Source organism: Astatotilapia calliptera, chromosome 1, assembly GCF_964374335.1.
Source record: "Astatotilapia calliptera chromosome 1, fAstCal68.1, whole genome shotgun sequence".
Classification (NCBI taxonomy): Eukaryota; Metazoa; Chordata; class Actinopteri; order Cichliformes; family Cichlidae; genus Astatotilapia; species Astatotilapia calliptera.
In genome coordinates, this window is record NC_137422.1 from 3,930,832 (window position 1) to 4,219,189 (window position 288,358).

General features: G+C 42.2%; 2 protein-coding genes across 9 annotated transcripts; both read left to right on the plus strand.

The window, feature by feature from the left end:
* The first annotated feature begins 85,690 nt into the window (after positions 1-85,690).
* LOC113018186 (uncharacterized) lies at positions 85,691-92,839 on the plus strand. Of its 5 annotated transcripts, none has more exons than XR_013908680.1 (5): positions 85,691-85,911; positions 86,398-86,436; positions 90,331-90,486; positions 91,846-91,935; positions 92,126-92,839. XR_013908680.1 is itself a non-coding variant. In XM_026161246.2 (4 exons), the coding sequence occupies exons 1-4, from the start codon at positions 89,215-89,217 to the stop codon at positions 92,444-92,446; spliced, it is 1,590 nt and encodes a 529-aa protein (XP_026017031.2). In that variant the 5' UTR covers positions 89,200-89,214; the 3' UTR covers positions 92,447-92,839. The 5 variants fall into 5 exon arrangements, 1 of the variants encoding a protein (XP_026017031.2); XR_013908687.1 differs by lacking the exon at positions 85,691-85,911 and adding an exon at positions 85,989-86,049; XR_013908653.1 differs by lacking the exon at positions 90,331-90,486 and having other exon boundaries at positions 85,708-85,911.
* A 9,214-nt stretch (positions 92,840-102,053) lies between these two features.
* On the plus strand, positions 102,054-223,579 carry large2 (LARGE xylosyl- and glucuronyltransferase 2). Of its 4 annotated transcripts, none has more exons than XM_026145177.2 (16): positions 102,054-102,517; positions 154,151-154,251; positions 197,786-198,008; positions 204,354-204,643; positions 206,151-206,233; positions 209,122-209,245; positions 211,764-211,935; positions 213,185-213,289; positions 213,474-213,586; positions 213,998-214,123; positions 214,526-214,681; positions 217,469-217,632; positions 217,719-217,997; positions 218,738-218,884; positions 218,982-219,177; positions 222,718-223,579. In XM_026145177.2, exons 3-16 carry the CDS (start codon positions 197,909-197,911, stop codon positions 222,913-222,915), a joined length of 2,253 nt encoding a protein of 750 aa, XP_026000962.2. In that variant the 5' UTR covers positions 102,054-102,517; positions 154,151-154,251; positions 197,786-197,908; the 3' UTR covers positions 222,916-223,579. The 4 variants fall into 4 exon arrangements, with proteins under 4 accessions (XP_026000962.2, XP_080156788.1, XP_026001124.2 ...); XM_080300662.1 differs by lacking the exon at positions 102,054-102,517 and adding an exon at positions 118,748-118,882; XM_026145339.2 differs by lacking the exon at positions 102,054-102,517 and adding an exon at positions 136,923-137,061.
* The last annotated feature ends 64,779 nt before the right edge of the window (positions 223,580-288,358 follow it).

Genomic DNA, 288,358 nt, shown 5'->3' on the forward strand with positions numbered 1-288,358 from the left:
TGGATTTGAAAACTGCGTTTTTGTCTGAAAACACTCCACGTCCACACTAGCGTTTTCAGTTGTTTTCACAGAGTTGCGCATCCACATTGAAACGGCTACGTTCCAGTCCTGTGCATGCGCGAAACGTGAGACCTGCCTCATTTCTGTCTGCCGCTTATTTACTTTCCGGCTCTTTGAAACGTCGCCGCAAAATGTCGAGGAAAAGCACCAAGTTTTTTAAATGGACTTTTAAATGGGCAATGAGGTGAAGTTGTTGCTGTGAGTAACACAAAAGTACAAAGTTGCAAAAGCGAGTGAGAATTAAAGAAGCTCTCTGCAGCATCTACAGACTGATATTAATCTTTAATAGGGCTGTCAAAACTGAAAGCAAACAAAACACCTGCTGTATAATGCCCTCCACTATCTTTGTTTAATTAGTCACATGACTGCATCACATGACTAACATGCGTCATCATTTTAGAAAGTCTCCGTTTTCTCCGTCCACACTCCGACGTGACCGTTTCCGTATGCATTTTCGAGAGCGTTTTCCATGAGAGAAAACGCCGTCTCAGTGTGGACGGGAGGCCAAAATGGAGAGAAAACGATGCATTTTCAAACGAAAACGTATTAGTGTGGACACGGCCTAACACATTCACATCCATGACCAACTCAGAGTCACTAATTAACATACAATCAATATCTTTCAGAGGAACTTGAAGTTCCTGGTGAGATCTCATAGAGAGCGCATGCAAACCAAAGACTGGCAAACAGGTCCAAAACCATCATCCTGTGAGATCACAGCTTTGTCATTATGCCATAATGTTCAAATCAATGAAAATATTCAGTATATCCTTATCCGGAGAGGTCATTTATAATGCATTAAATCCCACAAATTCAAGACAAGGTCAGATAAGATAATGGTAATATCAGTTAGAAACTAGAATCAGTACTGAACTGTAAAGAGATCTGATCAGTCCTCCTTCGGGCTTCTCCGTTGTTGCCAAGCAGTCAGAGATGGAGGTGATACTGGAGGAGATGCTGTGCAGCTGCTAATTGAGATCACAGTCATACATGTGTTTGTGCTAGGAGAGTTGTTTTGCACTGAATAGTCATTAGAGGGGGACCTGCCCCCTTTGATACTTATAAAACGGTGTCCTCGGGAAATCACAGTGTTATCTGATGATTCACATGTCAGCACATCTCATATCTGCAGATGGAACCAGTCGTTTAACAGTAAATTACTACAAGATCAGTGATACAGTTTTATCAGTCTGATGCTGTTTTAATCACAATGGTGCTGTGTTTCGTGTTTCACATTGTGTATGTTGTTTAGTACAACACCATGTTCCTACATTTCAAGAATAACACTGATTTAGCAAAATTATACTTTATTTTTTCTGATGTATGTGGGGGGTATGTAGTTATTTTAGGGCATATGTATGTAGATAAATGAAGGGAAACCAAAGATAGTGATCCAACGCCTCCCTCATCACTTCACAATCAGAAGCACATAGACTCTAACTGGTGTCCTGCTTTTAGAGTCCTGCAGGAAATGTGAAGAAGTGCAAGCTTTTCTTTTAAAAACAACTTTTAATCAGTTCAGAAACAAAAGCCTATAACTTGATTTTAAGTATATTGATATTTAAAAGAAATCACTACTGAATGAAAAGGCTTGAGCACTAAGTCATGTGATGTAAACGTCAACAGTGGGAAAAAATAATAAAAAGTGAAAATGGTGAATAAGCAAACATCTGGTTAAACTTAATACATTTGGTCAACAAAGGTATTTCGTATAGATCCCAATTTAGAATAGAATAGAATAGAATAGAATAGAATATAGAATAGAATAGAATAGAATAGCCTTTATTGTCATTGTACAGAGTACAACGAAATTGGAGTGCCACTCCCTTGGTGCAAGTTTCAATAATAAATATAAATGTAAAATATAAAAAGTACAAAAAAAAACAATCGTAAGTACTCAAACAATAGTATGTACAATATATACAGGATAGCAGCATTAATATAATGACAGTATGAATAGCAGCATAATATAATGACAGTGACGGTATGGAATAGGTTCAATTGTTTTTGTGCTTATTTACTACGGTGATAGCTCTGGGAAAGAAGCTATCCCTGAATCTGTTTGTCCTGGTTTTATGTGACCTGTACCGTCGGCCTGACGGTAATAGTTCAAACAGTTGGTTGCTGGGGTGAGAGTAGTCCTTGATGATATTGCCAGCTCTGCTGAGGTACCGAGAGTTTGCAGTGACCTCCAGGCTGGGCAGAGAGCAGCCAGTGATCTTCTGGGCTGTGTTGATGACCCTCTGCAGTACTTTCCTGTCTGCAGCTGAGCACCCTGCATACCATGTTGTTATGCCGTACGTTAGGATGCTCTCTATGGTGGCTCTGTAAAATGTCACCAGCAGCCTCTCCTCCAGGTTGTTCCTCCTGAGCACTCTCAGAAAGTGGAGACGCTGCTGGGCCTTTTTAACCACCGCTGTAGTATTTGCAGTCCAGGAGAGGTCATCAGATATCTGCACGCCCAGAAACCTCATGGAGTGTACCCTCTCCACACAGCTCCCGTGAATGTAAAGTGGGGCCGGGTCTGCTCTGCCCTTCCTGAAGTCCAAGATAAGTTCTTTAGTTTTCGTGGTGTTCAGTTGGAGGTTGTTAACTGAACACCACTCAGTCAGTCTGTTGACCTCATCTCTGTAGTCCGACTCATCCCCCCTTGAGATGAGTCCAACCACTGTGGTGTCATCCGCGAACTTTATGATGGTGTTTGAGAGATGGGTAGGGGAGCAGTCGGATGTGTAGAGCGTGAACAGGAGGGGACTCAAAACACATCCTTGTGGAGACCCGGTGCTGAGTGTGATGGTGCTGGACCGGTGGGGGCCGAGTCTGACAGACTGTGGTCTATTTGTCAGGAAGTCCTTGATCCAGAGGCAGATGGGGGTGGAGAGTCCCAGGTGAGACAGTTTCTGGACCAGGATCTCCGGGATGATATGATTGAATGCTGAGCTGAAGTCCAGAAAGAGCATTCTCACATAGCTTCCTCGGTGCTCCAGGTGACTCAGCACAGTGTGGAGCGCTATGGTGATAGCGTCCTCGGTGGAACGATTTGTCCTGTAGGCAAATTGGTGGGGGTCCAGAGTGGGAGGCAGACCGGCCCTGATGTGCTGACAGACCAGTCTCTCAAAGCACTTCATCACTACAGGCGTAAGTGCAACAGGCCTGTAGTCATTTGGGCTGGCCACGGCTGTCTTCTTGGCGATGGGGATGATGGTGGAGGTTTTGAGGCAGGGCGGGACGGTGTTTGATGACAAGGAAAGGTTGAAGATTTTAGTGAAGACTCCGGTCAGTTCGTCAGCACATGCTCTGAGAACCTTTCCATGTATTCCATCAGGACCTGCCGCCTTCCTGGGATTCACTGACCTTAGAACACACCTCACTTGGTGCTCCCTAAGTGTTAGTGTGCCAGTGCTGGGGGCGGGTGGAAGTGGTGTGGCAGCTGAGGGCTTGGTCGTCTCAAAGCGGGCGAAGAAACGGTTTAGATCCTCAGCCAGTGAGGCATCAGTCCTAGATGTTGCCTGGTTATTGCTTCTGTAGTTGGTAATGTGATTGATCCCCTGCCACATTTTTCTGGGGTCGTTGTCAGCAAAGTGATCTTCAATCCTCCTCCTATAGGGCTTTGGAGCGTGATGTCACGGGGGGTGGGCGTGGAAAGGATTTTGGCCCGATCCGCCATTTTGGGGGTCTAGCGCAAGTGAAAAGGGAGCGAAGTCACACACACCAGCCATGGTTCGTATTTGCTGTGTGGTCAGCTGCAATGTTCGATCACACGACCGGCAAGAGAATAAGGTTGAAAATGGTTTATCTTTTCATTCTTTCCCAACCTGGAAGCAACATGAGCAGCTCGTGTATTGATGTTACCAAACGAAGGCGTCTAGCCTGGATAGCAGCTGTGAGACGAGCTGACGTGCAGTTCTCTTCCATCTCCAAATATCTGTTGGTGCTCCAGACATTTTCATTCCGGTAAGTTCTAAATATGTTCATATCACTCTTTATAGCCTATTAGTTTTATTTTCTATGCGCTCTGAGGTCATAGCAAATTAGAACAAACATCCTACTGAGTGATTTTGCAGAACTGCCTTCTATCTATAGAGATGCTAATTATTTGGCATTATTGCAGCAAACCAGCCTATGAAATGGATGAAACATCGTGACTGGGTTCCAGCGCTACACAAGGGACCTGCTGCAAACATACCACCATGCCAATCAGATTACTTCTTCCATGTGAGGGTGAAGAGGGGACCCTTCTGGATAAGATGGTGAAGGTTTGCTGCGTTTTGGTGAACAGTGTGATAATAAAACCAGGGAAGAATGAAACCTGCTCCTGTTAAATATTCTTAAGTCTTGTGCTGTTAAAATTGCTGTATTTTTTAAAAAGATACAGTAAATAATGTTAGTAGTGGGTGATGTCATGTAAACACTCATGATTTTGTGTAAACATTTTGTCATTTGTAAACTATAAATGACATGGATTCTACATTGTAACTGATGTGATGTTCTATAAGGTGGTTTCAATTAAAAAAAAAAAAAGAGGCAAAAATTAGTTTGTTTCTTTATTCAACTTTTGAACAGTGGTACTCAGTCAGTATATATTCAGTAAATGCAAATTATTTACACGGCAGTGCACTACAGGCATAAATCTAGACCCCTAGATAAAACATTATGGGTCATTCCCACAACCCACAGCTTTACTGTGTTCCAGCAAAGTATCCAATAGCAGTGACAACTCCTCCAAAGTAGCAAGTGGGATTTTTCTGTTTTGAGGACAGCTCCTTTTACCTGTCACTACAGATGGTCTGTTTAGGTTTTGATCAAGAGCCTTTTTTTGGGCAGCTGAAGAGGAGAAGTCTATCTTATGGCCAACCTCTGGCTGTATCTTGGTCATATTACCCAGCAAAACCCAGTATGCAGGTTCATCTGTAACAGTCCTTGTGCCACGGATCAACACTGTTGCTTCTACATTAAACAGAAGAGCAGCGACATGGCTGCAGGTCTCTGCGACTCCGGCCATACAGGTGCAGTGGGCGGCTTCAACCTTCCCTGTGATGCTCACAGTGACCCATGGCTGCAATGCTGGTTCATTCAGTCTTTGAGAGTGCAGGACCTGAAACACACACAGACAAAGTTCATTTAAAGACAAGAACTATGAGCCAAGGCCGACGTAAATGTTCAAATTCAAATTTTATTTGTCACGTACACAGTCATACACAGTACGATATGTAGTGAAATGCTTGGTGAAATGTGTTTTATCTACTTTATCATAAATGTAACAAAGTGTTTAGAAAGTTAGCACATACATGTAATTTTTCATTTCTTTATGTGTCCAGCTATAGAACGCTGCATGTTATAGTGTAAATCTGCCTGCAGAAAATGAACCTAAAGTATGTACCGGTAATGCAAGGATGTCATCACTTTAGAGATGGAGAAAGCATAAAGTAACAATTATGAATCCCTTAATATGATAAGGAGATTCTGCAGGTCATTGATCTGTGATGGTCGGCTGTGTGGCAGGCAGGATGAGGACCCAATCGCAAAACTCACGGACTCAAGGGATGAACTCAAAAGGCAGCTTTATTGCTGACAAGATGACAGGAAAATACAAAACTTAAACTGGGCACAATAAACTAATACTTGGAGAGAGACACAGGGAAATCCACGCAGCATGAGGGAGACTACGACACAGAACTGAGGGAGACGCAGACATAAATACACAGAGGGTTAACGAGGGAAGTGGGAGCACATGGGGAACACAGCTGACACAGATAATCATAACGAGACAGGGCAGGAGTGAACACAACATGACGCATACTGACGAGAGACTGTCAAAGTAAAACAGGAAGTACAGAGGTTCAGACAAGAGGAGAGAGCACGGGGAGAACACAGACATAACAGGCTGGGGAAAACATGGAATAAAACACGAAAGGGGACAAGGGCTCATGAATACATAGAGGGGCACACAGGGGGTGAGAGTCACAAAGGGAAAGCACACAGGGAACCACATAATAGGGCAACTCAGGAAACAGAACCTAAACAGGGAACTGAATACAAAAATACAAGAGAACTAAGAATACTGGGCCAACACGGCCCAGGACCATGACATGATCAATATATAAAATTAAAATAAATTGTATTTTTAGTGACACAAGATACAAACATGGAAGCAAGATGTTTAATTAGGATTATTTATAATAAATATGAATAAATTAGTGCAATTTCTTTAACCATAAAGAATAACAATCCTTCAGGAGAATGTCACATCAATGCACTGAACTCGCTATGTTATCCACCTAACAGCCTCCACATGTTCTCACTGTAATTTCCCCTCATGAATGAATTTATGCTGCACTAATCTGAATGTTTGCAAGGAAATCAAACGCATTTCACTCGCAGTACTCGAGCTGACTTACCTTTGCTTGAATGACGACTTGTACGCGCTGATTCCACAGATAAGGTACGAAAATATGTCAGGCTACGTCAGTAGCGGTTGGTCTTCAGGGTTTCTACTCCACGGCCGTATTTCATACGGGTCCACATTTCCAATGCACGCTATTTTCTGCAAGTACCGCTGCTTCGCCTCTGAATGAAATCGGTCTCTATACAGTTCATTCTCTTTTGAGCTGCTTTTAAGCATCTTTCTTGTAGTTGTCGTTCCAACACAGTGTGTTTGGTTTGATTCGTAGACCCCGAAAATGGCGCTGCGCTCCCATAATGCATTGCGGCGTGACGTCAACTCCAAAGCCCTATAGGCAGCCTTAGCTTTCCTGATGCCTCTACTCAGGTCTGCCCTGGCCGCCCTATACGCAGCCCTGTCCCCTGACTTGAAGGCAGTGTTGCGGCTTTTTAGGAGGGATTGCACTTCGCTATTCATCCAGGGTTTTTGATTTGGAAACACCCTGACCCTTTTGTTGACGGTGACATTGTCAACACAGTTCCTGATGTACGAGAGTACAGTGTCCGTGTACTCCTGGAGGTTGTGGCTGGAGAATAAATCCCATACAGTTGTTGAGAAGCAGTCCTGCAGTTGAGAAAGGGCTCCTTCAGGCCAGGTTTTTATTGTCTTTGTCTGGGGCTTTGTTTTTCTCAGCAGGGGGGTGTAGGTGGGGGTGAGGGACATGCAGAGGTGGTCAGATCCAGCCAGGTGGGGGAGGGGTGTCGCTATGAAAGCATGCCTGATGTTTGAATAGACATGGTCCAAAGTGTGTTCTCCTCTCGTAGCAAAGTCCACGAACTGGACAAATTTAGGAAGCACAGTCTTTAGGCACGCTTTGTTAAAGTCGCCGGCGACAATAAAAACCCCATCGGGGTGGGCAAGCTGTTGTTTGTTTATGGTGTTGAGCAAGAGGCTGAGAGCCGTGCTAACGTTAGCATCCGGCGGTATATAAACAGCTATCACAATAACTACTGTAAACTCCCTCGGGATGTAAAAAGGTCTGCACGAGACTGCCAGAACCTCCCAATCAGGAGAACAGTGTGTGTGAATGATCCTGCTGTTACAACACCACTATTTATGCACGTAAACACATAGCCCCCCTCCTCTGCTTTTACCTGAGTTGCTGTTTCTGTCATGCCGGTGTAGCGTGCGGCCTGCTAACTCGACTGCAGCGTCGGGAAGCCACGTCTCCGCAATAAGAATAATGCTGCAGTTACGTGCAAAGCTTGTGTTGGCTATCTGTAGCTCCAATTCGTCAAGTTTGTGGGTGATGGATCTGGCGTTCGATAGGAAAAGGCTCGGAAGTGCTGGCCGGTGTGGATGTTTGCGTAGCCTAGCGTCTGAGCCCGACCGGCATCCCCTCTTCTGCTTTCTTTCCCTCCGTCGCCTTCTACGCTTGCTGGGCGGGCAGACCATCCACGGTGACCCTGGCGGTCTTGTTATCTCCACCAGGATGTTGTGTGTTCGCTGATAGTCGCCAGAAACAGACAAACTATATTTAAAACCTAGATCAATTAGGTTCTGGCGACTGTAAGAGATGGCGGCGTTGCAAACATTCAAAAATATCCACATTAAAAGTAAAAACAAGCACCAAACTGGAGAGCTAAGAGCCGTTGCACCCGTGCGCGCCGCCATTTGAAAGCATTGGTGGAACCATCACCTCTTCAGCTTGTTTTATTAAGCTGGGCAGGGCAGAAGTTTCCCTTTCCATTGTCAAAGCTTTCATTTCTAACCACTAGACATGTTATTAATGGTTTAGCAACATAAAAGTCATCTGTTACAGTGATAAATCAGAGTGTTTACTTGCCGATGCTAGCTCTGTGTCCATAGAAATAACAGATGGTAACTGATCTCAAAGCAGTGAAATATCACTCTCCAGTCAGAGACTTTTTATCCACTATGGATGGTCACAAACAACCAGAAAAAACTGCTGGCCTCTCAACTTGATAAGCTCCAGGCACTGTTAATGGGACAAAGACACCTGCCCCATTCATATTTAATTGGCTCAGTAATCAAGTTCAGGAAAAAAAAAAGTTTACATCAAGGATGATGAGCTGGTCCTGATGAAGCTCGGTCCTGTGAAACTGAGATTCTGGGTTCTTCTCATGAGAAAACAGCCGCAGCAGGAAGAATTTCATGGTTTAATCGAGGAGTTGAAGCTGTTGAGGCTTGGAAGCATATCTGAGGTAAAGAAATCATTTCAGATAACCGATCAATCCAGAGCAGCGTCTACCTGACTGTCTGAGGGAAAATAGTATTAGTAATAGTGTTCAGCACTGGTTCGTGATATGGGTCACGAGCGCACTTGTTGCCAAATGCAGATCTAATCTGATTGATCAGATCTGTTTCCTAAAAATTGGAAAATTCAAGCTTGTTTCGGAAAACATATACAGTGGGACAAAAAAGTTTTTAGTCAGCCACCAATTGTGCAAGTTCCCCCACCTAAAATGATGACAGAGGTCAGTAATTTGCACCAGAGGTACACTTCAACTGTGAGAGACAGAATGTGAAAAAAAAATCCATGAATCCACATGGTAGGATTTGTAAAGAATTTATTCCATGCCCTCCTGGGTTTTAATTGCACCTTAGAACACACATGCATCAACACTACAATGAGCGGGTGGAGGGAGGTTTGGAGTCTTCTCCCACCCCCATTCTCTGCGGCCTGCTGGGGCGGGAGGGCTAGGTGGAGTTGGCCATCCGACTGCGGTCTGGAGTGTGGGGCCTCCCTGCTGCTACGGAGTCGGGGTGGTCTGCCTCTCCCCACCGCAGGGAGAAGGGTAACACCACCTGGGTCTGGGTGCAGTTCCCCCTCCAGGGGCAAGGGTACCTAGACCCGGTTTGTAGAGTACGCTTGGGGAGTGTGATCGTGTGTACAGCGTCTCTTTATGTCTGTCTCCACGTTGGTTGAGTGTGGAGTGAGTGCATATGAGAGCATGAGGGGGGGAATGGATGTTTGTGTCTGTGTGTGCCTGTATGTCTGTGTCTATATGTCAGGTTGGGTGTCAGACGCCACCTCTCTGGGGACACCTCAGGCCCTCCAAGGTTTGGAGGCCTATCTCCACCTACCACCACTTCCCCTGCCGGTGGCGGACTCCCTCAGACATCGGTGCGTTGGTGGTTCTTTGTGTCTGGGGGTGGGCGTCCAGGTACACACCGGCTCACTCCTTGGCGGCCGCTTATCGGGGCCTGGAGCCTGGGGCTCACTCGGGCCCCTTCGGGGGTGGGGTGCCCCCGGCCTCTCGGCCTGGGGCTCGATCACTCAGGCACAGCTGGCGGCCGGCGGAGCTCACGGGCGCGTCACTGCAACTCCCCCTGGCTTCTGCTCCGCGGCTGCTGAGTGAACCCTCATCTGGGACTCTCCTCAGCTCTTACTTGAACAGTGGCGCGGCTGCCCCTCTGTTGGTCTTCCATGGTTTCTTGTGTTCTGGGGGCCTCTGGATGTCTGGAGTTTTGATCTCCTCCACACCAGTGGTGTACCAGCTCACTCCTGGTGGCCGATTGGTGGGGCCTGGTGCCTGTGGCCCGGCTGGGCCCCTTCCGGGGGGGTGGGATGCTCGCAGGCCTCTGGCCTCTGGGCCTGAAGCTCGGTCCTCTCTGGCACAGCTGGCTGCCGGCAGAACCCACGGGCACGCCACTGCAACCCCCTCTGGCCTCTGCTCCGTAGCTGCTGGGTGACCTCTCGTTTGGGGCTCTCCTCAGCTCTTCCCAGGAGGGTGGCACGGTTCCCCCCCTTTTGGTGGTCCTCCTCGGGTCCTTGTACTCTGGGGCCTGGATCTCCTCCATACCTGCTTCACACCCTGGAGGACGGGGCTGTGGCCCCCCCACACTCCCTAGCAGATCGTTACATGGAGAAACCTTTGGAATACAAGCGCGCTGATCCACACAGGTATGCACACGGGTGTTCACTGCTCGTAGACCCAAATTACACCTTTCTTGGCTGCTACCTCGAAGCACATCTGTCCTGCGTGCTGCACAACAACATTGAATATTTAGTATTTACTGCTGTTTACACTTAGCTAGATTAATGCGATGGTGTTGTGTTTAGTATGTTGCTTTGTTTCTTTTTTTTGTCTTTTTTTGCTTGTTTTCTATTCTTCTCTCAACAGGTGATCCAGGAGATTTTTATTTTTTTTCTCCCCCCCTTTCTCACTGTCCCTCTCCCCTTCTGTTTTTCCTTTCCTTCCTCTCTCTTTCTCCCTTTCCTATCTCTCACTCATGTCTGTCCCATCTGTAACATCTGAAAATAAAATATAATAAATAATAAAAACAAAGATCGACCAAATGGACCAATACGGCAATGCCACGATGATCCATTTGGCAAAGTAAAATCATTGGGTATCCTTGTTGGTCTTCAGACAACAATTCTGATGGCTAAAGAACCAAATGGGACAGGCGAAAAAAAAAAAAAAGAAAAAAAAAGAATTTATTCGTAAATCAGGGTGGAAAATAAGTATTTGGTCAATGACAAAAATACAACTCAATACTTTGTAACATAACCTTTGTTGGCAATAACAGAGGTCAAACGTTTACTATAGGTCTTTACCAGGTTTGCACACACAGTAGCTGGTATTTTGGCCCATTCCTCCATGCAGATCTTCTCGAGAGCAGTGATGTTTTGGGGCTGTCACCGAGCAACACGGACTTTCAACTCCCGCCACAGATTTTCTATGGGGTTGAGTTCTGGAGACTGGCTAGGCCACTCCAGGACTTTCAAATGCTTCTTACGGAGCCACTCCTTTGTTGCCCGGGCGGTGTGTTTTGGTCATGTTGGAAGACCCAGCCTCGTTTCATCTTCAAAGTTCTCACTGATGGAAGGAGGTTTTGGCTCAAAATCTCACGATACATGGCCCCATTCATTCTGTCCTTAACACGGATCAGTTGTCCTGTCCCCTTGGCAGAAAAACAGCCCCATAGCATGATGTTTCCACCCCCATGCTTCACAGTAGGTATGGTGTTCTTGGGATGCAACTCAGTATTCTTCTTCCTCCAAACACGACGAGTTGAGTTTATACCAAAAAGTTCTACTTTGGTTTCATCTGACCACATGACATTCTCCCAATCCTCTGCTGTATCATCCATGTGCTCTCTGGCAAACTTCAGACGGGCCTGGACATGCACTGGCTTCAGCAGCGGAACACGTCTGGCACTGCGGGATTTGATTCCCTGCCGTTGTAGTGTGTTACTGATGGTGACCTTTTTTACTTTGGTCCCAGCTCTCTGCAGGTCATTCACCAGGTCCCCCCGTGTGGTTCTGGGATCTTTGCTCACCGTTCTCATGATCATTTTGACCCCACGGGATGAGATCTTGCATGGAGCCCCAGATCGAGGGAGATTATCAGTGGTCTTGTATGTCTTCCATTTTCTGATGATTGCTCCCACAGTTGATTTTTTCACACCAAGCTGCTTGCCTATTGTAGATTCACTCTTCCCAGTCTGGTGCAGGTCTACAATACTTTTCCTGGTGTCCTTCGAAAGCTCTTTGGTCTTGGCCATGGCAGAGTTTGGAGTCTGACTGTTTGAGGCTGTGGACAGGTGTCTTTTATACAGATGATGAGTTCAAACAGGTGCCATTCATACAGGTAACGAGTGGGGGACAGAAAATCTTCTTACAGAAGACGTTACAGGTCTGTGAGAGCCAGAGATTTTCCTTGTTTGAGGTGACCAAATACTTATTTTCCACCCTAATTTACGAATAAATTCTTTACAAATCCTACCATGTGAATTCATGGATTTTTTTTTCACATTCTGTCTCTCACAGTCGAAGTGTACCTCTGGTGCAAATTACTGACCTCTGTCATCATTTTAAGTTGGGGAACTTGCACAATCGGTGGCTGACTAAATACTTTTTTGCCCCACTGTATGCCGCAAATTCATCCAGTGAAATGATCCAGTCCATATGATCGAAGTACAGAATTGCCGATTTAAGTCTCGTGCTTCTGTAAGTGTTTTTAAAGAGACTGCGTTAGCTGCTGGGCAGGCTACCCCTGACCTGTATAGCCCCTGCCTCCAGGATCGGTCCGTACCTTGTTGGGAATTTTAAAAGTCTGCTGGGGCTGATTGGCTTTTGGCTGGAGCCTGCTTCAAGTGGCAGTTTTTCAATGTTAGTGTCATTTTCCTGCCCCAGACATTGTTACTTGACTTAAGCAGTTGGACATATTACACAGTAAAAATGCCTACATCATTAAGTTCATTCAATAGTTGTCAGTTAATAAAGAAACAAAACAGACACATGCATCCCCAGAGCTACAGACTGATCAAGGATTGCTATAATTTTTCATTAAAAATGATAACAGCATGAGAAGAACAACAAAATCATATATTAAGAAAATCATCACTAATCAAACAATTACTGTACAAATTGAAGGAAATGAGCTAAACTAACATTAAAAAGCACATAAAAGTTTCTCATTAAACTGTTGTTCAGAAGGAATTTAAAACATGCGTAGAGCTGACTAATCTCCTTTTCTGGCAAACTATTCAGCAGCCTTCAGCTCTTTTATATGGATAATCCTCTTGAGATGTACCATCTCATTTTCCAGGGGTTCCTACATCTACAAGATGATGGAGTGGATGGACTAGGGGGGCAATTAATCCACAGTTGTTTAACAACAATTCACAGTCACTACTTCCTTCCTCCACAGAGCTCACAGACCAAATGCAGTACAGTTCCCGTTTCGCAAATCCCTCTTACGTCTGGCTCAAACAGGTACTTTAGCTTCACATCACCACCATACTTTCCTAATGAGCCTGTTTGATCTTAATGACTTGTTTCCCCTGTCTTTGAAGTGGAGCAACGTGTGTGTGTGTGTGTGTGTGTGTGTGTGTGTGTGTGTGTGTGTGTGTGTGTGTGTGTGTGTGTGTGTGTGTTCAATCTGAGTAGGCTGAACAATATACATGTGACAACTAAATCTGCATCTGCAGAGTTCCACCCAATCAGACCACAGCTGGAACTGGGAAGGGATTACAGGTAATCTAACTGTGTCCTGAAATAACCCACTCTGAGACTACTTCTAATCATATTTCACAAGTCTGATGTACAGGCTTTCAAATGTTATGTGGACTTTATATCGCTTAAGCGCCTCATAGATTTACATGTTTTATTCTTTACAATATGACAGTAATGACAGATAAAGACATAGAGAGAGAGAAGTTTTCTCTTGAGTACAGCTAAGTTAATACATTCTTCAGTCACCAACTGTCGTCCCTATAACAGGTGTATGAAATTTTCCCTCTTTTTTCCAAAGATCAGGAGGCTTACAGAGGGTGTTGATGTCAACGATTGTTGAACTTTCTTTTTTATTAGATAATAAGTAAAAATGTATTTCTTCCAAAGTGCAGTCCGACTATGTGTACAGTTCAGGAGTTACACTAAGACGCCCTTCACATATTGGAGGTCAGATTAGCGTAACTAAATATTGCATGTTTCTAAGTAATATTTTGCTCAGTTTAGTATTTTGTACTTACTTTACCCCCACAGTGACTACATGTTGATACGGTGGCTAGTTTTAGGTCCCACCTTTTCAAAGCAGAATTTACAATGAGACAGACGAGTAAAACCAAAAAAAGACAAAAGAGGCCCTACCTTACAACACACAGAACCCAAAAGCTCCAGTGCCATGTGATTTAGGAGTGGGTTTAAAAAAGAATCCTGAATCATTTTTAAATATAAATGTATTTTGCCAGAAACGCCAGAATCTCAGCTTAAAGCTTTCAAAACTGTTTCAACAACCGCCAGACTATTAAAACAGCAAAGGATTAAAGAGAAGGTAAAACAGAGTCCGCAAAAAGATGATAGCACAAAGCGTGACCCGACGCCACGCATGTGGACATGGCATCGGGTCGCACTTTATGCTCGCGCCGCTTTGAAAGCCAACATCACACAGATTCTTAACCCTCTCAGGCCCAAATTAAGTTTTTTGTTGCTAATGCACAACCAAGTCCTGCAGTGGTACTTCTGAGTAAAAAAAACCTCATAAAATATGCATGTGGGGCAATCAGGTTGTTAGTTCTTAACTGTTGCAAATCTGCAACGTCTGCCTGCAGATGGTTAAAACTGCAGGTTTTGTCACTCTGACCAAAATTCACTGAACCAGCAGCAAAAGAAGATCAGATCTACCCTTGAATTTCTTACTTTGGCAGTTCTGCTTCCACCATTTTAAAACCACACCTTCTGCACAGCTCTCTCAGTGTACTTTAAGACCAGTTTACCATCAAAAATCATTATTTTATGCATTATCACTGTCTGAGTCAAAATTGAACTTAACTGAATGTAGAAATCAGGGATAATACCCATCTCTAATGCAAATGCTGTTATGCTCTCTTTAAAAAGTGATACATTTACAGATCTGTTATATTACTGTTTAAACTTTTCACAAAGAAAGAAAATTTGTGTTTGGTCAGTTATTTCTTTGCTATAACAATGTTTCCTGGGGATACATTTTATACAGTTGGAAAACCATGTTTATTTTCCCTTAAATGGTGCCACAGGAAGGGAAATGTATGAGTATGTGTTTGGGTTGCCAAATCTTCTCTGCCAAAACCAAACAGCTGATTCCACTGTTGACTCTAGTTCGGTGTTATTTCATGGACTGGATGATTAGAATTTGAAGAAACATGACTTATTGGCAACAGTTTTTTTTCATTTAACATGCAGGAGCCTCAACATGTGTGTGAAAAAACCATACACAGCCACAATAGACTGGCATAGGCTTAAGCTACCCTATGAGACCTTAGATTGGCTTTATGCAGTCTCATCTGGATTGTCTGGGTAGAAATCTGCCGGTCACATCATCCTGCAAACCTTGAAGGCTACCTACAGTTCCTAAGTGCTGACAGGGTGAGGAAAGGGCATCAACTTGTGGCATCATCCGGTTGAGATGCCCACTTGGTGGCCTGTCTCTGACAATTTGGATAAACTGCTCACTCAAAATAATGCTGCAATTATGTTTTCCAGAAGACCAGTTTAGAGCTGCCTTATGGCATGGGCCTTATCCAGATCAGCCAAATGTGCCATCCTTCCATTCTTGGAAAAACTGGACATGGAATTTATTAGCAGAACATTGGCCATTAATGGCTTTGTTCTCTCAGGCAGCAAAAAATGCTGAAATGTGCTTAGTACTGCACCGTGGAACTACACTGCCATTTTAATTAAATGGTTTTTAATAGAGCTTTTAAGATTTTAATCCTTAATAAATAGTCTTTGTTTTACAGGATAAGTAAATGAGGATACTTAGCATGCAGGTCAATGTCATATCAATCTTGATTTTAGAAGGTTAAAAACTGATAAAAGAAGAAACAACGGTTACTGGTAGTGATATTTATATCAGAAATGCCTGCAAAATCCTCTCCTGCACACACAAGTCCTCAAAAGCAAAAACCATTAGAAACACTGCTGCTTAATGCTAAAGGATCTACTCACTGTGTGAAGAATAAAATGTGTGTTTCTATTAAGTGTTGAGAGGGATTTTCTTGATTCAATTGATTACCCAGTAAAGTTTGTGTTAAATTAACTTACAGGTAGAACAATCAATCAACTCTGACACAGCTTCACCTAAACATGGGCACAGCAGAGAGGGAGTTTCACATTTACTGATGTAAAACCAGCTCAATACGATGATCAGTGGAGGTTGATGAATTATAAGGAAAGGGTAATTTTATACCCCACTTCATCTTAAAAGGTACATGCTCACATGTGACATCAGTAGGAGAGGAGAGAGCAGTTTGAGATTAAACCTTAAATAAGAAATAATTTCATGCCATTAAAGGGGAACTCTTTAAAAATTACTCTTGGGATCAAAGTTTGCAGTTTATTTACCTTGGTGGACAGACTTGTCTCTTAAAATTTAAGCTACACAAGTACACACTTGTCTCTCCTCATTGGAAGTCTAGTCCCTGAATCTTTTGACAGAACCAAAACAATAAAGGGGTTAGGGCGTACTTTGGAATTCACAACATGCTGTACAAAGCATGACGAACATTATTTCCCAGGGACTGTGACTGTGTTTGGCAGCCTTGGGAGGTGTAGTATAAACACTAGTGAACTTTGAGGATTCTACACAGAGAGGAATGATTACTTTATGCATGATACTAAGTTGTGTTATGCTGATATGACACAGATATGAGAGGCCAACACAGCAGGCACTAAGTCTTAAAGTTAAAGGGCCCTGTCCACATGCCAAAAATGCATTTTGCCCTTTTGTCTACATGCAGTCAGCAACTTAGATAAGTTTAGATATTTTTGTAAACTCCTTCCAAGGTGTGGGGTTTTCAGAAACCTTTTATCCAAGTTTCTTCATGTAAATGAAGAAAACTGAGACGTTATCTCTTTTTTTGTCTTCAGACTGTGCACCATGTAATATTTTGGAGCCTTTTGACCGGCCAACTTTTCTATACGATGAGGGTTATTATTTCCACCTCGTGCTCTCGAGAGCATCTGGCATTGTTCTTCAGTTTTTCCTTGAAATATTTTCAAAATTAAAGTGGTAAATTAAAGTCCTACCATTACTTAATGCTTCAGTCTTAAATATCAACCCATCTCTAATAATCGGCTATGTACCACAGGCCTTCAAGGTGGCTGTAGTTAAACCTTTACTTAAAAAGCATCTCTAGACCCAGCAGTCTTAGCTAATTATAGGCCAATCTCCAACCTTCATATCAATCATCCTTGAGAGAGTAGTTGTCAAACAGCTAACAGATCATCTGCAGAGGTATGGTTTATTTGAAGAGTTTCAGTCAGGTTTCAGAGCTCATCACAGCACAGAAACAGCTTTAGTGAAGGTTACAAATGATCTTCTTATGGCCTCTGACAGTGGACTCATCTCTGTGCTTGTCTTGCTAGACCTCAGTGCAGCATTCGACCATTGAATAAAGTAGGCTGTAGCCTAACTTGCCCTGAAATCTTGTTTTTAAAAGTTTTCTCTCAAAATCTGTTTAGGAATTCGTACGCCCTAAAAAATGCTGGTTATTTTCATAACTCAACTTCTGGGTAAAAGCCATAGGTTCGTAAGCTGGGTTACTGGTTCAAAAGTCATGACTCACGAGTTGGGTAGGTGATGTGCAGGGTTCTTCAATTCACTCCACAGCTTGACTAATTATGTTGGGTCATAGGTTGGGCAGCTTTGATAAAATATTAGGTCAAACTTTTAACAAATTGATGGGCCGAAGATAAGCCTCAGAAGAAGCCACATCATTCTTCACAAACTGCCATTTTCAGCTGAGATGTGTCCTGATCAGATATCACTGGACTCTTCTAGTATGAAATAAAAAGTAAAAGTAAAAAGTGAATTCTAGCAGTTTGAAAATCATAGGGTTGATAATTTGTTGGTTTATTCTAGAACTTTACCTACTCATTAAAGGTCTATTAACAGATAACGCCAGCTAGCTTGTGATGAAGAACGCTAGTTCTACTTAAAAATGCTTGATATCATCTTTTAAAGTTATTATTTGAAACGAGGCTGAGGCTGAGGCTGCTCTGTTTGACAAACTATTTAGAGATCACTGTATATAGAACGAAGAAAGCATGAGATTGGGTGTTGCATTTGTGGGAAAACAATTTTTAAAGATAGATTGCGCTAATACTTTGACCCTTTTTTCCCCTCGTTCACTAGACCGCGCAAAGGGCACGTGCATCCCTGCGCTTAGCTAGTGTGGGATTAAACAAGTTATTTTACTGCTATTTTATTATCAGTATTATCATTGCATTAGAACCACGTAACAAGCATTGCGTTAAAGCATTTATTGAAGCTGTTAAAATTACATTAAAGTCTGTATTACAGGTGGTATCATAATCATACAATAATCTTTCATTGCAGGAGCAACTGTAATCATTTTATACACATTGCATTTTGGTGCTTATGAAAGAGCTGAAGCTCGGTCAGTTAATTGATGGTCAGAAGCTTCGTCCGGCGCGATGTCCGGCCGATCTTTTGAGCAAAGTGGCTTAGAGCTATGGAAGGATTGCATACACGCTTACAATACATATATCACATATAATCTAGAAACAGGCCTGAATAAAGGCCTGAGTGTATTCAGCAACCTGCTGCGTTTGAGTTTGCTTGGTAACAGATGACTCAGAATAAGTCAGGAAGTGTACTTCTGAAATGTCTTTGTATCCTCTGTAAAGTGTGCATTTTTTGGTGGTTATTTTGAGGAGCTGTCTGGATAAGGCTATTTGAATAACCAGGTTATTCATTGTTATCTTTTATTCATTTATAATCTTAATATTAAGCTTTGAGTAGTGGCATTCATTTACAGCATTTATTCAATATATTACATATATAGTTTTAGTAGATTGTTGCACATATGAGAGTGGACTCTGTCTGGTTGTGCGCCATATACACACACATCTTAGGTAGATTCATTTCTAGGTAAGAGTTCAGACATATTTTTCTTGCAACTGCATTTTGAGTCTGCAAAATTGACAGTTTTTGTTGCAGAGCATGCCCTGAGGTTTTGGAGAAGCGAGAGCGAGATGGGCTACAGGAAAGGCACCTGGCATGGAGATGGAGGCGATGTTCTTTTCACTGTGTCAAAAGTCGTCACCAGAACATTTGTGGTTTTGAAACTTATGCATGTATTGTATCTGCTTGGTGCATGAGGGGGCGTCATAAACAATACCCTGAAGGTATAAAAACAACTGATTGTGTATTGTTCGCGTGAGATCGATGCTGTCTGCGTACAGTGTTCATCTTCAACAGGTGTGTTCATTAAAATCATCGTTTGACCGACTCTCCTGGACCAGTGTTGTGATTTTGAATCCCTCCTGTATCCCTCCTCAATATTTGAACCCTTAACACTAGCTTGCTACTAATGAAAACGTGATGGCAACAGCAACATATGTGAGCATTTATACTGCCACCACCAATATTTAGCCACCATCTTCGATCCTCACCATGAGACCTCGGTAGCTTTAAGGTCCACCACTCCGAAGTTTACGTGTAATCAAAGTAAAATAAAAAACACTAATTTAATGCCTTCTAAATATCGTTTGTATTAAGCCATTTGGTTCTTAGTCAACACACAAGGCTAAGTTGCACTCGGACCCTACTCAGTATACAGCTAATCTGCTCTTCACTTAGATGGAGGCCGTGCTAGCTACTCTATCACCCTGGGTGAAAGCAGCCTGTCATTACTTCACAGACGAAAGTCACCGACTTAATTGTCCGAATGATCGGTCCCGGATACACAAGCTGTGCAATCAGGCTTGCTTATATCTATGTACATTCACTTTAATGAAAATTAAAAATGAGAAATGTTATCCTCGCTAACTTTTGAGTATTGTGACGGACCGAGCAGTGAAGGAACGTCAGGCACAGGTTAAAGTGAAAAAATTTTTTTTTATTTGACCCTAAAACAAACTTGGTTAGATTATACAGAGAATTCAAAATCTTGGGCCCATAAAAGAGGTCAAAGTAACAGAACTCTTCTCAAAACCTGGCAACAAACAATACTACTAACTCAAACAAACTAACCTACCTAAACGAGACAAAGGGGAAACTTAAACAGTGGCTGATCAGCCAACAAAAACACAGAAAGGCGTAGAACACACAAAACTCGGCCCCTTTTCAACCTTTTAGCTCATCAACCAGGGACTGGGAGCAGCTGCCACTGAGGTAACTCAGAAAACAAAGAAAGATTAAATCAGACATACATAACAGTGTAAACTAAAATGTGCGCACTTATTTTAGAATACAGCATTACGTGATTGTATAAGTAAATTCATTCTAAACCAAAACCAATTCGTTATTACCCTGTAAATTAAATCTTATATTTAAAGAAAGAAAAATGTAAGTGTAATGTTGTGGTTAACCCTCTATTGTAAGACTGATGTTTGGTAGATTTTACCACCGTGTGGCTGTAACTGCAGCCATCACAAGTATATTCAATTATTATAAAATTAACATTATATATATGTTTTAACTTTAATTATTTAACTTTAGAACATCTGTGAGGTTCACCTGAGGGGGATCTTTGGTTGCCAGTCTTGAGGAACACCAGCACATATCCGTACATGAAGGATGGAGGGTCCAGATACTTATTTTACACTTAATGGAGCACTATGGATTTCTTATTTCTTGTACATAAACTAAATCAGTTAAGGTTTTTGTTGTTGGTGGTGTGTGTGTGTGTGGCATTTTCACTGTGGCTACATTTAGCGTCAGGGCGCTGTGCTGGCCCGAGTAAAATGACTCCAGTGGCAGCTCCTATAGTGTGTGCACAGGGTGATGAAAACAAAGAGGATCAGTCAAAAATGCTTGATTTCTTTTTTTTCCAAAGCTTCTGCTCTTTGTATTTGTTTATTTTAAGAGAAATCTACAGAAATGTAAAGTTTTTGTTTATGAAACTGTATTAAGTGCAACTGTTTTTTCTTGCAGCCCAACTTCAGGAATAAAGGCAATTTTGGCATCATCAATAGCAGGTCAGTTTCCATGTCTAAAGGACTGTCGTGGCACAGGATATATAAATATCTACACTTCAGTGGATACACACAACAACAATTAAAAAACCCGAATACTGGTCAGTTTTTCAATCAGTATACTGAGTGTCATTGTGATTAGAAAAATAAATATGCAGTTTGTATGTACTCAATTTCCATATCTTTAAAACATGTATGCACATTATATGTCACTCAGTCATATGCACACTATAGATGCATAAATAATAACATTTGTTTAAATCTATTGCAAAGTTGGCAAAAAGGTTTGTACAACCTTGTGACTGTATAAAGTGTGTGAAACATGATACTTGACCTTGGCTTAGTCCATCTCCTAACAATTAACTGCAAGCATTCACAACCACAGACTGGTCTGCTTCATTGTTGTCCTCTCTGAGCAAATGTCAGGCACAGTGTTGGAGCTCACCGCTCCAGGATTACAGACAACTTAACGTTAACCAAACAACTGCAAATAATCTTTGAAATCTTGCTTTGCTGACCCTTTTATTTTGTTTAAAAATTATAGGACGTGTGGTTCAGCCCTTGCAGAACTCATAGGCCAGCAAGTGGATTTCTGGAGGAGTGTCTACGCAATGTCAGGAAAAGGCTTTGTTCTATCAGGAAGAGGAATTCAGCACCAAAGGATCAAAGAACCCCAAGAAAATGTTCATTTTGCTGGTACTAGAAGATAGATTCGTTTCTGTTTTTGCAGCAATCTAAGGTCTGTTGATGGCTGCTTCAAAGCATTTTTTGTTTGCGCCCAGCAAAGTCATGCACCCAGGTTTGGGAATTCCTTCACACTGTCGTCTGTCCCAGGAATAGATGAATCCCAGAACATGACTCAAATATCATCAAATGAATGAGGGCTCATTTAGCTGTGAGCCCTCTCACTTTTCCAAAGTGTTGATGTATGTTAAGCACTGAAAAAAATCATCAATTCATCAGTTTTTTTAAAAGTTAAGAGTTTTTACATGTAATTTGTTCTAAAAACAGAGCCAGCTTTACATAGCATATCTTCATGTGTATTAACATGTACATGTGCTGTAACCAAAGATTGATTTGAAGTAATGGATATAATAGTCAGAGGGCCCGGTGGTGCCTGTGTCCGGCAGCCTCGCCTCTGTCAGTGCGCCCCAGGGCAGCTGTGGCTACAATGTAGCTTGCTATCGCCAGTGTGTGAATGTGTGTGTGAATGGGTGGATGACTGAATGTAGTGTAAAGCGCTTTGGGGTCCTATGGACTAGAAAAGCGCTATACAAATGCAGGCCATTTACCATATAATATAATGAATTATATGTGAGGGCTCTGTGTGCGGGCAGGCGGAGAGGATCCAAGCGCAGGACTCGAACACAGAATTGTAAATCAAAACCTCAGCTTTATTGCTGACATGAGAACCAAACGTGAAGTGACGTGAATACAGAAACCAAAAAACACACAGGCATAATCTGAGGGTACGACGCGACACCGAGCATGGGAAAACACAGGGCTTAAATACACAGGGTAGTAATGAGGGAATGGGCCACAGAAGGGAGACACAGCTGGGGGAGATCAGGGCTAACGAGATGGGGGAGCTAAGCTGCACACACTAACATAAGACAAAGACTTTCACAATAAGACAGGAAACAAGACTTACTAAACCAGATGCAGACATGACACTGAGAGACAGACTAGACACTGAACAGAAACTGCAATACACATGAGAACCCAAAACCTAAGAACTGATCCCTCACCAAGAATAACAGAAACAGATCCATAATGATAATAATAAACAAAGCACCAGAACATCAGAAAACAATCCATAATGCAAAAATAAACCAAAACATAATAAACTCAAAATACTGGGTCCAACGGACCCAGAACCGTGACATTATATACGTTTTTGTTACTTGCATTTTACTTTCATTGCTGTCTATGTATCATATGGCAATAAAAATATTGTTTGAGAAAATCTGCTTTGAATCTAGTTTTTATGAGCTGAATTTTATACCAAGTAGAAATTTTAACCCAAACATTAATGGTAATATAACCCTTGTGATGGGTTCTAAGTTTCGACCCAATTTTTGGATACTATCCTAACCCAGTGTGCTGGGTCAAACCAGTAACCCAACTCTGTTAAGCTGAAACAACTCAGCACTGGCTCGAACCATATTTGACCCAGTGTTGGGTTACAAATTGGGTCATTTTTAATCCAGCATTTTTTAGGGTGCAGATTGTCACCAGAGTGCAGCAACTTTGTTTGGTGTTTAGTAATAACAGGCTGAACACTTAAAGTCCTGGAAAAAGGTGTGTATTTGCTTTGTGAAGGCTCCTCAAGCCATCACTTAATGCTTTGTTCTCTCATTATATTACAGAGTTTCTGTGAGTGGCGTGAGCAGAGGAGTGAGAAGACAACTTTGATGTTCAATGAAGCGCTCCACTTCAAAGTTGTGTGCTGCAGGATTAGCCGAGGAAAAGATTACTGTAATTGGGGACTGTAGAAGTGGAACAAAAGGTACTTCTCTCTGTCAGTGAGGTGGATGTTGTACAGTGGAGAGACACACACATGCATGCAGAATTGAAGTAGAGGATGTTAAAGTGAAAATTCCCTTGAAATGTCTCAAGCCAGCATTTCCACAAAAAGCATGGATAGGTGTCCTTAAGGGGTCTCGGCCAGGTTATGATGACATTTTGTATAAACTTGCAGAGATTACTTTGTAGAAACGGTTTATCCAAGATAAATTGATACCTTCATTCTGTTACTATGTATCTACTCAAATCACTTTGTCCCTGCTGTTTTTCTATCCATCCAGGATTCCTATAATCACATTACTTTTTACTACAGCACTGTAATAAAAATACTGCTGTAAAGCTGTTAGCTCATACCTGTTCTTTATGATGCACTTTCCAGGATGAAGGAACAGGTCTAAAGCCCTGGCTGCAAAATATGGGGATAATAATATTTAAAGGAATCATACAAAAATTATTTATTCACAATTTATGGAATTTACTGCAAATTGCACTGAAATAGCGTATTGTCAGGAATAATGGTGAGGAGAGGACCCCAATGCAGGACACACAAAGTAACTAAATGTGAGCATTTAGGCTTATGTTTAGACTGATGGCAGATGTTCCCTAGGATGAACACAGTGAAAAGGAAACCAAATGAATGCAAAGAATCTGACGGTAAATGATGCTTCATGCTCTTCTTCTCCACATTTAAATGTCACCTGTTACACATAGATTTGATTAGATGTGGTTATCACAATTAGGCTTCCATCAAATCAACAGAGATGCACAGAAAAGTAGGTCAGACATTAACTTGGGACAAACGGGACAACATTGTCATCCTTTATGTAGCAGTTTCATCAGAGAAACTCAGGAGAGTCTTTTCCAAGCACGACATCCAGGTGTGCTTCAGACTCAGCCACACACTCAGAGGACGAAACTCCCAAACACAAACTTAACAACGTGGTGTATGATGTGCAGTGTAGCGAGGAATGCTCAGACCTCACTAGGAGAGGCCAAACAGCCACTTCATAAACACATGGCACAACATAGAAGAGCCACCTTGTAACAGTTACAATGGTGTGGTGTCTCTTTAAGAAAGCCCAAGTCGAGGGTTAATGTTGTCATCGGTATGTGCCACTGCCCTCTCGGTGCTTGTGTGGACATGTGCTTGCACGCTAGTGCATGACGACGGACGGATTTTATGTTTTACCCCTCCAGACACCTTTTTTTGCAACATTATGGGTTGTACGAACACTGTGCACTATGTTTGTTAAGCTGCAGCCGTTCAACCGGGCTTATATGGTTGATGAAGAAAAGGTGTATTAAAGAACACGCTGTGGAATTCCCAAAGAATGTGTATTCTTTTGACTATCCTGCTAAGTGTTTTTACCGCCTCCTCTCAACCACTAAACACAACCCGACGTTACAACTTCCACAGGACAAGACTGTCCATCTGCATCTAAAGGTCAAAGCTCACTCTTTGAGGATAACAATGTTCACATTTTGGATGGAGAAGACAGATGGTTTGAAAGAGGAGTGAAAGAAGCATCTATGTCCACTGTGAACGACCATGTTTGAACAGAGGCGGTGGCAGTGGCAGCGCTTCTGTTATTACCATGGTACATTGACAAAAACATATACTTTTATTCACAGGATAAAACTGTTGTTTTGTATCACTAATTGCCCAGTACGATTACAGCATACAATATTATTGTCACTGCTATATTTCTGTAATGCGAACCAGAAATTATTTCCACTACTAATTAATTACCGTTGAGCTCAAAGGTCCTATTAATAAACGGTTAACGAATGTGTATTTATGAAGACGATTTGTGAGACTGGTAAACTTATGATACGTACGATGGTCTTTCGTTCTACACGGTGCATTTCAAGGTCCTGCACCCATCCGTCGGTACCTGGGCTTGTTGCAGTGACCTGAAGTTACTAAACTTCATGAGTGTATGCACTCACTCCAAGAACCGTATAATTATAAATATGAGCGCGGTGAAAGTTTGGCAGCACGCTAACGTCTTTTGTCCACTCTGTGTGCTCGTAAGGGTCTAACCCTTTCACTCCTTTGATTTTTTTCCTCGTGTCTTTTCTTTGCCTTTTCGTCGAGTCTGTCTTTGTACAGACCGGCATTGTTCTCCTTCGTTTTGTACATACCTTTTTTGGGGGGCAAAGAAAAACCAAGAAGGTTTTGGAACCGGAGAATGAACGTTTTGCGATGCTGCAAATGCTTGCATTTGATGCGGTACTTGGATTGTTTTGCCACGAGTTCCCGGCATGCAATGTGCAAAAGTCACGTGGTCTGTCAATCTCTATTAAGGATTTTAGGTTAACATATTTTATTGTAAAAACTTTTGTTGGAACCATGCTGAATTTAACCAATATTTATCTCACACATTAACAAACATAACAACTTACATATATTGGGAAAAAAGCACTTTAAATATAAAAAAGAAGTCAAAATAAGACATGCATATCACAGTTATTATATTAAGTGTAAAAGGCAGATACAAATAAGGCATTCCTAATTGCACATTTATCATGTTTGCACTTCACACAACACACACTGATATGAGATAATTGTCATCTAAATCCTAATCTTTCTTGCCTTCCTTGATGCAAAGTCCTCAATAATATCATCATATGAAATCTGGTCAGTAATTGCATGATTGATGCTGATGATGGCAAGGCCAGTGAGGTGTTCCTGAGCCATAGTGGACCTGAGATATGTTTTTATAAGTTTCAGCTTTGAAAAGCTCCTCTCTGCTGAAGCCACAGTTACAGGTAGAGTAACTGCAACTAGTAAGTAACTCTCAGAGCAGTCCACAAATTTAGGTAAATTTCTGAGAGATCATTGCCATGCACAAAGTTCAGGAGCTCAAAAGAGGTCATAGATTTTGACGGTAAGTCAGGAAAATTCTTAATCTTCTGTGCAAGCTCTCTGGCATTCACGTCTGCTTGGTCCTGAAAAAGCAAAGTAGCGCTGAGGGCTTTACACTGTTCACTGCTCATCATTTGAGAAATTTGGAAAATGTGTCAGTACTCCAAATTTCTCTCCCACATTTTCCAAAGTGGTGAATGTCTCTTGGATGGAAGACACTGCAGCATCAGCAACAACATTAAAAAAGGTCACCTCCAGCTTCTTTAGGGCATCACTCAATGGCTCAGCAAATGACTCATAAGAAATGTGCCGCTTTGTAGATCTCAGTCTTTTCTGTTGCAGAACAGCCTCTATGTTCATGTCCTCACACATATCCTTGGCTGACATTTGTGCACCTGAAAAGCCTGTTGCTCTGTAGTTGTGGAGAACTCTTTCTGTGTTTTTGAAGAGATTGACTGCTACATCCACATGCATGTTGGGAGACTGCATGAGCTTGCTCACATGGTGGATTTGGTTCAGGATGTCATACCACACCACTGTACAAATGCTGAATCTGTATGATCCCACCTCCTCAGACAAAGACTGGGCCTCAATCGTTATGACTGAGTCTTTGGTGTGGTCTCTCACCTCAATCAAAGCCTCCCTCACTGCAGATGCTTGGTACCTTAGGGGCTCAACGTCGTTGATCTTACTTTCCCACCTTGTTTCAGACCACATCTTCAGTGTAATGTTAGCATGTTTTTTCAGGATGGCCCACCTCTGAGTGGAGGCTGAAAACAAATTGTAAAGTTTTTGCAAAATCCCAAAGTAACTTGTGGCACGAATAGATCCCTTTGCAGCATCAGCCAGAACAAATTCAGTGTATGAGCTCCACGGGGAACAAAAAGAGCTCTAGGATTCAGTTCCAGGAGCCTGGCTTGAATGCCCTTGTTTTTTCCCCTCATGTTGGCCCCATTGTCATATGACTGACCTCTGCAGTCCTCAAAGGGAATTTTCAGCTCTTCTAGCCTGTTTAAAATCATGGATGTGAAATGCTTCCCTGTGGATTCATCAGCTTCCAAAAGACCCATGAAATACTCCTCAACATGGGGCTTCTCTTGTAATGACACAATCCAATTCAAACCTGACAGCTGTTCAGTGTGGCTAATATCTGGAGTGCAATCTAGAATTATGGCTATGTGGCTGAAGAGGTGGATGGCTGCTCATCTTGGGCAGTGGCAGTTGCAAAGGGCGCTCCAAAATATTTCAGAAGTGCCCCTGAAGAGAAAACCAATATAAAACTCTGATACATGCCTGCATCATTTTCATAATTAAAACAAGAATATAATTTGGCTAATTTATCAAATATTCAGAATTATATGTATAACAAGCATTTTATTGAATATGCTACCACACTATCAGTGTTTGAAAGTCATTCATTACTCTGTAATTACAGTAAGATACATTACAGTAAGTAACTTTCCTAAAAAATGTAGCCTAATAGTGTAAGGATTTTTCTGTTTTCCTACGTCAGCTAGTTCTTGTCCATAGCCATGTTTATTTTGCCCTCCAGTATCAAGACCCATCCCCCAACCTGAGAATCACAACATAAACTAACAGCCCTACACATTAGTGCGCAGACTCAGTTTGTATGTTTTTTTTTCTGCGATTTCGCACAACCCAGGAAAATGAATTGTGACATAATGGGTTTGGACTTCAGCACAGCAGCGGCAGGCGCACCGAGGGCCTTCAGCTCACTGCCCGCATATATGGGTGTGTGTGTGACAGAATACACATCGATGCAAATTTCAAAGTTTATATCATGATGTCTGTTGCTTTTACGTTTGTTTCTTTGATTTCGCAAGCTGGTTATTAGAAGGCACTCCAGTCAGCCAGAGAGTCCCCGGCCGCCCCACCCCTCTCCTCCCTGTGTGGCAAGCGGCAGGCGCACCTTGCAAATGGAGCTCATCCCCACAAATCGGCGATAGAAAACAGATAGGTGCCTATGCAAATGCAATGCAACATGGGTGCGAGCAAAAAAAAATGCCCATGATGCCGCCCCCTCCACGATGCCGCCCCGGGCAACTGCCCGTCTCGCCCGTATCAAAAACCGCTACTGGGCGGTGGCTTACGACACCAACTGTCTGCCATCTATAATCCAGTTCTGAGATCCTTCCCAGATGCCTTACCTCCCACTCACATTCTGGGTCTTTTGATCTCAGTAAGTCACATGCTTGGTTGGGGCTAGGTCTCACAATGAGCTCACCCGAAACCTTGGCTGATTGTTACCTGCAGCCCTTTTCACACCTTGGCTCATGTGAATAGGCAGTTGATCAATAGTGGGTCCACGACCCTCTTAGGGACACTCCCATGTTGGTTAAAATCTGTGACTCTTCACCACTTGCTCCTAGGACTAAAAAAGCTTCTCTGCTGAGAGGTGAAACATCTTTAAGGAAACTTAAAGAAGTTCAGACGCTTTTCTTTCCAACCTCCTTAGACTACGATGACCTGGATGACTGAGAACCTTCACAGACTCAAAAAAAGTAATGTATTACACATTATTTTTCTTAAAAGTAATGCAATACTTTACTTAATTACTCAAGGGAGAAAGTACTTTTTTTTTTTACCACCCTTGCTACCAGTGTTGGGACTAACGCATTATTAAGTAACGCGTTACAGTTACTATGTTATTATTGTGGTAACGAGCACAGTAACTAGTTATTATGCCAAAATCAGGAACGCGTTACTCGTTACTGGGATTTAAATAGGCTCGTTATTCGTTACTTCGTGTGGTGGCTATCGCGGAGCTTCCACAGATTCAGTAACATTAGCAAGTGGTGGAAGCCAGCAGGTGGATGAAGGAAAAGGGAGGCAAGAGGAGAGACCCGAAGCGGCCACCCGTCCGAGTGTCAGGTGAACTGAACTTCAGGTAAGACGTTATGACCTGCAGTCTATCTGGGTCAGATATAAACCAAGTTTAGTTGGAGTTTATTTTTGTTGTGTTGCCTTTTTCGTACTGCGTGCTAGCTAGCATGACGGAGTTTCTATACAGCTGGGTGGTGCTATGTTACTGATGTTGAACTTTATTTTGTTCATAAGGTTAATTATTAGAGTTGCCAACCGTCCGGAAAAAAACGGAATCGCCTCGTATTCAGAGAAATTATTACGCGTTTCGTATTGAGGTGAAAAGGAACAGTTTGTCCCGGACTTTAGCTACAATGAAAAAGACACAAAGCTGCAGTTATTCTGTGTCTTTGCTGCACAGCTGCCTCTTCTTCTCTCATCCTCTCACCCTCCCTCTCCTGTTGCTAGTTTAATCATGAAACTGATCAATGATCAGCTGATAGGCTTTTCTCTCTTGTTTATTTATCGTCTACTTTGCGCCAGAAAGAGGAAACCAGCGGATGTCGCGTTAAACAACAGCAGCACGTTTAAGCTTGATCAGCTGTTGTTAGAATTTATTTAATATTACTTTCTAGTATCAGCTGATGTTTGCTGGAGCCACAGCTGTAAAAGCTGCTGGTCATGATATCGGTTTGTATATCTGGTGAGTGGGAAATATGAAGATGAAACCAGGCGACGTCCTTACTGAATCATCAGAGCTGAACAGGTGATGGAGAAACAGGTTTACCTTTTAGGTGACATGAATGAGTTGAAGGGAAGTTATGAACTGTTTCTGAGAGACAAATAACACCAGGATCCTTTTCTAAGTAGCTGACAGCTGGTAACTGTGCAGGGGCGGATCTAGCAAAGTGTTGCCAGGGGGGCATGTAGGGCATTAACAAGGAGAGGGGGGCACAAAGAAATACTTTCTTATTCTCATTTAAAATCTCTAGCTTTTAATAAATAATTATCTGAGTCTTACAACAAACGATTGATAGATTGATGCATATATACCATCAGAACAGTGTACAACACTGTCACAACAGTGTTTGTTTTCATTCAAAGGCTTTATGATTTTTGCTATAATGGTGGGCCGGTCTCTAGTCAAAATGCCCGGGACAATTTTTTTGTCCCAGTCCAGCCCTGTATGCAGCTCATCTGCAGTCTGGTGTTACCTACATCTTCCTATTCAGAAGGCAGAATTTCAGAGTTCTGAGTACAATCAAAGCACCACGACTGCAGTTTTTGTGTTGGATGTAAAAAGCGCACATGACGCTGTAACGTAGGCTAGAATCGTGGCGGCGGTCAACGACGGTCCAGGTGTGGGATTTCTCTCGTGGAAATATGCACATTATTTTTTCCTTTGGTAGGCGGGGCACAGTGCACTTGTGGCAAGTAAGCAAGCTAAAAGACTGGCAGTCTTGCTGGGTATCCAGTTAGCAACACATTAACAAGAGAAGTCTAAGTAAAACCAAAGTTACTTTCCCTAGTAACTAGTTACTTTGAAAGTAACGAGTAACTTGAAGTAACTGAGTTACTTTTGATGGAAGTAACTAGTAATGTAATTAAGTTACTAATTTAAAGTAACTTACCCAACACTGCTTGCTACATTACTGCATTACATCTCGTTACAAAAGCAAAATGACCTGAAACACACCGTCACAAAATTCCCTGTTAACAATATCAACCTTATAAATCCTTATTATGATGAAGACACACAGGATCTTATTTTATGTTTAAGTATGACCACAAAGCAAAGATAAAAGCCAGCCAAGAGAGACTTCAAAGCCGTCACCTGACTGCTCATCACTGCCTTTGTTACCTGCTGAAGTTCAGGCTCTGCTGGGCTCAACATTCACTCAGCTTTAACGTCACTGAAGGTGTTTGGCTAGCTTTGCATTAGCATGCTGTCTGTGCGAACATTTGCAAAGAGCCAAAGTTGTGTTAGCAGCATGATGTGGTTGTTTATTAGTGATGGGATTTCCGACTCTTTTTAGAGAACCGGCTCTTTCAATTACACAATTGAAAACATATGTGTATTGGTTGTGTATTTATACACAAGCACTCATATATAGTCAAATGATTTTTTTTTAAAAAATGTTCATTTACCTGTTACTACCACACACCAAATCCGGTCGTTGGTACTTGCTGGTAGTGGTGGGCGGATCGATCCAAATATCGATAGTATCGAGCCCAAGTCGGGATCGATATCGGATCGATACTAGCCTGGTTAGATCGATTCTTTACTTTGAGTTCTGCTTGTTTGCTATGCTGTGCTTTCGGCAAAAATAAAACAGCCAGGTCGCTGGACTCGCCGCTCCTGTGTCAGCGGAGAGCAGGCACACTCCCCCCCCCTTATGTTTTGGTGTTGCGCTGACACATTGTTTTTATTGTTGAGAATTTTAATTGTAATTTTTGTATTATAGTTTATCAACAGTATTTGTTTTTATTTGTTTACTGGTTTGTGTGCACTTAAGATTTAAAAAAAAAATTCTTACAATAATCACACGGTTGCTGCTGTAACAGTACATTCAACGGCTGCAGCTCTCCCGCTGGCAGCGGCATCGCAGAACACGCCCTGCCACATACCCCCATCCCCCGCTTCACCCCACCCCGCGAGCAGGGGCGGGAATCGGCCCGGACCATCGGCGCCCCAGCGATGGGGAAGTGTCCACTCTGGCGGTCGCCCGTGCCTCCAGCGGAAGCCCGGGAGCTGGCCTGATGGCCACCCATATGGCAAGCAGAGGCGGCGGAGCCGGAGTGGAAGTGAGCCGGGGCTCAGAGGCAGCTGGGCAGACGGCCGGTGTTGTGCAAGAAAGTGATTGCCTGCCAAAAACTGATTTCCAATGTTTCCATGTATTTTTTATGTGTAATATCTTTACGTATGTTGGTAAATACACTTCGGTGAAAAGGGTTTACAAAGGGGTTATATATAGAATTAAAAAAAATATCTGTTTTTCAATTATCTTTACAACTCTGTGTTATTGCACTTACAATATAACCAACCAGTCCTTTATAGCCACTTAAAATATTTTTGCAGAACTGTCGTAATATTTGCTGCCATTTCTGCTGTCCTCTTGGCCAACTTACTCTTACAAAAGAGATTTTTAATGTTAATGAGATTTGTTTTTTTAACTGCATAAATAAAGGTTATATAAAAGTCACTGCCAAAAACTGATTACGGCTTCTACCTTGTTACACAAATGTTGTTTGTGGCTCAAGATGACTTTATGACATCCATGAGGGATGCATTTGACATATGTTTCACATATTATAGCCCAACAAGTTACTAGCAGTTTAAATACAAGCAATCAGTTTTTGGCAGACAATGACTTTGTGGCATAACACCAGCACGCAGGCATGCAGCCTGCGTGCCAAAGCGGACAGCATCTGGCAGGATCCACGCGCACCTCGACCTCCATCTCCAGCTTGGCAGGTCCCGCTGGCGCGCCAGCCTCCAGCTCACCCCGAGCGACCGCCACAATAATAAAGCATTTTTTATTTAATTATAAATAAATTATTTCTCCTAATTATGTCCTGGGTTTTAAGTAATTAATAATACAAAAGGAAAAATCACAAAAAACACTTAAGGTCATGAAAATTAATTGCGATTTAGCAATTCAATGAGGCATCCATCTTATTTATTGAAAAGTATCGGTATCGGTATTGGTATCGGCAATACTGGCCCGTATTTACTTGGTATCGAATCGATACCAAAATATGCACTATCGCACACCACTACTTGCTGGCTTGTGTAGCCTCTAGATAACAAAAGCTCAACACTGCGCCCTAGCATCCTGGAGCACTTCTGTTTTGTTTTGTACGTGTTTTGGAGTTTGTACGTGCTTCAGGGTTTGTATGTGCTTTGTCTGTAGGGGCCACCGTAAATATACTTTTATTCATTCACTCCACAGAAAATGTAATAAATAAATCATATAATACAAAAAACAACTATTCACATTTCAACTTTTAACTATTTAAATTTTCAGCTTTTTCCTTTTAAACAAATTTAAAATGAAACAACACAAAACACTGCAAACCACAACACAATTAAATATAAATTAAAATATGAAAACAAAAAGAAGATGCACATTCTCTGTCATATGGGCCTGCATGAATAAACTTTCTGAATCCTTTATCATCCACAACTGAAAATAGTTGTGGATGATTACTATACCTTTCTAATGTGACGTTGTTGTCCCTGGCTTTCTTTCTCTCTCTCTCCCTCCCGCTCTGTTCCTGTGCTACTGCCAGTGTAACTATCGCCCCTCGCCCCTCTGCTCAGAGCAAAGCATGAGGCTCACGTGCGGAGTGAAGCGGGAAAAGTGCAAGAGAGAGAAAAAAAAAACGGCTCTTGATAAGGAGCCGGCTCACGTCAAACATCCGGCTCTAAGAGCCGTTTCGTTCGCGACCGACACATCACTATTGTTTATGTCCTGGAGGTATTTTCCCCTCTATCATTGTGCTCTTGCCACTTTGTGTGATAAAACTAAAGGTAATGTCCACTGTAGGCCACTCCACCATCGACCTCCTCCCACACGCAAACTGAAATCAGCTTATTGTAGCTCATGTGTGTTTGATTTTTTTTTCTTTCTATCCATCCAGCATCTCAGTCACTGAAGAACTTTTGTAACGTGACAACAAAATTGTAAATATAATGTAATTACTGAAAAATGTCATGTGCTTTGAGTGAAACATTACTTTGTAATGCATCACACTCTGCAACACTGGTTATAACACAGCTTTCCTGTGTGTGAGATTTGTCCCAAGAAGAGGCGCAGTCTTCAACAATTTCTAACAGAAGAGTTGGAAATTATACATTCAACATATTGATTTCCACCATGATTTCCAAGCAGTTCAAATCAATCAGGACCACTGAGAGGTCCTGATTGATTTGAACTGCTTCACTGTTTCCAGAAACAAACAGAAAAAACTCTTCTAACCTTCTATTATTCGGGTTTATAGATTAATCACTCTCTGATCCCGTCTGCTCGGTTGTAACCGACAACTCTTGGTAGAATACTTATTCTGACTTCAGGTAAACACATCGTTGTGTTGACATTGTAATACAACTGTAGTACAACTTATCCATTTAAGTAGGAACATGTTTGCAAATGCAGCATGTTTAATTACTAAATCTGCCCTCAGATTACTCCAAGGGCCTGCAATGACATGCCAACACAAAGCTTGGAGTGGAAGCACCAAACCCAAAGTGATGCTCAAGCTGAGTGTATGTTTACCTGATCCAAGCACAGCTGTTTCACAGTTTCCACAGATACTGCTCCACAGTACAGATTGGGTCACAGGGCAGGAGTCTACCTCAGCTGTCATTGGGCGAGAGGCAGGGTGGTACAGGTTGCCAATCTGTCACATGGAGACCAACCAGCATTCACACTTACATTCCCACTGACGGGCAATTTAGTATCACCAGTTAACCCAGTGGTTCCCAAACTTTTTTTGCTAGGCCCCCCTTTGTTTTACAAGAAAAATGTTCACGCACACGCACAAACACATCCTCCAACCACACACGCCCATATTTTGCTCCATTGCGGTTTATTTCACACCTCAAACATTTAGTAAACAATTAAGCAAATACAAGTAATCTGCAATAAATTACAGGTAGTAATAAAATAAACTACTGACTCTTTTACGCTACGTCCACACCTACACGGGTATTTTTGAAAACGCAGCTGTTTCGTCCACACGTAAACGGCGTTTCGAATCACCGAAAACGGCGATTTTTTAGAAACTTATTTTTTGTGTTTACGTGTGGACGAGGAATACAGAGTTCGTCACGCAACATCAAAGGTATGTGCCTTTATTCACGTCACGCTGTGCGCCACATTATTGTTTACACGAGATGAATTGCAGAATGGCAGATAGAGACGAAATACTGTTAATCTGACTATCTGCAGGTTTTACACATTTACATACACACACACAGTTACTGTCCCTCCATTTACAAAGGCAGAGGCGTCACGGTGTGATTATTTTACGTGTAGCTGTTTTTTTTTCCTGTGTAATAATATTCAACATTGCAATCAAATCCCAAAATGCCTCTCTGTGCAAAATGGGTTTAAAAACATAAACAGCTGTGGGATGCTGTTTGTCCATGATTTGAACCGCGGGACAAATCGTGGCAGGATCAGCCTGATATTATTTGTATCCCGCTGTAACTTTACTGTATAAAGAGCTAACATCTCCAACATGTCAGGAGTAGTTAGTCATTACAACAAGTGTTTGTGAACTAAGAATCAAGAATGTGGGATACTGTTTGTCCGTGATTTAAACAGCCCAGCGCTGCTCCCCATGAAGGGAAAACCAATCCTGCAGGGAGACCTACCTCGGCACTTGTGCAGGTGAAGCCAAAGGGAAGATATGCTTCACCATATTTTCTAGTCTTTGGCTTAGAATAAAGTTGGTTTGGAAACATATTCAGCGATGCTTCATCTCCTGCTTTGCATTTCTGTAAGGCGCCTGTGCTAGCAGTGTCCAAGCGTTTTGTTTTTTTTTCCTCCCTTTTCATACCGCGCCCCCCCGCCATGGCTCTGCGCCCCCCCTAAGGGGCGGGCCCCACACTTTGGGAAGGTCTGAGTTAACCCAACATGCATGTCTTTAGACGGTCTATCCGAAGAGAACTAACACAGATAGGAGGAGAACATGCAAAATCCACATAGAGAGACTGCCTTACAAACTAGGACCCTCTGGATGTGAAGTGGCTAAGCCTGTGCCAGCCCTAGCTTTTCAAGTAAACTTTATTTTTCCTGTGATAAAATGAGGTTAACACTCACTGTGGTATTTATTAACCTTATTTAATCTCCGCTGCTAGGAAATACAAGGAGGAATTTGGAGCGGGGTGTGAATTCTCACAGTTACATCATGACTCAATACACCGGAGAATAGTTAGGAATAATAAAATTACCTTCTCATTACCACTTTAGTTTTTGTGGTGACTCTTGCTTGTGTTGTCGTGAAGCTAACTGTTGAGGTGGCAAATGGGTAATGATTTCTAATTGTTCGACTCACTGTGCCGATACAGACCGACGTCCTAGATGACTTCCTAAGGGGTTTTGTGCTGCTTGGCTTCCACTCAATGATCTGTTCATCTGTAAATTTTCGCATGATGACACAGAGCGCCAGGTACACTGAAGAGGTTTGGATTAATCCCTTATTGGCCTCATCTGTAACAGGTCACTGATGCAAAGAGGAAAAGCTGATTCGATAAACTCAGCGCTTGAGATGACACACATTACCGGAACACTCCAGAGTATTGATCCTGTGCTGAATTTAAAGGGAAGGAAGCTGTCTGGGAAAATAATGTGGATGAAGTTCTTCGGGCCTGAGGGCAGAATCCTCTTAGCTGTTTTTGTCAAAGTACTTCCTGTACAGAGTATATTGTCATAAAGTACAGTTCACTCGGGTTCAGCTTACAGCAAATGTGAAAACTGTAAGACAATCTGTGTTTAGGAAATGTTAAATTAGTTGGCAAAAGAGCTGAAATATGAACTGTACAAACTTTGTTTAGTGCTCAGATTTTCTTCAAGGTATCCAGAAAATTCTGTCACGATCATCTATCAGTGTCCCTTCCTGCTCGGTGTTCTAAATAAATGACATAATCAGCCAAAGTTGACAGTGTGTAACTGGCTGTCTGCTTCCTAAGATGCTTCACTTACTATTAATGAATATTTTTCTTCCTTTGGCCCTTTTTATGCATTAACTGAAACTCTCTCACATTTCCCTAGTGTATATGTTTACTTGTCTTTTAAAGTTTCACACACATGAGTGATTAGTGTTTTAAATGCTCTGCATACGGGTGAAGGACACTGTTGCTCTCAGCTCTCATTCCTTGGCAGCATCTTACTGACAGAAGTAGCAGTGAGCAGAAACATGCAGTTTGACACCAAATGGTGAGATAAAACTGGGGTTCTTAAACTCATCCTTCTGCATCACAGCATCTGCTTTTAGGCTGAACTTGATGAAGTGGCTAGGCTTGAACAAACTGGGAGTAAATATGTACACCAGTTGTGGATTTTCCCAACACTGATTCATTTCAAAACACTTGGATACTTTAGGTAATTTTTCCAAAATGTCTTATCATTATCATTAGGGGTGGGTTATTAAAATCGATTCTAGCTAATTCTAGATATCGATTCATTAAAATCCTGAATCGATTTTTAAATATAAATTTATTTACAAAACGTCAGCATCTCAGGTTAAACCTCACAAATTTTCGACAACCACCAAACAGCTAACACAGTAAATGAGAGCAGGTACACGGATTCTGCACAAAGATCTAAACACGAAGCGCCAACCCACCAACGCATCAAAATCAGTGAGATGTGGCTTTCTCACCCGACGACACGGACAAAGCCGACAGCTCGCAGATTCTGATGCGTCGGCGGGTCCGCGCTTTGTGTTTACGTCTTTCTTTGTGCTACATTCTGAAGCTGCAGGTTTTTATCTCTCTCCAACCAAACCTGACTGAACCAGCAACAAAAGAAGATCCAAACTACACTTCACATAAACATCGTCACGAATTCACTCTGACTTTTGCTGTTTTGTCTTGACCACGATAAAATCACACTTCCTGCACAGCTCTCTCTCTCAGGAACAGTTTCCCATCTAAAAATCTGTTTTCTGCATTATTCGCTTGCTTCGTACAACGCTGTCGGCTGCTTGTGTGGGATTTTTAATTTAACTGACTTCCGACATGAAAGCCTCATCTCTGCTGTTTAATACTGAAGTAATTTAAACTTTTTAAAATTATGCGGAATTGCAAAACTCTTAGTTATGTCTGTAATCAAACCTCTGTAACTTTGCTCTGCTTCACTTCAGCAGCTTCAGGTAATGTTCAGATGTTGATTCATGGTTTTCTTCCGTTTTTGTTCTACTGCGGAATATTTTTAAGGTTATCTGTTATAAAAAGCCAGAACAGGAAAATCTCCTTCATGGTTTTCTGTTTTATCCTGAGTTACTTTGATACAAAGGCCTCTGCTGTGATGCTCACACCTCACGTGTGTCAGCTTTCTTTTTATAGATATAAAAATATGGATATGCACTGATAAGTGATCAAAATAATATTAGTGATAATGATAATAATAGTAGTGATAATATTTCTAACTGTATGAGGGAAGATTTCCCCGATTCAAATCGAATTGAATCGAAATCGTGAATCGGGTTCGAATCGATTCTAGAAATCAGTGACGATACCCAGTCCTAATTAACACACACCACACCAGACAGCAGCACACCTGATCAGCCAGATTCCAAGACATGGATCAGATTTAGTCCTAGACTGGAAGAAAGAACAAGTCATTGATCCAAGGTTACGCTTAATCTATATTAATCCAGTCTAATCACTGGCATCCAACCTCTGAATGTGAAGGTGTGATAAATACTGATCTTTCTTTTTTCTGTCTGATGTAAGATTTCAGATTTCTTAATAGCCACTTATGTATTAAACAAAACATATTCATATTACTATATCCTATTTCTAATGACAATTAGAAGCAAGTCATAGAACAGAAACCCCACTAAAAATAAAAACAATACAACACCTAATATACTGGTTTTATACTGGGTGTATTGGACATTAGATTTTTTTTGTCAGTCTCACAACAACAAGGAGAATTACTTCTGGACCATTAAGCTTTGAAATTCATCCTCCCCTCTGTCACAAATGAACGGTGCAAACGTATTCCAGTGTAATGACAGCGTTAGGAGAGATGCATCCTGCAGGCTGGCTGGTTATTGAGGTGTGAGAATAACACAGTCTGAACACCCCACAGGCTTCAGTGGAATCACTTAGCAAAGGTGTTTTCACCCTGGCCTGTGATCTTGACACATGTGTATATGTGCGTGTGAGTGTCTGCTTAATGCATCTGAGTAGTGCAGAGTGAGATTTTCCTCCAAGGCTGTTTGAGATTCATAGCTTTCCAATTGGAATCTAAAGTGCAGCGCTGCCACTTTTTAAAAGCAAGCACAAATTCTGGCGCCTGTCTGACCCTTATCCTCTGGAGACCTACTTAAAAAAGTTTTTGGCTTGTTCAGAGTTCGGCATCTAAAATCACAAGTGTCAACAACAACAGCTGTGAAAGTGTGGCAAAGACAGTTTCTTTATTAGAAACGCGAGGCGCTGCTTGCCAAAGCTAACCCAAGTAAAATACAGTTTTTAAATCATGATTGCATTCATTAAGATTTAATGTATTAGTTATCCAAACTGCCCCTAAACCTTGGTTGGTTGTGCCAACCTTGGCAGCAAGAACTCCAATCAAGCATTTGTGATAACTGAGTTTTTACATCACGGTGGAGGAATTTAGTCCCGCTGTTCTTTGCAGAAGTGGGATGATTTTTAAGGGTTAAAAAATAAACAGCGTAGCTTTGGGTTGGCTGTAGCTCAGGAGGGAGCGCAGGTCATCTACTAATGGGAAGGCTGGCGGTTCGATCCATGGCTGCTCCACTATATGCCCAAGTATCCTTGGCCAGGATACTTAACCCCAAGTTTCTCTCCAATACGTCCACTGGTGTGGATGCATGTAAAACAAATGAACAATGACAGCGTCTGTATCGACTCCTAAATGCAGACAAATTGGACGTGTTTTGCTGTTGAAACGTTCACTGAGAAAAGTAATTCTCAAATCTTGGTGTGCAAAGTATTCAAATCAGAGTGTGCTTCATAAGCTGACAGAACAAATATACTGTATTTTCTATATTTAGGACCGTACAGAGATTTTTTAACAAGTTAAGCACCCACGCTCCCAGTCCAAGGGGCATGGGTGGAGGGAGGAGGGAAGGGAGGAGATTGCATTTAATCGGTTATAACACGGAGTCAGAAATATAAATCCCGACATGTGTAGAAAATTCTGAATCTCAGCTAAAATCTCATATAATGTCACGGGGTGCCGAGGCAGGCCGTGTGAGAATATAAACGGACCCAAGATGCAGACTGCTTAAGTTGTGAGCGAGCTTTATTAACAAAAGGGTGAAACAAACAGGGACGAGGAGGAAGAAAACCAAAACCTAAGAATAAACTAAACTGGGAAAAGCTACGCAAAAACAAACCTGAAAACTTGAGTCGAGAAACAGAGATGCAGGGAGAATACAAGAGAACATGGAGGGGAACAACACAGACGAATAAGCAACGACTAAGACAGAAGACACGACTTAAAAACACTCAGAGAACACAGGGAGATTACACACAGGTGGGAGTGATTAATGTGACGAGACTAGGGAGGCAAACTGAAAACACTCACATAAGACGCAGACCTTCACAATAAAACAGGAACTTACACATGCAAGGACACAGACTAAGAAACGCAGACTTGATACAGGAACACACGGGCAGAACAGAGTAAACACTAAACAGAAGAAGAACAGAACCAACAATCACACTAATAGAAAACACAAAACGCTGGGTCAAAAGGACCCAGGACCATGACATATAAACCATTTCTACAACCACCAAACAGTTAAATGAGCAGTTAGGTGAGTTTCTGGAGTTAAATGTGAACCAAAGCATATTTTCAAAGGTGTTAGAAAATACTTTTTAAAATTTGGTGAGGGAAATAAAAAAAGTCTAATGTTTCTATGTTTGAGTCACAGTAACTTTGACATAGTAACATCTGCAGTACTATTTACACCTCTGATGAAATCTCACAAGTGTTAGCTTTATTACCAAGATTGTAAACACAGAGTTTGTAATTGCAGAGAATTACAACATTTATTTTAATTCATTTTGGAGCAGGAAGCTCAGAAAACCCCGAGGGGCTTTTTTTTCTATCCCAGCTTTTTTGGGATGTGTTAAAAATAAGCCAACATTTCTCAGTTTAAACATTTGATATATTGTCTGTTTTCTATTGTAAATAAAATACAAGTTTACAAGATTCTCAAATTCTGTTTTTATTTATATTTTATACAACATCCCAACATCTGGAAATGGCATTTAAGTCCATTTTTACTAGATCTTCACAGACACGCTGTCACTTTGCAAATGGGCATCCAAATGGACAGTGGTCGCTCATAAACCCAGAGGCTCGACCCCTGTGTTGCATGATTATTGTTTTTCTGCTGGGTTTTGTATCAACATGAACTGAATGCTTGACTTTATTTAATGCTTTCTCAGTCTGACCAACAGAAGTGCTCCTGCTCATGTCACAGGCTTCTTCACTTTTACATCAGTTACATAACAGCTGAATTGATCTTATAACGTGCAGCCTGAGAAACCAGGAGAATCAATGACTAACACGTGTTCATGACTAAATAATTATTCGTGACATGTGAAAAATAAAAAAATAATCCAGAAGACGCCGACGTGTCTTTGTCATCTACATTTGCTCTGAGACATAAAGAACAGCACGGCAGTGTGAGGAGACACTGCTTGTTTTTCAGCTGACAATGACTGTATGTGAGCAAAAAAAAACCAAACCTAAGGAGAGATTTGAATCTCTGATTCTTATATAAAGACGCACGTAATAGATGCATGGCGTGCAGCTTGTACAGAGCCTGTGGGCTGAAGGCCGAGCTGCACAAACAGCGTCAGCGTTACTGAGAAGGCACAAAATCTGTCAGCAGCTTCCCACACAGAGAGAGCAGGACAGGAATAACATTAATCTGACTGAAGCCCAAAATAAAGTGCCTCAAAAGCTGAGCACTAAGTCAGCTACCAATAATATTTCACTGACGACCGCAGATAGACTACGGCATTTCAGTCCTCAAATTAAATCCAGCTCAGTGCATTTTGTCATGAGAAGTGGTCGCTGTGCAGAGAAGCTGAACTGTCTGAATTACTGTTGTCTTGCTTTTATGCTTTCTCTAAGTCTATACAACAGTCAAGATGTACATACATCACATAAACGGAGTTTCCCAACATCCTCATCACTGTTTCTCAATGCAGGCAGAGTCCATGCAGCTGTATCTACATCATAAGGGACACGGGTACTTTTAAATTTCCCTTTGAAAAGCAGACGAGAGCTAACTCCTTAGCTCCTGCTAACTGTCCTGTTCATCATGGGGGGGGGGGATACTGAGGGGCTCGTGCAGAATATTCAGCACAGCAAAGATTAAGTTTATATGTTTGTTTTTTGGAAGCTAAAGACTCTCAGCATGCCTCTACAGAACTGTGCAGCTATAACGCTATATATATGTGAGCACTTCTACACATCATTGCAGAAGAGTTGCTAGAACAAGTGAAGCTGTGGGTGATAGTTCAGAAATGTGGAAAGAGCCTAGTGGAATACCACCCACAGCCAGCTCAACCTGCTGCAGGGGTTTCTATTCACTCACTCAGCAATGAACCGAATCGTTGTGCTGTTTTCCTCTATTTGTCTATTCGATGGCTTATTGTCAAGTCAATGTTTTTATTATTACTAATATCATTATTAGTAGTAGTATACTAGTATTAGTATTATCCAGTCGTTAAGTGATGACGTATGAACCCCGCTTCCGGGCCTAAACGCTCCTGTGTTCAATATGCCGCAACGCTGTGTTCCTCGTTGTTTTAACCAATCTGGTTCAAAACAACAGTCTAATCTGTCATTTTACCAGTTTCCTTGTGAAAAGAGAGAGAAGAGGAAGTGGCTGAAGTTGATAAGGTATGTTACAACTCGTAAGTGGATGAATTAGTGATGGTAAATTTGATTCTTTTTACTGAATCGAGTTTTAATGAGTCACTCACCAAAGTGAATCAGGTTTTTTGAGTCATTTGATTCACTGAGTGATGCTCAGTGAATGCTCTGAGGTCATTTTTGTATTTTTCTCATTTTGATATGTGATTAGTTTTTGTGTCATTTCCTATCTAGCTTTAGTTGGGCAGTTATTGTTTATTGTTCCCTTGGTTTTCTATGTTTGAGTTCTTGCATTATTCATCACGTATTAGGTATGTTAAGTTTGTGTTGTCATGTCTAGTTTTAGTGTTTCCTGTTTTATTCTGACAGTGTCATGTGTTCTTTGGTCATTGTATTTAGTTTCACTCCTCCTGGTCCTGTCATTAGATTCATGTCAGTCAGCTGTTTCCTCATGTGTCTCCACTTCCCCTGATCACCTCATGTATGTATTTAAGCCTTCTGTTTTCTGCATGTCATTGTCGGGTCATCTGTTTATCTCACCAGAGTTACAGTTATAGTCTTTGTCTTCGTCTGTTTTCCTCACCTCAGTCATAGTTATAGTTTTTGTCTGTTATTCTACGTTAGTCTTAGTCATAGTCTTTGCCTGTTTATTTCCACCACAGTCATAGTTATAGTTTTTGGTCTTAGTACCTCATAGTATTTTGTTTCTTAGTGTTTTTGTCAGTTTGCTCCACAGTGCTTCTTAGGATTTGTTTCTTAGTGTTTTTATTTCGTTTGCTTAGGTTTTCCTGGTTTACCCCTACCGTCGTCTCAATAAAGGATCACTTTTCTGTTACATCTTACAACTCCTCGTCTTCATCTGCTTTTGGGTCCTGTTTCCATACACATCGGCGCACCCCGCCGTGACAGGGACTATCATGACAAAGAGAATTAGTGTCACTTTCAGAGCTTATTTTAGATCAAAACTCCAGGCCGAGCTCAGCGTTAGATATCACAGTGACCTTGCCAGGTTAAAGCGGCACGAAGCAGATTTTATTACTGTCCCTCTGAGCACTAATTAGCTGATATCTGTGTATGGTTCATTGCACCCATATAGTTTATGAATGTTAACCAGGCTAACTAGCTTTAGCTGATAAGGACTCCACCTTTTCACTCATGTAAAGAATCAAAGATTGTTTGTTCTAAGAAACAATCTGATGGCAAAATGTGTAATCCAAGTAAAAGCCTGGTCCAAGAACCCAAGTTGAGAAAGTGGGCTCTTTCATGTGTCATACTCACTAGCCGGTCTTTAAGTGATGATGTATGAATCCGGCTTCCAGGTCCAAACTACTCTGTGTTTAATAAGGCTGTTGTGTTTTTAACATGTTTTAATGTTTTGTATCTTGCTGAACAAGCCCCTAAAAACAGTCACTGATCATTGTCGGCCTCTCTCAGTTTTTATTACCACTGTTCATTTTAAAGCTCAGTTTTTAAACCTTTACGATGTAACTACAGCCCAGCCCACGCAGCAGTGTATGAATGACTAACCTGGTATTGTGGATGGATTATCTCAGTTGTTCTCCTGACTGAAGTTTGGTCCGTTTACAGCATCCTGCCATGCGATTACATTTGTCCCTAACCATCGGGAACCCTCACGTTAACTTTTATCAAGTGGAAAAAAAGTTAGCGTTCATCCTCCAGCTTCACTGTGTTTATGTTATGCTAACATAGCTGTGTAGCTAGCGATCACGTAGCACATCATTAAATACCAGCTAGCCCAACTTCAGTAACCCTACAAACATTACTGCTGTTTAGTTTTCTGTCTTCATTTATGTTGGAAGTGGTAGAAGAGCTGTACGTTTGAATTTTTTTCAGAAATCTCTCAGTCAGAACATGCTATATCATTTTTAGGTGGAAACTAGCGAGCTAACTTCCTGCTAACGTCTAACATTATTAAATGTAATAAATTCTGTTTTCATGGATGGCTGGATGTTAAACTTAAATAGTTAAACCTGGTAAAGCAGCAACGCTGATCATTTTATTGAAGATGAAAGAATTTAGACAGTTTGTAACTCTCAGTGATGCTGCAGTGTTCGTTTGACTTTGGGCCCTGAAGCAGAGTTTGGACCCAGACACGGCTAATGACGTCAGACTTAAAGACTGTATAGCAATATTTTCCCCCAAGCTCTATGCACAAACCACAAAATACTACAACATTTTGTAAATGGAATTTTTTCTTTTGTGTTATACGCATAATGTAAACAGTGTGAACTAATCCCCAGTACAATCTCTGGCCATACAAGGCTCTCCAGAGAATATACTGTAGATACTGTACGTACTGTACTTGGGCTTATACACAATTTTCAAGCTCGAGCAAACAAAGAACACATTAACCAAACTTTCAGGTGTTTTAGATTACTCTGTGTCATTGTTAAGCAGCAGATCTATGAGGTGCAGCTGTCGGTGAATGCTGCAGACGAATAAATTGTTTAGCTCACTTCATTCTATAGTCTAAATACTGCGTGTATACAGCTGCGCCTGCTTGTAAATAAAGTATCTTATAGCTTCAGTTATTGCCCTCAACCATGTAGCATTAACAGCTAATCTGCTCTGAAAGTAGTCTCTGACAGCAGCACTGTTGTTAGCGGTCTCAGACCGACTGTTCCTGCACCCACTGGCATCTTCATACAGTGTCACTTTCACAACATACTAGTGAGGCTGTTTCAGCAAATGCTGCAATTTGTTTTTTGCACACAATACTTCTGTTTGTTTCATCAACTAGCTAACTATGCCTTTTTCTAACACCAATTTTTTGAAAATTATTCTTTACTTATTTTGTTGTTTTAAACAACTGTGCTTAGCCTGAGACTACTGCATTGGATTTCATTTCTTACACCACGAACAGAGCTGTAGAGTCTTTACAGTTTTGGTGAAAAAAACAATACAGGACAACTATGAGGAGTGCATGTTGGGATATTGACATTTCATCACTGTTAACTTAACTTAACTGAGAACGTTTTTATCGCTGTAACGTTTGAAAAGACTCGAGAACATGAAGGCCTGTCTGATAACAATAATGTCTGCTCAGGAGTCGTCTGACTCTTCTCTTCATCTAACTTCTTTCATACTGACGAGATACTTTTAGAGAAAGTAGCTTCGAAATGACTCCTAACTGTAGGACTGACTCACTCCTGATTTTTTGTTTCTTTCATTCTTTCTATTCAGCAGTGAGGAGCTACTTTTAGGTTAGAGTGTTTTGCAAATGAGGCTCCCGATAGGTATTATTGATGAGGCAAGTATGAGGGAGGATTAAGAAGATGTTAGCTAACCACAGTGTAAATGTATGCAGTTACTTTAGAGCACAGGTGTCCAACTCCAGGCCTCGAGGGCCGGTGTCCTGCAGGTTTTAGATGTGTCCTTGATCCAACACAGCTGATTTAAAGGCTAAATTACCTCCTCAACATGTGTTGAAGTTCACCAGAGGCCTGGTAATGAACTAATCATTTGATTCAGGTGTATTGACCCAGGGTGAGATCTAAAACCTGCAGGACACCGGCCCTCGAGGCCTACAGCTGGAGTTCAACACCCCTGCTTTAGAGAATACGAAGAAAGCAACATATTGCTTTATTGTGTGGTTGTGAAATCAAAGACCAGTCATGCCTGGACTGCAAGTGGAAACCACCAACAGAAGCTTCATGTTTACTAACACTATGGAGCCTGTTAACCTCACAGTACAAACTCAGCTTCATTTTCAAGATTAAGCCAAACTCCAAGAGCTCCAGCGATCTGGCAGTTTTACATCCCCTCTCTGCAAAACGTTGCACAACAAAGAGAAAAGCATCTGTTATTTAAATGCTTGTTTAAATGTGTTTAAATATTCCACCCTGCATCTGATCTCATTCATCGCTTCAAAGTCAGTGTCAAATTCAGTGTCAATGACATCAACCTGCCACTAGGGACTTCTGTCTGTTTAAAAATGAGAAGCAACTCTGGCGACCCTGTCAGTCTTGTCCGTGTGGAACGCAGCATTTTTGGTTTTGTTGTTTTTCTTGTACTTTTTAAACATATTTTCCAAAGATGTTTCTGAAATATTACCTTTTCTGTTTTCCACAATCTTTTAAAAATTTTTGATTCATTTTTATTTTTTTATTTACTTGAATTCATGTTTTTACAAAAAGTTGCACTTTCTGAAATCTTGCAGCGTTTGTGCTTTTGCTGCTTTGTTTTCTATATTGACTGTACGAACTTCATGTCCTTCAAGGCGCTTAAACTGAATCCAGTTTAATCTTCAAAATGTCTCCAGCATATCTTCCATCGCTGCAGTTTCCTCCACTTGGAGCGTATGTCAGTGTGCTGTTCTGTACACCTGTTGTGAGGCTTTGTGTTTCCGGTGTGCCTGTCAGGATGGATACGACTGGTGGAGAGCAGGCCATGCGTTAAAAGCCTGCCTGATTACAGCCTCTCTCTGATGACAGCAGGATCTTCAGGCTCCATTAGACTCACAGATGTGCTCAACAGTCTTCACCTCAGAGCCCTTTTAAACAACGCTTCCTGCCAAACTGTTCAACTTGATGGCTTCACAAGTGAACTGAGATAGACAGATGCATTTACCACGGGAACTTTCAGAGGGAAGAGTTGGCATCAGAATATTTTTTTCTTATCGCTGTGCTATCCAGAGTAGTCTCTGTACTGATTTAAAGGAACACTCACATATTGTCATCTCAGATTCGAGTCAGATACATGCTCTGCTGTTTGCACTGCAAAAGTCTGGAAGTAACACATTTAACAACTTATTGGAAACATGAACAGCTTCTGCAAACCCTCTCACCATCGTGTTGCCTTAATGAGGCAGGAAGAAAGAAAATTACAGTGTAAATCACAAATGTATTTTACGTTAAAAAAGTACATATGAAAATCATTTTAAATTCACCATAATTATTATAATTCTGCAAATCTTCCAGGTGTGTTCAATACAAATTTAACATCAGCAAATTTACTGTATCGTTTCTCACTGGTTTGGGTTTGTTTTTGGATAAATGAAGAAACTGAAAATGTTTCTAGATCTTGGAAATTGCCAAAAAATCTGACATTAACAAACCTGCGTAATGGACAACTGCTGCCCAAGTGATAACCTGTAGTGATCCCGTATGTGTCAGGAGAATCACACCAGCGGAGACACATTTTTTCTAAACACCGGGTCTCTGTGGCTTTGAAACCCCAAAACACGCTGCGCCAAACATCGGTTCACCCCAAGGATCAGGTCCCCCGACACAAACAGGGTAACATAGTGTACGCTGTTAAGTGCAGGAGGATTGCCAGGATTTATACATCGGGGAAACCAAACAACCTCTGGCTACAACACAGAAGAGCTACCTTGTCAGGTCAGGACTCTGCAGTCTATTTACACCTACAGGCCAGTGGACACTCTTTCAATGATGAGGATGTCCACATCCTGGACAGGGAGGAACGCTGGTTTGAGGGCGGAGTCAAGGAGGCCATTTACGTAAAAAGGAAAGGACCACCTCTGAATCGAGGAGGGGGCCTAAGGGTACATCTGTCACCATCTTACAATGCTGTGATTGCAGCCATTCCCCAACTCTCTGTGGATGGTACTGGTGGCCATTGATCAGTGGGCTTTGGTCAGTGGTTGTTGATCAGTGGTCATGATAAAGACCTCCCAGCCCATTGTTCCTTCAGTGGGCTGGTTTCAGTCATTGTGCAAACCTGCAGTCAGCTGAGACTGGATGAGTGATGAAACGTTTCTCCTGCTAAAAACATCCAGATAAACAGATTCAACCTTTTGGGGATTTCCTTACCTGGATGATTGAGCATGCATCAAGACATGATAAAAGTCCATAGTTGTTAGGGGTTAAAGTGGGATTTTAAAGGTGGGTGAACCCTAACATCTTGTCTTTCATCATCCTGAAATTACCTGCCACTCAAAAAATTTTTTCTATTATAACCCTTTTTTTCACTGCTCTTCTGGAGCACCAAAAAGCACTGTTCCACCCACTTTATCCCCCGAATATCATGCTATAAATAATGCGTTAAATAATTCATATATAAATAATGTATATGTCTGTTTTGAAAATGTAAGGACTGGAAAGTACAGATAATATAAGAAAGTGTTGTAACAAAGTAATTGTACTTGTTAGCAGTAGTTGATAACAGCTCACTTTACTCAGCTGTAAAATATGTAAATTAGCTGAGACTACAGCATTGTAGGTAACTGAAGCCTGTAACTGCTGTAATGATAAACTGCAACGTGATTCTGCATTGTGTTTATCATTTCAAATCATACTTTTCATATCACAGTTATTTTCAGTACCAGTGTGTTTTACCACAAACTTGCACGTGATTTCATCCTGAGAAAGACGCCCTTGTTTGAAATAACAATTTCACTTTTAATTCTAATGCATCGCCATCACAGCACCACTTAGTCATCAATATTTAATATTTAAATAACGGCAGAGACAATATTTCTGACAGCGATGGCTGCTGGTGGACCTACGTCAAACTATCAAATGTACCTGAATGAAATCTAAATGCTGCCTCGGTGGAACGATGAAACTCATGTTTGTACAAAGGAGTAACCACGGTCGGAAACACAGTTCTTATACAGGATTTCTCTCTGTTTCTGTGTGCTTACAGTCTAACATTCACACTTTGATGAGTACGTCGGAAACAAGGATATTTGGACATGTGGGCTGGCTCCGCCACCTGATCCTCAACCTGAAATAATGTACATTAAGAGTGTTTTGTGTTCCCTGTTTCTCATTCTTCTATTTGCATGTTTTCATAAATTTCTATTTGTTCTCAAACATTTGATTCAAATGTTACTTTAGCAATGAGTCTGTCAGACTAATGTGTTTTGTGTGAAGTAATGACGGAGCATCGAGTCATAAGATGTACCCAAACACAGGCAAACATTCACCACCTGAGAGCTGGTTTACTATTTATTTCATTGTGATCCAAGGTGGTGTTCAAACTTAAAAAATGAATGAAATAAAATAAATCAGCACAGCAGTAACCATGGCAACTGCAGATAGTACTCATCAGTCGTATGTATATATACGATCTTTTCTGCTCATCCTTTGATCCGTAATCAAGTTTCCCTCTATCAGCAGAACAAGGAGAAGGCAAAACAGAAGCAGCTGTAGAGTAAACACAGTGGGAGCACTGACACTTTATTATCTTATAGCAGCACTTCACCTCCTCCTCCACCTGCCCCTCTTTGTGCTCTAAATGCAGCCTTTCAGTTTGCTGCTTTTCCTCCATCCTGCTGCGTGATAATACCATTGATTTATGGAGCTGCTGACTCTGGCTTCTAATGGCCCGCTCGCTACAATAAACATCTCAAGGCTAAAAACGGAGCGTTGCCTATTGATCAGCCATGTTTACCAGCTCTGGCACATCGTCTTCCACAAAGGAAAACTTACAAAACAGGTCAACAAATAAGGCGGTGTCACAAATACTAAATACACAGTCACGTTTAGCAAATGACTGAGTTTCTCATTTTGCTATCGAAGTTCGAGTTTTTGTTCTCAGTAAAAAAGTTGCAACAACGTGCGAAATAAAGATTTTTTAAAAAGGATTCAGATTATTGAATGCAAACATCTTTGTACTGACCCTGGTATGACACACACACACACACACACACACACACACACACACACACACACACACACACACACAAACAGGCCTGAGTGGCTGTTTAGGTTTTTGTTCATTTACAGTGTTCAGAGCTGATCACTCTGTTCGTGTATTGCTCCTGCTCCCAGGTCGACCCACGCTGCCACCCAACAGGCCCGACCAGCTCCTGCAAAGCCTAATTACTATGATGAAGCGAGCTGGGCCACCTGAACCTACTGCTCCCCCTCCCCGCCCTGCGGCTCAGAACCACACCCCGCCACATGTAAAATCTAACTTTACTCGAAAGTGATGAAAAAATATCAATAAAGAATTTTTCGGACGGCAACATTTTGAAGCATCATCTTCACATACAAAAGTTAGTCCACGAGGGCCTGTGCTGCGACCAGTACTTTTCACATGATACAGTATTTTTCTTTTAGGTGATAGTATTTGAAAGACAAAGCCATATATAAATTTATTGTCCAGCTTTATTTAGTCAGGAACTAGTTAATCTACAAACATCTCTTAAAGCCATACATGACCTCTAATTTACTGCTTCTAAATTCAGACAAAACTGGCCTTATTAAACTTGCTCCTAAAAATATTAAAATATGATTATCTCGGGCTCCGGTAACACTGTGACGAATCTTTGACACAATTTGTCCATCAAGAAAACGTGTAGGACCACCTTTATTCCTCGTTCATTCATTAATCGCCAAAGTTAAAAGAAACATCCTGTCTCAGAGTGACGCTGAAAAGCTTTTGCATGCATTTGTTACTTGTAGGGTTATTATGAAGTGGCTCTAAAAGCTCCCTGAAAGGATTTCAGTTGATGCAGAGCGCTGCAGTCAAAGTACTAACTGGGACCAGAGAGTGAGATCATATTTCTTCCCTGTTAGCTTCTCTTCATTGGTTCCCTGTTAAACTCAGAATTTCATTTAACATTCATCTCCTCACATAAAGAAACTTGAATAATTAGGTGTTGTGGCATAATGTCCAGGTGTGGCTGATTTCCTGTTAAACTACCGTTTGAGCAGCTGTTAAAGAACTAACAGCTGTTAAAATCTTAACATTCCTGTTTGATCACCGTGGTAATGGTTCCCAGCCGGCTTTGCTGTCACTGTCAGGTGTTTCCGGATTCTCCATCTCTGACGGCCTAATAGTAGATGTACTCGCACGTTCAGTGCACCTGCTCCGGTTCACTTCTGTGAAGAGTCCAGGCTCGGCTCCCCAAGCACGACACTCATGAACACACGTTCCATCACAATAAGACATTCGAAAAGCTGAATTTAAAGGCTGAAACCTGGCAGACTGAACCGGGCCTACCTCGTTGAACCCTTTACATCGCTCAGGATGTGATGGAGAGCTTGCAGCCGGTTTAAGGATCTGCTTCCTGTGCTGACATGTGAGCATAGAGCTGTTTCCTTTGTTTAAGCTCCAGATCACAAAAGTTAGAAGAGCTAATCTGTTTTACTGCATTATAATAGAGCGTCTGACATTCCTTGTTTCTGAAAGAGTTTATTGACTTTTTTGTCGTTAACTCTGAAATCGTCAGTTATTGTGATTCTTCTTCTGATTTGCTACATAGTTACATAGATGAGTCCACAGAATTCATCGCTCCCTAAATCAGGCCCCACTTGGAACAAGGGACGTGTTTTAGATTTAGTTTTTACTCTAATCGACTTTCCCTGCTCTGAGAACATTTTATTTATAACCACATTTATATTCTTTTTAATTTATTGTCTGATTCTAATCATCCTTCTGGCTGTCAACCTCGCGCACTTTTAATCAGATAAACAGATACATTTTCGCCTGTTTTTAACCTTGATGATGCTTTTTTCCTGAATAATGATATCAATTTCACGCTGCATTCTTTTAATGATCACTTTTTATGTGTTTTTGATAAAATGGCTCCTTTTAAAAAAGCAGAAATACCTCTTTGGCTAATTTCTGGATGAATGACACCGTTCAGCGTTTCAGCTGAGTGTTTGTGGAAATCCACAAAGCTCCAGGTACGTCTTAGTCATCTTTTAATAGTATAACAAGACATGCAAGGGATATAGATTTTTCAAACTTAATCCATAAGAGAAGAAGATATCCAAAAGTTCTGACACTATTAGAAACATTCTTACACCTGTATCTCCAGCTGTTCACTCTTCGTAGAGTTTCAAATATTAATATTATCATATTTTTATGCATAGAGATGTATTGTTCTGTTGGATATTTCTGCAGTCTTTTACACAGTTGATCACAGAGTGTAACTTTTGATCTGCCTTTCAGTTTTTATAAGCATGCCCGCTGTGCTGCACAGACTTGTTTGAAATAAATCAAAGCATGTATGAACTGATCATACATGATTCATAATGCATTATTCCTTTGCCTGAGTGTCTATGCCTGGATCACTTGCAAACACTCCAGAGTGACATGTGAAGCTGCTCGTCAAGTCCTCTGAAAGGTCCCGTGTAACACCAATATGGCTACCCTTAAAGGTTTAGTTTAATACTTAGGTGATCACTTTCAGAGCTCCCCATATGGAAAAGATATATATAAATCTTATAAAGTTTGTATCTGTCTTGTGTGAAACTTGTATGAAAAGCATATAAGAGTGAAAACAGATATAAGATCCCTTGAAAAATTATATAATGAAACTTGTATGTTTTGGATACTTACTAAAACAATATATGAAAGTAATGAGAAAGTGGCCACTTTCATGAGTAAATCATGTAAGCCTTATATGATTTACTCATGAAAGTGGCCACTTTCATGAGTAATCACATATAAGATTTTACTATTTCTTTTCCATATGGGTCTGCATGGTGAAATGCCTCCCTATGTTAGTGAAGTACCTCAGGAGGTTAGCCAATCAAGCCAAGCTTGCTGGCTGTACCTAGGTCGAGGTTACGGTAGGTTTGGTTAAAATTGAGACTGTGCTTTCAAGGTTGTGGCTCCCAAGTTGTGGAAGTCACTTACATTGGACTTAATGGAGTTACTGTTGATACCTCAAAATGATATCTGAGACCCGCGTGTCTGTTTATACTGTTTGTTTCCGTTACTGATTGATTTAGTTTTCTGTGTTCACTTTCACCCACTGGTTGTTAAATGTTAGGATAAGATCATTGTTTTTTGTTTCACAACAGTAACCTTACAGCCCTGATGAGCTGGGTGTGACAGGGCATCATGGCCCACAACCGATGGACACTATGTTAGCAGCTTTTCTTGCCAAAAATGAGAACAGGTTAGGTCAGCTGGAGCTGTGGATACCCTATCTCCTTTCTCCCCTCTACATCTGTGTAAATCCATCCATCCATTCTCTTACACTTATCTTTATCAGGGTTGAAGGGGGGCTGGAGCCTATTCCAGTGACCATAGGACAAGAGGTGAGATACACCGATCGTTTGCACTCACATTCACACTTATGGGCAATTTAAATCACTAGTTAATCTAACCCCACTAACTGAAAGCCAGGAGAGAACCCATGCAAACACCGGGAGAACATGCAAGCTCCACGCTGAAAGGCCCCGGCCAGGCGGCTGAGTCTCAGGACCTTCTTGCTGCTGCCCCATCACTTTAAATTTACACTTTAACAGTAAACTAACATAAATATGTTTTAAATAAGCACTTGTGAAAATAAATGCAGGAATTGTAAAGTTGTTTAGCTACATTTCAAGGGTAAACAACGCTTTGTGACTCCTAGTTTTGTGTCAGTGTAAGCTAAATATCTTTGCACATTTGGTATAGGGCGTGTAAATATAGTAAATAACTGCATGGGTTCAGGCCAATTGGTTTGAGAGGCATGTCCGCTAACCACTTTGGAAGACAACGTGTTAAAAGCTTCTGAAATGGTCACACTGTAAGGTGAAGTGAAAAGCCTCCCTCCAAATAGCAGGGTGAGACACATAATCACTTAAATGTGTGGATGATGGCACCTATTTTGAGAAACGTCTCTCTAAAAGCCATCTTACGTATGAAAGAGAGCGAGAGAAAGAAGTTCAAATGACACATCTGAGCGGATGATCTGATATCCTCGTGTTGGTGTTGTTCCCAGACCATCATGAAAATGTTGTTCCAGGTTCAACATTGCAAGTGACCAATCACATTGTTGTGACATTATTCTTTTGCGCGCCAAGCCCATTTGTGCATTTATGAAATTCCAATGTTGCAAGGACCATATCAATTCTGCTTACTGTTTATTAAAGGGTTACGGTTAGGGTCAGGGTCAGGGTCCGTTGATCGGCGGACAGAGGCGGTTTCACGCAGCTTTAGTACAGTTTTTTGTTTTACGCCGGTTTTTCCCGAAGTCGAAAAGGTATGACGTCACAACATCCTGATTGGTCACTTGCAATGTTGATCCTGGAACAACATTTAGTATGATGATCTGGGAACAACACCAACACGAGGATATCAGATCAACCCATCTGAGCAGTCGCTGCCTGGACTGAGTGTTAAAAAATGGCCTGCATTTGTATAGCGCTTTTCTCAGTCCCTAAGGACCCCAAAGCGCTTTACACTACATTCAGTCATTCACCCATTCACACACACATTCACACACTGGCAATGGCAAGCTACATTGTAGCCACAGCTGCCCTGGGGCGCACTGACAGAGGCGAGGCTGCCGGACACTGGCGCCACTGGGCCCTCTGACCACCACCAGTAGGCAAACATGGGGTTAGTAGTCGTCCCAGCTCCATCGGAAAAATGTGTGGACCACTACTGCTCCACCCAGCGGGGTGTTCTGATGAGTCTCCCAATCCTGTCACTGGTTTTTGTGCAGACACCATAAATTTCCACACACACTGGTATCATTGATGCATGCTTTTGCTTTCCAATAAGCCCACATTCATTAGCAAGGACACAAAACCTCCAGATTGGAATGCTATATTCAGTCTGTACATAGACTACTGTGTCTATAATGCGTTGGGTGTTTGCAACAGGTGTTATTTTACCATAACTGCTAATTGAAGTGTAGCTGTTGTGTGGTGCACGGCAATTAAAAACCAACAATGTTTCTGGCTGCGTGCACACACACACTGTGTCTGCCGCTCAGCGACAGCTCCTATGTGTGAGCAGACTGAAAATATGCGACTTGTTAGTCTTCACTGCTGGGGAAGCCTGTATCTGAGAATTAAAGGTGCCAAAAACAAAAAATGCACAATTTATTTTATTTTACTGGTTTAAAACAAAGCAATTAAAACATTTAAATGAACAGAATTAATAACTCGTTAGTTAGCACAGTTGCCTCACTGCAAGAAGGTCCTAGGTTCAAATCCACCACCTGCCCAGGGCCTCTCTGTGTGGAGCTGTTCTCCTCGCGTGTGTGTGGGTGCTCCAGCTTCCTCCCACAGTCCACAGACATGCAGTTAGTGGGGTTAGGTTAACTGGTGCAAAATCCCCATAGGCATGAATAGTCGTCTGTATCTGTGTTAGTCCTGTCACAGATTGGTGATTCTTGCTCTATGGCAGATGGAATAGTTTCCAGCTCCCCCACAAACCTGAATTGGATAAGTGGAAGAGAACAGAGGGATGGATAATAGCTGTGGTTTATGTCAAACTTCTTTTTTTATGTAGCCTGCTGTTGAAGTTTGAAACACAGCTCACATGGAAACCAGTACTGGTGACTAATATGAACCAAGAAGCAACCTGTGGTGCTGAAAAATGTGCCACAAACTGAGCCACGTGAGGCTGGATCAAATTAAACCTCACGCGTTAAAATGGGACTGTGATCTTTGTGCAGCCAAACAGCTGTCTAAGTTGTCATATAACCTGTTGGTCATGTGACCGTAGTACATAGCAATTTTCACATACGTACATAGGAACCAGGAGTGTGCTGTGTCAAAGTGCATGATTCTGACACATTTAGGGATTCGGTTTGAGACACAGGGTTATCTGTGTTGTTGTGGAGAGAGCAGGCTCTTCGTTAGCTTTTGTTCTCAGTCCATTTACATCTTTGGGTTTCTCACCTACCAGGCTGTTAATTAAACTGGCATCTCAGCCATACATCAGCTCCTGATTAGACGGGTAAAGAAAAATGCCAACAGACACATACAGCTTGGAAATCAGGACTGAGAATCAGTGGCCTTTTCTATTTCTTTGTGCACATACTTAAACTCCTTTGGGCAGCATGCATCCTACAAGAAACCCACTCTGCAGAATATATTTGAATATTTAATTTATCCTCAGGTGTTGAAAATGTCTCATTAGCTGGTGTTAACAGCACTGTATCATCTATTTATGTGGAGCTAAGTTTGCTACAATTTTATTAATGTGTAAAAAAACAAAAAAAGCAGAGTTTGTTCTGGCAGAGGAACCTTATTACTGTGTCCCGGCCGTGCGGTCAGGGGTGACTGACAGCAGTTTTGGTAAATGGGGCCAGGTTTCAATTAGCTTTGTCCTCAGGGGGGAACAGAAGCTGCTCAGCCACAGCAATGAGCACAGAAACCTGCCAAGACCACTTTTCATCTCTGTAGGTCCAAAGGGAAAAACAAACAACAGTAGAAGTCCTGTGTTTCACTCTCCATTTACTCACTGAGAGACACGCTGCCTGATTCTAGTGTTAGCCACTGAAAAAGCTTGCCTGCACCTCTTAATGGTTTTTACAGAAGTTTTGGTTCAGTTGCTAAAACCTACTTCGCTTCTTAACATCCATCAGCTCATCAGACACCGGTTAGGGTTAGGTTAACATCAGGGTTCTTATAGCAGAAGGTCAGATGCTGTAAGAGATTTGGGACAAGGTCAAAATGGAACTTAACCATAACTGTTGAATGTTAAGGCCTCACCGATCCTAAATAGGATCCTTGTTATTGTTGATCACTGGCACTCGTGATAGTTTCTGTTTATTTCCAAATAGATTTGGGAATTCAGTGTTCACTGGTCTGAAAAGAATCGCATCGTTCTGATGTAAAGTTTGATCATAAACGTCATACAGTACAAATAAAATAAGAATACTACAATAGGATACTGAAAGTCACTGCAGATGTATGTTTCAACGTAAGGAACCATCATTTGAAATATTTGATATATAGTATCCAAAAACGTAATTTATGCAAAAAGTAATTGATGCCCGATGACCCCGGATTGTACGAATAACATTTTATGTCTTCAGCTGGACCGAGGATAACAACGACCCTTAGCCTTAGTATGTCATCTGTCCGGTGAAGTTGTCTAACACTATCAAACCTGTAAACGTTCCAGGGTGGAATGGAGGGAGTCATTTTGCCGATGACAAACAGTTATATCTCTTCTGCAGGCCTGATTCCTCCCTCCCACCTTCTTTTCTTACAGAATGCATATCAGAATTAATTAATCCTGGTTCAGCTCTCATTTTCTTAATTCAGATTCAGATTCAGAAGACTTTATTTATCCCCAAGGGGCAATTAAGAGACTGACCTTACTGACCGTACTGAGTGACATATGTGACCGTAATGCATACGGTCACATATGTCACTCAAAGATCACATTGGGGAGACAGGTCAGATTAGGTAGCTGGCCGGTCAGCCGCACGAGCAGCGACCCGGAACCGAACCACAATGGAAAATGCACAACATGAGGAAAGACGAGGAGAAAAAAGAACTCCCCCCAGACTGAGCTCCAACAGGGAGATCAGTTTGAGAACAGAAAAAAACACCTCAGCACATGAATCATCACATCTCACAACATGGAAGACATAAACTTCGAAGCGTTTGGGGGGGTGAGTGTAGGTCTGTGTCAGTGTGTGTGTGTGTGTGTGTGTGTGTGTGTGTGTGTGTGTGTGTGTGTGTGTGTGTGTGTGTGTGTGTGTTCCGTGTCGAGAGAAAGTGTCCCTTCACCCGGTTAAGCAAAAGTCAACAATCTTCGGTCGACGCGGGTGGCCTTGAATGAGGAGGGAGAGAGTCACAACAAACAGTCTTATTATCTAAGGGAGAGTTTTGTTATTCCCGTCAGCTTTTGCTTTGAGCATCCAGCTGGCGCCAGGTGAGCCGCATGAGATGAAAATGGTAGTTGTTTTGGTTAGTGTGAACAAACTGCATCCAATTTTACAGTTGGTCTAACGTCCGTCACTGGTCACCAGGTCTCTCAATTCCCGTTGTTCTTCTCCAAGAGCTTATCCATATTGCGTTAAAAAAAACAGTCTGAGTACTCACAGTCCTGCCCATCGTCTATCATGACGGCCAGCCTTGTGGGATTTTAAACAGCTGTAGCCGCTTCTTGTTCTTCGATAAGCCAGGTCCGAGCCAGCTCCAATCAGCCAGAACTCTGTTATCATAGTTGGTAGATGTTGTTCAATGTCCTCCATCAAGAGTGTTGCCAGACACACAACGCAACCAACCATCGAGTATCCGGCAGAGAACATCTCTGCAGGACAGTCGGGCTCTCCCAAGCCCAGGAAGGTGTCAATTCCGTTAAAGGAGCAGTTAATCAAATCCATAATTCTTCTTTATGTTTTTAGAAAACAAGTCTGGGAGACTCTCTGAGGGTTAGAGAATAAGTGAGACTATACAAAAGACATGAGAAGCCAAGCAGGAAAGATAAGGGAGAGGGAGAAAGTGCGACTTCCTCCGTCAAGAGCCAAGAGAAGTGAGGATAAAACTGAAATCCTCCTTGTTGGCACTAAATCCAACCGACTGAAGGTGAACCATTTTTCTCTCATTATTAATAACTCCACAGTTTTCCCCTCACCTCAGGTTAAGAGCCTTGGTGTCATCCTAGACAGTTCACTATTCTGAAAATCTCACATCAGTAATCTCACCTGTTGCCTTTTTCCATCTACGCAACTGAAGTTCTATTTCCACCCAGTCTACGTCCATTCGTGTCCATAGTATTGACGGTTATGATTCTCTCATGGTGGTCTCGCATGGTCTTCCCCAAAAATCCCTCCATGAGCTTGAAATGGTTCAAAACTTCTTGTGCTCCCCTTCAAGGCCCTTTATAACCTCACTCCTCCTTACCTTTCTGATCTGTTAATCACTACCTCTTCTGCCCGCTCTGCTCCCAGGCTGTGGAACTCTCTACACCCAGATATAAGAAACACTGGTTCTCTCCCACAATTTAAATCTCAACTCAAAACCCATCTGCTCAAATCTGCATATTCACAGTGAGCCCGCTGTTTGTAATTTTATCTTGTGCTTTTGTTTTCTTGTTTTTCTTCGTTGTCATCTATTATGTGTTTTATTCTATTGTTAAGGCGCTTCTAAATAAGATTTATTATTATTAATATTATTAAACCTCCTGACCAAGAAACATCTTACTGCATATTACTCGATGTAATGTGTACTTTTTTCTGGCTTTTCAGTTGGTATTCTGTCTCTGTTCATTTTGTCAAAGTGAACAAACTTACAGATTCAGCAAGGAATCAAATAATTACTTCCCCCATTGTACCAAATATCCCTTCTGAGACGAACTTCAAATCCCTATTGGATCTGGGCGACTTCTAGACTCTTTTGCACTGTGAAGGTGTCTGACAAAGCAATAAGGGGAAGGTGTAGGTCAGTGACATGGCAGAGCTCCTGCATTAAAAAACTGTGGGTGCCTAAATCAGGTGCAGATAGGTGGCCTTATCAAATTCAGATGATTCTGACTGCCTTTTGGGGGCATTGGTAAAGTGCTGACTATATTTAAAACAGACGTCCAGATGAGCAGAGTTGCATTAAAACTGAGGTTTGCAGGATCACTGTTCTTAAAAATGCCCAAACTGCATATATTACACCCGCACCTCAGGTTTGGTACGAGTAAGGGGACTATACCGTTCCTCACTTCCTGCTTGCCTGCTGTTACTTAACTTAACAACAACCACCAAACTTTTTTTCCTGCTGTACAGGCTGCCGACAGTGATGACCTGTTCTACATCCATCAGCCACAGTGCTTGAGTTGTGCCCTACTTTCACTCATCCAAAACTACACACCAGCGTCACTGGGCCACAGATGCACTGCTAATTGCTTGCCAGAAAACCTCTTTCTGAATGCAGCATATCATTTTCGTATTTTAAACAACTGTGTTTTACAGCTCTGTGTAACTTATCAGGCCAGCTGCAGCAGCTGTGTGCATAAATTTGGATTCTCTTCCCACATTCTCTGCACCTCCGCAACACCTTTCAAACCTACGTACAGTAACCCAAACATTACTTATGCAAACCCTCTTTTTTATTCAGTTCTGTATATTATACTGTGTATGTCTGTTTTGCATTTAAATAAGGGTTATTAAAGATTTCCTGAAACACTTAAACATGCTAACCACAAATGTTTTGTTGCAGAGTGGTGGCGTGCTTTGTGCTCAGAGCTAAGCGAACATGTTTAAGGATAATGAACTGAATGGATAACACTGAAGTTCAGTAATGAAATGCACACTGCAGCAGATGAAACTGTTTTTGTTTGTTTATTTTTCAACTCTTTACTTCTACCATTCTCAGCTATCTGTTGATGTGATTCAGTGATATTACTATAGTAACTAATATCATCCAATTAGCCTGCATCTATTTACTTATGTGTTTATTCTGTAGCACAGGAAGATGAAATGCAAAGGAAACATTTATGATGTTATTCATAGCATATCATCTTACATCATTTACAGAATCAGACAAAACTAGTGGATTGCTCCCTGTGCTGCTTCCTCTCTCTCCCTCCCTCTTGTCTTTTTCCTTCCTCCCAGTATGTGTGTATAGCAACCCGTTCTCACTCCCAAAGCGTAACATTTTACGCTAGGTGACAAATTGTCACCATATTACGTTTTCAGCTACCCACCACGTTCCTAAATGACGACCTCGGAAAAAGAGGAAAATATGAGAACCGTCTGGACTGAACCTACACATGTTCGCTCTTTTTCTTCAAATCGCTTAGAAACACGCTATTTAACATCATTAAAGTCCTGGTTAAGGTCAGGAATAAGGTTATGGTCAGGGCTAGGGATAAGGTTAGGTTTAGGGCTGGAATACAGGGCTGGAACGTCTACTACCGCGGGAGCGTCATTGCACTGGATTCCAGCCATAACCCGCCGCGTACCATAAGAACGCCGAAGGTCTCCTTTCGCGTTCCTCAGGAACGCCGCGGGACGTGACAAAACGTCGACATGTTACGCCTCGGGAGTGAGAACGCTCTGTGTATAGCGTTTCTCTAATTCCTGCCTCCTTTGACCTTTGTGTTGGTGCCTGTGACCATTAACATCTCCGTGTTAATGCATCTGGAGGCCGTGAGAGGAGCGAGAGGCGGATTGCTGGAGAAGCTCTAATCGAGGATGCTCAGGTGAATCCTGTTCTCACCTTCAGTGTTTAAACAGTGATAGACAGAACATACAAACCATGGCGGGACTCTTAAAACAGCTTATCCTGTTTGCTTCAGACAACACATTGTTACACCTCAGCCCAGGGAAAACCGGCGTGCAACGTAAGGAAATTTTTTTTTTTAAAAAAGGAAAATGCCCCCACACTCCCTGCTCTCAAGGAAGACGAACCAAAAAGACATCAGCCCCGGATTTTGCAACAGCCAGTCAGTTTATTAAGTCCCAAAAGGTAGCGGGCATCAGGGTGAGCATGGCCAAAACAACAAACAAAAACTTTAGAAATGAAATGCAGCTGGCTTACCTACAGAGAAAACCCCAAAAGAAAATTACAGGTGTCTTACCTGCCTCCCTAACCAAAAATAGGAGAAAAGGTTTCTAAGGAAAAATGGTTCTCACCCCTACAGCTACCGAGTAAAAAAAATATTGACAACTATTTACAACAAACTATTTACAACACGGCAAAAGCTTCCAGAATATAAACTCACACGCAGCCAGATGCACAGTTTGTTGGGAACAGGAATTAGGCTGGGGCGTGCCGGTTGAGAAGGGTCCTCATTTATAGCCGGCCTCTCCCAGTCCTCCACCAATGGTCAGCCTCCACCTGGAACTCACATAGCAGCAATAACACAGGACACAAACTATGCCACCCTCTGGTGTGGCAGACAAAAAACACAGTACAAAAAATATCCATAACATTGAATCATAACAATATGAATAAACTTTCTGCCTTTCACTGCTTCTGTGTATGTGATTAAAAAATAAATTAAAATTTTTTTCAAAGAAATACAAATAGAGGGCTTGAGAAGAGGATTTTGTATTTTGTGGACCAGGTGAGAGACCCTTAGAGATCCAGAGACACGAGCATCTGCTGGCAAGTGCTGATGAGCCTTTCAGTGACAGTCACAGTTTGTGATTTGGTTGGTCTTATCGATTGAAGGCTCTCTTTTAGTTGAGCTGAGTTTGGGCCTTTAGTAAGTGATGAAACTGCACCATTGTAAAGCAAAAACAACAGCAATGTGTTTCTTATTTGTGTATTTTGTGGATCTGTTACCAGAAATGATATTTTTGCCACAGTTTGCTTGCACTAACCAGTCCAGCAGCCGTTCCCACGTGTGCACCTCTCTCCATGTAGATGCCGTTTCGTGCCATTACCTGCCCATTCAGCCTCCAACACAGACTTATCTGAAGTCCAAAGACTGTTCCACACCAAGTGTGTTGGAGAAAAAGAGCACAAAATTCAGAATTTTTCTGATGGAAGCTTGTCGTGTAAACTTTGTCCTCAAAAAACTTGAAGTTGACATGTTAAGGAAGAAAAAAGGCGATTATGGGCTCATCCCATTCTCACCAGAAGGCAGCAGCACGGAGAATTTCAGGATCAGTGGGACAGTTTGAGCTCTAAATGGAAGAGCTGGGACCACATCTGAGGAGGCAGAGAGCCGACTGACCTGGAACAGCATCTAGCTGTGTGTCTGAGTTAAAATAGTGTTACCTACTATTTCATTATTTTACTTTTTTCATCTCATCCTGTACTATTTCCTGTTTTATTTCCCATTGTGCTACGAGCACACATGTTCCCAAACGTAGTGCTCTGATTGGTTAGATCGGACTAAGAAAAGAATCACTGTGACACACATCAGACAGTATTTACAGTTTGTCCAAGATATAGGGTTAGAATCATCACCAACGCTGGCTTAGACCTCAGAGGGTTGGACCTGTGTACATGCACACAAATCAGTAGATCCAAAACCAGTGTGATGAAAAATTATGAACATTAAAAAAAAATGTTCTGGTTAATTTATAACCTGCTGTGAGCGAGCCTGTATGGACAGGAGATTTTACGTCCCAGCTAGGACGCTATGTGATGTTAAAATGAATTTAAATAGGATGATATAATAAAGGAATAAAATAGGAACTGTTTTTTATTATTATTCTAGCCTCAAAGTTGTGAAAAGACTATGCGCATATGTGCTTATATTGCAACAACAGCTGCCTGCAGTGAAGCCAAAGAGCTGTACATGAGATTGGAGGGACAGCCGGAGACAGGTAATGAACATTGCTCCCTCGCTGCATTGCTCTGTTAACATGAGGCCTGGTTAGAGGAACCACCTGCAGGCCGGATTAGAAAGTCCTCTCGCTACCTGCTGGACGTGGCGCTGTGTGTTTTGATTTACTGCTTTACTCATCTATCGTGTGTGTGTGTGTGTGTGTGTGTGTGTGTGTGTGTGTGTGTGTGTGTGTGTGTGTGTGTGTGTGTGTGTGTGTGTGTGTGTATGTGTGTGTGTGTGTGTGTGTGCGTAGGTGTTATGGAAGTAGAGAGCAGATGGAGGCAGATGGCGACTCCTACTGCTGCAGTAAAATGGCATCTCATCACAGCTCTGCCAGTTTAATCTGCTACCAATAAAAATATATTCCAAAGTAAAATAAGAGAAATAAAACTGAGCAACAGAGGAGAGAGATGGGAGAGGTGGGGGCGACGGAGGAACAGGTGGTAGCGGGGGACAATGGTATGATAACAAGAAGCAGACAGAACAAGCAGTGGGACCTGTGCAAAATGTCGAGACCTGAACAGAGTGACGTTTATTTTTACACGAATAACATCACAAGTACAACAGCAACCTCAACATCTCTCCAAATTCTGCTCCACTTAAAGGAGAATTACACTTACTCTGCTATATCTGCCATTAATGTGCCTACAGTGGTTAATTCTACCTCCGCTGTAGAGATAATTACAATGTTAGACCATTGGTGCGGTCCAACAGGCACCAACAGCAAAAACACAGAGGTGAGGCCGAGCAGGCAGCCATTGTGCTGACAGCTCCCTGGCTCACCACCTGTAACTTATACTGCTTTCTTTAAGGCTTCACATCCATAGTTCAGTTGTTAAGAAGAGGGAAGCTACCCATGAAAAATAAAAAAATATTTTGTGCAAGGCTGAAAGCATGTTTCATTTTAACAGCCAGCCTATGAGACTGACTGACTTTTGGAGCCATTTGTGGAACAGCCCTTTCTGAAACACTTTAAAACCAGCCTGAACGATTACCACCCTGTGGCCCTCATACCGGTAATCATGAAATGCTTCAAGAGACTAGTCCTTCAGCACATCAAGGACTACCTCTCCCCAGAATTCAACCCCTACCAGTTTGCATACTGCACAAACAGATCTACAGAAGGAGCCATCGTCATAGCCCTCCACTCTGTGCTGAGTTACCTGGAACAGCGGCAAAGCTACGTCCGAATGGTCTTTGTGGACTACAGCTCAGCTTTCAATACAATCATCCCGGACATCCTCATCACCAAGCTGGTCACTCTTGGCACAGCACAGACTTAGCCCCCCTATACATCAACGGGAAGTGTGTGGAGAGGGTCCACACCTTCCGGTTCCTTGGCGTCCTCATCTCCGCTGACATCTCCTGGACAGACAACATCACAGCGGTCGTCAAGAAGGTCCAACAGCGGCTGCACTTCCTAAAGGGTCCTCAGGTAGTACAAGCTGCACTCCAACCTGCTGCTGACCTTCTACCGCTCGTCCATTGAGAGCCTGCTAACTTACTGCATCACAGAGTAAGTAATCTATTGTTGACGTTGATTTTGTAGGTAAATGATTTAAATGGCGACGCCTACGATGAATGTGAAGAACGTTTGGCGTGGCAGCATTCTCTTATGTGGCTTTTCACCCCGTGTCCCATTTCATGTCTTTCTGGAGGGAAAAGAGGTTTGAAGTTTGTAAGAGCTTTGTCAGCTTCCTTGCAGGTTCACCTTCAGGTGTGACATCGGGGATAATGCTGTTGGAGCAGCTCCCCAGGCCCCCACAATTACACAGTAATGGAGGTCAGAGCGGACTCAAGCCGTCTTCACAGATCTTTATTATAGCAGCTACACTCTGGTAAGTCACACCCAAGTAAGCGTTCACCTCTACTGCTCCACCAGCTAAGGAAATGTCACTTTGCCACTGCTATAGCCCACAACACACACACACACACACACACACACACACACACACACACACACACTCTCACTCTCATTGCTCTGACTTTTCTCTGGAATGGACCAAGGGGCACACAGCCAACACAGGGGTAGTCACAAAAGTGCTTCTGAAATGAAATAAAATGTTAATATCTGTTAACAGTCATCTAGGTGGAGATTTGTTCTTAATAAATCTGCACTCCTGAGTGAGACTAGCCTCATTCAAGAATGACCCGCATCTGTACAAGCTGGATCAAAGTCCTACCACTGTCTCCAGCTCCCTGCTAACCTTCACCTGAAAGTTATCACTGCTTTTCAACAAACTGCTTTGGAAACGGATGCATTACCATATTCATGTCATGGTGTTTGACGCAGTAGGAAAAAACTAAGACAGATGACATTGGACCTATTATTTAGATTTTATTATGTCTGCGTGCATTCCAAGAAGTGAGGATATTTTCTGCAATTAGCAAAAGAGGCGTGTGAAGGACCATGACTCCAGGCAAGACAAAGGAGGCAATGAAAAATGTTAATTTCTAATTTTGTCATTGTCACTGAGCATCTCCTGTTAAAGTGGGACATCGTGAAATTGTTTCTATCAGCTGGAAAGGAAATGTATTTTTCGCACCTTGCCCAAGGAGTTGACCACTGTGTAGGTAACGTTTTGTTTATGAACAGGGTTACTAACAGGCAGCATGCTGGCAAATGCTATTAAGCAGAAGTGTTCGCTGCTGAAGCTAATCCAACCTTGGCTAACTTGCCTTGTGATGAAGGTTAATACTGACTGACAACCACAAACCCCCACAGCTTCACCCCACAGCCGACATGTACACACACACAATAGCAACACATCTTATAGGATGGGGTGTGGAATAAAAATGAAATGTCTCTTGCACATCCCTTTGTAAATGGTAAATGGACTGGTTCTTATATAGCACTTTTCTACTCTCCTGGAGTACTCAAAGCGCGCTATACAACACGCCACATTCACCCCATACACACAAGCACTACTATCTATACGGTGAGTGCTTTCTAACTATCATTCATACCCATTCATACTCCAATGGATGCATCGGAGAGCAAGTCGGGGTTAGTATCTTGCCCAAGGATATTTGGCATGCAAACTGGGGGAGCCAGGGATCAAACCACCAACCTTCCGATCAACAGCTGCTCTGTAGCTCAGGAGGTAGAGCATTTGTCTCCATCTACTATGCCACTCACTCATTTAATGTCAATGATAAACCTGTTAAATATATTCTCACGTCAGCCGAGTGTTTGTCAGTGTTTTTCTCTTTCAATGCAGCTGTCGTCTCTTCATCGGGGCCCTGAGGCCCTTCAGGCTCATTCAACCTCAGTCACAAGGAAGATTTCATAAGACAATGATTACAAAGCCAACACACAAAGTGTGATATTTGTGGGTTTGATTTTTGCACTTAAAAAATCTTTATGAACCCAAATTATAACAAATTGTTGTTTTGTGTATTTGTTAACACATTATTCATTGTTTCTGACTTACATGATAATTCATTATAATTTTATAAGGCAAATCTTTTCAAGTACATAATTATGCTAAGCCTGATGTATTTATAGCAGAACATAGGTTTGGAGAGCTTTTTTCACCCTGATAAATAAAACCCTATTTTAAAAACTGCATTTGGTATTTACTTGGGTTATCTTTGTGTTATATTCAAATTTGCTCAATCATCTTAATCATGTAAGAGTGAGAAGTATGCAATAAAAAGGAAATAAATCAGAAAAGGATTAAATACGTTTTCACAACCACTCACTGGTTAGGGCAATCCCGTTGTGAAGCCTTAGCATAAGCATCTTGATTTGTCCATGTTGATTTCTTTGAAATTAGATGTCACAAAGATGAGTTTTCACCCAACTGAGAAGTACAACACACACTCATACGCTACCAATTTGTCAATCACTTATACCTACATACAGACTGGGGATTTGAGCAGCATGATAACAAGATGAAAATGGGCTGGGCTAACTAGGATTATCAGATGAGTTAAATCTATGGAAAATCCATAATTTTAAAACTGTTTAATGCGTTCTACCATTTTTAAAGTCAGGCCAACCCATAGACCTGTAGAGTCACACAGTTAAAACAGTTTAGCTCAAGTCTAATGGGTGGCTGTAGCTCAGGTGGCAGAGCAGGTCAGCCAATAATCAGAAGGTCGGTGGTTCGATCCCAGGCTACCTCCTGGCTGTATGCTAAATATCCTTGTGCAAGATGCTAATCCAGGGCTTGACTGCGGCATTTTGACTAGAGACCAGCCCACCAAAAATGTGACGTCATTCAGGGGTAAAACCACAAAGGATTCTGGGAACTTGTGGCAAGAGGTACTAGCGCATGCAGGCTTTCAATTGAACTCAGTTACACAGCGATGAAAAGAAACACAAAAATTAGCAAGAAGCTGTTGTATTAATAACTGCAATAGCCGGTGTTGTGCCAAAAAGTGATTGCTCGTATTTAAATTGGTATAAGTAACTTGTTGGGCTATAATATGTGAAACATATGTCAAATGCATCCCTCATGGATGACATAAAGTCATCTCTCTCTCCTGCTCTTTTATTTCTCTCTCTTGCTCTTCTGTCTTCTCCACTTTTGATGATAAATCAGCCTGGTGCAACATGTAAGGATTGGCACAATTTGTTAAGATTTTGAGGAGTTTGAGAAACTAACCTTAAGCATAAAATAAAATTTACTATCAGTAACTTCATAGCACCCGCCCAGCAGTATATAAACTCTGTCATGCTAGCTAGTACGCAGTACCAGTTATTCTAAGCGACTGTAAAAAGTCAGCACAACGAAAAGAAACTACAACTAAATCCGGAATCCAAGATGGCGCCGTTGAGTTCGGCTGCCGCCCTGGCAGCTCTGCAACGACTGTGCTTTTATTTCGTTTTATTTATGTTTTTTATTGGTTTTTTTTGCTCGTGTTGCACTAGGCCGGACTCAATATGACTTTGGCACACTTTTGGATATAGGACAACACTTTTCACTCACCTCTGCTACGGGTTTACTGGACACAACGTTGTGGCCGGAAGAGATCCTCCGCGACGAGAACAATGACTCCAGAGGATGTTGGAGACAAAGGAGACGGCGATACAGAGGTAGAAGAGCAGGGGTCCGGAACAGGCTACGTACCAGAGCATACCGCCCTCCACTGCCTAGCATATTGCTAGCTAATGTCCAGTCACTTGAGAACAAGCTGGACGACATCAGGGCGAGAACCAGGTACCAGCGAGACATCAGGGACTGCAACATCTTCTGCCTGACCGAAACCTGGCTGACCAGCTCTGTGCCGGACCATGCGATAACCCCGGCGGAATCATTTTCTATTTTCCGCTCGGACAGAACTGCGGAATCCGGTAAACTGCGGGGCGGTGGGGTTTGTTTTATGGTTAATAACAGATGGTGTAACCCTCAGAATATCACGGTCCTGTCCCGGTCATGCTCACCCCATCTGGAGCTTCTCACCATCCTCTGTCGGCCATTTTACCTCCCTCGGGAGTTCACGGCTGTGATTATCTCTGCGATTTACATCCCGCCACAAGCGGATAACAACAAGGCGCTATTGGACCTCCATGATGTGCTGAGCGGCCACCAGGCTAAACATCCAGATCATAGTGGCGGGGGATTTTAATAGGGCTAAATTAAAACAGGTCATGCCTAATTTTCACCAGCATGTTACCTGTCCCACCAGGGGAAACAACACACTGGACCACTGCTACAGTCCATTTAAAGGCGGCTACAAAGCCATCTCCCTACCGGCTTTTGGGAAATCGGACCACGCCGCCATTTTACTCGCCCCGGAATATAAACAAAGGCTTCATCAGGAAGCTCCGGTGACGCGAGAGGTCAAACGTTGGACTGTCCAATCAGAGGCGACGCTGCAGGACGTACTCGGTGATGTAGACTGGGACGTATTCCAGGATACTTCCGCAAACATTGACGAGTTTGCGGACACAGCGATTAGCTTCATTGGAATGCTTGTGGATACCATCATCCCCTCGACTACAATTCGGACCTTTCCCAATCAAAAACCTTGGGTTGACTCTACTGTCAAGAGAGCTCTCAAAGCACGGACCACGGCCTACAATATGGGGCTCACATCGGGCGATATGACCAACTATAAAGCAGCTTCTTATGGTTTAAGGAAGACTGTGAAAGCGGCTAAAAGGCGTTACAAGGACAAGGTGGAGTCGCATTTCCAATATGGCGACTCCCGACGTATATGGGACGGGCTACGAACAATCACAGATTATAAACCCAGCACTGTGAGATGTACGAAACCGGAGTTAGCTGACGAACTCAATGCTTTTTTTGCGCGTTTTGAGGCGCCTCAGTTTCAATCTCAGAGCCCTGCACCCGCCCCCGCTGCTGAACCAGCACCACTGATACTCTCTGAGCATGACGTGAGGAGAGCTCTGAGGGCAACCAACTGCAGGAAGGCAGCGGGACCAGATAGCATACCGGGACGTGTGCTAAGAGTATGTGCAGATCAGCTAACTACAGTTTTCACTAACATCTTCAATGCCTCCCTGGCCCAGCAGGTAGTCCCCACCTGCTTTAAAACATCAGTGATTGTTCCGATCCCTAAGAACACCCGCCCAGCCAGCCTAAATGATTATCGCCCAGTGGCCCTAACATCTGTAGTGATGAAATGTTTTGAGAGGCTCATGAAACCCTTTATTAGTTCTTTCCTCCCTCCCGACTTGGACTCATTGCAGTTTGCATACCGGACAAATAGATCCACTGGAGATGCTGTAGCACAGGTCCTGCACACCACACTGAGCCATCTAGATGAGGGACGTGGGAACTATGTGAGAATGCTGTTTATAGACTACAGCTCAGCGTTCAACACCATAGTGCCCCACATCCTTACGGATAAGCTCCGGGATCTGGGATTCAGCACATCCTTGTGCAGGTGGATTCACAGCTTTTTGACTGCGAGACCACAGTCGGTGAGAATAGGGGATGTGTACTCTCATACCCTTTCACTGAACATAGGGGCCCCCCAGGGATGTGTGCTTAGCCCTCTTCTTTATTCCCTCTACACCGCGGACTGCACGGCCAGATACCCCACTAACTCCATTGTGAAGTTCGCTGACGACACAGTGGTGGTAGGACTCATCTCCGGGAATGACGAGAGGGCCTACCGAAGCGAGGTGGACAGATTAGCAAAGTGGTGTGTGGCAAACCACCTCTCCATGAATATCAGCAAAACAAAGGAGATGGTGATTGATTTTAGGAGACAGAGAGGCGAGAAAACTCACACCCCAATTCAGATCAATGGAAACCCTGTGGAGAAAGTCTCTAATTTTAAATACCTCGGTGTTTATATCAACGAGGACCTTAATTGGAACACACATACGGACTTCCTCATCAGCAAAGGCAGACAGCGCCTCTATCATCTGAGGCGTTTAAAGAGGTTTAAGATCTCCAAGAACATCCAGAGGAGATTCTACACCGGGGTCATTGAGAGCATCCTGTGTAATAACATCACGGTGTGGTACGGGAACTGCACAGTACAGCAACAGAAAGCCCTGCAGAGGGTCGTGCGCACAGCTGAACGCACTATGGGAACATCTTTACCAACACTGCAGGACATCTACGCTGAAAGGTGCAGATCCCGGGCCATCAGGATCACTAACGACTCCAGCCATCCCGCTTACAAACTGTTCAGGCCACTGAGGTCAGGGAAACGCCTCTGTAGCCTGAAAACAAGAACTGAAAGGTTCAGGAGGAGTTTTTACCCACAAACAGTGAGACTCCTCAATCAAAACACAAATCGGACAACATGATGGACAATTCCATACACAGTATATAATTTTCTTTTGAGTTTTATCCTTATTTTTATTTGTATTTTATCATTTACATCTGTATTTACGTAAATACGTACACTATAGCTCTTAACTATTACAGCGTAATATTTTGCACGATATTATACATTTTTATACTTTTATATAGATATTTTTTTATTATAAGTTTAGTAAGATGCACAGTCGGGGGGGGAGTACTTTTTAGCCGGAAAAAACATTTCACTGTGTGTTGTACTAGTTATAACTACATGTGACAAATAAATAAAGAATTGAAGAATTGAATTGAATTGAACTTGGTTTATATCTGACACAGACAGACAGCAGGTCATAACTTCTTACCTGAAGTTCAGTTCCTCTGCCACTATGACCGGCGGCCGCCTCGGGTCTCTCCTCCTCTTGCCTCCCCTTTCCCTTATCCACCTGCTGGCCTCCACCACTTGCTGATGTTGCTAAATCTGTGGAAGCTATGCCATAGCTACCGCCAAACAATTCAGTTATTTTTACACATTTGGCAGCGTCTGCCTGAAGGGCTTGTTTCTTTTTGGCCCTAATTTTTTCTGCACCTCCTTTCCTTTTTTTGTTTTCCATTTTCTTTAGTTCGTCTACAAGATTGCTAAACAAGGGGGAGGGTGCATCCGACCTCCTCGGCTGTAATTGGTCCAGCCCAGAGTCGATCATGACCAATTGGCCAATCCAACACCTTTCATTATTTATACCCTTCCAAAAAAAATAAAAATAAATCGATCGGCCCATAAAAACAAAAAATCGCCAACGGCCCACCGGGCAAATGCCTGATGGCCGGTCCAGCTGTGTACTAACCCCATGTTTGCCTACTAGTGGTTGTCAGAGGGCCCGGTGGCGCCAGTGTCCGGCAGCCTCGCCTCTGACAGTGCGCCCCAGGGCAGCTGTGGCTACAATGTAGCTTGCCATCGCCAGTGCGTGAATGTGTGTGTGAATGGGTGAATGACTGAATGTAGTGTGAAGCGCTTTGGGGTTCTTAGAGACTAGAAAAGCGCTATACAAATGCAGGCCTTTTTACCATTTAATGTGGTTTTCTAACATTTGAAATAATGCAGCTGTTTTTTACATAAGGTTGTTCAGCTATCCGGTCTTTAAGTCTGACGTCATTAGCCATTTCTGGGTCCAAACTCTGCTTCAGGTCCCAAAGTCAAACGAACACTGCAGCATCACTGAGAGTTACAAACTGTCTAAATTCTTTCATCTTTAATAAAATGATCAGCATTGCTGCTTTACCAGGTGTAACGATTAAGTTTAACATCCAGACATCCATGAACACAGAATTTATTAAATTTAACAGAGTTAGAAGTTAGCAGGAAGTTAGCTCGCTAGTTTCCACCTAAACATGATATAGCATGTTCTGACTGAGAGATTTCTGAAAAAATGCAAACGTACAGCTCTGCTATCACTTCCAACATAAATGAAGACAGAAAACTAAACAGCAGTGACGTTTGTAGGGTTACTAAAGTTGGGCTAGCTGGTATATAATGATGTGCTACGTGGTGGTGCTACTGTGTACAGTTTGCTGCAGTGTGGCAATTAAATACCGCTGAAGGTGAATGACATTCTGCAACTTCAAGTGACTGTGGGCAAAAAAACCACTAGTGACAGTAAGTGAGCCGAGCCCAAGATCATTTTTTCTCAACTTTCAGGCGTGACACTGAAGTAACAAACAGTGAGAGCAAAGATTTTCCCATGACCTGGCAGTAAATACATTAGAGCGTCACCTAGGCAACCAGAGCCTGGAGCTTTATGGTTAGATGCTAAGACCCTGGCTTAGCTAAGCTAGCTTAGTTTAGCTCGTAGCTCGCTAGCAGTATGGCTGCCTCAGCTGTCCCTTCTGCATTTTCCTTCTCATTGTGGCAGATGTTTAGTTACTCCTTGACCTCTGTTAGTATTAACGATACTTGTAATAAATGTACACTGTTTGCTGCTCTGGATACCAGGATCGCTGAATTGGAGACCTGCCTTCCCTTGAAAAATCCGTAGTTAGCCAGGTCCCTGTAGCCGCTGTATCTGAAGGTAGCATAGCCACCGTTAGCTTTCCCCCACTTTTTCGCACAGTGCTGTGTAGGTTTGGATTTTTCCCCTTAAGAAGAAAAGCCTTGATTGAGACAAGGGAAAGTGAAGTTGTAATTGTTACCTCCTGACATCGCTCTGGTGGAAAGGAGGATGACGCTTGAAAAGACTTTGGAGATAACAAAAAACGAAAGAAAACACTGAATGCAGACATTTACACTCAGTCTAAATCGCTCATTTTGACATTTTCTTTATTGTGTTAACAATATATAAAAAGATTCAGAGCACTAAAACATTTACATCAGTGTTGCCAACTTAGCGACTTTGTCGCTATATTTAGCGAGTTTTCAGACCCCTTAGCGACTTTTTTTCTAAAGAAAGTCGCTAAAAAAAGACGTGAAAGCGCGTATCGCTTTTACTCTCAACAAGCAGCGGGTGCTGTAACGCAGTCAGTTCTTCTTTTACTCTTATGCTGTTTTGTGGATCACAAGGTTTAAAACTACTTATAAGCACACACACACAAAGTAACTCCACCAGAGTGCCTATTTCGGGTCACTTGCCGGTCCAAGCCCGGGTAAAGGAGCAGGGTTGGAATTGTGACATTAAAAAAAACAATAATTGCTAAAAGAAATTTAATTTGTAGATCTAAATAAACTCTAAATGCATTTAGGACGTTTTTTACTCACTTTATGTCTCTTCCACGATGTTATTTCTCTCTCCAACAACATAGGTTACAATTAGATTAGCATGACCAATTATGCAAATTAGGCGATGACGTCATTTAGCGACTTCTAGCGACTTTTAGGACAACCAATAGCGATTTTCCTTACTGAGGAGTTGGCAACACTGATTTACATATTGCAGTGTCAGTTCCATTACCTAAAGCAGCGGTCCCCAACCCCCGGGCCTCGGACCGGTATCGGTCCGTGAGTCGTTTGGTACTGGGCCGCGAGAGTTGAGGCTCAGGTGTGAAATGTATGGTTTTCAGGGTTTTTATCGGTTTCCAGCGTTATTTTGTTATCCTTTTTATCAATAACTCAGTTTTCCTGAGTCTTTTCACGTGTGTTATAAATAAATCTTCTTTTTTTCGGTACCGGTACTAGCTTTATTTTGTTGTATTTATCCGCGACCAGTGTTGGTCAAGTTACTCGAAAAAAGTAATCAGTAACTAATTACTGATTACTTCCCCAAAAAAGTAATCCCGTTACTTTACTGATTACTTGTTTTCAAAAGTAATTAATTACTTAGTTACTTAGTTACTTTTTAAAAAGACAATTTACAACCTGAGTAGGTGATAAAGCGATAGATCTTTCAGCCCAATTCTACTTTTTCTGCATAATCCATCATACAAAATGTAATCAAATGGAAACGTCTCTTTTTAAAACTTGTTTTATTAGTTTTAACCTTTTAACTTTATGCATCAAGCAAAAATTTAATTATATGCAACATTCTCTGACTGGAAGAAATTTGTTTAACATTTAAACTTATTTTCTGCACATTCCAGCACATAAAATATATATATTTTTTTATGTTTACACTCACTCTTTCAAATAGATGCAAGTAAAACACAGCAGAAAATAAATAACATCAAAGACTCAGCAGTCCTGTTGCTCTATTTTCACCTGTAAAGCAGGAGTGGCGTAGGCGGAGGTTCTCTGTGAGTTTCCCATTACGTCATAGCACACTCGGCGCTTGCTTGGAAGTTTAGGGGGGGTTTTTTCGCTGTAAAAAGAAGTTTTCTTCCCACGCACAACGGACACTAATGTTTTTGTCACTTTTTATGGAATCAAACTCAAAGTAAGGTCAGTACTTCCACGCTTTAAATGCTGCACGCTCATACTCTCACCCGCACTCATATGATCCATTGTTGATCTGCACACAGCTGTTGTCACGAACGTCGCACTTGCTTACGTCACTGTCATGAGACATTCTCGCAAAAAAAATCACGGTTTTAGTAACGCAGTAACGCAGCGTTCCTACAGGAAAGTAATTACGGTTTTTGCAATAGTAATCCCTTACTTTACTCGTTACCTGAAAAAAGTAATCAGATTACAGTAACGCGCTACAAGTAACGCGTTACTGCCCATCTCTGTCTGCGACACCTTAAAGGCCGGTCCGTGAAAATATTGTCAGGCATAAACCGGTCCGTGGTACAAAAAAGGTTGGAGACCGCTGACCTAAAGCACCCACTGAGTGCATTCATAATGTTGTTTTCTCATTCTCAGGGGGAAACTAGATGCACCGTACTGTATATACTGTTATAAATACAGCAGAAGGCATTCTTTGGACATTCAAGTTAACAAGTGTTTTTCATTAAAGAAAATCAGCCTTACACTTTATTTCAGATGTGAGTTTTTCTCTTGAAGTTTGAGCGCTGCTCACACACCTGCATTCTTACCGCATCATGATTCACAGCAAATTAAATATTTAGGTATCGGTGTATTAGTACCACATATTGGATTCTGTTAATGAAACCCTGTTGAATATGAAAATGTCTTGGCTGGGACTAACACAGTAAAACCACCATCAATTTTAATATTCATTTAACAAATATGCTGTAGAACTAATGACATTACTGTGAACATGCGATAAGACTTATAGTAAATCTTCCATACCCTAAACACAGGTCTTATATTTAGAATTAACTATTAATTAAGAAAATTTGACAAATAAAAATCTATTTTTCTGGTCCTCTGACAGCCATACTTTTAAAACTGTAGACCCACCCATAGATAGGCTTTTTGTAAAATAACTGGTATACATGTCCTCACAAATGAATATAGCAGACTGATCATAACTGCTCTCCCATTTTAATTAAGGATTTTGTGGATTTATGAAAAGAGAAGCTTCAAATTCCCGGCCTGAATCATCATTTCAGTCCAGCTATGCATATCTTTCCATATTATTATACAACTGGTCTTGCAGCCATTGTCTCAGAAAGCATCTATGTCTGTGTCTGACAAAGATGATAAAAAAAGAAGTCATTTAGTTTTGCTGGTTGACTTTAAATCCACTGTTGCTGCTAAAATGATCTTGTGTTAGACAGACACCTGGATTTACTCTAATTATTTCTAATCTGTGATCCTGATTGCGCCAATTGTAATTAGGCTGTGATGATCTGTTTTGTACGCTGCATCTGTCAGTTTAGAAGAGCGACCTGCTTTTCTTTCATTTCTGACGAGTTTTTCCTCATGCACGAGTTTTAGAGCAGAAGGTGTCGTGTGCTATGCTAAGCCCTCTGAGGAAACTGTATCATTTCCTGGCCTTTAATAATAATCTCTACCTTGACTAGTTTCATGTTGTTAATTAATGATATAGCTCTAGTCCTGGCAAGGTTTGCAACTTCAGTAAAATCCATCCATCCATTCATTCACTTCCGCTTATCCTTTTCAGGGCCGCAGGGGGCGCTGGACCCCGGCCTGATGGTGGAGTTGAACTCAGGCGGCAATAGTGCTAACCACCGTGCTACTGTACTGCCCTTCAGTAACTGCCCAAAGAGCAAAAAGACAGCAATCTCTCCAAATAAACTAATGACTTAATTCATAAATAACTAAAAAGATTATCTCAACTTTTGTTCCAGTTCCAGCCTGGCAGTATGAATGAATATGAATCAGCTGCTTTAATGATATAGCATTTAATTACAGCTTCTGTTTCAGCATAAGCCCCCATTTTTGGCACCAACTCGATGTGTCTGTGTGTGTGTGTGTGTGTGTGTGTGTGTGTGTGTGTGTGTGTGTGTGTGTGTGTGTGTGTGTGTGTGTTTTGATGAATTATTGATGTGTGCGTCTGGCTCTCGACGTGTGTCTGCCATTGGAGTGGCTTCTTTGATCGCAGGAACCCCACAACCCACCAGTGACGAACACACACACACACACACAAGTACGCTTGACTACCTTTATTAAAGATGGTTATTAGGAGCTCTAGTGTGCCATCTGGCAGCTAATCAAATATTAAAAGTCTGTCTGTCTGCACCAGACACACCAACACACTGCACATACAGATGCACTGTGTGAACATGTGATGTGTAGTCATACCGCATGTAACAATTCATCCTTGTGAAAAACTTGATTTTGACCTTGGAAAGATTTCTGTTACGGGCAAAGGAAACAAAGGTGGGTAACAACAGTTATGACACACACTGTAGATGCTCTGGGGTGATTAGTTAGATTAGTTTCATGGAAATCTGCAACCACGGTGACGTCTTTGGATTTAATTCATTCAGGTACACGTGAACTATCTGGAATGAAGCATTCAATAATCATTAGAACACTTGGCAGCACTGTGAAGTTTTGTGTGTGTCATTTTCTGAAAAATGGAAACGTTTCCAACTTTATAGTCTCTTGCTTGTTTCAGTCTTTACTAATATAGACTGCTGCTGTGGATCTCAGCCAGGCACCCCCAAAACAGGAAGGTCTGGAACTGGCTCGCTGCTTAAAAAGTCAGAATCTCTGATCCTATGAGTGTTACCCAATAGGCAATGTAGAGCTTGGATAGAGCTAGAGAAGAGAGTCGCCCAGCTCTAACGGCTTCTTAGTCCTCCGGGCGTCGATCCCTGGCCATGCTCGCCAGGGTTGCCCTCTGGTAAAGTCGTCCCCTCGGTCACGCCCATTATCAGCAGCTTTCTTCTAAATCTGTGTACTCTCTGACTAACTGGCTCAAATTTAGTGGCCTGGAAAACTAGGCCTCAGGGATCTTATTATTTTTTAAGGCAACAGTAACCTGTAAGAACCCTTTGAGTGGTGCTATAATAATACACAGCTTTTTTTCCTTTACTGTTTCACAAGGTGTTAAAAATTGAATGTCCACAATTTAGCAGGAGCAATGCAAAAGCCAAATCAAATAATAATAGTCACATGATCAAATCACTGTAATTATACTTTTCTACTTAACCTACTCCGAGCTAATGCTGAGTTCAATCAAAATTCAAACATTAATATCACTTTATTGCATTTTCTTCTTTGGTATGTTATATTTTAACGTGATCTATCATTACCTTCATCACATATGGATATACTTTCCTTCATGTTTCATTCAGTTTGTACTTTTTACTTCAACAGGATTTATCATTAGCTCAGCCTCATGAATATCCAACATGATTTTAATCAATAAGCTTGTTTTTTACTCCCTTTTTCTTTTTATGACTCTGTGATTGTCAGTCACAATATATTCAGTATAACTTCTTTTTCAAATTATATTATAAAGTCAGAGATTCTTTGAGACTCGTGTCTCCTTGGTGTCTCACTCTGTCCTCCCCTCCCTCCGTCTCACTCACAGCCTCCAAGGTCATCTTTAGCATAAACAAGCTCCTCTGTGCCGAACCGCAGTGAGAGGCTTGTTATTGGGATCACTTCACAGATTACACTTTCTTCTTTGCTATACTGGTCAAACTTACACTTGATTATATTCTCATCAGTATTAAGCATATATAGAATTATGTATACAAATTATGGTTATGTGTTTATCAGTTATCAGAGACAGATGTCCTATCTTTCACATTCCTGCAGCCAGTCTCAGCACACAGACACTAATCTGCCAAGGTCGAAGCTGATTGGAATAATTTTAATTACTCAACCTGCATTTCTCATTTTTCATGTAAATAAGACTTTGGTTATATTTTTGATCAAGAATCAAACATGATTTACTATGAGCAAACTCACAGATGGCCTATGCTGTGGCACTCTGTATCACTTTAAAACATAAAAGTTCTTTCACCGTCTCTCAATATGTAATGAGAGGTAAAATTCAATCCCACCTCTCTTCACACTGTACAATATTTAATTCCCTTTTTCGTTATCTACTCTGGAATTTATTTGGATTTTGGCATTCTGAGCGCCTAATGAAATATTTCAGCCAACTTCATGTGTTTTAAAATGAGTGGTTTCAGAGGGTTTTCTCACCTGTAGATCCTTCACTTTTGGTCAAATCATTTGATGGCTTTGTAACCCTGTAGCTTTTTAATGTGATATGGTTCCTTTTTACACCAAGGACTCTCCTGATGAACTCCAAGCAAAAGCCTCACTACAAATCCCGTGGGAATGTTCAACCCACTTACAGACTTGATATGTCTGGAGTAGGAGTATCAAAAATATAAATACAGGATGAAGGTGCTGGGTTTGTATATAATCAGGTCTATGGTACATTCATGAGTGCACAGTATACATTGACTGCAAGATGGTGTTTAGCTCAAACTTGCAATAAACACCTTGTAATTGGGCAAGATCAGAGTTGGACATAAACACGGTGGGGTTTTATTTTTGTCTTTCCTTCCACTATTTGTTAATTGCCCTTGACTAGATACTAGGAACTAAAAAAATAAGAAACTAGACAGCTGAGAGCTAGAAGCTAGGAGGGACACGAGGACCGCAGGAGAACACACAGCAACATGAGACAACGCAACAACAAGTAGAGGAAGACAAAAGTCTTAAATACACAGAAGGGTAACAAGGAAAGTAGAAACACATGGGGAACACAGCTGGGAGACATCAAACATAACGAGACGGGAGGAAGGAAATCTAAGCACGCTAACACAGGACACAAGACTGTCAAAGTAAAACCAGAAACATGAGACACACTGAAGATGCTGGCTTGGCACTGGGACTGAGGAAGAGCAGACATGAGAACATAACTGACTATGGAGACAGAAGGAGAACACAATCTGGACATAGAGACAAGGGTGACTAGATGTGATATATGGAACACGGGAGAGGCACAGAAACAAAACCTAAATCCTAGAAATGACAGAAAATAACTAAGAAACTAGAAAACACCACGAATAATACTAAATCAAAGAATCTTCGAAACCAGAAAACACATAAAGTGTGTGAATGTGTGCGTGAATGGGTGGATGACTGGATATGTAAAGCGCTTTGGGGTCCTTAGGGACTAGTAAAGCGCTATATAAATACAGGCCATTTACCATAAACCCTAGATTCCCAGGACCGTGACACCTTCACCTGAGAGTCCTCATCAGATTCATTTGGATCAGAGCCCCACGGTCCTGCACACCACATATCCTCTCTGGCCTCACCACCTCAGGAGGAAACCTCTCGTACCAGCCAGTCACCTGCCTGCCCGCTTTCCACCAGAAGATCCCAGGAACCCGATCGACCGACACACTGCTTCTTGTATAAAATGCCTGCAGTGAAGACCCAGAGACATAGACTGTCTTTTGTACCTGCTGCTGCTATTATCATGGTTAATAACACTATAAGGAGGGTTGTTGCCATGCACATTGCACTTTGTTGATGATAAAATTTGGGCTGTTCTCTCTGGGATTTTTTTAAAATTAATTAATGAATTTTTTGTGGGTGCTGTGTTTTTTGTGTCTCTGTGTATGGGCAGACTGCAAATCAATTTCCCACTGGGGACAATAAAGTTACCATTGACCATTGACCCCATTCCACCCCCAACCTTCCAAAAGGAAGACTTCACCACTCTCTTTCTACTCATGCTGAACTCATTTTCTGGAATGGACCATAACATATCCTGTCCTCTCTGGTCCCTGAGGACTCACAAGACCCAAAGGGTCTCGCTCAATCGCACCCTAAACCCCTCTATAAATGACTAAGGTTCAATAAACTTTTTGCTACTGAGTACCGCTGTCTGTACTCTTTGGGTCCTGCCAGATCTGCATCATGGCAGGATCATCTTCTCAACTTAAATGAACTGTTTTGGAGTTTGCTTGGAACTGGACCAAGAACACCTACTTCAAACGTTCTCGGTGCAGTTGTCTTGTTCCCCACCAGTGTGTGGTTACCATCTTCACATCTGCATGAATGAACCCCTCCGTGGGAGAAAATAAACCAGAGTTTGTTTTAAACTTACTAAATTATGCAAGTGTGAAAACAGCTTAAGGGAAGGTAACAGATTTATTGGCTTGCACTTTGTGAGGAACACCCTTCAGTTTATCAGAATCAGAGTACTTTATAATTCCCTAAGGAAATTTAGCAGGTCTATGAAATGGAATCAAGCAAACCTGCAGACTATAGGAACCACCTTCACTTTAACATGAGATGCAGAAGGTCGAGACTGATTCCCAAATGTTTGGGTCCTTGGTTCCTTGGAAAGCATAGAGCCAGTTCCTGATTGAAATGATAAGACCTTTCACTCTGACTGAGAACCTACACATACACCCAAATCAATATATATCTAGTCCAGCTGCAACAGTAAAATAAAAAAAACCTAAAACTAAAAGTTCCAACCAAGCAGCAAAATGCAAACCGATGTCCAAACACAAAAGAGGTGGAAATCATGCTTTGAACTGTAAATAAATAAACACACTCTCAAAATTCTAAACATAAAACAGGAAGAGAAGACAAATACTGCAAGCAACAGAAGGTGGGTTGTGGAAGGTTAATTATATTGTAAACCTATGTGTGTGTTCATCCATGTGTACAGCAAAAAGGAGTTCTCAAGACCAACATCCTCTTGTCCTTTAGGCATCCTAACTGACCTTTGACCCAAACACACACACAGGCATATCCCCATGTGTGTGTGAGTATCTGGGAGACAGCGTCAGGCAGCACATATGGGCTATTTGCATATGATAGTTCTTCTGGATCTTCAGGCTCACCTTGAATATTCAGATTCAGAAGACTTTATTTATCCCCAAGGGGCAATTAAGAGACTGACCTTACTGACCGTACTGAGTGACATATGTGACCGTAATGCATACGGTCACATATGTCACTCAAAGATCACATTGGGGAGACAGGTCAGATTAGGTAGCTGGCCGGTCAGCCGCACGAGCAGCGACCCGGAACCGAACCACAATGGAAAATGCACAACATGAGGAAAGACGAGGAGAAAAAAGAACTCCCCCCAGACTGAGCTCCAACAGGGAGATCAGTTTGAGAACAGAAAAAAACACCTCAGCACATGAATCATCACATCTCACAACATGGAAGACATAAACTTCGAAGCGTTTGGGGGGGTGAGTGTAGGTCTGTGTCAGTGTGTGTGTGTGTGTGTGTGTGTGTGTGTGTGTGTGTGTGTGTGTGTGTGTGTGTGTGTGTGTGTGTGTGTGTGTGTGTGTGTGTGTGTTTCTTTGTAAAAATGAAGAGGGTGGCGAGCTGAGTGCGTCTGTGATAGAAGTGTTTGTTTCAGAGTTGAGCTGCAGCTCAGTTAAAGTTGTCCTAGTCTGATTTTTTCATGCTCTTATAAAAACAACTTGTCTCTGAATAATTTATGATCTGCGGGTTTTTGCTTCTCATGCTGTTTCACATTCTATTCCTCCCTGAATCTAGTTTGTAAACTCTCTCACTGTCTGTGTACAGCTCTTTCTGTTATCAATGTTTACAGTTTTTTTTTAACCTTTGTTTTCAGCAGTTGTTTTTCTGAACCTTTGGGTCTCTCGCTGGCATAGAAGAGATGCTCTTCTCTTTTCTTCCATCACCTATTTCTGAAACTCCACAGTGAAATGTTACTGGGTCATCTGTTGTCTGCAGTTGACTGCTTTCTTGGATACTTGCTACTTGATCTAGTATTTCTTGAGATTTTCCATTAGTCTTTGCTGTTCTCTAATATAATGAAGAATAGTTTTTAAATTACTGATGATTAGCCTCTGTGCCTCACAAGACAGGCCCAAACCATGACACCACTACCATCATGTCTGACTGATGAGTTATCGGTCTGATGCTATCGTGATGATGCAATCTTTTCTGCTTCTATTAGCGCACTTTTCATTTAAACTCCTAAGACCCGAACTCTTTCATGGCATGCATTTTTAATTTCTCTTTGCTATTTGGCTGATTGGGATCTGATGAATGTAAAAACAAAGAATTATCTTTTTACCTGATTTTGCTCTACAAGGGCCGAGATCCCAATATGAGGACATTTGTTTAAATTTTTGATAGAACAGTGGCTGTATAATGTTCTTGTAAGTGGATATCAGGGCCTTGTGGAGCAAAATTTAGCATTGTGGTCTAGACAACCCAAAATGTGATGTCCACATACGTGATCTCCTCTATCCACATAACATGGTTTCAAAAGCCTTCTGCCTTACTCACCTCCCTGCCAGGCCCACCGGTCTTGTTCAGTTTTCTTAGATAGTGGTCCAATGAACATAAATAGCAGTCAATGACAGAGATTTATTGCTTACAAGTTACTCGGGGTCCCTACTATATATGACATTCAAGACTATTACTGTATTTTCCGCACTATGGCAGAGTTGGATGTCTCAAGACCGGTCTTGGTCTCGAGACCACTTTTACGTGGTCTTGGTCTCACTGTCTCGGTCTTGCTGTCTCAGATTGACATAGTGGTCAGGAGATTTGGAGTCAACAGTATCCATGACACACAACAATAATGTGTCATGCGCTAAAGCATCAGCTCTAAGAGCCGTGCTTAGAGAGTGCTTTGTGGTGAATCAGAGTCGACTCCCATTGAGCGAGAGCCTACAGAAACGCAAAGCAGGAGATGAAGCATCGCTGAATATGTTTCCAAACCAACTTCATTCTAAGCCAAAGACTAGAAAATATGGTGAAGCATATCTGCCCTTTGGCTTCACCTGCACAAGTGCCGAGGTAGGTCTCCCTGCAGAATTGGTTTTCCCTTCGTCGGGAGCAGCGCTGGGCTGTTTAAATCACAGAAAAACAGTATCCCACATTCTTGATTTTTAGTTCACAAACACTTTTTGGAGATATACATACTATACTATGGTCATGGTCCTAAGTCTGCCGACTCAGTGTTTTGTGTTTCCTTATGATTTTGTTTATTGTGATTATGTATTCCATTATGATTTGCCATTTGTTAGGTATCTGTTCTGTGCCTGCCCTGGTCCCACTTCCGTGTTCCCTCTGTCTGTCTATGGTGTCACACTGTCTGCTTGTGAATCTGTGTGTTTAGTTCAGTGTCTTGTCTGATTCTTTGTGTCTGAGTTTCTTGTTTTATTCTGAAGGTCCCCGTCTCGTGTGAGTGTGTTCAGGTTACGTTTTCCCTGTCCCGTCAGCTCTGACTTCTCCCTGGTGTGTTGCCCTCCTGTCTCTCATCCCTTGATTACTGGTGCGTGTATTTAAGCCCTGTGTGTTCTCCTGACTGTTGCCAGTTCGTCTGTGTTCCACGGTGTCCTGTTCCTCGTCTGCGTCTCTCTGCCTCTCACCCTGTTTGTATGATCTTCGGTTTGTCATTTAGTTTTCCCAGTTTAGGTTTGTTCTGTAAATTCTCTTCCCTCACTGCCTGTTTTTACCACTCCACCACTTGTAAATAAACGTCACTTGAATCATCAGTCACTGCCTGCATTTTGGGTCCTCCTTTTCCTCCAACACCACATGGCTCGCCTCGGCAGCCGTGACAACTATACTTTATACAGTAAAGTTAAAGCGGGATACAAATAATATCAGGCTGATCCTGCCACGATTTGTCCCGCGGTTAAAATCACAGAAAAACAGTATCCCACAGTTGTTTATGTTTTTAAACCCACTTGGCACATAGAGGCATTTTAAAAAAAAATATTGATAGCAATGTTGAATATTATTACACAGGAAAAAAAACAGCTACACGTAAAATAATCACATCGTGACGCCTCTGCCTTTGTAAATGGAGGGACAGTAACTGTGTGTGTGTATGTAAATGTGTAAAACCTGCAGATAGTCAGATTAACAGTATTTCGTCTCTATCTGCCATTCTGCAATTTATCTCATGTAAACAATCAAATCAAATCAAATCAAATCACTTTTTATTGTCACATCACATGTGCAGGCACACTGGCACAGCACATGCGAGTGAAATTCTTGTGTGCGAGCCCCACAAGCAACAGAGATGCGCAAACACAACAACACAAACGAGCAAAATACAAGAATGGCCAACCTGAAACTAATAAATATATGTACAATATATAATAGTGTATGCATTTCTGGATGTGTATACTAAATATTTTCCTACGTGTGTGTGTGTGTGTGTGTGTGTGTGTGTGTGTGTGTGTATACACATTTTTACAAATTAAATAGTAAAAAAATAAAATAAAATAATAATAATAATAATAATAATAATAATAATAAAATATATAAAATATACAGAGTTGAATATGTGCAAAACAAGTGGCATTTATATACAGTGTGGAGTGCATAATGTTGAAGTTCCAGTAGTGAAGCTGAGGTGTCTACACTGAAAAAAATGTTTTTTTGGCCCTGTAATTATTATTTCAATTAGCTATATAAATTTTACAAAAAATTACAAATTCAGTGCTATTACTTTAAAATAGCAGTTTTTCTTGTAGTGCATTACTTGAGGATTGTTTGTAATTATGTGTCCTCAGTTTTGTATGTAAATTGAATCATTGGATCCAAGTAATATTCACTAAACCAATTCATTGGCTTAATTAGTTGATATTTCCAAGTAAAATGTAATGGAGTGACATCAGTGAATATGGCCACCTTCTCTGCATTCGGAGCATGACGTCAAAGCCCCTCCCCACATTTGAGCGGTCTTTCTTCAGACATACCATGGTCCACATTTCGACGGTTGGCAGACTTGACGGAAACGGGAAGAAGTAGAACCATGAATGTAAGTTTTAAGCGGAACAAACTTTGTACGTTCCTGTTGGCTCACCTACTTAAGTCAGTTTCTCCGCACTGAAAGAAGCTGCGCTAGCAAATAGTGTATTTTCCTGCTAGACTTGCTGACTAACTTTCCTGGCAGGAGGTATGTCCAGAATTTCCCACAGCACTTTACAGCTTAGATGGCCACCTAAACAACACACGCCTGCTGCCTTAACTAACGTCTTTGTGAATAAAACGACCACGGTCCAGTTTAAAATAATTGCTGCACAGCTGCCATGAGGTGTATTTTGAAAAATAACAAAACAAAAAACGATATACGCACTCGATTTCACTCAAGTCTTCATATTGACCTGTTTTAAATTTGCCACCGAACTAACATATGTAAAAAAAAAAAAATAATATCAGTGTGCATCCTTGAGTTAGTAGAAATTAGTTGAAAAGCATATAGATAACCTTTTTTTTTTTTTTCTTTTTTCTTTTTTTTTTACAGAACATAGGACCTTCTGACTGCTAATTTGAACTCCACAAGGTAAGATCAAATTAGTAACGATTAGGTTTAACTTGTCACATAATTTGTCTGTTTAAGGTGCCACAACATGAGATGGATGTGTAAGATATGTAGCTTTGAGTCAGAGAAGAGGTTGGGATTGTTAAAACACTACAGACTAAAGCATGGAAATGGTGGTCGCAGCCAGTCAGTCCCTTGTCTTCACACTGATTGCCCTTGCTCGTTTAAAACATTTAATGCCCTTAAGACCCATTTGTCTCGACACCATGTGAAGATGGTCACACAAAGTGGACCTCTTTCATTTACTTGTCTACTTTGCTGCTCTGTTTTTTTTAATTCAGAGAAGCAGTATTTTGAGCATCTTAACAACCACTTAAGGAAGTTTGAAGTAGTTGCATGTGTCTTCAAAGACTGCAACTTCAGTACAAATATTTATTCCACCTTTGCTACACATAGACACAGAAAACACCAGTCACACACCCTTGAGGATTTTAAAACTGAAGTATTAAAAAGCAAACCTAATGAACCCATGTTTGCTCAGGATGAGACCTATGTGGAAGAGAGCTTAGAGCTTTGGGATGGGGAACCACAGGAGTTGTCTCAAGATATAAAAGAGAAATTTGGCCATCTATTTTTAAAGTTAGAAAGCATGTTCAATGTCCCAAACAAATGCATTGATGAAATAGTAGATGAGCTTCAGTTTATATCCACCTCTGCATCTGGTCCACTTTTAAGAGATGTGGTGGTGTCCACCTTGAAAAGCCATAACTGTGATCTGGATCCAGCCATTATCTCAGATTTAGTGAAAAATCTTTGTGAGACACACCCTATAAGTACTGCCTTGGGGACAGGTGGCCCTTTCACAACTTATTACAAGAGAAGAGAATTTATGAAGAAGCATTTTTCAGTTGTTGAACCAGAAGAACACATACTTGATAAAAAAAAGGGCAAAACCTTCCAGTATGTCCCAATATTGCCCTCCTTGGTGCAGGTCCTAAGTAAGTCTTTTCAAGAAAACACATTTGAAGGTGAAAAAAAAACTGAAAATGACTTTAAGTACCAGACATTTCGTGATGGATCTCACTATCAAAACAACAAGTTTTTCTCTGTAGAGGAGAACAGAGTGAGTCTCATCCTGTACATTGATGACTTTGAGGTATGTAATCCTCTTGGGACATCTCGAAAAAAGCACAAAGTCACAGCTGTCTATTGGGTGTTGGGAAACATTCCGGTGCAATTACGTTCCACATTGACATCAATCTACCTTGCAATTCTGTGTAAGGCTGAAGACACCAAGCAGTTTGGATTCCAGCGAGTTTTAGAGCCACTGTTAACAGATATCCAAAGCTTGGAGAAAGATGGTCTTTTTGTTCCAGCGTTAGGGAAAGCCATTAAAGGGACTGTGGTCAGTGTGGTGGCAGATAATTTGGGGGCGCACTCTGTGGCAGGATTTGTCGAAAGCTTTGCAGGGTCATACATCTGCCGGTTTTGTGTTGGGGAGCGATCCAAGTTTCAGTCCAATGAAGTGAGATCTGGGTCTTTTCATCAAAGAACCAAAGATCAACATACACTGCATGTACAGACAGCTGTGTCTAGTCCAGATCACCCTCATTGTTATGGTGTAAAAAAACAGTGTGCATTGTCAGAAAAACTTGAGCATTTTCATGTTACATCTGGTTACCCTCCAGATGTTTTACATGATCTGCTGGAGGGCATTGTTCCAGTGGAACTGGCTTTGGCATTTGATAACTTGATCAAGAAAAAATATTTTTCTCTCATGGAACTGAATGATGCCATTTCCAATTTCCCATACAAGTGGAGTGATAAAACAAATCGCCCTCATCTCATTCCTGCTAACTTTTCGACTCGAAAATCAGTAGGGGGCAACGCACATGAAAATTGGTGCTTATTACGTCTTTTGCCTCTGATTATAGGTTTAAAAGTACCCCAACAAGAGCCTGTATGGCAGATGCTGATGACACTGAAAGACATTGTGGACCTTGTCATGTCTCGAGTCCATACTGAAGAAAGCATTTGCTATCTTGACAGCATCATTTCAGAACACCGAAGCAGATTCCTTGATGTTTTCCCCCAACATAAGCTCATTCCCAAGCACCATTTCCTTGAGCACTATCCTCAGCTCATTCGGGAATTTGGCCCCCTAGCTGCCCTCTGGACAATGAGATTCGAGGCCAAACACAGCTTTTTCAAGAAGGTGGTAAGACACACTGGTTGTTTCAGGAATATTTTGCTGTCTCTTGCAAATAAGCACCAGCTCATGGTTGCATATCATCAATCACATTCTGTCAAACCATCACTTGCGGTCACAAAAACAACAGAGGTCTCTTTAGATGTGCTTAAGGATGATCTAAAAGACCTGGTGAAATGCAGATTCCCTGCTGTTACAGCTGTGCATGTTGCCAATAATGTGTGCAGTTTAGGCACCAACTATGCAGTGGGAATGTTGTTGTGTTGTGGTTCCACTGCAGGACTGCCTGACTTTTCTGAAGTGTTACAGATAATGGTGATTTGTAACAAACTGACTTTTTTCGTGAGACAACAAAATACATGGTACAATGAACACCTGAGGAGTTATGAGCTGGAGAACACAGGGAGTGTGCAGTTACTTGAGCAAAGAGAGCTTAAAGATTTTTATCCTTTGGCTTCATACACCCTTGCAGGAAGACGCCTGACAACTTTAAAGCACCACATTTGCCTATCTTTTTGAAATGTGAGGAGAGAAGCTTGTGAATAAATGTCTGTATTTCTCTTCTGTTGTTGCAGCTTCTTCCTGTTGATATGGCACCCTCAGCGAAACTGCGGATAATTTTTGGGGAGGATGATGTCCACAAACTACTTTTACCTGCAGGCATCCCAAGCACACTTCAGGACCTCAATGATGTTCTTCGAGAGACATTTGATATTACAGGACCATTCACTGTTATGTACCAGGACATGGATTTCGATGGTCAGTTCTTCACTTTGACCTCGATTGAGGAAGTACAAGATAAAGCTAACCTCAAAGTAGTAAAAACTGAACCAGTAATCTTAAGTCTCACTACTGTGGACATGTCAGAAGTCGAATCTCCAGTTCCACTATCTACAGAAGCAAGCTCCTCCTCATCTGTATGCGACACAATCCTGTTGTCCTCCCCAGATGAGAGTGGACCATCCTACAGGTCTAAGCCATGGCCATTTAAGTTTGAAATACCAGACTTCTCTTATGATATAGACCTTGCACTGGAAGCAGGAAAGCAAGCTTATGAAAATGATGGCACACTTTTGAACAACCCAAGCGTAACTAGTAGCATTCTTGAGAAGCTTGCAGAGACTATATTTGGCTTCACAGCATATCCAACTGGTGTCCAGATTTTAGCTGTTGCTGAAGCCTTGGTAGCAAAATACCCATGCCTCAAAGAGCCAGGTTCTTTTAATGGCCTATATGGTTGGCAACAGAGGATAAAGTATAAAATGGGCAACTACAGGGCAAAGTTAAGAGGTCGCCAATTAGCCATTCCAGAGCTCGAGGTGAACACACTGAAGAGACGATGCTCCAGTGAAGAGGGTTCACTTAAAGGCTTTAAAAGGGCCAAAAAAGCTGAAGTCAACTATCTGCCACCACTGCCATTCGGTGAGACTGAGGAAACCTTAGAGATGGATAGACTAGATTTGCTGAAGGAAATGAAGAAGAAGAACAATGAGAGGGCAATTAATGAGAAAATGGAGAAGTCTTTCGCTATGAGAAGAAAAGAGGTTGTCAAGGATTGCCCCGCAATCCAAGACCTCTTAGAGAGGTGGCCTTCTCTGTTCTGTGAAAATCAGGTAAATCCAGTTCTTGTTCATGCAGCAACTAAGTGTATGTGAGATCTCATGAGTCATCTTTGACATGATTTTGTGTTTTATCTCTCATTTCAGATCAAAGAGGAGTTTAAGCGAATAACCACAATCCATCTGGAGCGAACGTTTTTGTCCAGATTGGACAGGTACACCACCAAACTCCTGGAGATATTTCGAAGGAAGGGCGGGACTGCAGGGACCAAAATAAAACCAATGTTGGACTCACTCAATAAGGTAAAATTTTAAATTATTTTAATTACATAATCTAATGGAAAAGATGAGGTCATACACACTGAGAATGTATCACTCTTATTTAAAGGACAAGTTGACAAGTTTGTTATTTTAAACTTAAAGCTTTGTTTTCAGATTGTTTATGATGAAATCGAACGATTTTGATTGAAATTTGGACACATGCTGCTGGCCGGAGCTTTTTTGGTTTCTGTGGTAGCACACCCCCACCTCCACAATGGCTTCATACAAAGACGTGAAACTCACCGAGTGGTCAGGGGTGTTCACTGATATGTTCACACACAAATCGTTGCAAAAATGCTTTCCAACAGGTGTTTTACCATTTGTTGTAAAACTGGACCTATTTTTTCAAACGCCTTACACCTGTACATTCTTCCGCCGAGAGCTTGAATAATAGAATGGAATAGCGGCGGACTAATACCGTACATCACAGCACATCTAATACAAGTCAATGGAGTTGGACAAAAACTACAATAAAAACCAGTTGGAAAGTATCTTTTGCAGCGATTTTTGTGTGAACATATCAGTGAACACTTCTGACACTCGGTGAGTTTCACGTCTTTGTAAACGACAGTTTTATGCATTTTAGGAAGGATTGTTCCAGTGCACCTATGAAGCCATTGTGGAGGTGGGGATGTGCTACCACAGAAACCAAAAAAGCTCGGGCCAGCAGCATGTGTCCAAATTTCAATCAAAATCGTTCGATTTCATCATAAACTGAAAACAGGGCTTTAAGTGTAAAATACTGAACTTGTCCTTTATTCTGATCAGTGTCTGTGTTGGCTGAAACTGTTCTCCTGATCCTGACACTGTGGCCAAATTAACAATTTATGCACATGATTGTCTCTACAAGTGTATACAAACCTGTCATCTCTCCCTTAATATGCGCTCAAAAGCAGAGAAATTTACAGAATTTTCAAAGTGACCCTCTGAGTGCAGCGAGATCCCTTCCTGCTGCCCATAGACTCCAATACAATTATTTCCCAAAATATTACTCTTGTGTGTGGGAATTCCTGTCCTTGACTGGTTAATATTGTGATAGGAGGTACTGATATGTTGCAAAAAATTCATTTGCATGTCCAGTGATGAGGCAGAAAACTTTCCTCACTGGGCAGAGACAGTTTCTAGACCCACAGATTATGACATGCACTGGACTCTTGTCTTAACACACATCGTTGAGAAATTCATGTTAAGTTGTACACTTCACAACGTTAGAATGTAGCTGCAGGCTTACATTCTCCATGGGTAACTTTCTGTTTACATCTGTATGTGCTGTTATGTATGTATGTTACATATGTTATGTTGTGTATTTTCTGCAATAAATTTTCTTTTTGGGTTTAATAGCATCATGTCGATGGCAGAAGGGACATTATCATTCGTTGCTTAGTTGAGTATCTTGGAGAGAGTGGAGAGGAGCTGATCAAAGACCATCAGGTATCTGATGATCATAATGACTGTATTAAAATTGTCTAACCTTATAATCTGGTCTTCACTTGTGATGATATATTGAAGGTCAAAGATTCTCTACCTCTTTTTTATTTTTACATTTTTTTTTCTCTTAACCTTTTCTTTTACTTGGAATCTATTCTAGTTATTTCTAATTGTGGTTTGTTTGTTTTCACAGGAGGACGTCAGCCAAGAAGCATTGAAAGAGGACTGCAGTAATCACATGATGAAGATCATCGTAATCCATCCCAATGTGGCACAGGAAAACCAAGATCCTGTGAACGTGTCGGTCATCATTGAGGGGACAGAAATTCTGGAGGACTGCGGAAGTGTGACAAACGCTTGCCTCCTGCTCATGGGTGTCATCTATGCTGTCAACTTAAGTTACCCACTGAAACTGAAATATACGTTTGAGGTATTTCAGAAGCTGTTTCTTGAGCTTGACATCCTTAAAATGTCACCAAAGGTCCAGTCTCTCCACAAGAAACTTTTAGTGTGAGTGTTCCAGTGTTATTTGTGCTTTTGTCCAGCACAATTAATTTGTTTGCATTTTGTCTGTTTTCTGACAGTAATTTCAAATGTTGCTCAGTTTTATACAAGTTCTTTCTGTCCTGAACGTTCTGAGAATGTCTGCAAAGGTAGTGATTGCAACTGTTAATGGACAGAGTTGATGTATGTGTTCTGAAAGTTGATTAGAAGAAAGGGGACAGTGCACACTGAGTTTTTGAATAGCATGTTGTTGTTTTTTTGTATATGTGTATATGCTCTGTTTTGAAATTTGCGATCAAGAAGTTCTATGGCCATGTTTTTTGTGGTTATAATGTTATGTAGATATTTTAAATATATCTATGCCATTTCAACTGTGAAATAAAAGTGTCTCTTAAGCTGCAAATATTTGTTTTTAGAAAATATTGATTTATTATTTAATAGAATAATAAGAATATTTATTCAATTCGATTAATATTAACTAGTACATTCATAATAAATATTACTTAATAATTACATAGAATATAACAAAGAAAAGATGAGTAAGAAACACAAAGAAATATCAGCAATGTTCACTTGGGTTTTGTAATTGGATGCAATGGTATTCTGAGTAAAAGTTACAACCTGTAGATGAGTATTGCCAGTGCAATTTACTTGTGTATTTCACATAAAAAATAGATGGTTCTAGTACGTAAATATTACTTAGAAATAGCCCGAGTAAAGATTACAAGCACTTTCTGTGTGGAAAAAGTTGCCTAGCTTTTTTTAAGTAAATGTCACTCCAAATTTTTTTCAGTGTATGACGTGTTCAGCAGTCTGATGGCCTGATGGAAAAAGCTGTCTCTCAGTCTGCTGGTACGGGACTGGATGCTGCAGAACCTCCTTCCTGATGGAAGCAGTCTGAACAGTTTATGGCTGGGGTGACTGGAGTCCTTGATGATCCTCCCCGCTTTCCTCAGGCACCGCTTCCTGTAGATGTCTTGGAGGGAGGGAAGCTCACCTCCAATTATCCGTTCAGAGCACCGCACTACTCGCTGGAGAGCTTTGCAGTTGTAGGCGGTGCTGTTGCCATACCAGGTGGTGATGCATCCAGTGAGGATGCTCTCAATGGCACAGTGATAGAAGGTCCTGAGGATGCGGGGTCTCATGCCGAATCTTTTCAGTCTCCTGAGAAAGAAGAGGCGCTGCTGGGCCTTCTTCACTGTTTTGTTTGTGTGTACTGACCACGTAAGATCCTCAGCCAGATGTACGCCAAGGAACCGGAAGCTGCTCACTCTCTCCACAGCAGCGCCGTTGATGGTGATGGGGATGTGTACTTCTCTGCACCTCCGGAAGTCCACTATCAACTCCTTTGTTTTTGCGACGTTGAGGGTGAGATGGTTGTCTTGACACCAGTGGGTCAGGGCGCTGACCTCCTCCCTGTAAGCCGTCTCATCACCGTTGGTGATAAGACCCACCACTGTAGTGTCGTCCGCAAACTTCACAATGATGTTGGAGTTGTTAGTGGCTGTGCAGTCGTAGGTGTAGAGTGAGTACAGGAGAGGGCTCAGTACACACCCCTGTGGAGCACCAGTGTTCAGTGTGATGGGGGATGAGGTGATGCTGCCCAGTCTGACCACCTGGCGTCTGTCAGACAGGAAGCTAAGGATCCAGCTGCAGAGGGAGCTGCTCAGTCCTAGATCCTGCAGTTTCCTGTCCAGCTTCGAGGGAACGATGGTATTGAATGCTGAGCTGTAATCTACAAACAGCATCCTCACATACGTGTCTCTCTTCTCCAGGTGTGACAGGGCAGTGTGTAGTGTCAGGGCTATGGCATCATCAGTGGACCTGTTGTGGCGGTATGCAAACTGTAGAGGGTCCAGTGAGTCGGGTAGTGCAGAGCAGATGAAGTCCCTGACCAGCTTCTCGAAGCATTTGCTTACGATGGGGGTCAGGGCTACAGGTCGCCAGTCGTTCAATGAGGAGATGGTGGAGGATTTGGGTACAGGGACGATGGTGGCCATTTTGAAGCAGGCTGGGACTACAGACAGAGAGAGGGAAAGGTTGAAGATGTGTGTGAACACTCCAGCCAGCTGAGCCGCGCATGACCTGAGGACGCGGCCGGGAATCCCGTCCGGACCAGTAGCTTTGCGTGCGTTCACCTTCCTGAAGCACCTCCGCACATCCTCCTCAGACACAGTGTGCGCACCGACGTCATCCGCGGTGCGCACACTGTCCGGTCTCATGGTGTTCGCTGTGTCGAATCTAGCGTAGAATACGTTTAGATCCTCACACAGAGAGGCCGTGGTCTGCGGTGTGCTGGTTTTCCCTCTAAAGTCTGTGATCGTGTTTAGTCCCTGCCACATACTCCGAGGGTTGTCAAACTGTTGTTCCACCCTGTCCCTGTACTCACGTTTGGCTGCTTTGATCGTCTTCCGGAGTTGGTAATGTGCGTGTTTGTAGTCCGATGTGTTCGCGGAGGCAAAGGCGGTGTTCCGTGCCGCGCGAACATCTCCGTTAATCCAGGGTTTTTGATTTGGGAAGGATTTGACTGTTCTGGATGGGACGACATCTTCCACGCATTTCCTGATAAATCCACAGACTGAGTCTGTGTATTCATCAATGTCTCTGGCGGCCACGTGAAACATTTCCCAGTCCGCGTGATCAAAACAGTCCCGCAGCGCAGACTCCGATTGGTCCGTCCAACAGTGCACCGCCCTCCGGGTTGGAGCTTCCTGTTTCAGCTTCTGCCTGTAGGCGGGCAGGAGCAGGATGGAGCAGTGATCTGATTGGCCGAATGGGGCGCGGGGGAGGGCTTTGTACGCATCCCGGAAAGAGGTGTAACAGTGGTCGAGTTGCCGGTTTCCACGTGTGTTGAAAAGGATGTGTTGATGGAGTTTTGGTGAGACTTTCTTCAGGTTTCCCTTATTAAAGTCTCCGGCTGTGATAAACGCTGCCTCTGGGTGTGCGGTTTCCTCGCTGCTGATCGCGCTGTACAGTTCCCTGAGTGCACAGTCAGTGTCGGCTTGTGGGGGAATGTAAACAGCCGTAATAATCACTGCTGTAAATTCCCTCGGTAGCCAGAATGGCCGGCACTTAATCATCAGGTACTCCAGGTCCGGTGAGCAGAAGGATTTGACCGGGTGCACGTTTGCATAATCACACCAGCTGTTGTTGATCATGAAACACACACCACCGCCTCTGCTTTTCCCAGTAAGATCCTGTGACCTGTCCGCGCGGTGCACAGAGAACCCCGGCAGTTGTATTGCGGAGTCCGGTACTTTGTCCGATAGCCAGGTTTCTGTGAGGCAGATCACGCAGCAGTCCCGCATCTCTCGCTGGAATGAGATCCGTGCCCGAAGCTCGCACAGCTTGTTCTCCAGAGACTGCATATTAGCCAGTAATAAACTGGGTAACGGTGGTCTGTAAGTGCGCCGTCTCAGTCGAACCAGAACGCCAGATCTTCTCCCTCTGCGTCGGCGTTTGCGGCCTCCAGGGCCAGAGAACAAAGGCGTCTCAGGTGAGATGAATGGGGGGTCTGTAAACGGAGCGTCCGTGTTGCAAAACTTGAACTCCGGAAAGTTATAAGAAAGACCGTCTTTTATGTCCAGTAAGGTTTGTCGGTCGTACACAAGGAGACAAGTGCTGCTCGTGAAAAAATAAAGGAAAAGTAAAATTAAACACAGAAGAAAGCCGTTGCTTGGGGGAGCTCGCAACGAGGCTGCCATACTCGGCGTGACGTGAATAAAGGCACATACCTTTGACGTTGCATGACGAACTCTGTATTCCTCGTCCACACGTGAACGCAAAACAGGAGTTTTAAAGAAATCTCCGTTTTCGGTGATTCCAAACGCCATTTACGTGGACGAAACAGCTGCGTTTTCAAATATACCCGTGTAGGTGTGGACGCAGCGTAAAAGAGTCAGTAGTTTATTTTATTACTACCTGTAATTTATTGCAGGTTACTTGTGTTTGCTTAATTGTTTACTAAATGTTTGAGGTGTGAAATAAACCGCAATGGAGCAAAATATGGGCGTGTGTGGTTGGAGGATGTGTGCGTGCGTGTGCGTGCGTGTGTGTGCACGCGGGGGGGGGGCGCGAACGTTTTTCTTGTAAGACAAAGGGGGGGCCAGCAAAAAAAGTTTGGGAACCACTGTTCTAATCCATGCCTGTGATTTAATGTTTTTCAACTCAAAAATAATGTTTCAACTTGAGCTTTGCAGGTAAGCGTGGAGGTGTTTGAGAGTCCTGACTTCAGTGGGGAGCCATAGCTGGACTGGTTTGTCAAAGTAACTCAGTTGTTTGGCATCGTGGAGCTTCCACAGATTCAGTAACATTAGCAAGTGGTGGAGGACAGCAGGTGGATAAGGGAGAGGGGAGGCAGGAGGAGAGACCCGAGGCGGCCGCCGTTCTGAGTGTCAGGTGAACTGAACTTCAGGTAAGAAGTTATGACCTGCAGTCTATCTGGGTCAGATATAAACCAAGTTTAGGTGGAGTTTATTTTCGTTGTGCTGACTTTTTACAGTCAGTTACAATAACTCGTACTGCGTGCTAGCTAGCATGACGGAGTTTCTATACAGCTGGGTGGGTGCTATGAAGTTACTGATAGTTAACTTTATTTTATTCATAAGGTTAGATAGTAGAGTTGCCAACCGTCCCGTAAAACGATGGAATCGTCCAGCATTCAGAGAAAATATTATGCCTTTTGTATTGAGCTGAAAAGGAGCACAGTTTGTCCTGTACTTCAGCTAGGATAGAAAAAGACACAAAGCTGGAGTTATTCTGTCTTTACGCTGTCAGCTGCCTCTTCTTCTCTTATTCTTTCCCCTCCCTCTCCTGTTTCTACTTCAATGAAGATGATCATGAAACTGATCAATGATCAGCTGATCGGCTTTTCTCTCTTGTTTGTTTATCGCCCACTGCATGTTTAAGCTTGATCAGCTGTTGTTAGAATTTATTTAATATTAATTTCTAATATCAGCTGATGTTTGCTGGAGCCACAGCTGTAAACCTGCTGGTCATGATATCGGTTTGGATATGTGGTGAGAGGGAAACATGAAGATGAAACCAGGAGATGTCCTTACTGAATCATCAGAGCTGAACAGGTGATGGAGAAACAGGTTCACCTTTTAGGTGACATGAATGAGTTGAAGAGAAGTTATGAACTGTTTCTGAGAGACAAATAACACCAGGATCCTTTTTTACGCTGACAGCTGGTAACTGTGCAGGGGCGGGTCTAGCAAAGTTTTGCCAGGGGGCCAGGTAGGGCATTAACAGGGAGAGGGGGGCACAAAGAAATATGTTCTTATTCTCATTAAAATTTCTCGCTTTTATTAAATAATTATCTGAAGATTACAACCAAAGTTTTTATCTGACGTAAAATGTATATAAATCATACATATACCAACAAGACTGTGTACATCACTTTCACAACAGTGTCTGTTTTCATTCAAAAGCTTTATGCCTTTTCCTGTAATACCTGGGGGGCCGGTCTCTAGTCAAGATGGCCATTTTTTGTCCCAGTCCAGCCTTGTGGGGAGCTCAGTCAGAACCATTATATCCACAATGATGTGTAAAACTGGCTGACACTTGTACTTTATATTTTTTGAATCTGATTTTTCTCTTCTCTGCTCTGATGCAAAATGGGATGATTCAAAGCTAAAGGAATTTCCCTGAGTCATCTTAAACTAAATTTGAAAGTCCCTTAGTCCAAAGTGCTTCATAATTCATAAAGACAGGGCTTATTTAGACCTGGCTGTCTGTAGTGTTCAGACTATAACTGACTGCAGTTTTCTGGGACAATTGTAGGCACGGTTTTGGTTTGTTGTGGGCTTCAGACTGGACAGTAATTAAAACTGAAAAAAATCCATCATTGAATAGAATTTTTAATATATATGTAACCAAATATTCCAGTTATTTTTAATTAAATGACATATGAAGAAAACTGAAAATATATACTGTGAATTAAATGCATAAAATAACACGAGAAATAGCCTATAACTCAGTAAATGTGAAGGGTTCTTTATTTTAAAGAAACTGAATTAGTACGTTTACATTGAAATATTATCTAAAAACTTAGTTTCAAATTTCACAAATAAGTCATATTCATTTAATAAATAAAACTGCTAAGCTCTAGTTGTAAGATACATATAGTTTCTTTTATATATATTTGTTTGTTAATAATATGTTGTGAAATTGTTAGGCAAGGTGTTTGTTTGCAAACGAAACTTTTAATTTAAAGTTTGATAATAAAAATAAAATTAAACGGATAAAAAAAATCAGCGATAAGTATTCAGAAAGAGCAGACTGACCTGTTATCTCTTAAAAAATATGCATGTGTGTTCATGTTATTACAGGATTCGGTTATTTCATTTAGTTTTGGAAAAGCATTCATTCCTTTTGTTCTGCAGCTGTATTGTGATGCAACCTTCCTTTAAAACGAAAACGCTTCAAGTCTTCATAATGGCCTTGAAAAGATGGTTTCTCAGTAATGTAAAATCTGGTTTGTACAATAAAGTAACTGTTTGCTTTCTATGTAACTGTGGTCATGCTGTGTGATCATGTGTGTCAGTTGTTTCGTATTCACATAATCCAAATAAATGCAAAATGAATCTAGAAAATATTTTTTATCAACTTCATGGGGAACGTCTTTTTTACCCTTGGCTATGTTTTATGTAAGTCAAAACGTATTGAATAAAGTCCGGCACACTGCTGTGGCTGTGAGCACAAAGGTCCTACTTGCTTAAATCTTCTGTTTATGAAGGGCAGCCAATCAGAACATATTTGACTTGAAGCTTAAACTGCTTGTTTCAGACAGCGGAGGATGAGCTAAATAAGGATTATTTTGAACTGTAAACCATGCAAAGCTGTTCAAGACAGATTAAACTGTTCGGTCTCAACAAAGCTATTTGGGTCAAACAAACAGGTGGACAAAGGAGGGGGGAACAACTAAGCTGTAGTGCCTCTTCACCTCACTGTGCAATACCTTTTGTGCAATACTTTTGTTAATAGTCAACGGTGCAATAGACTCCATACTTGAAATGTGCAATTCACTTGTATTTTTATTTTTATTCCTATTTATTCTATTTATCCCCTTCGTATATTTTATTTATATATGTCTCTGTATTTATTTATATGTGTGTGTGTATATATATATATATATATATATATATATATATATATATATATATATATATAATATTCTGTAACTGTAACTTCTGTCTGTGCTGTGCTTTTGGAAACCGAATTTCCCAGAGGAACCCACCCGAGGGATTAATAAAGTTTTATCTTATCTTATCTTATCTTAAACTAAATTTGCGTCACGTACATATGTCCCTCATAAAAAATTGATGCATCCACTGGTTTTGTGAATGTCATTGTTTTGAATATAAATGTTAACCAAGCAGGTACCCACATAGCAAAATTGGTATGGCCTGGATCTGGCCTACACAATGTTCTTACACAAGGCCCACATACCGCAAAGAATAACGGCCCTTTGGTGGCCCAGATCAGGTTTGCCAGAGGTGGCCCACACATGGGCCAGCACAGGGCCTGCAACTGGCCTCATGCTGGCCCATGTGTGGGCCACCTCTGGATTGAACCACTAACCTTCCTATCAGTAGGTGACTTGCTCTACCTCCTGAGCTACAGCCACCCAGTGGTAAACACCCTGCCATGACACCAGTCAGTCAGAAGTGTTTTTCTTGAATATTAACTATACAGTGTGTTATTGGTGAACGGAAGAAATGTACTTATGCTTTTAAATTTTGCTGTATTCGGTGCATTGATTTTTTTCTACATTTTGTGTTTTTTCTACATGTTTTTGAGTTTCCCACATATAGATCTTTGGGTTTTGTTTAATTTAAAAAGATTACAAAAATGAACAATACAATACACTTAGTTTTCTTAAACTGATAACATGACTCTGTTGTACTCGTTCCTTTTAAATTATTAACTTATTGACATGGGAGACATGAATGAAAAGTTTTAGTTATTAAATATTTATAAATTTAATTATTAAACATTTTATTTTTATTTTAGTTAAATGGAACATGTCAACTGAAATCTAAATATTGGAGTGCTGATAGTCTTCAGCTTCATAAACTTAAAAAACTTAAGCTAATCGGTTGCTTTAAGTTTTTCTTTAATTCAGATAATTCCCTTTGAAATTCTCCAAAGGCACCAATAACACAAACAGAAACACAAACGAGAAGTCCAGTTCAGCTACTTCAATTAGTAGAGCTGAATTCATGCCAGCAAGCAGAGCAGTCGGGCCTCTAACTCTAAGCCTCAGGAAAATACAAATGAATAAGTGTTAATGAAATTCCTCAGGAAGTTGTTATGAAGGAGGGAAATGCCGCTGAGACCAAAAGTGCTTAGTGAATATTTTAACAATGGAATCTATATGAATTCACTGTTGAAGCGAGCCTCAAGTGACAGTGGAGGGAATGCAGTTTATTTGCTTGGCTTTTGTTTTAGTTCAGTAAAATGAATATGCATGCTCCCCTCGTATATTCTTTCTTACTAGGAGGTGATTATCCACTTTAACTTGTCAAATAAAATCATTAAAATCCTGAAAGATGGTCATATAGTATCAAACTGAGCCCATGACCAAGTCAAACTGAGTTACACTAAAACCTTCAGTTCACTTTATTTTTTATCTTTATTTACAGAACCATCATCTTACACTTAGGCTGCCATGACGATACTTCTGGGTTACTTCACCCAGTTAGGAACCTTAATCAGTAAAAGTGACCATTAAAGTGCAGCTCTGGAGGCCGCTGCTTGGTTTGGACAGTCTCAAATACTGAGCACTTTTTGTGATGGGAAGTTGTTGAAGCCAATGAGCAAGCACAAGATAACATGGCTAATCCTACTTTTTGAAACATGACCAACATTAACAAATTAGACTGCATTTTTATTTGGTATGACCCAAAGTGACAAAGAAGACAAGACAAGGAAGGGGCTGCAACATTGCAAAGCAATTACAGAGGTCAAGAAGAAGCCCTTTCCCGGCAGACCTCTGTAGAACTTTTGTACCAAAGCTATTACCATCTGGTGGCCTACAAATGAATAGAAGTTTAAGGCCCTTGGCTTCATTTTTCTGAACAGAAAGCTAGTTTATGTAGAAATACCAACAACACCGAGCTGATAACGCCAAGCATTTCAAGATAAAGTCTTAGAAAACCCAGAGAGAGCAGAGCATTACATCTCCTATTGCACTTGTGTATCTTCTTGCTCTTCAGATGTTCCCTGACAGAACTTGTTGAATCTGCTTCCAGGGTTTATTTTTGTCAAATGCTTGTGCACTGAATTGAGCTACAGGTTGCAAGCGAGTTTTAAAACGCTGTGAAATCCCTTTATTGTGCTTTGGTCAGGTGACATAAGTGGTTGTGCGGCTCAATGAGTATGGCTGAGTACGTGTCTACTCCTTTTAGAGGATGAATACGTGCAGGCGGCTCCTGGAGAGGAGCCGGAGCCTTTGTGTCGCCGAATCGGCCAGAGAAAGAGAGAGAGGGTGTGTGGCCGAGAGAAAGCGAGAGGGTTCCTATTGGCTGAGCTTGTGTGGGGAGGGCGGAGTTTGTCCTCACGTCGGGGGACAGGAGGGGGTGGGGGCTGCTGAAGACTGCCCACCTCCCTTTATTTTTCAGGAGGAGCAGAGAGAAGGAGGGATCGTCGGTACTCCTCTGCTCACGAGCGTGTGGCGAACCGACAGAGACCGGATCTGACAGCCGCAGCGCCCCCGCGCTTCTTACCCAGACAGGGTGCAGCGCTCTGAGGCTGGACTCGGCCGATAAAGCTCGGCAACCTCGGCGCGGGATTCGTGCTCGACCACCTGGCTCTCCTCGTCGCTCCGTCGTGTGAGGACAGATTTACTGAGCCGTTAACGTGGAGCGTCTCTCCCCAAACGCACAAACACTACACACAGGCACGCTTTCTGGACCGGAGACGATGCCACCTGCTCCTTCGTCCTCCGCTGAGCTCTCCGCTCGACTCTGAACGGATTTCTGAATGGTTTACAAATCCGCTGGATTAGGATATAGAGCGACTGCGGCCAAGAACAGCAGAACAGTGGAAGTAACAGCGAGCAGAAGTTGAGACGCAGGTAAGGGAGGTTTGCACTCCGTGTGGCAGATCGAGCAGCAGCGGGCTGTGATGTGACTCAGGAGGGATCACAGCCAACATTTCAAATCTCTGATGTTACTGACGTGTAATGCTGCCTGTCGTGGATTATGTCTGTGATCGAGCGCGCGCGTGCCTAAGTCATCTCCATGTGACTTGATTGGTGGATAAGGTGTAATTGAGCAACATTCTTTTTCTCTGAGCCATGTTAAAACCCCCCCCTCCCTCCCCAAACACACACACGCACCACCATTACTCCTGTGCGCGCACACACATCACCTTCCACTTCTTCATGCTATTACTTTAAATTCGCAGTGTGCCTCTCGATGGAGCCGTTACACATTGTATCACGCTGAATAACATTCAAATCCTAAGGTCACGAACATCGTCCTAGTTTCTGCGTGGATGCATAATCCTTAAATAAAAAAGAACGCACAGCTGCTGTATACGCAACCGGCTCCACCAGACCTCTGCAGCGCGCTTTATTTCATATTTGAAGCTCTTGAACTTTGAGTACATTTGGAGTGCTAGCCCACTAAAAACAAACACAAAACGATTTTTAGTCAAATATATGACATGTTTTTGTCGTTCTTTTAAAATATGAGGCTTTGTTATAAAGTAAGGCACTGAGTTACAGACAGCCTGTGCTTGGACATAAAGTTAATTTGCAGCTATCTGAATTGCTTAAGCATTTTCTTTCTGTAAATTGCATTGCTCATTATTTTTTCTCGTTTTGAATAAATTAAATTTTTTTCTTTTTTCTTATTTTTGTTTTTTCTGTTTTAGTAATTTTACAGTTTGTATCAGACAGTTAATGTGAATATAATCTGCAGGCAATAATGAAGACATAGATACATCGGTATGATAAGGCTGACCGTGCATATTGTATTATTGATAGCGTCTTATTTATTTTATCTATGTGAGAGTCTGAATATTAAAGCATAGTGCTGCTTGAGCCTGTTAAAATGTCTTTATGACTATGTGCCCACTGACCTCTGGTTTGGCTGCACTGTGAATGGATAAATGTTCTGAAGCTGCTACCCTTGTCCTCAGTGGTTCATGGTTCATCTGAAACAGACTTGGGGAGGATCTGGAGAACTAAAATGCAACTTTGTTCACTACCAGTAACCAGAGGTGTGGCCAGATTGACCTGGACTGGCATAAATGAAATATCACACAGGTGGAATAAAGATTATGAAAGGGAGAAACATTTTATTTCAGGTATAAAGTTCAATCACAGCTGCTTTGTGTTAATATTTACAATTTTTTTAAAACTAAATTTAAGCTTATTATTTTCTTTCTTCTTCTTTTGGCCACTTGGGGTCAGTGCAACAGAAATTGTTCTGTATTTGGTTCAAGCTCTGGAGTGAGGAATCGCTTATGCCTCTTTTCCACTAGTACCTTCCCAGCTTGACTCGACTCTGCTCGGTCTCTGTTGTTTTCCATTATGACTGAGCGACCACCTCAGTGCGCCTGGCTCATTACAGCCGAAAGTCCTGTGATGTCTTTGCTTGCAAAACAAATGCAATGGAACAATGGAGGACGTCTGGGTGTTTGTGAGTTGGTGACCATGGTGTCGGTCTTTGTGCAGCCATTTCTATCGTTGCCGAATTTCAAAATGAGCAGTTTTGATTTTTGGGAACAAGCCACTCTCATGACTCATCGAGTGACATCATTGATGGGTCAGTTGTTGGCTTGCAGTCTGTTGATCTCACATTTTCAGATCGACTCGGATCACTTGTGATTCCAGCCGAGCAAGTACTAAAAAAGAACCTGGTACCAGGGACTGCTACCTGATCGGAAACACTAACAAGTAACACAAATGGACCTGAGCCGATTAGGTGCTAGTGGTCCCAACACAACACCAGTCAAGATGGGGATTTTTTCTTTAAAAAAACAAACAAACAAAAGACCTGGGAGTGGTATGTTGAGCTGAGGGGAACTGCAGGATCAAGTGTTTTTTGCAAGATGCTCAGCTTTGTATTTTATTTTGTGACTTGCATGGAGTCTGGATGGGCATCCAGGCAGGACAGCAAGCTCTTCAACATAGTCTAGATGCCCATCTCCTCCTGTGGCGCTCATGAGGCCACATGAAATCCTGTTTTTCTCCTCAGGATTCTTTAGTCCCGTTCTTCCAGTTATTTCCCCAGAGCTCATGATTGTAAGTCAGGGAAAACCTACATTTTTCTAAATCTCCTCCTTTTTAGTTCTGATACAGCAACAGCATTACTGCCCATCCTCTAGTCTGCCTTGTGCACCTTTTAACCTCACTCTGGAACTGCACCCAGAGGCACCAGAAACATGATTTGTTTTGCTTCTTAGCAAAGGTAGAGCCCTTCATGCATCACTAGCAGTACTTGTTAATTTGTCCACAGCTGTAGCACATTCAGCGCCTGGTCAGTGCTCTTCATATGGGTTAGCGAATCTCAAACACACGATAGCTTCCAGCTGGTAACTCGTAAATTCCAACTCCTGACCCAATCTGGAACACAAAAAAAGCCTGTATTTGTCATAGTATGATATTGAAAACTATGGCGTCTACCTCTGGGATCCCGTTGTGACAGCTGTTACTTCTTTAAACACTTGGCCGCTTCTGCTTCCTTCTAATCTTGCTGCCTCCTTCCAGAGACACTGTCCAGTTTGCCATTTGTCCGATGAACCATGTCGTCAGTTTCTCTTTTGTTTGCGCTGTCCTCTGTGTTTGTTACAAAGGAGAGCTCCCAGACAAACTGGAGTAAGCGTTTAAAAAGTCCGACCTTTTGGCTGCTCGTGTCTCTGTCTGCCCACCGTCTCTTTTACCCTGCTTCTCATCTCTGTCTTTTTAATAAAACAGGTGAACTCTTCTCCTGTGTGTTTTAAAGAGCAGCAGTTAATTATTCATCACTTGTTAGAAGGTTCTCTGTGCAGTGTGTGTGTGTGTGTGTGTGTGTGTGTGTGTGTGTGTGTGTGTGTGTGGCGCTAGCAGCAGTAGGACTTTGCTCCTGCTGCCTTCACTGACTCGACACTCCCATTCCCATCCAGGAAGTGGAGGAAAAATGTTGTTAACATATTTTCCAAAATCCTTCAAGAATATGTCTGGAATTCCTGATGACTACGTTTGGTTACGGCCGCCTCAGAACCATTTCACACTTCGCATCAAGCACTTTAACTTAATATCTCGGTTAGTGAGGCTAGTTGAGGGAACAGCAGGTATATTGAAGGGCACATCCTAACCAATATTAGCGTTGTAAGTCCATTTTGAAGATCTCCTGTAGGGAGATTAGTTTGTGCTCAATCTGCAGTAAATACTTTTGATAGGATGCCTCCGTTCTGGGAACTCTGTCAGTGGGAAAAACACCTCTACACTCTTTCACGGGCAAACATGAACAACATCGAGAGATTGATGATTGTCATCGTCACTGATGGTGATTACTTGTCCATCGAGGCAATTTCTTTTCTCTCTTCTTCACTCTTGCATTATTGTGAGATTCATAATAATAATCGCAGAATGTTACATTCCTAGAATATAACAGACCCCTACAACACAGACATGAATGGGTATTCATGTGCATGTGTGCGCTATTTCCCAGCAAAAGCATAACTGCCTGGAACGATATTGGCTGCGTAGGTGGTTACGTTGTAGCGAGGGCAGGGCAACATGGCCAAAAATGTTTCTCACGATATATATTTGAAAATTTGTGATAACGATAGAATTGATGATATAATTGCTGCGAGACAAAATACTTTTACAACTCCACAACTTTATTAGTTGTTGTACTCCAACGAGCGCTTCTGCTTCAAATGATGAAATAGGTTTGTCGTGTTTCCTCCCTGCGCCACGATGGCCCGCTTGCATGTACTACAAAAACTTGTGCTTTGTTGTGTATCTGACAGACGAAAACCAGACCAGTTCCACACCACTGAGGTTGCACCACTTTTACAAACCAATTCTGGTTCATCTGTTGCTTTCGCCCTTCTCATTCTCTGTCGCCGCCATGCTTTTTCTGCCATGTGCGTATGAAAACAAGGGCACTGCGCATGCACATTTATTTCACTTTCTTATCACTGCCTAACATTGTACTCATATTACCATGAAAGGTATAATATGACCCAGCTCTAGTTGTAGTTGTAGCCTCTACAAAGATCCTCGCAGAAGTCTAAATCAGGTATAAGAGAGGCAGCTGGTGGTGTTGGTGCTGAACATATAACTGTTGAAAGGTTTGGTTGTTGTTTGCATGCTCAGACACTATATATGTTTATCTGAGTTGACCTTAGGTGGGTGCTGCATGGGTCATCCTCTAGTGATGTGTGATTCTAATGAAAAGGCTCATTAGTCCGGTGAATAACACCAGTGTATTGATGTTCTCGAAAATGCTGCGACTCACTCAGCAGCTCAACAGGCTGAATAATTGCTGTTGTTCCATGCACACATATGATTGTGACCAGCGCATGATGTCATGTGACTCACGACGGAGGAGGACGACGAGGTAGCGGAGGATTTGTGTGGTAAAGAAACGAATAATGTAAACGAATAATGTTTACAAAGAAATGACAGCTGTGCTGCATTTATTCTGCAGGAATACCTGGAGAGTTTCAGGTGTGTACATTAGTGAAGAGCAAATGTTTTAGCATATTTTCATCAAAGAAAACTGTTATCCAGTAAGTTTCTGTCAGGACCTGAAATACACTGAGAATTAGAATTAGTGAGAATTTAAAATAAAATAAAAAATCGAACTTTGAAGATTGTCAAACCCAGTTATGGATGTTAGTTGAACATTTAAATAAATCAGTTCATTGATAAATATAATGTAGCATAGATTTATTGATTTTTTTTTTTTTAAATTGCTATTGGCTAATGATTATTTTCTTATTCTAATATTTGTAGCATATTGTGGATGTAGAAGGGCTGCTGAAGGTTACTCGTGCTTACTGGTAGGGCTGTGACCAAAGTCTCATATCCCGATATAAGACATCTATCGTCCGATAACGATATAAATCACAAAAATGTAACATTTTCTGTAAATTCTGTGAATCTCGACTTGCGTGAAGTGTTTCCAGCTGCACGTCATGTAGCTGGAGTCGAGTGTTTTAACCGATGCATGAAACGATACATCTTTAGACATAAGTTGTAACGGCTGCTGTTTTCTTTGTGAGTATTTATTACACATGGTGCTGCGGGGAAAAGCCTGTTCTAACGTTTGAGTCTAAGGTTTATTTTTTAGCACCTGGCGGCTCTGTTTTACTTCATCCGTAAATAATCTGCTCTTTCACGTGATTCAGTTTATTTTGAAAAGTCTCAACAGGATCTTGAGCTTTATTGTGAAAGGTTTATGTGGAACATAAACAAGCGGACACGCGGTGGTGTGACCGTCGTTGTTGTTAACCACAACGCATAAAAACAGGCGATTGTCCGTCCGTAGTGTGGTTATATTAAATATAACAAAAAGAGAGAACTTTAAGAAATTAATATAGCCACTACAGTGACCATCAAAACCATGAAAAAATATTGCCATAAACAGCTTATTTTGCGACAACACAAAACAAACGATAGCGTAAAATGAAACGATAGACGTTTTTATATCGTCATCCGATATATATCGTTATATCGAACAGCCCTAATTACTGGTGTACTAATTGAAGTCCAGTGTGGCCTGGAAGTGTATGAGAAAACTTTGTGTTACCTTGTTTTGACTGTAAAGTCTGTAAAGCAGCAGCTCAGTCACACGAGAGTAAACGTAGGTTGGCAACCTCATTGTTAGGAAAAATTGATGGTTTCCTGATGACTGCGTTAAATTTCTTCAAATCTGATGTGACTTCTATCAGTCATATGGAAAGGTCATCAAAGGTCATCTGGTGGGAGGAAATGAAAATAACATGAATTTAAAAAAAATACAAATAGAAATACAACAAATTTAAAAAGTGAACTAGTGAATTTAAGAACAACTGTGCAGAGGTGTGATTTTTTTTTTTTTAATTTTTATTCCTCATCTATTTGCATGAGTCTTAAATAAAAGAAAATGTACATTTCAGCTTCTTAGTTTCCCATTAATGTTTCAGATGGATTAGAAGAAATGCAGGAGATCATCGTTGCTTCACAATTTCCACCCACTTGCACAGAAGTGAAGCTAAAATATGTTAGAAATGATTGCTGGAAGCAGTCGTCTCTGTAGTCCAGTCGATTGAGGGACAAGAAGTATAATATGCATCCAGTAATAATGATGCAATGTAATGCTTGTGTCTGTCTCAGTAAGTTCCATATCGTTGCTATGCTGTAGTATCCCAGGTTGGTGCATCTGATATCATGATCCGAGAAGAGCTTCCTTTAGACTGTTGCATTGGTTCAATATTTCATTGATTAAAGAAGCGAAGAGTGTTTTGTCTGAAGGAGGTTTATAATCCAAGGCTTTTAACTTTTGGAATATACTGACATAAACCATTTAGTATAAAAGGAGTAGTTTTCCTCATCTTACAAAGGATGTGCTCACCAGAGCTATTATAGTTTTTGTGTTTTCTAATTGAAATTGAAGTTTTTATTGTATATTATATATGTTATATATCACCAAATTATCACAAGTTGTTAGTTTCAATGTTAGTTCTAGTCTTTTTATGTGTCATTGGCAAGATCTGATTCACAGTCTTGCAGACGTCCAGAGTCTCAAAGGACATGTCCATCAATGCCTCATCAGGCAAATTGTAATATATGCTTTTTCTTTTTTTTAAATCTGCACGGCCTCTGCCTTTGTCTTTACAGTATGTATGTTCATAGACAGCACAGACCAATGGCATGCAATGCATTATTCAGAGCGTGTGCGAAAACCGAAAACTCTGTGAGAAGACGACATTTACACATTGGTTTGTCGGGGAAGCCGAGATAGTTTATACATTAGATGCGATTATGGGGAAACTTTTTCAACTTGTTTTAAAAATGTTATTTATGAATGCAAATCTTATTTTACTTGAAACGGAGGAAATACATTTTAAAGTTATTAGAGCTCTCCTGCTCATTGTTACAATTAATATTTACATAATATTAACATCATTTAAATATTGTTGAAAAGTGTTTTCTTTGCTTTATTTGACAGCTGTTGTTGACTACAAACATCGATATAATGACAGAAGGGTACTTCAAAATATATTGCATTGAATCATATTACATGTAGAGCTTACGATGTTCCAGACATTTGTTTGAGGAAACTGGATCTTCTTAAAATGTAATTGAATACTTGGGTTATAGACATTAAGTTGGTACAGTTTTGCTATTTTAACTGTGGTCCATGATGATTTTTAAAGAGTGAAAAAAAAAACAAAAAAAACAGGAAAAACAAAAAACAAGCAAAGCGAAAAAGTTTGCCTTCAAAATTTCACATTTATAGAATTAAGGGATCAAAAGTTTGAAAGGTGCCAGAATTGACACCCTGTAACCAAATGTTTTTTATTTTTTGAAGGTAAAGTTTTGCAAGACTTCATTGTCATTGGTTATTGTGTAAAATTGATACAACAAAACCCAAAACTAAACTCCAGAATCACCAAACACGTTTTACATCGATCAGGTGTAACATTAGCACCAGCTGCTTAATATTGTGCTGTGGTGATCCATCGACGTATGGGCTCCACTAGACCCCTGAAGGTGTGCTGTGGTATCTGACACCAAGATGTTAGCAACAGGTCCTTTAGGCCCTGTAAGTTGTGAGGTGGGGCCACCACGGATCGGACTTGTCTGTACAGCACATCCCACAGATGTTCGATTGGATTGAGATGTGGGAATTTGGGTCAACACTTAAAACTTTTTATCGTGTTCCTCAAACTATTCCTGAACAGCTTGTGCTTTGTGGCAGGATGCATTAACCTGCTGAAAGAAGCCAGAGCCATCATGTTCTACATCATGTTGTACATGGTCTCCAACACTGCTTAGGTCGATGTCAAAGTAACATCTACATGGCTGGCAGAACCCAAGGCTTCCCAGCAGAACGTCCCATAATGCACCTTGGTACCAGGTGTTCCCCAAGTAAGCAATGCACACCCGGCCATCCACGTGACCTAAAAGACAACATGATTCAGTAGACCAGGACATCCTCTTCCATTGTGCTGTGGTCTAGTTCTGACGTGGTCATTGTGTTGGCTTTTTCAGTGGTAGACAGTAGTCAGGATGGGCACCCTGACTGGTCTGCGCCAAACTGTGACGCATCCATCCATCCGAGAGATATAACCTCTCCATCATGTCCTGGGTCTGTCTTGCTTGTCATTCAGAATTTGAGCTTCAGTAGCTCATTGTTGGATCAGACCACATGGGCCAGCTTTTGCTCCCTGCATGCATCAATTGGCCGCCCATGACCACCACCAGTCCTTCCTTGGACCTCTTTTGATAGATACTGACTATTCAGCAGGAGCTGTAGTTTTGGAGATCCTCTGAGCCAGTTATCTAGCCGGCACAATTCAGCCCTCGTCAAATCCTCACACTTGGCCATTTCCCCCGTATTCATATTTCTCTACGATTTCATATGTATTAAAGAAAGAAAATATCTGTAAGATACAGTTTACTAAAGCTTTTAATCACAAGACAGTTTTCCAGGTCAGTTTCTGACTATAATTAGATTTTTTTTTTTTTTCAGCAGCTGAAAATAGTTTTTTTGTGCTTTTTCTGGAAGCAGTACAGTCTATCCATTAGCTTCCATAAGCAAGAGAATTACTCACATTTACGGCCGCAGCACAGCAGCTGTAAGTTCATTAGTTACTCGTAATAAATTATCCTCAACATGGAAATAGGACGTACGCAGAGCTAACAGTGACAGCTCACCTTTGTGACGTGAACAACACAAGAGTCAGTTTATTGCACAGCTGATGGACATCTTAATCAACTTAATGACTTCTTACTTACAGTGTTATATGTTCTTCTTAAGTGTTTATAGTATTTGGCCTCTGTAATTATCACGTTCAGACAGTGTGATAGCTTCTTTACTAAAACGGTAAATAATGTCTCGTGTTGATGTCATGGGAATATCTGAATGAAGACATGAAGAGCATTAAGAACATTAAGTGATTCATGTCTGAATGGCAGAATGCAGTCACGTTAATGAAGCCAAATTGTATTTCTGATTGATGGCTGTGCTAATTACTCCGTGGATGGAGCCTTTCACAGTATTGATATCACACTCAAACTTGATTTATGATCAAAATAAAGATGGAAATGTTATTTTCTGCAGTACGAAACTTCTAATGAGCTCTTTCTGATCTATTGTGTGTTAAACTGAAAAGTGGACTATTAGAATATGATCAATATTTCAAAAGTATAATCCAGAACAATAATGTCATTAGGAGCTCTGCAGAGATCGTGGTCTAATGTACTCTGCAGCTAATGCAGTTGATGGAGTTAAAATAGATTTTGTCTGCGTTTGTGAACCATAAACTTTTGTAATGTAGAGGAAATTTCAACATTTGAAGTTCTTCTTTCTCCTTTAATTACATATGTGAAAGATTTGAGCTATTGGAAAAGAATAAAACTGAAAATATATGTACTCCTCTTAAAGAATGTCTAGTTATGGTCTGTCTAATGGAACGCATTCATTATGGACCAGAGTCTTGAGGTTTGCATCTTTAATAGAGAGCAGAGAGTTTGGTGCTGGGAAGGAAAAGTACTGAGAAAAATGCAGATTAGCCTTATCCTGCTCAATGTTTTTGAAAAAGAAGATCAGATTCCTTTTTAAATGAGTTTAATCCTGTTTTAATTGCTAACCTGGTTCAAGCAGTAAGCAGCAGGGTAATGGGCACATTCAAAAGGAACTGAATTAATGACTAATATCGGCTAATTATGCTCCTGGTAGCATTCTCCTCTACTTTTCTTTTCACTGTCTTTGCAGCGATGTTCCCCTCTATGCCTGCGTTCATCCACTTTTTTGCTAATGGTTTCTCTATTAACCCCACCTGATGGCAGTGTAGGTAATTACAGATATATTTACGGCCTGTGGCCACACACAATGAGGAATAAATAACGTGTTTGACCAAGCAGAAGGAGATATTAGCCACCCAAACACACACTCACACACACTTCTTTCCTTTTTTAATGAACACCATCACCAGAAGGCGTAGTGCTAAAGTTCTGTTCAATAATTTCTTCAGCTGGTGAATCTCTCCTTTAACTCGAACTCGTGGGTTCGTCCGACCCTCCGCCTCTGCTGTTCTGTTGTGCAACAAGATGTTTAAAAATAAAATCAATATGGACGCTGATGTAGGGGGGCGGACCGCACTCTGATGTAGGGGGGCGGACCGCACTATGATGTAGGGGGGCGGACCGCACTCTGATGTAGGAGGGGCGGACCACACTCTGCACCTTTCACTGCAGAAAATGTTCATCAAATCAGAATCAGAGAGACTTTATTTATCCCCAAGAGGCAATTAAGAGTCAGCGGGCTTCTTTTTTACGTTTTACCTCCACCTACTGTATTTTCACCCAACAATCACACTTTTGTATCATTTTTAAGACCGTATAAACAGTATAGTAGAACAAGTGCATATGGGTGAATCATTAGTTTGCTTAGTATATTGCTGTATAAGTAATCTGTGCAAAATCCCATTAAGATTCGCCAGTCGATGATAATCAAAAGGCAATAAATGCGTTCCACTGTTTATCTGAAACAAGAACATATACATTAAAAACTCATAATGGTCATTTATTTTCTCCAAATGCTTAAACATTTCTAGCTCCAGTCTGTTGTTTTTTTTTAATTTTAACAGAAAAGCTTTTCATGATTCACAGTTCAGAATATATACCAGACTTTCCTGCAGCCCTTAGTTCATTTTCTCTTTGTAAACAAGTTTAAATCTTGCCTCTGCTTTTATGCCTTCTGATTGGCTGCCTTTCATAAGTAAAATATTTTAATGGTAGTTGGAGAGCGGCACTGACTTCATTCTTAGCCAAAAGCAGAAAAAATATGCCTGAAACTAAGGATTTAAAACAATCTGAAGCCTATTTTGACCTAATTCTTTAACATTTTAATCATATTATATAATATAATAACTGTTTTTACTATATATATTATATTTATTTCAGAGAAGGTTTGTCCATGTCAAAAAAAGGGGAAAAAAGGTCTGTGTGTCATCTAAAATCATCATAATTTAAAACTCAGCTTTTTGCTTTAATTTATAAAGATGGAGAAAAACAAAATGAATTCATGGACCATTGGATACAAGTAATATTGCCATCTCATTTTTTTTCTTTTAGTTTTTATTGTCCGAAGAGTCCAATACCGCAGTCCCTCGTTTATCGCGGGAGTTCCGTTCTAAAAATAACCAGCGATGGGTAAAATCCGCAAAGTAGCCAACTTTATTTTTTTTGCAATGATTATAGATGTTTTAAGGCTTTTAAGGCACTACACACTTTATACAGACAGGCATGAACATTTTCACACTTTTCTCTCGTGTTTAAACTCTCAAAGTTCAAACCTTCGTATAAAAATAAGCCCAGTATTATAGAATGAAACCAAAGATCTGTTTTCAGGTCCAGAACATGGGAATAGAGCAGCTGCCAGAGAATTCAACATTAATGAATCAATGGTACGGAAGTAGAGGAAGCAAGAAGAATTAGTTGAGTAAAGTTTGACTTATCTGACTGTTTGGTTTCACTTAATGCGCCTTATAATCCAGGAAATATGGTAATTTCTATTTCTGGTTAGCATCTTCCTCTGCCTGTTGGGTGCTACTGCAGGAGCCTTTGACGGTGCAAAACGTTTCATCGACATTGTTGTTTGTTGGGGAGAAAACTTACAAACATACAGTACAGCACTTCAGAGTCACACTGCTAGTGATCGAAGATTTATGTAAATTTTTATTGACAATGGTCTACAGCCAATCAGGACGCAGAACACAATGTGCTGTTAAAAAACAAACAAAAAAGAAGGCATGCAAAATTGCACAAAAAAAATCTGCAAAATAGCGAGCCCGTGAAAGGTGAACCGCGTTATAGCGAGGGACCACTGTAATATTGGGATAACTATAAAAGGGAAATAAAGAAGATAATCAGTCATAACTGTTTTTTAAATAATAGGCTTTGTTCATTACATGTAATTCTAACACAGTTGTGTAGTTCTTTACAGCGTTGGACATGCTTCATTACCTACCTCTAATATCTTATAATATTTATTTAAGCTAATAATAGTGCTTATGCAGTCAGTTCCCGTCAGGCTGGTTTTACACATTCCCTCGTCACAACATTTCATGACTTACATCAGAGCTGCAGAGGCGATTGCGGAGTTGTTGCCCATGCTGGGGTGCATGTGAGCGATGCTGCTGCAGTCATGATTGATTTCATGTCATTATCTGTTTGCTGTGATAATGTTTTAGCGCCTCCATGGCTGACTGCTGTTTGTCAAGTTTATAATTGCCAATACTGAGGGTCGAACAACAAACAAGTGTGTCAAAAGAAAAAAAAAAAGAGGCTGAAAGAGCTGATTAGGGGCTGTTGTTGTGAATGACTGCTGCACTTTGTGCTTGCCTCGAGTTCCTGCATTGGAAGAGCTCTGTGCAGTGTGTAGTTGTTATTTGGAGAATATACAGACAACATGAAGTTTTATTTATAATTGAAAGTACAGCTGAGAGTGCACTCAGCTCATTAGAACTCTGAAGATGGAGAGCTAGCATGTTAGCATTCTTCTTAGCCTGATTATATGGAATAAAACCACCAAGAGATTCTTTTTTATATAGTTTGAAACTTGCTGTATGGAATCTTGTTTAAACGACTTTTCTTTAAATTAAATTAAAATGAGTAGGAGCGTCCTCTGGGCTCATCTTTGTGTTTGCACTAGTTTTTATTTCAAGAAATGAGATTCTGTTCCTGTGCGTGGGTCAAAATGCCAAACAGGAGCTAAGTTATGCACAGTGTATGATGAGCATACAAGTTGAACTTTTGACTGAAATTAAAGTTTCTCAAAAGTCCTACTTAGAAAAATCATAGTAAAAACAAAAAGAGCTTCTGTTTTTCAGTTAGCAGCTTGACTGTAGCATGATAGCAAATATAACCGTGTAGAGCAGAAAACACTGGAAGTGCACACTTCATCCAATCAGATATGAAATAATAACAATATGGGCTAAATGATAATAAACTCAAAGAAATGAACTGGTCTCTGTTAGCAGGCTATATTAGCTTAGTTAATGACTGACTTAGCTGAACGTAGACATTGTGGTGTGTTGTGTGTTTGTGTCAGTTTGTGTTTTGTCTTCAGGTTAAAACACTGGTGGAAACAGTGAAGATGAAATAGTTCCAACCACTGATCAGTTTTGTCATCAAACATCTTATTTTGACGTTAGAATTGTGAAAGCAACCTTTTCTTGGACTAGTCCTGTGTTAACTATGGCAGCATTTACCTGAGAATAATAGAGAATTGACATAATTGGTCAAACATCAAATTACTGATTGAATCCCGGTGGCAGCAGCAGGATAGAGTCTAACCTGCCTCCTCCTCCTCCCTTTCCTTCATAATGTGAAGCAGAGCGGAACAATCCTGCTGCAGCTCCGATCGCCTTCAGCTCCGAACTGCACGTGGGAGTCCGACTCTGATTTCATGCCTTTTATAGAGGACACTGCTGTTTTTCTGCCTGCGCTCCTATTCCTGTGAAGTGTGACTGTGTGTGTGTCTCTGTGTGTGCCTGTGTAGTGGATCCTCCACCTCAACAACTGTGTTTACAAAGGAAAAAAACCCAAACTGTCATATTTGTTCTCTCCTGCTTAATTTGAAATTCACACGGCACCGTGTGACTCGCACAGTGTTGTTAAAAGCCCTTCTTAGTAATGGGCTACGTGACGTTTTGTCTGCTAAAGTAACTACTTCTTGTTTTTCAGACGAGTGTATGCCCTCATACGGTCATTTGGACTTGATAACACATTCAGTTAAAAAGCTGGTGGAAATGGAAATGGTGACGTGAGAGGGCATACGTATTAAAAAAGAAATCATGACTAGTGGATTAAAAGTGCGTTGTCAGGCATAATGATAGAGCCATAAAATATTTTTTAAAGGACATGTTATGCTCATCACTAAACCTTACAGCAAGGTTACTGAGTTATTCTTCATTTTATGCTAGTTTGCTGCTCGTCTCAGTCTGCAATAAATCACTGGAAGTTGGTATGAATGAATGAAGCTGTCTATGAAATGCATAAAAGGCTGTTTTATTACACAAATAAGCAGAGAAATAGATAAATAGTAAAGTTTCTTAGGTTCGGTTCTTATCTAAACTTTCTAATACATGCGTAGTTTTAGGGTTGCAGCTGTCGATTATTCCATCGATTAATCGAGTAAGTGGATAAGAAATACTTTTGTCATATTAATGAGCAATAATAAATTTTCAAAGTAAAAATAACAGGTTTTTCAGAATGAATGCTCATTGGTGACCGATGGTCTAGTACACTCCATGCCCCCCTTTAGACACGGCCCTGTCCTTCCATGTAAGCTATGATGGCTGCGGTCAGCCTTTAGCACGCTGCATGACATAAACATGGTATTCGCTCTTCATGCTGCGTGAGCAGACTCAAACTGTGCCAGCGTCATCATCACTGCTGCTGTTACGTTAAAAGTGGAGGCTTCATTGCGCCGAAATGCGTTTCTATTGCAGGTCTGGTTTTTAGTCGCAAACGTGGGTGAACCGGTGACGCGCTACCGAGCCTCGTGTTGCGCCAAATATCAAAGCAAACAGTTTGTGTCGAGAATGTTTATAATTAAATTATTCGAATTACTCGATGAATCGTTGCAGCCCTAGATATGTTTTTACTAATTATTATCAATAATTTTTTGTGAAAAATCAATTTTTGTCTATAAAGTGCATTATTAGTATTATTGTTGTCATCACCGTGGCGGGGCGTGGTCTGCGGCACGGCTGCGGGTGATGTGCACGCACCTGAGCAGCATCAGTAATCACACCACAGCTTAAAACAGAATGAGCTAGGTCCTGTTGTTGTTGTTGTTGTTTTTGTTGTTGATGATGATGTGTGTGTAAAGCTGCAGCTGCATGTCTAAGTCAACAGCGTAAAACCAGTGTACCGAACATGCGATCAGGTCTGTTGTGCATTGTTTACGATCATCTATCGTTTTTTTTTTTTTTTTATACCAACATGATGTTTTAAATGTAATTTAGTGCAGTATTGAAATCCACATAAGATAGAAGTGCTGTTCTTGTTACCTTTCATTTTCCTTTAGGTGTAAAGTTTTGGCTACTGCTTTATTACAACAACAACACAGAAACATTTGTAGTTCTATTAAATGGAAGAAAAGAGTTAAATTATATTAAAATGAAATTATTCTCACCAGCTAGCACATACAGTAAGTAGCTAGAGTTAGCTAGAGTGTAGGTTTACCCCGACCCCACCACCCTTAAACCTAAACTATATTTGTAGTGTTTTGGGGGTTTTTTTATGGTCAGAAGTGATGCTGAAGTCTTAAATAAGTTTTGCCCAAATCTGTGAGCTGGCTGTAGGAAAAAAAACATCTGAATTAAGAGATGAAGAGACACAGCCTGGTACTTTTAATCTGTGGTGTATTTGTACAAAGCAGTGGAATGCTGAAGAAATCAGTTTAGTATAGTCATTTCATTCTCCTAATTAATTCAAGTCTGTCTCTCTGAAATCTGAAATCATACATTTTATGTAAAGCTAAGTTTTTAATCCAAACAGACACAGAGTCAGAAACACAAAGGGCTTCATATCTGGATCTTGGATGAACTGTGAATGTGTCTGTTCATGACTTCTGTTCTGGGTTTGACCTGCTTGAACTGTAGCAGGTAGAAAAAACAGTTTTTCTACAGTTTTGTAAACTTTGGGATTTAATTCAAGTTCAAAAACAAATCCATTCAGTTTAATACAGTTCATTTTTTTAATTATGACTTTTAGTGAGTCAGTCTGTCAGTTTGATAAGAATGGAGAGAGTGGTTTTGTTGTGAAGGCTGGCCCTGGTTGTGTTTGTGGATGAGAGGTGATGGTCGTGTTTTCAAATTTTGATTTAAAAAAGTATCTATAGAGTTATTGGGAGCATTTGTCCAAAAACAATTCATGATGAGCTTCACTTTGCTCAGTTTGTGACTCCTCCATGGCTGATGTCCACCAGCGACGTCCCAGCATGCCCCTGGCTTCAGGATGGCCTAAGTCGGGGGTGCTGGACTCAGGCAGGGCCATGTGAATGCAGGATCAGGCAGGGGGGGTTGTTTAGGGTGTGGGGGTGAGGTGCTTTAGCCACGGGAGGTGCCGGCAGGGTCTTTTGTCGGCGTGCTTGGCCTCTTCGTATTCAGATCAGCTGTTGTTGGGATACCAGTGTGAGAAGAAGCATTAACTCTGCTCCCTCAGATGGATTAGTGTTTCTCTGCAGGATGAGCTGCTGGTTCCCCTGACTCCTCTAAGGTAAGGCCCTAAACCTGAGCGCACGTCTGAGCTGCATAGATTTTTCTTTTGTTTTGATTTCTTAGAAATTGATTTTGCTTTCAGCTTATATGCGATGTGACTGCTTCCAATTTCAGGCAAGCAGAAGCAGGAGGGGATTGCATTGAACTATATTTTTATTTTGAATTTTTAAGAGCTCCACTGAGCACAAAAGACTTTCATAGTAGGAAAAAAAGTTCTTTCTGACCTGATCTTGTAGAGAGCTCAGATTTGCTTTGTAACCATAATGTTTTCTGACTGCTTCTCTTGGAAGACCTCGATCAGGTTTCAATAAGCAATAAAGAGGAAAATCTAATGGTTTGTTTCAGAAAGTGACAGAAAAGGTCTGCACAGGGCTAACCCCCAACCCCCATCAGCTTAATGTTAATAAGGTGCACGGGGGGAGGGGGGCTGTCTGATTGCACCAATGTGAGAATAACAGTAATGCTGTGGTGGAGTTACTGTGTCTGTTTGTGTGCTACACATGTGACACATGGCCTCTTAAGTATCATGGGAATGGTTTACTATCGGCTGAGCTGGACTCCAGTGTAGACACTGCAGTTAACACTGTTCTTTGATCACTGATCAGCCCAACAGTTCATGTTTTTAATGTGGTCAAATTTGTTATTTTGTTTCAGAATTGTTGTCAAATTTGAACCTGAAATGTCTGAGACTTGTCCTTATTTGGAAGTTGCAAAGGTGCTCTGGATTAGAGCAGGGCGATATGACCAAAAATATTTATCACGATATAATTTGAAAATTTGCGATAACGATATAACTGACGATATAATTGACACTAGACAAAATACTTTACGACTCCACAACTTTATTAGTGCAAAAAAAAAAAACCATCAATGTATTTTCACTTAAACAAGCAGCTGTTTTTTATGTGCATTAAAGTTATATAAAATTTAACAGTGCAAATGCAAATTCCTCGCTGACAGTTTAACCAAAAGGCATTTCCAGTGGAAACTGGCCGACATATCCTCAGCATAACCATGTATAATATCCACAAAACTTAAAAAGAGGTTAAACACACACAATACGGTAATATTATGTTGAAGCGCAGTACGTATCACTCCGCGAGGCTCCTGAGGCTCCGCGAGGCTCCACCGCGAGGTTCGTAGCTTAGCAAAGTCGCACTAAAACATTTGACAGATTTTCAAGCGCCGTGTACCACATAAAATCGTTTCGAGGTCAGTAAACACAACCAGAATTCATACATAAGGCACACGGGACTATAAGGGGCACTGTCGACTTTCAGAAAAATCAAGGATTGATTTTAAGTGTGCCGTATTTTCCAAACAACACGGTAACAACGACGGCCCGCTAGCATGCGCTACCAAAAATAGTGCTTTGTTGTGTATCTGACGGACGAAAGCTAAACCAGTTCCACACCACTGAAGCTGCAGCATTTTACAAACCAGTTCTGGTTCATCCGTTTCATTCAACGATCCACTTTTGCTCTTCTCTTTCTGCGTCACCGCCATGTGCGTATGTAAACAAAGGCACTGCACATGCGCGTTTTACCCATATTCTATCGCGATATTTCATTTTCCTATCGTTGCCCAAAATTACACCGGTATTATCGTGAACGGTATGATACAGCCCAGCCCTACTCTGGATGCCTTTTTAGTTTTTGCAGATGTTTGCAAAACCAAATCTGTGGTAGAAATCCTCAAATATCATCAGGGACTCTGTGGTATGTGGAAGTGTCTGCTTTTAAAGAACAAACAGTACAGCAAACAAATTGGATCAGAACAAAAAACAGTTACATACGTTCGAAAAAAAGATGAATTATTGTGATTATTGCTGCTTAAATCCGTTCTGCATGCGCTCTGTACTTTTCTTTTTGAAGGGTAATCATGGTTTGTGTCCATGGGCAGGACTTACTGAGAGTCTGTATAGAAAAAGTGGTGTTTCCTTCTGCAATGGGAAGGAAACGAAGAAAAGCATAACCTGGAGCAGATGTTTGGTAGTCAAATGATTGAGTTGTGTGTGCACGAGCTGTTTTGGAGTTCTCTTTGCAGATTAATATTTCACTGTGTTGACACAGGTGCTAACTGAGCCTTTGTACACTGCAGGAAGAGAGAAAGCAAACTGCTGTAAGCATCAACTCATGCTTCAAGCTAAAGGTTTAGCAGAATAATATTTACTAAGGGGTTTGGAACTGCACAATAAGAGCCTCATCCAGAGATTAGCAACCCTTTCAGCAACAGAGATATTCTACCTGTATGTAAACTGTGATGAATTGGGCTGCTTAACTGTGCAGCACCTCACATTATGAACATTACACGTTATATTCCAGACAACGAAGAAGAAAACCACTTAAACAGATGTTTAATGTATAAAATCATTTTACAAAAAAGATGTTCACATATTATTAAAATATGTCAAATTAATATCCAAGAACTAATAATTTGCCACTGAAAAGAGTGGCGCAGACAACCACTTCAATAAAAGGGAAAATGTAAAATAACAAATCGGTAAATCAGCCATCGATTTTCTTCCACTTCTCTGAATCGGCTCAGGGGGGCAGCAGACTAAGAAGGGAAGCCCAGACCTCCCTCTCACCAGCCACTTCCTCCAGCTTCTAAGGGAAAATATTTAGAGGTTCCCAGGCCAACTGATAGATGCAACCTCTCCAGCGTGTCCTGGCCTCTTCCCAGTAGGACGCGCCTGGCTGGAACACCTTACCCAGGAGGCACACACCTCAGCTGGCTCCTTTTATGCAGCGATTCTACTCTGAGCTCCTCTCAGATGACTGAACTTAGAGGATTTCTGTCTCTTGTATCTTTGCCTTTAAAAGAACTAACAATAAAACAATCAGGATTAACAGATTCATGGCGTTTTTCAGCGATGATCCTCCCTCTGGTGGCAGATGGTTGCATAACATTTAGGACACAACGATTGACGGGCAGGTTACAGTGTATCATGTACCGATGAGTGACAATGACGACGATCAGTTGTGTAGTCGAGCCCTCATTGCCCGGCTGTATGAATGTGCAGTGAATTTTAAGTCCAACTAAATCTCATACGCAGTGTAATCAGAACAGCTGATCTCATCCTGTCTGGAGGCCCGCACGTGAGGGAGCTGTCAGATGTTTGAACATTGAACCGTGGAAAGGTGTAGAAGGTTTTGTTGCTTAGAAGTCTTTCCCAGACTGTTCCACTTTAAAATACAACTGTTTAAGTACAGTTCATTTTGACTTAGATTAGAGGACTGAAACGTCGCTGCGGCTGCTCGAGATACTCGTCTGAGTCCCAGGAGAGGACCTGTCATTTTCCCTGTCTGTATCTATCTCATCCTTTCCTGACAGTCCGACTGGAGCTGAACTTTGCTCCCGCCCTGTCGTCGTTGTGCCAGTTACTGAGAGCTCTGCTACTGACCTGGGTCGGCAGTGACAGTTGAAGATGGATAAGCTGGAGATGATATGGTTTTGTTTGAGATGGGTCCTGCTGAGCCTGACTTTGGTTGCTCTGTTTTCCTTTGTCTGTGTGATGTTTAATGCTGTCATTGTTGCCTGTTTAGGACTTCATGGAACGCAGTGTTCAGTGTTAGCTCTCCGCTGTTGAAGAAACCTGGAATCCGCGATGGATTTTAAGACTTAGTCAATTTCAAACGATGCCTGTACACTGTGTATTCATGATGATAATATAATAATCAGATTGTATTAATAGAAAGTTTGACCTTAGACATAAATTACTGTTTTGAAAAAGCTTAAAACCTTCCAAAGTGTGGACAACTGCCTCATTATTCTTATACGAAACATCTACGTGGGGCACTAAAGAGATCAGCTGAAGCAAACTAGGAATTAATTTGGCAACTTATTACCAACATATTTTTTATGGAGCCAGTGCAGCTGAATCAGCCTCTGTCGTGGCTATATCAATTTCTCTCTTTCTCTTATATTTAAAATAACCACACTATGGACGGACAAGCGACTGTTTTTACATGTTGTCTTAGCAACAACGACGGTAAACCCAGCATGCGGCTCCGCCATCCATTTGTTTATTTTCCACATTAACCTTTCACAATAAAGCTGAATATCCTGTTGAGATGCTTCAAAATAAACTGAATCATGTGAAATAATATGCAGAGTGTTTACGGATGAGATGCTAAAAATGTTAGAACAGGCTGTTCCCCGCAGCACGCCGTGCAATAAATACTCACAAAGAAAATGGCGGCCGTTACAACTTATGTGTCGTTTCATGCATCGGTCAAAACACTCGACTCCAGGTACACAATGCCCAGCTGAAAACACTTCATGCAAGTAGAGTTGGCCAAGATTCACAGAATTTACAGAAAATGTGACATTTTTGTGATTTATATCGTTGTTGTCTTATGACCAAAATCTCATATCCCAATATATCGCACAGCCCTGATGGCAACTTGGCAAAAGGCAAAGAACTTTGAGGAAAGGACTAGATAAAGACTAGCACACATCCAAAAAAAACATGTCGACACACCCCCTGGGAAAATACTGCCCCCTAATGGTGAAACCTTTAGTTAATGTGTTGCAAGTATTCTTTATACAGTCGATTGAAGTCCTGTCACCCTCGTAGCTGCTTCCCTTCTTCGTCTGTCCTTGTGTTTTTGTGGGCCCGAGGCTCCATTCTTACACACGCAGTCAAACTTTGAAGGTCATTCCAAAATCCAGCTATTTGATCCTTTAAACTTCTGCCAAAGGGATGCAAGTAACTTCACTTGCAGGTCTGTATGTGTGACCAGCTCTCAGAAGCCATTCGATCACAGCAGTGTTCACCAAAGCCCAGAGTCCTCGGGGCGGTTTAGGGCTTTCAAGTCTTACAACCATTTCAAGACTGCACTGCAGCCTGATGTAAAAATAAAGTAGTTCATATTTCCTACAAATGTGTTATCCGTTCCAATAAACACAAACAGCCACATTCACCTTATCTTAAGAATATGAGCATTTAGGAGTATTTACTAATCTAATCGGACTCTGCAAAAATGTGCCATCAAGCAGAGATGTTCAAAATCACCTCAAGGCCCATCTGCAGCATCACATTATGAGACTTTAGCAAATTAGATTAAAGGCAGCAAGATGCTATTTGCGAGAGATGATCTTTCTGCAGCTAAATTTATATTTCAGAAAGTTGTGTGCCCATAAACTGAACCCATCTCCTTTAACAGGCAGGAGAAAATCACAGAAATGACTTTAGAAAATGGCCAACAGCCACAGGAAGTTTAGCTACAGGGCTGTTTTTGTGCTTCAGGAAATCAGCAAAGCCCCACCCAGTGATGACGACTCACAATGACTTGTGTCTGGTTTTGTAACTGCTGCAAAATCACAATAGGCTTGACTTAAAGACTGTAGCTGTGCTGTGACTCCAGCTGTGATCACTCAGAGAAAGCTGGAAGCAGCACAAAGTCTATTACTCGCGTACTGTGCCTCCTCCCTCTGTGTCACTCCTCTCACTCACCCATTATACTAAACAGAGAGACGGGGAGAGAGACCACTGTTACTGAACCAGGTGAAGAGTAGAAAACAGGCCTAGAAAAAAGAAAGTATCTGCTGAATGGAGCTGAAAAGCAGGTAAATCGCTCAACAGAGTTGCTGAATTAGCAACAGTCAGGTGAGCTGAAGTGTGACGATCACTGCTGTGAGTTAGAGGGGGAGTCAGGGTGGCGTATTTCCCACAGTTGCTGTTTTCCACAGAAGGAAATGGAATGTTTGAGACACGTTATCACTGGAAATAGTCTGAGGTCTACCTGAGAGTGCTCCTGAGAGCAGTGAGGCAGCACACATGACACCCAGTTATTAGCAGCTAATATATTAGACTGTTAAGGTCCTTTTATGTGGTAACCCACATGTACATGTTGTAGCTGTTTACTCTCACCAAAGGGCAGAAAAACTTGCAGTGAAGTGAAACAATGTGTAAAACAATGAAAACTGTCCAGCAGCCACTTTCTGTGCTTCTGTCAGCCCATCTTTTCTCTGACAGGTTGCCTGAAAAACAGCCACATCACTACCTTTCTGAAATATACTCTTCCAACTGCTCCCCAAGCCATGTGCTGCTGGCTGTGCGACCTCAGCTCTTTGTTGTTGCCTCCAGTCTGGAAAGCACAAAGCCCCACTCAATTCTGCTCGTATGTGTGGTTATCCCATTTTCCAACATGGCCTCCCGTCATCCCATTGTGAGTTTCCAATATCTGTAGTAGAGATGGCACGATACCACTTTTTTTTTATGTCCGATACCGATATCATAAATTTGGATATCTGCCGATACCAATATGAATCCGATATAGTGTGTTTTTTAATCAATAAAACAGTTTTTTTAATATCTTTCTGCATTTTGTATAAGTTCATACTCAAGTTTAAATAAACAACAACACTAAAGCTATTCTGTTATACCTGTATGTAAAAAAAAAAAAAAATACACTGCACCCACAATATTTCATAGTTCAGCAATACTGATCAATCTAATAAACTTAAACCTGCACCATCCTCCCTATTCTGGTATTTTAAAGAGTACTTAGCAGAAATATTAAGCAACCTAACTAATAGGGTTGCAAACTCCCAGCCAAAAAAAAAAAATAGGGAACCCCCCACCCTCCACCTCATGATGCTTAATCGACATAATCAACTTTAATTTGATGCAGTGTGAAAAAAAAATGCACAGAAATAAATTATTTTTCAAGAATAATTAAATAGATTCAACATCTTTCTTCAACAGAATTGCAGACTGCACAGATGGTACTTTCCCAAAGGAAAAAGTACTATAGCTTACTAGGGTATATTAGACTTAACAGTTACTATATACAGTAATGGACTTATATATTTTACATAAGATTAAAACTTTGGGTGTAAGATTCAGACAACTATTTATTAAAAGCGAGACATTTTAAATGAGAATAAGAAAGAAAAGTATGTCTTTGTGCCCCCTTTTCCCTGTTCATGCCCTATCGGCCCCCCTGGCTAAACTTTGCTAGATCCGCCCCTGCACAGTTACCAGCAGCCAGCTACGTAGAAAAAGATCCTGGTGGAGAAAGTAATATTAAATAAATTCTAACAACAGATTATCAAGCTTAAACGTGCTGCTGTTGTTCAGCCGCTGGTTTCCTCTTTCTGGCGCAAAGTGGGCGATAAACAAACAAGAGAGACGGACTCATGACAGAAAAGCCGATCAGCTGATCATTGATCAGTTTCATGATTGAAGTAGCAGCAAGAAGAGGCAGTCGCTCCATATATCGGTCGTTAAGCTTAACGTGGGAATGCTTTACAAACATTCAGAGATGCTTTACTCCTCTCTGGGATAGCTTTCTTGGAGATGAAATGCTGGTTTGGTAGCGAGGCTACAAATACCCACAGCTGCTCTATCACATGAGCGCACTGCTGCGACGTGCTGCGGTTATGAGCCGAGTTACGCCGTGTCGCAAGTTTTGTGAGGTGCTTTTTTGATATTTAATGGATTGGATTACATTTTTTATTTCTCTCCGATATCCGATCCAGTAATTTACGTCAGTATCGGACCGATACCGATAGGTAATATCGGATCGGTCCATCTCTAGTCTGTAGTTTAAATTTCAAATCCAAAAGCACCGATTCTTTCCATTTATTTCATTTTCATGGTGTTAGACTCTGAGCTCTGTAGTCAAAAAGTAGCCCATTTTAACCCCGGTGCACTTGTAACTAGGGCTGCCAGGATTAGTTGACTAGTCACGATTACGTCGACTATCAAAATCGTCGACGACTGATTTAATAGACGACGCGTCGTTTGAAGCTTTGTAAGATCACAAAAGACGCAGGAATGAGTAGTAGGATTTAAGAGTGTAATAACGGACTGAAACAGAAGATGGCAGCACTGCATGTACAAGGATGCCAGCTGCCGTTAAACCCCGAAGAAGAAGAAGCTGTGTCCCAGAATTCATAGCACAGCCCAGCTCAGTTTCCAACAATGGCGGCAGCTAGTTAGTTTTAATGTTACTCTTATTATTCTTTCTGGGTCACAAAATAAACGTTTAACATATTTTCAGGCGAGAATGTAGCTGTGTAAACCTCAAATATCTGCTCAGTTTATCAGGACACCGCATATTTTCAAAAGCGCTCCGACGTTTTCGGAGACGTCTGTTACCCACTAGCTCGATAGCTAGCCGGGGGCTAGGCTCACTAGCGCCGTGAGAGCACCGGACTCCCGGCAAATCATTTTCAAACCCACCGCCGTCTTTCACTACTCAGGTTAAACATGATATATAAGTCACTTAGATAACTTAAAATGTTATTGTTTGGCTTTTTTCAGTATTTTATTTGTTCCTGAGTGAATCGGTTTGGCTGAGATCAAAGTTATAGTTTTTACACAGCTGAATAAACGTCAAGCAGACAGCTGATTATCAGAAGTGTGAGATGCTCGAGAATTTACTCCGGTGTCCTGTTATATTTTAGATAGCAAGGAGTTTATTAAATTTTAATGAAATTTGCAGATTGTTTCGGTGAAGTTTAATAAACTATCATCTTGTCTTTATTTTTAGTTAGCACAGACCTTAAACACTTAAAGCTGTAAGCTAATGATAGTTATATAAGAGCAGATGCTGCTGGTGCAATAAGCTGTACGCTGTACGTCCAATGGATGATGATCTGATTAGTCGACTAATCGCAAAAATAATCGGTGACTAGTCGACTATCAAAATAATCGTTTGTGGCAGCCCTACTTGTAACTATGTGTCAGATTTACTTGCCTCAACTTCAACAAGCGGCCCAGCAGGTGCCTCATGTTGGTCTTAGTCATCATGTGGACTGTGACTCTCACTAAAGTTCCCCTAAAGGCCATGTGAGTAGTGTTGCCCTTCTTGCCCTTCTAAAGTCTCCCTTTACCCTCTGCTCTTACCTTTGGGAGTCATTATTCTCAACTTTGGCTCCAATAAAGTAAAGAACTAATTTTTCATGTAGTAAACATCATCCACTGCTCCACAAAAGCTGTGTGGGGAGAGTCAGACTCAACCGTGAGTCACAGAAAAATGTGCCACAGCCTGAAGCAATGATCATGTTTTCTGTAACACTGCAACTCCTGTCATGATTGGTTCAGAACCTTTTGCTAGTGAGTTGAATAAGAATAAGTTACTCCATTATTTTAAATTTGAAGCACGTAATGAAAGTAAACTAACAGCTTTGGATTTTGTGGTTCATAAAACTTTAAATACTGAAAGTCCATAAGTGATGTTGCCACTCCATCTGAAATGTGAGAACCTTGAGTTTGAGTCATTTGAACCTCGTCTTTACATGAACACACTTTAATTTACTTTGTTAATTACAGAGGAGCTGTTTTCTAAACTAAACCACATCTAAAGTAATTCAAATGAGCACAACCTTGAAAATGTGCTGTAGTAAAAAAAAGCAGCGTTCATAGTGAAGCGGTTACATTATTCCCTACGTTGTACCCAAAGCTTTTGGAGGTGGTGGGCACACAGAGTCCACTAGCATCTTCAGATGACTTTAAGAAACCTGGATGAGATAATTTAGAAAAATCAGATCATGCAGGAAATCAGACATCATCATTTACTACACGTACTGCATAATCCCATTTTCCAAGACACAAGCTGCTACTTCTGGCTATTACAGTTTTCATATGTACTTCAGTGTAACCAACAACAGTGACTGAGCAGAGTGTGTAGTAACAGCAGGGATATAGACAATGGACCAGTTATTTAACAAATCTAACATTCATGAAACAATTATATTCACTGAACGATATACAGACATGCACAGGGAAAGCTATATACATATTTAAGAATCCGTCTTATCCTTTGAGAACCAATAATGTCGATTCCCTCATGTTAAAATTAGAAATCCCCCAAAATGTTACAGTTAGTGCTCTTTGTAAATAATGTTTTTAGACAGAGCTGATGTGCTTCTGCTCCTCCCTAAACATCTGCTGTCATTGAAGATTAATGCAAATATTTTCTATATATGAATCAGTCCCAGACAAACGACACACACAAGGACATAAGAATTATAAACAATTAGACTCCATTTTATTTTCTTCTTTGTTAATTGATACTATTTATCTATTTTTACACCACATAAGTAAATTATACATGTAGTTGGATAATCTGTGTTTAAAATGGTCAAAATTCATCGTTAAAAATTGGTTTCAAGACCTAAAATACACCTGAGGGCTTCTAATAAGTTCTTCTTTTGTTAGTTTCAAATATCAGTGATATTAAAATATGTTGGCCAACACTGCTGCTGTCAGTATTCATGCTGCATGAATTCATCCTTACATGTGCATTTGAGCTTTACTGCAGTAACAGGAGTATGGCAGCCTGTGTCAAGCGTCCCTTTGAAGTTGCTCTCTAAAAGTGAGATCTTGCCTCAAGTTTCATGTAAGCAGGATAACATTAGGGAAGTTTACAAAGCCGTACAAATACAGCGTTATTTAAATAAGCAGTGCAGGGTGTTGGTTGCTGCCGTGGATTCAGTGCAGCCCTCCAGCTCAAGTGCAGATGGGATTTGCCAAAAATGCAGCCTCCAGTCAAACACTGACTGTAACCATCTGCATGGTTAGCATGGCTTACAGCACTTACGTGTATAAAACTTGATATCAAAAGAAAGTCATTTTCTTTGTTACTCACAATTGATAATCATTTGTAAAGAGGAGGCTGAGTGAAGTCCAGGTGTGTCTGATGGGTGTCAGAGTGCTAGCAGAGTGGATATGATGCATTTTAATGACATGGCCAATAGGGGTGGGCGATATAAACGATATACGATATACAGTAAACGATAGAGATTTTGACTATACCGCTCTATAGAGATTGACAGACCACGTGACTTTCGTGCATTGCATGCCGGGAACTCGTGGCAAAACAATCCAAGTACCGCATCAAATGCAAGCATTTGCAGCACCGCAAAACGTTCATTCTCCGGTTCCAATAAATTCTTGGTTTTTCTTTGCCTCCCAAAAAGGATATGTACAAAACGAAGGAGAACAATGCCGGTCCGTACAAAGACAGACTTGATGAAAAGTCAATAATATTGTATGCTGTAATCGTACTGGGCAATTAGTGATACAAAAAAACACGTTTTACCCTGTGAATAAAAATATATGTTTTTGTCAATGTACCATGGTAATAAATTAAGCAAAACGCAATATTGTGTCAGGACAATTCACTATTTATGCACAATAAACAAAGGAGCATAACGCGACAATTTCTGTTCAGCGCCAGACTTGCTTGTAACCTATATCACCAATTATGTTATGAAAAATGACGTATTAACTACTACAAAACACTGACCTTTGTGGAAATGCTTGGAGCAGACTAACATGTGAGCTTGAGTGTTCTGGGACGTTATATTTGGTCTTTGAATGGCTGCAATCCAGGCCATCTGTCGGCTCTTTGTTACTTCGTAAACATGGCTTGAACAATTTCTGTTCAACGACGTAATCCGATAACAACCGATCTCTTTACCTGTCGGCTTCCCGTGGCTGTCATGCGACCGACTATTGCAGTTAATAATACAACAGCTTCTTGCCAATTTTTGTGTTTCTATTTATCGCTGTGTAACTGATTTCAATTGAAAGTCTGCGTGCGCTAGTACCTCTTGCCACGAGTTCCCAGAATTCTTTGCGGTTTTACCCCTGAATGATGTCACATTTTCAATCTCTATCCGGTTGTTCAGTCTGACGTCACTAGCCGTGTCTGGACCTAAACTCCGCTGCAGGTCCATATATCAAACGATCACTATGGCATTACTGAGAGTTGAAAAACTGTCTAAAGTCTTTCATCTTTAATGAAGTGATCAGCGTTCTGACCTACCAGGTGTAACAATTGAGTTTAACATCCAGGCATCCATGAAAACGGGATTTATGACATTTAACGGAGTTAGAAGTTAGCAGGAAGTTAGCTCGCTAGCTTCTATCTAAATACAATATAGCATGTCCTGACTGCGGAGTTTTGGAAACAAATTAAAACGTACAGCTCTGTTATCACTTCCAGCATAAATGAAGACAGAAAACTAAACAGCAGGGACGTTTGTAGGGTTACTGAAGTTGGGCTAGCTGGTATATAATGATGTGCTACGTGACCGCTAGCGACACAGCTATGTTAGCATAATATAAACAAGCTAACTTTTTTTTCCACTCGATAAAAGTTAACGTGAGTGTTCTCGGTGGTCAGGAACAAATGTAATCGCATGGCAGGATGCTGTAAAAGGACCAAACTTCAGCCAGGAGAACAACTGAGATAATCCATCCACAATACGAGGTTAGTCATTCATATACTGCTGCATGGGCTGGGCTGTAGTTACATCCTAAGGTTTTAAAAACTGATCAATAAATGATTAGCGGTAATAAAAGCCGAGGGAGGTCAACAGTGATCACTGACTGTTTTAGGAGCTTTTTGAGATTAAATAGAAGAAAATACAAATACATAACATTAAACATGTTAACAACACAAAAGCCATATTAAACGCAGACTACTTTAGGCCTGGAAGTAGGATTCGTCACGTCATCACTGAACAATCGGATAGCGATAGTGCATGTTGATGATGTCATAAAGCTGCGCCTGTTTTGGTCGAAAGCATTGCAGTGGCTACAACCATTATCATCTGCAAATTATGGCGGGCGACAGTCATAGCAAAGAGATGAAGCACTTTTGAAATATGGGGAAAGCCAAAAACTGCGCTTCCTCCACTTCCGTAACATTGATTCATTAATGTTGAATTCTCTCGCAGCTGCTCTATTCCCATGTTGTTGCAGTATCTTAATAACTAACCTCGTATTGTGGATTAATAATCTCAGTTGTTCTCCTGACCGAAGTTTGATCCGTGTATAGCATCCTGCTATGCGACTGCATTTGTCCCTGACCACCAGAATCCCTCACGTTAACTTTTATCGAGTGGAAAAAAAGTTGGCGTTCATCCTCCAGCTTCACTGTGCTAATGTTATGCTAACATAGCTGTGTCGCTAGCAATCACGTAGCACATCATTATATACCAGGTAGTCCAACTTCAGTAACCCTGCAAATGCCACTGCTGTTTAGTTTTCTGTCTTCATTTATGTTGGAAGTGGTAGCAGAGCTGTACGTTTTAATTCGTTTCAAAAATCTCTCAGTCAGAACATGGTATGAAATGTTTAGGTTTAAACTAGCGAGCTAACTTCCTGTTAACTTCTAACTCCGTTAAATTGAATAAATTCTGTTTTCATGGATGTTAAACTTAATTGTTACACCTGGTAACGCAGCAACACTGATCATTTTATTAAAGATGAAAAAATTCAGACCGTTTTTAACTCTTAGTGTTCGTTTGACTTTGGGACCTAAAGTGGACAGAGTTTTGGACCCACATTACTCCGCGAAGCTCCTCACTACCGCAGCCGTAATGCTCTGACAATCCATCAAACAGTGCGACTTACCAAAGTTGTACTAAAACATTTTTTAACAGATTTCTGCACGCCAAAATTGGTTCGACGCCAGTAAGCACAACCAGAATTCATACATAAGGCACAGTCTCGATTTTTGAGAAAATTAAAGGATTTTAAGTGTGCCTTATAGTGTGGAAAATACATTTATCAGAAGAAAAGAATATATCGCGATATATATCGTTACCAAAGCACATGCTTCAAATTATATCGCGATATGAATTTTAAGCCATATCGCCCAGCTCTAATGGCCAACCTTATCCACCTTAGCGGCTGCAGTCGCCAGCGGCAAGTCAATAGTCATCTTTATTATCAGTTGATAATGACATGTCCATTATTACAAAGTGGGGAGTAAACATGTATCTTATTGAGATTCCTTCTAGATAACTGCATCGACATGACCAATTATTTTTCTGTCAGTTGGCTAATCGATTAATCGATTACACGTGTAGCCAAAGACCCCTGTGAGATTCCTGGGTTGTTGGAACGGAGGTCAGGTGGGCGTATTTTTATTCCCAGGGAATAGATAGTCTTTGTTCCAGTTCATACGTGGCAAAAAACATCTTTCTGAGAGAAATCTGGCAAAAGCAGGTTTGTGTACTCTCCAACAGGAAGTAGCTCTCTTCTACGTGTGACATAATTTTAGAAAACCAGGAGTTACTAAACCTAATGGCTGCTGTTTTGAGCACGCATAGTGTGTGTAGATCTTCTGCATATAACTGTGAACTAAAGTTTCTCTTTAAAAAGCGTTTTCCAAGTACCAGGAAGCATCCTCCTCTTTATATTTTTACAGCTCTTGTGTGGGATGTGACTTCAGTGTTCGAGCAAACCTCTCTACCTTAGCTCCCACACACACTGCTGCTGTGTCACAATGTGAGTTTGTGTAGCCGGGGAAAGTTGTGCGAGTCTGTTGTGCGCTGTAATTTGTGACTGTTATCTTTCCTCTGCCCGTTTGTCTCGTCGTGCAGCCACCGAGGCTTCCTCGTTATTTTTGCTGTGCTAGTGGAAAGCAGCGCCGCTTGGATGGGAAGGCGATGTGCGACTAATGAACCCGGTGAGAGGAGGTGCGGCGTGGCGCCAGGATGAAGCAGCTATGAGAAAGGCAGCATAGAACAGCAGGATGGAGGAGAGATAAAAAGCATGATAATGCTTTAGACTTTGGTGTAAAGGCAGAAACATGAGCTGTTAATCTTCTTCATAAATAATCCAGCGTCCATTTAGCTGGAGCTTCTGACCCGACTGAACTGGGTGTGGGCTGCTGGAGAAGCAGTTACTGATGTTATCTCTTTGTGTCGGAGTGTAAAATCAGACTGAACGTGGGCTATGTCACCCTGAGAGATCGCTCTGTATCATTCTCAACAAACATGGACCTTACAGCTTTATACAGTAAATCCAAAGCATGCGATATCCATCAATGCTGAGTATTGGTGATAATTAATTAATGCTTGTAATTTAGAATGTGTTTCTTAGGGTAAGAGCTACTTAGATCTCAGACAGTTAAACAGCAGTGATCCCATAAGGCTAGACTGTACTAGAAGTTATGTATAATGTATTAGAGGATCTCATCCTTCAGCTGATGGGAGAACATCCTTAAGACTGTTTTTCATCAGTAGTTGCTCTGTTCTATGATGTCCGCCACCTTAACATTGGCATTAAAGACCTTTGGTCCTCTGGTTTGTGGGCTGGGACACATTTAAGTGGATCCCATGGATTATCGATCAAATTAGGATCTGGACAAGTTAGGGAACACACCGTGTCTTTGCTGTTTTTCTCATTCGCTGTTCATCTAATGTTTGGATGTTTTGGTAAGTGTAATAGCCACATGATTGTGGATATTATGGAGGTGTCCAAATTCAGAGGCTGCATCCTCCTGAGGACCTGGTTTTTGTGGTCTACGTGGGCCGGGTCCTCTAAAGACCGAGCAGGCCAGAAGGCCGGTCTAGCCTTCAGATTTGCGTCACCAGTTTTTTCGGTGGAGTTTAATAAACTCGGCCGTCTGCTCCTTGCTATGTAAAAAATAACAGGACACTGGCGTAAACTCTCGACCATCTCACCTTCTGTTTAATCAGTTTTCTGTGTGACATTAATTCAGCTGTGTGAAAACTAGAACTTTAATCTCAGCCAAACCGATTTACTCAGGAACAAATAAAACACTGAAAAAACCCCAAACAGTAACACTTTTAGTTATCTAAGTGTTCTCGTCGGCTCTAGTGACCTTCGACCTCCAGGTCAGCTATCGAGCTGGTGGGTAACAGACGTCTCCGAAAAACTTGGAGCACTTTTGCAAATATGTGATGTCTTGATAAACCGAGCATATATTTGAAGTTTGTACAGCTACTTTCTCACCTGAAAATATGTTAAAAGTTTATTTTGTCACCCAGAAAGAGGAATAAGAGTAATATTAAAACTAAGTAGCTGCCGCCATTGTTGAAAACTGGAATTGTTTGGGCCTCGCTATGAATTCTGGGATAGATTGGGCCACAAAGGACACACCTGACCCATCCTTCAAATCTGGTGAGAAAGAGGACGGATTTGTCGGCCGCATTTGGAGGAGTCTACGAATTTGGACAGCCTTCGTTGCGTCGCTGTGACGTAATCTGCCTACAAATGTGGCCTCCAAAGGATGCGGCCTATGAATTTGGACACCCCCAATGAATTTTAATTACATTGTAAACCTTATTCACCTCGCCTACCTAGTTGTTTACTGAGGCTGCAGTCATCAGCTGCAAGTCAAGAGTTTGAGTTAGTCCCTGGGGTGATAGACTGACTAGAGAGATGCCTGGTTATGTTAATCAATTATTTATTTGACAGAAGGTACTTGGTTATTAAAGTATTCACAGAGAGTAGCTCCTTTTACTCATGTGCACATAAGCGCCAGTGAAATCTAAATATTTGGGGAAGAATTCTGAGTTTTAACAACTTATCAAAGTGCAAACATGAGTAACTGGCTGATTCCACCAAGCAGTGCTCTGACGGACACTTAAAGCCTCCTCTGTAGCTCAGACACGAAAGAAATAAAGACAGAGGTCAGATAAAATCAGGTGTGTTTTAAGAAGAGATTTAAGAGATGATTCTGTCTCAGACGGACTTATTTCTGCTGGCAGATTGGTCTCTGCAGCCTTTGCGCTCTAACTCTATCCACTTTGATTAAAAAAAAAAAAGAGGGTCTCATACAAAATACTGACCAATATTATTTGGTTTTTAAAGGGTCACTCCTTTATGACTACAAGTCTAGCTAACTGGTGTTGAGTTTTCAGTCGGTCAGACATTAGAAATCCACCTAGCGTTGTGCCACCAGGAAAACCCACTAATGCTCTTTTTAAATGAGATTCCTTATTTTGCACAAAGAAAAGTTTAATGTTTTTATTAAAGGGAACAGTGCAACTACAAACATCATGAACTGTAAAGCTTCTAAAGCGGGAAGGTTTTAGCATGGCTGGTAAGATTTTGAACTGACATAATGTGATATATACACACTGAACTATGCTTGATGCCATCAGAATTGCATTTACAGCGTTAGCTTCAGGCTCAAGGGGAACTATTAAGTTTTGTGTGTGTACATTGATTAGTGCACATTAACCTAATAAATGGCTTTAAATGTTAAAATGAAGAAATGGTTTGATAGTCAAATCCAGGCTTTATTAAACCTGATGGAGGAAATGTAACAGTTTGGACTATAAAGTATTCAAATCTTTGCCTGAAATATCTGCAGGTCAGTCATAAATGGTTTGGTTTACTGGGCATTATCTAAAGTTGAGCCCAAGTTTAATTAGATTGAGCATTAGATTTATATTTCTGTCCATGTTGTTGTGAATTTAGCGACACCTTTGTTGCAGACTTGCCATCGACTGTGTTGAAAGGAAACAAGATCACAACAGTTAGGTAAAAAATATTTTTTGGTTGAACTTGTTTAAATTTATTTTGATCCCCTTTAACTTCTTGGTTGGCGTGGGGATGTGTAGGTTGAGGAACTTTCCACTTCCTTTATCCTCTATTAGCATGACTGTAGGAGAAGCAAATGGAAATGGAGGACAAAGGCACTAGCATGCAGTCCTCAGGCGGAAAGTTACCCTCAGAGAGGGTTACACCTGTAAACCGTTCGGTCTAAAGGCAGCTTGAAAGTAAAGATGGTGAACTGGAAGTTAACCTGAGGACTGAATCTAAACCTCTTTCTGCGTATATGCACTTGCTTTATATCTATATTTAAAAAACAAAAAAATGTGAATAATGGATTTTCCTTTCTGCATAATTGTTTTAAAAGGAGATGCTGCATATGTAATTAAGAGTTGCTGTGTCATGCAAAGCAGTGTGCTGAAGACTTTGAGGCTTCTGGTCTATCCTCATTTGAACCTGGATGGATTAGTAGGTGCCAGTAGGATTCTCTGGTGCTGTACCCAAATGGTGATTACATTTCCTGACTGATTGGCTCCTGCCCACTTCACCTGTGATTGCATGTATGAGGTTCAGCAAATGAGGATAATCTAGATTTCTTTTCTCTGACTGACAAAGCTTTAAAAGGCCAAATGTGCAAAATAACCAAAGCTGCAATTCTTTAAGCTTGACAAGCTAAAATTGATTAATGACGCACACAATAGATCTTTGTTGTTGACCAACTCTTTAACTGACTGACCACCTCAGCAGTATCCTGAACACTACACATTCATGTGTTTGTTCTTCTGCTTGTGTACATACAGCTGTCAGGCTGGACAGCTGTGACTTCCTGTCCTGTGGGTCTTCAGGTTTTATCGGAGTGAAAAAGCAAAGTGTTGATGTGCCGAGGTTAATCTGTGAGTAAATGTCAGAGCGGGCTGTTAATGTGCTGTTTGTGTGCTCAGCCTTCAGACCGTGTGTCAGATTTCGGCTCTACACTGATGTGTGAATGTGACACCTCTGTGTGGCAGAGTGCTTGGGTTTGTTTGGGATCTCCAGCACGTTTCACTCTTGGAAACTGATGTATGCTCACAAAAGAGCAACGAAATCTGAAGCTACTCAAACATTTACTTTTGGAACCAGGGGTTTGGTGATATTGTCCCCAAATTATATCACAATATAATTTAAGAATTCTTTTTGAATATGTTTGTTGAAGTGTGTGTGTGTGTGTGTGTGTGTGGGAGGTCTCTTATTTTATTGTGTCACCCTTTGTTACATGTGCAGCATTTTGTTGTTTTTAAATGTGCTTTATAAATACATTTGGAATTGGAAATTAGCAATAATCATATTTATGAATAACATTTGCGTGAGTCAAATGTAAGCACAAAGTAACCTGGAAATTTATAGTATAAGTGGAAGATGACAGTTTAGCTCTGGAGCTTGCACAATATTTGTTCTGTCAGATAATGTGCGAATATTGTGCACTCATATGGAGTGAAGCTAGTTATGGTCAGTGGAGTCATTTGGGGTATTTGTGACTTCGTAGCCTGATCGTACTCAACAGTGTGGCAAAGGATTAGCTGTAGTTTTTAATCAGCTGTCTGTAAGGTCATATTTCAGAGTTAATCTGATTGATTGAATCTTGATTATTACAAGCTAAAGATGTTGGAGTTCCTGTTAAATGCTAGGTGTAATGGCAAAACCATTAAGCCAACATGGAACTGCAATTCCTCTAACTGCCACTTGAAGTCGTCCCTGAAACGCGAATCACTCTCCAGAGACCCTCGCGTTGAAATGCCCAATGTTTATATCTGCTAAAAATGTACTGGATAGTTTTCAGCGTTATAACATTAAATTGAACTAAACAAGTTGGGTCTTCAGTTAGGTGTAGCTAATTTATGCTCGCCTTACAGAAAGTTTGTGCTAGAGTTGAGGGAATTCTAGTATTATTATAGTATTATTATTAGTCCATGAGGAGGTATCCGTGTCTGTACTGTTTTAGAATTCAGCTTCTCAATCAAGCTAAGTAGCATTGGCTCAAACCTCGGCTCTAAATTGGTCTAGTTTTGACTCCAAACACCCAACATGGTCGCAGCTGTTACACAAACATAGAAGCCTTAAAATGACAGCGACGACTGGGTGATATCACACTGAGTATGTCACAGTGATTACATCCTTCTTATATTTACAGCCTGTGGTTTAATATTTCTGGTCACAGGATTCGGGTGGCAGCAAACAAACTAACCGTGAATTTCTGAATTTATGCTGCACACATTATGTGTTTGAATAGCCCAGCACACTAAAAGGTGTTTGTTACCTGGCTGAAAATTTGTGCAGTCTGTTGCCTGAAGCACTTCGTCTAACAGTTTACTGTCCTGTGCTATTTCTCCTGTTTTCATTACACATTGCTATATTCTACGCTGTCAAAAGAGCCAGAAAACACATATTTTAGAAATATTATCGTTCGCAAGCTGCTCACTGTGAACACATTGCATAGTGGATAATGTCATTCAGCTCATTTTCACCTGTTAAATACAGCACTAGGAAATGTTTGCTTTACATTAAAATTAGAAATGTAATTGTTATTATTATGATTCTTTTTAAATCCTGTCGTGTCTGGAAGCTTTTCCAATCAGAGTTATGATCTGAGTGTACTCTTGTGCCAAACACATTTTGCTTTTCCAAGATCAGCTCCATAAATTGTATGTATTGTATGTATGTGTGATGTAATTACTTCCTTATCTGGTTTACTTATGTCAGTTTTGTTTACAAAGTTCACAGCTTGGGTGAGGTTGAGATACAGCAAACAAACCGTGTGGTCCTCACATATCCTCTGCCAGAATAGCATGCATATAGTTCTCAGCAGAGTTGTCTTTGCAATAGTTGCATATGTGTGAGTCTGAGGCCCATTTGGAACAACATTTGTTCTGTATAGTTTGTATTTGCTGTACGTTGCAGATTTTTTGACAGTGTTTAAGCATACTTGTGTCCAGAAGTTTGATTGGTCGATCCATCTCCCTCCCACTTTATGGTTGGGATAGAAATTGATTCATCAATTTTAATTTTTAATAGCTTATACATTTTTGATAGTCATTTGAGGGTGCAGATATTAAAAAACAACTTTTTTGTATTCTGTATTCTGCAACCAGTTGGCAAGTGTTTGCCAACTGGTTACTTCAATTGCTAGCATGAAGTTTGTAGCAAAGAATGGTGTTGTACTAAAACATCCTTCCGTTTGCTTTGGTTGCTAACACGTTGCCCTGGTCATGAAATGTGCCGCATTCCCAAACACATGCAGACTCTTTGCCAAGTAGCAGTGAAACTGAAAAGTGTGATGCATATGTAACCTTTCACTTTCAAAGGAAAAGTTCCATCTTTGGAAATGTAATGGTTGCAAAGGGAAGCACACCAGGAAGGCATGACTTTACTTTTACAGTGGGGCAAAAAAGTATTTAGTCAGCCACCGATTGTGCAAGTTCCCCCACTTAAAATGATGACAGAGGTCAGTAATTTGCACCAGAGGTACACTTCAACTGTGAGAGACAGAATGTCAAAAAAAAATCCATGAATCCACATGGTAGGATTTGTAAAGAATTTATTCGTAAATCAGGGTGGAAAATAAGTATTTGGTCAATAACAAAAATACAACTCAATACTTTGTAACATAACCTTTGTTGGCAATAACAGAGGTCAAACGTTTACTATAGGTCTTTACCAGGTTTGCACACACAGTAGCTGGTATTTTGGCCCATTCCTCCATGCAGATCTTCTCGAGAGCAGTGATGTTTTGGGGCTGTCGCCGAGCAACACGGACTTTCAACTCCCGCCACAGATTTTCTATGGGGTTGAGGTCTGGAGACTGGCTAGGCCACTCCAGGACTTTCAAATGCTTCTTACGGAGCCACTCCTTTGTTGCCCGGGCGGTGTGTTTTGGATCATTGTCATGTTGGAAGACCCAGCCTCGTTTCATCTTCAAAGTTCTCACTGATGGAAGGAGGTTTTGGCTCAAAATCTCACGATACATGGCCCCATTCATTCTGTCCTTAACACGGATCAGTCGTCCTGTCCCCTTGGCAGAAAAACAGCCCCATAGCATGATGTTTCCACCCCCATGCTTCACAGTAGGTATGGTGTTCTTGGGATGCAACTCAGTATTCTTCTTCCTCCAAACACGACGAGTTGAGTTTATACCAAAAAGTTCTACTTTGGTTTCATCTGACCACATGACATTCTCCCAATCCTCTGCTGTATCATCCATGTGCTCTCTGGCAAACTTCAGACGGGCCTGGACATGCACTGGCTTCAGCAGCGGAACACGTCTGGCACTGCGGGATTTGATTCCCTGCCGTTGTAGTGTGTTACTGATGGTGACCTTTGTTACTTTGGTCCCAGCTCTCTGCAGGTCATTCACCAGGTCCCCCCGTGTGGTTCTGGGATCTTTGCTCACCGTTCTCATGATCATTTTGACCCCACGGGATGAGATCTTGCGTGGAGCCCCAGATCGAGGGAGATTATCAGTGGTCTTGTATGTCTTCCATTTTCTGATGATTGCTCCCACAGTTGATTTTTTCACACCAAGCTGCTTGCCTATTGTAGATTCACTCTTCCCAGTCTGGTGCAGGTCTACAATACTTTTCCTGGTGTCCTTCGAAAGCTCTTTGGTCTTGGCCATGGCGGAGTTTGGAGTCTGACTGTTTGAGGCTGTGGACAGGTGTCTTTTATACAGATGATGAGTTCAAACAGGTGCCATTCATACAGGTAACGAGTGGGGGACAGAAAAGCTTCTTACAGAAGACGTTACAGGTCTGTGAGAGCCAGAGATTTTCCTTGTTTGAGGTGACCAAATACTTATTTTCCACCCTAATTTACGAATAAATTCTTTACAAATCCTACCATGTGAATTCATGGATTTTTTTTTCACATTCTGTCTCTCACAGTTGAAGTGTACCTCTGGTGCAAATTACTGACCTCTGTCATCATTTTAAGTGGGGGAACTTGCACAATCGGTGGCTGACTAAATACTTTTTTGCCCCACTGTAAGGTAAATGTTCTACCTTTCCAATTAGATTTTCACTTTTTTCCAATTTTCACTACTGTTTGGAAAGAAAATGGCAAATGTTTTTTGCAAACTACAGACAACAGCAGCAATCTGCTGGTGAGCAAAGCAACCAAAGTTAGTTGGGCAACATACACCCTTCCCTAGCAACCTTAATGGCCTTAGGCCTCAAAGAACCATTAATTGAGGTGCCTCTTCAGGGTTTGTAGAAAAATCTCTCAAAAAAGGTTTTTTTTTTTTTTGTGGAACTAAAACTCTTGGTATCAATCTGGAGAATTATTGATGGTTCTAGCATTAAAATGATCCCTTTCTTTTTCTCTCCCCCCCAGAGAAACCCCCAAAATACGAGGACAGGACACAGCAGTAAATCTGAGTTCTTGTGACTTCAGACTTCTCTCATCACACAGTATGAATGGTGAAGGAAGTGTCTAACATAGGAGACTAATAACATGCACACTTAAATCCGAGCAAGGCCTCTCTGGGCCTGGGAGATCTGGGAGCCAATGGGGGTGTAATGAAGCATGGAGCAATGGCATGATCACCTCATTATTCTTTGCTGCTCGCTCCAGAATCCTGTGCCAAGTCCACAAGCGACTGAGGCAGCAGCAGGGACAGCAAGAGACTGAGCTGATGGGTTGATTGTGCATGCAGAGTGGATGTCACAGGGTGTGTGTGAACCAGATCTCAGCTGCTGATTGCTAAGAATGGTTCTTTATTTTATTCAAAATAACAGCAACTTCCTAAGGATTATTTTGGATACATAAAGAGATCAGTCAGGTTAATGGATGGCACATCTGTTTTGTTTAATCGGATGAACTCTGGTCATGTACGGCACCTTTAGCTTTTTATGTTTTCATAGTTGTGGATCGAATTAAAACAGTGAAAGTGAAAAACATTAGTTTCCTTAAAAAGTGAAGGGATAGCCACATGTCCGATGCCCTCCCTCTATTTTGGTCCTCTATGCCAAGCAGAAGAATAACAAAGTCGAAGCTTTTAACCCCCCTCGACTTCCCTCCTCACTCTCCCATCTCTAACCAAAGCCAGAATCCCTCCCAAAGTCCCCAAACTCATCTGGAAATCTTTCTTATCTCAGCTCATCCCAGTTTTTCACCCAGCAGCAACGTTCTCGGCAGTTTGAGCAGCACTGAAAATTTAAGGATTCCAAACCCAAATTCATCCCAAAATCTAACCTGACTATGAATGTGCATGCTCTCAGAAAAACATGCTGTGAATATTTGAAAAGCCCTGCAGCATTTCATTGCTTTAGTCTGTGTGTCCAGGTGAGAGAGAGCAGTGCCATTTGATCTTGAGTTAACAAGGAAGAGATGAATTAAAGAGACGTTTTTGTCCCCACAGAACAAGAGTCTTGATGCATTTGGATGCACCACGTGCTCTTAAAATGCAGAATTTCTCCTGAGAGGCGGAGCAGCATTTGTGATGTTTGTTTGTTGTTGCAAAGCATATGGATAGTGATCAAAGTTAGACATACTTTAACTTTAAAAGAAACGTGGTACGAAGCACGTTTCAGACCAAAAATTGCAATCTTGAAAGAACAGAGAAAACGTGATGCATACATTTCCATCAGCTTGTTTATTATGACCAGACCCAGTGACTCAGACTCTGTATATCTCGTAACATTCCTTGAAACTGCTTAACATCTCTGAGTCTTGGGTCTGAATTTCTAACATGTCGTCTTGGTTTTGACAGAGATCTGCAGCGTTCACAGCTGACAAAGACATATCGTCTGATTAAATGGCAGCACATGAAACTATGGGAGCTGATAACTATGGATAGCTGAAACTCACTGAAACGATGCAAAATAAACATGAAAATGTTTATTACTTTGAGTACTTTGAATGCTCAGAGTAGAAAAGTGCTATATAGGATCTAGCCCATTTAACATTGTTATACAATGTGGTTGTAAACTGAGACAAAATGTCCATTGCCAAGTTTAGAGTTAAAAAATGAACAGAATGGGATTCAAACTGACGACTACAGGTGAGGACAAACCTATTAACTTTGTAAAGCTCAAAGCGTGTAAAATCAAGTCAGATCTGAGGAACTGGGAATCCCATCAAGGTGGAAGGAATCACGAAGACCTACACCTGAGCTACAGGTGTTCACCTACTAACCCGAAGGTTGGTGGTTCCATCCCAGTCTGCATGCCAAATGTTCTTGGGCAACATACTAACCCCATGTTGCCCTCCAATACATACATATGAATGTCTGTGGGAATGTTGGATAGAAAGCAGCTTAGAAAAAGTGTTTTGTGTGATTGGGTGAATGAACAAGTTGTGCAAAGCACTCTGAGTGCTCAGAGAGTAGAAAAGCGCTATATAAGAACCAGCCCATTTACCAAGAACTGATATGTGAAAATTTTGAAAGAAAACCTCAAGCAGTCGGTTGTGAAACTGGGTCTGGGTCGTTTCTTTGTCTTCCAACAACACCAACCCAAAACATGCATCGCTCTTTGTAAGAATCATTTCCAACTGAATGGCCTGCACAAAGCCCCGACTTGAACATATGTTGGGTGAACTGAAGACCAAGGTCTGTGCCTGAAGATCATCAAATTTGGAGGATCTTAAGAGATTTGTCAAAGAAGAATGGCCTAAAAACATGTGAGACTTAAAAACTGCATGACTACAGGCTCTTATACAGCAAAAAAGATACACAACTGACTTTCAGCATCAGGGGTCAAATAATTCGATTTTTGTGAAATAATATTGTTTCTGTGTGCGATTAAAATATAAAGATCAGAAATAAAACTATAATATTTGGAAAGGCTGCGTTAAAGTTTTCTTTAGTTTTGGTGCCTCAAAATACTTTTAAAGAATGACATTTTTTTTATGGCGGGCTAATAATTCTGACCCTATCTGGATTAGACGCAAACACACAAAATTTATCTTTATGTCCAAAATGTTTCTCCCATCTTTTAGCTTGTGAGCCACACCTCCTTTTTCATCTCCAGTAGAGGCCATAATAGAGTGATTTTTAAAAACACATTTATTTACTTAATAATGATCCATATAAACATTCAGCTCTGCTACCACTTCCAACATAAATGAAGACAGAAAACTAAACAGCAGTGATGTTTGCAGGGTTACTGAAGTTGGACTACCTGGTATATAATGTTGTGCTACGTGATTGCTAGCGACACAGCTATGTTAGCATAACATTAGCACAGTGAAGCTGGAGGATGAACGCTAACTTTTTTTCCAATCGATAAAAGTTAACGTGAGGGATTCTGGTGGTCAGGGACAAATGCAGTCGCATAGCAGGATGCTATACACGGGCCAAACTTCAGTCAGGAGAACAACTGAGATTATGCATCCACAATACGAGGTTAGTTAATATACTGCAACAACATGGGAATAGAACAGCTGCGAGAGAATTCAACATTAATGAATCAATGTTACGGAAGTGGAGGAAGCGCAGTTTTTGGCTTTCCCCATATTTCAAAAGTGCTTCATCTCTTTGCTATGACTGTCGGCATATTGTGCAGATGATAATAGTTGTAGCCACTGCGATGCTTTCGACCAAAACAGGTGCAGCTTGATGACATCATCAACATGCGCTATCGCGATAGAGTGATACAGTCAAAATCTCTATCGTTGGCCAAATTTATATCGTTTCTATCGTATATCGTTTATATCGCCCACCCCTACTCAACAGTGCCTCCTGCAGTTCTTCTAGAGTTGAGGGATGATTCAAGACAATGTTGTCTTGAATCATCCCTTGTTAATAATTTGCCAAAGGTTTGTTCTGAAACCTTTGGCAAATTATTAACAAACTCCTCCGTCTTCTATGCATTTCACAGATAATTTGAAAACGTTAACAGACAAGAGCTCCCTCTGCTCTTAGCCCTGGCAGAACAGTCGAAGCAGTTTTGTGCCTCAACTTTGCTGATTTGCATTGTCTTTGCTGATCATTATGTGACAACTGCTGCAACAATACATCATTACCAATAGTTGGCAAATTGGACAGGATGATCTTTCACAAAACAACTCCCCTCTCAACTAGGCTATTCACCTTGTCTATAGAATCCAGAAACATGACAACCGCATTATTTCTCCTAGACCCTGCCTTCATGCTGTCACATTCGACAAGTTCCCCTACAGCCAAACAACACTTCTCAACCAAGTAATTCAATGGGTATTTTAATACCATACTGACAGGAAAGGCTCCAAAAGCCTTCAGAACCACATATCATTTCCGCTATCGTACCCAGCTAAGTGCTATATGCTGCTGAAAATAACACCAAAAACACGCCAGTGAAAGAAAGTTGTGTGAACAGAGCTAAAATGTGAATCACCACTGTAAAAAGTAAAGTTCAAACCTTTAGAAAACCTCACACTCATTCTCCTCTCCACACATGCAGCAGACGCTCATGCATGCACACCCAAAAGAAAGACGGACAGACAGAACATGTTCTGTTCAGTATGCCTTGAATCTGCTTTAACTCATCAGGAAAGTGTTCACTGACATCACTGATCAAAGAGAAGTTATTCTCCCAAACTCTGCTATACAGCTGGATTCTGCAACCACAGGAGTCACCCCCTGCTGGCCATTAAAAAGAACTAAGGCGCTTCAGTATTGTCTACTCTTTTTAGAGCCAGAAGCTACATCCATCTTTTATTTCGTCTATGATAACGGCAATCCACAGATTCAATGTGGTCATCTCTCTTATGTAAGCAAAGCATGTCTGGTCGAAGGTTTCAATAAAATATGGAAGCATAACAGAACCCAGCATATTCACATCACTAAGTGAGCCCCCAGTAGCAGAGGACATTGATTGCAACTTAATCCATCCCATTGTGAGTTGCTTTTAAAACTGGTTTATTGTTTTTTACAACACAAAAACAAAACCATCAAGATTACGAAGCAAGCATGGAAAAGGAAGAAACCCTTAAGCTCTCTATAAATTACCCCTTTAGTTCCCTTAATTTATTTTCATCAACACCAAAGCTTCATATGCCCTAATACATGATACATGTGCAGCAGCTAGTCAGTAGCAATATTTAAAATGCATGCTCATCAAATGCACTCCAAATCGTGACACGGGAGATTAGTTTGTGGCCATAAAGGTTGTATAATATAAATGTAGCACAGTATTCCGTCACAGGAGGATCAAATATTCTCGTAAGGTCATCCAGTGAAAGAATCTGCCAAATCGAACATGTGGCGCTACCTGCCTCAAACCCTTGTGAATAAGCGAGTAGCTGAACGTAACCTCAGTGCAATGTAAGACTGAAAGCAGTGTGTGTTTATTTCATCGTGTTAGGGTTTGGTACAGCTTCACGAAATGATGATGATTTCTACAAATTAGAAAGCGCTGTTCTGTTTTCACAACAACGCAATAAATGTTTTAATTTTTTTTAAACACCAAAATCGATAAATAATCATCACAAAAGATTACGCTGTCAATATTGAACAAAATGAGTGTGATTATAGTTTTGCCAAGGACTGTGCAGCCCTAGCTTGTTGCACAAAAACGGAAGTGATTTGTGTCACTTGAAAGGTTGCCTTCAGTTGACACCTACGGTTTCCCACAGTTACTTTTTTTCTAACCATTACCTCGGTCACTCTTCTTTGATTGTGTCCTGACAAAGACGTGCCAGGAAGTGGATGTTGGGGACATTTCGGTCAGCGATATTCTTCCAAGTTGATTTTCCTTCTCCCAAGATTTTCCTCTTCCATCAGTTTTTTTCCTGGTCTCCCGTTGTACTCTCAGCCTGCTGCGATCCCCCTCTTTTCTTTTTTTCTTTTCTTTTTTTTTTGCGTTGTTGTCTCCTTAACTGGACTCCCCCAGGCCTGATTCTTTGGCTCAGTGGGGCTGTTGCTTGGCCGCTTTCTTTCTGTGGGCACACAAGGACTCCTGGATTCAGAGCTGACATTGATTTTCCTTTTCTTTGGCAATTTGAACCATGAAGAAAATGCAGACGCTTAGTAGTAGTATGTTTTTGGGTTTTTTTTTTTTGTTTTTTTTTAAATGAGATCATTTAGATAAATGGCAGTAAGTCTGGGACAGATGAAGACTATTCTTATCTTGAATTCTTTAACTCATTTAACTCGATGCTTTCAGGAAGCACAAGCAAGTCAATATTGTTTTTTTGCTCATACTGCTGCAGTTTTTCCTTCTGTTAACTTGCATTTCCTTCTTGAGCTTTCCAGAAACAGCAAAACAACCAGGGTTTCGTTAGCCGCTGTTTCTGCAAAGAGCAGAGCAAAAAGTGTGGACTACAGCAGATGTTCAGGCAGGACCAGCACTACGGGGAAGTGGCTGAGGGGGCAGTTAAAAATGGTGATGGGGCAAATTTTATCCTGCTGTGCCTATTTTTACCTTTTCTTTATTAATCACCTAGAAATATAATGGCATGTTTGACTCAATTTACCCTGGTTTATCTTCCATTATTACTTAAATTCCCATACAGAAAAGAAATAGTAAAAACTTATATGTGATTACTCATGAAAGTGGCCACTTTCGCATTACTTTCATACATTGTTTTAGTAAGTATCCAAAACATACAAGTTTCATTATATAATTTTTCAAGGGATCTTATATCTGTTTTCACACTTATATGCTTTTCATACAAGTTTCACACAAGACAGATACAAACTTTATAAGATTTATATATATCTTTTCCATATGGGTTAGTACCATTTATAAAATGATTTCCATGTTTTATGCAGTATGACTTGAAACTAGAGATTCTAGCCCAGAAAAATCATCAGAGATATGTTCATGCAGGTCATAAAATAGAGAGCTAAAAGTCGTTCTATACAGATGGATTTGGTTTTTTTTGCGACCCGGGGAATTGCATCCAGCTGGGTATTAAATACAATACTGTTAATATTGTGAATTGAATGAAATTAGCGAATTCATTTATTTTGCATTAGCTCAAAAAGAATCTGTACAGCCATGAAGAGCAGCCAAAGCAGAAACATAGATGCGTTCTGTCTTCTGACACTCCCTTCAAGCACAGCGTTATGTCCAAATTCCTCGACGACATTGATCCGTATCAGGATAGCGTCACACAGTTGCTGCAGACTTGTCGGGTGCATCCGTACGTGAATCATAGAATCATACATGTGGTGACTATGGTCACCAAATTTTTGTCATTTAATTTTTTTGTAATTGTTCGTTTAGTTTAGCATGAATCCTCTTGAAAAAGAATAGTTTTTCCGTTTTTGTTTTTCTTGTTTTTTGAGAAAAAAAAAAGCTTGCCAAAAAATACTTAAACTTTAAAAATGTATGTTGTCCTTTGTCCTTCTAGTGGGCCAGATTAGAGTCTTTGCTGGGCTGATTATGCCATATTTGACACCCCTGCTGTATACCATAGAGATGGCTGTGTGGGGAAAATCTTAGTAGATCAGCAGTTTCTGAAATACTCCGACACCAACACATCTGGCACCAACAACCATCCCAAATTCAGAGTTACGTGAATTGCTACCATGTTACTGATTGATTAGATATTTGTGTTAACAAGCAGTCAAACAGGTGTACCTAACAAAGTGACAGTGACTGTATAAGGGCTTTGACTTGACCACTGTTCAGGCAAATTAGCTCGGCTGACTCCAGTCAGTTCACTGTTGAGATTTTGCAGATCATTGTCATTTTGTAGAATTTGAAACCGCTGCAGCTGTGCTGTGATCACAGTTTCACACATCAAAGACTGTGTAGCAAGGGAAAAAATTAAAAGGCTGTAAATTGGCTTCAGTGTGGTGTGACTCGTGTCTGTTTGTGTCAGCAATTAAGTCACTTCAGTTTACATTTTTAATGTTGCCTCCACGTGTTCTGGCCTGAAAAATACATAATTGGGAAAAAGAAGTGGTTTCAGTGGAAGTAGAGAGTTAGATTTGTGTGATACATACCCAGATAAGGTTGGGAAACGTGCAGTCTGCTGAGACTGACTGCACATCCAGATGAACAGAATCAACCTTTTGGGTCATTACTGTTTATTGTACCTTTCTAGCTACTCTTAAATCTGCTACATTGGATTGGTTGCGCTGAACAAGTCCCTGATGTGAAATGTGCCCTAGCCATTATCCTTACTTGACCTTGTTATTTAGCACCAGACCTCACTGAAAATGGAAAGTCTGAATACTGGGTCTTAATTTCTCAGTTAAAGAAAAAAAGGAGGGGTGGCACCATATATAAAGGATGGATTTAACCTCCGGATACACAATATGAACCCAATGAATGCCGTAAATGGGGAAAATGACCCTATTTGTCGCATGATTTATGGCCTCTGTAAACATTTCTTCTAATGACTTTATAGCCTGAGTCAGAAGTTTCAAGTTCTCTTTAATACTTCAGTAAGATGATGTTCATTTGGTAAATGATGCTCCCATTATAGTCTAATGGACAATAGAACAGGGAGTGCTTTAGGATGAGGTTATTTTGTGATTGACAAAGTACTGCTATTATAGTCATACAATGTTCCTGGAGTTATAATTCAGGTCCACCCCTCACCCAGCATGTCCAGTCTTGTGAAAAAAACAATGCCAAACCTGAGGCTTTAAAATAGCCGCCCACTAGCCAGTGTGTCACGCCACAGTGACGGCCATCCATCTCTTAAATAGTCTATGGTTGTTAGTTAGAGAGAGACATAACACAGAAGACACCGTCAGCAGCTTGGGGTTTTTCCATGTCTGGTATTGCATCAGTGTTTCCTTGTGTGTTTTTAGTAGTTTGTGACTTGACTGTAAACTTAGGACAGGTGAGTTAAAATGACCGAAATCTGCTCTGATATTTAGTAGTTTCAGTACAAGAGAATGGAGACTATAGCGGGGGACTGTTGTGACATGAGTGCAAATGAACTGGGCGAATAATATAAATCCATATCCTTCACTTCCACTGTATTTATTTTAGTTTTGTTGTTACAGCCATTTTATTTGATCTTGAATGCATTTGTTGTTTTTTATTTTAAAAAGTTGTGAAACTCTTGCTTAAATGATCAATTGTGCTGCCTCCATAGAAATTCCGTCTGTTTTTATTTAAAGGCCTCACTTAACTTGTGCATTTTTTATAGATGTACTCGAGGCTGGTACAACACACATCTGACTTACTTGTTAATAATTTGTTTTAAGAAACTGCCATGGTTTGTTTCTTTTCCCCTAAAGCCTAAATGAGCATTTAAGTTTTTGTCAAGTCAAAAATTACATTGAGTTTACTTGAAAAATGACAAACTGTCCATGTTAAAAAGCTGAAGATGTGTATTTCTGGCATTCTGTGTGTTCTCGCATGCAGGGGTCAGAAATCACCCAACAGCTATTTTTATACAGCAGGTGGGGGGACCCCTGAGGCATGCCTACAGTGGAAATTTACCTGCCCCCCAATGTCTGTGTCTGTGTCTGGGGATTTAAGATTGGCACGTGACAGATAAGAGCAGTGATCCTCCCCCCGTGTCTGTGCACTCACACAGAGAGTATGCACCACGGTGCGTTTGCATGTGCTAAACTCTGCTAAGCCTCGGCCGTGGGGAAGAAGAGCACATTTTCTCTTTCCAGAAATATCTTCATTGCTGTAAGAAGAATCAAATAATCAGATTAGCTAAGGCCATGCAAACTAAGCTGAATCCCTTGATTGTGTTTACTACCAACTAAAACAAAAAGACAAGCTCCTTCTCACACTGGGCTGGACTCAGTCTGGGGTAGATGGCCCCCTCCTCCTGCTCCTCTCGCCCCAGGCCGTATGGAGGAGCTTTAATGGCTGCTGTTGTTTCACACTAAGAGCCAATCTGGCTGTGCTCCTGGAGCCATCAGACGGGCTGTTAGCACACAAACAACAGCATCACTCCAGCTATCAGCTGCAGTAAAAACAGTGTGGGACCTCCTGTGGTTCAGGATGATCCTAGCCCCCCCACATCCTCGTTGATGCTGGTGCAGATTAGACTGTCGGCATGCGAGGAGACTGTTTGTCACAGGCTCTGGCTAAGATCGGGCTCCGGGGCAGAATTTCTCGGATTTTTGACAGGCGTCGTGTCGCCTCCCTCTGTTCTATACAACAGAAGAGAGGAGCTGCCGTCTGGATGGAGCCCAGGCAATGCCAGGGAGGACAAAAGAAAGACAAGATTTTTTTGTGTATGTTAATTCTTTTCCCTCTTCTTTTTTCACTCCTGCCGTCTGCTTCTCTGTCCCCCTGTTTCCCTCCAGAGCTTCACCCCACAGTGTTCCCTTCCCGAAAGTCAACCGTTGTAAGCCCTGCCCACAGACTTGGAGTCACGTTTTACACAACACCCCTCACAACAATAACCCGTGATGTTTTTATCTCAGTAAATCAGTCTGATTGGAAGGCACCATTGATCCATTCCAGTGCTCCTGAGCTTTTTCATCAGGCATTCTTTGTGGAAAAGGCAACGATGGATACAGTTCAAAAAGATCAAAAAGTCTGAAATAAAAATTTAAGGAAAATGATATCCTAAAATGCATTTACATTCATTTTTTACATTTTTTTTAAGTCGTTGTGGTTTTATTGTTGCTTGCTTATTTTTGTTTTGGCCCATTATTAAGTGCTTAATTTATTTGAGAATGTAGTTATTTGGGCCAAGGCCAAGAATAATGCTGGTCATCTTCTACTCTTGCATTAGCAACTTCAAAGTAGCTTCAGAGCTAGTCTAAGACAGCCATCCCACTTCCACAGTATAAAAGGTCCGGTGGCTACTGTGACATCACTCATGTCACCTTTGTGATTGGATCAGACTGAAAACACAAGCTCATTGGCTAAAGGAATTCGAAGTCATTAGCCAATTGTTTATTTCCGAATCTTATTCTATGACACTGAGGGGGGAAAAAATCTGTTTGCATTTTAATCAGTATCACTCCCTCCAGTTAATACACGACACCACGGTTCTTCATTCACTGATGGATTTATTCTTCCGTCAAACTTCTCAGAAACACCATAAAATCCACCGTCAAACTGCTATTACATAAAAGTACGGAATGACCAACATAAATATTACAAATAAACATTTAAACCCAAGTTAACAAATACGCGATAAACAAACACAGTTAACGTACCTCGTTGGCTGCATGTAACCGTGAGGGAATGAGTCCGCTTCAGGAACAAAACTTAACAAAAATAATTCCCAATTTCTTCTTCTTTGCAGCTTTCTTTTACTTTAAACTGCTTATTTATTCCTTCTTCTGCCTTAGTTAACTTATTAACTTAGCTTCTTTGCACATGCTTTTTACTTCCCTTTACGTCACTTAAAAAGGCCTGTGTGCAACACAGAATGAACCTTAGTTCCTACCCCAAAAGGAACAACAATAAATAAAGAAAATAAATAACATAAATGAACACAATAAATTAAACAAACTGACATAATTTACATTTATGGCAGTTAAAATCAGTGTAATCCAAAACAAGTAACAAACCATAAATGTTTAGAGAGGTCTGGGCACTTTTGCAGCTACAGCTATTGCTCCCTGGTGGCCATTTAAGAGAATGCAGGTCTAATGGTGCAGACGACAGTCAGGACATGTTCCCCGACCCAAAGGCGCAGGGAACAAACGCTTTTGTCCACTGGAAAAACTCCAACGTACAGGCAGCAAGGCGAGGGGATACTAAGATTCCTACCTCAGCCTGCCGCCTCTCGCCAAGGGCAACTCTAGACTAAGGGAGTCCAGCTCCTCTCCAGGGTTCTGGAGCCCTTTGCGTTGAGCTGGTACCTCTCAACCTCACGCGGTGGATCGGGTCCTTCCCCACCAGAGAGGTGACATTCCATTTTCCAATCGTTAGTCTCGGTAGCTGGTGATTGGCCCAACAGGGTCTCTGACCCCGGCCGCCGCATGGGCCCACCCTACAGGTAGTAGCCCCATGTCCCATGGTCTCCAGGCGCTCGCCCTCAGGCACCCTCCCTGGGCCTGGTTCCAGGGTGGGGCCCTGGTAACCCTATCCTGGGCAGGGTGAATTGTTCCCTAGATCTTATACTCACAGGGGTTTTTGAATCCTCTCTTTGTCTGGTCCATCACCTGAAACCAGTTTGCCATGGGAGGCTGTACGAGGGAGCAAAAGCCCCCTGGCAACATGAGATCCCTGGGACACACAAGCCCCTCCACCATGTGAAGGTAGCGGATGTATGGATGGAAGGAACGTTTAGTATTTCCAAACAAAAATTGCTGCACTACATGTATTACAAATAAAGAAAACGTATCATGACAGTACCCGTAGATCTCCATCAAATACCATATCCCATCAGTATGACTACATATAAATTATTACCTATAAAGAATATTCAACTGAAAATAATTTGTTCTGTGGTAAACAGGCAAATGAGATACAATCGCTAAGACTGTTTGAAAAATCCATGCAGCTGAGGGTCTTCTTTGTTCTGGAGAGCTTTCAGTAGACCGGAAGAAACACTGCAAAGGAGAGGTAGAAATGACTGAAAAGTCTTAAAAATGATCCAAAAAGATTCAGTTTAATGTCATTTGGGCAAAGAAAGAGGGTATGTAACTAGTACTAATGGCTTATTTATTGACTTTTTTGAAAAGGTTTTGCATTTGATGTTTAAAATGGCACAGGAGTCCTTGTTGCTTAAAAAGACGAGCTGCTGCACTGCTGAACCCACGCATGCACAGGAAGTGATGTAGTATTTAGCCTCAAATTAAAGAAATAGACAACCTCACACTCCTGTGCAGGTTGATCGACAGAGGAGACATGGTTTCAGAGCGCTGGCAACCGAAAAACCTTGTGAATTTCAACTTGAGCAATGACAGTAATGAGAAGCTCTGTCTGCTGCGTGATTGACAGCTCAGTCTGTAGCTTTTGCTGTTTGATATTCAGATGCTTTTGGTTGAGCAGCTCAGAGGAAATCTTCACTCTTTCTGTTCATTTCTGTTAAAAAAATATTATTCTTTAGTATCTTATAAGATTGTCTGAATATTAGTAATTGTTCCAGTCCTGCCATACAGCTGCTGTCATCTCATAGCTATTTTTATTTCTGCAGACTGGATCTTCCCCGGATGGTTCCTGTTGACTTCGACTGAAGAGCCTCTCCGTCACTTCTCATCACTTTACCCCACACGGGGATTTACATTAGCCAATCTGGTGAGGAATCTTTTTAATTAATTATATTTTTTTGCCTGTAAAACACCCCCTCAGTGAGTGCGTGTGGACCCGCATAGAGTCTCTGAAGAAAACGACTGAAGAGTTGGTGTAAAATCAGCTGTGTGGGGACATAATAGGATTCAGTTTATATCTGATGAGATGCAGAGAAATCTTCAGAGACCAGATTCACAAATTCTTGGATGTAATCCAGAGATGAGCTGCTTGGAACTGGTGAATGTATTGTTTTGGCTCTTTGTTGATTCCTGTGCATGTGCGTTTACGTGACTGGTTTTGTGATATTTTTTTTCTGTTGTCTTGTTTGTGTGACATGACAGGAAATCTAAAATGTTCAGCAGCAGCAGCAGCAGCTGTGGTGCTTTACCCAGCAAACACCTCTAGAACATGTTGTCCCACATCACAAAGGTCATTGCATAATTATGTTGTGTAAATTAGCATCCAAGGTATTTATCCCCTGTGGCTGTCACATGGTGTTATTTTTCTTCTTCTTCCTCTTAATAGAGCTGCAGTGGAAATTATTTATGTGTGCTTGAAGCAGTTTGGGTACAAATTTAGCTCAGAGGAGCAGCTCTCTGAGGAAGCTTCCCATACGATCGATGCTGCACTGTTATATGATTTTCTGTAGCATCGGACTTGCTAAATGGAAGCATCACAGCACTTTGTTTTTCTTCGGCTGTTGCTTTTGAATTGATGTCTGCATATTTTTAGTCATTTATGTAAAATTTTAATGTGCCAGACTTATAACAAGTAATGTCTTTGTAGATGTTACTCAGATGTTTGCAGTTTTACAGGTGGCCGACTAGTGTGTTTAATTAAAAACGGCAGCTTTTGAATCAGGGGCCGTTTGGACTTGGTGATGAATCAGATTTGAATTAAAATTAAAATAAATTACAATTTTGGCTTGGAGCAGTTTTGGGTTAAATGCTGTTAGGTCTGTGGATAACACAAACTGTAGACATCTTGAATCTTTACATTTAAAACTTGCATTTAAAGCTGCATTTCCTCCAAAAAGTAACAGAGGCAGCATCTGCCTACAAGGGTTCGAGTCTAGCTTTACAAAAGAAACAGTCACCAGCATAGAAAAAACTACAAATGGAAGATTTCAACTAGTGCAACTGCTGTAATAGCTCTGTCCTGTTTGGAAAGAAAAGCAAAGTAAGTTGTACAAGTACTTTGCATTCAAAAACTCCACAGCTGAGGTTTTGCTTCAACATCTGCCAGAGCAACACTCTGCGTGGCCTCTTAGCACAGGTCAGTTGCATCCAGTGTCCCACAGGCTAATTAAGCCCAACCAGGAGTCCTAGTGCTTGATGGCTCCCTTCACTTCCAGTGTCCACCAACCCATTCAGGGATTACCACCATGACAGCTACCTTGAGGTTTGGAAACAGGGTCCATGTCCAGAGGCTGATGTCACCAGCTTTCCTCAGAATACTGTTGAAGTTGGGATTAACAATCCTATGGATCCCAGCCTCTGCCAGATTTTTCTACCTTCTCTGTATGTTTTGGGTGTCCCCGCCCAACTGCTCACCAGCTGGTCATCAGGAGCTCAGCTCCTCTCTTCACCTAAATGTCCAGAACACACAGCCACAGGTCTAATACAGAATCAATCATCGACCTGCAACTGAGTGTCCTGATGCCACTCTGCTGTGCGCTAAAGAATGCATTTGTGTTCAGACATGGTGTTAATCAAGGACAAACTTTGACTTGCAGAGAAGTCCAATGATACAACACTGCTCAGGTTCAGATCAGGCAAGCCGTTCCTCTAGAACAGGGGTGGGGAACTCCAGGCCTCGAGGGCCGATGTCCTGCAGATTTTAGATCTCACCCTGGGTCAACACACCTGAAATGATTAGGTCATTCCAGACCTCTGGAGAACTTCAAGACATGTTGAGGAGGTCATTTAGCCATTTAAATCAGTTGTGTTAGATCAAGGACACATCTAAAACCTGCAGGACACCGGCCCTCGAGGCCTGGAGCTCGACACCCCTGCTCTAGATGACTCACCTCCAGCCCTCACTGTCGTTTCACACATGAGCATTGAAATATCCCAGTAGGACAATGGAGCTGCCAGGTAGGGCACCCTCCAGCACTGCAGCCAGCAACTTCAACAAGGCTGAGTACTTTGTATTATTAAACTGCAATCTGGATGCCTTCCATGAGCCACAGTTGCATTAAAGCAATGCTCTTGTCCACTTGAAAAAAAAAAACCAATTTTCAGGCACAAGAATACCTTCCTCTGCCAGCCACGTCTCGCCAAAGACAACACAGCCCAAGCTGAGTATGACATCAGGACTCGCTAAGGCTCCTCCCACAACAAAGACAAAAGAGAGATCATCAGTTACACAAAAGTGTCATAATCCTATTTCCCACCAAACTGTTAATGGCAGCAGCAAAATAATAAGATGTTGGCTATCCCAGTGGTCTGAAACTATACAACCATACCTCATGCTCGTAGCCTGACAGTCCCGATTGGACAGAGTAGTTAAATGTGGTGTGTTTCAGTGGGGTTTTTTTTTCACATTAATTAGATAGCAATAATTAAATATTAAAATGCTATTAAAAGTTCTTAAATGAAACTGCTGGACACCAGTTTAGAAGCTGTAACTCTAAATGTTAAGAAAAAATCATTAGCACCACTAATCAGTTACTTGAGTAGTCTTCAGTGCCCTGACTTAATAATACTAGACTGCACCACAGGACAACCACCTGGTGTCTGACACCAGATTACCTTTCAGGTGGTAAATATCTCAAATCTCTCTCGCCTGTTAATGAAACAGGCAGCAGCTGCAGTAGCCTGTTGGCTATCGTGAATGATAGCCAACACACACACAGTTAACTGTCTGGTTAGGCAGATTTACATCACCAAGTTAGACCTGAGCACTGATGCACTGTTATCATATCTAAAAGACCTCATAGTACAATACAGGGAGTGCAGAATTATTAGGCAAGTTGTATTTTTGAGGAATAATTTTATTATTGATCAACAACCATGTTCTCAATGAACCCAAAAAACTCATTAATATCAAAGCTGAATGTTTTTGGAAGTAGTTTTTAGTTTGTTTTTAGTTTTAGCTATTTTAGGGGGATATCTGTGTGTGCAGGTGACTATTACTGTGCATAATTATTAGGCAACTTAACAAAAAACAAATATATACCCATTTCAATTATTTATTTTTACCAGTGAAATCAATATAACATCTCCACATTCACAAATATACATTTCTGACATTCAAAAACAAAACAAAAACAAATCAGCGACCAATATAGCCACCTTTCTTTGCAAGGACACTCAAAAGCCTGCCATCCATGGATCCTGTCAGTGTTTTGATCTGTTCACCATCAACATTGCGTGCAGCAGCAACCACAGCCTCCCACACACTGTTCAGAGAGGTGTACTGTTTTCCCTCCTTGTAAATCTCACATTTGATGATGGACCACAGGTTCTCAATGGGGTTCAGATCAGGTGAACAAGGAGGCCATGTCATTAGTTTTTCTTCTTTTATACCCTTTCTTGCAGCCACGCTGTGGAGTACTTGGACGCGTGTGATGGAGCATTGTCCTGCATGGAAATCATGTTTTTCTTGAAGGATGCAGACTTCTTCCTGTACCACTGCTTGAAGAAGGTGTCTTCCAGAAACTGGCAGTAGGACTGGGAGTTGAGCTTGACTCCATCCTCAACCCGAAAAGGCCCCACAAGCTCATCTTTGATGATACCAGCCCAAACCAGTACTCCACCTTGCTGGCGTCTGAGTCGGACTGGAGCTCTCTGCCCTTTACCAATCCAGCCACGGGCCCATCCATCTGGCCCATCAAGACTCACTCTCATTTCATCAGTCCATAAAACCTTAGAAAGCCCAGTCTTGATGTTTCAGCTTGTGTGTCTTGTTCAGTGGTGGTCGTCTTTCAGCCTTTCTTACCTTGGCCATGTCTCTGAGTATTGCACAACTTGTGCTTTTGGGCACTCCAGTGATGTTGCAGCTCTGAAATATGGCCAAACTAGTGGCAAGTGGCATCTTGGCAGCTGCACGCTTGACTTTTCTCAGTTCATGGGCAGTTATTTTGCGCCTTGGTTTTTCTACACGCTTCTTGCGACCCTGTTGACTATTTTGAATGAAACGCTTGATTGTTCGATGATCACGCTTCAGAAGCTTTGCAATTTTGAGACTGCTGCATCCCTCTGCAAGATATCTCACTATTTTTGACTTTTCTGAGCCTGTCAAGTCCTTCTTTTGACCCATTTTACCAAAGGAAAGGACGTTGCCTAATAATTATGCACACCTGATATAGGGTGTTGATGTCATTAGACCACACCCCTTCTCATTACAGAGATGCACATCACCTAATATGCTTAATTGGTAGTAGGCTTTCGAGCCTATACAGCTTGGAGTAAGACAACATGCATGAAGAGGATGATGTGGACAAAATACTCATTTGCCTAATAATTCTGCGCTCCCTGTAGAGCATTTTAGCTCCTGTTTCAACAACATTAAAGTATTGAACAGTTGTCATGAATGTTAATCTGCAATTACCCATATTGGTCATCTCTCAGGTAGCGGCTATGGCTAATAAAAGAGCTGCAACATTAATGTGGGAGCTAGCTAACAAACAACATCAGTCCTGCTCCCTGACCTCTAACTATAGTTAATATAGTGCTCATTTAACAGAATTAAGTTTAAGTCTCTGAAAATTTGAATTTAATTAGCAGTTAGGGAGTCACGTGTCATGTGTAAACCATACAGTTATTTTTCACTTGGTCAGATAACTGACATGTTTCTATTGTCAGATTTTTCTTTAAAAAACAGAGCTGGAGATGTTCACCCCTACACGTCCATGTGTGTGTGTGTGTGTGTAACTCCGCCAGAGTGCCTGTTTCACTTTTCCTGGTCCCAAGTCCAGATAGAGGAGCAGGGTTGGAATTGAGATGTTAAAAAAATGATAATTGCAAAAAGAAATTTAATGTGTAGTTCTAAATATATTCTAAGTGCTTTTAGCATGTTTTTTACTCTGTCTCTCTCATTGTATTATTTCTTTCTCCTACAACGTAGGTTACAATAATGTAAGCATGACCAATTATGGAAATTAGGCGATGGCGTCATTTTGCGACTTCTTGCGACTTTTAGGACAACCAATAGCGATTTTCCTGACTGACGAGTTGGCAACACTGGGACTCTCTCCTGTGCGTGTTTTGTCCTGTCTGCTTTCTGCTCTTTCCTGATTGTCTATTGGAGGTTTTTTCTTCCAACCATTTATTTCCATGTACTTACTCATAAGAGGTAAACTAAAACAGAAATGAATTGAAATGAAAAGGAGGCGTTCACGACTTTTTGGCCAGCTGATTGAGCTTTTCTCCCGGTATCAGCTCGGGCATCTTCGCAGCCACTTGCCCAAATCCCTGTCCACACTTGCAAAATGGCTTTGCTTTCGATTAGCCTTTTTTCCCTTCTTCTGTTTTTCCCCCCTCTTAGAAACATAATTACCATCATGTCAACATGAAGCCCTCTGTGTTTTGTGTTCCATGTGTAGGTTTAATTTCTCAGGCTGGTTGCAGTGAGAGGAAACAGAAGGAGAACGACTCGCTGAATTCTTATTTTTTTTATTTTTCCTCTCATCCTGATTACTGTGCCGTCCTCCTCCCTCTGCTTTACCCCTCGGGTTATTTAGACTTTGGGAATAAACTGCCTCTGAAGTCTGTGCGAAACGAGAGGATGTGCCAGTGCGCCGTCAGCTCCGTCACAACGCATAAAGCGGTTGGATGAGTTAGCGAGGGGGTGCTGTCTCCACCTGCGTGTGTGTTCAGGATATTTCATTGAGGGGCGTAGGCGGCATCTGGAGGCGTTTCCATTCCAATTTAAAACGAACCAACAATAATTTTCCACTTGATAAACCAAATGACATGTGGTACCTTTATAAACTGCAGCTCTTCACCCAGAGCATGTAAGTGGCACCTCCATAACGTTAATATTAAAAATCCAAAAGATGTAATTTATGGTAAATTTATGGCCTCATCTGCTGATAGATAAAGATACTTTAAAGCCATGATTCGAGCACTTCCTCCAGCCCTCACCAGATCACCATTAAATCAGTCTCACTTTCTCCTTTAGCGTACTCTTTACCCCAGAACTCGGATATTTTCCTTCCTTTTTATTGGTGCAGTTGTTGACAAAGTTTAAAAAGTGCCTTGTTGCACTGGCTTTGAAGATTGCTGCTTAGGGAACGACCTGGGACGTTCCTTGAGGTTGTCCTTTCGACCGTTCTCTCTTTGGTCCCTTTTTCAGAAGTTGTTAATGATGCCTGGAAGGATTCACTGCCTCAAAGGCTAAAGTCAGAGATCAAAAGTGTCTTATCCAAAAAAAAGAAACTTTACAGATTATAAGACTAATGAACGTAACCTGCTCCTGCTTTTTAAAGCAATTAAAATAGGTCTATAATCCTGTTGCTTTAAGGTACGAGTTTACTGATTGATTATAACACTATGTTTGCCACATCATTAGGTGCCAGATCGTTACGTGCAATGGCAATGTAGCTTACCATTGCCAGTGTGTGAATGTGTGCGTGAATGGGTGAATGACTGAATGTAGTGTAAAGCGCTTTGGGGTCCTTAGGGACTGAGGAAAGCGCTATACAAATGCAGGCCATTTACCATTTACCGTCTGGGATGGAGGAGGAGATGATGTTCTTCAGCAGCCTCTCGAACACCTTCATTACTACCGAGGTCAGTGCAACTGGCCGGTAATCGTTCAGGGATGAGGGTTTGCTGTTCTTGGGCACCGGGATGATGGCGGATCCTTTGAAGCATGTGGGGACCACATAGGGCTGTTCGATATAACGATATATATCGGATGACGATATAAAAACGTCTATCGTTTCATTTTACGCTATCGTTTGTTTCGTGGTGTCGCAAAATAAACTGTTTACGGTAATATTTTTTCATGGTTTTGATGGTCACTGTAGTGGCTATGTTAATTTCTTAAACTTCTCTCTTTCTCTTATATTTAATATAACCACACTACGGACAGACAAGCGCCTGTTTTTATGCGTTGTGGTTAGCAACAATGACGGTAACAGCATCGCGTGTCCGCTTGTTTATGTTCCACATAAACCTTTCACAATAAAGCTCAAGATCCTGTTGAGACTTAAACTGAGTCACGTGAAAGAGCAGATTATTTACGGATGAGAAGTAAAAAAGAGCCGCCAGGTGCTAAAAAATAAACCTTAGACTCAAACGTTAGAACAGGCTTTTCCCCGCAGCACGCCGTGTAATAAATACAAAGAAAATGGCGGCCGTTACAACTTGTGTCTAAAAATGTATAGTTTCATGCATCGGTTAAAACACTGGACTCCAGATACATGACGCGCAGCTGGAAACACTTCCCGCAAGTCAAGCTGCCCGAGATTCACAGAATTTACAGAAAATGTTAAATTTTTGTGATTTATATCGTTACCGGGATGATAGAATTCTTATATCGGGACATGAGATTTTGGTCATATCGCACAGCCCTAGGACCACAGGCTTGGCCAGGGACTCTTTGAAGATGGAAGTGAACACACCTGCTAGCTGGTCAGCCCAGCAGCGCAGCAGACGGCCGGTGATGCCGTCTGACCCCGCCGCTTTCCTTGTGGTCACTCTACTCAATGCCACTCGGACGTCATGCTCCGCGATGCTGATCACCGGTCTCTCGCTGATGACGTCACTGTCTTCGGTAGTCAGGCGGTAGTTAGCATTAGCCGCCTGGCTCATTGTTGAATGCAGAGTCTGCGTTGATCGGCGCAGTGTCCCTGGCTTTGTAGTCCGTAATGGTGCGTGGTCCGTACCATATACTCCGTGTGTCACCCTGGTGGAAGCGAGACTCCATGCGCTCCCCGTACCGGCATTTGGCATCTCTCACCGCGCGCCACACGCCGTATGAGACCGCTTTGTAGGCACTCATATCGCCAGTGGGGAGACCCGCATTGTAGGTGGCGGTCCTGGTGTTCACTGCAGCACAATTTGTCCACCTACGGTTTCTGGTTCGGGAATGTGGCGACTCTCGCAGTGGGGATAATCTCCTCCACTAGCATATTAACGAAGATTACTGCTACGTCCATAAACTCATTGCTGTCAACTGCGCATGCTCTGAACATGTCCCAGTCTACGTCGTTGAGTGCATCCTGTAGCGTAGCTTCTGATTGGGCAGACCAACGTTTCGCCTCCCTCGTGGTTACTTCTTCCCTCTGTATGTTTTGTTTATACTGGGGAGTGAGGAAGATGGCGTTGTGGTCAGACTTCCCAAAAGCCGGGTGTGAGACAGCTTTGTAGCCCTGCTTGTATGGTGTGTAGCAGTGGTCCAAAATTCAATCCCCCCTCGTCAAACACGAGACACGCTGGTAGAAGTTTGGCATGACTTGTCCGAGGTTCACTTTATTAAAGTCTCCTGCTACAATGAGGGCTGCGCTCGGGTCCTTGTTTTGAAATGAACTCAGCACATCATGTAGTTCGGACAAAGCCATACCTGTGTCCGCTTGGGGTGGGATGTAGACCATGGCGATGACCAAGATGAACTCACGGGGCAGATAGAAAGGGTGGCACTTAATGCTCAGGAATTCCAGATGTGGCAAGCAGCCGCTGGAAAGAGTAGAAATGGTCCTGGCATCACACCACTTTCTGTTTACCCTGAAACACTCCTCCACCTTTGGTTTTGTTCGACTCTGCCGTTCTGTCCGCGTGGAGCACACAGAATGAATACGACGGAGTTACGGCCTGGTCCGGCATGTTTGGGGGTCAGCCATGTCTCCGTGAAGCACAGAATGTTGCAGTCCCTCATGTCACGTTGGAAGGTGACTCTTGCTCTTAGGTCATCAAGCTTGTTCTCCTAGCATCCTACTAGTATGTTGGCCAGTAGGATGCTGGGCAGTGGTGTGCGATGTCTCAGTCTGTTCCGCGTTTCCCCCGGCGCTTCTTTGTTCTACGCCTTGGATGAGCGGCCCATCCTTTGTTGTTGTCCGCGCTGTGTGTAGTATCTCTGGCAGCCAGGATGGGTCAAGTTTAAAAGTGTCCAAGATTAAATGTGCAACCTTGTCACCGATGTTTACAAGTGATCTGCTGTCGTAGACTATAAAACTAGAGGATTTTGGACTGTAAACCAGAGCAGAAAATAAGCAATAAACTAAAAAGGTGCATAGTCGGAGCCAAGCGGTCAGGAAGAATGTGGCCGCACCATATTCTGTATCATTACAGTCATTTTAGAAGCAAGTCTCCCAATTGCTACCACTAAGGATTCCTAAATGAATGAGGAGATAATGTGGTCAATGAAACAGAAACTGTATGGAATCACAGTTAAAATCCAAAGTAAAGGAAAAGAAAGAAAGAAAGCACATTTTTTTGTCATTGTAACGACACAATTGGCTGCTTTCTCACTGCATGTGGCATCACAAGCATGTCATACATTATGATCATTGTTACTGTGACAATGTGCACGACTGTCAGGTCAGTGTGTGCACCTGCCGTGGGCAGAAATGTGACACCAAAGCTGACCGATGAACGATTGATGTGCTCTGCTGCAACCACAGATGAGAGCTGAGACACACACACACTCACACATGCACGCACGAGCTGTCCAAAGACTGGTGATATGGTGTGCTGAAGGTGGAGAGACAGAGGTGAACAGGGGTGAAATAATGTGACCACAGGTCAGTCCCCCCGACCTCTGTCCATTAAAACTTGGCTTTGATTGGACAGATAACAGACATCAGAGCAGACATTAGAAGTGATGTGGTGTGCTGATGGGGTCATCTGGGCTATGGTGGGGTCTTTTGTGTTTGGGTTCCCAGGACACATTCCATTGTTCTGCCGCAGGGGTATTGGACAGGGTGCAAAGGTCAACCAAGGCTTCAAATTAGGGACTGACCTCATGTGTGTGTATATATATGAGGTTATAGGTTGCTTTGATTTTATTTTACTTGGATTTTTTTATTGCCCAGTGCATTATAAGGTTTATAAATCATCTGTTTCTGGTAGAGGAACACTCCCATTGTTTGCATTTGGATCACAGATGGTGCTTGACATTACTTGGACTGTGGAACCCTGTGGGTTCTGTTTTTTTTTTTTTTTCAATAAAGCCAGAGTGTTGGTAGTCTAAATGCCTGGACAGATGCTATTCCTGCAGTGACACAGCTTCTACTACACTTGGATCTGTGCCATCCAGCAGAGTCTAGACATTACCTGCACTGATCTGTAATCACATGTTTTTTATGTTCTTTAACTGGATGCTTTTATCGGTACAGTGTGTTATGGAGCATAAAGGTTGCAAATTTGCTAACACAAATTCAAATCATATCTCCTATTTTCCTTAAAGGTCTTTTGGTAGGGTCGGCGTTTTCTTCTGGTAACCATGTCACCAACACCTAATGCCACTCCATTGTCTAGTTTGTGTTGGCCATTTTTATGTACTGACAGGAGCTAGGGCTGGGCCATATCATACCGTTCACGGTAATACCGGTATAATGTTGGGCAACGATAAGAAAATGAAATATCGCGATAGAATATGGGTAAAACGCGCATGCGCAGTGCCTTTGTTTTCATACGCACATGGCGGAAAAAGCATGTCGGAGAATGAGAAGGGGGAAAGTGGATCGTTGAATGAAACGGATGAACCAGAACTGGTTTGTAAAATGCTGCAGCTTCAGTGGTGTGGAACTGGTTTGGCTTTCGTCCGCCAGATACACAACAAAGCACTATTTCTGGTAGAGCATGCTAGCGGGCCGTCGTTATTACCATGTTTTTTGGAAAATACGGCACACTTAAAATCAATCCTTCGATTTTTCTGAAAATCGACAGAGCCCCTTATAATCCTGTGTGCCTTATGTATGAACTCTGGTTGTGTTTACTGACCTCGAAACGATTTGATGTACACGGCGCTCGAAAATCTGTCAAATGTTTTAGTGCGACTTTGCTAAGCTATGAAGCCGCACTGCTTGATGGATTGTCGGAGCATTACGGCTATCGTAGGCAGGAGCCTCGCGGAGTGATACGTACTGCGCTTCAACATAATATTACCGTATTGTGTGTGTATAACCTCTTTTTAAGTTTTGTGGATATTATACATGGTTATGCTGAGGATATGTCGGCCAGTTTCCACTGGAAATGCCTTTTGGTTAAACTGTCAGCAAGGAATTTGCATTTGCACTGTTAAATTTTTATATAACTTTAATGGATAGGATATGAGGAGCTGAGGCCCCAGTGGACTGCTTACAGTTTTGAGAGCACTGTCCTGCTAAGACGTTGCATTGCTTCCACCTTACCCATGCAGCTTGCTAACATTACAGTTAGCACTGAAGTTATTTTGCTGCTGAAAGACAAAAAAAGAAATTGTGAGACTGTAGCGTGACCAACCATTATGGTGACCTTGTGTGAATAACTTCATTAATCTCAAATATCCACAAGGTTATTGCAAACCCATCGAGGTTTAGGTTTTAGCCCAATGCTTCTTACAGTTTTGCCTGTTTGGAAGCTTGTGACAGGAAAACTATAGTTAAAGCACGTAAACATCTGTTTGAGGGCAAAATATGTGATCCTGAAAAAGGCAAATATTAATGATCAGATGAACTTCTCTTTGGTTACCTAACCAGCTCCACGTTGATTCTTTGAAAAGTAAAAGACACGCGAGTCAGTTTGAAAAGAAAACTGGTCCCTTTGTGAACGCCACTCCTGCCCGCCTCTCCATTGTGCCTTGCTGTCCTCTTCTTCATTGAGAGTAAATGATGACGCCCTCCCATGAAGCCATCTACTACATTTGTTGTGACTGCTGGAGAAATGAAGGGAGAAGATTGAAGGAGGGTAAAAGTGACAAACGAAGATTGAGAGCGACAACATTTGATTCTTACAGTGAAAAGTTGTTATTAATGGATGTGAGCCACTCGTTCTCTTCACAGCGCCTACTTTCACTGTCCACACACACACACACACACACACACACACACACACACACACACACACACACACACACACACACACACACACACAGACACACACACACACACACACACTCCCCTTGCTGTCAGAGAGATAAATCTCTGTTGGCTGATGGAAAGAAATGGAGCCCGGGCTCTGCTGGGAAAATGAACTCACAACTATACTTAATCATTTACCTCCACTTCTCCTCTCTAAATAGTCTCTTCCCCTCCCTTTCTCTCTCTTCTTTTCTCATTTGAACTGAGGAATTGCTGCAATCTCAAAATCACATCCTGACGTTTCCTGAAAGGAATGCCTCTCAGCACTTTGTGATTCATCGGGACGCGACAGGACTCCCGTAGATCAGCGGCCGAAGGGGGGCGGGGTGAAATTACATTTCATGGTTTTTCGGCATTGGACTGCTGTTACATAATTTGTGCTAATGTGAGTGAAAATAAGTGCAAAGGAAGATTGTACTCTTCACTGATGAGGTAACACATGATGCAGCTTTCAAACAGAGTAATAATGCGTTAACCTTGAGCGTTTTTATTATATTGGGCCTGGTAGAGAAAAAGATTAAATCTTCACAGCTCATGTGACTGCTTTCAGAGCTTTGTCTTCTATGGTGAAAGTGAACCTATTGTGCTAGTCTTTATTTTCTGCTATGATATATATACTGTCACAGCGGTGGATGCTTATCTTCAGCAGGGCCAAAGAGGGAGATCTTGAGATCTTGGATCTGCACAATATCAGAGCAGAAACCTCAGACCTGGATTATACTCTGTAGGCTGGACATGGACAGCTGGAGATCCACTGCCTGGGAGCGTGTGTGGTTGTAACATCTGCGCAGTCATAGCCACAAATGGCAGACTGTCTCGCTCGCTGTCCAATGGCAAGCTTTCCGTCAATAGAATAAGGTTGGCCGATTGGACGAATATATCGACTATTGACGAGGCGGAGGCTATCGTCGATCATTTTTACAAAGGCGATTTATTTATTTGCCCATGAGCAAGTTTGCTAATAATGTTCGTTGAAGCTAACAGAAATGTCTCTTCCAGCGAACATAAGAAAAAAATCTCAGACATAAAGTCTTTTGTGCGATTTGGCGCATCACAATGCAATAAATAAATAAATGAATAATCCAAAAAGTAGATACATTAATACTGAAACAAACAAGAAAAGGTCAAATATTTCCTCCAAACAAAACGTATAAATTTAAATTTATCAGGTTTTAGCAGCATGCACAGGTGGTTAACGATATTAGCCGTTCTGAAGGCGTGCTCGTGGCCGGTATACACAGATGTTTCCATGCCATGTGTGACATCAATGGGAAACGTTTTTCATGCATTTTCCATCAAACCTATGGATTGTCTCCGTCTACGACCTCCTCGCTGAGCTAACAGTCCACTTCTATCTGCGCCCTCTCCTCCAGGGTGCAATTTGGCAATTAATTCGTCCATGTTTGGACTTCTTCTGTGTTGTAAACGCGCATGTGCATGATTACATTGCTCCGCCAATCAAAAAGTCTGCTCATGCGTGAATATATCGCCTGTCATCGGTTATTGGACTGACGATTTTTACATATCGCCCAACCTTACAGTGGAACCCAAGTGGACTCACTAAATCATGTGATTTAGCCAATCAGAAGCCAATCAGAAGAAAGTTGGCACAATTTAATGTTTCTGGGTGCTGATGCTTAATACAGTGTGCCATTTTCAGGTACCCGATATAACTGAATGTAAATGCATGTAAGACTCTTGGTTTGAAAAATCAGTTTCACACAACTAAACTTTATTATGTATGTAAGATGCATCCTAACCCTAAAGCTGTGTCCACACTGGAATCGGTCACAGCTGGTCGCTTGCAGATATTCCAGGCTCTTGTTGCCTGGGTAACCCTCTTGTATATATTTACAACAAGGTCATGTGTCAACCATGTGTCGGTATCATGTATTTCTCTGATAGCTGCTTAATTACCTCACCTGGAAACTGGGCCTGGTGTCACCAGCAGTTATTTTGTCTGTAGTTGCATGAAATTGCTGAATATTAAATTTCTGTGATCTCTGGTCCCGCCCATCGAGGATGGAGCCTAACGCTACCACAGAGTGGTTCACTGAAGATGTGGAAGATGAAAGAAAAGACCAAGTTGGGCCAAAATGTGAGTGAAAAGATTTGATTTAAAAGGGAGCATCTTCAAATTTCTTGAACTGTTTGTGACCAAGCTCTAACCTAACCGTAGCCCTAAGGGTGGCCTTAAAGAGAGAGGAGCTAAAATAGGTTATTTCAGGTAGGAGATGAATTGAGGGACTGCACAAAGGCCTATTGTACGATAAGTAAGCAATATTTTAAACTGTGGAGCTTGCACAGCTAGTAAAGTCAAAGAATACAACTGATCTAGAAATAAGCAAACTAGTTTAGGTTAGCCAGATAAAAATATGTGTGCAAAGTTCACTGTAAGTCACATCCAGTATAAGTCAAATGAGCAGTCACATTAATTCAAGGTTAATGCTTACAGGAAGATCACATTAACATTTCAGAACTGCTACTTCGGCTTTGGAAAGATCAGTGAGGCACAGAAGCAGTAATCAGTAACTGCAGTTTATCAGATATAGAAGAAAGCAGCTTTCTCTGTTTGCATGTAAACAGCAGTTTCTAAAAAGAAAAGCATGTGCTGTGTAGGACCCACAGGTCCTGACAACTCTGGCTCAGTTTTTTTCTGTAATACGTTAATAAATAAAAGTAAAATATTTGTGGTTTTTTGCACTTTTTATTCACATTTCATTCAACCTTCAATTTGAAGATGTGAAAATTGTATTTGGAAAATGATACATTCGATCATTATGCAAATAATTCTTTGCACCTACAGTGCAAAGAATTATTTGCATAATCACACTAATAATTGATACAAATTCTTCATACAAGACTTAAAAGAATTCAGCCTTCTAGATTAGATTAGATTAGATTAGATAGAACTTTATTAATCCCTCGGGTGGGTTCCTCTGGGAAATTCGATTTCCAAAAAAGCACAGCACCGACAGAAGTTACAGAGTTATACACACACACACATATATATAAATACAGAGACAATATAAATAAAATATACGAAGGGGATAAATAGAATAAATAGGAATAAAAATAAAAATACAAGTGAATTGCACATTTCAAGTATTGAGTCTATTGCACCGTTGACTATTTACAAAAGTATTGCACAAAAGGTATTGCACAGTGAGGTGAAGAGGCACTACAGCTTAGTTGTTCCCCCCTCCTTTGTCCTCCTGTTTCCCCTCCCTCTCCCCTCCAGAGAGGAGTTAAACAGTTTGATGGCGTGTGGGACAAAGGAGTTTTTAAGTCTGTTAGTTCTTGTCTTTGTGAGAAGCAACCTGTCACTGAACAGACTCTTCTGATTGTTTATGGCCGTGTGCAGAGGATGTCTGGCATTGTCCATAATGTCCATCAGTTTCTTTAATGTCCTTTTCTCTGCCACTGTCACCAGAGTGTCCAGCTTCATGCCGACCACAGAGCTAGCCCTCCTGATCAGTTTCTCCAGCCTGGATGAGTCCCTCTTTGCTGTGCTGCTCCCCCAGCACACCTAAGCATAGAAAAGTACTCCAGCAACCACCGACTGGTAAAACATCCTCAGGAGCTTCCTGCAGATGTTAAAAGACCTCAGCCTCCTGAGGAAGTACAGTCGGCTTTGGGCTTTTTTATACAGGTGCTCTGTGTTGCATGACCAGTCCAGTTTATTGTCCACCCACAGCCCGAGGTACTTGTACTTGTTGACCACCTCCACCTCCTCCCCCTCTATCTGAACCGGCAGTGGACCTGCTCTAGACCTCCCGAAGTCCACAACCAGTTCCTTAGTCTTTGAGGTGTTGAGTTGCAGGTGGTTTGTGTGACTCCATGCGACAAAGTTCCTCACCAGACTTCTGTACTCCTCTTCCTGATCATCCCAGATACACCCCATGATGGCCGTGTCATCTGCAAACTTCTGAATATGGCATAATTCAGAGTTGTAGCAGAAGTCAGAGGTGTACAGGGTGAAGAGAAGAGGGGACAGCACAGTTCCCTGTGGTGCTCCTGTGCTGCTGACCACTGTGTCAGACGTGATGTCCTTCAGCCTGACGTACTGTGGTCTGTCGGTGAGGTAGTCGGAGATCCAAGCCACCAGGCAGGGGTCCACCTCCATCCTGTTCAGTTTTTCCTGAAGTATACAGGGCCGGATGGTATTAAAGGCACTGGAAAAGTCAAGAAACAGGATCCTGACCGTGCCTTTTCCCCCATCCAGGTGTGAGTGGGCTCTGTGTAGGAGGTACAGGATGGCATCCTCCACTCCGACACCCGCCTTGTATGCAAACTGTAGTGGGTCCTGGGCATGTTGTACCTGTGGTCGGAGGAGGTTGAGGAAGAGCCGCTCTAGAGTCTTCATAAGATGTGACGTCAGTGCCACCGGTCGGAAGTCATTCAGCTCATTGGGCCGGTTCTTTTTGGGGACCGGGACGATGCAGGATGTCTTCCATAGGGCGGGCACTCTCCCCAGTCGCAGACTGAGGTTGAAGACTCGTTGTAGCGGCTCCCCAAGTTCAGCAGCGCATGCCTTTAGCATCCTAGGACACACCTTGTCTGGGCCTGCTGCCTTTCTGGGGCGAAGCTTCCTCAGTTGTCTCCTGACCTGATCCACTGTGACACTGGGAGATGTTTGGGAAGAGGGGAGGGGGGGAGATGTCTTGCTGCTGAGAGAGGGATTGGAGGAGGGGGGTGTCATGGTGTCAGGAAGGGGGGGAAGCGAGGGAGGTAGGAGAGTGGGGATTGGACTCTGTAGTGAAGGTGAGGGAGGGGGGTTGTGGGCTGGTCAAACCTGTTGAAGAAGTTGTTAAGTTCGTTTGCCTTCTCCACAGTCCCCCCCACTGTGCTTTTCTTGGTGTTGTGGCCTGTTTCTATACAAACAAAGAGTTCTATAATCCAGTTTATAATTATCCCAGTAAGAAAAAAAAGTACAGTTCATTGGAAATGTAAGACCACGATTGGAGAACAATTACAAAAAATTAATTGCTAAATGTTCAAGAATAATATTGACCAGGATGTTCAGAGTTAAAGGACAGTTAATCACAGAATAACCACAGGAAGCAGACTTCTGACGAAACATTGATTTTGTCGATTGAGTTTGTCCTGAGCAGACCTCAAACTGATCAATGATTGAAGGCTGAAAACAGGAGGGAGCTTCTGTCACTGCAGCATTAACGTGTCCTGGACACAAACAGCATCATGTGACTCACCATATTATCTGAAGCCAGCAGAGGTCTCATGACATCACAGTGCAATGAGCACACATTCAGAAAAGCCTGATGTGCAGTAAATAATAACACACCAGGAAAGGTCTGGTCTGTAGGTTAATGTTTTATCTTTGCTCTCATTAGTCTTCTAGCAAACAGTGGATTCAATTTGGTGCCTCAACGACGCAATTTCCCAGTGGGATGAGCGTTTTGAACAAAATACCATACAACATTATTTCGAATTAGAATTATGAATGATGTAACTGAAAAGCTAGTACAAAGAATGGTATTTCCTCTACTGCCCACTGGAGGCTGGCTCCAACAGTGTTTAGTGTGTTTAGCTCAATAGCAATGCTAAAATGCTGTGGCCTCTATAACTAATAACTGTGCAGTGGGTGTTTGTTTTAATTGTTTTTTATAATAATACTAAAGCCCAACCAATTGATTATTGGCTAATAGTAACTGCTTCCTGAACTACATCAGAGTTTAATGGGCTTTTCTCCAGGTCATGAGTGTTGATGTGTAGTTTTCCCACCAGAGGGCACTCTGTAACTTCCCTGTTAGCATCACGTGTTGGGAATGCCACAAACAGAACAACCATCTGTACCAAGCAGAGCTGGTAGATAACCCTTTACTTGAGTACTCAAATCACCTTCTACAACATTGACCCATACATATGCTGAAGTGCTTTCTGTTTATAATTCACACTCCAGTGAATGCCCGAGGTTTTTTTTGGCACACAGACTGAACTACCAGCCTTCCAGTTACCCTTGGCTCTTGCTGTGGTGGCTAATCTTCCTGTGTAAATTAACCAGGCATGGATTTTGAGCCGTCTTGAAATAGGTATGATGGGCTTAGGCAGCCACGGTGTGACATACTAAATCCATCATGCTGAATCCCATCAAAGGGGAAAAACCAAAACAAAAAGGACTTGCTCACACCGAGAGGACAGCAGAGGCTGTCTGACTGTTTGCATGTTTTTGTTGCGCCTTGGAAGGGCGCTCTGTGCTCCTATTAGTCAGCACCGTGAACATCTTGTTGAAATTGTCATGAGTGAGAGAATTATCTGGATTGGCTGTTAGAAGCTGTTGTCAATCATGAAAGAAAATGCATAATAAAATGAGTTTTGACAGTGCAAAGTCTGACTTTCTAAGATACTGAGTGTGTAACGAACACTGACCGTATAACCCAACTAACCTTTGCCCTTCAGGCTGAATTAGAGCACAGCCTCTGAAGGTCTAGATCCGATGCACTCCTGAAGTTCATGAAGATTCAAAAGCTCTCTGATGTTGAAGGTGAGTTGCAACGTGTGAGTCTTGAAATGTAACCGTTAGGACCTTAATCCATCCTGATTTCAGAGGGACGCCTAGAATGCAACTCCGGATTCAATTCAGATTCCTTCAATTCCTCTGGCAGAACGAGGCTCAGCGCGGGGGAGCTGCAGTGACCAGTAAGGGGCGACGGTTAAGAGAAGAGACGGGACAAGCTTCCAGAATCTGGTATTCCCAGGCAGTCTCCCAACCAAGAACTAACCACACCTGACCTGCTGAGCTTCCAAGGTTGGATGAGGGCAGTTTGGCTGACCATGAGTTTGGTGAAATTCTGACTTGTGTTCGTGCAGTACATTAGTTTTGAACGATTGTGTGTCCATCATCTGTGTACCTTAGACATCACGTGGCTCATTCAAAGGCTGTAATGCTGCTGTCCTCTCATATCATCACTGAGTAATGAGCTCAGGCCCTGTTAAGGTGAAGGACAGGACTGCACAGAGGGTTAACACTGGCAGCATGTATGTTTGTGTTCTGCACCCTGGAAAGTTGTGATTTGTGAAAATAAACCGTTTAAGTGTAACACCATTCCCATTGATTTAACTCATTGGCAAGATTGAACTTTAAATGAAGCTAAACTGGCAAATCATTCCCAGCTCACACAAACACAACAGTGCTGCTACATTTAAAATGAATTTATTTGGGATCCAAAGCATCTGGGAGCTCTGGGACTATTTTATTTGAAGTCAAAGCTCAGTTTAGCAGACCACAAAGGCAGGAAAAAGCAGCCAAAATGTAAAATAAAGCTGCTGCAAATAGACAATAAACAACCAATGGGAATCCCACACTGACCATGAGGAGGTCGTGTTTTCTCTCTTGCTGGTGAAAGACTCTAACTGATCACAGAATGCCATAAAGCGAAACCATCGGTATGTAAATTGACCACAAAGACAAAACGGCCAAAAACAGAGATGAAGCAGTTGCAAGGGGACAATAAATGACCAGAAGGGAACACACAGTGGTTACAAAGAGGTGCAACTATAAATGGAACAGGACCACATAGGGCTAAAACACCTGCACAGAGCCACAGACGACATTACGGAGCCAAACGCAGCCCAAAGGAGATGCACCAAGAGATCAACAATGAATCTGATCATCAGGTTGTTTAAATACTGGAATTCAACTCTGGTCTCATGTTATTGTGGCGTGCTGCTTTTGCTTACTCATTGCATTGGCACTGCACCATCAGCGTTGAGTTTTATTCGGTCCGCACATGAAACTTCTCCCCGCACTGTTCCAGATATATTCAGTATGTGACATGGAACGTGGAATACATCAAACTGTCTACGGTGCACGAAAACCCTGTGGTGTTTCTCCACTTTGGAGCTTATATTAAAGTGAGCGGGTTCTTTAGAAGTGCCACTTAAAAGAAAAAACAACCTTTTCCACATGCAACGAAAAGATTAAAAGTGGAAAATCCTCGATTTTCGATTCAGAGCTAGATGGTATGATGTGTGGAAGCTTTTCTGTCAACAATAAAATATCTTTAAAGGAGGAAGTGTGGACTATCTAAGCGATGGAGCTACATTAACAGTGCCAGCTGTATCTGTTTTTGGTCCCCTGTGAAAAACCCTGAATAGTCTCTACTGTGCCAACTGAGTTTGAATGTTAGTGGAAAACTTTGCAGACTATAATGTTGAAGCCTGAAGAACTGTGAACGGACTGGATCTGAGATCTGACTAATTAATCGCAGACTAGCCGTTCTGTGTGCATACTTTGTGTTATCGGCCATTTTATTCTAAATGGGGCAATAAATTAAAGAGAAATATAAAGAATCTAGTGACTGAGACTCGTTAGGAAAATGTTTGCTGTGGTCATAAATCATTTTCTTAGAGATCTCTGCACAATCAGCCTTTCTCTTTTCAGCTGTAGAAGTCTCCCCCTGCTGGCCATTAGAAAGAACGTAGTTTTAGCTCACTTCCACCTTCCATCCTTTGTTTATATTTAGTCTATAGCTGCAGCACTTGGGATAGAAGTTTGTTATGTTTCCAGAGGGTGTAGAAGTATTTGGAAGTAGTATGAAAGTAATTACATTTTGATAGATGTATAGGTAGGCCTGCTCCAGAGGACATCGGAAAGTTGCTCAGAAATAGCAGGCGAGTGTACAACAGCGGAGGGGCTCTAAAAGAGTCTTAATAAAACCTCTGACCTGCTGTACTGTCCAGAAGCGGACTTTGTGGATATGACTATGCAGTGTGGAGGCGGCTGGAGCACGGCAAAACAAACACGAGCGCTCTTGTGTGTGAATGTGTGCATGATTCTGTACTCTGCGAGTCAATTGTCATATTATTTATGCAGTCCATGTGGGTGGGCAGTGCAGAGCCAGAGGGCACAGCATGTGTACACTGAAAGAGATGGAGAGAGATTCTCTGCTGTGCTATCAAACATGGATCATCTGCTTCTGAATTTCAAGTAGCCGAGCAGCTGTTGTCCTTTAACTATTTCTCTTATTGTTACTCTTTATTTTTAACATTGGTTTCCCTCCAAACAGAGTACAGAATTTAACTGAATTGTGAGCGAATCCAGTGCCGAGTATTGGAAACTTTTCTGACCCCAGTGATACCAGTGAATAAATCATTCCCACTGATAGCAGACTGATAGAGTGACTCAGTCTTTTTGCATTTTTTTTTTTTTGCCGTGTGGACGCAGCAGACGGATGCTTGCTCTGAAGACCGCAGCAGACCTCCAGTAGACCCTGAATTTGAAGCAACCACTTCAAAGGCGGCAACATTTCCAGTTTACAGCACACTTTTGTGCCGCGTTCTCCACCCACACTCACGACCCACGATGAGTGCATGGAAAATTTTGATGGTGACGGTAAACATTTACAGTTTCTGTGCTTTCTGGAGCTATACCAGCTATCTATTAAAAAGTACATAAAAATTCTACAGAGTTCATCCTCTTCTGGAAGTGGGAAGGAGGAGGGGGGAGGTGCAAGTAGGAGACGCAACTCCTCAGCCACTCCAAAGACAACCACAATCCACCAGATTCTTTCTCTGCTTCTCTGAGGAAGCGCAGACCTATTTCTCCTCACCTTTCTGTCCCTCCTGTTGTTTATCTGCTAGCAGCCTTCAATAAGACCCCCCCTCCCTGGGCCAGTAAACCTGACCTGTGGCCCCATAACAAGGAGAGAAGTGTTGGTGTTAAGTTGTCAAATCATCCGAAGGACAGTTACCCACCATACACGATCCACAGCCAGAGGGCAGGAGGCATTAACAAACAGTGTACTTTTTTTGGAGTAAACTGAAAAAAGATGTTGCTGACCTGCAGACCTCGCTTTGTAAAAACCAGATTTTATCTCAGAGGAGCAATAATGTTTCACATTGCACTGCTTCATTTTCTCTCTTTTTCTTTCTCTAATATAAAAAAGAAAGACACAGACTGCAGTGGTTTAAGGCTAAGACTGATAGCTGTGCTACTGTTGGCTGGTGAGTACTGTGCAAAAGTTTTGAGTCACCCCTCATTTCTTTATATTTTGGTAGAAAAATGGAAAAGAAGTACAGTAACTTATTGAACAGAAATGCAGCATAATGAGCCTGACAGTCAGTGTTTCGTATGTCTCAGCCAAGCTTTCTTATCCTTTCTTTAAGTCATCTTCAGGAATAGTCCAAGTCCAAACCGCTTCTTTAAATGTTGGCCGGCTTTAATCTCGTCCTCAGTCGAGATGATCCCGACTGCTGAGGTCCCGGCTCTATAGGGACGCCAATCCGTGATTAATAGTTTTCCATTGTATGTTTTTCTACCCAGGTGTGTTTGCAATCACTGAGACAAATGAAGCTGTTTCCAGTTAGATGTTATCCTGATGTTTATTCTCTGCATCCATAATTCCAACAGTTTCGATAAGTTCCAAACACCACTGGCTGAAGTGCAACCACGACCCACGGCAGAACCTCCACCATGTTTTAGACTCTCACTATTATCCGGGGGAACACCAAGGCGTTCCCAGGCCAGCCGAGAGATATAATCTCTCCAGCGTGTCCTGGGTCTGCCCTGGGGCCTCCTCCCGGTGGGACATGCCTTGTCAGATGCCCGAACCACCTCAGCTGGCTCCTTTCGATGTGGAGGAGCAGTGGCTCTACTCTGAGCCCCTCCCGGATGGCTGAACTTCTCATCCTATCTCTAAGGGAGAGGCCAGCCACCCTTCGGAGGAAGCACATTTCCGCCGCTTGTATTTGCGATCTCGTTCTTTCGGTCACTACCCACAGCTTGTGACCATAGGTGAGGGTAGGGGCGTAGACCGACCAGTAAATTGAGAGCTTCGCTTTTACACTCAGCTCTCTCTTCACCACAACAGACTGCTACAGCATCCGTATCACTGCAGCCGCTGCACCAATCGGTCTGTCAATCTCCCACTCCCTTCTCCCATCACTTGTGAACAAGACCCCGAGATACTTAAACTCCTCCACTTGGGTGCCTGTCGTGGTGGTAACCCCCGAACCAACTGGTGGACACCTGAGGTGAGGGGAGCCATCACGCTGAAGGAGTCCTAACGGGCTTGGTTAGCCTGTGGGACTCTGGAGGCAGCTGATAGGTACCGACAGGCCAAGCGGAGTGCGACGCGGGCGGTGGCGGAGGCAAAAACTCGGGTGTGGGAGGAGTTCGGGGAGGCCATGGAAAAAGACTTTCAGACTGCCTCGAAGAGATTCTGGCAAACCGTCAGACGACTCAGGAGGGGAAAGCGGTGTTCTACCTGCAATGTGTATAGTGCGGGAGGAGTGCTGCTGACTTCGACTGAGAGAATTGTCAGGCGCTGGAAGGAATACTTCGAGGACCTCCTCAATCCCACTGGCACATCTTCCGTGGCAGAAGCAGAGTCTGGGGACGAAGGGGATGACCCGCCAATCTCTGGGGGCGAGGTCACTGAGGCAGTTAAAAAACTCCTTGGTGGCAGAGCTCCTGGGGTGGACGAGGTCCGAGTTCCTGAAGGCTCTGGATGTTGTAGATCTGTCTTGGTTGACACGTCTCTGCAATGTTGCGTGGAGATCAGGGACAGTACCCCTGGACTGGCGGACTAGGGTGGTGGTCCCCATCTATAAGAAAGGGGACCAGAGGGTGTGTTCCAAGTACAGGGGAAACACACTCCTCAGCCCCCTGGGAAAGTCTATGCCAGGGTGCTGGAGAGGAGCGTTCGTCCGCTAGTCGAACCTTGGATACAGGAGGAACAATGCGGTTTTCGTCCTGGTCGTGGAACACTGGACCAGCTCTTTATCCTCTCGAGGATACTCGAGGGCGCATGAGAGTTTGCCCAACCAGTCTACATGTGTTTTGTGGACTTGGAGACGGGATTCAACTGTGTCCCTCGGGGGGTCCTGTGGGGGGTGCTCCGGGAGTCTGGGGTGTCTAGCCCATTGCTAATGGCCATTCAGTCCTTATACGACCGTTGCAAGAGCTTGGTCTGCATAGCCGGCAATAAGTCGGACTCGTTCCTGGTGGGTCAGCCAGGGCTGCCCTTTGTCACCAATTCGGTTCATAATTTTTATGGACAGAATTTCTAGGCGTAGCCAAGTGGCGGAGGGCTTTCACTTCGGTGGTCTCAGGATCTCATCTCTGGTTTTTGCAGATGATGTGGTCCTATTGGCTTCATCAGGTGATGGCCTCCACCTCGCCTTGGAACGGTTCGCAGCCGAGTGTGAAGCGGTGGGAATGAGAAATCAGCACCTCCAAATCTGAGGCCATAGTCCTAAGCCGGAAAAGGGTGGATTGCCCACTCCAGATCGGGCGAGACCCTGCCCCAAGTGGAGGAGTTTAAATATTTTGGTCTGCACAACCCAAAATGTGATGTCCATATATGTGGACGGCAGGTCCTAGGAGGTTAAGAATGGCTTCTTGACAACCAAGACCGTTTCTCACAAGCCACCAGTGAACGGTATGTGGATCAACTGCAGGGCGATACGCATTTGTCAGTTCCTGCATGAGAACTTGGCTGGATTTTTTTCTCCGCTGTCTGCCAAATCAAATATGTACAGCTACCGGCTGTGGCAATCCTTTGTGACAAGGGAGCAACCGAGAGTAGCTTATTCTTCTTAAGGTCGTTACTGTTCATCTGCTCTAGCTTTTTTTTGAGGCCTGTCTCTTCTTTCTTCTTCCTTTGTCCTTCACTTGCCTGGTTCCTAAAATGCTCAAGGGCACACTGTACACCATACTGAGATGTGGTGTGTTAATAGCTCTCTGCTAATCACCTTGTTGGTGCAAAAGTACTTTTATTTATTTTCAGTAATTAGTTACTGATTACTTTTTTCAAGTAACTTGACCAACACTGGTGGACAATATATGTCTGTTACTTTATTTGGAATTTTTTTAAATGGGTTTGTTTTTAGAGGTAACAGTTTTTAAATTTGTTTTTCATATAGAAGCTAGAAAAGTTACTCTAATGTAACTATGCTAAAGAATGAACATGTGAACTGAAATAAAAATGTATACCATGCACTATCAAAAGCAAAACAAAAGTACCAAATATATAGGAAGTGTATTTAGAGTTGGAGTGTGCAGCCATAGAAATGGCTTTAATTCCAAAACAGATGATGCAAAATTTTGATTCGTTGACTTAAAATTCACTGTGGTGGTCCACAGAGGCAAAATCACTATATTTGTGTTAGTGTCCAAAAACATGTGGATAGAAGAAGAATAAAAACACAATAATTCTCCTTGAAGCTACATTCCCAATCCAACAGTATTACTCATTTTGTTCTTTTTTATTAGTTTTTGAACAACATCGGAGTTCCACTGCACAGAGGAGGAAGCTACTGTGTGTCAGGCTTTAATGCATCACAGCTACATATTAGTAGACTTACTTACTTAGACTTAGATCCTCCCGCGCTGATTGGCACATCGGGTGAGAATGGAACGCCATCGAACTCGGTATATCGCTGCAGTTGTTGCTTCATCCCATGACAGTTCGACAGAACGTAAATCTTCAAGGAAAGTCCTCCTCCATGTTATTTTGGGTCTTCCTCGCCGTCTCTTTCCATTCTTTGGGTTCCACAGAACCGCGACACGGGCAGGTCTCTGGTCCGGTAGCCGAAGGATGTGACCGGCAAATCTGAACCGATGCTTGGTGACTTGGACATGGAGCGGCTCTACTCCTGCACGGCGATATACTTCTTCATTGGTAACGCGATCCCGATATGTGATCTTAAGCAGCTGTCGAAGACGTTGTTGGAAGATGTCAAGATGGCGGTTGATCTTTGCAGTTGATTTCCAAGTCTCCGCTGCATACAGTGCCGTCGGTATAACAATGTTCTTCAGGAGCCGCACCTTGGTTGATAAAGGCAGTGCGGTGGTCATTCATATAGGTCGTAGTCGTTGAAAGGCTGCCCATGCTTTCCCAATTCTGCACTTAACGTCATGCTCCACGTCCCCGTCACTGCTAAAAGTGCAACCCAGGTACATGAACCTGTCCACCTCTTCTAGCTGCTGCTGCTGCTTCACAGTCACCACTGTGTTTGATGGTGTAGCGTAACCAACTCGCATAATCTTCAACTTCTCACCACTGATCCTGAGTCCTATCGGTGCTGCTTTGCTTTCCAGAGATGAGGTTGTTTTCTGAAGAGCCTGGAGTGTTGGTGCAAGTAAGGCTATATCGTCCGCAAAGTCCAAATCTGTGAACTGCTGCAGGGGATCACGTCCGGCGATGCCCATCGTGTTTGGTCCAATTGCTCGGCGCATGACATGGTCAATGGCGATGTTGAAGAGGAATGGCGATAGGACGCAGCCTTGTCGCACACCAGTATCGATGTTAAAATATTCCGTGATGCTGTTGTCTGTTCGGACGCAACAACTAGAGTTGCAGTACAATGCTTGGAATGCGGTAACGAAGCGGTCAGGTACTCCGTAAGACTTGATGATTTTCCAGAGCGTGTCTCGATTAAGGCTATCAAAAGCCTTTTTAACCCTCTGGGGTCGCCGGACACGCTGGCGCGTCAAAATCACATGACCAATTTAAGACGGCACAGCTACAAGATGCAGCGCGTCAGAGTCTCCATTTCAACTTGGCTCAAAAGTGCGGACTTCAAACTATATACCAGTTTTTGAATTGTGTCGATGGGCCACGTAAAACCAGACTTATGATAAAAAATACACGCGATGTTTTTTTCTGAACAAAACAGTGGTGTTCACAGCGGGAAGAACGGTAAAAACTGCGTTTTCTACAGAGAGCGCTAGCAAACACTCTCCGCTTGCCAGTGAAAAAAGAAAAAACACCCCTTCCCTATTGGTGTTAGAGTTTACCATGTCAGCCAATCAAAAAAATTATAAGGCAACATGCGGCATTTGGTTGTTTAGGGAGAAGGGGAAGTTTTTAGGAGTGACACCCGCAACGGAAAGCGGGCGAGCGAAAGACAGAGAGAGAGAGAGAGTTTTCATATGTGAGACATTAGTGACGTTTAGCGTGTTTGGAGGCTATAGTTAGTGTGTTGTGTAGTTATTGTCTTGCATTGTGTGTCAGTTAGACTGCTGAATTTCATATTTGCTCTAAAAAAGCCGTCAAAGGCAGATTCCAGTGTAAACGCTGTTCCCACATGGAAAACTGGACTGATGCACCCCCTGCTGTCAGACCTGTAGGGTTTAGGCCTTTGGTGTTCTCCTCTGTCTTATACTGAACACAAACTACATTTTTTGGACTGGCACAAATAATTTGTGTGCCTTCTTATTTGATGCAGCACACCTGATTGTTCTGTAAATAGATTTAAATGGTTATGTAAAAAACACCTGAGGCCTTGGCTGCATTTTTAGGTAAATAGTACCATATAACTTTGTTGTTTGCAAAACTTGTGCATAATTTTTAGAAATGTACAATTTCTATTTGCATTTCAAGTTATGAAAATGATTCGTTAAACATGTTTGTGGGTTTTACAGTAAAAAATATAACCTTTTTCTACTCGGATTTTGAATTTTTTGTCTGAATTTAGATCAACTGCGCTAATATAGTATACCAAAATGAAAAAATAACTCAAATCTCAGATATTTAAGGTTGTGCTGAAAATAATGATACCAAACAAGGCAAAAAAAACATATTTTAAAGGTGAAATATAGAGGTAAAATCAAAAGTAGTCAAAAATGGCCAATTATACCCCGGACCCCAGAGGGTTAAAGTCAACGAAGTTCACGCATAGCCTTTGCTGGAATTCGAGGCTCTGCTCAATAATTGATCTCAGCGTGAATATTTGTCCAATGCAGGACCTTCCACTTCTAAAACCCGCCTGCTCCTCGCGTAGCTGTTCGTCCACCGTATTAGTAGACTAAGATTTATTTTTAAGTTAGATTAACTGATAATTAAAGATGATATCTGTGTGTGTAGCAGTGAAAAAAATGTCCCCTCGTAAGCTCCTGAAATGCTAAAGGAAGCAGGTAGATTGCTCAGAGCTGTGTTCACAGTTTACATAGCAGGCAGTTGTTCCAGACGTTCCAGACACTCCTGTACAAAGTTGAGTTTCCCCGTGTGTGAGCTGTTTCCGGAGAAGAAATAAGAGCCGTAGTCGGTTCCCAGCCTCCCCGCCGATCCACTCTGTTGATCTGCATCCTTAATGAAGCATAAATAATAATAAATAAATAAATCTTTATTTATATAGCACCTTTCAAGACAGAATCACAAAGTGCTGCACATAAGATTACAAGTCATAAAAAGATTTAAAAAGAGAAAATAAAACAGGCATAACATTAACCAAAAGCAGTTTTAAAAAGGTAAGAGTTGTTTTTTAAAAACAGCTACTGAGTCCACAGTTCTTAATGCGTGGGGGAGAGAGTTCCACAGTCTTGGGGCCACAGTGACAAAAGCTCTATCACCCTTAGTCCTCCTTTTAGTATTTTTTATAGCAAGTAAGCCCTGATCAGATGACCTCAGAGACATGCTAGGGACATAGGGCTGTAGCAGATCAAAGATGTAGGCTGGTGCCAGTCCGTGCACAGCTCTGTAGGTCAAGCAAACCTATCAGCAGAGCTTGGTTAGCTCAGGTATGCAGCGTGCTCAGACTGGTTCTTGGCATGCTCCTCCTCAACACTGTAGGTCTGTATACACTGTAATTATAGAGCACTCCCTCCTTTATGGTGCTTTTGTTATCATAGCGCTTACCTTCATGCCTGCAGGCACAGAAAAACAAAAGATGACCCAGGATGAATTTACTCGAATAACATTTGGCAAACTATAAAACAAAAAGTAAATCGCTGTCTGTTGATTGCAGGTCTAGTTCTTTAAGGGAATGTGTGCCTGGATTATGCAAGTCACGGCCGGAGTAAATGAAAAGAAAAGCCAAGTTTCCTGCTTGGTTATACATTAAACTAGTTGAAGGTCTGAACCTAATCTTCAGTGTCGAGCGGTATCACAGAGTTGTGTGTGAATAAAATACTAAATCATTTTCCTCAGTGAGCAACAGCGCAGTGTTGGTGTAACCTTCACTGTCATTTACCGCAGTAATACTGCAGGGCAAAAGTGATAGTACTGACTGATCCAAGTGTTACCCACACCAAAGTTTTGCGTGACCATGTCGGCTTACAGCCTCGACTCAAAGCTGAGTTAGCCAGAGTTCTGCCTAAGATGGGCCAGATATAATGTGCGTTAAGACATTTGAGCCACTGTGCAGATGTGGCCCAGGATATAATCCTTGCAACACAAGTCAAGCACTTCACTTCATTGGCAAGTAAATAAACCTTTAGGTACATTGTAATCTGCACGCATGACCTTCAGCTATAAGGACATAATGAAGGTTAGTTGCTTTATGTAGACTTCTTGCAGGCTTTCAGTCAGGTTACTGAGTGATATTTGTAAAGCTTTACACTTTGATTCTGTACCTTTACGGTTATCACTTGAGGTCGGTGTGATTGTTATCAGCACATCCTTTACATCCTAGAAATAGTGAGTTGGACCTGTAGTGGATTAGACTGGTTTGCCCTTTATTTGGCCCAATCATCTGGACATAGCTAATAGACACTTGCTCGTGTCATTTAACATGCTAATTTCTCTTGCTTTATAAGGACACATAGACTAGAAATCTAAGTCTCTTAACTCAATCCAAAGCCATGAGATACTCTATGGCAGGGTTGTCCAACTCGAGTCCTCGAGAGCTACCGTCCTGCAGCTTTTAGATGCATCCCTACTGCAACACAGCTGAATGAAATGGTTGGATGCCATCACATTTGGCAAAGCTGTTGTGTGTCACAACAAGGATGCATCTAAAAGCTGCAGGGTGGTAGCTCTTGAGGACTGGAGTTAGGGTATGTGACTTTTGGCTTTTGCACATTCTAATCCCAGGTCGTGGCAGTTGGCTAAAAAAAAGGTCTACCAAAAAACAAAAAAACCTCCAAAAACAATTAACTTATCTTACAACTGTTAGTTTAGCTTCTGGTACAGTTATCTAGTACATGTATGAAATGTCATGTGTTTCCTGGACTGGATAAGAGATGCAGTCTTATTCTGTTCTAGCTGGGTTTTTAGTCTGATTATGGTCCAACAGCAGGTGTGGCAGGTGTATTCAGGCTATGCAAAAAGCCCACCCTGTGAAAAACTGAGCCTCACGTCTTTTGAATTCCACAGGTTTTTTTTAAAGCTTCTTCTCCGACAAAGCTTCTCTCTTGTGTTCTTGACAGCAAGTAAGGCGACACCGCTTCTTTCCCTCTGTCATTTCTCCTCTTTCTACCTTTCTCTCTCTCTGAAGGAGCTCAACTCTTTTCTTGCAAAAGCCAGAGGAGGACAGCAGGGAGAGGTGGGGGCTGAAATCAGAGCCATTGCCTTGGAGGTGGAGGCGATTTATAGCGTGTTTGTGCAGGAAGAGGAGGAGGAGCAGTGGGAGGAGAGCAGGCAGAGTGAAGGAAAGGAGGGCACGAAGCAGTGACAGAGGGCGAAGAACTGGGACAAAAGTCTGTCGAGAGAGAAAAGAACTCTGGAGTTTATTGTTGGAGCTTTGAAAGAGGAGGATTAGAAGGAGGGAATGAGGAGGGCTTGACTCACTCTATGCAGCTGAATTTGGATTTGCAGCCACATGTGCAGGAGAGGAAAAACGCAGGTACGGCGACAGGGTAAAGGTCGCTTCTGCGCTTTCTGCATGTGTGTTTTAAAGGTTTTATACTGGCTTGTTTCTGCATCGTCCGTCTGCTTTGTTTATGTATTCAATTCAAGAAATTATATGACGTACAGGACACTGTGAAGCGTTACAGGAGTGAAATAACCAACATGCAGTGCTGTTAGCAAAGATTTAAACTCATCTGTGTCCGGTCCCATTGTCGTTCAGCTTCTTCTCCTCAGGTTTCTGCCTTTGTGTCCAGAGCTGTGTTTTCACAGACAAAATGCATTTACTCGTTTGTCTTTGGGATGTTATTATAAGGCACCTTATAATACACCTGCTCAGAGTACTGTAGGTGGAGGAGGATTTCATTACATTCAGACATGCTGTGTGATCTTGCCTCTGCTGGTTTCACCCGTCCTTGTGGATGTTTTTGATTTACTTTGTCCTGGGTATTCACATTTGTCACTTACAGTTCTGCCCTGCAGTACAATGAAGCTGAACGTAATATAGTTGGAGAGTGTGCAACGCTCAAAAGTGACATTCAGAAACTCTGCAGTGACATTTATTTCTTAAAAGGGTAGCCCTGTTTCTAAGGATAGGTTTCATTTCTCTGTAGTATTTGTCTGTCCACCGTAAACAGATTTGCTTTGATCTCTCTTAACTCTGAGCAACACGTGCAGCTTTCTGTGGCCTTTGTCTCAAATGCTGTGTTATAGAAACTATTCCTACACCCATTCTTTTTCTCTATATATGGTTAACCATGCACCCTCGCAAAGATTTATGTGTGAATAGTTATTAAGTTATTCAACTTCTTTACATCCACCATCACGACAGTGATTAGCTGAGCTGAGGGTTAGGGGTAGCTTTACCTTACTCTGTAGAATTTTCCAGTATACGTCGATCCCAAATTGTAAACTCAAGAACAATAAGGCCACAGATGCATATTGGAGACTTGGTCTGAGTTATGTTATAGTCTCTGTTTGTTTTGGACTGTTTGTTTAGCACGTGGTGCATTTGTTAAACATGTCTCCCAGTAAGTTTATTCAAGCACTATGCAGGTTGGTTGTATTTACTGGAGTATTTAAATTGGAAATGTATTTTCATTATGAAATAAGCGTGGATTGCAGAGTTTAATGGATGTAGAATAATGGCACCATTGATCTACAGCTTTGAAGCTTCAGATGTCACTGGGTGTGAAATCTCATGGAAGAATAAAGGCTTCATAATGCAAAGAAAACAGAAAGAAGATGGGTTGAAGAGTGGGGCGTGACTTGTTGCTCGACTTTTTGACTCTTTGCTAATTTATTTGGCAGTTTGTTACTTTAAAATTAACATTTTTTAAAAGGAAATCTAATCTTACTTAGCATGTAACATGCTCTGCAGGACTACATGACAAATTTAAGAACCCAACAGTATGTAAAATATGTTCAGTTAAGTGTACTGCAGATTGCCACAATTCTAAAATTCTGCATCAATGAGAGGAGCTAAGTAATAATCAACAGTATGAAAAATGTAAATTAAAGTTCATTTATGTTTTAAACTTACAGGTCAGGAAGAAAAATTAGAGATATATTAGAAAAATAAAAGGCTGAATAATTCTTCCACCACAGCAATAAATCACGCTAAAGAGTTTTCTGGTATGAAGGATTGGAGTAAAACTCTTCAGTACTTTGAGTAATTTCTGACATGAACCTCCCAGGGATAATGTCGAGGCTCCAAAACTACTTGCACTGATTGGCAAAGGTTCACAGTTTGATTGAGGATTGGGGTCATTACCAATGATGGTGAGAACTCTTTATATTAGCAATAATTAAGACACATAGTTGTATTTGAAAAAATAATGTCTATAGCCGTTTTTTAAAGTGTAAAATGAAAATTGTGGCTCAGCTCATCTGAAAGAGCGAGACAAAGACACAGAAAGAGAGACAATGTATCATTGTCAGTTCCAGCTCTTGTCTGTGGGAGTACAGGGAAATGAAATGAAAAAGGTCGTTCCTGGTCACAAACTCACTAATCCCATCTCAGCTTACTCTGATACATCACAAAGAAACACTCTTGACCTGACAGAGCAGTCAGCACACTGACAGTACAGCTGATTAAATCCTGACCAAATGGAATCAAAGGAAAATCAATGGGGAATGAGCAGTACCTTACTCAGGCATGATTACGGGATCTCTGTAAATTATTAATAACAATAACAAAAGTAAGGAGAAGAAATGTTCACAAAGGACAAAGTGTCTGCTCTGAACTGACATTAAATTTGCTGTGCTAATTTGTTAAATGACATGAAACGGAAAATAGAACTGAGGCTGATGGGAATGCTGGATGGAGTGGAGCATGAGGAGGGCTCTGAGAAAAGCTCGGGGAGCGAGAGTTTCTTCATTTCATCTTCTGGCTTCAGGATAGCACCAACTTTTCATGGCATCAGCATGTCGAGATTTTTCTCTAGAACCAACAACGACAACCTTATTTGCTAAAAGAAGAACGGGCATGTGTTCACTGAAGTTTATTTTGACAGTCAATAAATACTAAATAATGAAAGTATTACAAGTGGAATCGATATTGAAACTTCATGAACGTAATGTTGTTTATCCTTTGCAGCAGCTGGCTGAGTGGACAAACATGGGCTAATGGTCTCCTCCTTCCTGGTTTTTGTTGAGCTAGAGCAAAAAGAAAAGACATTGATGTGTGTCATCATGTGTATCAACACAAAATTATAGAATGAAAGTTTTCAGAAAATGCAGCCATGGGGACTCGACATTGTGGTTGATGTTAATCATGGTAGAAACAAAATATCACCATAGCAGTCTCCCTGTCGATGTCCAACGAGCTATCGTTTCACCGATCAAGCTGTGCTCTCTAACTATTCGATATGTTACTTCAATCTGTTTGACTAAACGCTGCAAAGGCACCTTAAATATGATCTTTTTCATTTGGGTCATTGACCTTGCCGGCTTAACGGAACTGCCACAAACAGACTTTTTGTATTCGTCTTTTTAAATGTTTTAAATTTGAGTTTTATTTCCTCATAGCATGTCTCCTCTTCTGCACTGAGTTGAGTAATAGAGCTGGTGTGTTTTACAGAGGAAAAATCTGCACTAAAGAAAAATGTTTGTCTCTCTAGAGAAGCTGCAGGGAAAAGAGTGCACGTGTCAAGGCTCTGAGTGCAACTCATGGAGCAAAGGGTGAAAACTGGGTGGAAAGACTCTGAAACACGATGAACATTGATGCCGGAGGGAAAGGATGGAGAAAGTTTTCCTTTTCTTCACACTGACACTTGTCTCTCCCTCTATACAGAAATTCTGAAAAATGATGCTGGTGAACAAACCTGAGCAGCAGATTGGTGATACTGGACAAAGCTCTTAGAAAGGAGGTGGTTTTAGATTTCACTCAGTCTGTTGTTGCTGTCTGATTTAGTGAGTGAATCTTGACCATAGTCAAGAAAGACATCATGTCCCAGAACGCCGGTCCAATTCTGATCCAACTTTAAATAGGACATATTATTTCACTTCCCCATCAGGGAAAACCTTTATATAGCTTTTTATGCATGTAAACGTCCACAGACAACAGATGCTGTGTTCTCATACAGAAAACCCTGTTGTCGAACTACCTCAGTGCCTTGTTGGTTGCCATGGCTTTCCCCCACTACTTATCTGGTAGTGGGGGAAATGTTTTGGTATGCCATCACATAAAGTATGGCAACTGCCTCACTTTTATATACTTATACTCGAAGCCAGTCCTGCTAAATGTCTCAAATATCTGAGACATTTCCAAATATCTATTTCCAGCTGATGGCTGCAAAAATTAACACGGGGGCTTAAAAGGTCAAAGGTCAGGTTTTCCAAAAATCTTGTGAATGCAATAAGTCAAGAAGACCTTTCTCTGCACTCACTGTTTATACATGACTGTGCATTTAATCATGAATTATTATTCATCTCTGGCTCTTTTTTCCCATCTTCCTCCCCTCACCCTGGCTGCCCCTCCCTGAGCCTGGTTCTGCCAAAGGTTTCTTCCTGTCAAGAGGGAGGTTTTCCTTTCCACTGTTGCCAAAGCGCTTGTTCATAGGTGGCCATGTGAGGTTTCCTCTCTTTTCCTCTGCATTATTTTAGGTCTTTACTAGGGTTGTTCAATATAACGAAATATATCGAATGACGATATAAAAACGTTTATCGTTTCCTATCACTCTATCGTTTGTTTCGTGGTGTCATGAAATATAAAGTTTACAGCAATATTTGTTCATCGTTTTGATGGTCACTGTAGTGGCTATATTAGTTTCTTAAAGTTCTCTCTTTCTCTTATATTTAATATAACCACACTACAGACAGACAAGCGCCTGTTTTTACGTGTTGTCGTTAGCAACAATGATGGTAAAACGGTCGCGTGGCTCTGCTGTCCGCTTGTTTGTTTTCCACGTAAACCTTTCACAATAAAGCTCAAGATCCTGTTGAGACTTAAACTGAGTCACGTGAAAGAGCAGATTATTTACGGATGAGAAGCAAAAAGAGCCGCCAGGTGCTAAAAAATAAACCGTAGACTCAAACGTTAGAACAGGCTTTTCCCCGCAGCACGCCGTGTAATAAATACAAAGAAAATGGCGGCCGTTACAACTTATGTCTAAAAATGTATCGTTTCATGCATCGGTTAAAACACTCGACTCCAGGTACACGACGCCCAGCTGGAAACACTTCACTTGAGTCGAGCTGCCCGAGATTCACAGAATTTACAAAACATGTTACATTTTTGTGATTTATATCGTTATCGGGATATGAGATTTTGGTCATATCGCACAGCCCTAGTCTTTACTTTATAATTTAAAGCACTTAAAGGCAACTGTTGTTGTGGTTTGTCACAATATAAATAAAGCTGAGTTGAAGTGACCTGGGATTTTCAAATTTTCAGCATTGGTGCATTTCCTAGAAATTAGTGACCTCGACCTAAACATTAGAGGTCAAGTTTTCTCAGAATCTTGTGAATCCAATAACTTGAGAAGAAGACAACATAGAAATTGATACCAGAGAGGTGTGTCTACTAGTAACCTGGGGTGTAGCAGTGATGGTTGCCAGTACTTTTTAATAATAATATCATTTAGTAAGAGAAAAAAGTAACTATCCCGGAGAGAAAGCAAATATTCTTCACAACACTGTTCGTGCCCTCCATACTCTTGGATGGTTTGAGATCCTTATAGATAGTTATAAAAAACAATGTTGCCTCGAAAGTTGAGATGGTTGTGTGTTCATGAAGCATGCTGAAGCCGGCAGAAGAAAAGAAAGACACTGTTAATGAAAAGGAAAAACTAATACGGGGCCCTCCTGCCTGCTATGAAATCAACATTTTCAATGATCAGAAGCTGGGAGGGATAATTGGGTTACTGTATATATAATAACACAGTGTGTGGTGATTGCTGCTCTCAGTTTACAGATAGTAATTCCTTGTTTTTCCTCATTACCTATTTATGGGTTAAAGAGGATCAGCTTTTATTGTTAGCATAATGTAAAGCAGTGCCTCTTCTGCCAAGGTTGTTGACAGCCATCGAGTAGTCGTGTGAGGGGAGCTTTGAGCGCTCTTCGCTCTTGAGGTCTTCTTCCTGCTGAATAGAGGATGAGTGGAGTTGATTATTGGTCTCCACTCTTATCTCTCTCCTCTAATGCAGAAGCATCTGCTGATTATTCCCTTAATCAGGACTATCCTCTTTGTGATTAGCTTAGGGCTAAAAGAGCTCCTCACTCACAACGAGGACACGCCCACTGGACTAAAGCTTTGCTCTGGGTTCCTAATTGCATTATCATATGTTGTGTGTGAAGACTGATGGGCAGAGGTGGGTAGTAACGAGTTACATTTACTCCGTTACATTTACTTGAGTAAGTTTTTGAAAAAAATGTACTTTTAAAGTTTTTTGTACGATACTTTTTACTTTTACTTGAGTACATTTGTGAAGAAGAAACTGTGCTTTTACTCCGCTACATTTGGCAATATTCGACTTGTTACTTTTTAAAAAAATGATTAATTTCACACATTACATAATACTGCTAATAATGGATCATGCCGCCAGTGGAGTTTTCTGTAACTCTTTTACCAATCAGATGTGGCTATGCAGTCACATGACCAGTTTGAAACTGTGGCGGGCAGAGCGGCCCAAGCGTTTTAAAGTAGCGACACACGGAAAGAAGAAAACTAGGGCTGCCACGATTAGTCGACTATTAAAATCGTCAACGACTAATTTAATAGTCGACGCGTCATTTGAAGCTTTGTAAGATCCCAAAAGACGCAGTAGTAGTATTTAAGAGTGTAATAACGGACTGCAACAGAAGATGGCAGCACTGCATGTACAAGGATGCCAGCTGCCGTTAAACACAGAAGAAGAAGAAGCTGTGTCCCAGAATTCATAGCGCGGCCCTGCTCAGTTTCCATCAATGGCGGCAGCTAGTTAGTTTTAATATTACTCTTATTATTCTTTCTGGGTCACAAAATAAACGTTTAACATATTTTCAGGCAAGAATGTAGCTGTGTAAACCTCAAATATCGGCTCAGTTTATCAAGACACCGCATATTTTCAAAAGCGCTCCGACGTTTTCGGAGACGTCTGTTACCCACTAGCTCGATAGCGAGCCGGGGGCAAGGTCACTAGAGCCGTGAGAACACCGGACTCCCGGCAAATCATTTTCAAACCCACCACCGTCTTTCGCTACTCAGGTTAAACATGATATATAAGTCACTTAGATAACTTAAACATGTTATTGTTCGGCTTTTTTCAGTATTTTATTTGTTCCTGAGTAAATCGGTTTGGCTGAGATTAAAGTTATAGTTTTTACACAGCTAAAACTGTCAAGCAGACAGCTGATTATCAGAAGTGTGAGATGCTCGAGAATATACTCTGGTGTCCTGTTATATTTTAGATATCAAGGAGTTTATTGAACTTCACTGAAACAATCTGCAAATTTCATTAAAATTTAATAAACTACCATCTTGTCTTTATTTTTAGTTAGCACATACCTTACACACTTAAAGCTGTAAGCTAATGATAGTTATATAAGAGCAGATGCTGCTGGTGCAATAAGCTGTACGCTGTACGTCCAATGGATGATGATTTGATTAGTTGACTAATCGCAAAAATAATTGGTGACTAGTCGACTATCAAAATAAGCCCTACCATCCACTCATCCATCCACCCCCCCCATCCATCCACCCATCATTCCACCATCTATCCACATCAGCAAAATGTTAGATATAGGACTCAAACCTTGGTGCTAAACACCTAGCTTCAAAATCAAGTCTGAACCCCTTAAACAAGCGTTTGAAACAAATAATCCAGGTCAGCCTCTTTGAACGGGCTCTGCTGACAGTGTCGCTCTTTGTGGCAGCAGTTTCTATTTTTACATAATGCGACATTAAGGACTGAAGTGTAAGAATCTCAGAGTCTGTCGTTTTCTGTACAGGTTTGCATCAGTGGAGCGAGTTCAGGCGGACACGCCTCGCTCTCGTCTTCATACACCAAACACTCCTCTAAACCTGTCCACCACCCGGACAGTCATCCATATTCTTCTTCTGCTGCTCATCCCTGATCTACAGACTCGTTCTGCCCCATCAGTAATTCAGTAACACACCAGGTGCTTGACAGGAAAACTTTGTGATGTTTTTCAGAGGATGAATTTTACTGTCTAGTTAATGTGTTTCAGTCCTTTTTGACATAAATGGTTGCACCGGTTTTCGAAAGCCCTCGGCTTTGATTTAATTTGCGGGTGAATGAAAGTGAATTGCTGCTTTGGGGATGATAGCAGAGGAATGTTTAGGAATTGTTGCTTCTCTGTGGTTGCTGTGTTATCCTTTAATTTACAGCCATTAGACTGAGTTATCTGTTGTTGTGCCTCCACCCCGGTGCCACCCACGCTGTCCCTTCAGTGCTGTTCTCAGCTGCTTCGATGACAGAGGGGGCTGCAGACTGCCGCAGTCCTCCGGTGCTCCCCGCTCACAGCGTTTTTACTGCTACAATTAGAGCAGAGAAAACGTTTTGTGCAGCTCCTGCAGAATCAACAAAAGCTGCCTATTAAACACCTCTTTAGTGGCACTGCCCCTCACTTTTATTTCCTCTCTGAGTTTATGGCTGTTAGAGGCGGAGTGTCCAGTACACTGCCACGACCTATAGCTCAGCCTCCACCTCATTTACTTCCTCTCCTTTTTGCTTTTTTTGCTTTTCTCTGAATCTGGTAATCTTCTACGTACTATGGCTACCTTGCCTCTTCCTTTTCATTTCATTCTTTACCTCCAATTACCTCTGCTCCTCTTTTTTTCTGTTTCCCTTTGATCGTTGTTTTATACACCTCCTTAATCTTCTTTTCATTTCTTTTTCATTGTTTATCTCATTCCCTAGTACTTTTCCTCTGCTTCCTATGCCCTTTTAACCTCTCTGCTTCCCTTCTTTTCCTCATTCCTTTCTTCCTATCTTCTTTTTCCTTTCCTTTTTCCTGTCTTGACCTTTCCCTTCTCTTTTTATATATTCTTCCTCACATTTTCTCCTGTTTTTCTTCCTCATTTCTCTTCCTTTTTTCTTTACCTGTCCCTTCTTTCTTTTCTTGTTTGTTCCCACTCCCATTTCCTTATCTTTCAAACTTCTTCCCTCTTTATCTCTTTCCCTGTTCTTTTGCTTGCCTCTCTCATTCTCTTTCTCTTCCCCCCACCACACTTCTCTTCCTTCTCCCCTCTTCTTAATCTTTACTCTCCCTGCTCTCCATCTCAGCTCTCCTCCTCCTCCTCTCTTCCTGTCTCAGCACCTTTCATTGCTCTTAACGACATAGAGCGCATACATCAGCCTCACTAATTAACTCATAAATCATCTCTATGTAGTTGGAAAGTTGAAATGTCTGGCAGAGTGTTGGAGAGCCTTTCAGCGCGCAGTGTGATCCACTTTTACAGCAGATAATTGTTGTGGTTTTAATAATGCATCACTTTAAACCATGTGGGGCTGAACCACAAATAACAGTTTGGGTTTTTTTGTGGTTTAAGTCGTTGTAAATTTCTCAGTGTTTCTCCTTCTAGGTTTCGTGGGAATAACGTGTGGTAAAAACTGAATCAACATTTCAATTCAGCTCAAACACCTGACAGAGCTCAGCTCCATTATTAAACAGTCGATTTGCTGGTAAAGTGATTTGTTGGAATCCTGTAACATTTGAGTCAAACAGGTGATGGTAATGTGGGTGGAGTGGACAATTAGCAAGGAAGAGGAAACTATGTTAGGCATGATATCCTGCTAACATTCACAGTAACACCCAAGAGTTATTGCTCTGACAGCCTTGTTGACCCCACAGCAGCACTGAGCACCACACATTTGTGTTTGTTTGTTTTTTAATTTAAAAAAGCTGTGGTTGCTAAGTTAGCTCATGCATCGTGTTAGGCTGCTGTTACAGTTACCAACTACATATACTGCTAAAAAAAAATTAAGGGAACACTTCAACATTTTTAAGTTGTGGGGTGGGGCGCAGGGGCAGTGCCCCCCTTTGGCCCCACCTTGGTGCCACTCCTGTTGTTGCGAATTGATTACCTTCTTAGACACAGATGTGACACAAAAATGGCAGGAAGAAGAACAAAAGTTAATTCCTGATGCTAGACATAGTTGATTTAACAAAACAAAAAACATTAAGTCTGTCTGGCAGCTGCTCTGGAGCTTTCTATCATATCACGTGGTCACATGGGTTTCCCCGCTAAAGACTGAAAACACTTTTATTAAACATTCTGAAAAATGATGTGTGTGCAGCTGATACGTGGGGATATTTCTTGCAGACAAGTTTTACATATTTGCATGTTTGGATGACAAAAAATACTTAAGTTTATCAGAAGTGTGTCAGCAGTACTTCATGTAGTACCAGAGGTTTTGCTTTTTGGGTAATTAAAACTTTGCAAATGAATGAAAAGAGGATCAAAAGACTTCCTGCAAAAAATATATTAAGGTTTTTAGGTAACAATCACTTGGCAGGTTACAGTCATGGTGTGTCAGGATTTAGATTAAATGCATATTGCCCACAAAACAACATAAAGGACGAATACATGAGAATACAGTCACGTGTTAAATGGGCTGCACTTCCACATTCACCAGCTTACACCACACATCAGTGGCACCAGAGATGTTACAGAATAAGATTTTTTTTCAACTTATTTCCTTAAATAAGGCCTCGTTTCAGACAGATTTAAAATTTCAAACTGAATATTTGGATGTTTGTTTGTTTTTAAACATAATTTTTAGACTTTTACACATAAAATATTACCTGTGAATCTGCTGTGTATGACGTATAACAAGGAAACATCACTAGAAATCATGGCTGCACTGCAGTGCGTAAGTATTTGGACGATGCTAATTTGTTGCCTTTTTACTCCACCACCGGCTTTCGGCGTTAATTGCAGGGGTTTAATAAAAGCACTGCATTACCTGTTGAGGAATTATAGCCCTTTTTATATGTAGTCCCCGTTTTTTAGAGGCTGAAAATGGGGGACTACAAATGACTGACAGTTTAATGGCCGCACAAGCCTGTGTTTAAACGGGCCAAGGAACAAAGTCAGCGGGTGTTTAAGCGCTTCAGTAATGCTTTTAAAATGTAAATTTAGCTCCTAGTTATTAAACGCAGAAATATTCTTGAAGATTTTTCTTCCACGTGAGCTGCAGCCTCCAGCACAAAGTTACCTTCTTTCTGCTATGAGCTTGCTTCCATACTGTTTCCCACTGGCAGCCCTCTCTCCTCTCCGGGCTTGTGTCTAATTAAAGAGGGATTAATGAATCACGTTGTTAAACAAAGACAGACCTCCCGCTCTAATCAGGCTCACATAGAGGGAGGGAGGCCAGCACAGACAGAGCTGGACTGACAAACATGGAGAGCTAAACTGAAACTTGTATGGGACTTTCCCCCTTTTCAAGTTTTCTGTGTGTATGGAGCAAAGTGACTCTTTCTCCTTCTTTCAGTTCAGTTCAGCTTCATCGACTGAAACAGTCATGTGAGCTCTGCACGGTGACTCCAAACCTCAAGCTGAATGCTTTTAAAACATCGACTCTAATGCGTCTGCCTGTAATTATATAGTCAGCTAATCCATGAAGTTCTGCAGATGCAGCTCAGGAGCCTCGTGTTCACATCCAAGCAGTGGTTTCATCTTTGCTTTTTGGTTTGAGTATTTCTGTTGCTGACGTCCTGAATTTTCACCACATCAGGCTCTTTACCGAGAACGATGTGAAAAACGTTCGGTGTGTGGCAGAAAGAAATGTCCTGGTGATGAGAGGTCAGAGAGCGATCAGACGTGCTGGAGCTGAAAGGCTACAGTAGCTCACTAAGTCTCCACAGCTGTGCTGAGCTGAAAAACAGCTCAGATTAACAGGATGCCCAACCTTGAGGCAGACAGGCATGAGCATGCCAGCCAAGAGCAGCAACTCGATGATACAATGAACAGAGATGTGCCAAAACTGTGAAGATAAAGGCTGAAAAAATGGTAGTGATGAATCACAATAGGGCATCAATCTTTTACCATCCACCAGCTCACCAGCTATTCATTGGTGAGCTAACCAGGCACATTTTCAGGCTCTACGTGTTACATTTGAGTTGAAGTCAAAGACTTTGGACGAGGATTTCCATTTCTGTGTCTCAGCACCGAAAAAACCCCTAGACAGTTATAACCCAGTCTAGCTGGGATAAAATGGCTTTGTTTCTTTCCTTATCTGTAAGAAACTCATTTTGTTTTGCATTTTAATCAGACTCCTTATTTTATCTCTGAAGGTCCAGAGTCACTCACTGTTTAGACTAAATATCACCTTCAGTCAGGGACAAAGTGTGGGCCATGAAGGTGCTGCAGTCATGACAGAAATTCAATTACAAGTACGTACAGTTACATATTATATAAATATATTGATTTAGTGGCTGCACGGTTAGCACTGTTGCCGCATAGCAAGAAGGTCCTGAGTTCAATTCCACCATCAGGCCGGGGTCTTTCTGTGTGGAGTTTGCATGTTCTCCCCGTGTTTGTGTGGGTTCTCTCCGGGTACTCCGGCTTCCTCCCACTGTCCAAAGACATGCAGCTTGTGGGGATAGGTTAATTGGAAAATCCAAATTGCCATTAGGTGTGAATGTGCGAGTGAATGTGAGTGCGAATGATTGTCTGTCCCTGTGTGTTGGCCCTGCGACAGACTGGCGACCTGTCCAGGGTGTACCCTGCCTCTCGCCCTATGACAGCTGGGATAGGCTCCAGCGCCCCCCGCGACCCTGAAAAGGATAAGCGGAAGTGAATGGATGGATGGATGGATATTGATTTAGTAACAAAAGTGAATAAAACTGGTCACAGGAGGTGGTTACTTTGTGATGTTATACATTCTCCTTGAAGGTTGTGGACCAGCGACAGGAGTGTCACACATGGCAGCGTTAGCGAGTGTATCCAGCAGCACTTTTCCTCAAGCGTCAGTGTTGTATTTGTAAATGTTTGTGTGATGAAGAGCCAGATTTTAAAAGTTGTCTCTTGGTTTTGTAAAATTGTGTCTCTGTAAGACAGAGGTGCAATAATCGAGGTCGAAAGCAAATATCATTATGAGTGTAACAGGCTGTGAGTGTCGGCCTGGGTTTGGTTTGGTGATTTTGGTCCATCTGTGAGGACTCTTGGATGAGGTCTGGCTGTCCTCTGGTACTTTCGGACCGTGTGATTGTGTCTTCTTCTGTGGTTCAGATCTCTTACAGATTGGGTCCAGACTTCTTAGAACCGTAAGCTTTCTAACTCAGATAGTAATGAATCACTCATAAGAAATCTGCAGACTGCTTTGGGATGAGACCCAATCAGCTGGAATGAAGAGAAATTGTTCTTGGTTTTTAGACGTCCTTGAAACAAAACGAGCTTGGAAAACTGGACATGTGTCAGTTTTCCACATTGAAATCTTGTGAACTCAGTATTTGTTGGTTAAATTGAAATTTTTCTTCAGTAACGACTTGAACTCGGATGGCTCTGTTCTAAGTGTCCTGTTTTGACTCTGTGTTCTTCTCTACTCAGATGAAAGGATGCTGCAGAGACCTGCCGAGGGACTGAGCCCCACCTGATAACCCCCACCCCGCCCCTCCCCTCGTCCTCTTCCCGACCCCTGACCCTCAGAGCCCTCAGTGCCGCTGTCCCATCATGAACCTTCTTTGCCGCGGGCGCCTAAAGCTGCTGGCGGCGTCACTCACAGCCATCGTCCTGCTCACCTGGCTCTACCTTCTGGCTGGAAACCTGGAAAGTGAGTATGAAGAGATTTCAGGATGTGCGCGCAACAAAATCACTCAACGTGAGTTCTGCCAAGCATTGATCATTACACGGTCCAAACTGAGAATCCACACAGTGTAATTTTCATAGACGCTGGCTTGCGGTCTGGGTCAGACGGCGTCGCAGGAATCCTACCAGCGACAGCAACACATCAATTATCAGATGCATTTTGCAGCTCGGCTCAGTTTCCTTTCAGTCTGACTATGAAGTTACATTTTTAAACGCATGGAGGCAGTTTTCTGTTTAGTTTGCTTTTTCATTCAGAGAGACGTTTTTGGGTGGTGTCTCCTCGAGAAGCTTTAATAACACACATACTAACACAGGAAGTCACATGTTAGAGGCACAGTATCTCTGCCAGTGCAGCTTCAGGATTAATTGCTTTTTAATTATTTTGAATTCAACCTTGACACTTGTATGAACTTACATTTTCTGTGGATCATGTCAGCAGTCCTCTGATCTGTAATGTAGTGCTGGATCAAACTATAATGAACCGATTTGGGAAACATTGTACCAGTTGTGGGGGTTTTTGCCACAGACTTTGTTGATATAGGTAAGCAGCCTTGGCTTTAATCTCATTAAAACTGAGGATGCATATCTAATGATTCTCCTTTTAACAATTTATATCCAGGGCCAGCATTTAGTGCCAAAGGACTAAATAGTTTTATGTATTGAAATATTATCTACATGCTTAGATCCTCACAAGGCTTAGAAGTTTCACATAAATATAATAAAGACACCGATAAGGTCTTCTGGCACCTCTTCTGTTCTTGATGTGTCTCCCAGTCTCCCACTGTCAGACCACCAAAGCGCCCTCAAACCATCACACGGAGTCAAGAACTTGCTCAGGATTTGTATTATTTCTGTTTTGATCCAAACACCTCAAACCTTGATCAGTGATTCCTTAACAATTAATGTCACTTGGAACAACTCGATTTTATGTTAACCCTTAGAGCAGCAGGTGATATATCTGTGTGCTGGGCTGTTTTTACAGGTTAAAAAAATCAAGTCAAATCGTGCTGCGTCAGTGTGACTGCATTCACATTCATACCATGTTGGAAGCGATAAAGAAGCGAGGCCCAACCTATGAGGCTCAAAGATTGATTTTACAGAAAAGTGTCCAGTGTGCTCATCTAAGAGTGACACGTGACACTGGTGTCAGCGTTGATGGGAAGGAGGATGCAGGTTTACTCCTCAGTGTTTTTCACACACACGTACACACACAGACACACGTACACACACAGACACACACACAGACACAGACACACACACAGACACAGACACACACAGACACACATTTCCATATTCGGTGTATGTTTTACGTGGCAGTGATTCTCGGAGGGCACGCAGAGCAGGAAAATAGGATTCCTTTTTGGTGAGGCTTCCACGTTGCTCGAGCACTCCAACATGGATGACTGATGAGTTGTCTCTGTTCAGTGGATCCACTTTAGCTGTGAGTGTTCAAAGTGATGGAGTGGGCTCCTGGAGCACATTACCACAGAAATAACCAGCGTTTCCCTTTTTTCTTTCTGCTGACTGACTGCGAATCGGATTCTGGTTCCTCCATCTGTCCTGTCAGCTAAGGGTTTCCTCTCTACCTACAGTATTCTTTGTAGTGAGTACACGCACCCTGGCCTTCCTCACCCAGTCACAGGAAATGACTGATCCTCTCTGAGACCAGTAATCCAAGTAAAAGGAAGTTCTTCCTCTCCCCTGTCACCAAGTCTCTGCTGATTCTCAGTGAGAACCATTCGGGTTCTGTCTGTAACACAGTAGTAGGATCCTTAACATAAAGCCCATTGAGAGCTTCATACGCATACAGCTACATTATTAAAATGCTGCTTCTTAATCATGGATTGTGTATAAAGATGAGCGCAGAGAGCCACTGTTTGCACTAGCACTGAAGCTGGATTATAGAACGACTTCTTGTTGGATTGAAATGTTGCTTAAATTCCTATTGAAGTCAAATAACAGTGGAAGAAAATAAACACAAAGGTGCACAGGGGGAAAAGTTGTTATTGTCCAAATAGTTGGACTTTACCGCATTATCAAATAATTCATTTTGTTATTTCCTTTTTTATTAGAAAGAGGGACAATACATATGAATGAACATTTTAACAAATGTAAATATGCCAGATTATAGCCTCAGGCTAATTTCCATCTGCAGACCCTCTGACAGGTTGATGTTACACACAAGTTAATAACAACATACAGAGACATTATTTACAGCCCATGTATATGGAGACAAGGACAAACAATGGGAACAAGCATGGACAACAGAGGATCAGATAAATAATCAGAAAGAGGATTTTGAAAGAGTCCAATTCCTTCTTGTCACTCAGCCATTAGATATGGGTGTAAACATCCCCATCATGCCTCTGTTCAGCTGTGGGCCGGCTGCTGCTCCGTGGGGTTACAGATAGGAAGGGAGGGAAAAGGAGCACAATGTAGAAGACGAGAATACCAAGATGGGAGAAAGAGTTTTAAAAAAACGAAGTGAGAGAACTCAATCACAAAGGAGAACTGAGGGGTAAATATAGAGGGAGAGGGAAATGATGAGCAGGGCACGGTGGGAGAAAGATGCAATTGCTTATGCTTACATAAGAAGAGGAGGAAGACATCAGAGAGACTAACATGTAGAAAAAGGAGAAAGATGTGAAGACGAATAGAGATAAGTATAGATGAAGAAAAACATGGTGGACAAAGTCAAAAGAAAACCAGTGAGAGAAGAAGAGAATGGAAGTTAGATGGAGGCAGGACGACGAATTGGCTGGACATCGTCCAACATCATTTTTGTCAAATGTTGCTGACATTGAAGGAAATGGTGCGTTTGTTGGATAATTTCCAGTAGCAGACATTTGGTGCTCAAGTGAGTATTTGGGTCAGCGTGGCAGTGAATGTAGGACTGAGTGAAAACTCAAACTCCAGCCTGTGTGTGTAATCTTTTGTTCTTCTACATTTAATATTTCTGTCATGATGCTGCTGGAATGGAGAGAAATGGCTATTATTATATATATGCATATAATCAGGTTACAGGAAACATTACAGCACCCATTTATTAGTGAGGTCAGAGTGTGAGGTCGCTGTCCTGCTGGTTTGAAATCAGACATGAGAAGGGCCCTGCATGTTCATCAGTTATCAACTTGTGCATCACAAAGTAGTCCCACTTATAATGTGGAAGGATATGTGAAAGGACCTACTTGACATTGGCCCGGGGGCCCATGAGCCTGAGTTTCAAGTACTAATTAACTCTCATAAAGAGATTTAAAACTATCAGACTCAAGGTGACTGAACATAAAGAGCAGCTAAAGAACTAGAAGGAGAAGCAAAATGAGCACCAGCTGATACAGTGTGTTTGCAAACAGAGAGAAGAGTGTCCATTATTAAAGTTCAGTGTAACTGGGGGGAAATGCAAATGACCAGAAATGGAGTTGAAACTGCAAACAGACGGAAAACACGTCTGCATGTTGGTGTTTTGTGTTTCTTAGCCTGTGAGACTCATCATGTAGGACGGGCGAGGTCCTTTACAAGTCTGTGCCTGGGGGCATGCTGTCTGACCTAAAGTAGGCCCTGATTTATCCTCCTGTTTGACTAATGAGAGCCACAATTTTCAAAGTAAACATAACAAAAATTCAAAAAAGGAAAGTGTTTACTGAGATCGTTGATTAACAGAGCCAAAGGCTGTTTTCTCATAAACTTCGATAATAACCTGACTTTTTTGTAAAACCACAAAATTCACCACCTACTGGCCATTAGAAGAATTGCAGTTTATCTCACTGATTCAAGGTTCAAGGTTCTTTATTTGTCACATGCATACAGAGATGGGCAGTAATCAGATTACAGTAACGCGTTTACTGTAATCTGATTACTTTTTTTCAAGTAACGAGTAAAGTAAGGGATTACTATTGCAAAAACGGTAATTAGATTACCGTTACTTTCCCGTAGGAACGCTGCGTTACTGCGTTACTAAAACCGTGATTTTTTGCGAGAATGTCTCACGACAGTGACGTAAGCGAGTGCGCCGTTAGTGACAACAGCTGTGTGCAGATCAACAATGGATCACATATCGATTGTGGGAGAGAGTATGAGCGTGCAGCGTTTAAAGCGTGGAAGTACTGACCTTACTTTGAGATTCCATAAAAAGTGACAAAAACATTAGCGTCCATCGTGCGTGGGAAGAAAACTTCTTTTTACAGTGAAAAAAAACCCTAAACTTCCAAGCAAGCACCAAGTGCGCTACCACGTAATGGGAAAATCACAGAGAAACTCGCGGATTCTTCCACTGACCGCGGCACACCTGCACCAGGGCAAACCTCCGCCTACGCCACTCCTGCTTTACAGGTGAAAATAGAGCAACAGGACCGCTGAGTCTTTGACTTTATTTATTTTCTGCTGTGTTTTACTTGCATCTATTTGAAAGACTGAGTGTAAACACAAAAAATATTTTATTTTATGTGCTGGAATGTGTAGAAAATAGGTTTAAATGTTAAACTAATTTATTCAAGTCAGAGAATGTTGCATTAAATTTTTGCTTGATGCATAAAGTTAAAAGATTAAAACTGATAAAACAAGTTTTAAAAAGAGACTTTTCCATTTGATTACATTTTGTATGATGGATTATGTAGAAAAAGTAGAATTGGGCTGAAAGATCTATCGCTTTATCACCTCTTCAGGTTGTAAACCGTGTTTTTAAAAAGTAACTAAGTAACTAAGTAATTAATTACTTTTGAAAATAAGTAATCAGTAAAGTAACGGGATTACTTTTTTGGGGAAGTAATCAGTAATTAGTTACTGATTACTTTTTTCAAGTAACTTGACCAACACAGCATGCATAGTTATACAAGTATAACACACAGGGAAATGTAGCCTGACACGCTCCTCGACATGTGCAAAAAAAAATTGGGGAGGGGGGTGTAGAGGAAGAACATACACACATATATACATATATATATGTGTGTATGTATGTATGTATGTATGTGTATGTATATATATATATATATATATATATATATATATAATTGGGTGAATGTGCAGTAGTAGCAGCAAGCAGGTGAATTCTGTACATTAGTATGAATAGACATCTGACTATTTTACAGGATAGACAATATAAACATATTTAAAATTAAAGGAATTGAAATGTACATTGTGCCTTGGATTAGTGTCTGGAAGACACTTGTTGTTGTTGTTTTGTTTTTTTTAATTCTCCACATTGTAAGAAGTTTGAATTGAAGCTTAACTCTCTCCAGCTTCATTGAAATTATATTTAAGCTGCTGGCAAAATGAGAAATGACTATATAAAAAATGAACAGACAACACACACACACACCCTGAAGCACCGCGGGAATGTTCACACCCGAGTCTGTCAGAACATTGAGGAGGCAGTAAGGTGGTGAAAGAGGAGCGAACAAATGTGTGAGAAGCCAATTTTCAAGTGTGAGCCGCAGGAGACGTTCTCAGACTCTCAGCATGCATGAAGCCAAACATGAGTGTGCTGCCTGTGATGTCACCTCCACAGGTCCTGGTCGGGTTTTACACTTCCTGTTGTCGTCTCCAGAAGTTTGGGCAGAAGACGACAGAGCCCGTTAGCAGCTTTGCTATAACTGTACTAATTAATCTGGTGTTTAATGGAGCTGTGTCTGGCTGAACTGCTTTTTTGGCAGGGATTGTGGTTCTTCAACATACCGAACTAACACAGGAGAATAATCATTTTTTACTCAACTGCAATTATTTGACAATTATAGTTACTTTACAGTGTTGCATATTATAATACATTTTTCTAACTACCAGCCAACCCAGTGAAGGAGTTTATGTGCAGCGCATGTTTGAACTGTGAATGAGTAGAAAACCAGCAGCACCTAGCAGCTCAGTGCAATAATATCAGTAGAAGACAGCTACCATGTGGAGATCCAGAAGCTACAGTACAGTGGGAACCACAGTGAGCTGTATGGATGTAATGAGCCGACCCTGGTAGATGGGACCAGTGTAACTGAACTAGATACCTGACTACAGATGCATCTACCGACTAAGTAGTAAGTTAAGTTTGCTGAGGTGCAGACAAGTGTTGGATGAATAAGAACTACAATAAAAACTGAGAAATAAAGGCTAAGAATAGCCTCAAATGGGCCAAAATTGCTGCTGGAACATGAAACAGTTATCAGAGATTTCAAACCAAAAGACATGCGCCAAATGTTTTTGAATTGTTAAGGCTGTAGTAAAAAAAGAAGAGTTCTTTTTTATTAACTGCAGAGCAAAAGCAATGCACAGGTTACATGTTGTTTGCTTCCTGCAGACAGCCTGACAGTGCCTCACTTTCCTTCCTTAGATGGTCGTTCCCTTCTCCTGACTCCTTGCCTGGCGGATACTCCAGCTGCCCAGGTCCTAGAGCGGGCCGTCCTCGAGTCGCGGGTTCGGGAGGTGGAGGAGGAGAACCGACAGATCCGCCTGCAGCTCAGCCAATCGCAGGGTATGGCTGTCCAGGCAGCGGATGGTAACTATGGCAACCAGCAGTGGGGTGCGTCTGCAGACACGGGGCCCGAGGATGGCGACAACACGGCCGAGGAGAAGAACAACCACACGGGGTGTCCCCGCTCACCCACCGTCCAGAAGTGTGAGGTCAGGATAAACTCTGCTAATGTAACCGACCCAGAGTTTGGGCCGGTAAAACAGATTAAATGTTCCTGCAAAACAGGGAAATGATGAGACAGAGACGACTGGTGAAGTTTCTCTTTGCCTCGCTTCTGCCATATTTATTTATACAATCACATGTATTTTCAATTTGCATCACCAACATTCTCCATATGCAACAGAAATAAGAATACAACCGTCTAACGGTTTCTATACATTAGTATTTACGAAGGGTATGTTGTGACTTACCTTCAAAATTACTGTGGTCCCTCGCTATAACGCGGTTCACCTTTCACCTTGCTGTTTCGCGGATTTTTTAGTGCAAGTTTGCATGCTTTTTTTTTACGTCACATTGTGTCCTGCGTCCTGATCGCTGCAGACGATCTCCGTGACGTCTCTCCTGTACAGTACAGAATCGCTGCATCGATCGTTAGCAGTGTGACTCTGAAGTGCAGTACTGTATGTCCACGATGTCCACGAAACGTTTTGCACCGTCAAAAAAAAAAATTGGCTATTTGATTTCACCTATCGCTGGTTATTTTTAGAACATAACAACCGCAATAAACGAGGGACAGCTGAGAAATATAACATTTGAATCCCTTTTCTCTTTTGCTCTGAGGCGCAGGGGAAAAATATCGACAAGTCGATGAACATCATTTACAGATGTCTTGGGCATTTACCCAATATATCTATAGAAATGTAAATCGCCGCTTGATTCATTCATTTGCTTAACTTATTTTGGACGGTAAACAAGGCGTGAATAGGACACCGGAAACAAAGCTCCCCACAGGAGTTTCCGCACCGGAAGTAGCATATGCTAACGTGCACATAGTCAATTGGAGAGGAGGACCTATGACCTCGCTATTCTGTCTCACTGAGCAATGCGCCACCTGGAGGCCGGGGGGTGCAACTACCTCATTACACATAATTCACTTCGGTGACAAATCTCTCATTTTTTTTTAACAAGTACTACTTCTGATGGGATCACACATTAGTGTGTCACACTAACAGCTGCACTGATGGCTAATCACAAACAGGAGAGAATTTCCTGAACAAGAAGCTCAGCGAATCACAGTGGTCCATTCAAACTAATTAATGGGTGAGGCAGAGGTGGGTTAGCAGGGTCTGAAATCCAGGGGAACACTTTGTTCTTTGATGTGATTTGCTGCCTTTGAGCTCCAACTTTTCAAAGTCTCTTCTGCTGAAAAGCGAGTGTCGTGAAATCATATATGTTTGAGAATCTCAGTATGAAAGTTTACATCAGAGACGGGGGCGAGTGACACGCACCAGCAGAGCAATATAGCTTCAGTACTTTAGGAGAAGACTGATGACACTGTGTGTGAATTAGCACATAGGGCAGATCTATAACTGCAGTCACATCTAGTCTGCTGTGAGCTTGTGATGGAAGCTGTTAGCACCCATAATGGGAAGTATTCATGCTACAGGCTGACTTTTGCCAAAACTCAGAGCTTCTTCTTCTTCTTTTTTCCTTTAGCTGATCCATGTAGCGTGCGTTTGTGCCGGTCATAACGCCAGCAGAGATGTGGTCACACTGGTCAAGTCGGTCCTCTTTCACAGGTGAGTCTAAATTTGTGTCAGTTCTCTAGTTTAGGTTTTCTGTAAACAAAAATGTATTCTTTGAAGGTCACCCTAAAAAGAGTTATTTAAAAAATGAAGAGACTGAAACAAAATGAGCCAATGGACCTTTACACTGTAGAAATTAAATCAAGCAGTTTGATTGGTTGGTAGTTGCTGCAGGCTAAAGTCTCTGCTGAGGTGGTCCCATTTCCCAGTTAGATTCATTCAGCTTAAACAGGAAACAGACAAAGTGAAAATGTTATGGTTTAGATCACATAAGAGTCATATTTTAACAGACATTTTAAGGTTATTACTGAAAGGATCTAAAAGTATATTACATTGGTTTAATTAAATGGATGCAATCAGATGCTAAAAAATGAGCAAAAAGGGATGTACAATACTTAAATTATCTCAGCTGATCAAAATATTATTTCTGTCAACCAAACATTTAGCCTTCATTTGCTTTGGTCACATCAGCTAAACAAGCTAGAAATTGAATGTTCTGTCTCCAATTGCTCAGACAGGTTGCTTCCCGCTAGGTCAGAGGTCAGCAACCTTTGGCTGAAGAGCCGTATCTGGCTACGGGCTAGTAATAAAAACACTGATTTATTCCCTTATATCTGTCATCTGTCCGCCAGCACATCTGTGTGCCAGTTCCCACGAATATCCAACAACCTCGCACAGCCATTGAAGTGGAGTGGACCAACATTCCACAGGCCACAATTGACAATCTGATAGACTCCATGCGACGATGTGTTGCACTGCATGAGGCAAATGGTGGTCACACCAGATACTGACCGGTTCTGGGACCCCAGACCCCCAATAGCGCAAAAAACTGCACATTCCAGGGTGGCCTTTTGTTGTGGGCAGTCTGAGGTACACCTGTGCACTACTCATGATGTCAGATCAGCATCCTGATGTGGCACACCTGTGAGGTGGGATGGATTATCTCAATATAGCAGATGTGCCCACTACCACACATTTGGACTGATTTGTGACCACTGTTTGGGAGGGATGGTTATATTGTGTATCTGGAATGAATTTTAGGTCTCTACGTCCATCCCATGGGGAATGGGAGCAGTAACAAAGGTGTTGCGTTTATATTTTTGTTGAGTGTACTTGCAGGTCACCAAATACGGAAAAATGCAATGCAACAACCTGCAGCCACCATTTTTTCATAGTTGCAAGGAGGACGCAATCCACTTTCAAACTGACATAATCTCATCATGCTAACTAATGTCACTTAGCTGTAATGTAATCATAACTTACCCCAGCCTTTAAGAAACACTAAAGTAAATCTGACAAACTAATTTCATTTCAAATCTACTCTTTACCATTCTCAGTGACTACAATGTTTACAGGAAGTTGGAAAAAGTGTTACTAAGATATAGGAATCTACAAAATGCTACAAACACATTTTTAGAGAATTGTGTTCAAAAAGACAAAGTGTTTACAAATGGTCAAAATGCATGACTTTTTCTGCTCTCTTTAGAAATGGACAGTCTGTGAAGAGCATACCAAGAGCACAATGTGCAATCATTAAAGAACCAGCAATGTGAATGATTTGTCATTAGTCAATACATAATAGGTTTATTTATTTTATTTATTAGTCACACTATGTTTGTCTATGTTGTGACTTGGAAGAAGATTTGTTTGAGTAATTCATACAAAAATCCTGGTCATTCCAAAGGGGGTCACAAAATTCTTCTTTTTGTAATAGATTTACATACAAACCCACTTTTACCTAGATATTCTCAGATATACATGACTTTAGAGTTAACACGAGATTGTACAGGAGAAAGAAGAAGCTAAAGTATTTGTGAAGCCTTCTTCAAACATGCTAAAGGCAAATAAAAAGAAAAGGATATTAAATAAAAGTGATAAGGGACAAAAAGAAATGTTTGTGGGGAAATTGGATAATCAAAAACGAGATAAAGACCCATAAAGGCACTCTTGCTTCAAGCTTTTGTTCAAAGCAGGCAAACTGTAGAGCTTGTTGATGAAGATAGCAGCTCCATGGGCAGAGGGCTGCTAATTTAGAAGGCTAATGATGGTGATGCTTTTAGAGGGCTAACCTTAGCTAACATGAATAACTACTAGTATTCAGCTTTATCAGCGACCCTGTGTGGGGTTATTATTCAAGAGAAGAAATGTACTACAGATTACTTACTTCTTTTTAAATTTATGCAGTATCCTGCTTAAGTACTCATTATACTATATAAACCTCAGGCTACAGTCCCACACAGACACAAAATCCTATCCTAACAAGGACACGCATTTGATCATTTTGCTGGCGTTACATAATAGAATAAACCCACAACAAAAAGCAAAGTTTAACACCAGTCCAAAGAAACTTCAAAGTGATAGCCAAAGAGGTTCTGCTACAGACACATGTACAGGTGTGGTTTGGGGTTGGCATACACTTAGCTCTAATGTTATTCTGAGCTCTTCCCTTTGTGTTAGCGCACTAGCTTTACATTAGCGTGTTAGCTTTGTGTTAGCATGTTAGCTTTATTTTAACAGGTTAGCTTTGTGTTAGCGCATTAGCTTTGTGTTACCGTGTTAGCTTTGTGTTAGCACGTTAGCTTTGTGTTAACTTGTTAGCATTGTTTTAGCAGGTTAGCTTTGTGTTAGCAGGTTACCTTTGTGTTAGCAGTAAAACACAGTTGTTTCTGTCCCAGATGCAGTTTGCCCTTTACCGTTGTACTGATGTGCTTTTGTGCACTACAAATAAAAGAGATGCCCATATCACCGTAGCATGTTACATCACTGTCATACTGAAAAATGTAATCTGATTACAGTATTGCATTGCCGTGGAACGTGTTGACATTTTTTTCCTCCTACTGGAAGGACCTCCTTGACCTTGATGCCTTTTTTTTATTTTTCAGGAGAAATCCTCTTCACTTTCATTTTATCACTGACACAGTAGCAAATCGAATCCTGAGTTCTCTGTTCCAGTCCTGGATGGTTCCATCTGTGCAAGTCAGCTTCTACGATGCAGATGAGCTCAAGGTAAGAGCACGCCTTGAATGTACACAAACCTCATCCAAATACATTAACACAGCCCTGTTTCCTGTTGTCTGTTAGACAAGGTGAGTCAAAGTCAGACCCTAAATTTATCACATCAAAAGAAAACCTGCACAGTTCAAAGCAACAGCAAGTTGTGAGGGTACCGTTGAATATATTTCCAAATCTTTACCAGAATAGTTGCAGAGCATCAAAGAGTGGGAGACAGAATAAGAGCTGCACGGTACAGTATGCATCTCTAAGAGTCTGACAGAGGAGGTCACAGCTAGTGTCTATGTGCTTGTCAGATCATTTGTCACTTTAGCAGAGATCAGAACATCGTTAAAGCTCTCTGATCTTACTTTAGGATGAGATAAAGGGTCAAGCTCCCATTTAGCTTCGATTGTACTCATGTTGGTGCTGAGGGGTTTCCAGCCTTCTGGTAAGGCACAATGCAACACACTGTAAAATTTGACTTTACTTTAAAAAGTTATGCAGACTTACGGCCCAAAAACGTTAAGTAATAACTAAAGTTATGCTACGTTGTTTATTTTGAACATGCAGCTCTTAGGTTTATTCAATTTAAAGATAAACTTTATACATTCAAAGTTTTATACGTGTTATGATGCACAGATTCAGAAAATGTCATCTCTGTAGTCAGAGATCTTAGTTTTTGTTGATTTCCTGTGCCACATACACCACACAGCTACAGGAACACTGGTTTTAATAACACCGGAGCCTCAAGCCTGAACATGAATACTGACAGAGTCATTGCTCTCCTTGTATTATTCTTGACCTGTTAATTCACTGGCCACGGTCACACAAACACTGGAAATCACATCAAACATTCTCATGAATCTAAGGATAAATATTTTTCTGTATAATTTCAACATTCTTTCTTTTTATGTATTTCTCAGATATATCATGATAAGATAGGTGGGGATTATGCCCCCCACCCCTTTATGTTAATGGTCTAGTCCAGTATTTACTTGGCCTGTGACTTAACCAATTAACTGCTGTCAGCTGGCTTACCTATGAAGATGTGATTGGTTAATTTGAATTTTTTTCTGTTTCCTTTATTTAAGCACAAATTGTGTTATCTGTTTCTATGACCCTGATGAAAGCCACAAGCCGACACACGTTGGTCAGTTAAGAAAATTGTTCCTCTTTACTTTTAAGTGTTGCTGGAGTTCATGCTTTGTTAGTTTCTCATCCTCTCCATGCACCTTGGAAGTAGGTGAAGTTGTGGCAGAAATTTTGCTGCATGATATTAGAGATTACGAGTCTCACAAGTGCTTGCAGACAGCGGTGTACAAGTGTTCCATATTTAGGCCAGATAAGTTGATGTATGTGAGGAAACCAAGTATAAATAAAGTTAAATGCACTCATTTGATCTAGGTAAGGTTATTGTTGAGTTATCATTGTATTTAAAGTGGTGCCCTGATATAACACATTCATATAGTTATATAATGTTAGCAAACATTTGCTGTCTCGAAATGGTAACATGCGTTTTTCACATGTTTGATCTTTCACGTATACTTTTTTGCGTTGGCATGTGTGGTGTTTCCAGTGCTTGTTGACGTCCGCCTCCTTCAGATATAGAGTAGAACAAGAGTATATGTAATTGTATTGGTGTATGCTGCCCTCTTCAGTCCTGGGATGAATTGCAGGATTGATACATAAACTGCCTGATCCACTGCCCCACAGCAACAGTTGCCCAAAGGCATGTTACATTTTAAGATAACCCCAGAATAATACAGAGAAAACCCCAAATATCAGATGACAGTAAAGACGTCCATGGAATGTGGAACGTGGAACTCCGTCAGTCATGGATCGGTGTCCAAGCAGTGTGGGACCATCTAGACTGGGAATGGGACAAAACAGTCAAAACATCCAATTAAGTGTCACTGAATTAAGACTTCTGCTCGGTGATTCTGAGCCGCTCATCCACCTCCTCGAAGTTTAAAGACAACAATCACCACAGGAGCTTTGGCTCGACAGAAACGACTGCTTGTTAAGTTCGAAAAGTCAAGTGACGCATGAGCACAAAGACGCCAAACGATTTATTTTAAAATCATAACTGTTCTGTTGGAGTGGCGGGGAGGGAACAAGCCTGAATTTGTTTGTGTTTCCAACCTGCATCACCCCCGTCACATCATCACATTCTCCTCTCCCTCACAGTCTTAGTGCTAAACAATGAGTCCTTTGTGCTGTCAGAAGCCTCGACCCGCAGCCTCTCTCTTCAGCTTCCTCACACTAAAACAGGGAAAAACAGCCAAGACTCTAAGCCGATTATGTTTGCAGATGATTCACTTATGCAGATACAATTACTCAGAATCAGGAGAATTAATTAAAAGAGTCTCTTAGCAGATACAGGGAAAAAACCCAACAAATTGAGGCTTTGCCAGAATGTCCTTATATGGCTTTGTCTTAGCCCACATACTGGAACTGCGCTCATACATAATGAACAGCTCAGAGCTGTAACAGCTTTAAGAGTTACTGTTGCATTTTTTTCTCGTTTCAGTCCGAAGTGTCGTGGATACCCAACAAACACTACTCAGGTATTTACGGCTTGATGAAGCTGACGCTAACCAAAGCTTTGCCCTCCGACCTGTCGAAGGTCATCGTCCTGGACACAGACATCACCTTCGCTACGGACATCGCTGAACTCTGGGGCATTTTTAGGAAGTTTACTGGTGAGATCCTCAAACCTGACATTGACAAAAAAAAAAAAAAGTCTCCAAAAAGTCAGCCGGTGCTGACACACAGAAATGTCATACTATAAATGAGAAATTTGTGAAATTCCAAAACTTGGAATGGTGCGTAAAATATAAATAAAGACAGAACCCAACAATTTGCAAATGTCATAAAGCCATATTTTATTTACATGGCACGCTATACCACATTTAAAATGAGGCAATGTTTTGCCATTTTGACTTTTATGGCAGCAGGACATGTTTACCGCACTGTAGCATTCGGTAAACACTTAGTGTCTGTGGAACAGCTGCCAGTTCCACAGACACTAATGCACCGCCCTACAATCGAAGATCTGGGCTTTTGAACTGAGTGCTGATAACAAGCCAGCTGACCGATTTCCTCTTTAGTCCAGAGGATGTGTTGACTATGTGGTGTGGCTGTAGCTCAGGAGGTTGAGCAGGTTATCTGCTAATTGGAAGGTTGGTGTTCGATCCCCGTCTTAGCCCAAGTTGCTCTCTGATCTATCCATTGGAGTGTTAATGTGTCTGAATGTTTAGATTCACACAATCGCTTGATGATATTATGTACTCTAGACACAATTTTCCATCGAGGAACATTATTCTGAAATTGTTCCACAAAGAATTTGAAGACAGAGTTTTTACAGATTTGTGAACCTCTCTGCTTCTCTTTTTTATGCCATGTTAAAGACCTGTTGCCAATTAGCCTAATTAGTTACAAAATGTTCTTTTGTTGCCATCAATTTCAAAATGAGCTATTTTTTTTCATGAAATAATAAAATATCTCAATGTAAAGTTTTGTTTTCTGTGTGCTACTGTGAATAAATTGTGGGTTTATGAAAATTTCAAATCAATGCTGTTTTTATTTTTAGGACTGCTGTGTACCATCACACGTATCGAAAACCATCAATAAGTTACTGTTACTGAAAATCTCCTCAAGCAGACCACAGACATACGGATGTATCTGTGGGTTTTAGATTCATTAGCGGGCAGACGCTGCCAGCAGAGTGACTGCTGTTTAGTATGTGACGCCTCGATATCAGTTATCAAATAAGAAATTAGAATTTTTTTTAAACTAGCTGAATGAATGATGAAAGCAGTTGGTTACTGTGAACACTGACGCTCATTTAAGTTTATTATGTTTGTGAACTGTTGAGGGGAAAAACTTGTTGAAAAAGAAGAATGTTTCCTGAAATTTTTGCTCCTCAGCTGATGGTTGTTTCATTCACAGATAAGCAGGTGATTGGTCTGGTGGAGAATCAAAGTGACTGGTACTTGGGCAACTTATGGAAAAACCACAAACCGTGGCCTGCGCTGGGAAGAGGCTTCAACACAGGTAAACGGGTTTTTGATCGAATCTCTGAGGCTGGCAGGTTTGCTCCAAACAGCACAGAACCTGATGTCGTCTCATTCCTAACAGCACAAAGAACCTCAGTGTTTGAAGAGTGAACGTTTAGCCCAAAGTGAACGTTTTAAGTTAATGTCACATTGTTAGCCAGTGTCCTGCTTCGTGGTTTCAGGCGTCATTCTTCTGTACTTGGAGAGACTGCGGCGAATCGGTTGGGAGCAGATGTGGAGGCTGACGGCAGAGAGGGAACTTATGAGCATGCTCAGTACATCACTCGCTGATCAGGTTAGGGATACCTCCAAACAGGATTGTCAACTCATTACACACCGTCATCAGTCTGTGGCCTTCACTGTAACTGATTCTGGGTGAGGACTCCTTTGATTGTGACTCCGTCGCCTCGGCGCCCACGTATACAGCTCATCAGTGGCATCATCCTGGCACTGACGAGCTGTTGGTGTTTTACAGTCTTGTGTTTGTTGAGCTTTATTGAATTTTTTAAAGACTATTTTTTTGTTGTCTTGGAGAGCAGGGCTGCAGAATTAGACCCTGAGGCCACGATGAGTCATGCTTTCACAAATTTGATTCTGTTTACATCATCACAAACATCAGCAGCTCTGATCTATGCATGTCTACAAAGTAATCCTAGTGTTAAAAGGATCGAGGCTCTTGATAAAGCGGTGTGTTGTCTGTGTGCAGGACATATTCAACGCCTTCATAAAGCAGAACCCAGTCCTGGTGCACCAGCTTCCCTGCTTCTGGAACGTTCAGCTGTCTGATCACACGCGCTCCGAGCAGTGTTACACCGAGGTGTCTGACCTCAAGGTACGCCAGCTCGCACCATCAGGTTTGTCGTTTACTGCCACAGGCTGCCGTCAGGCTGAGTAGCAGAAACTTGCAATCGTGGCTCAAGAGTTGGGAGTTCGCCTTGTAATCGGAAGGTTGCCGGTTCGAGCCCTGGCTCAGACAGTCTTGGTCGTTGTGTCCTTGGGCAAGACACTTCACCCGTTGCCTACTGGTGGTGGTCAGAGGGTCCGGCGGCGCCAGTGTCCGGCAGCCTCGCCTCTGTCAGTGCGCCCCAGGGTGGCTGTGGCTGCAATGTAGCTGCCATCACCAGTGTGTGAATGGGTGGATGACTGGTTGTGTAAAGCGCTTACCCCAAAGCGCTTTAAGGACTAGAAAAGCGCTATACAAATACAGTCCATTTACCATTTGTTATGGTTTCAGGTGATCCACTGGAACTCTCCTAAGAAGCTCCGCGTCAAAAACAAACACGTGGAGTTCTTCAGGAACCTCTACCTGACCTTCTTGGAGTATGATGGAAATCTGCTGAGACGGGAACTGTTCGGCTGCCCGACGCAGGCCAGTCCAGAGAGCGTCAAGGTTGGCGCACACACACACACACACACACGGGCGATATTTGTGACAGTAGCAAACATCTGAGAGTAATCATTTAACATTGGGGGAAAATATTTCAAACATCACTCAGACTGTGTCAGGCAGGAAACAATAACATCCACCTGTTTTCTTATCTGCTCGTCCAGTTCAGGGCTGTGCCGAGCTGAGGTCAGCTGATCTGTCTCTACTTCACTTTGTGGCCTTTGCTGAGTAATATTGTACGGGGGCAGCGTCGTGGTTTCCACTGTTGCCTAAAGTATCTAGTAGTAGTAGTAGTAGTGAAGTTTATTTGTTAAATATTTATGATGTTACCTGTCAGCTAAACACATGTGCATGTATCGTTTTCCAGTCGATTCCCATGAGATTAGTCTGCAGGACAAATCTTGTTTGCAATATGTTTTTATCTTTTGTTTTGTTTTTTTGATAAAGGAGGGTGTTTGGGGAAGAAAGAGAGAGCTAGGACAGACAGAGACGGAAAATATTTTTTGTGCCACTGGTTTATGTCCGACAATATTTTCACAGACCAGCCTTTAAGGTGTTGCGTATAAATACAACAAAATAAAACCAGTACCAAAAAAGAAGATTTATTCATAACACTCGGGAAAAGATCCAGGAAAACCGAGTTAACGATAAAAAACATTAAAAAAATAACGATAAAAACCCTGAAAACCATGAATTTCACACCCGAGCCTTAACACACACACCGAGCCGACAGGCTAGCAGATGACTCCTGCAAGACCAGAGGTGGAGGTTTGTGCATTTATATTAACAACGCTTGGTGCATGAGCTCCACCTAATCTCCAAAACCACAGACAGTGTCACCACCCAGAAACGGATCACCATGTACCCCAACCAGAAGCCTTGGATGAACCAGGATGTTCGTCTCCTCCTGAAGGCCCGCAACACCGCCTTTAGGTCAGGAGATGCACACGCCTGCAGTACAGCCAGGGCTAAGCTAAAGAAGGGCATCAAAAAAGCCAAACACCATTACAAAAAGAAGGTAGAAGAACACTTCTCCAACTCCAACCCCCGACGCATGTGGCAAGGACTCCAGACCATCACAGACTACAGGACCACCAAACCCTCCCCCGCATCCTCTGACGTCTCTTTCCTCAACGAGCTCAACAACCTTTATGCTCGTTTTGAGCGAGGGAATCCAACAACCACAACCAAAGCAGACATGACGCCAGACCACCAACCTCTGACTCTCTCCTCCACCGATGTAGGAGCGGTGCTGAACAGGATCAATGTCCACAAGGCTGCAGGTCCTGATGGCATCCCCGGGCGTGTTCTCAGAGCGTGTTCTGGGGAGCTTGCAGGAGTGCTCACAGACACATTCAACCTGTCTTTGGCCCACGCTGTGGTACCGGCCTGCTTCAAATCCACCTCCATCGTCCTGATGCCCAAAAACTCCAACCCATCTAGCCTCAATGACTACCGCCCAGTAGCACTCACCCCCATCATCACTAAGTGCTTAGAGCAGCTGGTCCTAGCACACTTCAAATCCTGTCTCCCCCCACCCTGGACCCCCACCAATTCGCATACCGCCAGAAACAGGAGCACAGAGGATGCAGTCTCCATCGCACTGCACTCTGTCCGCTCACACCTGGACAACAACAACACCTACACCAGAATGCTGTTTATAGACTTCAGTTCAACATTCAATACAATCCACCCCTCACAACTCACAACTGACAGACCTGGGAATCAGTTCCCTCATGTGCAAATGGTTACTGGACTTCCTGACCAACCGCCCCCAACATGTCCGGCTGGATAACCGCTGCTCATCTACAATCACAATGAACACCGGTGTACCACAAGGCTGTGTGATGAGCCCTTTCCTCTACTCCCTCTTCACCCACGACTGCAGACCTGCCGGTGGTTCTAACACCATCATTAAGTTTGCAGATGACACCACGGTGACCTACAGGGAGGAGGTGGATCGTCTGGGTGAGTGGTGTGACACAAACAACCTGCTGCTTAACACTGAGAAGACCAAGGAGCTCATCGTGGACTACAGGAGGAATGCTGACCCACATCCGCCCACCTACATTAAGGGGACGGCTGTGGAGCGTGTGAGCAGCTTCAAGTTCCTGGGAGTTCACATCTCCGAGGATCTGATCTGGACGACCAACTGCTCCAAGCTGGTCAAGAACGCTCACCAGCGCCTCTTCTTCTTGAGGACTCTGAGGAAGAACCACCTGTCCTCAGACATCCTGGTGAACTTCTATCGCTGCACCATCGAGAGCATCCTGACCAACTGTATAACAGTCTGGTACGGGAACTGCTCTGCCTCGGACCCGAAGGCGTTGCAGAGGGGCGTGAAAACTGCCCAGCGCATCGCCGGAGCACCACTTCCTGCCATAAAGGACATCTACAGGAAGGAAGATATATCTATATCATGGCTAAAGCACTTCTGGATGGATGCAAACTGCATTTCGTTGCCCTGTACCTATGACATGTGCAATGACAATAAAGTGGAATTCTATTCTATTCTATTCTATTCTATTCTAATGACAGACGACTCACGGACCGGTACCGGCTGGTGGCTCGGGGGTTGGGGACCGTTGGGTTAGAAGATAAAGGAAATTGAAAATGACATTTAATTGTTGTAACTGTGGCCCTGCGACAGACTGGCGACCTGTCCAGGGTGTACCCTGCCTTTCGCCCCATGACAGCTGGGATAGGCTCCAGTGCCCCCCGCGACCCTGAAAAGGATAAGCGGAAGCGAATGGATGGATGGATGTTGTAACTGTGTGTACTTTTGCTCAGCTACAAAAGGCTCTGGAGGAGCTGGACGAGGACGATCAGTGTTACGACTTCCGTCGAGAGCGACTGACAGTGCACCGAGTTCACCTGTATTTCCTGCAGTATGACTACACGCCCACTGAGGACAACACTGACATCACTCTGGTGGCCCAGCTCTCCATGGACAGGTACTGAACCCGTGTACTGTAATCATCTCCTGGCTTGGATCTGTGTGCTTTAAAATGTGTGAAATGACCGTGTGTGCCTGCTACAGGCTGCAGATGCTGGAAGCCATCTGTAAGCACTGGGAAGGCCCCATCAGCCTAGCTCTCTACATGTCTGACGCTGAGGCTCAGCAGTTCCTGCGTTATGCCCAGGCCTCCGAGGTCCTCAAGAACCGCAAGAACGTGGGTTACCACATTGTCTACAAGGAGGGCCAGTTCTACCCGGTCAACCTGGTGAGGAACGTGGCCCTGAAGAATGCCAACACACCCTACGTGTTCCTGACTGACGTGGACTTCCTGCCAATGTACGGTCTCTATGATTACCTGAGGTAAGTCCAACTGTCCTGTTGTAAAAAAACCTTTTCATGGCTTGTTTTTTTTTTGTTTGTTTTTTTGAAGAGTGTTACATACAGATGTGGTGTTATAACTGTACTTCTGATACCCTTACCTTACCACTGACTAAAATAAAATAGAGTAATGAACTCTGATGCCTACACCTTGACTTTCCGCTGTGCTTAGAGGTTGTAATGCTGCGCTGTGACATCCGTTGGTTCTGCGCTGACTCATTTTCCTTATTGCTGCGAGTGGAAACGGTGTTTGCTCCTCAGTGAGGACGCTCTCCTGCTACACAAGATGAACTGAAAACAAGAGTAGACATATTTTAACACTCCTTAAAATTATTATTGGACAAAGAAGAGATGACGTTTCCCTCCTTTTCACCAGGATATTCCTGCCATGATTCGGTCTAGGATTTCTGTCTATTTGCCAATTCATTGCGAGTGTTTTTGACTCGATTATATCCGCCTAATAGGAGACGCACTGATCACAAAGTGCTGTGTAGTCTGAGCCCAGCATTAGAGGTGAGTCATGAGTCCTGCATAAAATCCTTTTGGAGTAGTTTTCCTAACCAAGAACCAAAAATCATTCATTATATATTATTCATGGCATTTCTGGAAGTTTTACTTACTTTGAACTTTCAGACTGCAATCCTGTTTTCGAGGGTTTAGTCATCCCTGTTGGTAGATACGTGCTGCTTTAGCAGCCTCTCACTTCCTGTTTGCTGCTGCAGAAAGTCTGTGGTGCAGATGGACATGGCTCACACAAAGAAGGCTCTGGTGGTTCCAGCTTTCGAGACCCTTCGTTACCGTCTGTCCTTCCCCAAATCCAAAGCCGAGCTGCTCTCCATGCTGGACATGGGGACTCTCTACACCTTCAGGTTTCTAATTACAAACCAAAATGAACTTTTCTGATCAGTCGATGATGATTGGAGGATTATTTAACTGGCAATGTCTCCTTCTTCCTGCCTGTCACAGGTATCATGTGTGGCCAAAGGGTCACGCACCTACCAACTATGCCAAATGGCGAACGGCCACCACGCCCTATAAGGTGGAGTGGGAGCCAGACTTTGAGCCGTACGTTGTGGTGAGAAGAGAATGTCCTGAGTACGACCAGCGCTTTGTGGGCTTTGGCTGGAACAAGGTGTCCCATATCATGGAGCTGGATGCACAGGTAAACGTGCTCATGTACACAATAATCTAGTCAAAGATGGCAGGGGAAGAACGACTGGGTGGGGTGGGGGGATAGTAATCAGTTATAAACTGATTTAAGTAAATTCTTTCGTGTTTCTCGCTGATCGCTTGTCAACTCAGATGTCCGTGAAGTTGTCCCGTCCTTAGCAGAAAAGTATAATGTTTCTATGCTTGACTTTCTCTTTCTCCAAACGTGGCACATCGAGTTGATGCTAAAGAGCTTGATTTTGGTTTCATATGACCACACAGCTCTCTCCCAAGCCTTTTCTGAATCATTTGGATTTTTAAAACTAAGTCACGTGCCTCCTTAAACAGGAGGACCTTGCAAGCGCTGCTAGATATCAGTCCAGTGTGGTGTTCTTGTTGTCTGTGGTCCAACATCTTTCTCATGATCATCTTCACCCCATGATGCAAGAGCTCATGTGGAGGTCCAGACATAGGGGAGAGTAATGGTCGTTTTATATTTCTTCCATTTCTGATTAATCGCCTTCTCATCAAGCTTCTTGCTGATGGTCTTTGGTCTGTGCCTCATATGCATAATGTATAATGTAATTAAATTTAATTGCAGTTGTAATCTGTGTGTCACATGAGCTCACAGTCAGTATGTGGGAGTCTGGCTGGGCTGTAGGATCTCAGATGCTTGTTTTACTCAGTGTCATATAAATTATTGTATGCCTTTAGTGTAATGTAATGATTGAGCAACTTCATAGCAACATTCATGTGCTTTTTTTAAAATAAGGCAACAGTCCTACTATATTACTTCAGCCAATACCTTTTGATTAGCCTTGTCTCATGCTTTCTTGCTTTGTGGTAGATCTTTGTTCTGTTTTCACGTAGATATTTGAATGCTAATCAATAAAAATCAAAATCAAATCAAAATCAAATTACAGAGAATACTCCAGTGATCCCCTATGAGCAGGATCCTTAGTGGGAAGGAGGAAGTCTCTTTTAATATGGCGTTATTTTTGTGCCACTATTCTGCACACGTAAAAAAAAATTGCAGGTGCAAGTGTTGCATTTTGAGGAGAAATTTATTTTGAGCGAAGAAAAGCTTAATTCGAGTGAACAAAATTCATTCCTGCGTGCAAAAACTGTATTTCAGTGTTTGCTATTATCCACACACACACACACACACACACACACACACACACACACACACACACACACACACACACACACACACACACACACACACACAATAGCAGCCCCTCTCGCTCAGTTTTTGCATTTGCGCTCACTCGCAATGTGTTGCTCGTGCTCTCAACATTTCAGCCCGTGCGCATTCAACTCTTTCTCTACACCGTTATATTTGTGCCACAAAACCAGCCAATCACAGACTTGGATGCAAAAATATCTGATTGGTTGTTCTGGTCTCCAATCAGCTCAAAATGGCGAAATGCAATATCCCAGAATGCATTTCGTCCCAAACTCAAACGAGGTAGTGGCGGAGGAACACAGAGTGGCGGAGTTTGAAATATTACTCTTTCTGGGTCACAAAATAAACTTTTAAGATATTTTCATGCGAGAATGGTGCTGTGTAAACTTCAAATCTCTGCTCGATTCATCAAGACATCACATATATGCATAAGTGCTCTAACGTTTTTGGAGACGCCTGTTAACCACCAGCTGACCGGGTGGGAACTCGGGTTAAACATGATGTATGAAGCTGAACTGACAAAAATTCGGCCGACTACACCACCATAAATCATAAAGCCTTTGAACTAAAACGAACGATGTTGTGACAGTGATGTACACATGTATGATTTGTATCAGCTTCATGTTTCCAAACCGATATCATGGTCAGCAGCTTTTACAGCTGTGGCTCCAGCAAACATCAGCTGATACTAGAAAGTAATATTAAATAAATTCTAACAACAGCTGATCAAGCTTGAACGTGCTGTTGTTTAGAGCGACATCCGCTGGTTCCCTGTTTCTGGCGCGAAGTGGGTGATAAGCAAACAAGAGAGACGATCAGCTGATCATTGATCAGTTTCATGATTGAAATAGCAACAGAAGAGGGAGGGGGGAGAATGAGAGAAGAAGAGGCAGCTGCGCAGCGTAACGCCAGAATAACTCCAGCTTTGGTGTTTTTTTCATTCTCGCTGAAGTCCGGGACGAATCGCGTTCCTTTTCCCCTCAATACGGATGTATTGTAATTGGTCCAGCCCAGAGTTGATCATGACCAATTGGCTAATCCACCACCTTTCATTGTTTATACTGTTACAAAAACAAACAAACAAACATAAAAATGAAAAATCATCATCGGCCAACCAGGCATATGTCCGGTATGCCCAGTGGCCAGTCCAGCTATGCGATCAGCTGGTGGGTAACAGGCATCTCCGAAAACGTTAGAGCACTTATGGAAATGTGTGATGTCTTGATGAATCGAGCAGATATTTGAAGTTTACACAGCACCATTCTCGCATGAAAATATCTTAAAGTTTATTTTGTGACCCAGAAAGAGTAATATTTCAAACTCCGCCACTCTGTGTTCCTCCGCCACTGCCTCGTTTGAGTTTGGGACGAAATGCATTCTGGGATATTGCATTTCGCCATTTCGAGCTGATTGGAAACCAGAACAGCCAATCAAATTTTTTTGCATCCAAGTCTGTGATTGGCTGGTTTGTGGCACAAATATAACGGTGTACAGAAAGAGCTGAGTGCGCACGGGCAGAAATGTTGAGAGCGCGAGCAACACATTGGGAGTGAGCGCAAATGCAAAACTGAGCGAGAGGGGCTGCTATTGTATGTGTGTGTGTGTGTGTGTGTGTGTGTGTGTGTGTGCACGCAGCAATGAATTTTGTTCACTCAAATTTATCTTTTCTTCGCTCAAAATAAATTTCTCCTCAAAATGCAACACTTGCACCTGCAATTTTTTTTTACGTGCGCTCAGAATAGTGGCACAAAAATAACGCCGTATTTTAACAGGAAAAAGACTTCCAGCAGAACCAAAACCATGCTCCTCGTGGGAGATAACGTACAGTTTATGCATCCCAGAAGCTGGGAAATGACTGTGTTCCAGCAGCCATCTAACCATGATGCAGTATGGAGCCTAAATCTAAAATGAAGCATTGTCCACATCCATTCACCATATTGTGGAGCAATGTGTGTTTGAGATTTAATATGAATTTCTGTGTAATGGGAAAGATTTGCAATTTTTTACCAATGGATCACAGTTAATTGCCATATTGTCACAAAGAGATTGCATGTAATTGCCAGCCTGTCCCCATTAAATTTCAAGCTGATAACAGATGAACTCCAGGTTATTGCCATTTTATCACCTTCCTGTTGCAGACCTGGGCAACCAAAGATTGCAAGTTCAGTGTACACACTCACGATAATTTTGGTCATCATTTTTGGCTTTTCCCCTGCGTGACTGTAGCATAAAATTTATATTCTTAAAGGGAGTATTTAACCCGTCCCATCGTGTTTTGATAAACTTACCCAAACTGTGAGTGGAGGCTGAAAGCCATTTGAAAATGCATTTGTTCTCCATTTATCATCTCTTTCTTCTTTTCAGGAGTATGACTTGATGGTCCTGCCGAATGCTTTCATGATCCACATGCCCCACGCTCCCAGCTTCGACATCTCTAAATTTCGCTCCAGCTCCAGCTACCGCAACTGTCTGAACACCCTGAAGGATGAGTTCCACCAGGATCTGTCCAGGAAGTATGGCTCTGCAGCTCTCAAGTACCTCACTGCCCAGAGAAACATCTAGAAAGTAGACTTGTTAAGAGCAGCTCTGTCAGCCCTGCGAGCTCCGACGTGTACTGACGCTGGAGGGGCTTGGAGTGTATCGAGTGTGGATATAAGCTTTACAGCCCTTTTGAGCATCCCCGGGCTCCTGTGCATTAATTCTCCAGTCGACTGCAACTCGGAGTGACTGAGGACCGGACGCAGAGACGAAAACCAAAACAGGACAGCACAGCTGCGGATTTGTAACGCGGGACTCTGACACGGCCGAAGGGGACAATAGATGAGAGTGGAAACTGATGGGACTAGCTTTAAGGCGAGGAAACAACAACCATATTCTTACAATTTGTTCTGACAATCAGGGCTTTTTTCAAGCAGACACACAGTGAACCAGTCGATCTCCACGGATATTTGGATATTTGGCACCTGGGGGAAAAACTTCCGACATTAGGAATCATATTTGGGAGGCACGTCGAACTGGAGAAAGATTTAAGCCTTATCACTTTCCTGATATTTACTAAGATATTTAATATTTTCTTTTCTTTTTTTTTCTTCAGTGCAAATCTGAACCAATGATAGTGAGCATTTGCATTTACAATGTTTTGATTATGGCTTTACACAAGAATCAGTTTTTTTTCTTTCTATATTTTCTGACCTCTTATAAAGAAATCCATAGTGTCCTGGTCAAACGATTTAAGTTTCTTCTGTGGGCTTCAGGGATGTGCTGTGTGTGTGTGTGTGTGTGTGTGTGTGTGTGTGTGTGTGTGTGTGTGTGTGTGTGTGTGTGTGAGACAGAGAGAGAGAGACAGAACAAGCGATCCAGCTGCATCACTGGGCACGTCTTCAACACGCTTACAGCTCGTCTTCAGTGTCACGCTTGCTTCTGTCTTGCATGTAAAGAGTTGCACAACACGTTCTTTTCATGTTGGAAAAATCTACATTTTTCTCCCATGATTCCTCCCTTGGAAACAGAAAATTATTGATGAGATGTGTCATTACCAATTGGGACCAACTCACATGACCAACACCGACACATAATTGTCAGTGATGAGATGAAGCTATTGGCTTTGAAATAGGAGCACGGTGACGGGCAGGAGCTTATTTTTTTGTGCCATTACATTTATAATGTGTCTGAATCACTGGATTGTACGTGCCATCTACTGTACTGTTTTACCCACTGTGCTGCTGTTTTTGTAAAGTCCAGCTGAAATGTTTCTGCAGCCAAAGTTCAGTTTTTTGTTATTCCAACTTTACCTGCAGACTAGAATCTGAAGGATTTCTGCAGTTTGTTGTCAGATTATTTTGATGCAGATCGAGTCTTCTAATCAGGAGGTGACGTTGAATTATAACAGGAAAAAGAAGCTTCTGTGTCCTCTTCTCTTTGCCAAATTGAATATTTTTCCAAGCTAATTTTACATGAGATTTGAAGCTATTTAAAATGAAACAGCTGACCGGCTAACTCAGAACACAGGATGTGCTTGAATTTTTACTGACAGAGAAAAGAAAAGAGTAAAAAAGTAGTGTAGTGTTCCCAACTTTGTGTCATAGCCTGTTACATGATATCAGCGACGGGCTCGGTCACTCAGACCCATCAATAAACCTGGAAACCTCACAGGAATAACGTTGGTGAGGGGTGGTGCAGTTGGAGAACTACATCCTGCACTGACAACCTTGTGATTGCTTTAGTTAATGCGGTCCCCCGTAGTTTTTTTTTGTTGTTGTTGTGAAATGCCAAGTTGCAAACGCTCCCTAACTAACCACTGAGTGATAGTAAAACTATCAGGAGTGCGACACAAACCCGAGAAACTTCAAAGTAAAAGTTGTATTTTTTCAATGAAATGCACAACTTGTACTCTGACACCTGACGTTCTCTGTTTCAGGTCAACCAGAAACCTGATAGTTTCACGATTAGTTAGTGAGTGTTTGCAGACTAGTCTTCCATATGAACTACAGGTGACCATGGCAATCTTCTAGCAACCAAAGAAATGACAGGGTAGTTTTCAGTGCAGCACTCTTTGTGATTAACGTCACTGAGGGACAGCAGTCACCCACCACCAAGCATTCTCCAACCAGTTATTCCTCCTTACCCGACGAGCCTGCAGGCCTGTGAGACTGGAGACGAATTAATGATGTAGTGAAATCGGAGCATGAGGTCACTGGATATCAAGCGCAATTACAGTAAACTTCCTGTCCAGCAATATTTGGTGTTACATTTGTTTGTAAGGCTGTTTACATCCACCAAACAAAGTTACAGGTCAAAGTCTGACACAAAAGGCTTTTTTTGTTTTGTTTTATCTGTTACTGGCACAAAAGAGCTTCAGTACGTTGATGTCACAACTGGTAGTAGGGACTCAAGAGCAGAGCGGTTTGACGTCTCCAAAAACAGTTTATTTACAACACCGGTGCACGATATATACAGTGAAGGGAAAACATCCAACTCCAGGGAATCACGGGGAAGCTCTCTCACACTCGCTCTCGTCTTCTCGCCCAAACTCACACACGCTCACACGGTAGGGAGGTCACAGGTCCAGGAAGGAAAGTCTGTGGTAGAGGAAAGGGAGTCACTCACAAATCACGAAATACTAAGCAGATAAGTTGGGAGAATCACTAACGTCTGTAGTACAAACATCCAGCGACGAGAAGATCTGTGCTCCAGCCTCAAATAGTGCTTCAGGTGATGACAGCTGATTGTTGTCAGGTGTGTGGGCCAAGGGCGGGAGCCCACAGTGAGCTCCGCCCAGGCAGAGAGAGAGAGAAAACAAAACAAACACATGCAGCAATGCGGAGCCGGCCGGCAGGCACGGAGACCATGACAGTTGAGGCTTCATAAAGTCAAGATGGTTAGTTTTTTTCCCACCAATGCACATTTATTTGCACTTTGCTCAGATGCATTTAGAAAAGTAACAGAGCCGTGAAAGTGCAGCATCAAGAATTAAATACAGTGTGACTGAATATTTTAAAAGGAAGATTATAAGAAATCTGATTTTCTCAAAAGATGATGTCCATTCAGTCTTAAAGTGTGGTTGAGGATGTCATCACGTGGAAATCAGTGCTGACATCTTGTGCCGGTGGTTTGTTAGTCTTTACAGTGGGGACGCTAACCCTGCACCCAGTTCAGATCTTGATACCAAGCTAAGAGCACAACCAGTCTAGTCAAAAATATCTGACGTGTATCAAACTGAATAACTTGGTTACAAATGGGTTTTCTTTAAAATCACAAGAATACAGCGAGCGTCCGAATCGGTAAATCTGTTGACAGCTACATGTTCAAGTTGTAAACATCCAACAGCAGCAAACTGGAATGCAGCCGTCAAACCAGAATGCTTCTCCTGAACTTTCCACAACTGATCCGTGTGCTGCAGAAAGATATTTATTTCAGTTGGACTTTATTCATTTTCTGTTTGTTTTTAATGATGCTCTGTCCAACATTTCCAATCAGTAAAGTATGATGAAATACATTTGTCATGTTGTTATGACATGTAGCATTGGACATGATGGATAAGTCCTACTGCTTCAGTTTAGTTTAGTTTTTTGTTATTTGAACGCTTTGGTCAGTTATGCTCAGAAGCATCCGTGTTTAACGTTATGTTGGAGCTGCCTGCAGGCTGATCACGATGTTTGCATCCTTCCCTGTAGCGCAGGAGAGCAAAACAAGTACCAAGGTGCAGCGTTATCGCTTGTAGCAGCATCGCGCTGTAGTTTTGTTTTTGAGCATTCTCTACAAATTTTCATCTCTACCTGCATTTAGAGGGGAGGGAAAGGCAAGCGGAAAAGACTTCAAGCAGATCTCGTGTAATTTCCACTGCAAATACGGCAAACATGGGAGGTGGGTCACGAGTGACGGTGTATGTGACGGCCGTTTGACGAGTCCAGACGGTGCCGTGAAGAGCCCTGCTCCCTGTCCACTCCCACCCACACCACCTCTATTGCCGTGTTGTTGATTGTGGTAAATGCTAGTGCCTTTGCTGTATTGTGAAACTGGATATTGATTGTACTGTTGTACCGACAGGGCCTGGGGATAGTCAGGCGCTCTATTTATTATTGTTGACTCAAATCGATCATATTTTTCTATGTAAGTGCTTTAAATAAATTTGCCCTTTTTATCACTTGGTCTGTATTTAGTTTTTCAGCATTCTTGACAAACACGACTCCGCTCTGCATGAGGATGCAAATACTCCTCAAGCTCGCTAAAGTAGCATTAAATGAACAAACGCTGCAGCATTTGGATCCAAGGATGTCTTGGGAACCTCAGGAATTCAGAATATTTGCCAAGGTCAGTGGTTTTAAGCCGGCTGAATCTTCCATGTGTGTAATTGGCCTAGTGAAAATTCCAAATACAAACCAAATTGTTTTGGATGAATAGGTCCCCTGATGGCTCTCATCCCTTTTAATGCAAATTACAATACAGTAATTGGATTCAGAACTTTGCCTGCAGTTTGTTCAGAAGTGAATCATTTCTTAACAAATTGGGGTGAGAGAGTAGAAAAGCAAATGAATACACATTTAGAAAAGCATTTATGTTTTCATTCATATATATATGTGTGTGTGTGTGTGTGTGTGTGTGTGTGTGTGTGTGTGAAGCCAGAAATGCCGACAATACAAAATATTCTGAATATGAGGGAAAGAGTGGGCTGCAATGTGCCCCGGGCCATTTAAGCTTTTACAAATGCATCCAAAATATAGTAAAATGTAGCATAAGATGGAAATACATATAGTTACATACGTGTAGTATGCCCTTCTGCTTCTCTGCGTTACATCGTCAAATGCAGAGCAGGTCTTCATCTCATGATTAGCACATGACACATAGACGTAATATCGCTCAAGCTCCCATTTCACAGCAGGAGAACATCCACTTCACACCTCCAGTGTTCTTAGTAACAGCTTATCAGTTCTTAGTCAGCTTCCCTGCATGTAGGCTAACCAAGCTCATATGTGAGTGTAAGACTGTACAAGAACTTACTGGAAACCTCAAAGTACCTTTCATGCCTGTTTTTTACTGCAGTTATTTTAAACCTTTTCAGTAAAATCACTGCATTAAAGTGATCTGTGACATTCCTCAAAGACAAGGGCAGAGCTTCTTTGATGGCATCCCGTATGCATCAGAAGGATTATATAGGGAGGAGACGTGTGCAAAGACTTCTGTATTGAAATCTATTTCACACAACAGCACAGAAGCACAAATTCCACAGGACAAATCTTTTAAACCCTTTTATTGCTGCTGTGCTTTTAGAATGTCAACAGGAAATCGGTTTGTATCCCATTTTTAATAAGTAGAGCTCACTTGGAAGAACTGAATATGATTCCCTTTGATAGACCCCCCCACACACACACCTCTAGTGGTGCTGAGGATGCAGACTGAGGCTTGAATAGAGCTCTGTCTGAGGTGGAGATGGGGAGGAGGTGGGTTGCGCGAAAAGAGTCCAAAAAGGAGAATGCGCACAGATTTAAAAGGCGTGATGTCGAGGATGATTGGCCCAAAAAAGGCGGGTGAGAAGGTTCACTCTTCCTGTTCAGTTAGGTTTTGAAGAACAGTCCAAATCTAACTGAATGTTCTAGGATTTATTTAGTCCATCTACATCCCCACCTTGGCCTGCGGCCGTGAGAGCTGGGTGTTGACTGAAAGAGAAACGTTGCAAATTTCCTCCATTTTCCTCCATCCTCACCCTCAGCCTTAAAAAGAAGGGGGGAGGAGCTTGGACATGTCTTGAAGCAGAGCTTCTGTTTCTCCGTGTTGAAAGGAGCCAGTCGAGGCTCTGTTGTTAAGATCACTTGTTGGGTCTGCGCTTCCACAGGCCCCGCTGGTTTAGAAACTTATTCCCGTTAACGACAAGGAAGCAAGACGAACAGCGATTTTACTTGCGCAAGGGAGGCCCCGGTCTGTGTCTCAGGAAAGCACTCTGAATCCAACCACAGACGACCTCGACCCCGGCCTCCACTTCCCGCCTTTTATTGACAACAGTTACAGTACACACAAGCACCTCCCATTGTAACACCCCCCCCCCCCCCCCTCATGGTTATAAAAGATAAGGTACCATGTGTGTATGTGTGCGCACGTGTGTATGCCTGTGTGAGAATGTGTGTGTTTGTGTTTTGGGGTGCGTTTGTGTGACCTCCTGCTCACCAAAAGGGTCATAAGGGCAGGAAATTTACTAAACAAGAAAACAGAACCCTCACATGTGATGTGTCCCTATAAAACACTACAGCCTCCCCCGCCAACAGGCTGGGGAGGGTAATAGAAACAAAGAAATGTCTTTGATGATGCTGTTTGAACTAAGACTTACAAATTTAAGTAACACAATGACAACATTTAACAATTTGACTCCAACATCACTCTTCATAGTTTCATTCTGACTACATACCCCGTGTACTGCGATTTCACCACGATCCTTTTCACAAACATCAACTTCTGTTTTAGCGTGAAAACAATTTCATGTAATAAATCACAGCTGAAGAGAGTTGATCTCCAACCGCCACTAAGCACTGTTCAATTAAAGAGCTACAATTTCCAAGCCTGAAACAAACATGTCAGAGGACGAATGACACGGGCAGGATGCTATTTTTGTTTTTAGGTTTTTATGACATGTATGTTTGTTTATTTGTTTGTTTATGACATCTTCGTTCTCCATCCCACATCATTTTTTTCCAGTTTATGCTACGTGAATTCCCTGTGTAAAAGCTCTGCTATTTTTATTGAATTGGAAGAGATCCAGTACACACTAGAGATGTATAAATACACTGGGACATAATTCATATGTCTGTGAAGAGTTAAGAATATTAGTCGCCCATTTTCCCCACTTTTTAAAATTCATCTGTAAATTTTGGCCTAAACTGTGATCTTGAGTGAAAGAACTTCAATCAAACTAAGTAAAAAACATCAAGTCACATGGAGTAGCATTTTTAGTCATGCAGCCAAACCTTACTCACTACCTGATGTGGACCGTGGATTATTTTTGTTGGTTATGCAGTCAGGTTAAGTTTCATATGAGAAGAAATACATTTTCCTTTACATGTTAATGGGCAATGCAGTTTAGGCGTATCTCTTTTTCTTTCTTCAGAGAGAAGGTTGGAGAATTTTATCAATAAAAATTTTAGGACTAAGCTTCTGACCTTCCGTCTCTAAGTGGGAGCTGAGTCCCATAGCATGAATAATACAGCTACACGCCTACACCTTCTCTTCAGTACAAAACCACATTAAGCAATTTTCTGTGAGCGTTTTCCTGCTCTGACATTTATTGCAAAAGCCTGGAAATTGAATTGTCCTTTGCAGATGTGTTGCTTGAATAATGGGCTCCCTCACCACTTTTCTTTCACTAAAAAAGAGAGGGAAAAGAACTGTGAAGTCAAGCATTTCCTTATTTCCAATATCTGCAGAAACAATTGAAGTACTGCGATAACAATCTCTTTCAAGACAAATGCCTCCCACTTCCAAAGCAATGCTCACCAAAGCAGAAAGCAGCTGATGTACTGCTGTCATGAAAAAACAGCAAAGGTAGAAAAGAACCGTTACGCTGCTTTCAAACGGTTGTTTAGAAACAAATACTGGCAGCACTGACCCATGGCTCTCTGGCGGGTTTTTCTCTTTTTTTTTCTGTGTTCTTGTTTTGTATGCACTTAATTACTGAAAAGTACAGTTTCTTCTCCCTCTATTGAACATACATGCTCAACAAAAATCCCCAGTTAATCTCAGGGCTTGCCCTGCAGCACAAGTACAATATGCAAATGAATGAATTCATCAAACGCTCTTTTAAGTATCAAACACGATTGCTGAAAAGTTTGTATTTTGCCTTGTAAATTAGATTCCAAGTGATGATACAGAAGCAAATGTAGAAAGGACTGACTGCAGTTTTTTTTCCTGGACAAAGAGCCACATTTATGAACAGCAGTCAGCAGGAGGTGCTTGGGGTGGATGGAGGGGAGTATCAAACGCAATACTCTGACCCCAAACACTGGCCATTAGGTTAAGGTTGGCGAAAGATGGGATTTTTAACCCGTCAACACAAAGTTATATAAAACCAGACGACCACCTTTATTTATCTCAGACTTTTCATACTGTTTGCCACTATGGTTATTAATACCTTTGGACCTTCAACATAAGTGATTTATTTGCTCATAACTAATATTTTGATTGAATTTGTTCACATATGATTTACTTGAATATCTCATATCGAAGCCTAGCATATTGAACTGTGAGCTGTTTATTCACATCATAAAACATTATCATTATGACCATCATTATTATCATCGCATTCATTTTTTAATATGTTGTTTATAGTTATCACTGTTAAAGACCTAACTCAGATCATAAAAATGTACATGTTAATTTTTTTAACTATTTTAATATTCTTTGTAAATATTTTTATATACTCTCGTTAAAATTCCTTAATTTGCTAAGTTTTTATTCCTTACTTACAACAGATCCACTGAAAAGTGCAGGTGAAAGGGAAACGAATGGTAAATGGTAAATGGCCTGTATTTGTATAGCGCCTTACTAGTCCCTAAGGACCCCCAAAGCGCTTCACACATCCAGTCATCCACCCATTCACACACACATTCACACACTGGTGATGGCAGCTACATTGTAGCCACAGCCACCCTGGGGCGCGCTGACAGAGGCGAATGACAGGTGTGAAAAAAGATTTACCTCCACATTGCACATTGCTCCACCCGGACCTCAGCCCATGTCTCCAGTGGTGGAATAAACAACCTCCTGCTCATAAAAGCAGCTGTTTCTTTTCTTCTGTCATAAAACTCGTGTCATAAAGACACACAACACACGTCTGCTCCACGTTGAATAACATCTTCATTTCTTTCCTCTGTTGTTCCTTCCCAGTTGTTTTATGGATAGTACATTATAATACTGGCTTGAATAATGTCAGGTCTGTGCGCTATGATATATAGTTCTATAATGGTATATAGCTCATAGTCTGCCTCCGGGTATCTGAGGTTATTGTCCCATCTATTAGTCCTTCCCTTCACCTAAAACCAAAGGTGAATGGTCGAAAGTTTTTCTAAAACTGTCTACGCACCCCAGCCTTGTTGTTTTACCTATACAAACACTACATGTGTTTAACTAACGTCAGGTATGTCAGAATGAACCACACTCCCCACACTCACCTGCTTCATCCTCCCAGCAACTCCTCTTAGCTGCTCTCCAGTTAACGTCCAGTGTTTTTTCAACTTTTCAGTTTTATTCAATTCAATTTTATTTATACAGCGCCAAATCACAACATCAGTCGCCTCAAGCCGTTTTATATTGTAAGGTAGACCCTACAATAATACATACAGAGAAAAACCCAACAATCATATGACCCCCTATGAGCAAGCACTTTGGTGACAGTGGGAAGGAAAAACTCCCTTTTAACAGGAAGAAACCTCTGACAGAACCAGGCTCAGGGAGGGGCGGGGCCATCTGCTGCGACCGGTTGGGGTCCACCAAAGCTGATCTCCTTGTAGCAGCAGAAGTTGTACCAATTACAAACATATACAACTGTCACCGTCTACAATACACGAAAATAACATCCAATTCGTATGTAATCAAATAAAGTGACAAAGTTTTAGCTCAATTTTCAAAGCTGAGACTTTGAGAAAAAAATAACATTTTCTGAATATTTGTAAACTGACTTAAGAGTAACCAGCTCTGACAGCTTCATGTCCCTGCAGAGATTATTCCAGAAAAAATGGCACATTTTCTCTCTAATTCTGACTCTGTGGACAGATATTTGGAAACTATTGTGAGCGCAAAGACAGCCAGGATTATATTTTTACATGTACTGTATGTGCAAAGATAAAAGAGAAGCAGACCCAAGAGAGATTTATATTTAATAAAGAACCTACGGGCATATCCGCAGACACACAGATGGTTAGCAGCTGCATACAGACAAGAAAGGTATGTTTGATTTCCACTGCCAGGAATGTACATGTGAAGCTCCGTGTGTAGACAGTATCCTTGTTGTTTAGGAGCTGGCCAAGTGTAATTACATTTATTGTATTTACATTTTTTATATTTTTATATTACACTAAATGATCATTTATTTTCCCTGTTTTAATAATGACATTAATGTATTGTTGCTGGGCTGGTGTTTAACTTACAAGAAAAAACCCAACACTGTTTTGTATTGAGCTTTGATTAATCGATTAACCCTTTTAGAGCCGTTACCAACGAGTGTACCACAATCTTAAATGTAACCAAGTGAAACCAAGAAAACATCCTTTCCTAGAGAATCCTCAAGCTTACATTTCCTAGATCAACTCCAGATTGTGTCAACAGAAGCTTTGGCCTGTGCTCAGTGTCTGGCTAGAAGGAGATGATGAAGCCATCAGAGGATGGAGGTGGGTACAGGCCAGTTTTTACTCTTACAGTCTACACAGTATAAATGTGGATCCAGCAGAAAAGTATTCGCATCACTGGCCCAGAAGAGTCGTCACCCGCCTCAGATCAATGGCAATACCTCTCCCCTCTCTTTCTGCCTGGTCTCTATGAGCACTATAAAGGGGAGGATGACACTTTCTCCCTGACTACAATGAAGAATGCATCCAACATAGTTATACACATATAGGATCATATCTGGGCTTTATTGACTGCTGGGTTGCTCCAGCCAGGGTGTCCTATAACAGATTTTGAATAAAAAAGTCCTGCTATTTATCATAATGTATTTGTATAAATGTTCCATCCACGCTAACCAAGTAGGTTGAGCACCTCTGCATTTCACACTGAGGTATAAAAATAGATGGACATTACCCAAACCCAAATTCCAGCCCGACCAGTAACCAAAGCTGGCTCATTGTCAAGCAAATGGTTGGTGAGAGGTAATTTTTTCTTCTATGCATTTGCTCTATTTTATTTATTGTAATATTATATAGTGAAGACAGCCATTCCATTGTGACTCAAAAAAAGTTGGACAGTAATTTGGATGCACATCTATACCTGTTAAAGTCTGTTGAACTAAAGATGAAAAGTATTTCCTTGCAATTAAAAAGGTCAAAATGCCTCCATATGACTCGCAGACTGAAAAAACCCAAATATCATAAATGTTATAGCAAGTGTAACAGATTTCATCCTCTATCCATCCATGATGTGTTTTGCATATTATGTCTCTGACCTGGCAAAAAATTCAATCCACACTAAACATGAACTGTGTACCACCGTCCAGTTGGACATCTATTCAATTCAATCCAGTTTTATTTATACAGCGCCAAATCACAATAACAGTTGCCTCAAGGCGCTTTATATTGTAAGGTAGACCCAACAATCATATGACCCTCTATGAGCAAGCACTTTGGCGACAGTGGGAAGGAAAAACACCCTTTTAACAGGAAGAAGCCTCCAGCAGAACCAGGCTCAGGGAGGGGCGGGGCCATCTGCTGCAACCAGTTGGGGTGAGAGAAGGAAGACAGGATCTGAATCTGGATTTGTTGTATTTTCTAGAGAAATTCATGTTTCTCAATTTTTCTTTTCAAATTTGATCAGTTTTCAGTTGTGAATATGTGTCCTCGGAAAAATGATTTAAATATCGACATTTGCCTTTAGCAGTCGCAAACCGTACTTCCAAAAACTGTTGGAGTGAGAGCTGAAGTAATGTCATGACTTCCAACTTGAACCAAGACCTTTCTTAGCAGTCAATAAAGCACAGATATGATCCTATCCACCCCAGTTTAAATATGTTGAATGCATTCTTCTTCTTCATATAAATCTAGCCATACCATTATGAATATCCTGCTAATGTTTTGTGTGCAACGCTAACAGAGTAGTTTGAGTGCCTTAGTCCAGTGAACCCAGAGAAGTACTGTCCTGCAGTCTGCAGTCAGTGTTCTCCTCCTTCTGCCTCCATAGGTGGATGCTGTTTGTCCTTGGTGGAAACTTTTGTGGGGGGGGGTTTCAGGAACACTAGCATGAGTTGTGTGGGACCTTGAACAGTGCATAGCACTGCAAACACACAATGTTAATTTGCTGAGTGTGGATAACAGTAGCAGCCATCTTTTGCCAGGCTAGCGTCCACCCTCCTGTGCATAATTTTTCAGTCGAGTGGTTATATGTCAGTTTAGTCATATATTTGATTACCATTACGTTTCTGCACCAAAGTGCTATAGAGCCCTGCAGTTAGCGAGGCAGTCGTCTGTCTTACCTTCCGCTTTGCTCATGACTCCTTTCTGTAGCAGACAGAAGGTTGCTGTTGGATACACGTTTAGAGCAAAGTAATTTTACTTCACTGATGTTTTAAAATGTTTTCATTCTGGTTCAATCATTCACAGCAATTGATAATTCTGTCTGGAAAATTACAGTGTGAAATACACATCATCATTGTTGTTCACTGTTTAAGACTGAGATGATGGAACACTGAAACAATTTCATTTCATAAACAGTATCTGTGGGCTCTTTCTGCTCTGAGACTACAATAAGCCTTTTATGCATAATAATTGTAATGGTTTGTTATGAGGCAAGAAAGCAGGAATATCACTTGTTTGATTACATTTCACACATTTCATCTCACTTTGTGCTTCTCCACTAACAAAATTTTCATGATTTCAGTCTGCCTCTCTAAGGGCAACTTAGCTTTACAGAGTTGAACTTGCAGCACATAATACCACAACACCCACATAGTAATAACTTACAAATGATCTCTTCTGACCATTTTCTTGTAGCTGTGTATTGATTTCACAGCAACTAACAACAAAGTTACTTTTACTCCACGCTTGTGCGCGCTCGCACGCACACACACACACACACACACACACACACACACGCACGCACGCACGCACGCACGCACGCACGCACACACATTGTTTAAATTTTTTTTTTTTTATTTACACACTTAATTTCTATTTTTTTAACTTCCACCTGACGGGGCCCCTGATGTGCTGTTGGCTCAGGTGCCTCTCAGCAGCCAACAGTTAGGAAAAGTGGATCAGAGATCCTTCCTCTCACATTTGACATCACACAGCTCAGTGAGGAGGCCACAGAAGCAGCAGAATTTAATGAGGGTGAAGGGGTGAACACGCATTTACACAACGGATTCATTAGAGAGACATATTGCAACATTTGGTAAATGACGCCCAAACGGTGCAGCATTGATGCTCTGCGAAATCTGTGTGTCCAACGTGGCCCCAGGTCTCCAATTACAGACCAAACTTCTCCCCTGGAGCAGAGGCCAAAACACCTGCTCACAACATCTGCTGAGCTCACTCGAGGAACTCTTAGTGTACATGTGTGTGAATGTGCACGTGCACACAGGGCTTTATTTTACATGGCTTCCTTATGATGGAGGAATTGTAAAAGCATGCGTATGCGATGCGTAAAAGCAGAATAATTCAGGATGAAACAGAACTGCAAAATTTCAGAATCTACAGGTAAATCTTGTGGTAGTGAGACTGAACAGATCTTTTAGAATTCCAACAAAGAACAAATTCTAGTTTAGGTGTGCCTCCAGAGGCTTTTTAAAAATAGACTGCAAACAATATCTCTACAGTGATGAAACTACTTCAGATACAATGTTACAGGCTTCAGACCACAAGCTAGGCTCCTTCCTTAAACACGATAACTGAATCCTTTTATAATCATCAAAGCAAAAGCAGTCAGCAAAGATAAAAGACATTTGACCGCAGGTGTAGTTACCATCAGCTAATGAGCAGTTTGCGCACACACACGCACACACACACACACACACACACACACACACACACACACACACACACACACACACACACATAGGCTTCGACCTTGCCTAAATCACGCAACAAACACAGCTTTATCTCGTCTTGGGAACTATTAAAGTTCCCTCTTCCTACAGCTCGTAGTAATTTATCTGAACATAACTGTGCACATGATTTGACTTTGGTTAAATGACACTTCAGAAAAGCTTTGACATGTTGTTTCGAGAGATGAACCTAGCTAACAGCCTGAGGAAAATCAGCAACAAAACATGTTGGCTTGTAGCAAAACTGTTGTTTTATAACAACAAATAAGTTGATTTAAAAATAGGTGATTCTCAAATGCAGTTTTTCTTTCATCGAACTGGAAAACAAATACCGACATGCTCAGAGACGATGCAGGGCTTCATCCAGAAAATGGATACATGTGTCAATTTAGACCATGACATTCAGCTACTGTTCCATTTCAGTCACCACAGGCCACTTTATAATTTACACTTGAATTTTCCTTAATGGAATGAAGTGATAACACCGGAACCGTGTGGTACATTACATCTGATATTTATTCAGCTGGAAACAGAAATAGTACCTGTGACAGAAATGAATATGAAAATATGGCTCAGGCAGGTACAACTAATCCACTAATGAATGTATGATTTATATCATAGTCTCGTGATATGGTTAAAAAGGCTGAGTCAGGTTCAAACTCCCTCCTCTAAACTACAATATATTTAATCCAGATTTCTAATTACAACCAAAAGAATTCAGCTGCTCGACAGACATCTTCACTTATACATTTAACATCACGCCCAACCTGATGTCAGCTATAAAAGATAGTTTGTATGATGCATCATATGATAGAAGCGTCCCATCAGTATTACTCATCACATGATAAATCCAAGTTAAAGGCTCATACTGCTTTATGTAAATAGTAGTGCTGTCAAAATTAACGCGTTAACGCGAATTAATCCACCATCACGGTTAACGTGATTACATTTTTTAACGCAATTAACGCATCTCGAGTGCAGAATGACTCAAAATCCCTGAAATGTTTCTGTCAACACATTTCGGGCAGACCTATTACTATCGTTGAGAACATGAGGTTCACAGAACTTTGGTTCCTCGTTTTGAGGACTTGAAGCCTCTCCAAGAGTGACAGAGAGAGAGGGGATAAATGTTTACAGAGTTTTTTGTTAACATGAATGTTCAAGATGTTCAATAAACATGTTAAGTGCAGATATTTTCCCTTTTTTCTTGAGTCTGTTTGCTCATGCAAAATGAAATGCGATTAATCCATCCATCCAACCATCCATTCGCTTCCGCTTATCCTTTTCAGGGTCGCAGGGGGCGCTGGAGCCTATCCCAGCTGTCATAGGGCGAGAGGCAGGGTACACCCTGGACAGGTCGCCAGTCTGTCGCAGGGCCAACACACAGGGACAGACAACCATTCGCACTCACATTCACACATAGTGACAATTTGGATTATCCAATTAACCTATCCCCACAAGCTGCATGTCTTTGGACGGTGGGAGGAAGCCGGAGTACCCGGAGGGAACCCACGCAAACACGAGGAGAACATGCAAACTCCACACAGAAAGACCCCGGCCTGATGGTGGAATTGAACTCAGGACCTTCTTGCTGTGCGGCAACAGTGCTAACCACCGTGCCACCGTGGTGCGATTAATATAGAATAAAAATGAATTCAATTGTGATTAATCTAAATTAATCTACAGTAACCCTGCGATGAATCAGATTAAACATTTTAACTGTTTGACAGCACTAATATATATTATATATTAGTGTATACTTACCTATTAGTATATAGGTTTTTTTTAAAAAGTTGTATTTCACAGTAGAGAACCTGTGCTAAAAGACTGAAGAAAACTATTCAAATTCTCTTTGAATTTAAGCATTTAACATTCTTTGTGTTTATTCTGCATTTACTTGATTATATTGCAGAAATGTCACAAGCTTAAATATAAAGTTGAAAAAAAAATTAGTTTTAGCCAGGTTATTGATCAAGTAATTGCGATTAATCGCGATTAATTACAGAAAATTGTGAGATTAAATTTTTTTTTTTTAATTATTAAATTGAGTTCTTTTGGATTCTTTATGGCCAGCTCATAGTGGTCTTTTACTTTACAAAATGATCTTTAATTTCACATATTCCGGAATACGGAGACTCAGCAGACACACAGACACGTCAGCCAAAGTCTGAAGCACAAACAGGAAGCCTAGTTATATTTATATACTCCATCCAGACGTCACAAACACTATAAGTTTCGATCAAACACTCTGCTTAGTTTCACTTTCTGGTCCTGCAGTTACCATGCTCTTGCAAAAGCATGTAGTTTCCTGTCAGTACTTTTGGCACAGACTGTATTAAGAGACGGCCCTTTTAAACTATATTAAAAGCAAGTAACAATAAACACTAAATAAGGACTAAAAATATAATTATTTCATGATATAATCTATTGACATCACTGATAAATAGTGATTATTATATAGTAGTAACTCTGTTACAGACAGACGTAGCTTCCATGTCTGAAAACTGATCCCACAGTGTAGATTGAAGGCTTAACCTTAAATCTACACTGTGGGGTGAATGTAGCTCAAGAGGCAGTGCAGGTCACCCACTAATTGGAAGCTTGGCGCGTCGATCCCTGGCTGCTCCAATCTGCATGCCAAAGTATCCGTGACCAAGATACCGAACCCCAAGTTACTTCCTGATGTATCCATCAGAACACGAGTGAGCATGACTGTTAGGTAGAAAGCATTGGGCATAGAAAACAGTGCTGTATTAATGAGTAAATAAGGCATGTTGTATAAAGCACTTTGAGCCCTCCTGTATAGTAGAAAAGCACTATATATAAAAACCAGTGCATTTAATTCTTTTTAATGGCGATCAGGAGGTGACAGCTGTGACTCTCAGTCTTACTGAAGTCTGTGAGATAAAATCCCTCTGCCCAGTTTTGGGTCAAACAATAAAAATTCAATGAATTTTGCAAATTTTGGCCAATTTTTGAAAATGAAAAGCAGGATTATACAGGATATACTTAAAATGTTGTTAGCAAACATAAATGGTAAATGGACTGGCTGCAGACTCTGATGGATGCATCTAACAACTGTGTATCATGCAATAAACAGCCGCTTGTTACGGACAAAGTGCTAGCCACCGAGTGTGCAGTTTCACATTCAGCACCATCCCTCGGCCGCCACATCTGGCTTCAAACTCCAACACGGCAAAAGCAAAAACATCTCAAGTAGGGATGGGTATCTAAAACCGGTTCTTGTTGAGAACCGGTTCGCACTGTTTCAATTCCCTGGAATTGTTTGCCATTTTTGTAAACGATTCCCTTATCGATTCCAGTCACCCCGAAAGACGTCACCACGTTGTGGAGCGTCATTTACCTGGCAGGAAACATGGCGGCTCAAACGCTCAAAAGTTTGGTTATACTTTACGAGAACGGATGACAACAGGGCAACTTGCAATACTTGCAAAGTAGATATTTCATTTAAGGGAGTAAACACTACGAATATGCAAAAGCATTTGCTCACAAAACACGCGATGACCTTAAATGAATGTCGTGTTTTTAATTCCGCTCCGGACTCGTGAATCTCAACCCAGCAGCAGCGGTAACGTTTGCACGTCCTCTCCCGTTAATACGGCAGGTAAATAATCAACTAACAGTGCATATTATGTTAGCGCGATCTGCCTTATTACAAAACCTGCCATTACTGTGCATTTAGGTGACCGTGATGAGACAGACAGAGTCTGGCTCAGATGCTGGCAGTTGTCGCTGCAGTCTACCGGTAGCGTCTCCTTTCAGGCCAGGATAGACGAATGTCACCGAGCAGTGACTAAGTTTGTGGTCAAAGGCTTGCACCCATTTGCCACAGCAGATGCCCCCGATTTTCGGTAAGTGAATGTGTAGGCAGGGACATTGCTGGATATTCTTGTGTAATTGCTACAGAATAATTTATGTTATACTTTGTTATTGCTACAGAAGAATATTTATTTTATTATTTTACATTTATAATTTCTTTTCCCCGGGGTCCCTGTGACACCCCATTGAAGAGCTGTAGGCTGGATCTCTTAAGATCTCACTGTTGGGTTTGTAAGGCCATGTTACTCCTAAATTTCTATCTTGTTCAAAGAGAAGATAAAAAACAAAGTTCTAAGCTAATCGACCTTAGTGTTCTCCTTTTTTAAAAAGAATCGATAAAGAATCGAATCGTTAAACAGAATCGAAAATGGAATCGGAATCGTGAAAATCTTATCAATACCCATCCCTAATCTCAAGGCCTAAAAACAAGAATTCAGAAACCAAACGGTGACGTCACAGTTGCTACATCCAGGGTGTGATTTGTGAAAAAAATCCGGGGGAAGGTTTGTGTGTCGCTACACCCTCTCTAACCCACATGTGCAAATCTCCAGACAAGGAACTCTGTTTATTTACTGCAGAACGTTAACAAATATGTAACAAGAACTTGGCTCTGCAATGTGTTTCACAGCATCAAACACCACAGGTTCTAACTTGTGCAGTGAATCGTGGATCAGTCTCTTCACACTGGTGTGTGTCAGCCCATCAGTTGTAAAGCCAGCAAACCACACATTTCAGAGATAGAATAGAATAGCTCTTTATTGCCATTGTACATATACAAAGAAAGTGAAGATGCCCTTCACAGCAAGGTTTCTGTAGGCTGTGGTGGAAAGCAACCCTGGTGTGTTGCTGCAGTTCAATAAGAAGAAAGAAGAAACTGCACAATTCGTCTTTGTAGAGAATTCCAGAGCATATGATCAGGCAAGCGGCTGACACAGTATTGTTGTTTTTAATGCAACACTAAAAATCTAGTAAGAAGCACTTTAGACATAAGCTGCATCCATTTTGTCCTTCTGTCTATGGCCGGGATGTCAAACTCATGTTACATCAGGGGCTACATATGGCCCACTTTAAGTGCTCGGTCATGGAGATATCCTAAAAGTGCTGTCACTGCAGCAGGTCATTTTTTTCTAGACAACGTTGAAATTCTGTTCTGGTAATGAAAGAAATTGTGAGCATGACTCTTTGGGCTTAAATTGTAAGAATTAACTGGTTAAAATTACAGGTAAAAGTTCTGATAGGTTATTGTCCAGACTGTAAAGACAAAACTGAAAGTTTTTGTTAATTAACAGAAACGGTCCTTGTCTGGCTGGCTCCTGAGCCTTAGGCTGGACTATGGGAACTACAGGGTGGGCCATTTATATGGATACACCGTAATAACATGGGAATGGTTGGTGATATTAAAGTCCTGTTTGTGGCACATTAGTATATGTGAGGGGGCAAACTCCTCAAGATGGGTGGTGACCATAGTGGCCATTTAGAAGTCGGCCATCTTGGATACAACTTTTGTTTTTTCAATAGGCAGAGGGCCATGTGACACATCAAACTTATTGATAATGTCACACGAAAAACAATGGTGTGCTTGGTTTATTACGGTGTATCCATATAAATGGCCCACCCTGTACAGTAGTGCAGAATAAATGTTTCAGTGAAGATAAACAGATTGGCACACACTTTATTGATAGCTAAATTAAAAAAAAGCCATGTCCACTGTTATCTCTATTCTACACAAACAGCTTTTCCATATAAGCAGTATAAGCTAATCTAGAAGTTAATGTTATTTACGGTGTGTCACACAGCTGCTTCAGCAGGAGGGGAGGAGCCAAGCAGAACACCTGCCAGTTACTCCAGTGACTCCCCTAGAACAGAAAACTTGTCACCAGTTCACACTGAGCCGTCTTTCTGGAACAGGGCCGCCCAGCTGTCTCTGAATGTCTCCAATCTGTGCTCAGTGTCCTCCACCTGTTCTGTTTGTCTTCTGCAAACATGTTGCATGTTATATTTATATTACAGCTTGTGTCTTTCAGCGCTGTCTAGTTTGTTTTCATGTATTTCTGCTTACAAGTCCACGGTGCAAATTCATCCATCACAGTGTTATAATTATAAGATATCTGAGCATACAGCAGTACTGTCAGGCGCAGTGGCCCGTGGACATGGGATGGACTCAAGCGCAGATTCAAAACCGGAGGCCAGGGGTGAGGTGTAACGAAAAGAGACTTTATTTTTACAATGCTCAGAGGCTAACAGAAAGTGCAGACTAGAATCAATGAACATAAACTAGATGTCTGAGGCGAGAGAAAAATACTGTGGCGAAAACTAGATGGCAGGGATAACTGGGTGCAGGTACTGGGCAGGGAAAACTGTGGCGGGCCCGGGCAAAGCTTGCAGGTGGGGGTTGCGTGGAGGGGGGAGGCAGGAGAGGTCCAGGTGGGTGCTGCATGCAAGGCAGGGAGGCAGGCAGGAGAAAATGGCAGCTCCAAAACGGAGAGGGATTACCGGTGGCAGCAAACTGGTATCCAGGAGAGCTTGGTAGGTGGTTTTCAGAGGTAAAGTTGGCAGATAATCTGGCGAAGACCAGTTGAGTGCGCCGGTCATAAATACTGCTGGTCCGATTGCCATCAGGTGAGGAACAACAAAGACTCCACCCAGTGGGGAGGAGCTGATGCTGTGGAAAACCACCCAGACCACGACACTACCCCCCCATCAAGGGTCGACCCCCGGCGACCGAGCCACCCGCGGCCTGCGTCGAGCCCCGTAAAAAGCAGAAAGCAAAGCAGGATCCAAAATCAAGGAACGAGACACCCAGGACCGCTCCTCAGGCCCATAACCCTCCCAGTCCACCAAGAACTGCCGGACCCGTCCCCGCCGACGGACGTCCAGAATGCGCTGGACCGCGAAGGCAGGATGCCCATCCACGAGCCGGGTGGGAGGAGGGGGAGCGGAAGGAGGGCACAACGGACTCACGACCACCGGCTTGACCTGGGAGACGTGGAAGGTCGGGTGAATGCGCAGCGAGGAAGGCAGCTTCAACCGCAGCGCAGAAGGGCTGAGGACCCGCTCCACCTCGAAGGGTCCAATGAAACGCGGGGCCAGCTTACGAGATGCCACCTTGAGGGGAACGTCCTTAGCAGACAACCACACTTTCTGCCCAGGGGAGTAGGCAGGGGCTGCCCTGCGGCGACGGTCCGCGTACAGGCACTGGCGAGCAACGGACCGGCACAACGACCGATGGGTCAACCTCCACGCCCGCTGACAACGTCGGAGATGGTGTTGGACCGAGGGAACCTCGAGGTCGGCCTCCTGGTCGGGGAAGAGAGGCGGCTGGTAACCTATGGAGGCCTCGAAAGGCGAGAGGCCAGTAGCAGAAGACGTAAGCGAATTGTGAGCGTATTCTGCCCACGGCAGCAACGAGGACCATGAGGCGGGGTTGGAGGCAGCGACACAACGGAGGGTGGCCTCCAGTTCCTGGTTGAGCCGTTCGGCCTGCCCATTCGTCTGTGGATGAAATCCTGAGCTCAAGCAGGGTTTAGCCCCGAGAGCGGTGCAGAACGACCTCCACACTCGCGAAATGAACTGAGGGCCCACGATCTCGCAAGGTATGCCGTGGAGTCTGAAGACCTGCTCAGTCATAATCTTGGCTGTCTCCGTTGCAGTGGGGAGTTTGTTTAGGGCAATGAAGTGTGCAGCTTTGGAGAATCTATCCACCACAGTGAGAATCGTGGTTTTACCTGAGGAGACGGGAAGGCCAGTGACAAAATCCAACGCAATGTGAGACCAGGGGCGATGAGGTATAGTGAGGGGTCGTAAAAGTCCAGCTGGGCGTAGTGAGCTCGATTTGTTACGTGCGCAGACAGGACAGGCAGCTACATATTCTTTGACGTCTTTATCAATAGTCTCCCACCAGAAATACCTTTTAAGGAGTGAGCCTGTTCTCCCCCCACCCGGATGGCAAGAAAATTTGCCCTTGTGGACCCAATCGATCACCTTAGGGCGAGCCACGGTGGGGACATAGCGTCGGTTCGGAGGGCCCGTGCCGGGGTCTGGCTCAGTCTCCAGCGCACGGCGGATGTCCTCCTCCACGTCCCAGGCGACAGAACCGATCCTGACTCCTGCCGGCAAGATGGTGGGTGCATCAGACGGGTCACACACAGGGTCGAACTGGCGGGACAGAGCATCCGGCTTGGTGTTGCGGGTGCCTGGTCGGTAAGAGATGGAAAAGTTAAATCGAGTAAAGAATAGGGACCATCGAGCTTGGCGCGAGTTGAGCCTTTTGGCTGTGCGTAAATAGGTTAAGTTCTTATGGTCAGTCCAAATAGTGAATGGATGCTCTGCTCCCTCAAGTAAATGCCGCCATTCCTCCAGCGCTAGCTTTACAGCAAGCAACTCCCTGTCTCCAACGTCATAATTCCTCTCCGCAGGTGAGAGGCGGCGGGAGAAAAAGGCGCAGGGCTGAAGCTTAGCAGATGAACCTGAACGCTGGGACAACACCGCCCCGACCCCAACGCCTGACGCGTCTACTTCCACGACAAAAGGTTTACTATGATCGGGATGGATTAAGACCGGCGCAGAGGTAAACAGTTCTTTCAACCGGGAGAAGGCGGCGTCGGCCTCTGGACTCCAATGGTAAGGAAGCTTAGAGGAAGTTAGACGAGTTAGGGGAGCGGCTACTTGACTGTAATTCCTGATGAAGCGGCGGTAGAAGTTCGCGAAGCCCAAAAACCCTTGTAAGTGTTTTCGTGAGGTAGGTAGTGGCCACTCCGCTACTGCCTTCACTTTAGCCGGATCTGTCTTCACCTGCCCCCCTGCAAGAATGTAACCCAGGAATGACACAGATGGTGCATGGAATTCGCATTTCTCGGCTTTGACATATAATTTGTTCTCCAACAACCGCTGGAGTACGGCCCGGACATGGATTCTGTGTTCCTTGAGGTCCTTGGAAAAAATCAGGATGTCATCGAGGTAAACGAAGACAAAACGATCCAGAAAATCCCTAAGGACATCATTCACTAGGGTTTGGAAAACTGCAGGTGCATTAGTGAGGCCAAATGGCATGACTAAATACTCGAAATGTCCTAAGTGTGTGTTAAACGCAGTCTTCCACTCATCCCCCTCCCTGATTCTGACTAGGTGATATGCGTTCCTGAGATCCAGTTTGGTAAAAATGGTGGCCCCATGGAGGGGCTCAAAAGCGGAGCTGATGAGTGGTAATGGGTATTTGTTTTTAACTGTGATGTCATTAAGGGGCCGAAAGTCGATGCATGGACGGAGTGTGCCATCCTTCTTACCCACGAAGAAGAAGCCAGCACCCACGGGGGAAGTCGATGGTCTGATGAGTCCAGCCGCCAGTGAGTCTCCGATGTATTTTTCCATGGCAGCCCGTTCAGGGCGTGACAAGTTGTAGACACGGCTGGAAGGTAACGTGGAGCCGGAAAACAAGGTAATGGCACAATCGTAAGGGCGATGGGGTGGTAGGGACAGTGCCTTATCTTTGTTAAAAACTTCTGATATGTCATGATATTCGGGGGGAACCGCAGAGAGGTCAGGGGTGCAGTTCTCCTTGCTAGAGGGCTCAGTGGCCCCAGGTGGGGCAGCTGAGACGAGACAGTTGGCATGACAATATGGGCTCCAACTCACGACCCTCTGTCCCACCCAATCCAGGTGAGGATTATGATGTCTTAGCCATGGGAAACCTAAAATTATGGGCGTGTCAGGGGATTGTGAGGTGTAAAAGATCAGTGTTTCTCTGTGGTTGCCGGAAGTGATCAAGGTAACCGGTGCAGTGCGATGAGTAAGAAAAGACCTGATCGTTTAATGCCCTAACTGGAATAGACGGAGTTAACTCAAAAAGAGGGATCTGAAGCTGTTCAGCAAATCCCCTGTCGATCAAACTCTGCTCGGCCCCTGAATCAACCAGCGCTGATGAGACGTGGGCTCCCTGACCGAGTAAGAGTGTCACAGAAAGCAAAAATCGGGGCTTGGCGTTAACCCTGGTACCGCCCACCCATATCCCCGGACCTACCGGCGGGCGGTCTCTTTTCCCTTCTTAGGGCAGGAAGAAATCAAATGCTCACCGGAGCCACAATAAAAGCAAGAACGTGAACGGCGGCGCCTCTCTCTCTCCTCCACCGTCAGCTGGTAACGCCCGATCTGCATGGGTTCCGGTTCCGGTTCACCACCCCCGGTGCCAGCAATGGGAGTGGACGGCTGAACCGGAAGCGGTGGCGGGGGAGAAACGACCAGAGATGACCGCCGCAAGGACCGACGGGAACTGTAGTCCCTCTCCCACTCTCTCTCCCGCAACCTGCTGTCAATGCGAAGTGTGAGGGAAACCAACTCCTCAAAAGTAGCGGGCTCATCCCGGGAGGCCAGGTGGTCCTTCATCTCATCGTTGAGAGAGTGCAAATACACCCCATGCAGAGCCCGATCAGACCAGCCCGCCTCGGCGGCGGCGATGCGGAAATCGATTAGGAAGTCCGCAATGCTCCGCCGTCCCTGGCGAAGATGCAACAGCCTCCGCGCCGAACTGCATTCAGAGGTCGGGTGAGCGAAAGTTTTCTTAAACTCTCTCAAAAAGTCATCATAATGACAAGTCGGTAACGGATGTCTAGCTAGATAAGCCTCTGCCCATGTAAGGGCGCGATCGCGCAGTTTCCCGACTAAATGAGAAATCCGCACAGTATCAGAAACAAACGAGCGGGGTGAGCGACCGAACGCTAGCTCGCACTGAAGGAGGAAACCGCTGCATCCCCCCCGGCCGCCAGAAAAGGGTTCCGGCTCCGGGGAGGCGGCATCGCGGAACATCGGCGTCTGCAGAGGCTCAGAATCCGCAGCGGGCTGAGGCGGCGGCGGCGCGGGTACCGGTGCCGACGTACTGGGAATGGGTTCGGGTTCAGGGGCAGTGGCTGACTGAAGGTTCTGAACCGTGGATTGCATCTTCTCTTGCTCGTCAGTGAGTGAGTTAACCTTCGCCAGTAGAAACTGGAGCGCGTCCTCGTGAGTACCAAGAATGGCGCCCTGTTTCGAGACGGCAGTCCGGATTTGATCCGCTGAGTCCATATACTGGCCAGATTATACTGTCAGGCGCAGTGGCCCGTGGACATGGGATGGACTCAAGCGCAGATTCAAAACCGGAGGCCAGGGGTGAGGTGTAACGAAAAGAGACTTTATTTTTACAATGCTCAGAGGCTAACAGAAAGTGCAGACTAGAATCAATGAACATAAACTAGATGTCTGAGGCGAGAGAAAAATACTGTGGTGAAAACTAGATGGCAGGGATAACTGGGTGCAGGTACTGGGCAGGGAAAACTGTGGCGGGCCCGGGCAAAGCTTGCAGGTGGGGGTTGCGTGGAGGGGGGAGGCAGGAGAGGTCCAGGTGGGTGCTGCATGCAAGGCAGGGAGGCAGGCAGGAGAAAATGGCAGCTCCAAAACGGAGAGGGATTACCGGTGGCAGCAAACTGGTATCCAGGAGAGCTTGGTAGGTGGTTTTCAGAGGTAAAGTTGGCAGATAATCTGGCGAAGACCAGTTGAGTGCGCCGGTCATAAATACTGCTGGTCCGATTGCCATCAGGTGAGGAACAACAAAGACTCCACCCAGTGGGGAGGAGCTGATGCTGTGGAAAACCACCCAGACCACGACAAGTACACTGCTCTAACAGAAGAGTGAAGAGATTATGCAGCTGTGCCAAACATCTCACTCAACTGGCATTGCTTTAAAATGGTGCTTATAGATAAGGGTATTTCATTTTGTTAAAATCCTGCCACCTCAACTCCTTTCTCCTTGGTCTCTTCCTCACCTCGTTCCTCATCTCTGGTGGGAAAGACTGAGGCTGAAGAGCATGTGCATACTGAGAAATAAGAAAATGAAGGCTCCTGTTGCTGGAAATGTTCCTGCATTGTTTTTCTGTTATTTTGTTCAACATTGTGCAATGCCATGTTTTCACACTTTGATCCTTGTTAACTACATGAATATATTCAGACTTACAGGAGGTGTTGGTGCAGGATTGCTTCCCTATAGAGAAGCACGAGACTTTCAAGTGATAATCAGAGAGTGTGGAACCTTTTAAAAATCTGCTTTAATTGCATGAATAATTTTCAATAATAACAAAGTAAAAAAAAAAATTAGTGACTAAATGTCAAAAGTTCCTGTTTAGTGTTTTTAACCCCATAATGCCTTTGTATGAGTTTTTGAGATCTCTAAATCATTAGTGGGACTCCCCCCCCAGCAAAAGTTAAGTAAATATAACCCATATATATACTCTATATACTCAAAAAAGTCAACTAAGGCACGTGTTTAATTACTTGGTTATGAAATGATTCCTTCTTGTTGGTAGTATTTGAATCAAAGATCAACTGGATCTATATGAGTTCAACCAGTGGGAAGAATATACTTCAAAACAGTGATGCTTTCATTGAAAAAGCTCAAATCAAAGCAAGTGCACATGTTGGAACATCTTCAGAGCTACCAGCTACTTTTTTCCATCCTTACTATCAGTTTATAGTATATGTATTATGAGTTTATAGTTAACAAAGCTAGCTCATACCTATGCTGTGCTGTTTTGTCAGTCACATTATGCTACGTGTGGAAATCTGTTTGTGTTATATTGTCAATCAGAATGTACTAGTGCATACTAGTGTATGGCTTGAGTAAACCAGTCAAAAAACTGGTGGGACTATTAGCCTGGTTAGCTCAAGCAACAACCAACTTATGTACGGTATAATGTGTGTGCATGTGAACCTTTACGTAGATGTAAGGACTTATGCTCTAAGTGCAGATCATTTTTAAATCTGCTCGCAATGTTAATCAGTTGTATTTACAGTTCCAAATCACAGCAACCAAGGTACTGTCAAGGTACTTTACACAACAAGGTAAAGGACTCACAGTGTTCCGCGAGTACACTGATGATCAGATAATCCCCTATGAACAAGCATTTGGTGACGGTGGGGAGGAAAAACTGCTGTGTTTCAGACAAAAATTTCCAGCACAACCAGGAACAGTCTGACAAGCTGGGAGGGTGGCCATGCGCTACAACGTGGTCAGTAGAGAGGGGACTACAGGAACCAAACGACTCACGGACCGATACCGGTCCGAGGCCCGGGGATTGGGGACTGCTGGTATATACATTGGGTGAATGTGCAGTAGTAGCAGCAAGCAGGTGAATTCTGTACATTAATAAGAATAGACATCTGACTATTTTAAAGAATAGACAATATAAACATATTTAAATTGATATTATTGAATGGAAGCAACAAAGAAAAACAGATACACACAGAATTGTTAAACAACAAACAAGCAAGTTTCACAGTGACTGTTTGAACTGAAATATTAGAATACAGATTAATGACACACTCACGTGTCTTATAATTGCTTTCATCAGTTTATCCCCAACCCATACCACTTAAAACCCCTATCCCTCAGGCCAGGTAGAAAAAAGCCAAACAATGCAAGAAAAAAGAAAACAAACAAACAAACAAACAAAAACAACATCGCAGATACAACAAGAACAAAATAAGACAAACACACAAATGACTAAAAAAAATTAATAAATAAATAAAAAGAAGAAGAAAAAGAAGGGGGGAGGATTTACTGAGTAATGCTGGAAGTCGGGTTCGCAACCTGGAGGCTGGAAAAGTATTTCAGGAATTGCCCCCACACCTTCTAAAACTTACCGCTGTTATTACTAATCGCATACCGGATCTTTTCAAGGCTCAGATAGTACATAAGGTCCCTCAGCCATTGAGCCTGGGTGGGCAAAGGGGCACCCCTCCATCTTAGTAGGATTGCACGTCTAGGTACAAGGGAGGCGAAGGAGAGCATGCAACGCTGTGACGAGGTCAGCTGTGCATCAGCCTCTACAGTGGTTCCAAAAAGCGCAACTAATGGATTAGGATCCATATGGTGTCCAAGAATTAGGGATACGGTTTGAAATACATCTCTCCAGAATCCTTCAAGGCTAGGTCACGCCCAGAACATATGGATAAGGGAAGCCTCCGCACTCCCACATTTATCACAAGTGGGGTCAACATTCGGATACATATGTCTGTGAAGGTTCTCAGTCATCCAGGTCATCGTAGTCAAAGGAGCTTGTAAAGAAAAGCGTCTGGACTTCTTTAAGTTGCTTGAAGACGTTTCACCTCTCATCCGAGAAGCTTCTTCAGTTCTAAGGTCAAATGGTGGAGAGTCCCAGATATAAACCTAGTGGGAGTGACCCCCCACAGAGGGACAAAAGGACTCCCTGATGATCCTCTAATCGCCTGAGCCAAGGTGTGAAACTGGGTGTGGGTCCCAATCAGCCAGAGTTTCGGGTGTGTTCATTGTGAAACCTGGCCCCACCTTATCATGCGAATTCCTGAGGTCAGATGGCCCAGGATGTGAGTGGGCGTTAAGGCGTCTGGGAAGGGATCTCAAAACAGGATTATAGATGGCAGAGAGTTGGTGTCGTAAACCCCCACCTCTGTTCAAAGATGGTCGCTCACAGTGGACATAGATGGCTTCTTTCACTCCTCTTTCAAACCATCTGTCCTCTCTGTCCAAAATGTGAACATTGGCATCCTCGAAAGAGTGACCTTTGACCTTTAGATGCAGATGGACTGCTGAGTCTTGTCCTGTGGAGGTGGCTCTTCTGTGTTGTGCCATGCGCTTGTGAAGTGGCTGTTTGGTCTCTCCAATGTAGAGGTCTGAGCATTCCTCGCTGCACTGTACAGCATACACCACATTGTTAAGTTTGTGTGTTCCTTCTTTTTTCCTTCAGGCTTAGAGGGAACATGTTCTGCCCGGTGGTGTAGGGTCCTAATTACTCCAAGTTTGTGTTCCAAAGGGTGATGGGAGTCAAAGAGGAGGTACTGGTCCGTGTGTGTGGGCTTCCGGTAAACTTCGATGTTGAGTTTGCCGTTCTCTTCAATGTGCACGGCGCAGTCCAGGAAAGGCAAACAGTTGTCATTTGTGTCTTCCCTGGTGAACATGATGTTTTTATCCACAGCGTTAATGTGCGCAGTGAAGGATTCCACTTCTTGTGTCTTGATTTTGACCCAGGTGTCGTCCACATATCTGTACCAGTGGCTGGGTACTCTTCCTTTGAAAGAGCCAAGAGCCTTCCTTTCCACTTCCTCCATGTAAAGGTTGGCTACAATAGGTGACACGGGGGAGCCCATGGCACAGCCATGTTTTTGTCTGTAAAAGCCTTCGTTGTATTTGAAATATGTAGTGGTGAGGCAGAGGTCTAACAGTGTGCAGATCTGATTGGGTGTGAAGTTGGATCTGTCCTCCAAGGAGCTGTCTTCTTGTAGTCATTTTCTGACAGTCTCCATGGCCTCCGTGGTGGGTATGCAAGTGAAGAGAGAGACTACATCAAAGGACACCATGGTGTTATCTGGATCCAGGGTAAGTTTCTGGACCTTGTCGGTGAAGTCGGTGGAGTTCTTGATGTGGTGTGGGGTGTTCCCCACGAGAGGAGCAAGGATGGTAGCAAGGTGTTTAGCAATGTTATAAGTGGCTGAGTTTATGCTACTGACTATGGGTCTGAGTGGGACAGCTTCCTTGTGGATTTTAGGAAGTCCATAGATGCAGGGTATGGCATCCCCTGGGTAAAGGCGGTGATATGTAAGGCGGTCAATAATTTTGTCCTTTTCAAAGTCTTGAAGGCAAGCTATAACTTTCTTTTTGTAGCTGCTTGTGGGGTCTCGCTTTAGGGCTTCGTAGGTATTGTTGTCACTGAGGAGAGTAGTGATCTTTGTATGGTAATCTGTAGTGTTTAGGACCACGGTGCATCTTCCCTTATCAGCTGGTAAAACAGTGATGTTGTGGTCTTTGCTCAGGGAAGCGACGGCCTTCTTTTCCTGTATTGTGAGGTTGGATGGAGGGACTTTGGCACTGGAGAGCATGGCTGAGACTTTCATTCTGATTTGCTCTGCTTCTGTCTGTGATAATTTATTAATCCGTATGGCAGATTCTGTGGCTGTGATGAGGTCCACTATGGGCAACTGTTGTGGAGAAATGGCAAAATTGAGTCCTTTGGCTAATACTCTCTTTTCAGGTTCAGTGAGAATCCTGTCTGAAAAGTTCTTAACCCATTTCTCCTGACTGACTTCAGGTGTGTTTTCTTCTCTGGGTTGTGTAGGTTCAGGATGAGGAGTGTGTGTTTTTGAAAGCAAGGTGTGAAATTTCCTGCGTTGTCTTTCTTTTCCTTTAGAGTGTTGGGCCCGCTGAGCCTTGTCCACAAACTTGTAAACCTTGTAAACCTTGTAAACTCTCCACCATTTGACCTTAGAACTGAAGAAGCTTCTCGGATGAGAGGTGAAACGTCTTCAAGCAACTTAAAGAAGTCCAGACGCTTTTCTTTACAAGCTCCTTCGATTCGGATACATACGAGATAGTTTGACTTTGGAGAGATGGAACCTATGCACAAACTTAAATTGTAAAAGACAGTGGCGATCACATAGGGATGTGGAGTTAACTAACTTGAGTATTAAGTCCCATGTATCCATAGACAATGACTGATTTAAATCTTGTTCGAGGCCGTTTTAATCCGATATATCGAAGAACCGTTCATGCTCACCAGACTGTCATAGATAAGAGAGATAAACCCTTTACCCCATGCGAATTCCTGAGATCAGATGGCCCAGGAGATCCCTTCCCAGACGCCTTAACGCCCACTCACATCCTGGGCCATCTGATCTCAGGAATGCGCATGGTAAGGTAGGGCCAGGTTTCACAATGAACACACCCGAAACTCTGGCTGATTGGGACCCACACCCAGTTTCACACCTTGGCTCAGGCGATTAGAGGATCATCAGGGGGTCCTTTTGTCCCTCTGTGGGGGGACACTCCCACTAGGTTTATATCTGGGACTCTCCACCATTTGACCTTAGAACTGAAGAAGCTTCTCGGATGAGAGGTGAAACGTCTTCAAGTAACCTAAAGAAGTCCAGATGCTTTTCTTTGCAAGCTCCTTTGACAACAATTGGAAGAGAAACAAAAATTTAGGAAGTATATTCATTTTGCTTGAGTTGATTCTTCCCACCAAAGAGGTGGAGAGAGGGGACCACTGTGCCAGATGTTTTTTTGTATTATTTAACAGAGGAAGGAGGTTCGCTTTGAAGCGACAGTTATGCGTCCTTGTAATTGTTCCACCTAGATATGTAAATTGATTTCCTGCTATTTTAAAGGGGAGGGTAGTATAGTCAAACACTGGTACCCCTCCATCCACAGGAAACAACTCACTTTGAGCTTGTATCCTGAAAACTGGCCAAATTGGCGAAGTATGGATAGCATTGCAGGTATAGATATTTTGGGGTTTGAGATAAAGATTAAGAGATCATCTGCATACAAGGATACTTTATATTCAACTCTTTTCCTCCAGATCCCATCGATCTCCCCACAGCAGCGGAGTGCAATGGCAAGTGGCTCTATAGCCAGATTGAAAAGAAGAGGGCTTAAGGGGCATTCCTGACGGGTTCCTCGTTGGAATTAGTAAAAACTGAAATGTTAGGACACATATATAATAACCTTATCCATGAAATAAATTTCGATCCAAAATTGAATTGATCTAGAATTGCAAATAAATATTTCCACTCGACCCAATCAAATGCCTTCTCCGCATCTAAGGAGAGAATGCACTCAGGACTCTGACTGGAAGGGGTGTATAATATATCCAATAGTCGGCGGATATTGGAATAAGAGTAATGATTCTTAATGAAGCCTGTTTGATCTTCGGATATAACTGAGGGCAAAATATTTGCCCCGTAAAAGGATGGCGGAAGTTTACCACACTTCCATGAGTAGGACAGGGTTAAATGTAGTTGAGGCAAAAGCAAGGGTGAAAATGCTTTGAAAAATTCTACGGGAAAGCCATCAGGACCAGGGGATTTTCCAGGCTGCAGTGAAGAAATGGCTGCACCCAGCTCCTCTGGCATGATGGGTTCATCTAATCTGTTTTTACTATCAGAGGAAAGCATAGGTACATTCAAAGTCTTTAGAAAGTTATCCATTAAGGTGCTTTCCTGCGGGAATTCAGAGGTGTAAAGTTGGGAGTAAAAAGCCCTAAACGTATCGTTAATTTTGGAAGGGTCCGAAGTGATATTACCATTAGCCATTCTAATCTTTGTGATATGTTGTTTTACCTGAAAGCCCCTTATCTGGCTGGCAAGCATCCTACCCAATTTGTCACTATGAATATAAAACAAACTCTTACTCTTCAGGAGCTGACTTTCACTTGAGTGCGTTGTGAGGAGCTCAAATTTAGTCTGAAGCTCCACACGCTTATTGTATAGATCTGGGCTTTTTATCTTAGCATAGAGCAGGTCTACTTCTTTGATTCAGTTGACTAAATCAAGTTGTTGTATCCGGCCCTTTTTCTTCATATTAGCAGTATAGGAAATAACTTGTCCCCTGAGAAAGGCTTTTAGTGTATCCCAAATTATTAAGCTAGAAGTTTCTCCTGAGGCATTTGTTTTAAGAAACAAGGTTATTTGTTCTTTCATGAATTCTAGGAAGTTTACATCTGCCAGGAGAGTCGAATTAAAACGCCAGTGTCGTCTGGGTTGAGGGATGTCTGGGAAACTCATTGATAGCACAATGTACAGGGAGTGCAGAATTATTAGGCAAGTCGTATTTTTGAGGAATAATTTTATTATTGAACAACAACCATGTTCTTAATGAACCCAAAAGACTCATTAATATCAAAGCTGAATGTTTTTGGAAGTAGTTTTTAGTTTGTTTTTAGTTTTAGCTATTTTAGGGGGATATCTGTGTGTGCAGGTGACTATTACTGTGCATAATTATTAGGCAACTTAACAAAAAACAAATATATACCCCATCCATCCATCCATCCATCCATCCATTCGCTTCCGCTTATCCTTTTCAGGGTCGCGGGGGGCGCTGGAGCCTATCCCAGCTGTCATAGGGCGAGAGGCAGGGTATATACCCATTTCAATTATTTATTTTTACCAGTGAAATCAATATAACATCTCCACATTCACAAATATACATTTCTGACATTCAAAAACAAAACAAAAACAAATCAGCGACCAATATAGCCACCTTTCTTTGCAAGGACACTCAAAAGCCTGCCATCCATGGATTCTGTCAGTGTTTTGATCTGTTCACCATCAACATTGCGTGCAGCAGCAACCACAGCCTCCCAGACACTGTTCAGAGAGGTGTACTGTTTTCCCTCCTTGTAAATCTCACATTTGATGATGGACCACAGGTTCTCAATGGGGTTCAGATCAGGTGAACAAGGTGGCCATGTCATTAGTTTTTCTTCTTTTATACCCTTTCTTGCCAGCCACGCTGTGGAGTACTTGGACGCGTGTGATGGAGCATTGTCCTGCATGAAAATCATGTTTTTCTTGAAGGATGCAGACTTCCTCCTGTACCAGTGCTTGAAGAAGGTGTCTTCCAGAAACTGGCAGTAGGACTGGGAGTTGAGCTTGACTCCATCCTCAACCCGAAAAGGCCCCACAAGCTCATCTTTGATGATACCAGCCCAAACCAGTACTCCACCTCCACCTTGCTGGCGTCTGAGTCGGACTGGAGCTCTCTGCCCTTTACCAATCCAGCCACGGGCCCATCCATCTGGCCCATCAAGACTCACTCTCGTTTCATCAGTCCATAAAACCTTAGAAAAACCAGTCTTGAGATATTTCTTGGCCCAGTCTTGACGTTTCAGCTTGTGTGTCTTGTTCAGTGGTGGTCGTCTTTCAGCCTTTCTTACCTTGGCCATGTCTCTGAGTATTGCACACCTTGTGCTTTTGGGCACTCCAGTGATGTTGCAGCTCTGAAATATGGCCAAACTGGTGGCAAGTGGCATCTTGGCAGCTGCACGCTTGACTTTTCTCAGTTCATGGGCAGTTATTTTGCGCCTTGGTTTTTCCACACGCTTCTTGCGACCTTGTTGACTATTTTGAAAGAAACGCTTGATTGTTCGATGATCACGCTTCAGAAGCTTTGCAATTTTGAGACTGCTGCATCCCTCTGCAAGATATCTCACTATTTTTGACTTTTCTGAGCCTGTCAAGTCCTTCTTTTGACCCATTTTGCCAAAGGAAAGGACGTTGCCTAATAATTATGCACACCTGATATAGGGTGTTGATGTCATTAGACCACACCCCTTCTCATTACAGAGATGCACATCACCTAATATGCTTAATTGGTAGTAGGCTTTCGAGCCTATACAGCTTGGAGTAAGACAACATGCATGAAGATGATGATGTGGACAAAATACTCATTTGCCTAATAATTCTGCACTCCCTGTATATATAGTACGGTCTGATATTACTATGGTCTGGTATTCACAGGATTGGACCCATGGAGTCAGCTGCTTATGAATAAGAAAATAATCGATCCTAGAATAAGTGTGGTGTACCTGTGAAAAAAAGAGCGCTCTCTTCTGTGGGGGTGTAAACAGCGCCAAACATACGAGAGACACCACAGTTAGATAAAAAGGATTAAATGAAAAGAGCAGTTTTACTGACAGTGCAGGGATTCGGGGAGGATCGGTCTAACACAGGGTCCAGCCAGCAGTTCAGGTCACCACCAAGTATGAGAGAGTATGAGCTCAGATCAGGCAGCAATGAGAAAGCACACTGGAAGAAATCTATAATATCAATATTGGGGGCATATATGTTGGCCAACACTACTTTCGTATTGTAAAGTTTACCCGAAACAAAAACGTACAGGCCACTCGTATCAGAAATTACATTATGTTTCTCAAAGGGAATATTTTGGTCAATTAGAATAGAAATGCCTCTGGCCTTAGCCTGAAAGGTGGAAAGAAAATGCTGCCCTGCCCATCGGGATATAGGATGAGAGTTATCCGAATCACGGAAATGTGTTTCTTGTAGAAAGACAACAGCTGCTTTAAACTGCTTTATGTGTGAGAGCACCTTCCTTCTTTTCAAGCCTTTGACATTCCAGCTTACAAAGTTTAAGTTACTACCCATAGTCCTGCACTGAAAATGTAAGAAAACAAGTGCAGCTGAAAACAGAGTATGAGAAAGATGACAAATAAGAGACTAAAACAGAGAGTAGAATGCCTGAACATGAACGAAAGTCCTTGCATATCCCAGGAGAGGAAGATAGTCAGGACAATCTACTCACAGGGCTGTCCCACGGACAAACGTCAAGACCAGATAAGCAGGCTCTCAGGGTGATTCGGCTGTAGCGGGCAGGTCACCCAAGTATCTCCTCGCTTCATCGGCCGAATGAAGCCAGCGTCTTGCGCCGCCAGGAGAAGTGGTGCAGGATACAGCAGAGCGGGCTTGAGACCTCGTTTATACAGCTCAGACATCACTTCACGGTACTCCGCTCGCTTGCTCATAACTTCCGGGCAGTAGTCCTCCACCACGCAAATCTGCCGACCATGGTACTCTAGTTTCCCTCCTCGCCGGGCCTCTCGGATAAGAAGGTCCTTTACCTGGTACCGATGAAGGCGTATAATTACGGGGCGCGGTCTCTGTCCTGGGGCTGGCTTAGCGGCAGGTATACGGTGGGGTCTGTCGATCTCCGGGCGGGTCGGGAGCCTCTCCCTCCCGAAAACCTCGCAGAGCAAATCTGCAAAGAATTCTGTGGGACGCCCACCTTCAATGCCCTCCTCGAGTCCCAGGATACGCAGGTTTTGGCGCCTACTTCGGCTTTCTAAGTCCGTAACTTTAGCCAGAAGTTTAGTGTTAGATTCGCTGAGATTGGAACAAATGTTCTCGAGTTCTCTAACCCGCTGGCTTAAGTCAACCGCTGCTAGCTCTAAAGATCCGAGCCGCTGGCCATGATCTTCCACCGCAGAGTGGACTTCGTCAAACTTCGACTCCAGTAGGCTAAGAGATGTTTTGAAGTCGCTGGCCAATGCCTCCCTATGCTGCTCCAGAAGGGAGGAGATGGCTGCCATGTTCAGCTTAGGTGCGTCGTCCTCCCTTTCTGCCGCTTTAGTTCGTTTTGAGGCCATGTTAGAACGAGCAAAACCCAATTTCGGAACCCGTAAAATAAAACGTACTCAGTTCAGTAGTTTTGTGGTGAATTGGCTGGTTTAGGAGTGGAAAAGGTAGACAAGTTAGCGGAGCAGTCTTTTCCTCTACCTTCTACATCCCCCGAGCGACCGGAAGTCCTTTAATGTGACTTTTGAAACAGCCAAACTTTTATTCCCGTCTGTGGATTAAAAAAAAAACAGTTTAATGCTGTAGATGGCATAATAAGAAGGAAATACTCTGCAATATGCACTCTTGTAGTTTGGCTGAGAACTGTAATTTGAAACTGAAAATGACAACAACAGTCAGCGGCTTATTCTGTGACCCACAAAACACTAAATGGGCTTCCAAACTGGGAGCACTGTTCCCAGGGCTGCTGTGTGGTGAAAAGACAGATGTGTGATTTTATAACTTTAAAAAGTAGAATGCCACCATGCTCGTTTTGGAGATAGAGGTTGATACTATGTTACTATTATTTCAGATGGACCCTTAAGGACTAATTTAATAAAAGGTAATCTAGGAATTTCTAACCTGGGAATGTTTTGATGTTTTTATGTGTGCAATGCCAGTAAATCTGAAATTGTTAGAGAGAGCAGTTGTAGCCGGATGGGCTACTCGCCCTTCTTTTTCTCTCTTTCTCGCTCGCTCTACCACCCTCGCTCTCTTTCCGCTGCACTCGCTCCTTGTATCGTGTGATTGGGTTAATTAGGAACCCACCTGCATATTGATTACAGGGCGGTGTTTACCTGTATAAATGGAAGCCGTTTTTTTTGTTGGATCATTCCTCCCGAGCTTCTGGTGCGATACAGCAGTAAATGCTGGCCTATTGGTTAATTTACCGATACGATCGGATTGTGACTGCTACAGGTAGGCCTCCTTTCGACCTCTGATTTCTCTCAAAAGTCGGTAACTAGTAGTCATAATTCTGCGGCCCGCTACAGCGCGGCGGTTTCTCTTTTCCTTACTCCAGCTGTGGTGGAGAGACGCGTCCACCGTACAGTACAGCGCCTCCAGTCTTGGGGTAAGTCGCTTATATTATAGCTGCTAGTATTTGTAAATTAGAGACGATTAAGGTTATCTTTGCCTTTTTTGTTTGTAGGGTTTGATTGCTGCCGCACCTTCTCAGGGACCAACTGCCTGATTTTAAGCAAAGAGTCGAGACGCCTGCCTAGCTGCTGTCTTGTCTTGCCCTGTTTTATCTTGTGTTCCGATCTGTTGGCCGTCCAGTTTTGTTCCTGCTGCTGGCCTCGCCTCGCCCCTGGGGGCTCTGGGTCTCACGCTAAGCCCCTTTTTGGACTATCGTTTTACTCCAGCTTTCGCGGCTGGTTGGGGCGATCTTCAGCTGCATATTGGGCTGGTGTTACAAAAACTGGTACCGCCTCTCCCGTTCCCTCTCCCAGTTGTGGAGAGCTGCGCGAGACTGAGTAGGGCTACGGACAATCGGAACCAGCACCAGCTGTGGGCTGGCTCGCAGAGCACGAGTATTTCCAATCTGTGCTCTGTGGTGTGTATGTGAGTGTGTTTTATTGCAGGTCTCCGTTTTTCTTTTAATTTCTTTTTTTAGTATATAGAGAGCCTGTTTATGTCCCATGTTTTTATCCTTTTTAATGTGTATATCTTGTGCTTTTATTTCAGTGAACTGAGGATCTACCAGCGGCCGTGGGACCTTAGGTGGCGGGTCGTTTCCACACTTTTGTTGTACAGCACCAGGTGAATAGACTATAGTGGGTTTTTTTTGTGTGGTTTTCTTTTGGTCCACCGCTGCTGGTAAGTCCCAGTTGTATGTTTATTTTGTTGTAATTTGGGACACTATTTTAGACATTTAGTGTGCTGTCTTTGTTGTTTTGTTTTTATTTTTTTAATAAATAAAATGGTGTTAATACATTGAGCCGGCCTCAGTGTGCATCCCTGAACCTGTGCAAACGTTGTTCTTTTTAATTACATTTCATTTCTAAAGTTCATATTTCCCGGGGGCTAGAATTCCCCCCAGGTGGCGTTGTCATTTTATTATTTCTTTCATAAACCCGCCGACCACTTGGTCACACAAGCAAATGGTCAGCCCAATAAGAGTGTCGCTAACTTCCTCACACTTTACTAGTCCCCTATATAAATACAGGCCATTTACCATTTACCATTTACCACATATGCTACATCAGATAAAATACTTTTCCAGTGTGTTTGACTGTGTTTTTCTTTTCCAGTAACTTAATTAGTAGAAGTTCCTTGAAATAAAATTTGGCCCAGTGGTGGTTTGAAGGGTTTCTGAAGCTTCTGCGGGCAGCGACATTGACAGAGTGCACTGATTGCAGTTAACAAGCTCTAAATGTCTTATCTGGAGTTGTGGTTTCCACACCAACAGCGCTGGAGCCATCCACCGTGCCAACTGTGCCATTTGAAATTGATTAACTAATTTATATTCAAGCCTGCTGCTTCTTTAAGTCAAGACAAAGAAGAAGTCTCTTCAACAACAAAGACAGCAGATGAATAAATCACTGACAGTGAATTCTCTAAATACACCGACGTATGCGAAACAAAGCTGATTCACTCCTTTGTTGTGAGGGAGGCGAGGCCTGATGGATCTGTGGGGCTCAGCCAAAGGTGAAACCGCAGATCAAGAGATGACAGCAGGTTGATCTGGTAATCGATCTGGAGCGGGTTCAGATGGTATAAGAGATGGTTATTAGAATTAGAGCCTCAGATGCTCTTATTAAACTGTGCGTGTTTGACACGGGGTGATGAAGTGGTGGCTGGAGCGCCTTCAGCACGCAGTCAGCAGCTCTCTGTTGTGACATCATACAAACTCCACACATTAAACTAATTGAGCAGTAGAGTGCCATCAAGCCAAAGTCACCTCAGATCAGACAGCAGTCGAACAGCTTAGCGAGCAGCGTGGAGCATCCACATTCATACCACAACTATCAGTAACACACAAACGCCCCCAGCAGCTGCTGCCTGTTCGTTAGCAGACGTGAGAACATTTGGTCAGCCTGACTGCCACTGAAACGGATTTGTGGGGTTTTTGTCAATAGCAAAAAGGTTATAGAAGTTTTGAGGAAGTGAGGATTTTTACATTTTCCTTTCTATTTATGACTTTATTTATCTGCTGTTCTACCCCTTTTTTTGTTTTGAACCTTCTTAGTTAAATGTACTGCAATACAATTTTATTTTGAGCATAAGCTATTAACCATTAGCCTATTATTTTTTATAATTTGCTCTCTGCTAAAGTCTTTAGGCCTTGCAGGCAAGCAATTATTTCAGCTATATATCCATTATTTTTCATTAGCTGAAGTAACTTTACACTGATTGTAGAATTAGTACAGTACTCGTTCAGAGTCATGATTGGCTGCTAACTTATTGATTGTTATAAGAATTTATTAATTATGAGTGTGCTCAATCAGAAGGACTGTAAAGAAAAACAAAAGATCAAAAATAACCACAACAGACGAAACAACTGCACAGAGACCAGCTGAGTCTATTTGAGTTATTCTTTGTGCATGGGATCTATTAGTGTCCTGTGGCAAAGGCCTGGCTATTTCTTAATAAGTAACATTATTATTATTATTATTAAATTTAAATAGATGGATTTAAACGGTGACTGTTTAATTCATCACATGTGCTAACTGACACATTAATAGGACCTTCTTGCTGTGAGGCAACAGTGCTAACCACCGTGCCACCGTTACTTTATTGATCCCCATGGGGAAATTCCTCTGCATTTAACCCATTCACTCAGTGAAGCATTATTAGTAAGATTTAGACAGCAGCTCTTCCTGAGAAGATTCAGCATAAACCCCAGAAAACTTCTATCGATGCACCATTGAAAGTATTCTGACTGGCTGCATCACCACCTGGTATGGCAGCTGTAATGCTCTGAACCGCAAAGCTCTGCAGAGGGTGGTGAGATCAGCACAGCGTATCACCAGGACTGAACTGGCAGCCACAGACTTTTCACACTCCTGCTGCCTGGCATGCGGTTCAGGAGCATCCAGACCCACACTAGCAGACACAGAGACAGTTTTTACCCACAAGCCATCAGGCTTTTGAACTGCTGACATTCCATACACACCACTACACACTCACTACAATTACAGGAGTCTGCACACTATCACTTCAACAAATGCCACTTAAATGCTTGTTGCACAACTTTGCACAACCTGTAAATACTCTTGCACAAACTTGTAAATACCAAATAGTACTTTTTTCTCTCCTTTTCATTGTTATTGTTATTATTATTATTATTATTATTCTACTGCTAAATTCTGTTATTTTCTTCTTAATATAACTGCACACTCTCTATATGCTCATGTAAAGCTCAGGAGCAGGAGCCAAAGAATTTCATTATGGATGAATGTGGCTACACTGTTTATCTGTACATGACAATAAAACTTGAAACTTGACACTTGAAAATAAGTTACATTCAAGGTCTTTGTGAAAATAACTAATTTAATACATTCTAAGGTTTTATTTTCTAAGACGTGCACAGATAATCTAAGCAGAGCTGACAAAGGCTCTCCTGCTCACACACATCAACTGCTGAAGTCCAGTCAAACTACACTTACATATCTCGTTCACGACTGCTAAATCAGACCCTGAGTCTACATAGTTACACTCTATCTTCCTGCATCGATGATGTTTTCTCCTGCTGCACTGGCTCTGACAGCCTAAACAAGAACTCATATGAAAAAAGAATTAAAGGCTGGACCACAGTTCATCGCCTATTCATATCGTGAAAGCACTGAACAAACATGACAGTGAGAAAGGTGATGATAGTGCCAATATCTCTGGAAATACATGTCACAGCCTCTTTCTTTTTCAGTCACACCTTATACCTCTCGCCGGTCTCCTGCATGTCATCTCAGATTAATGGCCTATGGAGACGTGCAGGGGAGGGATGTTTTCAGTGGCGCTTCACAGAGTTAATCTCTGCGTTGGCGTGTTGTCAGCACATACAATGTAGGGCAATTTCCCCCGGGGTGGTCTTGCATCTTTCCCTGTTTGCACTCCTTCCTGCTCTCTCTCTGTGTTTCTAGAAGAGAAAACAGACAGAAACTGAAATAGAGCAGAAACATTGTCTGTAAGGATGGCATTATACTTGCTTGACATATGTGTATTGATTAAGTGGTGACCTCCAGGGAGAAAAAATAAAGCCACAATGGAAGTTTCCAAAAACTGCAGTTTATGTTCAGGCTGTTTGGATGCTGACTCCCATAAACTTCCATCAACCGCCCACGTTTAAAGAATTAAAAAAAGTTCAGATAAAATATATGTCATTTGAACCCAAGTGAAGATATGATGCTGACATAAATCAGATAGAAGACACTGTGTTTACACTGGATGCCCTCCCAGCATCAAACCAGGAATATTTTGCTTGTCAGGCAATTGTGTCACCACTACACTAAGGAGACAAAAGTCATATAATCTTTCATGTAATAATATGTTATAATAATAATAATATATGATCTATTTGAAAAAAACAAACAAACAAACAAACAAACAAATTTTTCTACAAATAGCCACACTCGGAAAAATAACCCCAAATCACCTGGACTCAGTTATTCCTGTTGCAGAGGGACGTGACATTTAAAGAAATGGCAGAGAGCCTCAGAGGCTCTTTTATTTCAATGAAAAAAATCCTTCACACAGAGAGGCTCTTCGGGTACTGTGGGAAAAAACATGTTTTATGCAACAGATGGCATGGTGTGAAAATGTGACAAAAAGCTAATGTATTTCTTACATTTGTCATGAATCTTGTAGGATTCTTATGGGAAATAGAAAACATTTACACTGTGTCAGTGGAGTAAAGGCAGGGCAGAAAAAAACGAGTCCCATGGTAGTCAGGAGACATTACTGTGGTCTGACAGCTCCTTCCACTCACCACAGCTATTTAAGCATGAAGTCATTATCGGTGACTGTGGAACATACATTTAGCAAGTAACCAGCTCTAGCAAGGCTGTAATGTATATTATAACACACCTGTAACAAAAGTGACTGATGAATGAAACAAAAAGACATGCAGACTCACATTGTAAAATAGGCTAGCATTTACATTCAGCTCTTCTGGTTTCTGTGACCACTGAAGTTGCTCTGTTGCTACAAGCCACATTCACCAGCCCAGTTTTTAGGGCTTTGTTCTGTGCATGCAGCACTTTGTTTATCACAAGCATGAATGCACATGCACACACACTGAGAGCAGGTTTAGCATCATGCACGCCATCAGAATAGAGGAACTGGGGATAGAATCATTGACTTCTTTGCATATCCTTTCTAGCTCAACCTCTCTGACCAGTCAGTCGATACAAGTCCTTTTCATCTTCCTTAGTGTCCAGGAGTACATGCAATCCACTATAAGCCTTTTCTTTTTCCTCCTCTCTTTGGAGAGATGTACAAAGTCTGATACTACGCTCCCCACTGCCACCACCTTGCAGTCTCCTATCTCTTTCAGATTGCACCTTCTACATAGTCCACCTGTGTGAATCTTTGTCCTTTATCATACTCTGTTTCACTTCCTACTATCTGTACCGTGGTAGAACAGCTTGGCTTTCAGTTAAGTTCAATTTAAGTATTTCCAAATCACAACATGAGTCACCTGAAGGTGCTTTATAAATGACCCACACCAGCATCAAAATGCTATTAATACCCTGGGAATTATCAGCATGTCCTAAAAACTCGCTGAAAAGCCTTCAACTAATCCAAAATGCTGCAGCAAGAGTCCTGACAGGGACTAGAAAGAGAGAGCATATTTCTCCTGTTTTGGCTTCCCTTCATTGGCTTCCTGTTAAATCCAGAATTAAATTCAAAATCCTGCTCCTCACATACAAGGTCTTAAATAATCAGGCCCCATCTTATCTTAATGACCTTGTAGTACCATATCACCCTATTAGAGCACTTCGCTCTCGCTCTGCAGGCCTACTTGTTGTTCCTAGAGTATTTAAAAGTAGAATGGGAGGCAGAGCCTTCAGTTTTCAGGCCCCTCTTCTGTGGAACCAGCTTCTGTTACACCCTGAAAATGGGCTGAAAGGGGATAAGTCACCAGAGATCCCCCTTCCGGCAATGGCAGGCATAACTAATCAATCATGATCACTAAATCACATGGATTATTCCCCAGGCTCGACAAGTAGATCACAGATTGAATTTTACACAGCTTGTAGTCACATTAAGAATTGTTATCCGGTTGAACGAAGTCATGAACTCTTTTACTGTTTTGCCTGTGTTACATTACATCTCTTTGACGGGACTTTTTTTTACCCTTGTTTATACATTTACATATTTGAAATAAATTGAATAATAAATTGAGTAACTTTTAACCACTACTGTTTACCCCGTTATGAACTTCAACTAATAATTAATCTGTCACACTTCCAGTTTGGATTCAGGAGACAGACACTATCTCTACTTTCAAGATTAGGCTTCAAACTTTGCTTTTTGCTAAAGCATATAGTTAAGGCTGGACCAGGTGACCCTGAATCCTCCCTTAGTTATGCTGCAATAGGTGTAGGCTGCTGGGAGATTCCCATGATGCATTGCATGTTTCTTCTTCACTCACTATGTGTTAATAGACCTCTCTGCACTGAATCATATCTGTTATTAATCTTTGGCTCTCTTCCACAGCATGTCTTTATCCTGTCTTCCTTCTCTCACCCCAACCAATCGCAGCAGATGGCCCCGCCCCTCCCTGAGCCTGGTTCTGCTGGAGGTTTCTTCCTGTTAAAAGAGAGTTTTTCCTTCCCACTGTCACCAAAGTGCTTGCTCATAGGGGGTCATATGATTGTTGGGTTTTTCTCTGTATGTATTATTGTAGGGTCTACCTTACAATATAAAGTGCCTTGAGGTGACTGTTGTTGTGATTTGGCGCTGTATAAATAAAATTGAATTGAATTGGAATGAGAATAGGCATTAATTTCTATGCCGTACCCAGTGAGACTTATAGTATTGTGCAGCACTAAACAATGAAGTTGTTCTTTGTGTCAAAAGAGCTGAATTCTCGCCTTTTCTTTGTGCTTGACTGAAGATTAGAGATACTTATATCTCACCGACACTCAGTTATCAATGAGTTGCAAGTAGTTTTCTTTGTTTGTTTTTTTACAAGTGTATTGAGGCTCAGCATGGCACTGCAGTACAGCTGAGCTAATTATAACGTCTCCAGGTAGGTACAGGACGCAGCCTCAGACATAATTACTGACAAACCATTTGAGACATTTTCAGTGGACCTGACCAGTCGCCTGGCTGTGATACTTTTTCTGCAATTGCCTGAAAGAAAAAGGAATCAGAACCACTCAAACATCCAAACACCTATTATAAGTTTCATTTCAAGGTGTTCAAGACTTTTGTAAAATTTTAACTCCTGTTCTGTGTGAAGGAGTCACAACCCACTGGGCTTTGCATGAAACCTGAGCTCAGACTCAGTAGGAAAGCCAAATAAGCCACAGGCTGTACTTTACCACCATTACAAGTGGGAAATTTCGGTATTTCCATGCTGGATGGTACTTTTTTTTACTTTTTTACTCTTAACAGAACATTTGAAAAGGTGAGGGTAATATTTGCAACACAGTTTGTGATGTTAGTCTTCTTCAGTGTGGTGATTAATGTTGGATTATTTCAAAGCCTTGATACATTCTCTGCACAACTGCAGTTTCACGTCACTACCAAAAACAAACATCCAAAACCAAAAAAGCTTTCTGAGATGGAAACTACCGCAGATATGGGGAAATACTAAGAGCCAGATTTGCAGAGGAGTTGCACCAGTGCAAACTGGTGTCTCGTGTAAGAACAAAAGAAAAAAGCACTCGGCTGTTACTTCCTGTTAAAAGGGTTTTTTCCTTCCCACTGTCACCAAAGGTTGTTTGTAGTATCTTTACATTACAATATAAAATGCACTGACTCAACTTTTGTTGTGGTGATATATGAGTTGAATTGAATTACATTGACAAACCAAGCAAGAACAAACTCACACAGGAGGAAAATAAAGACACTCACAAAAGAACAAAACACAAACTAAGACACAAAGTGTTAAAAAATATTTCTTTGAGGCGGGTACAGAGATCTATTGGATGATGTGTGCTTTCATCCAAGGTGAAACAAAAAACATTTGAGATGTTTTGACATTTATTAAAGCTAACTCCTGATTCACCATATCTGCTGCAGACACATTTGCCACTGTTGTGAGTTTGTTGAATGCCACAAAACCAATCACAGCAGAGAGAGCATCCCTTCAACTAATCCAGTCCAGCACCAAGCCTAAACAGAGGGGCTTCTTGTGGTTATTGTAATCTTGTATCCGTCACTTTAACTGATTTTTTTTCTTTCATTGTGCTTTGAGAACTGCAATCTTCTCAGGAGGCTATTAAGTCCCCTGCTGTGTGAACTCTGTGTCTGCCCTCGGCTTCACATCGAGCCTCACAGGGTCACTGTGGCCATGCATCTCACCAATGTGAGCGTCGATCTTGTGCAGTTACAGAGCCCTCGGCAGAAATTTCTAGATGTGCTGGTGCAAAGTAGCCCTCCCATTATTTTGTTCTCGCAGCAGTTTGAAGAACTTGCCAAATGACTGTTTAAAGCATTTAACCTATAAAAAAAGATACCATAAATGACTTTGTGTCACTGTGTGGTCTGTGTATTGTGTGTTTCTTTGTGTGTGTGGAGGTTAATAGGACTGTGTGTGTGGATGAGTTTTGGATGAGTCCCATTTGTAGCACATCATTACTCTCTGGCTGCTGGCTCCATCCTCTGACGGGCTGATCTATAAATACAGCTGGTCCAGAGCCGTTGCACGGCTGATGTGACACTGCACGAAGCCACGTTTCCAGCAGCTACAACAAACAAATAGCCAAAAAAGAACAAATAACACCATGAAATAAATCGCAAGGAAATGAGGCCTGGATATTCTTTTGGGGTTTTCATCTTTTGCCCTCATTCAGAAAGTAGCAGCTTATATTTGCAGTTGTAGTGAAAACAGGTAAGATAAAAATATTGGAGATAAAAACTGGTTAAAGTGGATCAAAATAGAACCTCGTCTTTCCTTAACTCTAGTTTGTCCAACTCAGCTCGCTGCTCTTCTTAATGACAGCTGCTCCAACACTGCGGCATTTCACTGCAAATGATACTGATAATTAGCATCTTAAATTTTATTTGGCCCCATCTGTGATGGACTCTAACACTGAGGTTGGCTAAATGCACAACAGAATCACACATCACTGTAAAAGATATCCTGGAGGCAGCCTTTCCTTTTATTGGTGCTCTTCATCACTTTCACGGTTTAAACTGACAGACGAGGCAGATGTAGCTAATTAATATTGTTCTACTGTCGTGAAAAACCTAACAGTAGAACAGAATCAACCCGAGCGCCTCTCTGAACATGTCAAAGACTGCTTCCTGCTATTAAAGAAGAATCCCTGTGTAACACTGCTATACAAGCACCAGAAGAGTCATTGCAATACACTGGGTGTTTGTAAAAGATGGACATAGACAGTGGACATGTCACCGCCTGGTTGAGTCCCAATCAGAAGCTTCCAGCTGACACTTGCTTTCTTTTAATGTTTTGAAACAAACATGAAAAGTGAGCAGTTCACTGAGAAAAGAAATGATGCTGCAAACTCAATTCAATTCAATTTTATTTACACAGCGCCAAATCACAACAACAGTCCCCTGAAGGTGCTTTATATTGTAAGGTAGACCCTACAATAATACATACAGAGAAATCCCAACAATCATATGACCCCCTATGAGCAAGCACTTTGGCGACAGTGGGAAGGAAAAACTCCCTTTTAACAGGAAGAAACCTCCGGCAGAACCAGGCTCAGGGAGGGGCGGGGCCATCTGCTGTGATTGGTTGGGGTGAGAGAAGGAAGACAGGATAAAGACATGCTGTGGAAGAGAGACAGAGGTTAATAACAGATATGATTCAGTGCAGAGAGGTCTGTTAACACATAGTGAGTGAAGAAGAAACACATCATGGGAATCCCCCAGCGGCCTACACCTACTGCAGCCCTAACTATATACTTTAGCATGGAGACATGCTGACTTTAGAAGCAGAAGATTAGAGGTCATCCAGGTCTAGACATTCCTGCAGTTTAACTAATTGGTGTGTGTTATCTGGCTCATAAACTTAAACCTAAACTCATTTGGTAGCCAACATGATCCTAATGTAAACAGTTCTCATGGTTCTTACGCGGCGCTTTTCTACTCCCCCCCGCCCCCCTCCTCCACCCCGACCATACACTGACTTAAACACACAAAATGACATGACATCAAAATGGTACTTTAGCTGTGTCACCATGAGTGACAAATTCACAATTTAAAATCTTGTTAAAGTCAGAAAAATATGACAAGCATGCTCTTATCTTAACTGGGCTCATGTGTTTGCGCTCTCATCACCTGCAAAGATTGTTCAAACACAACTCAGATCAGTTTGAAACAAAAGCTGATGCTTTTAGCTGACACAATGTGACCAAAACAGTGAAAACAGTGAAAATTAAAAATAATGGTCTATTTTAACAGCGGGTTGTTTCATTTTAAAGTTCTGCTATGGGTTAAGATTTCAAATCTATTGTGTTATTTTAATAAAAGAATGTGACTTTACTGTGACTGACATTCTACAACAGTTAATGTGCACTTCAATTATGGAGTTGCAATAACTTTGCAGTAAGTTTTTAATTTAGTTTTATTAAGAGGAGCTAGAATGCAGAGAAGAGCCAGCAGCAATGATCCCAAAACTAATGAAGTGCAGTAGGAAGCCTGATATATATGGCAGCATTAACAAAGTGTGTGTGTGTGTGTGTGTGTGTGTGCGTGTGTGCGTGTGTGTGTGTGTGTGTGTGTGTGTGTGAGAGAGAGGCTCTCTGTTGGTACTAAAGGGGCAGAAATGCTTATAGCTGGTTTTCTGCAGACTGCTGACAGAGACCTGTTATCGTCACAATCAGGCAATAACATCCAGGAAATCACAACAAGATGAACCTGAGAGTGAACGTATGAACACACACACGCACACGCACACACCCACACACACACACACACCTGCACAGAGAGTTACATTCCACTTTTCTGCACATGTCAGCAGATGACATAGTGAAGTGGGGGGGGGGGGGGTCACAGTGGGTTTATCAACCTAACAATTTTCCAGGTAAGCAGTTTCACGCAACACTGTACACACACCATCATGTAGGTACAAACGGACACACAGACACAAAGGTGTGTAGAAGTGCGGTTTATTACTGTCTTGGGCTCTAACTAAACCAAGAGTGATTCTATAAAATGTCAAGTACCAGCATATACATATAAATGCATACTAAAGAATAGAAAATAAAGCTTAAATATTCATATCTCTCTTCCTATCTATCTATCTATCTATCTATCTATCTATCTATCTATCTATCTATCTAAACACCCAGCACGCCCCTGCGGGCGGTTTATCCTTCAAGCTCGGGTCCTCTACCAGAGGCCTGGGAGCTTGAGGGTCCTGCGCAGTATCTTAGCTGTTCCCAGGACTGCGCTCTTCTGGACAGAGATCTCCGATGTTGTTCCCGGGATCTGCTGGAGCCACTCGCCTATCTTGGGAGTCACCGCACCTAGTGCTCCGATTACCACGGGGACCACCGTTACCTTCACCCTCCACATCCTCTCGAGCTCTTCTCTGAGCCCTTGGTATTTCTCCAGCTTCTCGTGTTCCTTCTTCCTGATATTGCTGCCATTCGGAACCGCTACATCGATCACTACGGTCGTCTTCTTCTGTTTGTCTACCACCACTATGTCCGGTTGGTTAGCCACCACCATTTTGTCCGTCTGTATCTGGAAGTCCCACAGGATCTTAGCTCGGTCATTCTCCACCACCCTTGGGGGCATCTCCCATTTTGACCTCGGGACTTCCAGGTTATACTCGGCACAGATGTTCCTGTACACTATGCCGGCCACTTGGTTATGGCGTTCCATGTATGCCTTGCCTGCTAGCATCTTGCACCCTGCTGTTATGTGCTGGATTGTCTCTGGGGCATCTTTACACAGCCTGCACCTGGGGTCTTGCCTGGTGTGATAGACCCCAGCCTCTATGGATCTTGTGCTCAGAGCTTGTTCTTGTGCTGCCATGATTAGTGCCCCTGTATTTCAGTCAAGCTTTGTGCCACTAGGAGGATTTCAGCCACTTCTTCTATCTGCCGGTGGCAGTGATGGGAATAACGGCGTTACTAAGGTTGGTGGTTCGATCCTTGGCTTCCCCAGTCTGCATGCCAAGCATCCTTGGGCAAGATACAGAGCCCAAGTTGCTCTCCAATGTGTCCATCGGAGCGTGAATGTGTGTGAATGCTTAGATTGCACTTAAGTATAGAAGGAAGTGCTTGTATGAGTGGGTGTGAATGGGTGAATGAGGCATGTTGTATAGAGCGCTTTGAGTACTCCGGTAGAGTAGAAAAGCGCTATATAAGAATCAGTCCATTTACCATTTATTTCTATTGATACAACGCTGTTACTAAAAAAAAAAAAAGTGGTGCGGTCGCGTTACTATTTTTCAACAAACAGACAGTTGAAGCTGTGTTCAGCTTACCGCATCTTATATCAGTTACACAGAAGTAGCTGTAAGTAATCTGGGCGCTACAGCTTTCAGCAGCTGTGCGCTCACGCGGACGGCAATCACTTTCTAACAGACGATCACTTTTTGGCACAACACCTGGAGCTAAGGGGGCAAAATAATCACATGAGGAAGAATATAGTAGTCGTGGTAAGCCAATCACATGACCACTTTAGGATGACAAAGCAACAAGGTGATGTATACCAGTTTTTAAATTGTGTTGATAGGCCACGTAGAGTCATGATAAACAATATATACGTGGCGTTTTTTCCTGAATAGTTTCATCACGTTTAACGTCTAAGGATAGCACTAGCAAGCACTCTCTGCTTATGAGCAAAAAATAAAAAAACAAAACAAAAAACACCCCTTTTATGTGTATTTGTTATTATCTATCGTCCACATGGGCCTTACTCAGAGTTTCTGTCTGATTTCTCAGACTTTTTATCTGATTTAGTGCTCAGTTCAGATAAAATAATTATTGTGGGTGATTTTAACATCCATGTAGATGCTAAGAATGACAGCCTCAACATGGCTGTTATTAGACTCAATTGGCTTCTCTCAAACTGTAAAAGAACCCACCCACCACTTTAATCACACTCTAGATCTTGTTTTAACATATGGCATAGAAACTGAACATTTAACAGTGTTTCCTGAAAACCCTCTCCTGTCTGATCATTTCCTGATAACATTTGCATTTACAATAATTGATTACACAGCAGTGGAGAGTAGAATTTATCAAAGTAGATGTCTTTCTGAAAGTGCTGTAACTAAGTTTAAGAATATAATCCACCCACTCTTATCATCTCGAAATGCCCTGTACCAACATAGAGCAGAGCAGCTATCTAAACACTACCCCAACAGCAGTTGATCATCTTGTTAATAATTTAACCTCCTCACTACGTACGACTCTGGATACTGTAGCTCCTGTGAAAACTAAGGTCTCAAAGCAGAAGTACCTGACTCCGTGGTATAATTCTCAAACACGTAGCCTAAAGCAGATGACTCGTAATCTGGAGAGGAAATGGCGTGTCACAAATTTAGAGGATCATCATTTAGCCTGGAGAAATAGTTTGTTGCTTTATAAGAAAGCCCTCCGCAAAGCCAGAACATCTTACTATTCGTCACTGATTGAAGAAAATAAGAACAACCCCAGGTTTCTCTTCAGCACTGTAGCCAGGCTGACAAACAGTCAGAGCTCTGTTGAGCCAACCATCCCTTTAACGTTAACTAGTAATGACTTCATGAACTTCTTCACAAATAAAATTTTTATCATTAGAGAAAAAATTACCAATAATCATCCCACAGATGTAATATTATCTACAGCTACTCTTAGTACCATTGATGTTAAGTTAGACTCTTTTTCTCTAATTGATCTTTCTGAGTTAACTTCAATAATTACTTCCTCCAAACCTCCGTGTCTTTTAGACCCCATTCATACAAAACTGCTCAAAGAAGTCCTGCCATTAATTAATGCTTCAATCTTAAATATGATCAACCTATCTCTAATAATCGGCTATGTACCACAGGCCTTCAAGCTGGCTGTAGTTAAACCTTTACTCAAAAAGCATCTCTAGACCCAGCAGTCTTAGCTAATTATAGGCCAATCTCCAACCTTCCTTTCATATCAAACATCCTTGAAAGAGTAACAGCTAACAGATCTGATCTGAGGCTCTGCTCTTTTTCCTCCACATTGTCTAAGATGTGGGCCAAGATGTTTTGGAGCTGGTCAGCACTATCCTGGATTCTCCTGACGCTTGTCTACCATCCTACGGCTGGACTGCTCCACTATACGGCCGCTGAGCTCCTGTGCCTTCGCGGTCAGCTGCCGCTCCCATCGCCGGCGGAGCTCCACTACCACCTGGACATCACTTCCAAGCCTCGCCGGAGATACAGCCATCGTGGGTCCCGCAGGATTTTCCTCAACTCCAGACAAAGCAGACAAAATTAATTCGTTTTGGTCTGCTACTCGCCAACCTCGCAGGAAACCTCATCGGGCTGTCAACCACCGATCTCTAGCCCACCTGACCAGGGCGTCCACCGCGATTAGCGAAAAAGAAAATACTCCACTCAACTTTGGTCTTCTAAACATCCGCTCACTGACAAATAAGGGACCTCTCATCCAAGACCTCACATCTGACTGTAAGTTTGACTTTTTCTGTTTAACTGAAACCTGGCAACAACCTGATGACTTTTCTGAGCTCAATGAATCTACTCCTCCGGGGTTTGTTTACTTTTCTAAACCTCGCTGCTCAGGTCGTGGGGGTGGTCTCGCGATCATTTTTCGTCAGCACTTAAATGTCCTGCCAGTTATCGTTGATACCTTTAGTCCCCTAGAGTGCCTTGCATGTGACCTGACTGGACTGGATGTTGTGTCTGCTCCCTCTCCAGAACCTTCTCTCTATTTTGAGCCGTTTTCCACTTTTCATCTTCTTGATTTATCTGATATTTCTGAGTTTATTTGTAAATCAAAGTCTGCCACATGTCAACTTGACCCTATGCCTACAGGGCTTGTGAAATCCTGCTTCTCTTCCTTACTCCCACTCATCTCTGCTATCATTCACTCTTCACTCATCACCGGTTTCGTTCCCTTCTTATTCAAGATTGCTTCAGTCACTCCCATACTGAAAAAAACCTTCTTTAGATCCTAACAACTTTAACAACCTCTGTCCGATTTCTAATCTACCCTTCATCTCTAAAATACTCGAAAAAGTATTTGCAGTTTAACTTCATTCACACCTGGTTAATAATAACATCTATAAGAGATTTCAATCTGGTTTTTGTTCATGTCACAGTACAGAAACTGCTTTACTTAAAGTAAACTAATGATCTTCTAATCAGCACTCTGCTGTTCGCGTTATCACCAGAACCCCTCCTACCAGCACATCACTCCTGTTCTTCAGGAACTTCACTGGCTCCCTGTGAAATGCTGGATAATGGCCTGCATTTATATAGCGCTTTACTAGTCCCTAAGGACCCCAAAGCGCTTTACATATCCAGTCATCCACCCATTCACACACTGGTGATGGCAGCTACATTGTAGCCACAGCCACCCTGGGGCGCACTGACAGAGTTGAGGCTGCCGGACACTGGCGCCACCGGGCCCTCTGACCACCACCAGTAGGCAACGGGTGAAGTGTCTTGCCCAAGGACACAACGACCGAGACTGTCCAAGCCGGGGCTCGAACCGGCAACCTTCCGATTACAAGGCGAACTCCCAACTCTTGAGCCACGATCGCCCCATTGTATATTATCCATATATTTGGATAATATACAAACTTCTTCTGCTCACCTTCAAGGCCATTCATAACCTTGCACCTCCTTACCTTTCTGACCTGTTAAGCACTACCTCTTCTGCCTGCTCACTTCGTTCTTCTTCTTCTATCCAGCTTGCTGTACCTTCCTTCCGCCTCACCACCATGGGAAGCAGAGCTTTTAGCTGCTCTGCTCCCAGGCTGTTGGACTCTCTACCCCCAGATATAAGAAACATTGGTTCTCTCCCCAAGTTTCAATCTCAACTCAAAACCCATCTGTTCACATCTGCATATTCACTTTGAACCCACTGTTTGTTAATTTTATCTTGTGCTTTTGTTTTATTGTTCTTCATTGTGTCATTGTTCTATTATGTGTTTCATCCTATTGTAGAGTGTCCTTGGGTGTCTTGAAAGGCACTTTATAAATAACATTTATTATTATTACTATTATTATTATTATTATTATTATTATTATTATTATTAATAAACCTGAACGTCTCCGACCTGGTAGGCAAATGAGACGTAACGGTTTTAACTTTTGTCCTATATTATTTTTATTAGTTGATTCAGTTAAGACTAGAGATGGCACGATACCACTTTTTTATGTCCGATACCGATACCGATATCATAAATTTGGATATCTGCCGATACCGATATGAATCCGATATAGTGTTTTTTAATCAACAAAACTGTTTTTTAAAATATCTTGCTGCATTTTGCAAGTCTGCAAGTTCATACTCAAGTTTAAAACAACAACTACACTAAAGCTATTCTGTTATACCTGTATACAAAAAAAATATTTCATAGTTCAGCAATACTGATCAATCTAATAAACTTAGACCTACACCATCCTCCCTATTCTGGTATTTTAAAGAGTACTTAGCGTAAATATTAAGCAACCTAACTAATAGGGTTCCAACTCCCAGCAACAACAAAATTAAATAAATAAAAAATGGGGAACCACCCCTCACGCGCCACCTCATGATGCTTAATCGACGTAATCAACCTTAATTTGATGCAGTGTGAAAAAAAAATGCACAGAAATCAATTATTTTTCAAGAAATATTAAATAGATTCAACATCTTTCTTCAACAAAATTGCAGACTGCACAGATGGTACCTTCCCAAAGTAAAAAGTACTATAGCTTACTAGGGTATATATATTAGACTTAATAGTCACTATATACAGTAATTGACTTCTATTCATTTTACATCAAATTAAAACTTTGGGTGTCAGATAATTATTTATTAAAAGCTAGACATTTTAAATGAGAATAAGAAAGAAAAGTATGTCTTTGTGCCCCCTTTTCCCAGTTAATGCCCTATCGGCCCCCCTGGCTAAACTTTGCTAGATCTGCCCCTGCACAGTTACCAGCCGTCAGCTACGTAGAAAAAGATCCTGGTGTAGAAATTAATATTAAATAAATTCTAACAACAGCTTATCAAGCTTAAACGTGCTGCTGTTGTTCAGCCGCTGGTTTGCTCTTTCTGGTGCAAAGTGGACCAAAAACAAACGAGAGACGGACTCGCGACAGAAAAGCCGATCAGCTGATTTAAGCAGTTTCACGATTGAAGTAGCAGCCGGAGAGCGAGAGGCAGTCGCTTGTTAAGCTTAACGTGGGAATGCTTTACAAACATTCAGAGATGGACTTACACACTTGCTTTACTTCTCTCGGGATAACTTTGTCGGAGATGAAATGCCAGGTTGCTAGCGAAGCTCCACATGCTATCCAGACCACCGACAGGTCCTGCATGCCACAGCTGCTCTATCACGTGATGCATACGTTCTGAGGTGAGTTACGGCGTGTTGCAAGTTTTGTGAGGTGCTTTCGTGATATTTAATGGATCGGATTACATTTTTTATTTTTCTCCGATATCCGATCCAGTAATTTAGGTCAGTATCGGACCGATACCGATACGTAATATCGGATCGGTCCATCTCTAGTTAAGACCAGATCATTTGCATGATTGTGATCTAACTTTGAAGGGTTGAATAAACTGACAGTTTATACTTGCTATGAACATCCTTGCAAATGGCGACATGTGGCCAAAGTCCTGGGGCCAGCGTCAGGTTGAATACACGTCAAGCTGAACCACAGCTATAGTGAGTATAAATTTGTCAAAACATTATTGCTTTTGGTTTCAGTTACTTTAAGCTGATTCATTGATTCATGTATGACTTTACCTTGCTTTACGTGGACATGCACGCATCACAAGCATTTTCAGTCTACACTCCACTAAAACTCGCAAACCCCAAATTACAATTCCTATTACCAAAAGTCTGGAAATAAGTAAATAAAACATGAACCTCTGCTACAAGGAGGTGCAAAACGACCACATAGAGATTTCTTCTTCAAAGTCACGTTTATTTGCATATAAAGTGGCATCTGATCACTTGAGATGCATGCAGAGGTGCATTCTAATATCAGGTGTGAACCAATGTACTTGATGTCAACTTAGGACCCACAATGTTGCCACGTGTGAACAGAACCTTTGCCCATGGCTCCACTTTTCCTGTTGTTGCTTCACATTGTGATAATTGAGTCATGCTTTGGTCTAATGTCAACTCATTTCATTTTAATCTTGGTAATATATGCAGTTCATCATATTTCCACCTGACAAAGCTCTCAGATTTAACCTCCTGGCTCTGACTCTGATGTTATCCATGGCAAGCACAAGAGATGAGGGTGGTGGGAACATGACAGAGCCATTCTTCTCCCACACTCCCTTTTTCCTTCTCCCAGATGGGAATCTATTTCTTAACAATAGGATGTATTCTTTATCGTGGGGACAGACGGCTGATAGAATAATTCAATAACACAGCCAAACCTCATTGACTGGACTGAAGAATAGGCACTATCTTTAGTCCTAAAGTCGTTGATTAAAAATGGAGAGGTGCCACTCAGTGGTAACATGAAAAAAGTAGAAATGCCTTGAATACAATAGACAAAAGAGAGAATAGAAAAGCAAGAGAGAGAGAGAGCATAGGAGGGGTGGATGAATGGAGGTGGATGCAAATTAATTGATGAATTCTGTACCATGAACTGTGTCACTCATTGTGTGATCTACAATGAAATGTGCCTCAGACACAAATGGAATCCATTTTCCAGCCCAGAAATGATTGTCTCTTCTTTATTATTACGCTGATGGTTTTTTCACCGTCTTGACACAATTCAATTTCTTTTGCAGACAGTCAGACTATCTGCCCTACATGCAAAATGAATCCCATATTGTTTAGACAAACTAAATTCAATTATTTTGAATTACCGGTGCCAAATGGCAAAACAAAATAATTCATTTAAAGTCTGAGAAGAGAATTTATATTTTAGCATAGCAAAAACCTGGTTAAAGTGCAGTCACCTTACTGCCTGTCTTGGAATGAGATAATGTAAAATTGAGGCTTCTTTCATTTTTAGGTTATTATGTCTTGGTTACTTTGTCAGGTGTTGATCTCTGATTTCATGATTTTTCTCAAACAAAGGAAATCACACAATGCATCAATTGCACCCTTTTTTCTGAAGATGTGTGCCGCTCTTGATGCACAAACATGAACATTAATTTACTCCTTGTGAATCTTTTCAAAGTTTTAAGGTGAAGTACAGCAAGCTGCCCACACTCGAGACCTTAGAAAGTCCCAAGCAAAGACTCGCAGCCTTGGATTTCCACCTGAGATATGAAAAAGTTGGCCAGCAACCAGCTGTATCTGCACTCCATGACTATCTGGCAGCACAAATCAACTTGTTGCTACTGGATGAGACTCATCCAGAATGAATAATTGAAGGCCAGACAGTCCTGCTCCTCCTGGAAGGGACTGATCCCACCCAACTACAGGCCAATAGCCACAGCTTTGAAGCTCATTTGAGCCATCATAACAGCTAAAACAAACAGGCAAATTGCTCAGTACATGAGTGGGGTCCAGAAGGGAAGAGGCAGAAACACCAAAGGGACAAGATGCCAGCTACTGGGATACTGAGCAAATGCCTTAGACTGTAAGAACAGACTCACCAAACTGTGAGATATGGGAATGCCTAAAACTGTACAAGATCAACAACCCCCTAAGAACAGGAATTTGATGGGTAGATGGCGAACAACACTAGAGGTCAACTTCAAGCCATTTGAATAAGACATCAATTCTCTGGTCCACAAAATGAGGATCTATAGCAATGCCACTGGAAAGTTGGATGGTAATGAAGAGAGGGAAGGTTTTCAAAATTGAGGGAACAGCACTACCAGAAGTCAACAGCACAGACACTAAGGGCAGCTGCTAGTACCTGGGAATCCCAGGCAAACAGAACCATGAAGAGGCCCCTAGGAAAGCCGCAACCACCACATACGTGCAGAGAGTGAGGCAAGTCCCGAGGAGTCAGCTGAATGGGAAAAACGAGATCTGGATAATCAACACCTACGCTCTGTCGTGGATCATATAACCTACTGGGACAATCACCTCAATTTTCAGCAACTTGAAAATGTATGACGAGCGGAAGGAAGGAAGCAGAGGACTAGTGAGTGTCAGAAACACTGTCCAGGATGAAACAACAAACATCCATGAGTACATCAGGAAGACAGCCACAAGCAAGCTCTAAGCACAAGATTGAAAGTGGCTTAGATCTACCATAAAAGGCATGACCCCAGGTGCAGGCTGTGTAAAGATGCCCTTTAGACAATCCAGCACATAACAGCAGGGTGCAAGATGCTAGTGTGCTAATGTGTATGTATATGTATACGTATGTATATATGTATGTATACATATATAAAAAATCTGTGTCTTTGTTGATCAATACGATTTCTGACTATGATGGAAAAACTCCTCGTAGTGCAACAGATGACTTGCATGAAATCTTGCACAAAATGGCACATGCAGTCTTTGCAATATTTTGATAAGAGTGTGTCAAGATGACCTGACAAAAACCAAAAACAGTGTTGAAGCACATAACACCTCTGCTGTGAAGCTTGCGGGTCAGTGTCACTGTTGTTAGTTAATTGTTGTGGGTGCAAATGGTTCTGACAATAGGATAAAGATCTCCTCTTGCTCAGTGTCAGCTGGGATGGTGCTACTGGAGTTGGAATGCAAAAGTAAAACGTTCAAACCAATCCTGGTTAACATGAATAATAAATAGCACCAGTTTCCTGAGTTATACTGCCCAAGAATCATGGCTTTCCTGCCTGCTATCAAAACATACTTTGTGATTTCTTTGTTTTTATCATCATCAAACAACTTTAATGTTAGATTAAAGTTGTTTTCTATTTGCTCTCGTTCTTTGTTGCTCTCTGTTTCTTTTCTACCTGTGTGTGTGTGTGTGTGTGTGTGTGTGTGTGTGTGTGTGAATAGACTAACTGTGTGTTCACCCGTTTTGCAGCAATCCCTGTGGACTGATAGAGCATGGAGCTTGCAGATGTTACGGCCACCAAAAAGGCCGTTTTGAGGGACAGTCATTTCAGCTCAGCGTCCTTGAGTGGCCCAAACGGAGGATGCTGAAAGGCTAATGACCAGGTACAGGTTCCATGGGGGAACTGGAAGTCCAGGCCTGGGCACCTCATAGAAACTGGGAGATTGGGGAGAAGTCAGTCCCATGCAGTGATGAGCGAACAATACGAACCGCCTTGATCGCTGCAACTATACCTTGCAATGAGACTGCAGATTTACCCACCTCCAGCTAGGACTGCAGGAACTGCTGCAGCCTTGTGGGGGTCCAACTGGTGGACCGCACACCTGGCGGCAAACAGTCTCCAGTGGTTGGAGTAGGCAACCCTTGTGGTTGGTACACAAGACTCCCCCAGAGTTCATATCTCAGGCTCAGGCAGCCCTAAGACCAGAAGCCTTTTCCTCTCAGGGGCCAGATCATCAGCCTGAGCCCTCTTGGGAAGGGGTTGAACAGCGTCCTACTCAGGCCAACTAAACTATAGTTTGTTAAGAAATATGCCAGCAATGAAAAGTGTTCCTACAGTGGATATTTCTGAGTTAAATTATTGTCATGCAAAGCTCAAAAAGTACTCCACACCGATAAGGTGGAAAATACAGTGGAAAAAAGAGAGAACCTTACTGTAGCGGTGGCAAGGCAATGTGAAGGGGACCAAATGGAAAAAACAACCACACGAGCCTTCAATTGTTTTCAATTGTTTTCAAAGCTAAATGGATCACCAGAGGAAGCCAAAGTTCTGACCATTAAAAATATGGCGGATCTCGAAAAATATCAGTGAGCAACACGATCTGGACGGCAAACAAGGTAACAGACAACCACACACTCACTTATGACACACACTGGAAGGAAGAACTCAGATACATCTGGAAGAATCAGCTGCATCAGTCAGACAGTTGCAGAATATGATCAATTGGAACTGAAAACATTTAACTATATGGATCACAATACACATGACTTGGAATATGAAATAGATCCAGACAACAACTTTTTCTCATCTAACAATAACAATTGCTGCTACTAGAGCAGGGCAATATGGCCAAAAATATTTATCACGATATATATTTGAAAATTTGCGATAACGATATAACCGACGATATAATTGATGCGAGACAAAATACAACTCCACAACATTACTAGCGCAAAAAGACAACCTTCCATTTATTTTCACTTAAACAAGAAGCTGGTTTTTATGTACATTAAAGCTTTATAAAAATGTAACAGTGCAAATGCAAATTCCTTGCTGAAAGTTTAACCAAAAGGCATTTCCAGTAGAAATGGGCTGACATATCCTGAGCATAACCATGTATAATATCCACTGAAGTTAAAAAGAGGTGCTTTGCAACATTAAACTGCAGTGTGCAGTACGTATTTTTCGGACCATAAGGTGCACGGGATTATAAGGCACATTAAGCGAAACAAAGCAGTCAGATAAATCAAACTTTATTAAACTCATTCTTCTTGCTTCCTCCACTTCTGTACCATTGATTCATTAATGTTGAATTCTCTGGCAGCTGCTCTATTCCCATGTTGTTGCAGTATATTAATGACTAACCTCGTATTGTGGATGGATTATCTCAGTTGTTCTCCTGACTGAAGTTTGGTCCGTTTACAGTATCCTGCCATGCGATTGCATTTGTCTCTAACCATGAAGAACCTTCACGTTAACTTTTATAAGTGGAAAAGTGTTAGTGTTCGTCCTCCAGCTTCACTGTTTATGTTATGCTAACATAGCTGTGTCGCTAGCGATCACGTAGCACATCATTATATACCAGCTAGCCCACCTTCAGTAACCCTACAAACGTCACTGCTGTTTAGTTTCCTGTCTTCATTTATGTTGGAAGTGATAGCAGAGCTGTACGTTTGATTTTTTTCAGAAATCTCTCCGTCAGAACATGCTATATCATGCTTAGGTAACTAGCGAAACTAGCGAGCTAACTTCCGCTAGCTTCCTGCTAACTTCTAACTCCGTTAAATGTAATAACTTTTGTTTTCATGGATGCCTGGAAGTTAAACTTTATAGTTACACCTGGTAAAGCAGCAATGCTGATTGTAAATGGCCTCGCTAGAAGTCTGACTAGCTATCCACACAGCTAAACATGAACCCAGGAACTCCAGACAATAGATGAGATCTTGAGAAGTTTACTGGTTCTTTCATTTTGTGAAACTGTAACAATAAAACATATGTGGAAATGTACATTAATAATGTGTACTGTTAACAACAACATGTGCCAATGATCTAACAATGCATTCGAAGAGCTAACATGACGATTAGCACCGTTAATTAGCATATGAACTGGCGATCTCATTTACATATGAATAGCACATAGAAAACTTGCTAACTGTGGTCCATCACACATAAAGACAGCACTTTGAATGCCTCGTTGCTTTACCATTGAGTACTTACAGACAATGCTTTAACAAACACCCAAAGAAGGACACGAATGTGGAGCAGCCATCTTGAAGCAGCATCGCAAGCAAACATGAACTTCCTGTCTAACTCTTCTTCTACTGTCACAAAATATCGACTTAAAGGGACCACAGGGTGGCGCATTTACTAACATTTAAAACATGAAATTAACTAAGCAGTAACATAACACTCCCCGCCTGGGATTATAACAATCCCACATTAAACTGTCAGTCACTAAACTTTTCGGGGGACAGCAGCAAAACCACTTCTGTTACAGGACGACAGAAAGTCTTCTTATTGCCTGAGTGCGAAGTAGTTACTTCGACTTTCCGGACAAGTCCATCGTTCCCTGGGAAAGTCTTGGTTATGATACACATGGGCCAATCGCCCCTCTTCACCTGAATGTCTTTGAGCAGAACGATGTCTCCTTCCTTGAGACTTTGTTTCTTGTCCTGCCATTTGTGCCGCAACTGAAGAGTATGAAGGTATTCCCGTCTCCATTTGGACCAGAACATGTCAGCGAGACCTTGTACTCTTCTCCATTGTTCTTTCAGAAATATCCCCTTTCCAAAGTCACCAGGGGGTGGCGCTGCTGAGTCTGGTTTCATCGTGAGCAGCATCGACGGCGTGAGGATGAGGGGTGACTCAGGATCGGTGGACACAGGAATCAGGGGGCGAGCATTCATGATGGCACAGACTTCTGCCATGAATGTTGACAACAGTTCATGTGTTAGTAGTGTTCTTTTGCAGTCCTGTAACATAGAGTCGAGGATACGCCTCGCAATCCCAATCATCCGCTCCCAGGCACCGCCCATATGGGATGCATGAGGTGGGTTGAAGATCCATGAACAGTTTTGTTTGCTTAAGTAGCCTTCGACATCCTTGACTGACATGTTCGATCCGTCCATTTTCAGTTCCCGAGAGGCGCCGATAAAGTTCGTACCGCAATCCGATCTTAGTTGTCTTGCTGGGCCTCTGATTGCAAAAAGTCGCCTTAAAGCATTTATAAAGCTGTCTGTGCTCATTGATTCGATCAACTCGATATGGACTGCTCTTGTTGACAGACATGAGAACATCACGGCCCACCTTTTAGAGCTAGCTTGTCCTCCTCTCGTGCGCCGGGTTACAATGTCCCATGGCCCGAACACGTCTACACCCCCCGTATTAAGAGCGTTCCCAAGTGGTGTCGGGCAGGGATGATGAGAGGGTGAGTGGTGTCGATACCCAATTCAGATTGTATGATTCGGCCTCCAACTCTTAAGAGTCCATTGCTATCTAGAATAGGATGCAGTTTCCAAAGACTGCTTGAGGGGGGAATAGGGATCCCTTCCTGAATACACTTTATTTCCTTTTCGTAGCACTCACTCTGAACGCTCTTTATGATACAGACCTTCGCATTTTCCAATTCTTCCACTGTGGGTTGACAGAGATGCCAACCACGACAGCTGGATGCTTGGTTGGATCGACCAAAGGAACGAGCAATGTGGGTCAAGCGGGCAACTGCTCTGAGGAGAGGACTGTAGTTGGAAAACCTCTCAAGATGGGATGAACTTACTGTTGACCTTGCGATTTGTGTCAGATTTGTTGTCACCAGCGGACGTATTTCTGTATCAAGAGTGGGATCCACAAGGTCAAACGTGACTGGAGATTGCGACTGTGCGGACGGTTTGAGGAGAAAGGCTGGCCCTTTAAACCATGTTGTGCTGCTCAGTTGCGCTGCTGCAACGGAGCGGGACCCATGATCTGCTGGGTTGAGTTCGGATGGAACGTGCCTCCACTGGTTGGAGCATGTTGATTGGAGGATGCGTTGGACCCTGTTATGCACGTACACATAAAACCTTCGTGACTGATTGTGGATGTAGCCTAGCACGACTTTACTGTCAGTGTAGTACTCAATGTCGTCAAACATGATGTCTATTTCTGCTACTATCAGCTCCGCAACTTCAACTGCAAGCACTGCAGCACATAACTCTAGTCTTGGAATTGTGAGGCCGGCTTGAGGAGCTAGCTTTGTTTTTCCAAACACAAAGCCGATTTCTGTTTTGTTCGAAGTAGACAGTTTGATGTAAGCGACAGCTGCAATGGCTTTCACGGATGCATCAGCGAATACACAAAGTGTTTTGGTTTGGGCGCCAGATGTAGAGAGAGAAGTGTAGGGGCGTGGTATTTGGAGATCTTCTAAATCTTGAAGTGAGTCCTTCCAATTGCTCCACTCTGCCTTCATGTTGTCTGGGAGTGCAGCATCCCAGTCGTCCGTCAAGCTGGTAAGTTCTCTAAGAATCAGTCTGCCTTGAATTGTGATTGGAGCGAGAAACCCCAGAGGGTCGTAGAGACTGTTGACAGTAGAGAGGACACCTCTACGTGTGAAGGCCTTTTGCTCATTGTCAACTTTGAATGTGAAGGTGTCTGTGTCAACATTCCACAGCAGCCCCAAACTGCGTTGCACTGGCGAGTCTTGAGCACACAGGTCTAAGTTTCCAATGTTTTTTGCCCTGTCCTCTGGTGGGAAAGCTTCTAGGACTGTAGGGCGGTTGGAGATTACTTTGTGTAGTCTGAGGTTTGAAGAAGCAAGAGCCCGTTGAGCTTGTTGGAGAACTTGTATGGCCTTTTCTTCAGTAGGAAATGACTTGAGAGCGTCATCGACATAGAAATCTCGCTCAATGAATGTCCGCACCTCAATCCCAAAATCTAGCTCACCAGTCGCTGCTGCTTTCTTCAACCCATATATGGCGACAGAGGGGGAGGGACTGTTCCCAAAAATGTGCACTCGCATGCGATACTCTATAACTTCAGATGACATGTCGTTATCTTTGTACCACAAGAAGCGGAGAAAGTCTCTGTGGCTCTCTTTGACAACAAAACAGTGGAACATATGTTCAATGTCCGCCGTTATGGCCACCTGCTCCTTTCTGAATCTTATGAGCACCCCAACAAGACTGTTGTTGAGGTCGGGGCCTGTTAGCAACACGTCGTTGAGAGAGACTCCTTCATGTGGGGCGCTTGAGTCGAACACGACCCTAATTTTGGCGGGTTTCTTTGGATGGTAAACCCCAAACAAAGGGAGGTACCAGCATTCCTGGTTCTGACTGAGAGCTGGTGCCACTTCAGCATGTCCTCTGGTAAGCATGTTCTCCTTAAACTCCAGAAAGTGTGTTTTCATTTCAGGTCGTTTTTCAAGAGTGCGCCGGAGTGACATAAGGCGATCGTAGGCTAGTTGTCTGTTGTTCGGGAGCCGTTGTCGAGGCGATCGAAAAGGCAGAGGACCAACCCAGCTATTGTCGCTGCCCTGATAGAACTCTGAGTCCATTATTTGGAGAAACTGCATATCCTCAACTGATGGTGCAAGTTTGTGATCATCCGCTGTTCGTGTGAAGACCTGCTGACCAATGCTGTCCACATTACATCCTGACACAGGAAGGCTTGGGAGGCTGTGACTGCGCTCAGGAGCTTTGGTAAATGTCTCTTTAACAGTTATTTGACCGTTGCATGGCTGAAAATGGCTTGCACGGCCATTCTCCAGTATGAAAGTCTTATAGCTGTTCACGTGTGGGGGTCTGTGCACTCCATCGAGACAGATGTCACCTACCACGACCCAACCCATGTCGAGTCTCTGAGCAAATGGGGCGTCGTCTGGGCCGTTTATCTGCTCCCGGACTTTGTGGACTCGAAGCATGTCTCGTCCCAGCAGTAGTAGTATGTCAGCATTTGGGTCTAATGGCGGGATCAAGTTGGCAATCTGTCGTAGATGGGCGTGGTGTTGGGCAGCTTCTGGAGTTGGTATCTCAGAGCGGTTATCTGGAATTTCGTTACATTCGAGGAGTGTTGGCAGAGGAAGACTTGCCTTTCCATTCACTGACTCTACTATAAAGCCAGAAGCACTTCTCCCTGATACTCCTGTGAGTCCGGCACACGTCTTTAACATGTACGGGCGACTCTCTCCTTGGACCTGAAAAACATCAAAGAACTGGGAACGTGCCAGCGATCGATTGCTCTGATCGTCCAAGATTGCATACATTTTCTTTGTTTGATCTCTGTGTCCAGCAGGGTATACATTCACTAGTGTGATTTTTGAACATTCTCTGGCGCTCACTCCTTCCCCACACACCTCAGTACACCGAGACGTGACTTCTTGGGTGTCTGCTTTGTCTCTCTCCCCGCCTTGCTGTGGGGAAGGGGGCGATTTAGACTCCCATGGTGCTGGACCTGGGTGGAGGGCAGAAATGTGATTTTTGCTGTCACACTCAGTGCACGTGGTTTCTGATTCACAGTTCTTGGCTAAATGGTCAGTAGATGAGCAGCAGCGAAAGCAGACGTTTAATTTTTTGAGGATCTGTTTGCGCTCTTCCAAGGGTTTCTCTCTGAACCCTCTGCACCTTTTCAGAGGATGAGGCTTGCTGTGAATTGGGCACTGTTTATTTGGATTCACAGCATACTTAGACTTTTCTGCATCTGCCTTGTCCTGTACTTGAGTTTTGTGAACAGATATGGGTCCTTTGGAGAACCTTTCGTGCATGTGTCTTCGTTCTGATGTTATGGGTTGGTTAGGGCTGTGGACGCTGAAGCTAGGGTCAGTTCGTGTTCTGGCTTCAGTGCGAATGAAGTTGACAAACACAGTAAAGGGGGGAAAGCTGACGCCATAATCGTGCTTGTACCTTGAACCAATATTCATCCACCTTTCTTGTAGATTGTACGGCAATTTTTCGACTATCGCTTGGATCCCTCTTGATGTGTCTAAGTAGGTCAAGCCAGGTAAGTAACCGTCCAACTTGGCTGTCTCTAGCTCTAACATTAGGTCGGCAAGATCACGGAGTCTATAAGGCTCTTTAAGTGTGATTTTAGGGAAGCTGTCGACCCTTTGAAAGAGAGCTTGCTCTACAGCTTCTGGGGAGCCATATATTTCTTCAAGTCTGTCCCAAGCCATAGCTAAACCAACTTCAGGGCATCTGATATTGACAGCTCTCATTTGTTTGGCTTGTTTAGCTGAATCTTTACCAAGGTAGCGCACCAGCAAATCCAGCTCTTCTCCTGGTGAAAGGTCTAACCCTGCTATTGCGGTTTTGAAAGATGATTTCCATGCCCAGTAACTCATGGGTTGGTCATCAAAGCTGGTAAGGCCTGTAGTAATGAGCTGGCTGCGGGCTAGATATTTGGCGAGGTCGTAAGTGTGTTGGCTCGGGGCATGTTCATTGCCCTGAGTATAACTGGATTTATATGGTGTCTGAACAAGAGGTGTAAACTCTTTGTAGTTGGTGGATGGGGGCTTGTACAGTTCGTTATGAGTAGCAGCACAGTTTGCTTTGTTTCCTTCTTTTATAGCAATTTCTTGAAAGGCGGGTGTAGGGTCTTTGTATTCAGT

Excerpts from the sequence above, each read along its gene's own strand:
- large2 (XM_026145177.2), top strand. The coding sequence starts at position 197,909 with ATGAACCTTCTTTGCCGCGGGCGCCTAAAGCTGCTGGCGGCGTCACTC. Across the intron at positions 213,587-213,997 it reads GTACATCACTCGCTGATCAG|GACATATTCAACGCCTTCAT; the intron begins GTTAGGGATACC and ends GTCTGTGTGCAG. Across the intron at positions 217,633-217,718 it reads GCCCAGCTCTCCATGGACAG|GCTGCAGATGCTGGAAGCCA; the intron begins GTACTGAACCCG and ends TGCCTGCTACAG.
- LOC113018186 (XM_026161246.2), top strand. The coding sequence starts at position 89,215 with ATGGCACCCTCAGCGAAACTGCGGATAATTTTTGGGGAGGATGATGTC. Across the intron at positions 90,487-91,845 it reads TGTTGGACTCACTCAATAAG|CATCATGTCGATGGCAGAAG; the intron begins GTAAAATTTTAA and ends TGGGTTTAATAG. Across the intron at positions 91,936-92,125 it reads AGCTGATCAAAGACCATCAG|GAGGACGTCAGCCAAGAAGC; the intron begins GTATCTGATGAT and ends TTGTTTTCACAG.